Source organism: Psittacula echo (assembly GCF_963264785.1).
Source record: "Psittacula echo genome assembly, chromosome: 31".
Classification (NCBI taxonomy): Eukaryota; Metazoa; Chordata; class Aves; order Psittaciformes; family Psittacidae; genus Psittacula; species Psittacula echo.
In genome coordinates this window covers 145,497-411,297 of record NC_137766.1, presented here as the reverse complement: position 1 = coordinate 411,297, position 265,801 = coordinate 145,497, and the positions used below count along the sequence as shown (strand labels likewise).

The 265,801-nt window shown below is 60.2% G+C and overlaps 33 protein-coding genes across 69 annotated transcripts; 14 read left to right on the top strand and 19 right to left on the bottom strand.

Moving 5' to 3' along the window:
- Positions 1 to 30,509: 30,509 nt before the first annotated feature.
- ZBTB9 (zinc finger and BTB domain containing 9) lies at positions 30,510 to 33,054 on the top strand (the record flags this gene model as incomplete). Its single annotated transcript, XM_080636296.1, has 2 exons — positions 30,510 to 30,534; positions 31,343 to 33,054. 2 exons carry the CDS (start codon positions 30,510 to 30,512, stop codon positions 33,052 to 33,054), a joined length of 1,737 nt encoding a protein of 578 aa, XP_080492422.1.
- A 4,081-nt stretch (positions 33,055 to 37,135) lies between these two features.
- MDC1 (mediator of DNA damage checkpoint 1) lies at positions 37,136 to 43,437 on the bottom strand. Its single transcript, XM_080636286.1, has 11 exons — positions 43,431 to 43,437; positions 42,822 to 42,870; positions 40,936 to 42,735; positions 40,792 to 40,845; positions 40,458 to 40,576; positions 40,149 to 40,361; positions 39,943 to 40,020; positions 39,292 to 39,477; positions 38,605 to 38,730; positions 38,193 to 38,303; positions 37,136 to 37,373 (listed from the first exon to the last, which is right to left on the bottom strand). Exons 2-11 carry the CDS (start codon positions 42,865 to 42,867, stop codon positions 37,137 to 37,139), a joined length of 2,970 nt encoding a protein of 989 aa, XP_080492412.1. The 5' UTR covers positions 42,868 to 42,870; positions 43,431 to 43,437; the 3' UTR covers position 37,136.
- A 266-nt stretch (positions 43,438 to 43,703) lies between these two features.
- Positions 43,704 to 50,012, top strand: TUBB (tubulin beta class I). Its single transcript, XM_080636283.1, has 4 exons — positions 43,704 to 43,871; positions 46,757 to 46,865; positions 47,185 to 47,295; positions 47,835 to 50,012. Exons 1-4 carry the CDS (start codon positions 43,815 to 43,817, stop codon positions 48,890 to 48,892), a joined length of 1,335 nt encoding a protein of 444 aa, XP_080492409.1. The 5' UTR covers positions 43,704 to 43,814; the 3' UTR covers positions 48,893 to 50,012.
- A 104-nt stretch (positions 50,013 to 50,116) lies between these two features.
- Positions 50,117 to 56,250, bottom strand: FLOT1 (flotillin 1). 4 transcript variants are annotated; one of them, XM_080636338.1, is made up of 12 exons: positions 55,838 to 56,250; positions 54,533 to 54,608; positions 54,346 to 54,436; positions 53,854 to 53,997; positions 53,587 to 53,706; positions 53,007 to 53,102; positions 52,751 to 52,903; positions 52,365 to 52,546; positions 51,623 to 51,668; positions 51,374 to 51,511; positions 50,819 to 50,983; positions 50,117 to 50,727 (listed from the first exon to the last, which is right to left on the bottom strand). In XM_080636338.1, the coding sequence occupies exons 1-12, from the start codon at positions 55,977 to 55,979 to the stop codon at positions 50,695 to 50,697; spliced, it is 1,386 nt and encodes a 461-aa protein (XP_080492464.1). In that variant the 5' UTR covers positions 55,980 to 56,250; the 3' UTR covers positions 50,117 to 50,694. The 4 variants fall into 4 exon arrangements, with proteins under 4 accessions (XP_080492464.1, XP_080492462.1, XP_080492465.1 ...); XM_080636336.1 differs by having other exon boundaries at positions 50,117 to 50,983; XM_080636339.1 differs by lacking the exon at positions 50,819 to 50,983.
- Positions 56,251 to 56,377: 127 nt separating this feature from the next.
- On the bottom strand, positions 56,378 to 60,400 carry LOC308231179 (class I histocompatibility antigen, F10 alpha chain-like). The gene is made up of 8 exons (XM_080636335.1): positions 60,265 to 60,400; positions 59,523 to 59,786; positions 59,156 to 59,431; positions 58,202 to 58,477; positions 58,021 to 58,122; positions 57,887 to 57,919; positions 57,713 to 57,745; positions 56,378 to 57,552 (listed from the first exon to the last, which is right to left on the bottom strand). Exons 1-8 carry the CDS (start codon positions 60,323 to 60,325, stop codon positions 57,539 to 57,541), a joined length of 1,059 nt encoding a protein of 352 aa, XP_080492461.1. The 5' UTR covers positions 60,326 to 60,400; the 3' UTR covers positions 56,378 to 57,538.
- A 750-nt stretch (positions 60,401 to 61,150) lies between these two features.
- Positions 61,151 to 66,400, bottom strand: TAP1 (transporter 1, ATP binding cassette subfamily B member). Of its 9 annotated transcripts, XM_080636322.1 has the most exons (10): positions 66,324 to 66,400; positions 65,690 to 65,873; positions 65,019 to 65,234; positions 64,565 to 64,667; positions 64,145 to 64,481; positions 63,861 to 64,058; positions 63,236 to 63,631; positions 62,192 to 62,876; positions 61,976 to 62,112; positions 61,151 to 61,588 (listed from the first exon to the last, which is right to left on the bottom strand). In XM_080636322.1, exons 3-10 carry the CDS (start codon positions 65,113 to 65,115, stop codon positions 61,292 to 61,294), a joined length of 2,250 nt encoding a protein of 749 aa, XP_080492448.1. In that variant the 5' UTR covers positions 65,116 to 65,234; positions 65,690 to 65,873; positions 66,324 to 66,400; the 3' UTR covers positions 61,151 to 61,291. The 9 variants fall into 9 exon arrangements, with proteins under 9 accessions (XP_080492448.1, XP_080492449.1, XP_080492454.1 ...); XM_080636323.1 differs by lacking the exon at positions 65,690 to 65,873 and having other exon boundaries at positions 66,324 to 66,339; XM_080636328.1 differs by lacking the exons at positions 65,019 to 65,234; positions 65,690 to 65,873; positions 66,324 to 66,400 and having other exon boundaries at positions 62,192 to 62,351; positions 62,703 to 62,876; positions 63,236 to 63,418; positions 63,503 to 63,631; positions 64,565 to 64,898.
- On the top strand, positions 65,333 to 70,432 carry TAP2 (transporter 2, ATP binding cassette subfamily B member; the record flags this gene model as incomplete). Of its 3 annotated transcripts, none has more annotated exons than XM_080636331.1 (11): positions 65,333 to 65,381; positions 65,617 to 66,174; positions 66,257 to 66,365; positions 66,665 to 66,795; positions 66,872 to 67,077; positions 67,789 to 68,208; positions 68,714 to 68,902; positions 68,977 to 69,150; positions 69,569 to 69,728; positions 69,805 to 69,941; positions 70,025 to 70,432. In XM_080636331.1, the coding sequence occupies 10 exons, from the start codon at positions 65,691 to 65,693 to the stop codon at positions 70,175 to 70,177; spliced, it is 2,163 nt and encodes a 720-aa protein (XP_080492457.1). In that variant the 3' UTR covers positions 70,178 to 70,432. The 3 variants fall into 3 exon arrangements, with proteins under 3 accessions (XP_080492457.1, XP_080492456.1, XP_080492458.1); XM_080636330.1 differs by having other exon boundaries at positions 65,376 to 65,431; XM_080636332.1 differs by lacking the exon at positions 65,333 to 65,381 and having other exon boundaries at positions 65,691 to 66,174; positions 67,789 to 67,986; positions 68,080 to 68,208.
- A 472-nt stretch (positions 70,433 to 70,904) lies between these two features.
- On the bottom strand, positions 70,905 to 75,014 carry NELFE (negative elongation factor complex member E). The gene is made up of 11 exons (XM_080636366.1): positions 74,894 to 75,014; positions 73,762 to 74,131; positions 73,017 to 73,089; positions 72,576 to 72,721; positions 72,414 to 72,488; positions 72,289 to 72,323; positions 72,052 to 72,200; positions 71,820 to 71,964; positions 71,332 to 71,386; positions 71,134 to 71,236; positions 70,905 to 71,009 (listed from the first exon to the last, which is right to left on the bottom strand). Exons 2-11 carry the CDS (start codon positions 73,834 to 73,836, stop codon positions 70,927 to 70,929), a joined length of 939 nt encoding a protein of 312 aa, XP_080492492.1. The 5' UTR covers positions 73,837 to 74,131; positions 74,894 to 75,014; the 3' UTR covers positions 70,905 to 70,926.
- Positions 74,958 to 77,380, bottom strand: RPS5 (ribosomal protein S5). Its single transcript, XM_080636374.1, has 6 exons — positions 77,332 to 77,380; positions 76,398 to 76,503; positions 76,089 to 76,298; positions 75,816 to 75,944; positions 75,201 to 75,299; positions 74,958 to 75,092 (listed from the first exon to the last, which is right to left on the bottom strand). Exons 2-6 carry the CDS (start codon positions 76,500 to 76,502, stop codon positions 75,024 to 75,026), a joined length of 612 nt encoding a protein of 203 aa, XP_080492500.1. The 5' UTR covers position 76,503; positions 77,332 to 77,380; the 3' UTR covers positions 74,958 to 75,023.
- Positions 77,381 to 78,180: 800 nt separating this feature from the next.
- On the bottom strand, positions 78,181 to 80,040 carry LOC308231155 (class II histocompatibility antigen, M beta 1 chain; the record flags this gene model as incomplete). Its single annotated transcript, XM_080636294.1, has 3 exons — positions 79,577 to 80,040; positions 78,420 to 78,701; positions 78,181 to 78,332 (listed from the first exon to the last, which is right to left on the bottom strand). Exons 1-3 carry the CDS (start codon positions 80,007 to 80,009, stop codon positions 78,181 to 78,183), a joined length of 867 nt encoding a protein of 288 aa, XP_080492420.1. The 5' UTR covers positions 80,010 to 80,040.
- Positions 80,041 to 81,833: 1,793 nt separating this feature from the next.
- On the bottom strand, positions 81,834 to 84,653 carry LOC308231197 (class II histocompatibility antigen, M alpha chain). The gene is made up of 4 exons (XM_080636370.1): positions 84,270 to 84,653; positions 83,938 to 84,192; positions 82,743 to 83,024; positions 81,834 to 82,656 (listed from the first exon to the last, which is right to left on the bottom strand). Exons 1-4 carry the CDS (start codon positions 84,337 to 84,339, stop codon positions 82,523 to 82,525), a joined length of 741 nt encoding a protein of 246 aa, XP_080492496.1. The 5' UTR covers positions 84,340 to 84,653; the 3' UTR covers positions 81,834 to 82,522.
- A 2,128-nt stretch (positions 84,654 to 86,781) lies between these two features.
- On the top strand, positions 86,782 to 95,565 carry BRD2 (bromodomain containing 2). 4 transcript variants are annotated; one of them, XM_080636316.1, is made up of 12 exons: positions 86,782 to 87,619; positions 88,276 to 88,576; positions 89,484 to 89,621; positions 89,696 to 89,837; positions 89,915 to 90,123; positions 90,217 to 90,591; positions 90,694 to 90,822; positions 91,479 to 91,733; positions 91,863 to 92,005; positions 92,390 to 92,703; positions 93,430 to 93,552; positions 94,563 to 95,565. In XM_080636316.1, exons 1-12 carry the CDS (start codon positions 87,591 to 87,593, stop codon positions 94,691 to 94,693), a joined length of 2,289 nt encoding a protein of 762 aa, XP_080492442.1. In that variant the 5' UTR covers positions 86,782 to 87,590; the 3' UTR covers positions 94,694 to 95,565. The 4 variants fall into 4 exon arrangements, with proteins under 4 accessions (XP_080492442.1, XP_080492441.1, XP_080492443.1 ...); XM_080636315.1 differs by having other exon boundaries at positions 91,824 to 92,005; positions 94,563 to 95,561; XM_080636317.1 differs by lacking the exons at positions 86,782 to 87,619; positions 88,276 to 88,576 and adding an exon at positions 89,061 to 89,161 and having other exon boundaries at positions 91,824 to 92,005; positions 94,563 to 95,562.
- A 352-nt stretch (positions 95,566 to 95,917) lies between these two features.
- Positions 95,918 to 100,055, bottom strand: LOC308231187 (class II histocompatibility antigen, B-L beta chain-like). Of its 3 annotated transcripts, none has more exons than XM_080636349.1 (6): positions 99,521 to 100,055; positions 98,753 to 98,776; positions 98,507 to 98,629; positions 96,542 to 96,823; positions 96,230 to 96,448; positions 95,918 to 96,142 (listed from the first exon to the last, which is right to left on the bottom strand). In XM_080636349.1, the coding sequence occupies exons 1-5, from the start codon at positions 99,930 to 99,932 to the stop codon at positions 96,279 to 96,281; spliced, it is 1,011 nt and encodes a 336-aa protein (XP_080492475.1). In that variant the 5' UTR covers positions 99,933 to 100,055; the 3' UTR covers positions 95,918 to 96,142; positions 96,230 to 96,278. The 3 variants fall into 3 exon arrangements, with proteins under 3 accessions (XP_080492475.1, XP_080492473.1, XP_080492474.1); XM_080636348.1 differs by having other exon boundaries at positions 95,949 to 96,142; positions 96,230 to 96,253; positions 96,345 to 96,448; positions 98,507 to 98,776; positions 99,521 to 100,043; XM_080636347.1 differs by having other exon boundaries at positions 95,947 to 96,142; positions 98,507 to 98,776; positions 99,521 to 100,045.
- LOC308231195 (HLA class II histocompatibility antigen, DR alpha chain-like) lies at positions 99,952 to 102,530 on the top strand. The gene is made up of 4 exons (XM_080636368.1): positions 99,952 to 100,167; positions 100,544 to 100,801; positions 100,896 to 101,177; positions 101,771 to 102,530. The coding sequence occupies exons 1-4, from the start codon at positions 100,095 to 100,097 to the stop codon at positions 101,923 to 101,925; spliced, it is 768 nt and encodes a 255-aa protein (XP_080492494.1). The 5' UTR covers positions 99,952 to 100,094; the 3' UTR covers positions 101,926 to 102,530.
- Positions 102,531 to 103,903: 1,373 nt separating this feature from the next.
- On the bottom strand, positions 103,904 to 110,847 carry GTF2H4 (general transcription factor IIH subunit 4; the record flags this gene model as incomplete). Its single annotated transcript, XM_080636293.1, has 14 exons — positions 103,904 to 104,101; positions 104,257 to 104,335; positions 104,430 to 104,477; positions 104,613 to 104,743; positions 104,859 to 104,991; positions 105,185 to 105,268; positions 105,746 to 105,814; positions 105,895 to 106,003; positions 106,334 to 106,422; positions 106,542 to 106,638; positions 107,740 to 107,871; positions 109,293 to 109,397; positions 110,182 to 110,345; positions 110,815 to 110,847. The coding sequence occupies 14 exons, from the start codon at positions 110,845 to 110,847 to the stop codon at positions 103,929 to 103,931; spliced, it is 1,446 nt and encodes a 481-aa protein (XP_080492419.1). The 3' UTR covers positions 103,904 to 103,928.
- A 123-nt stretch (positions 110,848 to 110,970) lies between these two features.
- Positions 110,971 to 124,875, top strand: VARS2 (valyl-tRNA synthetase 2, mitochondrial; the record flags this gene model as incomplete). The annotated part of the gene is made up of 28 exons (XM_080636292.1): positions 110,971 to 111,186; positions 112,097 to 112,178; positions 112,260 to 112,360; positions 112,860 to 112,972; positions 113,069 to 113,135; positions 113,208 to 113,305; positions 113,396 to 113,477; positions 114,187 to 114,306; positions 114,386 to 114,497; positions 114,589 to 114,677; positions 114,889 to 114,979; positions 115,079 to 115,206; positions 115,660 to 115,763; positions 115,952 to 116,033; positions 116,123 to 116,199; positions 116,946 to 117,124; positions 117,934 to 118,004; positions 118,779 to 118,904; positions 119,742 to 119,846; positions 120,655 to 120,723; positions 120,808 to 120,886; positions 121,004 to 121,131; positions 121,328 to 121,480; positions 122,073 to 122,273; positions 122,832 to 122,943; positions 123,428 to 123,606; positions 123,719 to 123,829; positions 124,740 to 124,875. The coding sequence occupies 28 exons, from the start codon at positions 110,971 to 110,973 to the stop codon at positions 124,866 to 124,868; spliced, it is 3,204 nt and encodes a 1,067-aa protein (XP_080492418.1). The 3' UTR covers positions 124,869 to 124,875.
- Positions 124,876 to 151,216: 26,341 nt separating this feature from the next.
- Positions 151,217 to 170,390, top strand: DHX16 (DEAH-box helicase 16). Its single transcript, XM_080636309.1, is given in 21 exon segments — positions 151,217 to 151,438; positions 151,606 to 151,850; positions 152,017 to 152,164; positions 152,886 to 152,942; positions 153,018 to 153,272; positions 156,207 to 156,431; positions 157,792 to 157,980; positions 158,080 to 158,190; positions 159,019 to 159,042; positions 159,044 to 159,135; positions 160,020 to 160,230; positions 161,706 to 161,804; positions 161,886 to 162,038; positions 162,717 to 162,857; positions 164,113 to 164,275; positions 165,189 to 165,307; positions 165,400 to 165,467; positions 167,010 to 167,172; positions 168,809 to 168,970; positions 169,071 to 169,244; positions 170,240 to 170,390. Coding segments are annotated over 21 exon segments (3,135 nt in total). The 5' UTR covers positions 151,217 to 151,231; the 3' UTR covers positions 170,369 to 170,390.
- Positions 170,391 to 170,470: 80 nt separating this feature from the next.
- Positions 170,471 to 173,711, bottom strand: LOC308231190 (uncharacterized protein C6orf136 homolog). Of its 4 annotated transcripts, XM_080636359.1 has the most exons (6): positions 173,539 to 173,711; positions 172,423 to 172,695; positions 172,177 to 172,265; positions 171,871 to 172,071; positions 170,705 to 170,774; positions 170,471 to 170,633 (listed from the first exon to the last, which is right to left on the bottom strand). In XM_080636359.1, the coding sequence occupies exons 1-6, from the start codon at positions 173,680 to 173,682 to the stop codon at positions 170,490 to 170,492; spliced, it is 921 nt and encodes a 306-aa protein (XP_080492485.1). In that variant the 5' UTR covers positions 173,683 to 173,711; the 3' UTR covers positions 170,471 to 170,489. The 4 variants fall into 4 exon arrangements, with proteins under 4 accessions (XP_080492485.1, XP_080492483.1, XP_080492484.1 ...); XM_080636357.1 differs by lacking the exon at positions 173,539 to 173,711 and having other exon boundaries at positions 172,423 to 173,294; XM_080636358.1 differs by lacking the exon at positions 173,539 to 173,711 and having other exon boundaries at positions 172,177 to 172,244; positions 172,423 to 173,294.
- Positions 173,712 to 174,086: 375 nt separating this feature from the next.
- On the bottom strand, positions 174,087 to 179,567 carry ATAT1 (alpha tubulin acetyltransferase 1). Of its 4 annotated transcripts, XM_080636364.1 has the most exons (10): positions 178,956 to 179,274; positions 178,733 to 178,793; positions 177,688 to 177,779; positions 175,702 to 175,762; positions 175,489 to 175,602; positions 175,299 to 175,400; positions 175,118 to 175,163; positions 174,972 to 175,046; positions 174,718 to 174,868; positions 174,087 to 174,588 (listed from the first exon to the last, which is right to left on the bottom strand). In XM_080636364.1, the coding sequence occupies exons 1-10, from the start codon at positions 179,051 to 179,053 to the stop codon at positions 174,564 to 174,566; spliced, it is 825 nt and encodes a 274-aa protein (XP_080492490.1). In that variant the 5' UTR covers positions 179,054 to 179,274; the 3' UTR covers positions 174,087 to 174,563. The 4 variants fall into 4 exon arrangements, with proteins under 4 accessions (XP_080492490.1, XP_080492491.1, XP_080492488.1 ...); XM_080636365.1 differs by lacking the exon at positions 178,956 to 179,274 and adding an exon at positions 179,514 to 179,567 and having other exon boundaries at positions 174,087 to 174,868; XM_080636362.1 differs by having other exon boundaries at positions 174,087 to 174,868.
- On the bottom strand, positions 179,274 to 182,569 carry MRPS18B (mitochondrial ribosomal protein S18B; the record flags this gene model as incomplete). The annotated part of the gene is made up of 7 exons (XM_080636372.1): positions 179,274 to 179,637; positions 179,716 to 179,775; positions 180,968 to 181,034; positions 181,731 to 181,799; positions 181,902 to 181,999; positions 182,102 to 182,192; positions 182,489 to 182,569. 7 exons carry the CDS (start codon positions 182,567 to 182,569, stop codon positions 179,396 to 179,398), a joined length of 708 nt encoding a protein of 235 aa, XP_080492498.1. The 3' UTR covers positions 179,274 to 179,395.
- On the top strand, positions 179,314 to 197,544 carry PPP1R10 (protein phosphatase 1 regulatory subunit 10). 6 transcript variants are annotated; one of them, XR_013958623.1, is made up of 20 exons: positions 182,778 to 182,888; positions 183,291 to 183,909; positions 187,214 to 187,332; positions 187,415 to 187,501; positions 187,586 to 187,721; positions 188,242 to 188,293; positions 188,415 to 188,492; positions 188,590 to 188,760; positions 188,867 to 188,969; positions 189,707 to 189,816; positions 189,938 to 190,038; positions 190,141 to 190,288; positions 190,371 to 190,526; positions 190,605 to 190,851; positions 191,191 to 191,266; positions 191,353 to 191,544; positions 191,634 to 191,739; positions 194,110 to 194,205; positions 194,332 to 196,936; positions 197,061 to 197,544. XR_013958623.1 is itself a non-coding variant. In XM_080636314.1 (20 exons), the coding sequence occupies exons 3-20, from the start codon at positions 187,226 to 187,228 to the stop codon at positions 196,054 to 196,056; spliced, it is 2,538 nt and encodes an 845-aa protein (XP_080492440.1). In that variant the 5' UTR covers positions 182,778 to 182,888; positions 183,291 to 183,909; positions 187,214 to 187,225; the 3' UTR covers positions 196,057 to 197,544. The 6 variants fall into 6 exon arrangements, 5 of the variants coding, with proteins under 5 accessions (XP_080492437.1, XP_080492439.1, XP_080492440.1 ...); XM_080636314.1 differs by having other exon boundaries at positions 194,332 to 194,811; positions 195,965 to 197,544; XM_080636311.1 differs by lacking the exon at positions 182,778 to 182,888 and adding an exon at positions 179,314 to 179,449 and having other exon boundaries at positions 194,332 to 197,544.
- Positions 197,545 to 198,699: 1,155 nt separating this feature from the next.
- ABCF1 (ATP binding cassette subfamily F member 1) lies at positions 198,700 to 205,700 on the bottom strand. Its single transcript, XM_080636382.1, has 26 exons — positions 205,625 to 205,700; positions 204,738 to 204,784; positions 204,574 to 204,657; positions 204,328 to 204,457; positions 204,180 to 204,214; positions 203,932 to 204,048; positions 203,780 to 203,845; positions 203,629 to 203,694; positions 203,477 to 203,548; positions 203,297 to 203,380; positions 203,061 to 203,186; positions 202,460 to 202,560; positions 202,281 to 202,366; positions 201,256 to 201,395; positions 201,031 to 201,179; positions 200,869 to 200,952; positions 200,646 to 200,770; positions 200,460 to 200,572; positions 200,080 to 200,251; positions 199,898 to 199,972; positions 199,714 to 199,784; positions 199,587 to 199,619; positions 199,323 to 199,491; positions 199,126 to 199,190; positions 198,967 to 199,039; positions 198,700 to 198,872 (listed from the first exon to the last, which is right to left on the bottom strand). Exons 1-26 carry the CDS (start codon positions 205,689 to 205,691, stop codon positions 198,706 to 198,708), a joined length of 2,517 nt encoding a protein of 838 aa, XP_080492508.1. The 5' UTR covers positions 205,692 to 205,700; the 3' UTR covers positions 198,700 to 198,705.
- A 286-nt stretch (positions 205,701 to 205,986) lies between these two features.
- GNL1 (G protein nucleolar 1 (putative)) lies at positions 205,987 to 209,630 on the top strand (the record flags this gene model as incomplete). Its single annotated transcript, XM_080636334.1, has 12 exons — positions 205,987 to 206,062; positions 206,149 to 206,403; positions 206,532 to 206,713; positions 206,798 to 206,869; positions 206,976 to 207,168; positions 207,258 to 207,353; positions 207,511 to 207,714; positions 207,897 to 208,075; positions 208,162 to 208,309; positions 208,392 to 208,532; positions 208,673 to 209,013; positions 209,497 to 209,630. The coding sequence occupies 11 exons, from the start codon at positions 205,987 to 205,989 to the stop codon at positions 208,879 to 208,881; spliced, it is 1,755 nt and encodes a 584-aa protein (XP_080492460.1). The 3' UTR covers positions 208,882 to 209,013; positions 209,497 to 209,630.
- Positions 208,914 to 209,806, bottom strand: RPP21 (ribonuclease P subunit p21; the record flags this gene model as incomplete). 2 transcript variants are annotated; one of them, XM_080636376.1, is made up of 5 exons in its annotated part: positions 208,914 to 209,037; positions 209,130 to 209,231; positions 209,322 to 209,404; positions 209,495 to 209,586; positions 209,693 to 209,806. In XM_080636376.1, the coding sequence occupies 5 exons, from the start codon at positions 209,804 to 209,806 to the stop codon at positions 209,021 to 209,023; spliced, it is 408 nt and encodes a 135-aa protein (XP_080492502.1). In that variant the 3' UTR covers positions 208,914 to 209,020. The 2 variants fall into 2 exon arrangements, with proteins under 2 accessions (XP_080492502.1, XP_080492501.1); XM_080636375.1 differs by having other exon boundaries at positions 209,130 to 209,404.
- Positions 209,803 to 219,976, top strand: LOC308231182 (E3 ubiquitin-protein ligase TRIM39-like). Its single transcript, XM_080636341.1, has 7 exons — positions 209,803 to 209,932; positions 211,180 to 211,673; positions 214,005 to 214,100; positions 214,176 to 214,406; positions 215,369 to 215,600; positions 216,504 to 218,601; positions 219,822 to 219,976. Exons 2-6 carry the CDS (start codon positions 211,260 to 211,262, stop codon positions 217,049 to 217,051), a joined length of 1,521 nt encoding a protein of 506 aa, XP_080492467.1. The 5' UTR covers positions 209,803 to 209,932; positions 211,180 to 211,259; the 3' UTR covers positions 217,052 to 218,601; positions 219,822 to 219,976.
- A 16-nt stretch (positions 219,977 to 219,992) lies between these two features.
- PPP1R11 (protein phosphatase 1 regulatory inhibitor subunit 11) lies at positions 219,993 to 221,770 on the bottom strand. Its single transcript, XM_080636377.1, has 3 exons — positions 221,440 to 221,770; positions 220,615 to 220,723; positions 219,993 to 220,514 (listed from the first exon to the last, which is right to left on the bottom strand). The coding sequence occupies exons 1-3, from the start codon at positions 221,506 to 221,508 to the stop codon at positions 220,285 to 220,287; spliced, it is 408 nt and encodes a 135-aa protein (XP_080492503.1). The 5' UTR covers positions 221,509 to 221,770; the 3' UTR covers positions 219,993 to 220,284.
- A 186-nt stretch (positions 221,771 to 221,956) lies between these two features.
- POLR1H (RNA polymerase I subunit H) lies at positions 221,957 to 223,160 on the bottom strand. Its single transcript, XM_080636378.1, has 5 exons — positions 223,054 to 223,160; positions 222,804 to 222,935; positions 222,627 to 222,724; positions 222,400 to 222,509; positions 221,957 to 222,307 (listed from the first exon to the last, which is right to left on the bottom strand). The coding sequence occupies exons 2-5, from the start codon at positions 222,931 to 222,933 to the stop codon at positions 222,283 to 222,285; spliced, it is 363 nt and encodes a 120-aa protein (XP_080492504.1). The 5' UTR covers positions 222,934 to 222,935; positions 223,054 to 223,160; the 3' UTR covers positions 221,957 to 222,282.
- A 304-nt stretch (positions 223,161 to 223,464) lies between these two features.
- MGAT1 (alpha-1,3-mannosyl-glycoprotein 2-beta-N-acetylglucosaminyltransferase) lies at positions 223,465 to 227,921 on the top strand. 2 transcript variants are annotated; one of them, XM_080636345.1, is made up of 2 exons: positions 223,465 to 223,942; positions 225,768 to 227,921. In XM_080636345.1, exon 2 carries the CDS (start codon positions 225,797 to 225,799, stop codon positions 227,132 to 227,134), a length of 1,338 nt encoding a protein of 445 aa, XP_080492471.1. In that variant the 5' UTR covers positions 223,465 to 223,942; positions 225,768 to 225,796; the 3' UTR covers positions 227,135 to 227,921. The 2 variants fall into 2 exon arrangements, with proteins under 2 accessions (XP_080492471.1, XP_080492472.1); XM_080636346.1 differs by lacking the exon at positions 223,465 to 223,942 and adding an exon at positions 223,950 to 224,849.
- A 2,258-nt stretch (positions 227,922 to 230,179) lies between these two features.
- LOC308231200 (uncharacterized protein) lies at positions 230,180 to 231,820 on the top strand. Its single transcript, XM_080636373.1, has one exon. The coding sequence runs from the start codon at positions 230,447 to 230,449 to the stop codon at positions 231,062 to 231,064; it is 618 nt and encodes a 205-aa protein (XP_080492499.1). The 5' UTR covers positions 230,180 to 230,446; the 3' UTR covers positions 231,065 to 231,820.
- Positions 231,821 to 231,992: 172 nt separating this feature from the next.
- On the bottom strand, positions 231,993 to 234,472 carry LOC308231188 (E3 ubiquitin-protein ligase TRIM7-like; the record flags this gene model as incomplete). 6 transcript variants are annotated; one of them, XM_080636352.1, is made up of 8 exons in its annotated part: positions 231,993 to 232,237; positions 232,320 to 232,460; positions 232,542 to 232,660; positions 232,729 to 232,751; positions 232,845 to 233,057; positions 233,570 to 233,665; positions 233,856 to 234,043; positions 234,345 to 234,472. In XM_080636352.1, the coding sequence occupies 8 exons, from the start codon at positions 234,427 to 234,429 to the stop codon at positions 232,116 to 232,118; spliced, it is 987 nt and encodes a 328-aa protein (XP_080492478.1). In that variant the 3' UTR covers positions 231,993 to 232,115. The 6 variants fall into 6 exon arrangements, with proteins under 6 accessions (XP_080492478.1, XP_080492480.1, XP_080492476.1 ...); XM_080636354.1 differs by having other exon boundaries at positions 232,320 to 232,379; XM_080636350.1 differs by having other exon boundaries at positions 231,993 to 232,460.
- A 19-nt stretch (positions 234,473 to 234,491) lies between these two features.
- Positions 234,492 to 237,713, top strand: LOC308231194 (uncharacterized protein; the record flags this gene model as incomplete). The annotated part of the gene is made up of 4 exons (XM_080636367.1): positions 234,492 to 234,693; positions 235,326 to 235,421; positions 235,965 to 236,247; positions 237,407 to 237,713. 4 exons carry the CDS (start codon positions 234,492 to 234,494, stop codon positions 237,711 to 237,713), a joined length of 888 nt encoding a protein of 295 aa, XP_080492493.1.
- Positions 237,714 to 243,643: 5,930 nt separating this feature from the next.
- Positions 243,644 to 251,391, top strand: ZNF692 (zinc finger protein 692). The gene is made up of 11 exons (XM_080636291.1): positions 243,644 to 243,906; positions 243,987 to 244,018; positions 244,297 to 244,581; positions 244,752 to 244,938; positions 245,023 to 245,169; positions 245,417 to 245,545; positions 248,874 to 248,936; positions 249,063 to 249,141; positions 249,404 to 249,518; positions 249,633 to 249,732; positions 250,578 to 251,391. Exons 1-11 carry the CDS (start codon positions 243,719 to 243,721, stop codon positions 250,918 to 250,920), a joined length of 1,668 nt encoding a protein of 555 aa, XP_080492417.1. The 5' UTR covers positions 243,644 to 243,718; the 3' UTR covers positions 250,921 to 251,391.
- Positions 251,392 to 251,553: 162 nt separating this feature from the next.
- LOC308231181 (E3 ubiquitin-protein ligase TRIM7-like) lies at positions 251,554 to 257,316 on the bottom strand. Its single transcript, XM_080636340.1, has 7 exons — positions 256,755 to 257,316; positions 255,051 to 255,137; positions 254,741 to 254,968; positions 254,396 to 254,418; positions 253,992 to 254,107; positions 253,656 to 253,688; positions 251,554 to 252,943 (listed from the first exon to the last, which is right to left on the bottom strand). Exons 1-7 carry the CDS (start codon positions 257,265 to 257,267, stop codon positions 252,417 to 252,419), a joined length of 1,527 nt encoding a protein of 508 aa, XP_080492466.1. The 5' UTR covers positions 257,268 to 257,316; the 3' UTR covers positions 251,554 to 252,416.
- Between the last annotated feature and the right edge of the window lie 8,485 nt (positions 257,317 to 265,801).

Sequence of the window (265,801 nt, the reverse complement as noted above, 5' to 3'; positions counted from 1 at the left end):
AATGCGGATGGCACCGTTGCAAAGCTGACTTTCTGCAGAAGAGGCACAGCTCAAGTTTTTTGCCCTGGCTCTTCGGCTGTGGGAGCAGAGGCCAAACGTTCGTGCTCTACTCCCTGGGATGCTGGGCAGCCCAGCACGGGTGCCAAAGAGGTTCCATTGTAATGGACTTTGAGTTGGGAAATCGAGGAGCGACAGCAATGCGGATGGCACCGTTGCAAAGCTGACTTTCTGCAGAAGAGGCACAGCTCCAGTTTTTTGCCCTGGCTCTTCGGCTGTGGGAGCAGAGGCCAAACGTTCGTGCTCTACTCCCTGGGATGCTGGGCAGCCGAGCACGGGTGCCAAAGAGGTTCCATTGTAATGGACTTTGAGTTGGGAAATCGAGGAGCGACAGCAATGCGGATGGCACCGTTGCAAAGCTGACTTTCTGCAGAAGAGGCACAGCTCAAGTTTTTTGCCCTGGCTCTTCGGCTGTGGGAGCAGAGGCCAACCGTTCGTGCTCTACTCCCTGGCAGGCTGGGCAGCCGAGCACGGGTGCCAAAGAGGTTCCATTGTAATGGACTTTGAGTTGGGAAATCGAGGAGCGACAGCAATGCGGATGGCACCGTTGCAAAGCTGACTTTCTGCAGAAGAGGCACAGCTCAAGTTTTTTGCCCTGGCTCTTCGGCTGTGGGAGCAGAGGCCAACCGTTCGTGCTCTACTCCCTGGCATGCTGGGCAGCCGAGCACGGGTGCCAAAGAGGTTCCATTGTAATGGACTTTGAGTTGGGAAATGGAGGAGCGACAGCAATGCGGATGGCACCGTTGCAAAGCTGACTTTCTGCAGAAGAGGCACAGCTCAAGTTTTTTGCCCTGGCTCTTCGGCTGTGGGAGCAGAGGCCAACCGTTCGTGCTCTACTCCCTGGGATGCTGGGCAGCCGGGCACGGGTGCCAAAGAGGTTCCATTGTAATAGACTTTGAGTTGGGAAATGGATGAGCGACAGCAATGCGGATGGCACCGTTGCAAAGCTGACTTTCTGCAGAAGAGGCAGAGCTCAAGTTTTTTGCCCTGGCTCTTCGGCTGTGGGAGCAGAGGCCAACCGTTCGTGCTCTACTCCCTAGGATGCTGGGCAGCCCAGCACGGGTGCCAAAGAGGTTCCATTGTAATGGACTTTGATTTGGGAAATGGAGGAGCGACAGCAATGCGGATGGCACCGTTGCAAAGCTGACTTTCTGCAGAAGAGGCACAGCTCCAGTTTTTTGCCCTGGCTCTTGGCTGTGGGAGCAGAGGCCAACTGTTCGTGTTCTACTCCCTGGCATGCTGGGCAGCCGAGCATGGGTGCCAAAGAGGTTCCATTGTAATGGACTTTGAGTTGGGAAATGGAGGAGCGACAGCAATGCGGATGGCACTGTTGCAAAGCTGACTTTCTGCAGAAGAGGCACAGCTCAAGTTTTTTGCCCTGGCTCTTCGGCTGTGGGAGCAGAGGCCAACTGTTCGTGCTCTACTCCCTGGCATGCTGGGCAGCCGAGCACGGCTGCCAAAGAGGTTCCATTGGAATGGACTTTGAGTTGGGAAATCGAGGAGCGACAGCAATGCGGATGGCACCGTTGCAAAGCTGACTTTCTGCAGAAGAGGCACAGCTCAAGTTTTTTGCCCTGGCTCTTTGGCTGTGGGAGCAGAGGCCAAACGTTCGTGCTCTACTCCCTGGGATGCTGGGCAGCCGAGCACGGGTGCCAAAGAGGTTCCATTGTAATGGACTTTGATTTGGGAAATGGAGGAGCGACAGCAATGCGGATGGCACCGTTGCAAAGCTGACTTTCTGCAGAAGAGGCACAGCTCAAGTTTTTTGCCCTGGCTCTTCGGCTGTGGGAGCAGAGGCCAACCGTTCGTGCTCTACTCCCTGGGATGCTGGGCAGCCGAGCACGGGTGCCAAAGAGGTTCCATTGTAATGGACTTTGAGTTGGGAAATGGAGGAGCGACAGCAATGCGGATGGCACTGTTGCAAAGCTGACTTTCTGCAGAAGAGGCACAGCTCAAGTTTTTTGCCCTGGCTCTTCGGCTGTGGGAGCAGAGGCCAACCGTTCGTGCTCTACTCCCTGGGATGCTGGGCAGCCAAGCACGGGTGCCAAAGAGGTTCCATTGTAATGGACTTTGAGTTGGGAAATGGAGGAGCGACAGCAATGCGGATGGCACCGTTGCAAAGCTGACTTTCTGCAGAAGAGGCACAGCTCAAGTTTTTTGCCCTGGCTCTTCGGCTGTGGGAGCAGAGGCCAACCGTTCGTGCTCTACTCCCTGGGATGCTGGGCAGCCGAGCACGGGTGCCAAAGAGGTTCCATTGTAATGGACTTTGAGTTGGGAAATGGAGGAGCGACAGCAATGCGGATGGCACTGTTGCAAAGCTGACTTTCTGCAGAAGAGGCACAGCTCAAGTTTTTTGCCCTGGCTCTTCGGCTGTGGGAGCAGAGGCCAACCGTTCGTGCTCTACTCCCTGGCATGCTGGCCAGCCGGGCACGGGTGCCAAAGAGGTTCCATTGTAATGGACTTTGAGTTGGGAAATGGAGGAGCGACAGCAATGCGGATGGCACCGTTGCAAATCTGACTTTCTGCAGAAGAGGCACAGCTCAAGTTTTTTGCCCTGGCTCTTCGGCTGTGGGAGCAGAGGCCAACCGTTCGTGCTCTACTCCCTGGCATGCTGGGCAGCCGAGCACGGCTGCCAAAGAGGTTCCATTGTAATGGACTTTGAGTTGGGAAATGGAGGAGCGACAGCAATGCGGATGGCACCGTTGCAAAGCTGACTTTCTGCAGAAGAGGCAGAGCTCAAGTTTTTTGCCCTGGCTCTTTGGCTGTGGGAGCAGAGGCCAACCGTTCGTGCTCTACTCCCTGGGATGCTGGGCAGCCGAGCACGGGTGCCAAAGATGTTCCATTGTAATGGACTTTGAGTTGGGAAATGGAGGAGCGACAGCAATGCGGATGGCACCGTTGCAAAGCTGACTTTCTGCAGAAGAGGCACAGCTCAAGTTTTTTGCCCTGGCTCTTCGGCTGTGGGAGCAGAGGCCAACCGTTCGTGCTCTACTCCCTGGGATGCTGGCCAGCCGAGCACGGGTGCCAAAGAGGTTCCATTGGAATGGACTTTGAGTTGGGAAATCGAGGAGCGACAGCAATGCGGATGGCACCGTTGCAAAGCTGACTTTCTGCAGAAGAGGCACAGCTCAAGTTTTTTGCCCTGGCTCTTCGGCTGTGGGAGCAGAGGCCAACCGTTCGTGCTCTACTCCCTGGGATGCTGGGCAGCCGAGCACGAGTGCCAAAGAGGTTCCATTGGAATGGACTTTGAGTTGGGAAATGGAGGAGCGACAGCAATGCGGATGGCACCGTTGCAAAGCTGACTTTCTGCAGAAGAGGCACAGCTCAAGTTTTTTGCCCTGGCTCTTCGGCTGTGGGAGCAGAGGCCAACCGTTCGTGCTCTACTCCCTGGGATGCTGGGTAGCCCAGCACGGGTGCCAAAGAGGTTCCATTGTAATGGACTTTGAGTTGGGAAATGGAGGAGCGACAACAATGCGGATGGCACCGTTGCAAAGCTGACTTTCTGCAGAAGAGGCACAGCTCCAGTTTTTTGCCCTGGCTATTGGCTGTGGGAGCAGAGGCCAACCGTTCGTGCTCTACTCCCTGGGATGCTGGGCAGCAGAGCACGGCTGCCAAAGAGGTTCCATTGTAATGGACTTTGAGTTGGGAAATGGAGGAGCGACAGCAATGCGGATGGCACCGTTGCAAAGCTGACTTTCTGCAGAAGAGGCACAGCTCAAGTTTTTTGCCCTGGCTCTTTGGCTGTGGGAGCAGAGGCCAACCGTTCGTGCTCTACTCCCTGGCATGCTGGGCAGCCCAGCACGGGTGCCAAAGAGGTTCCATTGTAATGGACTTTGAGTTGGGAAATCGAGGAGCGACAGCAATGCGGATGGCACCGTTGCAAAGCTGACTTTCTGCAGAAGAGGCACAGCTCAAGTTTTTTGCCTTGGCTCTTCGGCTGTGGGAGCAGATGCCAGCTGTTCGTGCTCTACTCCCTGGCATGCTGGGCAGCCCAGCACGGGTGCCAAAGAGGTTCCATTTTAATGGACTTTGAGTTGGGAAATGGAGGAGTGACAGCAATGCGGATGGCACCGTTGCAAAGCTGACTTTCTGCAGAAGAGGCACAGCTCAAGTTTTTTGCCCTGGCTCTTCGGCTGTGGGAGCAGAGGCCGAATTTTCGTGCTCTACTCCCTGGGATGCTGGGCAGCCGAGCACGGCTGCAAAAGAGGTTCCATTGTAATGGACTTTGAGTTGGGAAATCGAGGAGCGACAGCAATGCGGATGGCACCGTTGCAAAGCTGACTTTCTGCAGAAGAGGCACAGCTCAAGTTTTTTGCCCTGGCTCTTTGGCTGTAGGAGCAGAGGCCGAATGTTCGTGCTCTACTCCCTGGGATGCTGGGCAGCCGAGCACGGGTGCCAAAGAGGTTCCATTGTAATGGACTTTGAGTTGGGAAATGGAGGAGCGACAGCAATGCGGATGGCACTGTTGCAAAGCTGACTTTCTGCAGAAGAGGCACAGCTCAAGTTTTTTGCCCTGGCTCTTCGGCTGTGGGAGCAGAGGCCAACCGTTCGTGCTCTACTCCCTGGCATGCTGGGCAGCCGAGCACGGGTGCCAAAGAGGTTCCATTGTAATGGACTTTGAGTTGGGAAATCGAGGAGCGACAGCCATGCGGATGGCACCGTTGCAAAGCTGACTTTCTGCAGAAGAGGCACAGCTCAAGTTTTTTGCCCTGGCTCTTCGGCTGTGGGAGCAGAGGCCAACCGTTCGTGCTCTACTCCCTGGGATGCTGGGCAGCCGAGCACGGGTGCCAAAGAGGTTCCATTGTAATGGACTTTGAGTTGGGAAATGGAGGAGCGACAGCAATGCGGATGGCACCGTTGCAAAGCTGACTTTCTGCAGAAGAGGCACAGCTCCAGTTTTTTGCCCTGGGTCTTGGCTGTGGGAGCAGAGGCCAACCGTTCGTGCTCTACTCCCTGGCATGCTGGCCAGCCGGGTACGGGTGCCAAAGAGGTTCCATTGTAATGGACTTTGAGTTGGGAAATGGAGGAGCGACAGCAATGCGGATGGCACTGTTGCAAAGCTGACTTTCTGCAGAAGAGGCACAGCTCAAGTTGTTTGCCCTGGCTCTTCGGCTGTGGGAGCAGAGGCCAACCGTTCGTGCTCTACTCCCTGGCATGCTGGGCAGCCGAGCACGGGTGCCAAAGAGGTTCCATTGTAATGGACTTTGAGTTGGGAAATGGAGGAGCGACAGCCATGCGGATGGCACCGTTGCAAAGCTGACTTTCTGCAGAAGAGGCACAGCTCAAGTTTTTTGCCCTGGCTCTTCGGCTGTGGGAGCAGAGGCCAACCGTTCGTGCTCTACTCCCTGGGATGCTGGGCAGCCCAGCACGGGTGCCAAAGAGGTTCCATTTTAATGGACTTTGAGTTGGGAAATGGAGGAGCGACAGCAATGCGGATGGCACCGTTGCAAAGCTGACTTTCTGCAGAAGAGGCACAGCTCAAGTTTTTTGCCCTGGCTCTTCGGCTGTGGGAGCAGAGGCCAACCGTTCGTGCTCTACTCCCTGGCATGCTGGGCAGCCCAGCACGGGTGCCAAAGAGGTTCCATTGTAATGGACTTTGAGTTGGGAAATGGAGGAGCGACAACAATGCGGATGGCACCGTTGCAAAGCTGACTTTCTGCAGAAGAGGCACAGCTCAAGTTTTTTGCCCCGGCTCTTGGATGTGGGAGCAGAGGCCAACCGTTCGTGCTCTACTCCCTGGCGTGCTGGGCAGCCGGGTACGGGTGCCAAAAAGGTTCCATTGTAATGGACTTTGATTTGGGAAATGGAGGAGCGACAGCAATGCGGATGGCACTGTTGCAAAGCTGACTTTCTGCAGAAGAGGCACAGCTCAAGTTTTTTGCCCTGGCTCTTCGGCTGTGGGAGCAGAGGCCAACCGTTCGTGCTCTACTCCCTGGGATGCTGGGCAGCCGAGCACGGGTGCCAAAGAGGTTCCATTGTAATGGACTTTGAGTTGGGAAATGGAGGAGCGACAGCAATGCGGATGGCACTGTTGCAAAGCTGACTTTCTGCAGAAGAGGCACAGCTCAAGTTTTTTGCCCTGGCTCTTCGGCTGTGGGAGCAGAGGCCAACCGTTCGTGCTCTACTCCCTGGGATGCTGGGCAGCCCAGCACGGCTGCCAAAGAGGTTCCATTGGAATGGACTTTGAGTTGGGAAATGGAGGAGCGACAGCAATGCGGATGGCACCGTTGCAAAGCTGACTTTCTGCAGAAGAGGCAGAGCTCAAGTTTTTTGCCCTGGCTCTTCGGCTGTGGGAGCAGAGGCCAACCGTTCGTGCTCTACTCCCTGGCATGCTGGGCAGCCGAGCACGGCTGCCAAAGAGGTTCCATTGTAATGGACTTTGAGTTGGGAAATAGAGGAGCGACAGCAATGCGGATGGCACCGTTGCAAAGCTGACTTTCTGCAGAAGAGGCACAGCTCAAGTTTTTTGCCCTGGCTCTTCGGCTGTGGGAGCAGAGGCCAACCGTTCGTGCTCTACTCCCTGGGATGCTGGGCAGCCGAGCACGGGTGCCAAAGAGGTTCCATTGTAATGGACTTTGAGTTGGGAAATAGAGGAGCGACAGCAATGCGGATGGCACCGTTGCAAAGCTGACTTTCTGCAGAAGAGGCACAGCTCAAGTTTTTTGCCCTGGCTCTTCGGCTGTGGGAGCAGAGGCCAACCGTTCATGCTCTACTCCCTGGCATGCTGGGCAGCCCAGCACGGGTGCCAAAGAGGTTCCATTGTAATGGACTTTGAGTTGGGAAATGGAGGAGCGACAGCAATGCAGATGGCACCGTTGCAAAGCTGACTTTCTGCAGAAGAGGCACAGCTCAAGTTTTTTGCCCTGGCTCTTCGGCTGTGGGAGCAGAGGCCAACCGTTCGTGCTCTACTCCCTGGGATGCTGGGCAGCCGAGCACGGCTGCCAAAGAGGTTCTATTGTAATGGACTTTGAGTTGGGAAATCGAGGAGCGACAGCAATGCGGATGGCACCGTTGCAAAGCTGACTTTCTGCAGAAGAGGCACAGCTCAAGTTTTTTGCCCTGGCTCTTCGGCTGTGGGAGCAGAGGCCAACCGTTCGTGCTCTACTCCCTGGCATGCTGGGCAGCCGGGAACGGGTGCCAAAGAGGTTCCATTGTAATGGACTTTGAGTTGGGAAATGGAGGAGCGACAGCAATGCGGATGGCACTGTTGCAAAGCTGACTTTCTGCAGAAGAGGCACAGCTCAAGTTTTTTGCCCTGGCTCTTCGGCTGTGGGAGCAGAGGCCAACCGTTCGTGCTCTACTCCCTGGGATGCTGGGCAGCCCAGCACGGGTGCCAAAGAGGTTCCATTGTAATGGACTTTGAGTTGGGAAATCGAGGAGCGACAGCAATGCGGATGGCACCGTTGCAAAGCTGACTTTCTGCAGAAGAGGCACAGCTCAAGTTTTTTGCCCTGGCTCTTCGGCTGTGGGAGCAGAGGCCAACCGTTCGTGCTCTACTCCCTGGCATGCTGGGCAGCCAAGCACGGCTGCCAAAGAGGTTCCATTGTAATGGACTTTGAGTTGGGAAATCGAGGAGCGACAGCAATGCGGATGGCACTGTTGCAAAGCTGACTTTCTGCAGAAGAGGCACAGCTCAAGTTTTTTGCCCTGGCTCTTCGGCTGTGGGAGCAGAGGCCAACCGTTCGTGCTCTACTCCCTGGGATGCTGGGCAGCCCAGCACGGCTGCCAAAGAGGTTCCATTGGAATGGACTTTGAGTTGGGAAATGGAGGAGCGACAGCAATGCGGATGGCACCGTTGCAAAGCTGACTTTCTGCAGAAGAGGCACAGCTCAAGTTTTTTGCCCTGGCTCTTCGGCTGTGGGAGCAGAGGCCAACCGTTCGTGCTCTACTGCCTGGGATGCTGGGCAGCCCAGCACGGGTGCCAAAGAGGTTCCATTGTAATGGACTTTGAGTTGGGAAATGGAGGAGCGACAACAATGCGGATGGCACCGTTGCAAAGCTGACTTTCTGCAGAAGAGGCACAGCTCCAGTTTTTTGCCCTGGCTCTTCGGCTGTGGGAGCAGAGGCCAACCGTTCGTGCTCTACTCCCTGGGATGCTGGGCAGCCGAGCACGGCTGCCAAAGAGGTTCCATTGCAATGGACTTTGAGTTGGGAAATGGAGGAGCGACAGCAATGCGGATGGCACTGTTGCAAAGCTGACTTTCTGCAGAAGAGGCACAGCTCAAGTTTTTTGCCCTGGCTCTTCGGCTGTGGGAGCAGAGGCCAACCGTTCGTGCTCTACTCCCTGGGATGCTGGGCAGCCGAGCACGGGTGCCAAAGAGGTTCCATTGTAATGGACTTTGAGTTGGGAAATAGAGGAGCGACAGCAATGCGGATGGCACCGTTGCAAAGCTGACTTTCTGCAGAAGAGGCACAGCTCAAGTTTTTTGCCCTGGCTCTTCGGCTGTGGGAGCAGAGGCCAACCGTTCGTGCTCTACTCCCTGGGATGCTGGGCAGCCGAGCACGGGTGCCAAAGAGGTTCCATTGTAATGGACTTTGAGTTGGGAAATGGAGGAGCGACAGCAATGCGGATGGCACCGTTGCAAAGCTGACTTTCTGCAGAAGAGGCACAGCTCAAGTTTTTTGCCCTGGCTCTTCGGCTGTGGGAGCAGAGGCCAACCGTTCATGCTCTACTCCCTGGCATGCTGGGCAGCCCAGCACGGGTGCCAAAGAGGTTCCATTTTAATGGACTTTGAGTTGGGAAATGGAGGAGCGACAGCAATGCAGATGGCACCGTTGCAAAGCTGACTTTCTGCAGAAGAGGCACAGCTCAAGTTTTTTGCCCTGGCTCTTTGGCTGTGGGAGCAGAGGCCAACCGTTCATGCTCTACTCCCTGGCATGCTGGGCAGCCCAGCACGGGTGCCAAAGAGGTTCCATTTTAATGGACTTTGAGTTGGGAAATGGAGGAGCGACAGCAATGCAGATGGCACCGTTGCAAAGCTGACTTTCTGCAGAAGAGGCACAGCTCCAGTTTTTTGCCCTGGCTCTTTGGCTGTGGGAGCAGAGGCCAAATGTTCGTGCTCTACTCCCTGGGATGCTGGGCAGCCGAGCACGGTTGCCAAAGAGGTTCCATTGGAATGGACTTTGAGTTGGGAAATGGAGGAGCGACAGCAATGCGGATGGCACCGTTGCAAAACTGACTTTCTGCAGAAGAGGCACAGCTCAAGTTTTTTGCCCTGGCTCTTCGGCTGTGGGAGCAGAGGCCAACCGTTCGTGCTCTACTCCCTGGGATGCTGGGCAGCCGAGCACGGGTGCCAAAGAGGTTCCATTGTAATGGACTTTGAGTTGGGAAATCGAGGAGCGACAGCAATGCGGATGGCACCGTTGCAAAGCTGACTTTCTGCAGAAGAGGCACAGCTCAAGTTTTTTGCCCTGGCTCTTCGGCTGTGGGAGCAGAGGCCAACCGTTCGTGCTCTACTCCCTGGCATGCTGGGCAGCCCAGCACGGGTGCCAAAGAGGTTCCATTGTAATGGACTTTGAGTTGGGAAATGGAGGAGCGACAACAATGCGGATGGCACCGTTGCAAAGCTGACTTTCTGCAGAAGAGGCACAGCTCCAGTTTTTTGCCCTGGCTCTTCGGCTGTGGGAGCAGAGGCCAACCGTTCGTGCTCTACTCCCTGGGATGCTGGGCAGCCGAGCACGGCTGCCAAAGAGGTTCCATTGCAATGGACTTTGAGTTGGGAAATGGAGGAGCGACAGCAATGCGGATGGCACTGTTGCAAAGCTGACTTTCTGCAGAAGAGGCACAGCTCAAGTTTTTTGCCCTGGCTCTTCGGCTGTGGGAGCAGAGGCCAACCGTTCGTGCTCTACTCCCTGGGATGCTGGGCAGCCGAGCACGGCTGCCAAAGAGGTTCCATTGTAATGGACTTTGAGTTGGGAAATAGAGGAGCGACAGCAATGCGGATGGCACCGTTGCAAAGCTGACTTTCTGCAGAAGAGGCACAGCTCAAGTTTTTTGCCCTGGCTCTTCGGCTGTGGGAGCAGAGGCCAACCGTTCGTGCTCTACTCCCTGGGATGCTGGGCAGCCGAGCACGGGTGCCAAAGAGGTTCCATTGTAATGGACTTTGAGTTGGGAAATGGAGGAGCGACAGCAATGCGGATGGCACCGTTGCAAAGCTGACTTTCTGCAGAAGAGGCACAGCTCAAGTTTTTTGCCCTGGCTCTTCGGCTGTGGGAGCAGAGGCCAACCGTTCATGCTCTACTCCCTGGCATGCTGGGCAGCCCAGCACGGGTGCCAAAGAGGTTCCATTTTAATGGACTTTGAGTTGGGAAATGGAGGAGCGACAGCAATGCAGATGGCACCGTTGCAAAGCTGACTTTCTGCAGAAGAGGCACAGCTCAAGTTTTTTGCCCTGGCTCTTTGGCTGTGGGAGCAGAGGCCAACCGTTCATGCTCTACTCCCTGGCATGCTGGGCAGCCCAGCACGGGTGCCAAAGAGGTTCCATTTTAATGGACTTTGAGTTGGGAAATGGAGGAGCGACAGCAATGCGGATGGCACCGTTGCAAAGCTGACTTTCTGCAGAAGAGGCACAGCTCCAGTTTTTTGCCCTGGCTCTTTGGCTGTGGGAGCAGAGGCCAAATGTTCGTGCTCTACTCCCTGGGATGCTGGGCAGCCGAGCACGGTTGCCAAAGAGGTTCCATTGGAATGGACTTTGAGTTGGGAAATGGAGGAGCGACAGCAATGCGGATGGCACCGTTGCAAAACTGACTTTCTGCAGAAGAGGCACAGCTCAAGTTTTTTGCCCTGGCTCTTCGGCTGTGGGAGCAGAGGCCAACCGTTCGTGCTCTACTCCCTGGGATGCTGGGCAGCCGAGCACGGGTGCCAAAGAGGTTCCATTGTAATGGACTTTGAGTTGGGAAATCGAGGAGCGACAGCAATGCGGATGGCACCGTTGCAAAGCTGACTTTCTGCAGAAGAGGCACAGCTCAAGTTTTTTGCCCTGGCTCTTCGGCTGTGGGAGCAGAGGCCAACCGTTCGTGCTCTACTCCCTGGCATGCTGGGCAGCCCAGCACGGGTGCCAAAGAGGTTCCATTGTAATGGACTTTGAGTTGGGAAATGGAGGAGCGACAGCAATGCGGATGGCACCGTTGCAAAGCTGACTTTCTGCAGAAGAGGCACAGCTCAAGTTTTTTGCCCTGGCTCTTCGGCTGTGGGAGCAGAGGCCAACCGTTCGTGCTCTACTCCCTGGGATGCTGGGCAGCCGAGCACGGGTGCCAAAGAGGTTCCATTGTAATGGACTTTGAGTTGGGAAATCGAGGAGCGACAGCAATGCGGATGGCACCGTTGCAAAGCTGACTTTCTGCAGAAGAGGCACAGCTCAAGTTTTTTGCCCTGGCTCTTCGGCTGTGGGAGCAGAGGCCAACCGTTCGTGCTCTACTCCCTGGCATGCTGGGCAGCCGGGTACGGGTGCCAAAGAGGTTCCATTGTTATGGACTTTGAGTTGGGAAATGGAGGAGCGACAGCAATGCGGATGGCACCGTTGCAAAGCTGACTTTCTGCAGAAGAGGCACAGCTCAAGTTTTTTGCCCTGGCTCTTCGGCTGTGGGAGCAGAGGCCAACCGTTCGTGCTCTACTCCCTGGGATGTTGGGCAGCCGAGCACGGGTGCCAAAGAGGTTCCATTGTAATGGACTTTGAGTTGGGAAATGGAGGAGCGACATCCATGCGGATGGCACCGTTGCAAAGCTGACTTTCTGCAGAAGAGGCACAGCTCAAGTTTTTTGCCCTGGCTCTTCGGCTGTGGGAGCAGAGGCCAACCGTTCGTGCTCTACTCCCTGGCATGCTGGGCAGCCGGGAACGGGTGCCAAAGAGGTTCCATTGTAATGGACTTTGAGTTGGGAAATGGAGGAGCGACAGCAATGCGGATGGCACTGTTGCAAAGCTGACTTTCTGCAGAAGAGGCACAGCTCAAGTTTTTTGCCCTGGCTCTTCGGCTGTGGGAGCAGAGGCCAACCGTTCGTGCTCTACTCCCTGGCATGCTGGGCAGCCGAGCACGGGTGCCAAAGAGGTTCCATTGTAATGGACTTTGAGTTGGGAAATCGAGGAGCGACAGCAATGCGGATGGCACCGTTGCAAAGCTGACTTTCTGCAGAAGAGGCACAGCTCAAGTTTTTTGCCCTGGCTCTTTGGCTGTGGGAGCAGAGGCCAACCGTTCGTGCTCTACTCCCTGGCATGCTGGGCAGCCCAGCACGGGTGCCAAAGAGGTTCCATTGTAATGGACTTTGAGTTGGGAAATCGAGGAGCGACAGCAATGCGGATGGCACCGTTGCAAAGCTGACTTTCTGCAGAAGAGGCAGAGCTCAAGTTTTTTGCCCTGGCTCTTCGGCTGTGGGAGCAGAGGCCAACCGTTCATGCTCTACTCCCTGGCATGCTGGGCAGCCGGGCACGGGTGCCAAAGAGGTTCCATTTTAATGGACTTTGAGTTGGGAAATGGAGGAGCGACAGCAATGCGGATGGCACCGTTGCAAAGCTGACTTTCTGCAGAAGAGGCACAGCTCAAGTTTTTTGCCCTGGCTCTTCGGCTGTGGGAGCAGAGGCCAAACGTTCGTGCTCTACTCCCTGGGATGCTGGGCAGCCGAGCACGGCTGCCAAAGAGGTTCCATTGTAATGGACTTTGAGTTGGGAAATCGAGGAGCGACAGCAATGCGGATGGCACCGTTGCAAAGCTGACTTTCTGCAGAAGAGGCACAGCTCAAGTTTTTTGCCCTGGCTCTTCGGCTGTGGGAGCAGAGGCCAACCGTTCGTGCTCTACTCCCTGGCATGCTGGGCAGCCGGGAACGGGTGCCAAAGAGGTTCCATTGTAATGGACTTTGAGTTGGGAAATGGAGGAGCGACAGGAATGCGGATGGCACTGTTGCAAAGCTGACTTTCTGCAGAAGAGGCACAGCTCAAGTTTTTTGCCCTGGCTCTTCGGCTGTGGGAGCAGAGGCCAACCGTTCGTGCTCTACTCCCTGGCATGCTGGGCAGCCGAGCACGGGTGCCAAAGAGGTTCCATTGTAATGGACTTTGAGTTGGGAAATCGAGGAGCGACAGCAATGCGGATGGCACCGTTGCAAAGCTGACTTTCTGCAGAAGAGGCACAGCTCAAGTTTTTTGCCCTGGCTCTTCGGCTGTGGGAGCAGAGGCCAACCGTTCGTGCTCTACTCCCTGGCATGCTGGGCAGCCGGGAACGGGTGCCAAAGAGGTTCCATTGTAATGGACTTTGAGTTGGGAAATGGAGGAGCGACAGCAATGCGGATGGCACTGTTGCAAAGCTGACTTTCTGCAGAAGAGGCACAGCTCAAGTTTTTTGCCCTGGCTCTTCGGCTGTGGGAGCAGAGGCCAACCGTTCGTGCTCTACTCCCTGGCATGCTGGGCAGCCGAGTACGGGTGCCAAAGAGGTTCCATTGTAATGGACTTTGAGTTGGGAAATCGAGGAGCGACAGCAATGCGGATGGCACCGTTGCAAAGCTGACTTTCTGCAGAAGAGGCACAGCTCAAGTTTTTTGCCCTGGCTCTTCGGCTGTGGGAGCAGAGGCCAACCGTTCGTGCTCTACTCCCTGGCATGCTGGGCAGCCGGGAACGGGTGCCAAAGAGGTTCCATTGTAATGGACTTTGAGTTGGGAAATGGAGGAGCGACAACAATGCGGATGGCACCGTTGCAAAGCTGACTTTCTGCAGAAGAGGCACAGCTCAAGTTTTTTGCCCTGGCTCTTGGCTGTGGGAGCAGAGGCCAACCGTTCGTGCTCTACTCCCTGGGATGCTGGGCAGCCGAGCACGGGTGCCAAAGAGGTTCCATTGTAATGGACTTTGAGTTGGGAAATGGAGGAGCGACAGCAATGCGGATGGCACTGTTGCAAAGCTGACTTTCTGCAGAAGAGGCACAGCTCAAGTTTTTTGCCCAGGCTCTTCGGCTGTGGGAGCAGAGGCCAACCGTTCGTGCTCTACTCCCTGGGATGCTGGGCAGCCCAGCACGGGTGCCAAAGAGGTTCCATTGTAATGGACTTTGAGTTGGGAAATGGAGGAGCGACAACAATGCGGATGGCACCGTTGCAAAGCTGACTTTCTGCAGAAGAGGCACAGCTCCAGTTTTTTGCCCTGGCTCTTGGCTGTGGGAGCAGAGGCCAACCGTTCGTGCTCTACTCCCTGGCATGCTGGGCAGCCGAGCACGGCTGCCAAAGAGGTTCCATTGTAATGGACTTTGAGTTGGGAAATGGAGGAGCGACAGCAATGCGGATGGCACTGTTGCAAAGCTGACTTTCTGCAGAAGAGGCACAGCTCAAGTTTTTTGCCCTGGCTCTTCGGCTGTGGGAGCAGAGGCCAACCGTTCGTGCTCTACTCCCTGGCATGCTGGGCAGCCGAGCACGGGTGCCAAAGAGGTTCCATTGTAATGGACTTTGAGTTGGGAAATCGAGGAGCGACAGCAATGCGGATGGCACCGTTGCAAAGCTGACTTTCTGCAGAAGAGGCACAGCTCAAGTTTTTTGCCCTGGCTCTTTGGCTGTGGGAGCAGAGGCCAACCGTTCGTGCTCTACTCCCTGGCATGCTGGGCAGCCCAGCACGGGTGCCAAAGAGGTTCCATTGTAATGGACTTTGAGTTGGGAAATCGAGGAGCGACAGCAATGCGGATGGCACCGTTGCAAAGCTGACTTTCTGCAGAAGAGGCAGAGCTCAAGTTTTTTGCCCTGGCTCTTCGGCTGTGGGAGCAGAGGCCAACCGTTCATGCTCTACTCCCTGGCATGCTGGGCAGCCGGGCACGGGTGCCAAAGAGGTTCCATTTTAATGGACTTTGAGTTGGGAAATGGAGGAGCGACAGCAATGCGGATGGCACCGTTGCAAAGCTGACTTTCTGCAGAAGAGGCACAGCTCAAGTTTTTTGCCCTGGCTCTTCGGCTGTGGGAGCAGAGGCCAAACATTCGTGCTCTACTCCCTGGGATGCTGGGCAGCCGAGCACGGCTGCCAAAGAGGTTCCATTGTAATGGACTTTGAGTTGGGAAATCGAGGAGCGACAGCAATGCGGATGGCACCGTTGCAAAGCTGACTTTCTGCAGAAGAGGCACAGCTCAAGTTTTTTGCCCTGGCTCTTCGGCTGTGGGAGCAGAGGCCAACCGTTCGTGCTCTACTCCCTGGCATGCTGGGCAGCCGGGAACGGGTGCCAAAGAGGTTCCATTGTAATGGACTTTGAGTTGGGAAATGGAGGAGCGACAGCAATGCGGATGGCACTGTTGCAAAGCTGACTTTCTGCAGAAGAGGCACAGCTCAAGTTTTTTGCCCTGGCTCTTCGGCTGTGGGAGCAGAGGCCAACCGTTCATGCTCTACTCCCTGGGATGCTGGGCAGCCGAGCACGGGTGCCAAAGAGGTTCCATTGTAATGGACTTTGAGTTGGGAAATGGAGGAGCGACAGCAATGCGGATGGCACCGTTGCAAAGCTGACTTTCTGCAGAAGAGGCACAGCTCCAGTTTTTTGCCCTGGGTCTTGGCTGTGGGAGCAGAGGCCAACCGTTCGTGCTCTACTCCCTGGCATGCTGGCCAGCCGGGTACGGGTGCCAAAGAGGTTCCATTGTAATGGACTTTGAGTTGGGAAATGGAGGAGCGACAGCAATGCGGATGGCACTGTTGCAAAGCTGACTTTCTGCAGAAGAGGCAAAGCTCAAGTTTTTTGCCCTGGCTCTTCGGCTGTGGGAGCAGAGGCCAACCGTTCGTGCTCTACTCCCTGGGATGCTGGGCAGCCGAGCACGGGTGCCAAAGAGGTTCCATTGGAATGGACTTTGAGTTGGGAAATGGAGGAGCGACAGCAATGCCGATGGCACCGTTGCAAAGCTGACTTTCTGCAGAAGAGGCACAGCTCAAGTTGTTTGCCCTGGCTCTTCGGCTGTGGGAGCAGAGGCCAACCGTTCGTGCTCTACTTCCTGGGATGCTGGGCAGCCGAGCACGGGTGCCAAAGAGGTTCCATTGTAATGGACTTTGAGTTGGGAAATGGAGGAGCGACAGCAATGCGGATGGCACCGTTGCAATGCTGACTTTCTGCAGAAGAGGCACAGCTCAAGTTTTTTGCCCTGGCTCTTTCTCTGTGGGAGCAGAGGCCAAACGTTCGTGCTCTACTCCCTGGGATGCTGGGCAGCCGAGCACGGGTGCCAAAGAGGTTCCATTGTAATGGACTTTGAGTTGGGAAATGGAGGAGCGACAGCAATGCGGATGGCACCGTTGCAAAGCTGACTTTCTGCAGAAGAGGCACAGCTCCAGTTTTTTGCCCTGGCTCTTCGGCTGTGGGAGCAGAGGCCAACCGTTCGTGCTCTACTCCCTGGCATGCTGGGCAGCCGAGCACGGGTGCCAAAGAGGTTCCATTGTTATGGACTTTGAGTTGGGAAATCGAGGAGCGACAGCAATGCGGATGGCACCGTTGCAAAGCTGACTTTCTGCAGAAGAGGCACAGCTCAAGTTTTTTGCCCTGGCTCTTCGGCTGTGGGAGCAGAGGCCAACCGTTCGTGCTCTACTCCCTGGGATGCTGGGCAGCCGGGAACGGGTGCCAAAGAGGTTCCATTGTAATGGACTTTGAGTTGGGAAATGGAGGAGCGACAGCAATGCGGATGGCACTGTTGCAAAGCTGACTTTCTGCAGAAGAGGCACAGCTCAAGTTTTTTGCCCTGGCTCTTTGGCTGTGGGAGCAGAGGCCAACCGTTCGTGCTCTACTCCCTGGCATGCTGGGCAGCCCAGCACGGGTGCCAAAGAGGTTCCATTGTAATGGACTTTGAGTTGGGAAATCGAGGAGCGACAGCAATGCGGATGGCACCGTTGCAAAGCTGACTTTCTGCAGAAGAGGCACAGCTCAAGTTTTTTGCCCTGGCTCTTCGGCTGTGGGAGCAGAGGCCAACCGTTCATGCTCTACTCCCTGGCATGCTGGGCAGCCCAGCACGGGTGCCAAAGAGGTTCCATTTTAATGGACTTTGAGTTGGGAAATGGAGGAGCGACAGCAATGCGGATGGCACTGTTGCAAAGCTGACTTTCTGCAGAAGAGGCACAGCTCAAGTTTTTTGCCCTGGCTCTTCGGCTGTGGGAGCAGAGGCCAACCGTTCGTGCTCTACTCCCTGGGATGCTGGGCAGCCGAGCACGGCTGCCAAAGAGGTTCCATTGTAATGGACTTTGAGTTGGGAAATCGAGGAGCGACAGCAATGCGGATGGCACCGTTGCAAAGCTGACTTTCTGCAGAAGAGGCACAGCTCAAGTTTTTTGCCCTGGCTCTTTCTCTGTGGGAGCAGAGGCCAACCGTTCGTGCTCTACTCCCTGGCATGCTGGGCAGCCGGGAACGGGTGCCAAAGAGGTTCCATTGTAATGGACTTTGAGTTGGGAAATGGAGGAGCGACAGCAATGCGGATGGCACTGTTGCAAAGCTGACTTTCTGCAGAAGAGGCACAGCTCAAGTTTTTTGCCCTGGCTCTTCGGCTGTGGGAGCAGAGGCCAACCGTTTGTGCTCTACTCCCTGGCATGCTGGGCAGCCGAGCACGGGTGCCAAAGAGGTTCCATTGTAATGGACTTTGAGTTGGGAAATCGAGGAGCGACAGCAATGCGGATGGCACCGTTGCAAAGCTGACTTTCTGCAGAAGAGGCACAGCTCAAGTTTTTTGCCCTGGCTCTTTCTCTGTGGGAGCAGAGGCCAAACGTTCGTGCTCTACTCCCTGGGATGCTGGGCAGCCGAGCACGGGTGCCAAAGAGGTTCCATTGTAATGGACTTTGAGTTGGGAAATGGAGGAGCGACAGCAATGCGGATGGCACCGTTGCAAAGCTGACTTTCTGCAGAAGAGGCACAGCTCAAGTTTTTTGCCCTGGCTCTTCGGCTGTGGGAGCAGAGGCCAACCGTTCGTGCTCTACTCCCTGGCATGCTGGGCAGCCGAGCACGGGTGCCAAAGAGGTTCCATTGTTATGGACTTTGAGTTGGGAAATCGAGGAGCGACAGCAATGCGGATGGCACCGTTGCAAAGCTGACTTTCTGCAGAAGAGGCACAGCTCAAGTTTTTTGCCCTGGCTCTTCGGCTGTGGGAGCAGAGGCCAACCGTTCGTGCTCTACTCCCTGGCATGCTGGGCAGCCGGGAACGGGTGCCAAAGAGGTTCCATTGTAATGGACTTTGAGTTGGGAAATGGAGGAGCGACAGCAATGCGGATGGCACTGTTGCAAAGCTGACTTTCTGCAGAAGAGGCACAGCTCAAGTTTTTTGCCCTGGCTCTTTGGCTGTGGGAGCAGAGGCCAACCGTTCGTGCTCTACTCCCTGGGATGCTGGGCAGCCGAGCACGGGTGCCAAAGAGGTTCCATTGTAATGGACTGAGTTGGGAAATCGAGGAGCGACAGCAATGCGGATGGCACCGTTGCAAAGCTGACTTTCTGCAGAAGAGGCACAGCTCAAGTTTTTTGCCCTGGCTCTTCGGCTGTGGGAGCAGAGGCCAACCGCTCGTGCTCTACTCCCTGGGATGCTGGGCAGCCGAGCACGGGTGCCAAAGAGGTTCCATTGGAATGGACTTTGAGTTGGGAAATGGAGGAGCGACAGCAATGCGGATGGCACCGTTGCAAAGCTGACTTTCTGCAGAAGAGGCACAGCTCAAGTTTTTTGCCCTGGCTCTTCGGCTGTGGGAGCAGAGGCCAAATGTTCGTGCTCTACTCCCTGGCATGCTGGGCAGCCGAGCACGGTTGCCAAAGAGGTTCCATTGGAATGGACTTTGAGTTGGGAAATCGAGGAGCGACAGCAATGCGGATGGCACCGTCGCAAAACTGACTTTCTGCAGAAGAGGCACAGCTCAAGTTTTTTGCCCTGGCTCTTCGGCTGTGGGAGCAGAGGCCAACCGTTCGTGCTCTACTCCCTGGCATGCTGGGCAGCCGAGCACGGGTGCCAAAGAGGTTCCATTGTAATGGACTTTGAGTTGGGAAATCGAGGAGCGACAGCAATGCGGATGGCACCGTTGCAAAGCTGACTTTCTGCAGAAGAGGCACAGCTCAAGTTTTTTGCCCTGGCTCTTCGGCTGTGGGAGCAGAGGCCAACCGTTCGTGCTCTACTCCCTGGCATGCTGGGCAGCCGAGTACGGGTGCCAAAGAGGTTCCATTGTTATGGACTTTGAGTTGGGAAATGGAGGAGCGACAGCAATGCGGATGGCACCGTTGCAAAGCTGACTTTCTGCAGAAGAGGCACAGCTCAAGTTTTTTGCCCTGGCTCTTCGGCTGTGGGAGCAGAGGCCAACCGTTCGTGCTCTACTCCCTGGGATGTTGGGCAGCCGAGCACGGGTGCCAAAGAGGTTCCATTGTAATGGACTTTGAGTTGGGAAATGGAGGAGCGACAGCCATGCGGATGGCACCGTTGCAAAGCTGACTTTCTGCAGAAGAGGCACAGCTCAAGTTTTTTGCCCTGGCTCTTCGGCTGTGGGAGCAGAGGCCAACCGTTCGTGCTCTACTCCCTGGGATGCTGGGCAGCCGGGAACGGGTGCCAAAGAGGTTCCATTGTAATGGACTTTGAGTTGGGAAATGGAGGAGCGACAGCAATGCGGATGGCACTGTTGCAAAGCTGACTTTCTGCAGAAGAGGCACAGCTCAAGTTTTTTGCCCTGGCTCTTCGGCTGTGGGAGCAGAGGCCAACCGTTCGTGCTCTACTCCCTGGCATGCTGGGCAGCCGAGTACGGGTGCCAAAGAGGTTCCATTGTAATGGACTTTGAGTTGGGAAATCGAGGAGCGACAGCAATGCGGATGGCACCGTTGCAAAGCTGACTTTCTGCAGAAGAGGCACAGCTCAAGTTTTTTGCCCTGGCTCTTCGGCTGTGGGAGCAGAGGCCAACCGTTCGTGCTCTACTCCCTGGCATGCTGGGCAGCCGAGCACGGGTGCCAAAGAGGTTCCATTGGAATGGACTTTGAGTTGGGAAATGGAGGAGCGACAGCAATGCGGATGGCACCGTTGCAAAGCTGACTTTCTGCAGAAGAGGCACAGCTCCAGTTTTTTGCCCTGGGTCTTGGCTGTGGGAGCAGAGGCCAACCGTTCGTGCTCTACTCCCTGGCATGCTGGCCAGCCGGGTATGGGTGCCAAAGAGGTTCCATTGTAATGGACTTTGAGTTGGGAAATGGAGGAGCGACAGCAATGCGGATGGCACTGTTGCAAAGCTGACTTTCTGCAGAAGAGGCAGAGCTCAAGTTTTTTGCCCTGGCTCTTCGGCTGTAGGAGCAGAGGCCAACCGTTCGTGCTCTACTCCCTGGGATGCTCGCCAGCCGAGCACGGGTGCCAAAGAGGTTCCATTGGAATGGACTTTGAGTTGGGAAATGGAGGAGCGACAGCAATGCCGATGGCACCGTTGCAAAGCTGACTTTCTGCAGAAGAGGCACAGCTCAAGTTTTTTGCCCTGGCTCTTCGGCTGTGGGAGCAGAGGCCAACCGTTCGTGCTCTACTCCCTGGGATGCTGGGCAGCCGAGCACGGGTGCCAAAGAGGTTCCATTGTAATGGACTTTGAGTTGGGAAATCGAGGAGCGACAGCAATGCGGATGGCACCGTTGCAAAGCTGACTTTCTGCAGAAGAGGCACAGCTCAAGTTTTTTGCCCTGGCTCTTTCTCTGTGGGAGCAGAGGCCAAACGTTCGTGCTCTACTCCCTGGGATGCTGGGCAGCCGAGCACGGGTGCCAAAGAGGTTCCATTGTAATGGACTTTGAGTTGGGAAATGGAGGAGCGACAGCAATGCGGATGGCACCGTTGCAAAGCTGACTTTCTGCAGAAGAGGCACAGCTCCAGTTTTTTGCCCTGGCTCTTTGGCTGTGGGAGCAGAGGCCAACCGTTCGTGCTCTACTCCCTGGCATGCTGGGCAGCCGAGCACGGGTGCCAAAGAGGTTCCATTGTTATGGACTTTGAGTTGGGAAATGGAGGAGCGACAGCAATGCGGATGGCACCGTTGCAAAGCTGACTTTCTGCAGAAGAGGCACAGCTCAAGTTTTTTGCCCTGGCTCTTCGGCTGTGGGAGCAGAGGCCAACCGTTCGTGCTCTACTCCCTGGGATGCTGGGCAGCCCAGCACGGGTGCCAAAGAGGTTCCATTGTAATGGACTTTGAGTTGGGAAATGGAGGAGCGACAGCAATGCGGATGGCACTGTTGCAAAGCTGACTTTCTGCAGAAGAGGCACAGCTCAAGTTTTTTGCCCTGGCTCTTCGGCTGTGGGAGCAGAGGCCAACCGTTCGTGCTCTACTCCCTGGGATGCTGGGCAGCCGAGCACGGGTGCCAAAGAGGTTCCATTGTAATGAACTGAGTTGGGAAATCGAGGAGCGACAGCAATGCGGATGGCACCGTTGCAAAGCTGACTTTCTGCAGAAGAGGCACAGCTCAAGTTTTTTGCCCTGGCTCTTTCTCTGTGGGAGCAGAGGCCAACCGTTCGTGCTCTACTCCCTGGGATGCTGGGCAGCCGAGCACGGGTGCCAAAGAGGTTCCATTGTAATGGACTTTGAGTTGGGAAATGGAGGAGCGACAGCAATGCGGATGGCACCGTTGCAAAACTGACTTTCTGCAGAAGAGGCACAGCTCAAGTTTTTTGCCCTGGCTCTTCGGCTGTGGGAGCAGAGGCCAACCGTTCGTGCTCTACTCCCTGGGATGCTGGGCAGCCGAGCACGGGTGCCAAAGAGGTTCCATTGTAATGGACTTTGAGTTGGGAAATGGAGGAGCGACAGCAATGCGGATGGCACCGTTGCAAAGCTGACTTTCTGCAGAAGAGGCACAGCTCAAGTTTTTTGCCCTGGCTCTTCGGCTGTGGGAGCAGAGGCCAACCGTTCGTGCTCTACTCCCTGGCATGCTGGGCAGCCCAGCACGGGTGCCAAAGAGGTTCCATTGTAATGGACTTTGAGTTGGGAAATGGAGGAGCGACAGCAATGCGGATGGCACCGTTGCAAAGCTGACTTTCTGCAGAAGAGGCACAGCTCAAGTTTTTTGCCCTGGCTCTTCGGCTGTGGGAGCAGAGGCCAACCGTTCGTGCTCTACTCCCTGGGATGCTGGGCAGCCCAGCACGGGTGCCAAAGAGGTTCCATTGTAATGGACTTTGAGTTGGGAAATCGAGGAGCGACAGCAATGCGGATGGCACCGTTGCAAAGCTGACTTTCTGCAGAAGAGGCACAGCTCAAGTTTTTTGCCCTGGCTCTTCGGCTGTGGGAGCAGAGGCCAACCGTTCGTGCTCTACTCCCTGGCATGCTGGGCAGCCGAGCACGGGTGCCAAAGAGGTTCCATTGGAATGGACTTTGAGTTGGGAAATGGAGGAGCGACAGCAATGCGGATGGCACCGTTGCAAAGCTGACTTTCTGCAGAAGAGGCACAGCTCCAGTTTTTTGCCCTGGCTCTTCGGCTGTGGGAGCAGAGGCCAACCGTTCGTGCTCTACTCCCTGGCATGCTGGGCAGCCGAGCACGGGTGCCAAAGAGGTTCCATTGTTATGGACTTTGAGTTGGGAAATCGAGGAGCGACAGCAATGCGGATGGCACCGTTGCAAAGCTGACTTTCTGCAGAAGAGGCACAGCTCAAGTTGTTTGCCCTGGCTCTTTCTCTGTGGGAGCAGAGGCCAACCGTTCGTGCTCTACTCCCTGGGATGCTGGGCAGCCGAGCACGGGTGCCAAAGAGGTTCCATTGTAATGGACTTTGAGTTGGGAAATCGAGGAGCGACAGCAATGCGGATGGCACCGTTGCAAAGCTGACTTTCTGCAGAAGAGGCACAGCTCAAGTTTTTTGCCCTGGCTCTTTCTCTGTGGGAGCAGAGGCCAAACGTTCGTGCTCTACTCCCTGGCATGCTGGGCAGCCGAGCACGGGTGCCAAAGAGGTTCCATTGTAATGGACTTTGAGTTGGGAAATGGAGGAGCGACAGCAATGCGGATGGCACCGTTGCAAAGCTGACTTTCTGCAGAAGAGGCACAGCTCCAGTTTTTTGCCCTGGCTCTTTGGCTGTGGGAGCAGAGGCCAACCGTTCGTGCTCTACTCCCTGGCATGCTGGGCAGCCGAGCACGGGTGCCAAAGAGGTTCCATTGTTATGGACTTTGAGTTGGGAAATCGAGGAGCGACAGCAATGCGGATGGCACCGTTGCAAAGCTGACTTTCTGCAGAAGAGGCACAGCTCAAGTTTTTTGCCCTGGCTCTTCGGCTGTGGGAGCAGAGGCCAACCGTTCGTGCTCTACTCCCTGGGATGCTGGGCAGCCCAGCACGGGTGCCAAAGAGGTTCCATTGTAATGGACTTTGAGTTGGGAAATGGAGGAGCGACAGCAATGCGGATGGCACTGTTGCAAAGCTGACTTTCTGCAGAAGAGGCACAGCTCAAGTTTTTTGCCCTGGCTCTTCGGCTGTGGGAGCAGAGGCCAACCGTTCGTGCTCTACTCCCTGGGATGCTGGGCAGCCGAGCACGGGTGCCAAAGAGGTTCCATTGTAATGAACTGAGTTGGGAAATCGAGGAGCGACAGCAATGCGGATGGCACCGTTGCAAAGCTGACTTTCTGCAGAAGAGGCACAGCTCAAGTTTTTTGCCCTGGCTCTTTCTCTGTGGGAGCAGAGGCCAACCGTTCGTGCTCTACTCCCTGGGATGCTGGGCAGCCGAGCACGGGTGCCAAAGAGGTTCCATTGGAATGGACTTTGAGTTGGGAAATGGAGGAGCGACAGCAATGCGGATGGCACCGTTGCAAAGCTGACTTTCTGCAGAAGAGGCACAGCTCAAGTTTTTTGCCCTGGCTCTTCGGCTGTGGGAGCAGAGGCCAAATGTTCGTGCTCTACTCCCTGGGATGCTGGGCAGCCCAGCACGGGTGCCAAAGAGGTTCCATTGGAATGGACTTTGAGTTGGGAAATGGAGGAGCGACAGCAATGCGGATGGCACCGTTGCAAAACTGACTTTCTGCAGAAGAGGCACAGCTCAAGTTTTTTGCCCTGGCTCTTCGGCTGTGGGAGCAGAGGCCAACCGTTCGTGCTCTACTCCCTGGGATGCTGGGCAGCCGAGCACGGGTGCCAAAGAGGTTCCATTGTAATGGACTTTGAGTTGGGAAATGGAGGAGCGACAGCAATGCGGATGGCACTGTTGCAAAGCTGACTTTCTGCAGAAGAGGCACAGCTCAAGTTTTTTGCCCTGGCTCTTCGGCTGTGGGAGCAGAGGCCAACCGTTCGTGCTCTACTCCCTGGCATGCTGGGCAGCCCAGCACGGGTGCCAAAGAGGTTCCATTGTAATGGACTTTGAGTTGGGAAATGGAGGAGCGACAGCAATGCGGATGGCACCGTTGCAAAGCTGACTTTCTGCAGAAGAGGCACAGCTCAAGTTTTTTGCCCTGGCTCTTCGGCTGTAGGAGCAGAGGCCAACCGTTCGTGCTCTACTCCCTGGGATGCTCGCCAGCCGAGCACGGGTGCCAAAGAGGTTCCATTGGAATGGACTTTGAGTTGGGAAATGGAGGAGCGACAGCAATGCCGATGGCACCGTTGCAAAGCTGACTTTCTGCAGAAGAGGCACAGCTCAAGTTTTTTGCCCTGGCTCTTCGGCTGTGGGAGCAGAGGCCAACCGTTCGTGCTCTACTCCCTGGGATGCTGGGCAGCCGAGCACGGGTGCCAAAGAGGTTCCATTGTAATGGACTTTGAGTTGGGAAATCGAGGAGCGACAGCAATGCGGATGGCACCGTTGCAAAGCTGACTTTCTGCAGAAGAGGCACAGCTCAAGTTTTTTGCCCTGGCTCTTTCTCTGTGGGAGCAGAGGCCAAACGTTCGTGCTCTACTCCCTGGGATGCTGGGCAGCCGAGCACGGGTGCCAAAGAGGTTCCATTGTAATGGACTTTGAGTTGGGAAATGGAGGAGCGACAGCAATGCGGATGGCACCGTTGCAAAGCTGACTTTCTGCAGAAGAGGCACAGCTCCAGTTTTTTGCCCTGGCTCTTTGGCTGTGGGAGCAGAGGCCAACCGTTCGTGCTCTACTCCCTGGCATGCTGGGCAGCCGAGCACGGGTGCCAAAGAGGTTCCATTGTTATGGACTTTGAGTTGGGAAATGGAGGAGCGACAGCAATGCGGATGGCACCGTTGCAAAGCTGACTTTCTGCAGAAGAGGCACAGCTCAAGTTTTTTGCCCTGGCTCTTCGGCTGTGGGAGCAGAGGCCAACCGTTCGTGCTCTACTCCCTGGGATGCTGGGCAGCCCAGCACGGGTGCCAAAGAGGTTCCATTGTAATGGACTTTGAGTTGGGAAATGGAGGAGCGACAGCAATGCGGATGGCACTGTTGCAAAGCTGACTTTCTGCAGAAGAGGCACAGCTCAAGTTTTTTGCCCTGGCTCTTCGGCTGTGGGAGCAGAGGCCAACCGTTCGTGCTCTACTCCCTGGGATGCTGGGCAGCCGAGCACGGGTGCCAAAGAGGTTCCATTGTAATGAACTGAGTTGGGAAATCGAGGAGCGACAGCAATGCGGATGGCACCGTTGCAAAGCTGACTTTCTGCAGAAGAGGCACAGCTCAAGTTTTTTGCCCTGGCTCTTTCTCTGTGGGAGCAGAGGCCAACCGTTCGTGCTCTACTCCCTGGGATGCTGGGCAGCCGAGCACGGGTGCCAAAGAGGTTCCATTGTAATGGACTTTGAGTTGGGAAATGGAGGAGCGACAGCAATGCGGATGGCACCGTTGCAAAGCTGACTTTCTGCAGAAGAGGCACAGCTCCAGTTTTTTGCCCTGGCTCTTCGGCTGTGGGAGCAGAGGCCAAATGTTCGTGCTCTACTCCCTGGCATGCTGGGCAGCCCAGCACGGGTGCCAAAGAGGTTCCATTGGAATGGACTTTGAGTTGGGAAATGGAGGAGCGACAGCAATGCGGATGGCACCGTTGCAAAACTGACTTTCTGCAGAAGAGGCACAGCTCAAGTTTTTTGCCCTGGCTCTTCGGCTGTGGGAGCAGAGGCCAACCGTTCGTGCTCTACTCCCTGGGATGCTGGGCAGCCGAGCACGGGTGCCAAAGAGGTTCCATTGTAATGGACTTTGAGTTGGGAAATGGAGGAGCGACAGCAATGCGGATGGCACCGTTGCAAAGCTGACTTTCTGCAGAAGAGGCACAGCTCAAGTTTTTTGCCCTGGCTCTTCGGCTGTGGGAGCAGAGGCCAACCGTTCGTGCTCTACTCCCTGGCATGCTGGGCAGCCCAGCACGGGTGCCAAAGAGGTTCCATTGTAATGGACTTTGAGTTGGGAAATGGAGGAGCGACAGCAATGCGGATGGCACCGTTGCAAAGCTGACTTTCTGCAGAAGAGGCACAGCTCAAGTTTTTTGCCCTGGCTCTTCGGCTGTGGGAGCAGAGGCCAACCGTTCGTGCTCTACTCCCTGGGATGCTGGGCAGCCCAGCACGGGTGCCAAAGAGGTTCCATTGTAATGGACTTTGAGTTGGGAAATCGAGGAGCGACAGCAATGCGGATGGCACCGTTGCAAAGCTGACTTTCTGCAGAAGAGGCACAGCTCAAGTTTTTTGCCCTGGCTCTTCGGCTGTGGGAGCAGAGGCCAACCGTTCGTGCTCTACTCCCTGGCATGCTGGGCAGCCGAGCACGGGTGCCAAAGAGGTTCCATTGGAATGGACTTTGAGTTGGGAAATGGAGGAGCGACAGCAATGCGGATGGCACCGTTGCAAAGCTGACTTTCTGCAGAAGAGGCACAGCTCCAGTTTTTTGCCCTGGCTCTTCGGCTGTGGGAGCAGAGGCCAACCGTTCGTGCTCTACTCCCTGGCATGCTGGGCAGCCGAGCACGGGTGCCAAAGAGGTTCCATTGTTATGGACTTTGAGTTGGGAAATCGAGGAGCGACAGCAATGCGGATGGCACCGTTGCAAAGCTGACTTTCTGCAGAAGAGGCACAGCTCAAGTTGTTTGCCCTGGCTCTTTCTCTGTGGGAGCAGAGGCCAACCGTTCGTGCTCTACTCCCTGGGATGCTGGGCAGCCGAGCACGGGTGCCAAAGAGGTTCCATTGTAATGGACTTTGAGTTGGGAAATCGAGGAGCGACAGCAATGCGGATGGCACCGTTGCAAAGCTGACTTTCTGCAGAAGAGGCACAGCTCAAGTTTTTTGCCCTGGCTCTTTCTCTGTGGGAGCAGAGGCCAAACGTTCGTGCTCTACTCCCTGGCATGCTGGGCAGCCGAGCACGGGTGCCAAAGAGGTTCCATTGTAATGGACTTTGAGTTGGGAAATGGAGGAGCGACAGCAATGCGGATGGCACCGTTGCAAAGCTGACTTTCTGCAGAAGAGGCACAGCTCCAGTTTTTTGCCCTGGCTCTTTGGCTGTGGGAGCAGAGGCCAACCGTTCGTGCTCTACTCCCTGGCATGCTGGGCAGCCGAGCACGGGTGCCAAAGAGGTTCCATTGTTATGGACTTTGAGTTGGGAAATCGAGGAGCGACAGCAATGCGGATGGCACCGTTGCAAAGCTGACTTTCTGCAGAAGAGGCACAGCTCAAGTTTTTTGCCCTGGCTCTTCGGCTGTGGGAGCAGAGGCCAACCGTTCGTGCTCTACTCCCTGGCATGCTGGGCAGCCGAGCACGGGTGCCAAAGAGGTTCCATTGTAATGGACTTTGAGTTGGGAAATCGAGGAGCGACAGCAATGCGGATGGCACCGTTGCAAAGCTGACTTTCTGCAGAAGAGGCACAGCTCAAGTTTTTTGCCCTGGCTCTTTGGCTGTGGGAGCAGAGGCCAACCGTTCGTGCTCTACTCCCTGGCATGCTGGGCAGCCGGGTACGGGTGCCTAAGAGGTTCCATTGTTATGGACTTTGAGTTGGGAAATGGAGGAGCGACAGCAATGCGGATGGCACCGTTGCAAAGCTGACTTTCTGCAGAAGAGGCACAGCTCCAGTTTTTTGCCCTGGCTCTTCGGCTGTGGGAGCAGAGGCCAACCATTCGTGCTCTACTCTCTCAGTTGCTGGACATCTGTGAGCGGGTGCCACAGAGGTTCCACTCTGTCGCTCCTCGATTTCCCAACTTAAGGTCCATGAGAGCTGAACATCTGTGGCACCCGCTTTTGGCTGTCCAGGAACCGATTGAGAAATGGGAATGAGTGTGGGGCACGGCAGTACCTGAAATCAGTGGGCACCTCTTAGACCCAGTGGGCACCCCCAAACCTAATGGGAACCCCTTAAACCCAATGGAGTCCCACAACATGAATGGGCACCCCTTAAACCCAATGGGCACCCCTTAAACCCAGTGGAGACCCCCAAACCCAAAGGAGACCCCCAACATCAATAGGTACCCCTTAAACCTAATGGGCACCCCTTAAACCCAGTGGAGGCCCCCAACATCAATGGGTACCCCTTAAACTTAATGGGCACCCCTTAAATCCAATGGGCACCCGTTAAACCGAGTGGAGCCCCTAAACCCAGTGGAGACCCCCAACATCAACGGGTACCCCTTAAACCCAATGGGCACCTCTTAAACCCAATGGGTACCTCCAAACCCAATGGGTAAGAAGCCTTAAGCCCATTGGAGACCCTCAACCCCAGTGGGATCCCCCAATGCCAATTGGGATCCTTCAAGACCCCTGTGACCACACCATCCCCCAGGACCCCCCCAACCCATTGGGGACATTGGGGACCCATTGAGGACCATTGAGGACCCATTGAGGACCATTGAGGACCCACTGGGGACCATGGAGGACCCATTGGGGACCATAGAGTGCCCATTCGGGACCCATCAGGGACCATTGGGGACACTGGGGACCCAGTGGGGACCACTGAGAACTCATTGGGGACCCATTAGGGACCATTGGGAACCATTGGGGACCATTAGGGACTCATTGGGGACCATTGAGGACCCACTGGGGACCCATTAGGGACCATTGGGGACCACTGGGTGGACATTGGGTACCCATTGGGGACCCATTAGAGACACACTGGGGACATTGGGGACTCATTGGGGACCATGATTGGGGTCACTTGGAGCAGGGGGTGACGGCAGGCGTGCTGCAGGGCCTGGGCCAGGCTGAAGCCGAAGTGACGTTCCTGCTGCCGGTCCTGCACCAGGAAGGGGCCAGGGGCCAGGATGCGGCCACTGATGGCACTCTGGGAACAACGGGGACAACGTGGTGGCACCACAGGGGCCTCCATGGACACCCGGTCCCCATTGTCCCCATTGAACGCAAGGATCCCATCCCATGGACCCAAGCTCTTCCAATTGTCCTCAATGGCCACCATGTCCCCAAGATCTCCACTTTGTACCCAAGGGCTACCATGTCCCCAAGGTCTTCCCATTGTCCCCAGTGGCCACCATGACCCCAAGCTCTTCCCTTTGTCCCCAGTGGCCACCATGACCCCAAGCTCTTCCCATTGTCCCCAGTGGCCACCACGTTCCCAAGCTCTTCAATTTGTCCCCAAGGGCCACCATGTCCCCAACCTCTTCCCATTGTCCCTAATGGCCACCATGACCCCAACCTCTTCCCTTTGTCCCCATTGGCCACCATGTCCCCAAGTGTCCCCTCACCCCCATAGGACCTTATGGAGCCACTCAGGGGTGACGATGGGGACACCGCGAGCCACCGCGCACAGGAACTTGAGGGTGCGCCGGATGCGGTCGGTCACCAGGTGGGTGCAATCGAACACTGAGGTGGCCACAGACCCCCCCAAGGAGCTCAGGGCCACCTCCATGGCCTCGGAGGCCACCAGCCCGGTGAAGAGAACCTGGGGACATGATAGGGATACAATGGGGACATGATGGGGATACAATGGGGACACAACGGGGACACAATGGGGACACACTGGGGACGCGATGAGGATACAATGGGGACATGATGGGGACACAACGGGGACACAATGGGGACACATTGGGGAAACGATGGGGACACACTGGGGACATGATGGGGATACAATGGGGACATGATGGGGACACACTGGGGACACGATGAGGATACAATGGGGACATGATGGGGACACAATGGGGACACATTGGGGAAACAATGGGGATACAATGGGGACACAATGGGGACACATTGGAGACATGATGGGGATACAATGGGGACACAATGGGGACAAGATGGGGACACAATGGGGATATGATGGGGACACAATGGGGACACAATGGGGATATGATGGGGACACAATGCGGATATGATGGGGACAAAATGGGGACACAATGGGGATATGATGGGGACATGATGGGGACACGATGGGGATATGATGGGGACACAATGGGGACACGAGGGGGACACAATGGGGATACGATGGGGACACAACAGGGACACGATGGGCTGGGGGGGTGAAGGTTAGGCTCCGGGTTGGGGTTAGACTCCGGGTTAGGGTTAAGGTTAGGGTTAAGGTTAGTTTTAGGACCAGGTTTAGATGCGTTTGGGCCAGGTTTGGGTTCGGGTTTGGGTCCTGGCAGCGCAACCGGTAGCGCTTTGTGGCCGCGGCTCCCCCTCTCCTGGCCGGACCGTACCAACCGCACTGGTTTGGAGGGGGGGGCGTGTGTGGGATGGGTTTTCCCGCCTCCGTCACCGCGGACGTATGGAGGGTGGGCGGAGCTTCGCCGGTGACGTCACCGCTCGGAGGCGCCCGGGGTGAGCGCCGGGCGGGAATGGGGCGAATCGGGGGGTTCGGGTTGGGGGTGAAGGGGGCTATGGGGGACCCCCATGGCTATAGGGACACATAAGGGGCTATAGGGGCCAATGTGGGGTAATAGGAGCTCCTCCGGGGCTATAGGGACCCCTCAAGGGGATATACGGACACCCCGGGGGCAATAGGGATCTAAAAGGGGCTATAGGAACTCATGTGGGGTGATAGGGACCCCCCCGGGGCTTTAAGGACTCCTCAAGGGGCTATAATGGCCCCCGGGGGCAATAGGGATCTTCAAGGGGCTATAGGTGCCAATGTGGGGTAATAGGAACCCCTCCGGGGCTATAGGAACCCCTCAAGGGGCTATAGGGGCACACTGTGGGCAACAGGGATCTAAATGGGGCTATAGGGACCCATGTGGGGTAATAGGGACCCACCCTGGGGCTATAGGGACCCCTCAAGGTGCTATTGGGACCCCTCAAGGTGCTATTGGGGACCCTCAAGGTCAATTGGAGACCCCTCAAGGTGCCATTGGAGACCCCTCAAGGTGCCATTGTGGTCCCTCAAGGTGCTATAGGGACCTATGTGGGGTAATAGGGACCCCCCTGGGTCTATAGGGACCCCTCAAGGTGCTATTGGTGACCCTCAAGGGGTAATAGGGACCCCCAGTGGGGCTATTGGGACCCCTCAAGGTGCTGTTGGCGACCCTCAAGGGGCAATTGGGACCCCACGGGGCTCAGCAGCCCCAGTAACCGGTGCTGGGCGCTGTGCCCCCCACCCCGCAGGGCCGTGCCGGATGGGGGGCCGGGTGCAGATCTCCTTCCCGCAGCACGCGGCCGCGCTGCTCGAGTCCCTCAACCTCCTGCGCCTGGAGGGCAAGTTCTGCGACGTCCACGTCCACGTCGGCGGCCGCGTCTTCCCGGCCCATAAGAGCGTCCTGGCCGCCGCTTCCCCTTTCTTCCATGACAAGCTCCTGCTGCAGGATGGGGCCCGGCTGCTCCTGCCCCCCGCCATCGACCCCGATGCCTTCGAGGGGCTCCTGCACCTCATCTACTCCGGGCGCTTGAGCTTGTTGCTGGAGGCGCTGCCCGGGCATCTCTTGGTGGCCAGTGGGCTGCAGATGTGGCACGTGGTGGATCAGTGCTCCGAGATCCTTCGGGAGATGGAGGGGGGACGGGGGTGCCGGTGGGTGGCAGCGGCGGCGTCCTCGTCGGCATCGAGCGGTCGTGGGGGTGAAGCTTCGGCTTCGTGCGGTACCCATGGTGGAGATGGGGCTTCGGCATCATCCTGGACCAGCCGTGGTGGAGATGGGGCTTCATGCATCACCCATGGTGGAGATGGGGCTTCATGCGTCAGCCATGGTGGAGATGGGGCTTCATGTGTTGTCCGTGGTAGAGATGGGGCTTCGGCATCCTCCTGGACCACTCATGGTGGAGATGGATCTTCTCGCATCACCCGTGATGGAGATGGGGCTTCATGCATCAGCCGTGGTGGAGATGGATCTTCATGCATCACCCATGGTGGAGATGGGGCTTCAGCGTCATCCTGGACCAGCCGTGGTGGTGATGGGGCTTCGTGCATCAGCCATGGTGGAGATGGATCTTCATGCGTCACTCATGGTGATGGGGCTTCAGGATCATCCTGGACCACCCGTGGTGGTGATGGGGCTTCAGGATCATCCTGGACCACCCGTGGTGGGGATGGATCTTCACGCATCACCCGTGGTGGAGACGGGTCCTTGTCCTCATCCTGGACCACCCGTGCTGGGGATGGGCCTCCATCCTCCCCATGGCCCAAGGAGGCGGGCGAGGAGGTCCTCAAGATCTGCGTGCAGGAGGAGGAGGAGGAGGAGGAGGAAGAAGAGGAGGATGAAGATGGCGCCCATCGCGCTGCTGATGCCCTCCAGATTGTGCTGGAGGAGGAGGAGGAGGAGGAGGATGGAGCACCCAGAGACACCCACGACCCCCCTGAGGTCTTCTACATCAAGCAAGAAGCGGGAGAAGCCGCCCCCACCACCACCGAGGGCATCGCGCCTGCATCCGCGCTGAGCTGCATCCTCCCGCCGGGCTCGGGTACCGCGGGCACCGCGCTGGTGAGCACCACGGGCTCCATCTTCAACCAAGCCTCGTGGAAGCCTGTGGACCTTCACGGCAACGAGATCCTGGGCCGGGCTCCGGCTCTGCACGCGCCGGTGAAGCTGGGAGCGGCTCCGGATGGGAAGCGCTTCGGATGCTTGTGCGGGAAGCGCTTTGCCGTCAAGCCCAAGCGGGACCGGCACATCATGCTCACCTTCAGCCTCAGGCCCTTCTCCTGCGGCGCCTGCCATAAGCGCTTCAAGCTCAAGCATCACTTGACGGAGCACATGAAGACCCACGATGGAGCCGGGCGGGCCTGCGAGCGCTGCGGGACCCGCTTCCGCCTGCGGAGCGGGCTCGATAAGCACCGGCCGCTGTGCCAGGGGCCGCGCTGGGCACCGGGGTGCTGGGCTTGCGAGTGAACGGGGACCGGATTTGGTCCCTTTAAGGCTCGGGTCTTCTCGCAAATCTCGGCTTCGCCATCGCCCAATCAGAGCGCAGCGCGGCCCGCGATAGCCAATAGGGGCGCACGGGGAAGGGGTAAGCGTCGCTGTGGCAACGGGAGCGGGCGCCCCGGGTCCTTGTGCCCGCCCGCTGCTGTCCCGTCGTGTCCCCCAAGTGCCACCCCAACAAGACACGGTGATGTCACCCCACGAGCTTTAATTGGGTTGAAACGGGGCGAAAAAGGGGCAAAGCTGTAAAAAGAAAGGAAATAAAAGAGTTTGGGCACCAGGATGGGGAGAACCAGGAAGTGACTGGGATAAACTGGGAGGAGGATGCCACCCGGGGTTCCACCAGTGCCTTACTGGTCCAAACTGGTGGGACCCCACTGGTAGGGCTAGGGGTGACTCACCGGGTCAGGGGGGGTCCCCGTTGTGCCCAAGGATGGTGGCACCCAGAGCCTGCAGCTGTGTCACCAGGGAGCCCAGCGCAGCTGAGGGGACATGGGGGGGGGGGGACATGAGGGGACATGGGGGGGGACATGGGGGGGGACACAGGAACATGGGATGGGACCTACCTCTGCTGGGGGGCGAGCCCATCCTGTCCTCATGGGGGGGGGCCTGGAGGTGACACAAGGGGTGACACAGGGACGGAACCCACCCCTGTCCCCAAGTGCCATCCCCCCCCCATCCCTTCCCATGTCCCCAAGCCCCTCTCACCTCATCCGGTGTCACCTCCTCCAAGGCCACCACTGGAGCCACCAGCCCTAGGGACACAAGGACAAGGTGATGCTGTCCCCAGCCCCATATCCCATACCCCATATCCTGTATCACATATCTCCATACCCCATATTCTATATCCCATACCCAATACCCCATATGCCATACCCCATATCCTATATCCCATATCCATACCCTGCAGCACCCGGAGCCTCTGTCCTGCCCGGCGCAGGCGGGTGCTGAGGGTGTCCATGGTCCTGGTGGCTGCTGCCACCGCGGCCTCGTGCGCTGCCACCACCCCGGCGAGCCTGGGGACACCACAGGGGACATGGTGGGACATTGGGATATGAGGGCATGGGATATGAGGGTATGGGATATGGGGATAATGGGATATGGGGACAGCGTCGCCCCAGTCCCTCCCAGTACCTGGCAGCCACCCGGGCCAGTTCCCCCAGTGCCTCCTCGGCCGCCTCTGCCCGTCCCCGCTGCTGGGTCACCTCCTGCGCCAGGCGCTGGGACAAAAGGCACCGTGTCCCCACATGTGTCCCTATATCCCATACCCCATATCCCATATCCCCATAGCCCATATCCCATACCCCATATCCCGTATCCCATATATCCCATACCCCATATCCCATACCGCATATCCCATACCCCATGTCCCATACCCCATATCCCATACCCCATATCCCATACCCCATATCCCATACCCCATATGCCATACCCCATATCCCATATTCGATACCCCATATCCCATACCCCATATCCCAATCCCATTCCCATATCCCAATGCCTTAACCTGGCTTTCCCGTCTCTGCTCCTCGGCTCTCTCCATCCTCTCCTTCAGGCTCAGCTCCAAGCGCGTCACCCTCCTGGTCCCCGCTGCCACCGCGGCCCCCAGGGTGCCCACCTAAGGGACCCCAGCACGCCCCCATGGGTCCTGAGCCCCCCATAGGGGACCCATGGCTCCGAGTGCACTCCAACCCTAGGGGACAGGGGTCCCCAGCACCCACCTGCGCGCTCAGCACCCGCTGCAGCTCCTCCTGCACCCGCAGCTGCACCAGGAGCCCGAACACCTTCTCCCTCCAGCACCCCAAGAGCAGGCGCAGCCTTGGGGGGGCCACGGCCACCGGCACCCCTGGGGGGGGCAGCTGGGGGGCACAGGGGGGCACCCTAAGGCACATCAAACCGCTCCCCACCATGGGCACCCAATGGCACCCAAACCCCCCCCAGCCATGGGTACCTTATGGCACCCAAACCCCCTCCCCATGGGCACCCTATGGCACCCAACCACCCCCCCATGGGGCACCCTATGGCACCCAAACCCCCCCATGTCCCCCCCAAGGTCCTACCTCTCGGCTCAGCTCCTTCTCCTGCAGGGCCAGGATGTGGCCCATGGCGCTGAGCCGGGCCTGGAGCAGGAACTGGGCCTGGCACTGGGGGGGGAGTGGGGACACCATTGGGACCCCTTTGGGTCATCATTGGGACCTCATTGGGACCCCATGGGGATACCATTGGATCATCATTGGGACCCCATTGGGACCCCGTTGGGACACAATTAGGATCCCATTGAGATCCCATTGGGACCCCATTGGGATAGGGAACCCCATGGGGCCTGTGCTCACCTCCAGGGGCTGCCCCCCAATAGGCTCCGCCCCCTGGTCTTGGCTCCGCCTCCTTTCGGCCTCAAGCTCCGCCCCCAATGCCTGGCTCCGTCTCCTTTCGGCCTCAAGCTCCACCCCCAATGCTTGGCTCCGCCCCCTTTCTGCCTCAAGCTCTGCTTCCAGGGCTTGGCTCCGCCTCCTTTCGGCCTCAAGCTCCGCCTCCAGGGTCCTGCCAAAGGGGAGCCAGTCCCTGGGGGTAACTGGGAGCAATTGGGGGGGGTAATTGTGAACACTGTGGGGGGGTAACTGGGAGCACTGAGGGTAACTGGGAGCACTGGGGGGGGTCCTTACCTGGTGCTGGTCCCGGGGGCTCGGAGCATGAAGTGTGATGGGGGGATGAGACCTGGGGGGGGGGGGTGGAAGGAACCATGTGATGGGGGGGGGGTTGTGGGGGACACCCACACTGGGGGGGGGGGGGGGGAAAGGGTCTCACCAGTCGCTGGTGGCTGCTCAGCCATTGGTGGCACCTAAATCCCAGTAAGAACCAGTAAGAGACCAAGTAACTCCCAGTAGCCCCCCAACTGATGCTCCCAGTACCTCCCATTACCCCCCACTGATGCTCCCATTACTCTCAGTACCTGCCATTCCCCCCCATTGATACTCCCATTACTCCCATTGCCTCCCATTACCCCCCATTGATGCTCTCATTACTCTCCATTGATGCTCCCATTACTCCCAGTATCCCCCATTGATGTTCCCATTACTCCCATTGCCTCCCAGTACCTCCCAGTAGCCACACCGTCGCGCGGTGCACGCCGGGAACGCTCCACCGCCTCTGCCCGCCGTCCCTCCCGCTCCGCCAATCAGCGTGCAGAGCCGAGCGCAGAGCCCGCCCCCCCAACCCCAGCGGCGGAAAACCGCCAGCCAATGAGAAGCTGAAGTGCGGAGGGCCCGCCTCCTCGCTGGCCAATGGGAAGCTGGGGGGGGAAACAGGGAGTGAATGGAGCCTTAAGGGGTAAATGGGGTCCTGAGCGGGCAAATCTGGGTCCTGAAAGGGTAAATCTGGGCTCCAAGGGGGGTAGATGGGGTCCTGAGGGGGCAAATCTAGGTCCTGAGGGGGCAAATCTAGGTCCTGGGGGGGTAAATCTGGGTCCTGAGGGGGTAAATGTGGGTCCTGAGGGGGTAAATCTGGGTCCTGAGGGGGTAAATTTGGGCTCCAAGGGGGGTAAATGGAGTCCTGAGGGGGCAAATCTGGGTCCTGAGGGGGCAAATCTGGGTCCTGGGAGGGTAAATGGGGTCCTGAGGGGGCAAATCTGGGTCCTGAGGGGGTAAATGGGGTCCTGAGAGGGTAAATCTGGGTCCTGAAGGAGGTAAATGGGGTCCTGAGGGGGTAAATCTGGGCTCCAAGGGGGGTAAATGGGGTCCTGAGGGGGTAAATCTGGGTCCTGAGGGGATAAATGGGGTCCTGAGAGGGTAAATCTGGGTCCTGAGGGGGTAAATGTGGGTCCTGAGAAGGTAAATGGGGTCCTGAGGGGGTAAATCTGGGTCCTGAAAGGGTAAATCTGGGCTCCAAGGAGGATAAATGGCCTTGCCCCGCCCATTTCCCCCCCACGGGGGTTGAATTGGTATCTCCCACCCCATAGAGGTGACACCCCCGTTTCCCCCCCCCAAAGGGGTTCCGTTGGCACCCTGACCCCCATTTCTCCCCCCCCCCAAATCAGACTCTTTTGGTTCTGCTCTTTATTGGGGGGGCCCCACCGGGCGCCGCCGGGTGCTGGGGGGACCCCGGTTGCGGGGTGGCGGGGGGGGCATTGGGGGGGTCTCGGTGGGGGGGGGCAGGAGGAAGGGCTGGAGCTGCAGGCGCTGCCGCAGGAGCCCCGTGAGCAGCAGCTCCGGGGAGGCCAGGGGCAGGCGGGAGCTCAGCGCCGGGGCCCAGCACCACGCATCCTCCGGGCAGGACACGACCACGCGCCGGGGCTGGGGGGGGAAATGGGGGTGAGTGTGGGGCACGGCAGCCCCTGATATCAGTGGGCACCCCTTAGACATAATGGGCACCCCCAAACCTAATGGGAACCCCTTAAACCCAATGGAGACCCACAACATCAATGGGCAGCCCTTAAACCCAATGGACACCCCTTAAACCCAGTGGAGACCCCCAAACCCAATGGAGACCGTCAAACCCAATGGAGAGCCCCAACATCAATTGGTACCCCTTAAACCTAATGGCACCCCCAAATCCAATGGGCACCCCTTATACCCGATGGGCCCCCCCAAATCCAATGGGCACCCCTTAAACCCAATGGGCACCTCCAAACCCAATGGAGACCCCCAACATCAATGGGCACCCCTTAAACCCAGTGGAGACCTCCAACATCAATGGACACCCCCAAACCCAATGGAGACCCCCATCATCCGTGGGTACCCCTTAAACCCAGTGGGCACCCATTAAACCCAATGGAGACCCCCAACATCAATGGGCACCCCTTAAACCCAATGGGCACCTCCAAACCCAATGGGTACCCCCAAACCCAATGGAGACCCCCAACATCAATGGGCACCCCTTAGACCCAATGGGTACCTCCAAGCCCAAGGGGCACCCCTTAAGCCCAATGGAGACCCCCAACCCCAGTGGGATCCCCCAATGCCAATGGGGATCCTCCAAGACCCCTGTGACCACCCCCCATCCCTCAGGACCCCCCCAACCCTCATAGGGACCTCCCAGATCCCCCCCAAAGGGCCCATTTCATCCCCTCATTGGTGGCTTTGGGGGCCCCTGCCCCATTGATGTCCCCTCACCCTATAGGTGCTGGGCATGGTGGGCAGGAAGGTGCCCCCGCTGCAGGTGATGATGTCCTTCATGTGCTCGGGCTCGGGGCGGACACTGGGGGTCACGTGGATCTCATAGCCCTGAGGGGATACAGAGGAGACAATAGGGACATTGGTGACACAACTTGGGGGACAAGGGCACTTGAGAGGGGGCCAGGACCCCTTTGGGACACCCTTGATGGGACCAAGTCAATGGGGCCCCATTGGGTGATGTCTTCAGCATTGAGTCCCCAATGGGGGCACTGGGGACCATTGGGGACCCATTAGGGACCATTGGGGACCCATCGGGGACCCATCAGGGACCATTAGGGACTCATTGGGGACCACTGAGAACCCACTCGGGACCCATCAGGGAACCATTGGGGACCATGATTGGGGTCACCTGGAGCAGGGGGTGACGGCGGGCGCGCTGCAGGGCCTGGGCCAGGCTGAAGCCGAAGTGACGTTCCTGCTGCCGGTCCTGCACCAGGAAGGGGCCAGGGGCCAGGATGCGGCCACTGATGGCACTCTGGGGACAACGGGGACAACGTGGTGGCACCACAGGGGCCCCCATGGACATCCGGTCCCCATCGTCCCCATTGAACGCAAGGATCCCATCCCATGGACCCAAGCTCTTACCATTGTCCCCAATGGCCACCACGTCCCCAAGGTCTCCCCTTTGTCCCCAAGGGCCACCATGTCCCCAGGCTCTTCCCATTGTCCCTAATGGCCACCATGACCCCAAGCTCTTCCCTTTGTCCCCATTGGCCACCATGACCCCAAGCTCTTCCCTTTGTCCCCAGTGGCCACCACGTTCCCAAGCTCTTCCCTTTGTCCCCAAGGGCCACCATGTCCCCAACCTCTTCCCATTGTCCCTAATGGCCACCATGACCCCAAGCTCTTCCCTTTGTCCCCAAGGGCCACCATGTCCCCAAGCTCTCCCCTTTGTCCCCAAGGGCCACCATGTCCTCAAGCTCTTCACATTGTCCCCAACGGCCACCATGTCCCCAACCTCTTCCCGTTGTCCCCAAGGGCCACCATGTCCCCAAGGCCCCCCATGTCCCCAAGTGTCCCCTCACCCCCATAGGACCTTATGGAGCCACTCAGGGGTGACGATGGGGACACCGCGAGCCACCGCGCACAGGAACTTGAGGGTGCGCCGGATGCGGTCGGTCACCAGGTGGGTGCAATCGAACACTGAGGTGGCCACAGACCCCCCCAAGGAGCTCAGGGCCACCTCCATGGCCTCGGAGGCCACCAGCCCGGTGAAGAGAACCTGGGGACACGATAGGGATACAATGGGGACATGATGGGGACACGATGGGGACACAACGGGGACACAATGGGGACACACTGGGGACGCGATGAGGATACAATGGGGACATGATGGGGACACAACAGGGACACAATGGGGACACATTGGGGAAATGATGGGGACACACTGGGGACATGATGGGGATACAATGGGGACATGATGGGGACACAATGGGGACACATTGGGGAAACAATGGGGACATGATGGGAATACAATGGGGACACAATGGGGACAAGATGGGGACACAATGGGGATATGATGGGGACACAATGGGGACACGATGGGGATATGATGGGGACACAATGGGGACACGAGGGGGACACACTGGGGACACGACAGGGACGTGATAGGGACACGATGGGGACACTGGGGATCCCCCTAAGGTCCTGATCCCCCCGCCCCCCCCCGTTCCCCATCCCATAATACCTTTGGGTGGGAGGAGCCAAGGCTGCGCCGGGGGCGGAGCTGCGGTGCCTCCACCTTGATGGGCTCCTCCTCCTTATCCTAGGGGGGTGGAGCCATTGCGTGAGGCCACGCCCCCAGCCTGCTCTCCACCAATCAGCAACGCCCGCACCCCACCTTAGCCCCGCCCACCACCCTTTAGGCCCCCACCCCTGTCAGGCCACACCCACCTGCGCTCTCCTCTGTGATTGGCCACTCCCTGCCCGCCGGGGGCGTGGCTTGGCCGGCGGGGGGCGTGGCTCCGCGAGGGGGCGCGCCAAGAGGCGGGGGCTGCGCCGCAGGGAGGCGGGGCCAAGGGGAGCCCCGCCCACCTCCTCCGAGGCCACGCCCCCTTTAGCTCCGCCCCTTCGGCTCCTGGCCAGGCGCTGGCTGCGCCGGGGCCCCTACGGGATTGGGGGGGGTCAGTGACATCACAATAAGGGGGTTGTGATGTCACAATGGGGAGGGGCGGAGCTTACGCCAAGCCCCTCCCCACTCACCTCTTCCTTTGGGGGGGCCTGGGGGGGGGCCTGGGGGGGCTCTTCCTCCTCTTCCTCCTCCTCTTGGGGGGGGCAGAAGAGCTGAGTGGGCTCCTCAGGGTCCCAACCTTGGGGTGAACCTGGGGACATTTGGGGGTGAACCAGGCTCATTGGGGGTACCCAAAGAGTGGGGGGGTGACACAGGTATGCAGGGGGACACTCAAATATGGGGGTCACATTGGAGAGCACCCAAGTATCTGGAGATGGGGACCCCCAGGAGACCATGGGGGACCCCCAAATGTGCAGAGGGACCCCTTAGAACATGGGGGTACCCCCACGGGTCCAGGGCACCCACCTTTGTCTGCGGGTGGCAGGAAGCTCTGGGTGGGCTCCAGGAAGAGGTCAACATCTGGATAGGGAAGAAGAGACCATGAGGGGGTTCCCAACATCTGGGGGGGACCCCATAAGAGGGGAGGCAGGGGAGTGGACCCCCCCTTACCGTCGCTGTCGCTCTCTGTCCCATCAGCACCACCGGTGGCACCCGAACACGAGTCCAGATGTTGGGATTTGGGGGTGGAAGCGTCCATCGGCACAGCTGGAACCGGCACCGGGGTCTTTCCATTGTGTTCTTGGGCCCCAACATCTGGATTCGGGGCCGCCATGGCTGGATATGGAGCAGACACGTGCAGATTGGGGGCCTTCACAACTGGATTTGGGGCCACCACATCTGGACTTGGGGCCCTCACACCTGGATTTGGGGTTGCCACACCTGGATTTGGGGTTGCCACACCTGGATCTGGAGCCTTCGCATCTCGACTTGGGGTCGTCACATCTGGATTTGGGGTCACCGCATCTGGATTTGGAGCCTTCGCATCTGGACTTGGGGTCGCCACATCTGGATTGGGGGCCCCCACATCTCGATTTGGGGCCTTCACATCTGGACTTGGGGCAACCACGTCTGGGCTTGCAGCCTCCACATCTGGAACTGGGCTGACATCGTCGCGGCTCAGGGTCCTCCCTATGTCACTCCCGGATTTTGGGGCCATTTTCCAGCTGTTTGGGGCCGTCTCGGCGTCGCTGCCCACAACATCTGGACGGGGGAAGGCCTGGAACCGGATTTGGCTCCGGAGGTGCCGAACATCTGGCGTTGGAGCCACCTCCCCTCCGTCGCTGTCACCGCTGGGGGGGGAAACAGCTGGATCGGGGGGCATGGTCCCAACATCTGGAATTGGGCTCTCCAGCACCACCATTGGCTGCTTCCAAGGGGGAAGAAAGCATTGAGTCAGGTCCTCGTCTTCCCCATCGGTGTCAGGGTCCCCCCCTTGGGGCTCCCCAACATCTGGCTTGGGCGTCTCCATCACCAAGACGTGCTCCTCGCAGCACAACATCTGGATTTGGGCACGGCCAACATCTGGGCTCCCCCCGTCCTCCTCCACATCTGTATCGCTGTCCACCCAAAGCCGCTGGAGCTCAGCTCCGGGCCTTTGCCCACGGGGGTGGGGGGTCTCCAGCCCCACATCTGGATGGCGGGGGAGGTCTCGAGGGGCTTTTGGCGGCCACACATCTGGATCGGAGGCGTCCCCCTCCACATCTGTATCGCTCCCACTAGCAGCGGCCCCACCGGGGGGCTTGGCCTTCACAGCTGGGTCTCTGGGGGCTGCGGTGGGCTCAACATCTGGACGGGCTCCCTCTTCCTCCTCCACATCTGTATCGCTGTCCAGCACCAGCACCTGGTGCCCAGTGCGGGGGCTGCCCGCAGCTGGGCTCTTGTGTGCCAGCTCCACATCTGTATCGCTGTCCTCGAGCGCCCCACGGCCATTGGGGGGGGCTGCAACATCTGGATGGGGCTCCTCGCCCTCCACATCTGTGTCGCTGTCCACCGCCAGCACCCGGCCTCCGTTCTGGGGCCCCTCAACATCTGGACTCAGGCCTTCCGCCGCCACAGCTGGCTCGCTGCTCACCGCCCCACGGGGGCTGAGGCGAAGCGGAGCCCCCCCATCTGCCCCACTCACCGCCAGATGTGGCACATCTGCACCCACATCCTTCTGGGGGCCCGGGGGGTGAACCAGCCCCCCTCGGGTCCCCACATCTGGATCCCGGGGGTGCCTTGCGGCGCCTCCAACATCTGGATCCAGGGCGCTTGGGGCTGCCTGGCGGCGCCTTTTGGGGCCTCCCACATCTGGATCCAGGCTGGGGGGGGGCACATCCAGCAGGTGCCTCCCCCCGGGGCTCCGGCAGCGCTTTAGGGTGCTCCAAACATCTGGGCGCACATCTGGCTCCTCCGCCGCTGGTCCCTGCCCTAGGGAGGCCTCAGCTACTGGGGGGGGGCCTTTAGGGCACCCCAATACTTGGTGAGGGGAGGATGGGGGGGGGGACAGGACCTACCGGTGCCCCCAACGGTGCTGAGGCTTTGGTGGTGCCTTCGGTGCATGGTCTGGGGGGGCAACAACAACTGCCCCATAGGAACAATTGCCCCCCTCCTCCAGTCACCCCCAAACCACCCCCCCCGTGGCTAAAGGGCCCCTCCAAATACCCCCTTGGTTTCTAAATGCCCCAGGAACCCCCAAATTACCCCAGAAAGGCCTCAACTGCCCCAAGGCCCCCCCTCCAACTGCCCCATAAGGCCCCAATCTGCCCCATATGATGCCCAACTGCCCCACAAGGCCCCCAACTGCCCCATATGACTTCAAACTGCCCCAAGGACCCCCCCAACTGCCCCATATGAACCCCAACTGCCCCAGGGGCGCCCCCAACTGCCCACAAGGTCCCAAACTGCCCCATATTAACCGAAACTGACACCCCCAACTGCCCTATATGACCCCCAACTGCCCCAAGGACCCCCCCAACTGCCTCAGGTACACCCAAACTGCCCCATATGACGCCAAACTGCCCCGTATGGCCCCCAACTGCCCCACTTGACTCCCAAGTGCCCCATAGACCCCCCCCAACCGCCCCGGCACCCCTCAACCCGCCTCAAGGGCCGCCATCGCTCACCCCTCCCGCGCCATCAGCGCCCAAGCCCCGCCTCCCTCTTCCCATTGGCCAGCCCCTCGTCGCGTCACCGCCCATCGGTCATCCCATTGGGTGCGGCGCACGTCCGTAAAGAGAGGCGGGGGGCGGTCCTCCGAGGGAAGGGGGCGGTGCTACGAGAGACCGTCCAATGGGAGCGCGGCGGGAGGGTGGTGCTGGCCAATGGGAGCGCGGGGCCGGGCGGCACCGCCTTGTCTATATGAGGCGCCGCGGGGCCGCGGGAGCCGCCATTGCTGCCGCCGCCGCTGCACTCAGCGCTCCGGTCTTAAAGGGGCAGCTGCACCGACAAGCTCCATCCACGACCGGGTGGGCCCCACCGCTCCGGCACCTTCACCGCGCACCGCCACCATGAGGGAGATCGTCCACATCCAAGCGGGACAATGCGGCAACCAGATCGGGGCCAAGGTGAAGGGCGGGCGGGCTGCGGCGGGACATAAGGGTGGGCCCCCCCCTTCATCCCTCCCACCGCGGCGCGGCCCCTTTAAGAGGCCCCTCCCCTCGCCCAGACAAAGGCGGACCCGAATCGGGGCGATTTTAGCCCAAAACGGCGCCTTTCCCGCGCGTTCAGGGGCCCGCGAAGGGGAAACGAGCGGCTCTGCCCCAAAAGCGAAGCGGTTCGGCCCCAAAATGGAGGTTTTTGGCCTCAAAACGTGCCTCCCCTGCCTTATCACGCGGCTCAAAATGGCGGTTTCCCGCCGCGCCTCAGGGGAGCGGCGCCCGAAAGCGGCTTTTAAGCCTCAAAAAAGCGCCGGTTTTGCCCCAAACCCCCTCGGTTTTACCCCAAAACCCCTGCTTTTTCTTCCCTAAAACCTCGTTTCAAGGTATTTTCCCCCAGAATGTCGGGTTTTGGCCCGATTCGCCAATTTTTCCGCCCTCGAAAGGGGCGTTAAAGCCCTGAAATGGCGGGATTTAGCCCCAAAATAGGAGTTTTCACACACGAACGGTGCTTTAAAATCCCAAATTGCGCTGGTTTTACCCCAAAATCCCATCAGTCCGCCCCTTTGCTTCGTTTCCACTCGCACAATTGAGTTTTTCACCTAAAAAAAGCCGGTTTCCACCTCTTCGAAAGGGATTTTGACCAAAATCAGGCTTTTTCTGTGGTAAAATGAGGGTTTACACCCCCAAAATGAAGCTTTTTGCCCCCAAAATCGGGGCGTGGCACCCACAGTGGCTTCGGCAACCAAAAAGGGGGTTTTCTACCCAAAAATAAATAGATTTAAGCTAAAATTGAAGCTTTGCATCCCCAAAACAGGGGCGTGCCGCCCCTCAAGGGGCTCTTTTGGCTCCAAAATGGGCTTTTTTCGCCCCAAAACCGCAATTCTTTTGTCTCAAAATGGAGATTTTCTTGATTAGCCTTAAAATAGGCGGTGGGAGGGTAAAAATAGAGGATTTTTTGCCCCTAAATCGAGGGGTTTGGCCTTAAAATTGAGGTTTTCAATGCCCCATAGAGGTTTTTCAACGACGGAGGAAGCTTTGTTCTTTATAAGGAGAAATTGAGCCCCAAAATGCGCATTTTTGCCCTCAAAAAGGAGATTTTCTCCCTGAAATAAAGCGGTTTTGCCCGGATTTACGGCTTATGGCCCCAAAATGGTTTTTTTTAGCGCTAAAAGAAGCTTTTTTGCCCCCAAAAGCACCAAAATGGAGGTTTTCCCCCACACAGGAAGAGCTTTGTTCTCTGAAACAGCATTTTCCAGTCCCCAAAAAGGGGTTTTTTTGCCCCAGAAGAGCCTTTTGAGAAGCAAAAAGGAACTTTTCAGCCCGAAAATGGGTTTATTTCAGTCCAAAAGGGTGGTTTTGCTGCTAAAAGAAGGGCGATCACACCCCAAAATGGAGGAATCCAGCCCCAAAATGGAGGGCTGCAGCTGAAGAATAGCATCTTTGTGCTCCTCAAAGGCAGCTTTTCTGCCCCAAATTCAGCCGTTTTCGGCCAAAATTAAGGCTTTTTTACGCCTAAACTTGTTTTTTAATGCAAAATGATGCATTGAGCCCCAAAAATGAGTGATTGGGCCCCAAAACAGGCTCTTTTCCACGTGGGAATGGTTTTATTGCTGCTTCACAATAGGGTTTTCCCCATTTAACGTGGTTTTTAGCCCGAAAACGGGGGTTTTTGGACTCAAAATCAACTTTTCCTTTCGAAAATGATGGGGTTTTGTCCTAAAATCAACGTTTTCAGCCCCAAAACAGCACCTTTGTGTCTCCAAACCAACTTTGCACCCCCCGCAATGGAGGTTTTTCATCCGCAGAACGCGATCTTTGTTCTTCAAAATGCCTCAAATGAGCTTTTTGGACCCCAAATTTCTACCCAGAAACGGGGTTTTCCACCTCCAAAAAGCCATTTTTAACCCTAAAATCAGTTTTCCACCCCAGAATTCCTATTTTTTCCAGTTTTCAGCTCGGAATGGAAACCTTTTTGTTCTCAAAACGCGTTTTATAGCCTTAAAACGCCACTTTTCCCCCTAAAATTAGTTATTTTTACTCCCCAAATGGATTTTTTTGCCCCATCACAACGATTTGAGTCACAAAATTCCCCTTTTCCACCCCAAAACAGCATTTTAAACCAAAAAGAGCCATTTTAACCTCACTCAACCCCAGTGAATGCACATTTTCAGTGTCCAAAATGATGCTTTTTAACCCAGATCGCCTTTTTTAACCCATTTCTTCACCGTCAGCCCCAAAATTGGGGGGTTTGGACCCATTTTCACCCTTAGGGTGTGGCTCTGCCCCCCCACCATGACCTTGATGGGGGGTTTGGGGTCCCCACTGCTTCCCAAGGGGCACATTTTGAGGCCAAACCCCATGATTTTGGCACTTTCCCTTTTAAAAGAGGGGTGGTTTTGGGGCAGAAAAGGGTAAATTTGGGGCAAAAAGCAGCTTTTTTGGAGGCGCCGCCATTCAAACCCTGCTTCCGGTTCCCGCCCGCCCGTTACTTTGGTCACGCCCCCCCGTGGCCACGGAGGCCACGCCCCCCCCCCAGGGCTCCACCCCCATTGGTCAGCCCCCTCATGGCCCTGCCCACACGGTCAAGCCACGCCCCCTTTCTACTCTCCCGCCCCTTGGGCTGGCTCCTCCAATCAGCTTCCAAAGCTCAACCCCTCCCAGCCAATGGGGCTTCTCCTCCCCTTTAAGCTCCACCCTCTTAAATCACAGCTCTCTTCATTCATCCCCAGCCCCTATGGGACCAAGGGGAGGGGTGGAACCTTCTTGGTTCCTCTCTTCTCATTGGAGGGAGAAGAAAAGGAGGTGGAACCTCATTGACACCCCTCTCCCCTTTCTTCCCGACCCCCAATTAGTTCTGGGAGGTGATCAGCGATGAACACGGCATCGACCCCACTGGCACCTACCATGGAGACAGCGACCTCCAGCTCGACCGCATCAGTGTCTACTACAATGAGGCCACCGGTAGGATGTCCCCATCACCACCACGTCCCCATCACCATGTCCTCACTGCCACCACGTCCACATCTCTACTGCGTCCCCATCACCAGCATGTCCCCATCACCATGTCGCCATCACCGTGTCCCTACCGTCATATCCCTATCACCACCATGTCCCCACCATCATATCCCCATCACCACCACGTTCCCGTTGCCACCACGTCCCCATCACTACCGTGTCCCCACCACCACATCCCCATCACCACCATGTCCCCACCATCATATCCCCATCACCACCATGTCCCCATCACCACCACACCTTGGTGACACGCTGCCGTCTCCAGGGGGGAAGTATGTGCCAAGGGCCATCTTGGTGGACCTGGAGCCTGGGACCATGGACTCGGTGCGCTCAGGACCCTTTGGGCAGATCTTTAGGCCGGACAACTTTGTTTTTGGTGAGTCCCCGTGTCCTCTGCAGTGCCTGTCTTGGCCATTGCCTTCATTGGGTGGCCCTTTGGTGGCCATCAGCATGGGGCTGGGTGGTGGGTCCCCACTGCAGTGGTTCCCCATTCGCACATCCCTCCTTAGTGCCTCTCAAGTGCTTGTCAAAATGGGGCAGGAGGTCCCTGTTGTCCCCTTCTTGGTGGCCATGCTGTCTCATGATGTCCCCCAGTTGGGTTTTGGGGTCCCCATAGGGGTTGTGGGGCCCCACATTAGGTTCTTGAGGCTTCTGTAGGACATGGGTGTCTTGCTCAGGGTGTCCATGGAGGTACCCACGGGTGGGTTGGGGCTCCCAAAGCTCTCCAATGGGCTTGGGGTCCCCAAGGAGGTTGATGGAGACCCACAAAGGATGGGATCGAGGTCTCTATGGGGGGGTCAAGGTTGACTTGAAGGCCCTCAGGAACGGGATGGGGGCTTCCAAGGTCCTCAAATGGGGCTGGGGGGTGTTGGGAGCAAGATGATGGTGACACCCCCCCACCATGTCCCCCCCCAGGCCAGAGCGGTGCCGGCAACAACTGGGCCAAAGGCCACTACACAGAAGGGGCCGAGCTGGTGGATTCGGTTCTGGATGTGGTGCGGAAGGAGGCGGAGAGCTGCGATTGCCTCCAAGGCTTCCAACTGACCCATTCCTTGGGGGGCGGCACCGGCTCCGGGATGGGCACCCTATTGATCTCCAAGATCCGAGAGGAATATCCCGACCGCATCATGAACACCTTCAGCGTGGTGCCGTCACCCAAGGTGTCGGACACGGTGGTAGAGCCCTACAACGCCACGTTGTCCGTGCATCAACTGGTGGAGAACACGGATGAGACCTATTGCATCGACAACGAAGCCCTCTACGACATCTGCTTCCGCACCCTCAAGCTGACCACCCCGACCTACGGGGACCTCAACCACCTCGTCTCGGCCACCATGAGCGGGGTCACCACTTGCTTACGCTTCCCCGGGCAACTCAACGCCGACCTTCGGAAGTTGGCCGTGAACATGGTCCCGTTCCCTCGGCTCCACTTCTTCATGCCGGGCTTCGCGCCATTGACATCCCGAGGGAGCCAACAGTACCGGGCCTTGACGGTACCGGAGCTCACCCAACAGGTCTTTGACGCCAAGAACATGATGGCCGCTTGCGACCCGCGCCACGGGCGCTACTTGACGGTGGCGGCCGTCTTCCGGGGCCGCATGTCCATGAAGGAGGTGGACGAGCAGATGTTGAACGTGCAGAACAAGAACAGCTCCTACTTCGTGGAATGGATCCCCAACAACGTGAAGACGGCCGTGTGCGACATCCCCCCCCGTGGCCTCAAGATGGCCGTCACCTTCATCGGCAACAGCACGGCCATCCAAGAGCTCTTCAAGAGGATCTCGGAGCAGTTCACGGCCATGTTCCGCCGCAAAGCCTTCCTCCATTGGTACACGGGCGAGGGCATGGACGAGATGGAGTTCACCGAGGCTGAGAGCAACATGAACGACCTGGTCTCCGAGTACCAACAGTACCAAGACGCCACCGCCGAGGAAGAGGAGGACTTCGGGGAAGAGGCCGAAGAAGAAGCTTGAGGGGTAGAGGTGGCTTGGCCATGAATGGAGAAACACACACACCCCCCCCCCCGCCCATGTCCTTGGAGAGCCTTCATCATCCTCGTCCTCCATCGGCGTCCTCAGAGACCCCCCCTGGCCTTGGTGTCATCCGTGTCCTCCCCCCTGCACTGCACTGGTGTCACCGGGGACCATTTGGCCTTTGTTGTTGTCCCCCCCTCATCCTGCTCCTTGGGATGGTCCTGGCCTTCATCATCCTCCTCCTCAGGGAGCTGGTGTCCTGCAGGTGAAAGCTCTTTGGCACTGGAGAGTCTTTGTTCTTCATCATGGTCAATGGAGAACCCTTGTTCATCATCGTGGCCAATGAAGAGCCCTCATCCTTCATTGTGGTCAGTGGAGAGCCCTTGTCCTTCATCATGGTCACCAAAGAGCCTTCATCATCGTCAATAAAGAGCCTTCATCATGGTCAATGAAGAGTCCTCGCCCATCGTCACGGTCAATGAAGAGCCCTTGTCCTTCATCATGTTCACCAAAGAGCCTTCATCATGGTCAATGAAGAGCCTTCATCGTAGTCAATGAAAAGTCCTTGTCCTCCATCATGGTCAATGAAGAGTCCTCGTCCAGCATCACAGTCAATGAAGAGCCCTTGTCCTTCATCATGGTCACCAGAGATACCCAGCTCTTCATCATGGTCACCAAAGAGCCTTCATCATCGTCAGAGAAGAGCCTTCATCATGGTCAATGGAAGAGCCCTTGCCCATCATGGTCAATGAAGAGCCTTCATCCTTCACCACAGTCAATGCAGAGCCCTCGTCCATCATCATCATCACCACCACCACCGAGTCCCAGCACCCTCATGGGCACTGAGGAGCCTCCACCACCACTGCTCCACGAGGCCTTCGTCCCCTTCATCCCCATCACCAGAGGCCACCACACTGGGGGGTGACACCACTAAATTATTACCACCCCCACCCCCCCAATGGGCTCTCCTATTCCCCCCCACCCCCCAATGTCCCCTCCCCTCATTTTGGGCCATTTTTCCCCTTTTGAACCTTTTTCCCCTCTTTTTTTTGTTGGGTTTTTTTTTTTCATATTGAAAAGCCGCCCCTGGGGCCAGGAATAAACCCGGGATGGAAAATTCCCCCCCTCCTTGTCCCATGTCTTTGGTCCCTTCCCTGCCCCCAGTATCCCTTTAGTAGGGTCCCCAAAGGCATCGGGAAGGAGCCAGGCCTGGGGTGGATGCAGCAGCTTTAATGAGGTGGGGACATGGGGACACATCTGCCCCCCCCCAACGCCAGCTTGGGTACACGCCAGGCCCTGGGGTGGTGGCACCATGGGGACATTGCTCTAGGGGTTGGTGGCACCATGGGGACGTGGGTTCTGGGGTGATGGCACCATAGGACATGGGTTCTAGGGGTGGTGGCACTTGGGTGATAGAGGCTCTGGGGTGGTGGCACCATGGGGACATGGGTTCTGGGGTGATGACACCATAGGACATGGGTTCTAGGGTGGTGGCACCATGGGCTTTGAACTGATGGAGCCATGGGCTCTGGGGTGGTGGCACTTGGATGAGAGAGGCTTTGGGTTGATGGGGAAATGGGTTTTGGGGTGGTGGCACTTGGGTGATGAGAGAGGCTTTGGGTTAGTGGCACCATGGGGACACCGGCTCTGGGGTGGTGGCACCATGGGGCCATGGGTTCCAGGGGTGGCAGCAGTTAAGTGAGAGAGGCTTTGGGGTGGTGGCCCCATGGGGACAAGGCTCTAAGCAGTTGGTGGCATTGAGCTCATTACCACCGCGTTGGTGCCCCTTTGGCATCCCCACCTCACCCCTGGCACTCGCTCTTCTTCTGGCTGCCCTGTGGGGGGGGACCAAAAGAACCCTGAGGAGGTGACACCAGGCCCAGGTGTTCCCTCATCCCCCCCCCCGCCATGTCCCCAAGGGCAGACCTGGGTGACGCTGACGCCAGTCAAGGCCTCGATGGCGCTGGGCAGGCGGGTGACAACGTCCAGGACCTCCCCCGGCAGCCGTGAGACCCCCACGGCCCCGGAGGCGCCGGCCACCAGCGTCACCCGGCGCGTCCCCAACAGTGGCTGCGCCACCGCCTCAGCTGCCTGCACCCAAAACAGGCCAAAATCAACCCAAAACCTGAGCTCAGCACCCAAAATACCCCCCAAATCGCCCCAAAAAGGGAGCACAGCACCCAAAATACCCCAAAAGTCGCCCCAAAATGGGAGCGTGGCACCCAAATACAGGCCCCCCCCCGTAGCCCCTGTGTTCCACAGCAGGGACCCTGCATCCATGGGAGGGACCCCAGCATCCTCCCTTGTACCAGATCCCCGTGGAATGACCCCAAAACCCCGCCAAGCGCCCCCTAAACCCCCCATTCCATAACAGGGACCCCACATCCATGGGGAGGACCCCAGAACACCCCATGGGGACCCCTGAAACCCCCCTTTGAGCCCCAAATCCCCCCATAGGGACCCCCTAAGCCAGCCCCATACCTGGGGCAGCCGCTGCAGCACCATCTCCACCACGGCCGCCTCCTGGTACTGCCCAAAGGCTTCAGCCTTGGCCGCTGCTTGCGCTGCTTCTGCCCTGGCCCGAGCGGCCACAGCGGCTGCTTTTGCCGCCCCTGTCACCTGCGAGGGACACCCGAGCCCCCCCCACACACATTGGGGTTGGGGGGCTCTGACCCACAGTTGGGGGGCAAAGCCCCATAAGTGGATGTGACACCCCTCCCCCTAACTCACCCTCATGGCCTCGGCCTCTGCCTCTGCCTGCAGGATCAGCTGGGACCTGGGGGGGGCGGAGCGTCAGCGGGGGGGGCGTGACTTAATGGGGAGGTGTCATAATGGGCGTGGTTTGTGAATGGGCGGGGCCTAAAGGGGTGTGGCCTCGTGCCTTAAAAGGGCCGCGGCTCCTTTTTAAGTGCAAGGCGGTGGTTGGACCCCCTTGGAGGGGGTGTGGCTTGGTGAAACTCTCTTAAAGGGGCAATGGCATCGAGTTACACAGTGGGTCCCAGCAATGAGGCTTGGGGGAATGGGATGGGGCTCTTTCTTAAAGGTGCAATGGCATCAAGTTAGTGGGTCCCACCAATGAGGGGGTTTGACTGGGTAAAGCTCTCTTAAAGGGGCAATAGTCTCAAGCAGTGGGTCCCACCAATAAGGCTTGGTGGAATGGGCCTGGGCTCTCTTAAATGGGCTCTGGCATCAAGTTAGACAGTGGGTCCCACCAGTGAGGCTTGGTGGAATAGGACTGGGCTTCTTAAAGGGGCAATGGCATTAAGTTAGGCAGTGGGTCCCACCAATGAGGGAGTGAGGCTTGGTAAATCTTTCTTAAATGGGCAATGGCATCAAGTTAGGCAGTGGGTTCCACCAATGAGGCTTGGTAGAATGGGACGGGCTCCTTCTTAAAGGGGCAATGGCTTGGGAGTTTGGGTTGGGGCTCTCCCTTAAAGGGGCCACGCTGCCCTTAAAGGGGCCATGCCCTCACCGCTGTGCCTCGGCCAGGCGCTCCAGCCGGTACCGCTCGGCCTCGGCCGGTTTGCGGACCGTGGCCTCCAGCTCCAGCTCCCGGCGGCCGATCTCATGCTCCTGCAGCTGCGCCCGCTGCGCCCGCTCCACCACCAGCACCTGCGCCCGCTGCTCCTCAATCTGCTGCTTCGTCCTCGCCACCTACACCCCCCCGAGGGACACTTGGTTGGGGGGCACCCCGATGTTAAGGAGAGAAGGCACCATTGGGGTGGTTTAGGGGGGACCATGATGCTTGGGGGGGACAAAGCATCCTGGGAGACGCAGATCTTGGATGGGGGGATGTAGGCATCTAAAGGATGGGGGTGTCCGGGGGGAGACACACACACGGAGGGCTATGGGGGGTACCTGCAGCTCATAGGCCAGGTCAGCCGTGGCCTTGCGAGCGCTGACGGCGGCGTCGCACTGAGCCTGCTGCAGCTCGAAGTCCCGCTGGGCACGAGCCATGGCCGCCTCGCTGAGCAGCTGCGCTGAGACCTGCTCCTGCCGGGCACGAGCCTCCTGTGGGGGACACCAAGGGGACGTCATGGGCATGGGGACATTGAGGGGGGTACACAGGGGTTGGGGGGGATGCCAAAGGGGTGGCATTAGGTGCAGGGCTCACGCGGATCCCGGCGTCCCTCTTGGCCTCGGCCTCGCCGACGCGGGCGTCGCGCTGCACTTGAGCCGTGCGGCCCTTGCCCAGGGAGTGCAGGTAGTCCTGGGGACAAGGGGACAAGGTCACCCCCCCCCATCCCACCAGCCATAGGGGACAGCGGGGATGGCCCTGGGCTTGTGTGGTGTCCCCATGGTCATTGTTCTCATCTATTGTCCCCATCCCCATATCCCCATCCCAGGGCCACTGTCCCCATCCCCATGTCCCCATCCCCATGTCCCCATCCCATGGCCATTGTCCCCATCTCATGGCCACTGTTGCCATCCCCATATCCCCATCCCATGGCCTCTGTTGCCATCCCCACATCCCCATCCCATGGCCGTTGTCCCCATCCGCATGTCCCTATCCCATGGCCACTGTTCCCATCCCCATATCCCCATCCTATGGCTGCTGTCCCCATCCCCATATCCCCATCCCATAGTGAGTATCCCCATCTCCAAATCCCCATCCGCATATCCCCATCCCCATATCCCCATCCGTTGGCCACTGTCCCCATCCCTGCCTGTCCCCCCTTGTCCCCCAGTGCCACCTGGTCATCGTGGATGTCCTTGAGAGTGTAGCTGACCACACTGATGCCCATATTGACCAGGTCAGATGAGGCCACGTTGAAAACCTGCTCCGAGAACTTCTGCCGGTCCTTATAGATCTCCTATGAAAGGGGCAGAGCTTAGGGTCAGGGAGGGCGGGGCTTCAAGGATGGGGAGCCAATTACAGCAAGGCTTCAGTGGTCAGGAGCCAATTGGAGCAGGGCTTCCATTGGGGCTTAGGGATAAAGGGGGCTGCATCCCCCCCTTACCTCCACTGTCATGTGCGCCATGATGGCGCGCTGGTGGCCCTCCAGGGTCTCCAGGGCGATCTGGGCGATCTCAGCCTCCGACTTGCCCAGGAACATCTGGCAAGCGGCTGCCAGCATCTCCTTGTTCTGCCCCTGGATCTTCACCTGCGACCAGCGGGACCCATTCAGCCTCGCACCCCCCCCTTTAACACCGATGGGACGCGGCCCCTTTAAGAAGCTGCTCCTCCATAGCAGGCCCTTATTTAAGAGCTTAAGATGGGGGGGGAACCACCATGGTGAGGACTAGGGGGTTGCGTTGCCCTTTTAAGACGGGGCTGCACCACCACAAGCCCCTTATGGGGGGGGGTCCACCAAGGCAGGACCCTTTTAAGGGGGATCTTAATGGAGGGGAGGAAGAGGAAGGGGAGAAGGAAGAGGGGGGTCCCCCCCCAAAGCAGCAATGGGTGGGTCCCACTGCAAAGGGGCTGTACCAAGTACATGGTGGGGGGGTACCTGCGCGATGCCGGTGACGGAGATGGGCACCCCATGGCGAGTGTAGACCTTCTCGCTGCGCACGTTGAGGGTCAGCGTGTTGAGGGAGATCCTAAGGGAGGGACAGGTCCACCCGCTGCTCCCAATTCCCTGTATCCATCCCTATGGATATATCCCACCACCACCACCCCCCCCGCACCTTCCTCACCTTTGGATCTGCTGCAGGCACGGCACCACCAGCACCCTCCCCCCGGCCACCATGACGGGGGGGCTGCGGCAGAAACCTACGGGGACGAACGCTGTCATGGACGGATCCAAGCGCCCAAGGAAGGGGGGGGGGGGGTGGGGATCGCGGCTCACCCGACACCACCATGGCCTCGTTGGGGCCACACGTGAAGAACATCGCGGCGGGGACCCGGCCTGAGGCGCGGTGATGGCCGCAGCCCCCCCCCGCCCCTTCACCTCCCCTCAGGCGCCGCTGGCATCCTCCCTATTCTACCCAGCAACCGCTGACGTCACGGGAGCATCGCCGCTCTGATTGGCTGCGCCGCAGAAAGGGCGGGAAGGAGGGAGGGGAAGGAGAAGAAGGAGGGTGGGCTCCGGCGCCATCTTGAGCCGGCGCCTCCGTGTTGGGGTGGTGGGGCTGAGGCTGCTGTGGGGCGGGGAAAGGGGCTGGGCCAGCGCTTGGGGCCTCCTCCGAGGTAGAACGGGCGGAGGGTCCGGGTTTGGAGGCGATGGGGTGGGTGGAAAGGGATGGGGGGGGTCCGTCATAGCGCTGTGGGGTCCCAATGTGGGGTCTCTTGTGAGGTGTTAATGGGGGTTTGGCGCCGTCAAAGAGCACATTGCTTACAGTTAACAGCGGGTTTAATTTATAACTCCATATTTTACCTTATAATCCCCCCCTTTGAGACCCGCAGGTTACACATAGACCCTCTGAGCGAGCAGCAGCTCTACCATCGCCTCAGGCTACAAACACAATCGTTACCACAAACAAATCCAGTTAACCACGGCTAATCCAGAGGTAATTCCCCAGGGATTTGATGCAAAGTCTGCTCTGTTGCTATATTTTGGCCTGTTTGTGGCTATTTTGCTGCTCTGATCTGGGGTTATAATGGCACAAACACTGATGGCAAGGTAAAGGCAAAAGGTCTGGCAATGATATGGAATCATGGAACGGTTTGGGGTGGAAAGGAGCAGTTCCAACCCCTCCACTGGAACAGCTTGCTCCAAGCCCCCCCCCCATCCCTTATCCAGGGCTGGGGTCATCCAAACCTTCTCCATTCAACCCATCCCAGTGTGCCAGCACCCTCAGAGTGAAGGAATTCCTTGTATCCAACCTAAATCTCCAGCTTAAACCCATTATTCCTTGTGCTATCCCTGCTGCAGGTCCCCCTCCACGTCCTTGGAGCCCCATTGGAGCTGCTCTGAGGTCTCCGATGTTCCCAGCCTGGCTCCTATGGGAGCTGCTCATCCTCATGGACTCCTCTGTGCTCCGACAGCTCCATGTCCTTACATTGAGGACACCAGGACTGCACCACTCCAATAGACCCATCGGTGAACAAGGTAGATTGCTTCTCACTGCCTGCCATTGGTTCTATGGTGGGGCCTCCATCACCTCCTCGTCTGGTGTCATTCCAAATGATGACTTCCAGCATCCCTGGATGACTGGGATTTCCCGTTGGAGCTCATTGTGTCATCACTACAACCCATTTACTCCATGTAGCATCAGTTGTATGGTGTGGAGAGCTCCCCTTTGACCATCCAGCCCAGCATGGGCAACCGGGGTACCCGGAGGAGCTGTGCTTCAGCACCAATCCCTTCTGAAGCAGGATGCTTCCAAGGGCATTGAAAGGATATTCCGGATTCCGGGATCTACTCCCACTGCAAGGAGCCTGGTGGGGGAGCAGGGGGGCAGTGTGAGGGGATATCTCCTCCATAGGTTGACACACACCCCCCCCCCCCGAGGGAAGGCAAAAGAAGAATGGGAATGATTAACAATTCCCATTCCATGCCTTCCATAGCCTAGAGGTGATGACCACACATTCCAGACCAGTTTAATGAGCAATAATAATCTATTGTATTACAAGTCATTACAAGCAGCTCAGCCCAGTCACCCCAGCCCCACGACAGCAAATACTGGCTGTCAATGAGATACACCACACTGATACTCCATGACCCAGCACAGCAACCACCAACGCTATAAGGAGTGCCTGTTAATGAGGACCAATGAGTGCTTATCACAACCAGGGGTCAGACACACTCTGCTCAGATCTGGTGTTATCTCAACCCTGAGTTGGGTGCCACAACGCTTAGGGAAGCGTGTAAACCCCATGGGTTGAGATAAGAGCAGTCCAGTAACTAAGGTAGAACACAAACCCACTACTGCTACCAGCTACAATCATAAGGATAAGGGACATAACAAGGGGAGAGAATACAACCACTCACCACCCGCCGACCGATACCCAACCCAACCCAAACATCTCTTCCAGGTGACTCCTGCCAGGTTCTGTCCTGAGCTTGATGTGCTGGGGTATGGAATACCCCTTTGGCTGCTTTGGGTTAGGGGTCCTGGCTCTGCTTCCTCCTGGCTTCCCAGGCCATTTTTATTTGGCAGAGCATGAGACTACAAGTCTTTGGTCAGGGTAAGCATTACTCAGCATTAAGTAATACTTGATGCTAAGTACTTAACAACTTAATTATACTTAACAACTAAAAACACGGTGTGTTATCAGCTTTGTTCTCAGCCTAAAGCCCAAACCCAGCACTGCACCAGCTACTAAGGAGGAGAAAAAGAACTGCTACAGGACAGACCTCAAGAGGTGGAGGTGGGTATCGCTACACCATGGAATTCAAGAGGCTGATCTGGTGTCACCATCCAGGACCTCCGTGCCTTTCTCCACGCTAAACACCTCCACTACCACCATCTGCCCCTCACACAAGACTTGCTCCAGCTCCATCTCATCTCTTTGTCTCCACAGCGTCGATGGGCCATGCCCTGGGATCCATATGGGCCATGGGAAGGATCACTGGGCTCCATCCAGCATGATGCAAATGCATTAGAAAGAGGGACCAGCATTTACTGTGCAGTAGAAGCTCAAGGTTCAATCCATGCTCGTTACCAGCGGTGCTTAATTAAGCAGGTATCAAGGAAAGGAGAGGGTCAGCAGCAAGAAGAAGCCTCCGGTTGCAGGAGCTCATCCAGCCTGTGCAGGAGTTAAGCAGGAATCCCTGCAGGGATGAGAGGAAGAGATGCATCATCCAGGGCTACATCCCTGTCCCCAGAGAGCCCATTGCTCTCAGGGGGGGTTTGCTGTCTTCCTGCAGCCTATGGAGGCTCCATGGAGGAGCTGGGGCCACCCCATCCATGCCCACTGGTCCCACCTCGTACCTGATGGTGAGCTGGCAGAACCCATGGCCATGCCTGCAAGAGAAAGAGGCGTGAGCAGCAAAGACACCTCCGGAGACACCTCCTTTTCCATATGTTCCTACTACGGGGGGGTGAGGCATTGGGAAACCAGAGACATGGGACCACCATGGTGCTGGATCCGCTGCCGGTGCTCACCTGGGGGCACGCTGTAGCCATCCTTCTTCTTCACTGCAGAGAGGAAGAGACATCAGCACCCACCATGGGGCTGCTCGGGGCTCCCCAAAGCAGCAACTCCTGCCCTGCCTTCCTCCCTGGACACGGGACCTTACCCAGTTTCTGCTTCCAGAAGAGCACTCCAGTGATGATGATGACAATGATGAGCACTACACCAGCCACCACCAGCAGTGTGCTGGCCAGCTCAGCCTGCGGCTCTGGAGGAAGAGCAGCAGGATGAGGAGGTGGAAGGGGGTAACCACCCCCACCATGTGCTCCACCAGCCCCAAGGCTCACCCAAAGCATAGAGGCCGGGTTGGAGGAGGCTGGCATGTTCCACCTGGCACCGGAACCTGTCCTTGTCGCGGGGGTTGACCTCGATGGAGGCCCACATGTAGTAGGTGCCATCGCTGTTGGGTGCGATGCTGCCCCATTGGGTGTCCTGGTCCCGCACCTCGCCGTCCTTCAGCCAGCTGAGCACGATGGGCCGCGGGTAGAAGCCGTGAGCGCGGCAGGTCAAGGTCAGGATCCCATCCTCCTCCTCCTTCCCTGACACTCGCACCATGGGGGGCACTGGTAATGGGATGGTGGGGAGGGATCAGACCACGCGCCCACAGTGTGCGCTCGCAACCGTATCCTGGGCTGCGTCAAAAGGAGCGTGACCAGCAGGTCCAAGGAGGTGATCTTGCCCCTCTGCTCTCGAGAGACCTCACTTGGAGTATTGTGTGCAGTTCTGGTGTCCTCAACATAAAAAGGACATGGAACTGTTGGAACAAGTCCAGAGGAGGGCACAAGGATGATCAGGGGAGTGGAGCACCTCCCGTATGAAGATAGGCTGAGAAAGTTGGGGCTGTTTAGCCTGGAGAAGAGAAGGCTGCGTGGAGACCTCATAGTATCTGAAGGGGGCTATAGGGATGCTGGGGATGGACTCTTCACTAGGGACTGTATTGATAGGACAAGGGGTAACGGGTTAAAACTTAAACAAGGGGAAGTTTAGATTGGATCTAAGGAAGAAATTCTTTACTGTGAGGGTGGTGAGGCACTGGAATGGGTTGCCCAGGAAGGTTGTGAATGCTCCATCCCTGGCGATGTCCAAGGCCAGGTTGGACAGAGCCTTGGGTGGCATGGTTTAGTGTGGGGTGTCCCTGCCCATGGCAGGGGGGTTGGAACTGGATGATCTTAGGGTCCTTTCCAACCCAAACTATTCTATGATTCTATGGCCTGGTCCCACTGGCCCCATCTCGCCCTCACCTCTCCTCTCCAGCTGGAGCTGCCCGTACTGCACGTAGTTCTTCAGCCAGTCCTTGCAGGTGTTCTCCACGTAGTTCTTCAATCTCTCAGCTACGATCCTATCATGTTCCCACTTCCTCTTTGTGACCTGTGCTGCCGCGTCCGCCGCAATGAACGTCATGGTGCCCATGTCGAAGGCGATGAAGTCCTTCCCGTCGTAGGCGTACTGACTGTACCCCGCGGTGCTCCCGTCGTCCAGGAGATCACAGCCGTACATGCACTGCAGTGTGTGAGTCCCTGCACCACCACCAGTGAGATGGGGCTGCCCCATGCAGCCCATCCCAGCCCCATGCAGCCCCATGAAGCGCCATCCCTGCCCCACACTCACCCCCGCTCTGGTTGTAGCGTTCTCGTGCTATGTCCAGGTTACTGTAGGCGATCTGCTGGTTGCTCCATGCAATCTGGGTCGTTGTATCCCAGTATTCCTGATCCACATTGGCCTCAATCCACTGTGTCTGGGGCTGGTATCGCTTGCTCTCGCTGTCATAGCGCACAAAGGGGATCCCATCCACATATCCCATCGCCTGGTAGCGGGGAACCCCCGGGCTGGGGTCTGACACGGCGACATGAAAGTACCGCAGGGAATGGAGCACTGTGGGGACACAGAGGTGTGGGTGGCTCGGGACACAGAGCGGGGTGACAGGGGGATGTGGCTGATGGGGGGGGGTCTGTGTTCTCATGGAAGGGGACCCCAGGGGGTCCCGGTGCCAGGGAAAGGGGGGGTCAAGGGCTGGGAGACTCGGGATTGATGGGAAGCGGGGACTGGGGGGGTCCTGGGTGCCATTAAAGCAGCCCCAGGGGAGGGCTCTGGGGGTCCTGGTGCCTGGAAAAGGGAATCCAAGGGGGTCCCAAGGAGTGTTCCGAGGGGTTCCTGGTGCGCGGGAAGTGGAATGTGGGCGAGGGAGGGTCTGAGGGGGCATCACAGTACCCAGAGAAGGGGAATAAAGGGCGTCCAAGGGGGTCCCAGTGCCCCAGGGGGTCAAGGCGGGTGTCCTGAGACATAGGGAATGGGGCCCCGGTGCCCAGGAAAGAGGTCCATGGGAGTCCCGGGTCCCTGTGCCCCTGCTCACCTCTCGCCGCCCCTCCGAGGCTGCACAGCAGCAGGAGCCCCACGGCAGAGCTTGGCCCCATCGCGCTGCTCCGCTGAACACTGACCCTGGATCTTCGCCACCAGCCCCATTTTCCTCCTCCGCTATTGGCTCTACGCGGCGCCACCCACCAATGAGAAACCCGGGCCGCTCCTGACGTCACCGGTTGCCGGGCAGATCCCACGTGTCGCGGTTGGGAAATCGAAAGCGAAACGATCTTTCCTGGAAAACCCCCTGATTCGCGGTTTGATCGCTCGGAGTTAAGACCTTTGGTAAGGACAAGGCATCGTTGTGACCTTGGAAACCCATCCAGCTCGGACGTGAGGCTCGATCCTGATGGATCTGGGGCTTCGTGCACAGGCAATGGGACACCAGTGCCCAGGAAAAGAGGTCCAGGGAGGTCCTGGTACTGAAAAAGAGGCTCCTGGGACACGGGAATGAGGCGAACTCTGCTAAACACTGATAACAGGAAAACGTTTATTTGTGTCCAAGAGGTGCAAGGAGTGGTTGCAATGCAGATACGTGTACATCTGACAGGGCAGGCTGCTGCTGGCACCCGAATGCCTCCGTGGTCACGGTCCCGCAGCAGGGACATGGTGCTGTCCCCAGCCCAGGCACCACGCACCTGGTACAGCTTCCATGGTCCCTACTCACAGCTCCTGGTGTCTCCATCCCTTAGCCCAGTGTCCCCACCATGGCTTGTGGTGGTCCCATCCCTTGGTGTCCCCATCCCATCCTCCAGTGTCCCCATCATAGCTTGTGGTGGTCCCATCCCTTGGTGTCCCCATCCCACCCCCAGTATCCCCATCATTGCTTGTGGTGGTCCCATCCCTTGGTGTCCCCATCCCTGCTCCTCATGTATCCGTCCATGTTCTGAGCATCCTCATCCCTATCCGCACTGTCCCCATCCCAGCTCCCAGTGTCCCTATCCCCTGGTGCCCCCATCCTGCCATTTGGTGTCCCCATCCCATCTCTCTGTGTCCCCCTCCATGTTCTCAGTGTCCCCATCTCATCTCTCTGTGTCCCCATCCATGTTCTCAGTGTCCCCATCCCAACTCTCTGTGTCCCCATCCATGTTCTCAGTGTCCCCATCCCATCTCCTCATGTCCCCATCCATGTTCTCAGTGTCCCCATTCCCTGGTGTCTCCCAGCAGCGGTTCTCGGGGCGCAGGAGCTCCATGGGGTTCCTCAGCTCCCGCAGGCGTCCCCCAGCCAGCACGGCCACTCGCTGCGCCTGCAGCGCCAGGGCCACCCGCCCTGTCACCAGCAGCACCGATCGCCCGGCCCTCAGCACCTCCTGCTCCACCTGCATGGGACATGGGACATGGTGGTGGTATGGAGATAGGGACGTGGGGATGTGGGGATATGGGATATGGGGATATGGGACATGGGGATATGGGATATGGGATGTGGGGACATGGCGATACTGGGACATGGGGATATGGGGACACTGAGAGTGAGGACTCAGTGGACAAGGAGACCAGGGAGTAAGGGGACATGGGGATGCATTGAAACCAAGGGGACATGGAAAGGCCCCAGGGGATGTGGGCACCAGGCACCAAGGGGACCCCAGGACCGGTGGCCATGGGAACCCATTCACCAGGGACCCCTGAGGACAATGGGAAGAGGACACAAAGGGGGCACAAAGGGGAAACAAAGGGGGCACAAAGGGGACACAGGTGTCACTTCCCACCTGAGTACTGGTCTTGGCATCCAGGGCGCTGGTGGGCTCATCGAGGACAAGGACACGGGGGTCCCTCACCAGGGCACGAGCGATGGCCACGGCCTGGCGCTGTCCCCCGGAGAGCTGCGTCCCCAGGTCACCCACCTCTGCAGGGAGGGAGATGGGGACATGGAGGGACATGGGGATGCTATGGGATATGGGGACATGGGGACACCCATGCTGTACCGGTGTCGTAGCCGTGGGGCAGGTGGCGGATGAAGAGGTCGGCACCGGCACGGTGAGCGGCGGCTGTCACCTGCGCCCGGCTCCGGCCACCAGCCCCATAGGAGATGTTGGCGTGGAGAGAGCGGGAGAAGAGCAGTGGCTCCTGGGGGACAACGGCAACCTGGGGACGTGGGGACATGGTGATGTGGGGATCTGGGACAAGGGGATGTGGGACATGGGACATGGGGATGGCAGGATCTGGGACATGGAGATGTGGGACATGGGGACATGGGGATGTGGGACATGGGACATGGGGGTATGGGACATGGAGCATGGGGATGTGGGACATGGGGATGGCCATGGGGATGTGGGACATGGGGCATGGGGATGTGGGACATGGGGCATTGGGATGTGGGACACGGTGCTTGTCTGGTGACATGGGGATGGCCATGGGGACCCATTGGTGATGGTTGGGGACCCAGGGGTGGCCATTGGGACCCATTGGTGATGGTTGGGGACCTGTTGCTGGCACCTGCCGGCGCAGATGGAGGTGCCGGTACGCGAGCAGCGGGTGCCCGTCCAGCAGCACCCTCCCACGGTGGGGCTGGTGCAAGCCCAGCACCAGGGACACCAGGGTGCTCTTCCCCGCGCCCGGGGCACCCACCACGGCCAGGACCTGCCCAGGGAGGAGCTCCAGAGATATGCCCTGTGGGACAGAGGTGACATCCTATGGCCCCAACCCCATGACGAGACCCATCCATGACCCCAACCAGGTCCCCATGGCCCCATCCATGTTCCCATCCATGTCCCCATGGCCCCATCCGTGTTCCCATCCATGACCCCATCTGTGTCCCCATCCATGTCCCCATCCATGTCCCCATGTTCCTATCCATGACCCCATCCGTGTCCCCATCCATGTCCCCATCCATGTCCCCATGTTCCTATCCATGACCCCATCCGTGTCCCCATCCATGACCCTATCCACACTCCCATCCATGTCCCCATGACCCCACCCATGTCTCCATGTCCCTATGTCCCCATGGCCCACCATATCCCTGTGCCCACCTTGAGGACAGGCTCTTGCTGCTCAGGGTAGGAGAACCAGACGTCTTCAAGCTTGAGGTGGCCCTGCACCTCAGGCTCCAGCGTCCCCTCTGGTATCCTCTGCTCCTCCTCATCCAGGAACTCAAAGATCTTCTCCGAGGAGCCCACGGCCTTGGTCATGCTGGGGTAGTAACGGAGCAGGACCTGGGGACACAGAGAGGGGACGCAATGGGACCGGCATGGGGACACAGCGGGATGGGGACACATTGGGGAGGACATTGGGGCCACCTCGATGGAGCTGGTGAACTGCATCTGGTACATGAGGAAGGTGACCAGGTCCCCGGTGCTGATGGTCCCTGCGGCCACCATCTGTCCCCCATAGTAGAGGAGCCCCAACTTCAAAGCCAGTGCCAAGAACTGAGGACATGGACGGGAGGTCATCCACTGCCAGGGGACACCAATGGGGTCCCCTTGTCCCCCTCCTGGCCACGGCCACCTCCAAAGGGACACTGAGCTCCCAGCCTTGCCCTGTACCACTACATCCATGTCACCCTCATGTCCCCAGCGCCCCTGCGCCATGTCCTGTATCCTGATGTCCCCACACCATCACGTCCCCATGTGTCGCCCCATATCCCCATGTCCGTACCCCACTGGTCCAGCCGGTGGCCGCATACGTGAGTGCCCCGGTAGCCTCCAGCCCATAGACCCGCTGCAGTTGCTGCTGGTACCTCTTGACCGCTCCGGCCTCGAAGGCGAAGCCACGGATGGTGTCCATGGCCTGGAAGGTCTCCATGGCCACCCTGGTGGCACCGGCCAGCGCCTCCTGCACCCGCTGGGACAGCCCCTGGGACAAGGAGCATGGGGAGGTGATGGGGGACATGGAGGTGACAGCACCCACGTGGAGGGCCCCATGTGCCCCCCAACAGGTACCTGCTGGACACTGCCCATAGCCCGGGCAAGCAACAGGAGCCCCGGCATGGCCAGAAGGGTGGTGGTGGCCAGTGCTGGGGCCACCCAGGCCATGGGCACCAGCAGCAGCATCGCCCGTGCCAGCTCCCACAGCAGCAGCAGCAGCGCATCGTCCACGGCCTCATGGGTGGCATCGACGTCCCCGGTCACCCGTGATGTCACCGCGCCGGTGCCCAGTGCCCGTAATGACAACAGGTCCCGGTGCAGGATGGCGGCAAAGACCCGGCCATGGAGGTGCCCAAAGACCCGGCTCAAGGTGCTCATGGAGGTGGCATCGCAGATGAACTCGGTGATGGCACTGGGGTGGCACCGGGGGGGCTCAGGTAGGGGTGTGTGTCCCCTGTCACCTCTTGTGAGCCCCCCATGATGTCACTGCCCTACCTGGTGAACCCCAGCAGCACCAGGCAGGTGATGGTCGCCGCTTCGTCCTCGCTGGCCACCCAGTCGGTGACGTGGCCGGTGAAGTAAGGGATGGTGACCTCAGCTGGGGGCATGGGGATGTGAGGTATGGGGAGATGGGGATATGGGACATGAGGGTCATGGTGATATGGGGATATGGGGATATGGAGATAGGGGGAGATGGGGATATGGGACATGAGGGTCATAGGGTTATATGGAGATGAGGAGATGAGGACGTTGGACATGAGGACATGGGGATGTGGGACATGAGGGTCATGGGGATATAGGGATATGGGGATACAGAGATATGGGGATATGGGACATGGGAATCCACCCCCTCACCCCCCATGGCTCCTGCCCTCCCCAATGGCTCCTACCCCCCACCATGGGTCCTGCCCCTCCTTCACTCCCCACATGCCTCCCGCCCTCCAAGTACCGAACACCGAGGCCACCATCAGCCCGGCCACGATCGTGCAGCGCCATTGCTCGGGACGGAACAGCGACAGGAAGCGGCGGGAGGGGTCTGGAGCCATCGGGGGTGCCCCGGGACCCCTCGGACCCTCCGGTCCCTCCAAGCATCGAAAGCGAAACCGAGCGAAGGCGGCTCTGATTGGTCAGGGAGGCCGCGTCATCAGTTGCTGGGCAGATGGAGCTGGAGCAGGATGGAGACGGGAGGTGCGGGGCCAAAAGGGGGCGGGGCTATCGGGGAGGAGGGAGGTGATTGGAGGAAAAAGGGAAGGGGGCGGGGCCTCGAAAGTGAAAGCAAACGGGACCGTACTGGGAGCGCTGGTGTGAACTGGTGAGTGCCCAAGGGTGCTGAGGCTGTACTGGGAGCACTGGTGTGGACTGGTGAGTGCCCCAGGGTGCCGGGGCTGTACTGAGAGCACTGGTGTGAACTGGTGAGTGCCCCAGGGTGCTGGGCAGGGTATTGGGGCTGTACTGGGAGCACTGGTGTGGACTGGTGAGTGCCCCAGGGTGCTGGGGCTGTACTGGGAGCACTGATCCTGACCGGTGATCACCCCATTTGTGCCCAGCAAGGTGCTAAGGCTCCAGACTGGGACTGGGGGAGCTGTACTGGGAGTGCGCTGGTCCATACTGGTCCCCCACCATGGCTCTGCCGCCCGCTCTGGCCACAGCCTCGTCGCTGCTGCTGCTGCTGGTCCTGGACATGGTGCTGGTGACCACAGTGGCCACGGTGGCCCCGGTGCTGCTGCCGTGGCCGCTGGTGGCCATGTGGCTGGAGGCCGGGCTGCGGATGCTGGTGCTGACGGCGGCCACGCGGTCCCTGTCCCTGCGGAGTCCCCGTGGTGCTGCCGTCACCATCAGCCTCACCCCAGCTGCCTTCAGCACCTTCCAGAGCCTCCTGGGGCCACCAGGCTCCGCGCTGCCCCTCTTGGCCATGGCCAACCCGTGGTGGCTGGTGGCAACCCACGGCGCGGCCGCGGTGGCTGCAGTGGCCTGGGACGTGTCGGTGCCAGGTGGTTCCGATGCAGCCCAGGGCACAGTGGCCATGTGGCAGCTCTTGGCTTTGGCACGGGCTGAGTGGCGCCTGTTTGGAGGTGCCTTTGTGGCCTTGGCATTGGCTGTGTTGGGTGAGTGATGGAGGAGCTGGGGTGGGCTTGGGGTGGGCTTGGGGATCGTCGTGGTGAGCGTCACCCACCCGTGGCCATGCAGGGGAGGTGGCTGGGCCCTACTGCACCGGGAAAGCTTTGGAGGCCATCAAGAGCGGGGATGGACTCACCGGCATCGCGCTCGGCATGGTGCTGGCTGCGGATCTGGGCAGGTTGGTGGGCACGTGTCCTTGTTGGCTGGCTGTTCATCCATCCATCAGCCATCCATCATTCATCATCCATCATCCGTCCATCACCCATCCATCAGTCATCATCCATCCATCCATCCATCACCCATGCATCCATCCATCATCCATCCATCATCTATCCATCTTCCATCCATCATCCATCCATCCATCCATCATTCATCATCCATCATCCATCCATCATCCAACCATCCATCCATCCATTCCCATGCTGATGGTACCCATGTGTCCATGATGCATCCATGTCATCTCCATGTCCACCCCAGCTCTTTCTTTGCCGGCTGCCGTGGTGGCCTCTTCCTCTTGGCCCAGGCCCGCCTCAAGCTCAGAACTTCCACCCAGCTCTTCTCCCGTCTGCTCCACCGGGATCTCACCTTCTTCCAGGAGAATCCAGCAGGTTTGTGGTATCCCCATCACCCCCCATCCACATCCCATCACCGGGACCCGCGGTCACCGTGTGCCCATCGCCACAGCTGAGCTCTGTGCCCAGTTGTCCACCGAGGTGCCGCTGCTGTGCAGGGCCCTGCCCAAGAGCTCCAACGTGGCCTTGAGGAGCCTGGGCATGGTCTTGGGCTTGGGGGGCTTCATGGTGGTGCTGTCACCTGAGCTGGCGCTGCTGGCGGCGCTGAAGGTCCCCCTCACCATCATCACCAGGAAGGTCTATGATGGGCGCTACCAGGTGTAGTGGGGACAGGATGGTGGGATGGGGATGGTGGGATGGGATGGGGACAGGATGGGTTGAGATGATTGAGGCCGGGAGCATGGGATGGTGGGGATGGGATGGAACAGTGGAGACAGGATGGGTACCAAAAGGATGGGATGATGGGGATGGGGTGGGACAGTGGAGACAGGATGGGTACCAAAAGGATGAGATGATAGGGATGGGGTTGGATGGTGGAGACAGGATGGGTACCAAAAGGATGGGATGATAGGGATGGGGTGGGACAGTGGAGACAGGATGGGTACCAAAAGGATGGGATGGTGGGGATGGGGTGGGACAGTGGAGACAGGATGGGTACCAAAAGGATGGGATGGTGGGGATGGGGTGGGACAGTGGAGACAGGATGGGTACCAAAAGGATGGGATGGTGGGGATGGGGTGGGACAGTGGAGACAGGATGGGTACCAAAAGGATGAGATGATAGGGATGGGGTTGGATGGTGGAGACAGGATGGGTACCAAAAGGATGGGATGGTGGGGATGGGGTGGGACAGTGGAGACAGGATGGGTACCAAAAGGATGGGATGGTGGGGATGGGGTGGGACAGTGGAGATAGGATAGGTACCAAAAGGATGGGATGGTGGGGATGGGGTTGGGTGGCACAAGGGGGATGGGGTGGTGGGGTGGGATGAGGGTGGGATAGGATGGGATGTGTGCGTCTCCATGGCCAGGCGCTGCAGCGCGCGGTGCTGGATGCCACGGCCACCACAGCCGGGGTGGTGCAGGACACGGTGGCTGCCATGGACACGGTCCGGGCCTGCGCTGGGGAGGAGGAGGAGGAGCAGCGGCACCGCAGGGCCGTAACCGAGCTACTGAGGCTGAAGCAGCGCCTGGGGCTGGAGAGGATGCTCTTCACTCTGCTGCAGCGGGTACGGGGGGGCCCATGTCCCCTGTCCCCGCCCCGGTATCCTACTCATCCCTGTCCCACTGATTCCAGTGTCCCGCTCATCCCGGCCCCGCAGGTGCTGCGCCTGGCGCTGCAGGTCCTGGTGCTGTTCCGAGGGTACCAGCTGCTCCGGGATGGTTCCAGCACTGCTGGGGATCTCAGCACCTTCCTGCTCTACCAGGCCAGGTTTGGGCACCATGTGGAGGTGAGGCCCTGGGACGTGGTATCCCCTCTCCTTGTCTACCCATCCCTTTCCTATGTCCATCTTCTCCATATCCACCCATCCCCTCTCCATATCCACCCATCCCTTTCCTATGTCCATCTTCTCCATATCCACCCATCGCTTTCCTATGTCCATCTTCTCCATATCCACCCATCCCTTTCCTATGTCCATCTTCTCCATGTCCACCCATCCCCTCTCCATATCCACCCATCCCTTTCCTATGTCCATCTTCTCCATGTCCACCCATCCCTTTTCTATGCACATCTTCTCCATGTCCACCCATCCCTTTCCTATGTCCATCTTCTCCATATCCACCCATCCCTTTCCTATGTCCATCTTCTCCATATCCACCCATCCCTTTCCTATGTCCATCTTCTCCATGTCCACCCATCCCCTCTCCATGTTCACCCATCCCTTTCCTATATCCATCTTCTCCATGTCCACCCATCCCCTCTCCCTATCCACCCATCTCTGGTGCCACCACCAGGCTCTGGTCTGCGGCCACGGTGACCTCCTGGGCGAAGCCGCTGCCAGCCGCCGCGTCTTGGCCAACATCAACCACATCCCCAGCGATGACCCCGGTGGCACCCGCTGCCCGGCCACCCTCCGGGGCCACGTCACCTTCCACCACGTCTCCTTCGCCTACCCCACGCGCCCCGAGCACCTCGTCCTGCAGGTACCTGTGGGGGGACCCCCTGGGCTCCTTGGGTGGACCATGGGTGACGCCAGCCCTGCTGTCACCCCACGTAGGACGTCACCTTCGAGCTGCACCCCGGCGAGATGACGGCGCTGGTGGGACCCAACGGCAGCGGGAAGAGCTCTTGCGCGGCGCTGCTGAAGAGGTTCTATGAGCCCCAGAGCGGGGAGGTGCTGCTGGATGGGGTCTCCTTAAGGGACTACGAGCACCAGTATCTGCAGCAGCAGGTGAGGGCAGGGGGAGCAGATCCTCCTGCAAGCCATGGTTGGGTTTAAGGTGGCTTCACCATGGGCAGATTCAACTTGGTGGCCATCTACGATGGTGGTGACCAGGGATGGCCATGGATGCGGACCACATCCTTGTCTCTGAATGGAGAGATGTGGGTTTGGTGGAGAAGGAATTGGCCGGATGGTCCCACTCCAAGTGTTGTGGTCAACCACAAACAGATGGGGAGGAATGGCTCCAACTGGAAAAAGGGAAGAGTTAGATGGATCCTGGGAAGAAGAGGGTGGTGGGACATTGGAATGGGTTGAATGGAGAAGGTTGGATGCTTTAAGGCCAGGTTGGATGGGGCTTGGAGCAACCTGCCCTAGGGGAAGGTATCCCTGCCTGCGGCAGCCCGGCATTCCATGGCTCCATTCCCAGGTGGTGCTGGTGGAGCAGGAGCCCATCCTCTTCTCCGGAACCATCCGAGACAACATTACCCTGGGGCTGGAGGGCGCTGAGGAGCACGAGGTGAAGGCGGCCGCCGCATTGGCCGGAGCCTGGAGCTTCATCATGGACCTGGAGCAGGGGCTGGACACTGGTGAGTGCTGATGGGAGATGATAGGACCCCAAATCACCCACATCCTGCTCACCCCCCCCGATTCTGTGCCCCATAGATGTGGGGGACAAAGGGGCGCAGCTCTCGGCGGGGCAGAGGCAGCGCGTGGCCATAGCCCGGGCTCTGCTGCGGCGACCGACCCTCCTCATCCTCGATGAGCCCACCAGCGCCCTGGAGGGCGGCAAGGAGCTGGAGGTGATGTGGGGCTGGATGGGGGGGGTGATGATGGGGGGGTTCCCAGCCCCATAGCAGGTGCTGAGGGTGCCACTGTCCCGCAGCCATGGCGCTGGCTGCAGCTGGGGATCACCAGGACACTGCTGCTCATCACCCACTGCCCGCGGCTCCTGGCCGGGGCCAACTGCACCGTGGGGCTGGGACCAACCCCTGGAGCAGTGAGGACACGGAGCCAGGTCCCCGCTATGGGACAGTGACAACGGGAGCATCCGGATGCCCCCAGCAATGGGGAGCAGGGATTTGCAATAAAGCCGGGTCTACCTGGGCCTGGTGATGTTCTCTGGGAGCATCCCAAAGAGCCGGGATACGGAGCAGGAGAAAGGGGGGATTGGAAGCAGAAGCTGGACATCGGGAACGTTCGACCGTGGCACAGGTTGGCCACGGAGCTGTGGATGCGGGAGGGGTCAAGGTGACATGGGATGAGAGGTGGTTTGGAGTAATTTGGAGGGCGGTTAGTATGGTTTTTGCTGTGGGTCAGTGTGGTTTTTGGCATGTTTTCATGGGGTTTGGGGTGGTTTAGGGGTATTTGAGTGTGGGTTTTGGTGGGTTTGGGCTGGTTTTGTGTGTTTCAGCATATTTTAGGTTATTTTAGTGTCCTTTGGGGTGTTTTCAAGGTGTTTCAGGGTGCTTTGGGGTATTTTAGGACTGGTTTTGGTGTGTTTTGTGCTAACACCCCCTAAAATGCCCCCAAATGGACTGGAATGGAGTGGAAGGGACTGGGTAGGCCACTGCAGATACTGGGAGGGAGTGGAATGACCCCCACTATGAGCCCTGTGATGCCAAATAACCCCCCCTATGGCCCATAGAGACCCCCTTGGACCCCCAATAACCCCATTTCTATATGGGTTACCCCCCCATTGATGCCACCCCCCCAAAAGGCTTAAGGGGATCCCCCCATGAGACTGGGACTCCCCAAAGAAGCACCATTGAAAAGGGGGGGTGTCATTTATTGCTCCCCAAATAGGTCTTCATTGTAGACAATCTGCGTGCGCTTGTCCCTGTGGGAGCCCTTTGCACTGTTCTTCACCGCTGTGGGGGGGTATGGACAAGAAATGGGGGTCAGGGGAAAACGGGGGACCCCACTGTCACCCCATAGGGGGGTTATGGGGTCCCTGTGACCCATAGGTCACCTCCAGCGCCCTCCAATACTCACCCAAGGACCCCCACAGTGACTTCCCAGTGGCGGCATCCAGCAGTGGCTGCTTCCGGGCGATGCTGACTTTGAGCTGCACATCCTGGACCACGGCCCCATTCAACTGGAGGGGGTAAGGGGGGGGGGTCAGCACCCCAAACCCCCCCCTACAGAGCCCCACGACACCCCCAGGGGCCCCAAATCCCCCCACAGACACACCTCGGCAATGGCCTGATCCGCTGACTCCATCTTCTCATAGGTGACAAAGGCACAGCTGGGGAGGGGGAGGGCGGGGTTACATCAGGACACGCCCCCTTTGACCACACTCATCCAATCAGCTCTGCCACTTAGCCCCTCCCACTCCCTTTAGCTCCACCCCTTAAAGGGAGACAACTCTTATAGCCAACAGGGTTGAAGCTTGGCCCCGCCCCATTCCTTTAGCCACACCCCTTAAAGGGAAACACCTCACTTATAGCCAATGGGGTTGAGGTTTGGCCCCGCCCCTTCCCCTTAGCCCCACCCCTTAAAGGAGACCACTCACTCATAGCTAATGGGGTTGAAGCTTGACCCCGTTGAAGGGAGCCAACTCAGTTATAGCCAACAGGGTTGAATCTTGGCCCCGCCCCTTTCCTTTAGCCCCGCCCCTTTTATCAATGGGACCCCCATGCCCATTCATCACAAACCACGCCCCCCCCGGCCCCGCCCACTTCCTGGGGGTGTCCATGGCCAGGTCGATGATGGCTCCGAAGGGGCCGAAGGCTCCGCGCAGCAGCTCCGGGCTCAGCTCCACCCCGTGCACGTACAAAGTGTTCCCCTTCCGGGGGGGCCGGCGCTCAGGGAACGAGTCCGACCCTGGAGGGGGGGGGGCAAAATGGGGTGAGGGACCCCCCAAAAACACCCCCCCTTTGGGACCCCATTTTGGCTTGTTCCCCCCCATACTTCGGAATGGTCCATCCCGATCCCGGCTCCGCTCCTCCGGCTCCGGGTCCTGTTCCCAATCCAGGCGCCGCTCCCCCCGCTCGGGGGGGTCCCCCCTTGAGCTCGAACCCCCCTCAGAGTCCCGCAGCCTCTCGCTGGCGCTCACAAAGCTGGGGGGGGGAGCCCCAATTAAATGGGGGGGTCCAAAATCAATGGGGGGGGGGGATGACCCCAACTTATTGGGGGGGCACCATTTACCTCTCATAGAGCGACTTCCTCTGCGGTCGACGCGACTGAAGGGGGAGGACATGGTGATGGGGGGGACCCCCAAGATATGGGGGACCCCCCCCCAGCACCCAAAGGAACCCCCCCACCCCAGGTACCTCTTGGGTGTCGTCATCAGCTGAGATGCTGCGTTGGAAAGGCTGGAAGGTCGGGATCGGGCCCTTCTCGGGGTCCTATGGGGTAGCCAAGAGCGGGTAATAGGGTCCCAATGGGGTTTGGGGGGGTCAAAGGGGGTTTTTTTTTGGGGGGGGGGGTCCCACCTTGAGTTTGCCCTCGAGGGTCCGGGACCGTTTGAACCCCGAGTTCTTGGTCTCGGCCTTGATGGCGCTGATGGCCCCCGACTTCACCAACAGCTTCGCCTGCTCCGTGGCCATGGCCGTGTCCAGGGGGGGCTGATCCGATAGGGCTATGGCGGGGGGGGGAACGGGACACAGACCCCTATGGGGACCCCCAAGTGTGGGGTACCCCAAACCCCCTCCCCCCCCACATTGAACCCCAAAATCCCCCTTGGGAGCTCCCAAAATCCACCCAGGGGCACCCATAGGGGCCCCCAAATAAACAGGTTTTGGGGGGGGTAAAGCAGCCCCTTTAGCTCCATCATGGCCCTTTAGTTCCCCATAGGACCCCAAAACCCCAAAATGCACTGAAATGAGCCCAAAAGACCGCAAATTTCCCCTCAAATAGGCTCCCCAACCCCTCACATCGCTTGATCCCCCCCTGCCCGCTGGGTCCAGCCGCATTCTGCTGCTTCTTCAGTGCCAACAGTGCCTTCTTCTGTGGGGGGGGGAAATGGGGGGGTCAGGGGCACCCCAGCACCCAGAGAGACCCCAGAGAGACCCCACAAACCTCATAGGGACCCCATAGAGACACATAGGGATGCTTAGAGACCCCCGAGAGACCTATAGGGATGCATAGAGACCCCCCAAACCCCATAGAGACCCCATACAGATCCCCCAAACCCCATAGAGTCCCCATAGAGACCCACAGGGATGCACAGAGACCCCCCAAACCCCATAGACTTCTCCAGTCCCCCCATAGCCCACCCAGCCCTCCATAGAGCCCCCATAACCCCTAATAAGACCCCACAGCCCCCCCCACAGACCCCCCCGTAACCCCTAATAAGACCCCATAGCCCCCCCATAACCCCTAATAAGACCCCACAGACCCCCCATAGACCCCCCCATAACCCCTAATAAGACCCCATAGCCCCCCCATAACCCCTAATAAGACCCCACAGACCCCCCATAACCCCTAATAAGACCCCATGGCCCCCCCCATAACCCCTAATAAGACCCCATAGCCCCCCCCATAACCCCTAATAAGACCCCATAGACCCCCCATAACCCCTAATAAGGCCCAAAGGCCCCCATAGACCCCCCATAACGCCTAATAAGACCCCATAGCCCCCCCATAGCCCTCCATAGACCCCCATAACCCCCCCCACACCTTCTTCCTCAGCTTCGCGAACCGCTTCTGCAGCGCCTCCTCCTCCTCCGTGAGCCCCGGGGGCAGCGCCAGCATCGCGGAGGGAACCGGGGGGTACCGGTAGGACCCGGGGGTACCGGTAGAACGGGGGGTACCGACAGGACCAGGCCGCAGCACGGATGGCGCCAGCGCCTTCCCACAGTACACCGCGCTACCTCCCTTTCATTTGCATAATCTACCCAGCGACGGCCGCCGATTGGTTGGGTGAGGAGCGGGCCGCACGCTGATTGGTGGAGAGAAAATGAAAGCGCGGGGACAGCTCCGGAGCTTCCGCCCGGTTGCCAGGACGCCTCGGGTACTTCCGGTCCGGCCTCCCGGTACTTCCGCCCGGCTGTGAGGGCAGGGAGAGAGTGGTTCCGGGGCATGGTGTGAGCGTGTGGGGCAGGTCGGTGCCACGAGGGCATAAAAGAACCCTTAAAACACCGCAAAACCACCCCAAAATATACAGAAATACCCCTAAAATACCACAAAACCAGAAAATAGCCCCAAAATATACTGAAATACCCTCAAAATACCACAAACCCCAGGAATACTCCCAAAATACCCCTAAAATACTACAAAACACACTGAAATATCGCTAAAATACCACAAACCCCGAGAATACCCCCAAAATACCCCAAAACCACCCCAAAATATACTGAAATACCCTTAAAATACCACAAACCCCGAGAATACCCCCAAAATACCCCAAAACCACCACAAAATACACTGGAATATCCCTAAAATACCACAAAACCTGAAAATACCCCCAAAAAACCACTGAAATACCCCTAAAATACTCCAAAACATACTAAGATACCCCAAAACCATCCCAAAACACACCCCAATACCCCTAAAATACCCCCCCAACCCCCCTAGCAGGGTGTTCAGGTGCTTTTCGGGGCCGTTTTGGGTCAAACTGGGCTGAGTCGTGCTATTTTGGGGGCAATTCAAGGTGGTTTTGGGCGATTCCATGGAATCCCAGCTTGGTTTAGGATGAAAAGGACCTTAAAGCTCCTCCAGCTCCATCCAATGCCACGGCGACCGCTCCCACTGGAGCATCCCAACCTTCCCCATTCAACCCATGCGAGCAGAGGGAGGAATCTGCCATTACCCCGTCTCCATCTCCCACTTTAAAGCCATTCCCTTTATCCCATCCCTTGGATCCAGGTTTTCCCTTCTCTTTTCCAAGGACACCCAAAGGCAGAAGCCATTTATTAGGAGGGAGGTGCCAACGGTGGCTCCTAACGGTTGGATTTGGCCACGCGCTCCAGCTCATCCTTCTTCTTGATGGCATAAGAGTTGGAAGAGCCCTGGAATGAGGAGTTCAAGGTTGGATACAGCGGGATCCATGTGTCCCCATTCCCAATGGGAATGGCACAAAGGTGATCCCTGCATCCCGTCCTCCTCCTCCTCCTCACCTTGGCTGCATTGATGAGCTCATCCGCCAAGCACTCCGCAATGGTCTTGATGTTGCGGAAAGCGGCTTCCCGGGCTCCGGTGCACAGGAGCCAAATGGCCTAAAGGAAAAGGTGGGAATTAGGGATGGAAAAGGGGATGTTGGGATGCGGGGGGGGGGGAGCCAAATGGCCTAAAGGAAAAGATGGGAATTAGGGATGGAAAACGGGATGCTGGGGGGCTGAGCCAAATGGCCTAAAGGAAAAGATGAGAATTAGGGATGAAAAAGGGGATGTTGGGATGCAGGGAGGTGGGGGAGCCAAATGGCCTAAAGGAAAAGGTGGGAATTACGGATGCAAAAGGGGATGTTGGGATGCAGGGGAGCCAAATGGCCTAAAGATGGGAATTAGGGATGGAAAAGGGGATGTTGGGATGCGGGGGGTGAGGGAACCAAATGGCCAGAAAGATGGGAATTAGGGATGGAAAAAGGGATGTTATGGGAGCCAAATGACCTAAAGATGGGAATTAGGGATGGAAAAGGGGATGTTGGGATGCGGGGGGTGAGGGAACCAAATGGCCAAAAAGATGGGAATTAGGGATGGAAAACGGGATACGGGGGGGGCAGCAATAGGAGGCACCTGATTGACACGACGAAGGGGGGACACATCCACGGCCTGGCGCCGCACAGTGCCGGCACGGCCGATCCGGGTCGAGTCTTCCCGAGGGCCGGAATTGATGATGGCGTTGACCAGGACCTGCAGAGGGTTCTGCAATGGGATAAAGAGGGGGATCAGCACAAGAAGGAATAGGGGATACAGGGAGAGGTAAGGAAAGGGGCCATTGGGTGCTCCCAAGGGCTAAACAGGTCGCCCAAAAGCCACTTGGGGTGCCCCATAGAGCCCTCTGCCCACCTCTCCGGTGAGCAGGTGGATGATCTCGAAGGCGTGCTTCACGATGCGCACAGTCATGAGCTTCTTCCCGTTATTCCGGCCGTGCATCATCATGGAATTGGTGAGCCTCTCCACAATGGGACACTGGGCTTTACGGAAGCGCTTGGCCGCGTAGCGCCCGGCGCTGTGGGGTAGGTACTTGGCATACTTCTCCTTGACAGCAATGTAATCCTATAGGGGAAAAAGGTGGGGGGATTGAATCCCAAAGGGATTGCCAGCATTGGGAATGCCACGGGAAGAGTTGTACACACACACCCCCCACCCAGGTACCTGCAAGGAGATGTCATTGATCTGGACATCATCCGTGCTCCACTTCCCAAAGAGTTTGATGTCCGGGGTCTCGGTCACGGCTGGAGCTGTTTCCCAATCGGACATGCTGGGAATATGCATGGAAAAGGGGAGGGGAGGTGAGGGGATGCAGCCCCAGATCCCAAAGTTAGGGGGGTCAGGAGCAAATCCCATCCATGAGGGAAAAGGAAGCGCCAATGAGGGGCACTGAGGTGCAATCCAATAGGATAGGGATAAGCCCCTCAATTCCCAGCTTACAGCCCCATAGACACCCCATAGCCCCCCCCCAGCCCCATGGACACCCCATAGCCCCTCCTCAGCCCTATAGACACCCCATAGCCCCTCCTCAGCCCCATGGACACCCCATAGCCCCCCCTCAGCCACCCCATAGCCCCTCCTCAGCCCCATGGACACCACATAACCCCCTCCTCAGGCCCACAGACACCCCATAGCCCCCCCACAAACACCTCATAGCGCCTCCTCAGCCCCACAGACACCCCACAGCCCCTCCTCAGCCGCATAGACACCCCATAGCCCCCCCTCAGCCCCACGGACACCCCATAGCCCCTCCTCAGCCCCATGGACACCCCATAGCCCCCTCCTCAGCCCCACAGACTCCCCATAGCCCCCCCACAGACACCCCATAGCGCCTCCTCAGCCCCACAGACACCCCACAGCCCCTCCTCAGCCCCATAGACACCCCATAGCCCCCCCTCAGCCCCACGGACACCCCATAGCCCCTCCTCAGCCCCACAGCCACCGCATAGCCCCCTCCTCAGCCCCACAGACTCCCCATAGCCCCTCCTCAGCCCCATAGAAGCCTCATTTCCTCTCCTCAGCCCCATAGCCACCCATTTCCCCTCCTCAGCCCCACAGACACCCCACAAAGCCCCATAGAAGCCCCATTCCCCCTCACATGGCGGCACCGGCGGCGGCTCGGGCCTACTGAAAGGCCCGAGACGGGGTTTCCCGGCCTCTTATCCAAGGGCTCACTTCCGGTCGCGCATGCGCAACACCCTAAGCGCGGCCCCGTCTCAGGGCTTTGAGCATGGGCAGAGGGAGGTGGTGAAGCCGCAGCCGCCATGTTTGTTTAGGGTAAGTGGCCAAATGGGGCCTGTGGGGCAGAGGAAGAGGCCATTGGGGGCTGAGGGGCACAAATGGGGGCACAAAGGGGGGACGGTGGCGTTCGGGGCGGGTGGGGAACGAGGGAGACCCCAAACCCTGCTCCGGAGCCTCTGCGGCCCATGATTGGCGAAGCCGCCCCGCGACCACCAATAAGATCTCGAGTCGCGGTTGACGTCAGCGGGTGCCAGGCAGATCGGTGGGAGGTGAGAAGTCAAACGGAGGCGTGGGGGGGGACCATGGGGGGACATAGGGGACCCCCCCCCGGCCATCCCATAGCGCAGAGCAGGGCCCGTGCCCCCCCTGCCCCACATCCCGGTGCCGACCCCCATTGTCACCACCACCACAAGGCCATGGAGCATCTTTATTGCCACCAGCACCGTGCCTGTGTGTCCCCCCCCGGGGGTGAATGGTACCGCCGGGAGGGGACCATCCGGATGTCACCATTGAGGGTTGGGGGGGGGGTGTCCTCAGATGCTGCCTGCAATGGGGACACACACACACATGGGGCGGCAGCAGAACGGGGGGGTCTATGGAGACATGGGGGGGGACGTGGCCTTACCTGTGGGGCGGGTGTCACCCTCGAGAGGGGTGTAACCTGCAATGGGGGTGAATGGGGGGGGGGGAGTGAGGAGGGTCCGTGTCACCCCCAAGGCACTATCCCTGTCCCCATGGTCTCACCCGGTGCCCGTGCCCGGTAGCAATGGAGCCCAATGGCAAAGACCCCGATCCCCAACACCATCACCACGGTGGACGCTACCACCTTCACCAGCAGCGCAGGGGACAACCCATGACCTGGAGATGGGGGGGGACACAACACCGTGAGCTGATGTCACCCCCCCCATTGGGGTGACAAGGAAAAGGGGGCCACCCCCTTCTCACCCCAATCCACCAAGAGGGGCTGGTCCAGGGTCTGGTGCTGCACAGAGCAGGTGAAGGTGTCCCCATGCGCCGGGGCCACCCTGAGGGTGAGCTGGGTTTGGTAGGTGAGGTCCCCATTGGGGACAACGGGGGGGGGTTCGTCACCGGGGGTCACGAGGTCCCCGTTGTGCAGCCAAAGGACGGTGATGTCCGGGGGGAAGAAGCCCCACACGTGGCACGTGAGGAGCACCGGGACCGAGGGGTCGTTGGAGGACGAGGAGGTGATGCGGACCTGGGGGGGGGCTGTGGGGAAGGGAGGACATTGACCAGCCCCATTGACTTGCCCCATTGACTGGCCTCATTGACCATCCTCACTGATCATCCCCATTGATCATCCCCATTGACCGGTCTCATTGACCATCCCCATTGACCATCCCCATTGATCATCCCCATTGACCGGCCCCATTGACCGTCCCCATTGACCGTCCCCATTGACCGTCCCCATTGACCATCCCCATTGACTATCCCCATTGACCATCCCCATTGATCATCCCCATTGACTATCCACATTGACTGGCCCCATTGACCATCCCCATTGACCGGCCCCATTGATCATCCCCATTGACTATCCACATTGACTATCCCCATTGACCATCCCCATTGATCATCCCCATTGACCATCCCCATTGACTGTACCCATTGACCATCCCCATTGACTGTACCCATTGACCATCCCCATTGACCGGCCCCATTGATCATCCCCATTGACTATCCACATTGACTGGCCCCATTGACCAGCCCCATTGACCATCCCCACTGACCATCCCCATTCAATGTCCCCATTGACCAGCGCCATTGACATCCCCACTGACCCTCCCCACTGACCCTCCCCATTGACCCTCCACATTGACCATCCCCACTGACCATTCCCATTCAATGTCCCCATTGACCAGCGCCACTGACATCCCCACTGACCCTCCCCACTGACCCTCCCCACTGACCCTCCCCACTGACCATCCCCACTGACCATTCCCATTGACCATCCCCACTGACCGTCCCCATTGACCATCCCTGTTGACCATCCCTGTTGACCACGCCCATTGACATCGCCATTGACATCCCCATTGACCATCCCCATTGACTGTCCCCATTGACCACCCCTGTCCCCCCACACCCACCGCTGCCCAGGCCGCTGATGCTGTGGGGCTGCAGGCGGGCACAGGCGTGCTCCCTCTGCTGCATCCTCTGTATCCAGGCCAGGTCCTGGCTCAGCGACTGGGCGACGACCTCAGCGATGCCTGCGAGCATCCCCACGGTGCAGGGCACGGTGTGGCCAGAGGCACCGGGATCAGAACACACCAGGGGGACCCCGTTGAAGCCCAGCGTGAAGCTGGGGACGGAGCCGTTGGGACCCAGAGTGCAGGAACCCCAGAGCTGCACCACGAAGGCGGCTGCGGAGGGGACACGGGGGCAGCTCCAGGGGGTGAGCTCTGCCTGCAGCTCCCCCACCTCCATGCGTGCATCCCAATGCACCTCCATCCATGCATCCCAATGCACCTCCCTGCATCCCAATGCACCTCCCTGCATCCCAATGCACCTCCATCCATTCATCCCAACGCGCCTCCCTGCATCCCAACGCACCTCCCTGCATCCCAATGCACCTCCCTGCATCCCAATGCACCTCCATCATCCCAATGCACCTCCATCCATGCATCCCAATGCACCTCCCTGCATCCCAATGCACCTCCCTGCATCCCAATGCACCTCCATCCATTCATCCCAACGCACCTCCCTGCATCCCAACGCACCTCCCTGCATCCCAACGCACCTCCCTGCATCCCAATGCACCTCCATCATCCCAATGCACCTCCATCATCCCAATGCACCTCCATCCATGCATCCCAATGCACCTCCCTGCATCCCAATGCACCTCCCTGCATCCCAATGCACCTCCATCATCCCAATGCACCTCCCTGCATCCCAATGCACCTCCATCATCCCAATGCACCTCCATCATCCCAATGCACCTCCATCCATGCATCCCAATGCACCTCCCTGCATCCCAATGCACCTCCATCCATGCATCCCAATGCACCTCCCTGCATCCCAATGCACCTCCATCCATGCATCCCAATGCACCTCCATCATCCCAATGCACCTCCCTGCATCCCAAGGCACCTCCATCCATGCATCCCAATGCACCTTCCTGCATCCCAATGCACCTCCATCCATGCATCCCAATGCACCTCCCTGCATCCCAATGCACCTCCATCCATGCATCCCAATGCACCTCCCTGCATCCCAAGGCACCTCCATCCATGCATCCCAATGCACCTTCCTGCATCCCAATGCACCTCCATCCATGCATCCCAATGCACCTCCCTGCATCCCAATGCACCTCCCTGCATCCCAATGCACCTCCCTGCATCCCAATGCACCTCCATGCATCCCAATGTACCTCCATCCATGCATCCCAATGCACCTCCCTGCATCCCAATGCACCTCCATGCATCCCAATGTACCTCCATCCATGCATCCCAATGCACCTCCCTGCATCCCCGTCCCTCCATCCATGCATCCCAATGCATCTCCATCCATCCCTATCCCTCCATCCATCCCCATTCCCATCTCCCCATCAATCCCAACCCCTCCAGCCCCCTGAAATCATCACTTGGGGACCCCCAGGGCTGAACCCCCCAACCCATCCCCGATGTCCCATAGGGCTGAGCCCCCCCAAACCATCCCCAACGTCCCATAGGGCCAAGCCCCCCAAAACCGCCTCCAATGTCCCATAGGGCCGAGCCCCCCCAAACCATCCACAACGTCCCATAGGGCCGAGCCCGCCCCAAACCTCCCCCAATGTCCCATAGGGCTGAGCCCCCCCAAACCATCCCGAACATCCCATAGGGCCGAGCCCCCCCCCACCATCCCCAATGTCCCATAGTCCTGACCCCCCTCGCCGATCACCCCCAAATCCTCCTCTTCCGGCCCCCACCTGCCCCCTGGCCCCCCAGCACGAGCCCCAGCACCAGCAGCAGCATCTCTGGGTCCTGCCGGGTGCCTTCAGCCCCCTCTCGGGCCCTGCCCCACATCCGTGGGTCACTGGGCAAGGGGAGTGACCCATCTTTGGAGCAGCCAATGAGCGCCCGCGTTGGATGCGCGTCATCAGTTGCCAGGGCAGAAGATGCTGGCGGCAGCCACGGTAGAGACATCGCGTTACGCGCGGTGTCCCCAGCACCGGGGGGGGGGCACCGGTCCTTTGGACCCTGCTTTGACCCCCCCCAAAGCCGGGGTCTCTACTGGGGGTGATGGAGATCGGGGGGACAAGGAGGAAGCGGGATGGGGATGGGGAATGGGGCCGGGATTGGGACTGGGACCAGGAGCAGGATCCGGACCAGGAGCAGATCCAGGACCAGAGACCAGATCCAGGTTGGGGACCAGGACCAGAACTAAGAGTAGGACAAGGGCTGGATCCAGAACTGGGACCAGGACACACATCAGAACCGGGACCAGGACCAAGAGCAGAACCAGGACCAGGGATCAGGACCAGAACTGGGACCAGGACCAGATCCAGGCTGGGGACCAGGACCAGGACCAGAACTGGGACCAGGACCCACATCAGAACCAGGACCAGGAGCAGAACCAGGACCAGGGATCAGGACAAGAATTGACACCAGGACCAGGACCAGAATTGGGACCAGGACCCACATCAGAACCAGGACCAAAAGCAGGACAAGGACAAGGCTGGAGACCAGGAGCAGGATAAGACCCATCAGACACCAATAGATGAACCTGGGCCACCCCTAAATGAGGTGGGTGCTGCGTCCCTGCACTCAGGACCTGCAGGGACACTGGGGGTGACTCTGTAGGGGTTGAACCCTTGTATCAGCCATTGGAGAAGCCACCACCATGGCCACAATGGGGAAACTGAAGCACGGTGCTGAGGAACCTCATCTTTGAGGGGGTGTATGTGTAGCTCAACCCTATATCAGCCATCGGAGAAGCCACCACCACAGCGGCTAACAGGGCCACAGACAAAAGGGGTTTAATGCTGAATGGAGACAACCGGAGCCACCACCACCGCCACCACTGAGGGTTGTGTCGATGGCACAAGGTGACACCCGTCACCCTCCCGTCCTGCTCCGCCATGCCACCACCATCATGGTAATGCCCATCAGAGCCAAGGCGATGCCCAAGGCCATGGCAGCGCCGCACAGCGCCGTCCACAACGTCGTGGTGTCCTCCGTGTCCTGCGCCACTACAACGGGGGACAACAACAATGGGATAGGAACAACCGAGCCTTGGTTGTCCCCACGGTCCCCCCATTGTTGTCACCGTGCTCACCCCAATAGGCCACCGTGGATCTGTTGAGGCCCTGGCTGGTGACAACGCAGCTGTAGGTGGCCCCGGTGCTGGGGGTCACCTGGAGGTAGGAGAAGCGGATGAAGGAGACGATGTCCGTCGCGGTGTAGTCGGTGTGGGTGACGCCGTGGGTGACGGGGACGTCGTCCACCCTCCAGGTGATGTCCACCGCGGGGGGGAAGATGTTCTCCACCAGGCACACCAAGGTGGTGGGCTTGCCCAAGGCCGGCGGTTGAGATGGGAAGAGTTTGGCCACCGGGATCCCTGGGGTGGGATGAGGGCAAAGGGGGACTTGGGTTGGGTGGGAGGTTTGGGGTCACCTCAAGGCAACCTCGTCCCACGTCTCCAAACCCTCCCTATGAAATGTCCCAAACTGGCCCTTTCACAGCCCAAAATCAGCCTCCAAAAGCAACAGGGACAAAATCAGTGTCCCCTCGACCATGGTCCCACAATGACCACCATGACCATGCCAACCACAATGACCACAGTGACCATGATGACCATGTAGAGCCACCATGACCACAGGAACCACCATGGCCATGATGAACACGTTGACCCACCATAACCACAATGACCATCATGACCATGATGACCGTGTTGACCCACCGTAACCACAATGACCATAGTGACCACCATGGCCATGATGACCACAGTGATCACTACAGTCACCACAACCATGCCAATCATGATGACCACCATGACCAGGATGATCACCATGACCATGATGACCACCATAACCACAATGACCACCTTGACCCACCATAACCACAATGACCATGGCCATGTCGACCACAGTGATCACAGTCACCATGACCATGCCGACCATGCTGACCACCGTGACCACAATGACCACCTTGACCCACCATAACCACAATGACCATGATGACCTATCATAACCATAACTACCATGATGATCACCATCAGCATGACCATGGTGACCACCTCACCACACCATCCCCACTGTGACCATGATGACGACGCCATCCCCACGCCAATTACCATGACCATGGTGCCCACCATGACCCCAATGACCACGATGACCTATCACAACCATAACGACCATGACGATCACCACGATCACGGTGCCCACCACGACCACAATAACCATGATGACCTATCACAACCATAACGACCACGATGATCACCACGACCACGCCAACCATGATGCCCCCCGTACCCCTGGCCTGAGCCAGTTGCCCGCTGGCGATGTTGGTGAGGATGAGGAGCAGATGCTGGCAGAAATCCGCATCCTTCAGGACCAGCTCCAGTGGCTCCAGCTCCGGTGGCTCCGGTGGCAGCTCCGGGACGCGCTGGATCCAGGACAAGCCCGAGAAGTTGAACCAGAAGAGCTGCTCCGTGCCCAGAGTCACCGCCAGACCCAGCAAGGGCTCATCCGGTTGGCAGAAGAGGACCTCGGACAGGACCTGGGGCTCTATAGGGAGAAGGGGACAGGGATGGGGACAAGGAGGGGACCCCCTTGCATTGATGTCCCCCCCCCCGATCTCTCACCATCGGTGCCCGCGGCCCCCAGGGCCACCCAGAGACACCCCGCGGCCACCAGCACGGCCTCAGCACCCATCGCTATGGGACCCCGCGGTGCTACCGGGTGCCGGCCTCTCCGCCAATAGGCGGCCGGCGCTGCGCTTGCGTCACTTGTCACTGGGGAGAAGAGCCCGCGGGGCCGCTCCGGTGCTGTGACAGCGCTGGGGACAGCGGGAACCCCGGACCCGCTCCCGGCTCATTAACAAGCGCTGTTAATTAGGGGGCACCCCTGCTCTATGACCCCACAGCCTCACACTGAGCGTTGATGCTGCGGGGGGTTATGGGGGGCAAAGCGCTCGCTGCAACGCCCCGCTGCATGCACTGCACCCCCTTAGCAGCACCCACTGCACCCCTGTAGCAGCGTGCACTGCATCCACTGCACCCCCGGGTAGCCCATAGCAACGTGAACTGCACCCCGTTATCGGCGTGCACTGCACCCTCATAGGAGCATCACTGCATCCTTTTGTACCCCAAAGCAGCATCACTGCATCCCCTTGTACCCCAAAGCAGCATCACTGCATCCCCTTGTACCCCATAGCAGCCTGCTCTGCACCCCTTTATCAGCGTGCACTGCACCCCCATAGCAGCACCACTGCACTCCCCGCACCTCTTTGCACCCCATAGCAGCACCACTGCATCCCCTGCACCTCCTTAAACCCCATAGCACCACCACTGCATCCCTTAGCACCCCTTCAGCAGCACTCACTGCACCCCTATAGTAGCGTGCGCTGCACCCACTGCATCCCCTTGTACCCCATAGCAACCTGCTCTGCACCCCTTTATCAGCATGCATTGCACCCCCATAGCAGCACCACTGCATCCCTTGGCACCCCTTAGCAGCACCCACTGCACCCCTATAGTACCGTGCACTGCACTCACTGCACCCCCATAGCAGCGTGCCCAGGAGCCGCACGCCCCGAGTGGCTGCAGGGCGCTGCTGCAACCCCCTTTCCCCCACTTTTAGGGGTGTTCCCATCATACCTGACCCCCCCCATACAAACCCCCACATGAGTGCCCCCCCTGCTTGGGACCCCCATGGGTGCCCCCCCCCGGGTACCACCGTTATCGCTGTCTGTGTGTGGGTGCCCCCCCAATCACCTCCCGCAGGGCCGGCGTTAGGACCCTGAGGAGCCGCGACGGCCCCCGTGGGGTGAATGGGGGGGGGAGGGGGGTGATGAATGGGGCCGTGGGAGCCGCGGGGGCGCCACGTGACGGCGGGGAGCCAATCAGGGCGCGGGTGACGTCGCGCGCGGCTCCCTTTTCTTGCCCCAGGATGGGGGGTTTTGGGGCTTTTGAAGCTGCTTTTTTTGCCCCAAAACGGGGTTTTTTGGGGTGGGGGGGGAAGAAGAGGGGCCGGGGGGGGCCGCGGCCCCATGAGGGGGACGGCTCAGGTGAGTGATGGGGGGTGTGTGTGGGAAAGACCTCGTTCTCCCCCCCCCTTCATTGGGGATTGGGGGGTACGGGGGGGGTGGTCCTGCCCCCTCGCGTCATCGCAGCGGGCCAATGGGCGGCGAGAGCGGCGGTGACGCGAGAGGCGGCGGTTTTGGGGCGAAAAGCGCCATGTTTGGGTGTTCGCGCGGGGGCGGCGGGCAGGGCCCCAAGTGCTGTGTCACGGCCGGGGGGGGGGGGGAGGGGGCAGGGACCCAGCCGTGTCCTGCGAGGCCGCGGAGGGAGACAAGGGGGGAAAAGCGGCTCTGCCCCATAGGGGGAAGGGGTTCGGGGCTGCCCCCGAGCCCCTGCGGGGGTCCCGGCGCCGCCGTGGGCCCCTCACGGTGGAGGCGGTGGAGGGGGGGAAGAGGAAGGAGCCGTCGGATCCGGCCTCACCCGCGGATGAGGCCCTTTCCCGGCGCTGGCGGCCGCAGCAGCGCCGTGTTCGTGGGGGTTGTCCCCTTGCTGAGGGGCATAACGGGGGCTCGGTGTTGCCTGCGCGGCCCTAGGGCCCGGTGGGCGCGGAGGGGAGCCCGGGGAACGTAGGGGGGGGGGGGAGAAGGCGAGAAGCGCGCGGGGCTGCAAGGGACCAGGCAAGAGGGGGTGAGGGCGGGTGTGGGGGTCCCCGCTGTGCCCGGGGGTGCCCGGGGCTTGCCCCGGAGCGCGGCGCTCATTGTCCGCCCGGTGCCGCCGCGGCCGCGCAAGATGGCGGCGGCGCTTCTTCCCCTCACACACAGACAACGGCCGCCAACGGCCGCTTCCGCCCGCCGGTCCCGCCCCTTCGTGACCCCTCGGCCAATCCCGTCGCGAGGGACGCGGGCGCTGGCCAATGAGCGGCGACACCGCCCGCTCCGCCGGGTGAGTGGCCGGGCGGAAGGGCGGGAGGGGCGGGGCGCGGCGGTGTTGACGGGCGTGCCGCTCGCCCAATCGCGGCGCGGCGCGGGGCGCGCCTCCGCCCAATGAGGCCGCGGCGGGGCGGGGAGGGGCGGGGGTGGTGATGTCAGCGGCGCCGCCGCCCAATGAGGGGCCGGCTCGTGTCTATATAAGGGCGGCCGGGGGCAGGCCGAGCGGCGCCATTTCGCTGGGACGGAGCAGGGAGCGGGTCGGGCCCGGTGCGCGCGGGGGGCGGCCCCAATCCGGATCCATCCTCCGCCGGGCGGCCCAGCCCCCGCCTCCGCCGCTCCCGGAGGGCTCCGCCGGACCCTCCCCGGCCTCCGTAGCGACCCCTGCCTGCGGCCAGCGGTGAGGGGCCCTCCCCTTCAACCCGCGCTCCCGCCCTCATCCCCCCCCTCCTCATCCGGGAGCCAAGATGGAGCCCGGCCGGTGACTCGCCCGGTACCATCCGCTGTCATCCGCCTCCGGGACCGCCGCCGCCGTCCTCATCCCCGCTCCCCGCGGGCGCTGCCGGCTCTTCGCGACGCGGCGAGGCCGATATTGACCGCATCGCGTCGGATTGGGGGCCCGCAGGGGGGCTCCGAAGAGGGGACCCCTCCCCACACACACACACACCCCGCTCCGCTTCCAGCCGTTCCCTCTCCGTGTCCCCGCCGCCATTTTCTCCGCGCCCGTTCATGTGAAGGCTGCTGGATGCTCCCGACCGGAGGAGCCGCCGCTGCCGCCGCTTGAGGCCCGTCGTGCCCCGGGGGGAGAGGGGAGAGGACGCCCGGCTCGTCCCCCCCCTCCCCTCCTCTCCCCGTTGGCCGGTGATGCGCTGACGGGGGCAGGCCCCCACCGGGCCGGTGCCGGTTGAAACCCCCCCCCGTTACTCCGGGCAAAGTGGGGGGGGCGTCGGAAGAGACGGCGGCGGCGGGAGGAGGAGAAGAAGGGCCTGGCCCGCGGGCCTCGCACGCAGCCGCCGGGATGCTGCAGAACGTGAACCCCCAGAGCAAGTAGGTACCGGTACCGGGGCTATGGGGGGGGAACGGGGTCGTTGTCACCCGGTGTTCCTGGGGGTGACGGGCACCCGTAGGCAGCGTTGTTGGTGCTGTGCCGTTGGTTTGAATGGGGTCGTGGGGATCTCGGTTTTTCCATGGATCTTGTGGTCCTCTCATCCCGCTTTTCCGTTGGGTTTTCACCCGTCAATCGGGAATGGGGCATGGATACAGATGTTGTGTGTTGTGACTTGTCCCTTCGGGGGTGGGTTTGGGGTCTTGGTGGTCACAACAGCACCGAACCCACGCCGTGAGTCGGCTTTCTTGGCGTTGTCACGATGGGTAAATCCCAATGGAAGCGGAAGAAGCGGTGACACCGGCACAACCGGGTGACACCGGCGCAAGTGGGTGTCAATGGCACAACCGGGTGACACCGGCACCGATGCCCTTTGTTTCTGAGGGTGAGGCTGGATCCGCACCGAGCCCATGGCTCCGGTTGCCTGTTCCTTAGGAAGTTGATCCCCAAATCCCACCCTGGGACCCGGATTCGCATCCGGAGCCGAGCCTGGTGCTGAGAACCCATTGACCCAACCTCCTGGTGATGGTTTTGGGGTGGTTTCTTCTCCTTTGGCCAAGCCGTTTGGTTTAACCCTGTCTCTGCTCCCCTTTCCCAGGCTTCTAGGGGAGGGCAACGCCGGGCTCATGGCTCTGGCTACGGAATCGACCCCCGGGAAGCGGATCCGCAAACCCTCCCTCCTCTACGAGGGCTTCGAGAGCCCCACCATGGCCTCGGTGCCGGCGCTGCCGTCCCCGCAGGTGAACCCACCTCCCCCCGAGGTTTCCAACCCCAAGAAGCCCGGTCGGGTCACCAACCAGCTCCAGTACCTGCACAAAGTGGTGATGAAAGCCCTCTGGAAGCACCAGTTTGCTTGGCCCTTTCGGCAACCGGTGGACGCCGTCAAGCTGGGGCTCCCGGTAACGCAGCCCGACGGATGGGGAGGGCGGGATGGCGTGCGGAAGCGTGTCCGGGCTCATGGAGCCGTGTGTGGATGGATGCGTGGCCCCATCGCCCCTCACGCGTGCAGGCAGGGGGTGTCAGGCACACGGTGATGCCGCTCGTGGCATCTCCTTTCCCTCTTGGCTCCCTTCATGTCCCCCCCAACCCTGAGAGTGCCACCGCCGGCGTTCCCAAACCGTTCCCAATGAGGTTTTGCCCTGTTTTCCAGGCGCCAAATCCCATCCCAACACCTCCCCTACCCCGCCATGGCCCCTTGTAGGCGTCGGGGCTGATCCTGGGGACGTCCTCCGAGCAGCTGCCGTGTCCCCTTTTATCCCGTTATCCCTCCTAAAAAGCATGGATGCAACCACGCAGCCGCTCTTAGAGGTAAATCCGGACGTTTCCCCCCCTTTTCCCACCCCATTCCCACCTAATCTCTTGTGCCCTGAATGCGTTTTGCAGATGCCCATCCATGAGTTTGTAGAAGACATCTTGTGACCCCAAAATTAAACGCCAGCCCCCCCGTGTCTCACCTGTGGCGCTCGAGGATTTAAAGCCCGGAGGTAATTTTTCCATGGAGGTTCTTTCTTTTTGCTCTTCCTTAGATTTTTTTCCCCTCCCCTTTTCCTTTCCCGGGATCAGCGAGCCCATCCGGACACCGGCCTCCATCCAGCTGTCCCCATAGCGTAGGTTTTCCGCCCCGGCAAAGGACACGTAGGGGGACGGTGGCACTCTCAGGGTAGGGAGCAAACCCCTGTTGCCCCCCCACCTTCACCCCTGCCTGCGTTTGGGTGCTGTGTGAGAGCTGGTGTGTGAGCTCAGCGCCGGGTGCCGGAGCTTCCGCCCCATCCGTAACCATCGGTGCCGCGTCCCTTTATCCCTTAGGATTACCACAAGATCATCAAGCAGCCCATGGACATGGGGACGATCAAGCGGCGCTTGGAGAACAACTACTACTGGGGGGCTGCCGAGTGCATGCAGGACTTCAACACCATGTTCACCAATTGCTACATCTACAACAAGGTGAGAACCACCCCATCGCCACCAGCATCGCCTCCCCGGCACAACCTAACGTCCCTTGGGGCTTCTCCTTCCAGCCCACGGATGACATCGTGTTGATGGCCCAGACCTTGGAGAAGATCTTCCTGCAGAAGGTGGCTCAGATGCCACCAGAAGAGCAGGAGATCGTGGTGCCGGTGGCCAGGAACAGCCATAAGAAGGGAGCGTCGCGGGCGGCAGGTACCGCTCACCGCGATGGCTGTTGTGGTAGGAGCTGGTTTAGGGGGTTCCTAACAGCGTTCCTCACCCTATTACAGCCCTCCTAGCGGGCCTCACCGCCGCTCAGCAAGTCCCTGCTGTCTCCTCCGTGTCCCACGCCGCCGTCTACACCCCGAGCCCCGAAATCCCAACCACCATCGTCAACATTCCCCATCCGTCGGTGATCACCGCTCCGCTCCTCAAATCCCTGCACTCGGCCGCTCCGCCTGTCCTGGCTGCGCCAGCACCCACCCAACCCGTGGCGAAGGTAGGAGCCGGCACCCTGGGGGTGCCCCCCTGGTGGGTCCTGCAAGGGGGGGTTGTTCCCCAGCCTTATTTTGGGGTGTTTTTGGGGGGGCAGAAGAAGGGCGTGAAGCGGAAAGCGGACACCACCACCCCCACCACCACCGCCATCATCGCCACCAGCGGCGGCGAATCCTCGCCTTCGGCCACGCTGTTGGAAAGCAAAGCAGCCAAAATCCCGGCCCGGCGGGAGAGCGGCCGCCCCATCAAACCCCCCCGGAAGGATTTACCGGATTCCCAACAGCACCAGACTTCCAAAAAGGGGAAATTATCGGAGCAGCTCAAATATTGCAACGGGATCCTCAAGGAGCTGCTCTCCAAGAAGCACGCGGCCTACGCTTGGCCCTTCTACAAACCCGTTGATGCCTCAGCTTTGGGGCTGCATGATTACCACGAGATCATCAAGCACCCCATGGACCTCAGCACCATTAAGGTGTGGGGCTGGGGGGAAAGGCAGGGGTAGGGTTTTGGGGTGGTTTTGAGGAGTTTTGGGGGAGGTTTAAGGTTTTTCTCACTGACAGTTTTCCTCTCATAGCGGAAAATGGAGAACAGGGATTACCACGACGCGCAGGAGTTCGCTGCTGACGTCCGGTTGATGTTCTCCAACTGTTACAAGTACAACCCACCCGACCACGACGTGGTGGCCATGGCACGGAAGCTGCAGGTGAGCTGGGGTCGGGTGTTTGAGTGCCCTGGTCCCATTGTCCAGTCTGGTTCCAGTGTCCTGGTCCTATCTTCAGGGATAAGACACCAGTGTCCTGATCTCCCACTCTGGTCCCTGTGGACAAGACACCAGTGCCCAGTTTCATTCCCAGTCTCCTGGTGTCTTGTGCTCTTATTTTAGCATCTGGTCCTGATGTCTTTATCCCAATGTCCAGTCCCATCCCTGTTGTTGTGATATCTTATTCCTGAGGATAGAGCAAGAGCATGATACTTGAGTCTTGATGTCCAGATATCCTGTCCCCAGTGATAAGACCCTATCTTGGTGTCTGGTCTGACCCTGGTGTCTGGTGTTCTTGTTCTAGTGTCCTGTCCTGATGTCTTTGTCCCAATGTCCAGTCACATCCCTGTTGTTCCCATGTCTCATCCCTAAGGATAGATCAAGACACTGATGTTTGGGTCCTGGTGTCCTGTCCCAAGCAGTAAAACCTTATCTTGGTGTCCTGTGTGATCCTGGTGTCTTCCTGGTCCTATTTCCAGGGATATGACACAATCTTGGTGCCCTTGAGTGTCCCCTTGGTTCCTTGTGGTGTCCCCGTTTCCCTTTGGTGTCCCGATGCCCACCCCGGCCCCACTGACCCCCATCCCTGCCTCCCCCAGGACGTATTTGAGTTCAGCTATGCCAAGATGCCAGACGAGCCGCAGGCCGCCAGCCCACCCTCGGTGTCGGCGCCGCTTCCCGGTGCCCTTTCCAAATCCACCTCGGAAGAATCCTCCAGCGACGAGGACGACGACGAAGACGACGACGAGGACGACGAAGACGACGAAAGCAGCAGCGAGAGCTCCTCGGAGAGCGAGGAAAGCTCCGACTCGGAGGAGGAACGGGCCAACCGCTTGGCTGAGCTGCAGGAGCAGGTGAGGAACCGGAGCCAGTGCTGGTGCCGGAGCCGTACCGGAGCCGGTGCCCACCTCACCCCCCCCTCCCCGTGTCCATCCCCCCTGCAGTTACGTGCCGTCCACGAGCAGTTGGCTGCCCTCTCGCAGGGCCCCGTCTCCAAACCCAAAAGGAAGAGGGAGAAGAAGAAGAAGAAGAAAACAGAGAAACACAAAAAAGGGGGAGACGAGGAAGCGCGGCTGCGGCAGGCGCAGCTCCGCAGGGCCCGGAGAGCCGCCGGCAGCGGCACCCGGTGAGGACGTGGAGGGGAAATGGGGAGGTTTGGGGGGAAATTGGGGTTTTTGAGGTAGGAAAAATGAGATTTGGGGGCTTATTTTGGAACTTTTGGGGGGTGTTTTGAAAAATTTGGACTTGCTGAATTGGCTCGGGGGAAAATTGGGGTATTTTAGAGGGAGAACATGTTTTTCGGGCGGGAAAATTGGTGATTTTGGGGCAAATTTGGGGTTTTGTGTGATACTGAAGGGGTTTCAGGCATGAAAATTTGGGTGGATTTGGGGTGAATTTGTGGTTTATGTGCAACCGAGTGGGGCTTTGTAGAAATGGGTTTGGTTCTGGTGGGAAAGCCCTCGTTTTTAGGGAGGAAAAGTGGGTTTCAAGCAGCGGTTTCTCCCATCAGGAACTCAAAGAAGGCGGCGAAAGCGGCGCTGCCGCCGCCGCCATCAGCGCTCTACGACTCGGAGGAGGAGGAGGAGAGCAAACCCATGACGTACGATGAGAAGCGCCAGCTCAGCCTGGACATCAACAAGCTGCCCGGGGAGAAGCTGGGCCGTGTGGTGCACATCATCCAATCCCGGGAGCCCTCGCTCCGGGATTCCAACCCGGAGGAGATAGAGATCGACTTCGAGACCCTCAAGCCCTCGACGCTGCGGGAGCTGGAGCGCTACGTCCTGTCCTGCCTGCGGAAGAAGCCACGCAAGCCCTACAGCGAAAGTGAGACACGGCCCCACGGCAGCCTTGGGTTGACCATTGGGTTGAGGGTGTTGGGTTGGTTGGGTGTAGGCCATTGGGCCGTTGGGTTGAGGGGCTGGGTGTTGGGTTGGTTGGGTGCAGGCTGTTGGGTTGAGGGGTTGGGTGTAGGATTGGTTGGGTGTGGGCTGTTGGATTTAGGGGTTGGGTTGGTTGGTGTAGGCCGTTGGGTTGAGGGATTGGGTGTTGGCTTGGTCTGGTTTAGGATATTGGGCTGTTGGGTTGAGGGGCTGGGTGTTGGATTGGTTGGGTGTAGGCTGTTGTGTTGAGGGGTTGGGTGTTGGGTTGGTTGGGTGTAGGCCATTGGGCTGTTGGGTTGAGGGGCTGGGTGTTGGCTGAGTGCAGGCCATTGGGTTGTTGGTTTGAGGAGTTGCCTGTTGGTTGGGTGTAGGCCATTGGTTGTTTCTTGGGGGGCTGGTTGAGTTGGGGGGTTTCCATTGGGTGGTTGATGGTTGGATTGGTTTCTTGGCCATTGGTTGATTGCTGGTCATTGAGGGGTTGGGTATTTTGGGGTGGTTGGGGGCTGGTTGAAGGTTGGTCATTGGTTGAGCGGCGGGGTTGGCTGTTTGGGGTGGGAGGTATGGTGTTGGTTGACCATTGGGTGCTCAGTTTTTGGGGCTGTGCTGGATTTTGGGGTGGTTTGGGGCTATTTTGGGGTTCCTTTTGAACACCCCGTGTCCCCCTCCCCAGCCTTGAAGAAGCCGGTGGGGAAGACGAAAGAGGAGCTGGCACTGGAGAAGAAGCGGGAGCTGGAGAAGCGGCTGCAGGACGTCAGTGGGCAGCTCAACTCGGCCAAGAAACCCCCCAAGAAGGGTGAGCGCCTGTCGCGATAGGTCACGGGCGGGTTATCCCAGCTTGTCGTGATAGTGCAGCGCGGGTTATTGCCCACTAAGGGTATTTATTGGGGTCTATTGCGAGTTTAGCACAGTTTATCGAGGTTATCGTGACAGTTCGGCACGACGGGCGATAGGGAATGACCACGGTAGTGTATGGGGGCTTATATGGGTTTATTGTGACGGTTTATTGCTGTTTAGTGGGAGCTATCGTGACAGTTGATCAGGGACTATCACTACCATTTACTGGGGTTTATCACAGCTTATCAAGGACTGTCGTGACAGTTTATCGCGATAGTCTCCGAACAACTATCATAGTGGTATTGGGGTTTATCACAGCTTATCAAGGACTATCGTGCCAGTTTATCACGATAGTTGATTGGAGACTATAGCAATGGTTTTATTGGCGTTCACTGCAGTTTATCGGGGACAAGATTACCACTCAGTGGGGACTATGACAAGAGCTTATTGGGGACTATCGTGATAGTTTGTCACGATTGGGGACTATCGTGACAGTTTATCAAAGTTTATTGTGATTGGAAACTACTACAAGAGCTTAGTGGGGTTTATTGGGGACTATCATAATTTATCACAGTTTATGGTGATTGGTGACTATTGCAAGAGTTTATTGGGGACTATCGTGACAGTTTATCACAGTTTATCGCAATTGGGGACTATCACAAGAGTTTAGTGGGGACTATCGTGACAGTTTATCGAAGTTTATCACGATTGGAGATAGTCACAGGAGTTTATTGGGGTTTATTGTAGATTATGGGGGACTATCGCAACAGTTTATCGTGATTGTGGACTATCGGAAGAGTTTATTGGGGTTTAGTGTAGATTATCGAGGACTATCGTGATAGCTTATCGCGACTGGGGACTATCGCGACAGTTTATGGCCGTTTACCAGGGTTTTTGAAGGCTTTCTAGGCTTCTATCGTGCCATATCGCGACAGAGCCCTCACCCCCCTGTTTCCCCCCCCCCCATAGCCAGCGACAAGGCCGAGTCCGCCCAGCACGTGGCCGTGTCCCGCCTGAGCGCCTCCAGCTCCAGCTCGGACTCGAGCAGCTCCTCCTCCTCCTCTTCCTCCTCCGACACCAGCGACTCCGACTCGGGGTGACGCCGATGATGACGCCATCGATGACGTCAGCGGGAGACAACCCCACCCTTCCCCCCTCCCTTCCTTTTCTCCTCCCCCTCCCCCCCCACCTCCTCCCCCTTTCCCGCCCCCCCCAGCGATGGGATTGGACAGAAATGGATCTGTGGGACCGGGCTGAGCCCCTCCCCCCCCCCCAAACAGCCCCTCCCCCACCCACAAGGAGGCGGGGTTAAGGGGGAGCCCCTCCCCCACACGCATGGACTTAAGGGGGGGGGAGGTGGTGTTGGGGGGGGGAGGGGCATGATGGGGTGGCCCCTCCCCCACCCCACTCCCCACAGATTTTATTGTGGTTTTTTTTTTTCTTCAGTTTGGTTTTTCTTTGGATTTTATTTTTTTCCATGAATTTCGGGGTTTTTTTGGGGGGGGGAAGGGCGGGGGGAGGGGAATTGGGGGCGTTTTTAAGAAGAAAAAAAAAGTGCGAAAATCCAAAAAAATTCAAAAATCTTTTTAAAAACGGGAAGGGAAAAAAAAAAAAAAATCCCAACATTTTCCACCCCTCCCCCCCCCCCCCCCCCCCCAGCGCTGGGGTTTTGGGGTGTTGGGGGTTTTTTTTTTTTTGGTTTCTTTTTTTTGGGTTAATTTATTTGCCCCCCTCCCCCCCCTCCCCCATGTCCCGGGTGGGGGAGGGGTGGGTGCTGTTTCTTTGGGTTTTTTTTAAATTTTGTGTATAATTTTCTATTTTTTTTTTTTCTTGGGGGGGGGGAATTTGTTTGATTTTGAGGTTTCTTGGTTTTTTTTTTCCCCGTGCCCCTCCCCCACCCTCCTCTCTTTCTCTCGCCCCTCCCCCAACAACCCCCTCCCCTCCCTCCCCCCCCCCCCCCCACGCCTGTTTGGAACCTTCGGATTCTTTCACGTGTAAATAAAGAAAATATTATTGGAGCCCCTCCCCCACCCGTGGGAACTTCCCCCTCCCCCCATGGGACCCCCATGCCCCACCCCCCATTTCTTCCTTACCCCCTTCCCCCCCCACCATGGGACCCACATTTCCTTCCCCCCCACCCATGGGATTTCCGCACCCCCCCATAGAGCCCCCTCTCCCCACCTTTTGGGGGGCCCCCAAAGTGGGGCTGGGGGGTGGGGTAGATTCTATGGGGCTGGGAGGGGAGGAATTCTGCCCCATAGCAGGGTTTTCCTGCCCCATAGAGCTCCACTCATGCTCCATCCCTGTGGCGATGCCACTGCCCCACACCCTCTGTCATCCCCCCTGCCCCACAGCCCCCCCAACTACGGCGGCTGGAGCAGCGTGGGCTGTTTTATTAGAGCTGAAGCTGCCGTGGGTCACAGTTGTGGGGCTGGGGAGGGAAACATGGGGATGTTGGGGACACTGGGGGTCGCCGTGGGGTAACACTTGGGGGGCAGAGGCTGCTTGGTGGCGTGTGCTGTGGGGCAGGAGGATGCTCAGGAGCTGGCCTGTGGGGAGAGAAAAGGGGGGATGAGTGTGGGGCTGGGGTGACCCCAATGTTGGGGGGGGACCACACACACACACATAGACATTACCTGCATCGGGGGGAAGTAAGTGCCCTGCAACACAGAAATGGGGTCAGTGTCACACGAGGGCACCCCAAAGCACCCCCAAACCTGGAGAACCCACATAAAGGCGCCCCCCATTCACCTTCTTGCGCATGTAGAAGATGAGCCCCACCACCATGAAGATGAGCCCCAACACGAAGCCCCCGATCCCCGTCAGCAGCTTGCCGTTGGTGCCGTCCGTCAGCTCTGAAGAACCAAAATTGGGGGGGGTAGGGGGTCAAGTTTGGGGTTCCCCCCACCTCATTTTAGGGGTATCGGATGGGTTCGTGGTGGCCGTACCCCAATGGACGATGGTGGGCTTCTGGAGGCTGACGTGTTCCACCTGGCAGGCGTAGGTGTCACCGCGCTGCGGGGTGGTTTCCAGCATCACCAGCACTTGGTAGGTCCAGTCGCCGTTCTGGATGACGTCGGTGGACACCACGTGCTCCACCTCCTCGTGCCCGTTCTTGAACCACCGGACCTCGATGGGCGCCGGGTAGAAGTCGCTCACGGCGCACGCCAAGCGGTTGATCTGCGGCGCCGAGCTCGACTGCACCGGGAAGATCTCGACCGTCGGAGGCTCTGCGGGGGAGAGCGCCGCAGTCACCCGATGCGGTGGGCAACCCACTGGTGGGCAACCCAATGTTGTACAACCCAATGCGTTGGGCAACCCAAGGGAGGGCAACCCAATGTTGTACAACCCAATGTGTTGGGCAACCCAATGGAGGGCAACCCAATGTTGTACAACCCAATGTGTTGGGCAACCCAATGGTGGACACCCCAATGCGTTGGGCAACCCAATGGAGGGCAACCCAATGTTGTACAACCCAATGCGTTGGGCAACCCAATGGAGGGCAACCCAATGCGTTGGGCAACCCAATGGTGGACAACCCAATGCGTTGGGCAACCCAATGTTGTACAACCCAATGTGTTGGGCAACCCAAGGGAGGGCAACCCAATGCGTTGGGCAACCCAATGGTGGACAACCCAATGCGTTGGGCAACCCAATGGTGGACAACCCAATGCGTTGGGCAACCCAATGGAGGGCAACCCAATGGTGGGCAACCCAATGCATTGGGCAACCCAATGGTGGACAACCCAATGCATTGGGCAACCCAATGGGGGGCAACCCAATGTTGTACAACCCAATGCATTGGGCAACCCAATGGTGGACAACCCAATGCATTGGGCAACCCAATGGAGGGCAACCCAATGTTGTACAACCCAATGCATTGGGCAACCCAATGGTGGGCAACCCAACGCGTTGGGCAACCCAATGTTGGACAACCCAATGCGTTGGGCAACCCAATGGAGGGCAACCCAATGGTGGGCAACCCAATGGTGGACAACCCAATGCATTGGGCAACCCAATGGAGGGCAACCCATCGCGTTGGGCAACCCAATGTTGTACAACCCAATGTGTTGGGCAACCCAAGGGAGGGCAACCCAATGCGTTGGGCAACCCAATGGTGGACAACTCAATGCGTTGGGCAACCCAATGGAGGGCAACCCAATGTTGTACAACCCAATGTGTTGGGCAACCCAAGGGAGGGCAACCCAATGCATTGGGCAACCCAATGGAGGGCAACCCAACGGTGGGCAACCCAATGCATTGGGCAACCCAATGGTGGACAACCCAATGCATTGGGCAACCCAATGTTGTTCAGCCCAATGCGTTCATCAGCCCAACACTGGGCAACCCAATGTGTTGGCCAACCCCACACTGGGCCATCCCAATGTTGTACAGCCCAATGCATTTGGCAACCCAATGGTGGGCAACCCAATGGTGGATAACCCAATGTGTTCATCAACCCAACACTGGACAACCCAGCGTGTTGGCCAATCCAATGCTGGGCAACCCAATGTTGTACAACCCAATGCTTTCATCAGCCCAACACCGGGCAACCCAATGTTGTATAACCCAATGCATTCATCAACCCCATGGTGGTCAACCCAATGTTGGTACAGACCAATGTGTTCATCAGCCCAACGCTGGGCAACCCAACGTGTTGGCCAATCCAACGCTGGGCAACCAAATAATGGGCAACCCAATGTGTTCATCAACTTGACAGGGGGCAACCCAATGTTGTACAAAGGCAGCAAAGCCACCAACCACCACCATGATCACAACCAACCATCACCATGGTCACCACCAACCACCACCGTGGTCACCGCCAACCACAGCCATGGGCACACCACAGCCCCAGCAGTGCAAGCGGTTGGTTTGGGCCTGTTCCTCAGGGCAATGTTCCGCCATGGACTCACCTTTCCGATCTACGGTGAAAGGGGTAAACACCCCATAGTTGTGCCGGCAGACTGTGTCCACCTCAGCCCTTTTCTGCTCCAAAAGTTCCTCATTGTTGTTGAAGTGCTTGGCTTGGAACTCGCCTATGGGGTTATCACCCACAAAGTGCCCCACGTCGCTGTCAAAGTGCACGTACTGCTCCCGGTTGTAGATCCACCTCACCAGAAGCCGGACGCGCTCGGTGCCATTGAGGAAGTGACACTCACCCTTAAACGCCTCCTGGAAAATCCCTGTTGGTGCCGGGTGGTTGCTCAGGGGGAGCTGTTTCCCCCCTCGCCACATCCTGGGGGGCCACAGGAGGGGCCAGGAGAAGGGGGGAACGCGGAGACAGAGCCCCCAGAGACCCAACAAAGACCCCCCCAAAGACCCCCCCAAACCCTAAAGCCCAACAAAGACCCTGAAAATGCAACAAAGACCCAACAAAGACCCCCCCAAACACCCCCAAAACCCAACAAAGACCCAATAAAGACCCCACCAAACCCCAAAGTACCAACAAACACCCCCCAAACCACAAAGACCCAACAAAGACCCCCCCAAACCCTAAAGCCCGACAAAGACCCAACAAAGACCCTGCAAATGCAGCAAATACCCAAGACCCCCAAAACCCAACAAAGACCCCCCCAAACACCCCCAAAACCCAACAAAGACCCCCCCAAACACCCCCAAAACCCAACAAAGACCCCCACCAAACCTCAAAGACCCAAAAAAGACCCCTCCAAACCCCGAAGTACCAAAAAGACCCAACAAAGACCCCCAAAACCCAACAAAGACCCCCCCAAACACCCCCAAAACCCAACAAAAACCCAACAAAGACCCCCCCAAACACCCCCAAAACCCAACAAAGACCCAACAAAGACCCCCAACACCCAACAAAGACCCCCCCAAACACCCCCAAAACCCAACAAAGACCCCCCGAAACCCCAAGGACACCCCAAAGACCCCGATGCCCCCCAGCGCCATGGCTCCGCGCTCACTCGACAGCTCCTCGCCGTGGGCCGGGGGGGCTCCCAGTGCCACCAGCGCCACCAGCACGGTCCCAGCAGCTCCCAGCGCACCCCTAGTCCCCATCGCGCACGCAGCGGACTCCCCCTTCCCAGCAACGCGATCGCACGGACTGGGGTCCCCGTGCCGGGACTGGGAGCCCCAGGAGCAACCAATAAGCATCGAGGCTGGGGCAGCATCACCCGTTGCTGGGTAGAACAGGAGCGGACGGGGCTCCCGTCCACACTTGGTCCCCGTTGAAGCCGTCGCCCCCCGGCTGCCGCCATCACCCCCACGGCCACCATTGGGGCTCCCCGGTACCGGTGCCCCCAAAGCGCTGTCACGGACCCCAAAACCCCCCCTCCGTGGGGTGCTGGGGGGGTCAGGTCGGGGTTTGGACCCCATTGTGCTGCCCGTCGGGCTGTCTGCTCCATAGGGAACCCCGCGCCGCTGCTCTGCCTGGAGACAGCTGAGTCATCAGCGGGGAGGCTTCTGATTGGTCCAGGGGCTGAAAGGGAAGCTCTGGCATCCCCGCATCGCCCCTTCGAGCAGCAGGAGACGGGAGCGATGGCCGGAGGGTTGGGAATCGCTGCCCTGCTCCTGCTCCCTTTGGCTCTATGGGGCGCGACGGCAGTGAAAGGTGGGTGGAAGGTGGTGGGATACAGGGAGGCGGCCGATTCTGTGGGTCTGGGAGGGCCACGCTGCCCCATAGCGCGTGTGGGGGCGCGGAGCCCATCATTGAGCCTTAGGGGAGGAGGAAGAGGAAGGGGGTGGCTTGGAGCTGCTCCTTGAGGTGCTCCTTGGGGACGCTCCTTGGGGATGCTCCTTGGGGATGCTCCTTGGGGATGCTCCTTGGGGATGCTCCTTGGGGATGCTCCTTGAGGATGCTCCTTGGGGATGCTCCTTGAGGACGCTCCTTGGGGATGCTCCTTGGGGATGCTCCTTGAGGATGCTCCTTGGGGATGCTCCTTCAGGATGCTCCTTCAGGATGCTCCATGCCCCGTTCCTATTCGCAGTGGGGAACACGATCACGCAGTCCGAGTTCTACCAGCGGGACGAGAGCAAGGAGCAGCAGGACAGCGAGTTCATGTTCGACTTCGACGGGGATGAGATCTTCCACGTGGACCACGAAGACAAGGAGACCGTGTGGCGCCTGGAGGAGTTCGGGAAGTTCGCCAGCTTCAAGGCCCAGGGAGCTCTGCAGAACATGGCCATCGGGAAGCAGAACCTGGAGATCTCCATCAGCAACACCAACAAGTCCCAGGCGACCATCGGTAAGAGCCATTCCCCCCCCCACCTTCATCCCTCTGTGCTTTGGGTACTGCAACGGAGTGACCTCCATCCTTACCGCCCCATTGCCCCCCCCAGTGCCGCCGGAGGTGTTGGTGTTCCCCAAGCACCGCGTGGAGCTGGAGGAGCCCAACCTGCTGGTGTGCGTCGTGGACAGGATGTGGCCGCCGGTGCTGTCGGTGTCGTGGGTGCGGAACGGGCAGCCCCTGAGCGAAGGCATCTACGAGAGCGTGTTCTACCCGCGGGAGGACAACACCTACAGGCTCTTCTCCTACCTGACCTTCGTGCCCCAGCGCGGGGACCTCTACGGGTGCCGCGTGCGGCACGAGGGGCTCCCCGGCGGGCTCCAGAAGGAGTGGGGTGAGGACGGGGAGGGAGGAAGAGGAGGGTGGGAAGGGGAAGAGGAAAGGGGATGAGGGAGGTTGGATGGCGGGGGGTGAGGAAGAGGAGGATGGGATGGGGATGAGGAAGAGGAGGGCGAAGAAGAAGGAGGTGGGATGGGGATGAGGAAGAGGAGGATGGGATGGGGATGAGGAAGAGGAAGGTGAGGAAGAGGAAGGGGGATAGGGAGGAGGAAGAGGAAGGGGGGATAGGGAGGTGAGAAAGAGGAAGACGAGGAAGAGGAAGATGGGATAGGGATAAGGAAGGGGAAGGTGGGATGGAGAGGAGGAAGAGGAAGGTAAAGAAGAAGGTGGGATTGGGATGACGAAGAGGAAGACGAGGAAGAGGAAGGTGGGATAGGGATGAAGAAGAGGAAGGTTGGATAGGAAGGTGAGGAAGGTGAAGGAGAAGAAGGAGGGATGGGGGTGAGGAAGGTTGGATGGGGGGGTGAGGAAGAGGAGGGTGGGATGGGGATGAGGAAGAGGAAGGGGAAGAAGAGGAAGTGGGACGAGGACGAGGGCGGTTGGATGGGGGGGGTCCTCACCTCTCTTCTCCCCCCCCCCCCTTTGCAGAACCCAAAGTGCCCCCCGCTGCCTCTGAGACCACCCAGACCCTGGTGTGCGCCCTGGGCTTGGCCGTGGGCATCGTGGGCATCGTGGTGGGCACCATCCTCATCATCAAGGCCATGAAGATGAACAGCGCCCACAACCACAGGGGGGTCTTGTGAAGCCTCAGCACCCCAAACCCGGCCCCTCCACACCCCTTTCCCTTTGCAGACCCCCAAGTGGAGGCGAGGGGTGCCCTGCCCCACAGCTCCCCATGGTGCCCACTGCCCTTCACCCTCCTCCTCTTTGCTCCTCTCCTGCGCCGCTTGGTAACTGCAATAAAGTGGGTTGGGGTTGATCCCACCACGAGGCCACTCTCGGGGTTGATCTCTGGGGCAGGGACCTACCCCCAGCTCCTGGGTGAAGCTCGGGGGCTCCTGGGTTCTCCACCAGCTTCTTCTTCTCTAAGGAACCCCACGAAGGGATGGATGCTCCCTCCCTTCAAGGCCACGTTGGAGCAACCTGGTCCAGTGGCAGGGGTTGGAGCTGGAGGAGCTTTAAGGTCCCTTCACCCCAAACCCATTGCGGGCTTCGGCGTCCCGCGGTCGGGCTTTAGGACCCAGCGGCGCTGGGCGAAGGCGGAGCGAGGCGGGGTCGGACCTGATTGAAGCCCGCGGCACCACCCGAGGCTGGGGCGTGCAGGGAAGGTCGGACCTGATTGAGACCCTCGCGTTGATTCGACCGCGTCCGGTCCCGCCATATATAAGGCGGGAGGCGGTGGCACCGCCGGTAGTTGTTGTGGTGCTGCTCTTGTTGCTGTTCTGTTGTGTTGAAGGTGGCAGTGCCCCTTGTAATTGATTTAGTGTAATTAACTCGCTGTGATTATTAAGCCCCCCCTTGCCCTAGTAAATGCGTTTGGGAATTGCCCCTTTTCCATCAAACGTGCTGCAAAGCCCTGCTTTCCACCCCGAAACACCCGTTATTTCTTTCTCCAACCCAAAGTGCTGCCTGCAAAGGGGCTGGGGATGCTTTGTGTGCACCCATGGGTCAAGCCCCTTCGGGACGGGTTTCGACTCCAGCCATCCCAATGGGAGCGTCACTGGGAAGCTGCTCTTTGCCTTCTAGAATACTCCTGGGTGTCCTTAGGAAAGGGGAAATGGGTGTGAATGGTGCATAGGGGGTTTCCAGGAGCTTCCTCCCTCCCCCATGGACGCCGTGTCACTGGTTGCCGGGCAGAAAGTGGTGATGAGACCTGGGGAGAAGGACTTGGGGTGTCCGGTGAGGAGAAGCTCAATGTGGCAGGGGTTGGAGCTGGAGAAGGTTTAATTCCCTTCACCCCAAACCCATTGCGGGCTTCGGCGTCCCGCGGTCGGGCTTTAGGACCCAGCGGCGCTGGGCGAAGGCGGAGCGAGGCGGGGTCGGACCTGATTGAAGCCCGCGGCACCACCCGGGGCTGGGGCGTGCAGGGAAGGTCGGACCTGATTGAGACCCTCGCGTTGATTCGACCGCGTCCGGTCCCGCGCTATATAAGGCGGGAGGCGGGAGCAGCGGTGTCAGTAGAGGTGCTGGTGCCGGCGGTGGCTCTGGAGGTCTCGATGCACGGCAGGTAGCTCAGCCCCTTCTACTCATTAAACCCCCCTTGTCCTAGTGAATGCGTTTGGGAATAACCCCTTTTCCCTCAAACCCCTGCTTTCCAACCCAAAAAACACCCGTTCTTTCTTTCTTCAACCCAAAGTGCTGCCTGCAGACAGGGCTATAGACACAGAAGGCGGGAGGCAGCGGCAAAACCCAGCCCTGGCGTCGTTTTGCCCCTTAAAAGCGTGGTTTTGATCAAATCCTTGGATTTATCCTCTTCAAAACTAAGTCACCCCCTCAGAAATCCACCTTTCCCCAACTCTGCCCGTTACAAACTCGTTTTCCTCCCCCCAAAACCCCTATTTCCATCATAACCCTCTCTTTATTCCCACCCAAACCTCCACTTTCAGCTAAACCCAGATTTATTCTCAAAACTTCCTTTTTCCTCCTCAAAATGTCGGGTTTATTATTAAAAAAACCCTCACAAAACCACCGTTTTCATCAACAAAAAAAGTACTTTTCCCCATAAAACGCCATTTTCCTCTCGGGGGGGGGGGGGGTGTGACTCCATCCTTGGGGGAACCCCAAGGGCCCTTTGTGGGGGGCCCCATTACGAGCTGTGCTTCTGCCTCTTCCAGAAGCGCTTGACATCGGGGTGCCCGCCGGGGGTCACCACCATGAGCCGGCGGACCGGGTGCTCGAACACCAGCACCCCCAGCGCCCGCGCGTGGTCCCGCAGCACCTCGAAGTCCACCTGCGACAGGAACTGGTTGTACAGCACCCCTGGATGGAGCAAAAGGGAAACGGGGGGGGGGTGGTGTCAGCATCACCCCCATCGCCCCGTAGGATGTCACCTTCCAATGGGGGCTTAAAGAGGGGGGGGGGTGTCACCAACCCTTAGGGACATTGGGTTGGGGGGGACAATGGGGGTGCCTCACCCTCGGAGAAGCGCAGCCGGTCCCGCTCCAGCTCCCACAGGCGGATCTGGTCAGTGATGGTGGGGGGCAGCACTGGGGTCTGGTGTGTGATGGGGGGGGGAAACAGCAGCGTGGATACAGGGACCCCCCGCTCTATGGATAACACCCCCCCCCCCCAAGGACCAGGCACCCACCTGCTTGGCCATGACGGGGTGCGCTCGGGTACGCAGGAAGTGGATGATCTGGGGGGGGGGGGGGGAGAGGTTAATGGGGGCACCCCAATACCCTCATTCCCCCCCCTAGGGCACCCCAATAGACCCCCCCGGTCACCCCCTGAACCACCACTTCCTTTACATGTGCCCCTGCCTCCCCCATACCTGGTCAGCAGTGATGCCATTGGCGATGGCAGCCTGGACACTGTCCCTGGTCACTTGGGCCACCACCAGGTTGGGGAAGCGATAGAGGAGCTCCGAGAAGAGGGCGATGAGGGCGACCTGGAGCTCTGAGTCTAGAGGGGGGGGATATGGGGGTCAGGATGCAGGGATGGGGCACAACGGGATACAGGGGCCCCATGGTGTAAGCCCCCCCCCCCCCCCCCCCAAAGCCTTGTGGATAGGTCCCACCGGTGTAGGCATAGATGCGGTAGTTGGTCTCCACCAGGATGAAACCACGAGCGCCGGGCTCCGGGGGGGTCCCCGACGGCCCCGAGGCCAAGGCGATGGCCAAGCGCGTGGGGTAGAAGCGGCGGGACTTGCGCTGGGGGGGGGGCAATGAGGGGGGGACACAAAGGGGGCAGAACAAGAAGGGGGTGGCATTAAGGATAGGGCAATCGCTGGCCCCTGAAGGGGGGGCCTGGAACGTTTTGTGCCCTTCTGTGTGTAGCCGCCTCGGGTCACCCCATGGCACCCATTGTCACCCCCGCGTCACCCCATGTCCCCCCCCATGGTACCTTCCTCTGGAAGACAAGGCCGAACTCCCTGAGGTGCTGCAGGAAGCTGAGCAGGGACTCGCTCATGCCCTCCACAGAGTAATCCTGCACAGGCACCCCAGTTACACCAGTACCCCCCAGTTACACCAGTATCCCCCCCACAGTTACCCCCAGTTACACCAGTACACCCCCCAGTTACCCCCCCAGTTACACCAGTACCCCCCCAGTTACACCAGTATCCCCCCCCCAGTTACCCCCCCAGTTACACCAGTACCCCCCCCCAAGTCACCCTCCCCCTTTACCCCCCCACATCCAGCCAGGCAGGTGTCCCCACAACACCCTATGGGAATGGGGAGGTCACCCCAGTATCTATGGGGATGGGGGGGGTCACCTCAGTATCTATGGGGATGAGGGGGTCTCCTCAATATCTATGGGAATGGGGGGGTCACCCCAGTATCTATGGGGATGAGGGGGTCTCCTCAATATCTATGGGAATGGGGGGGTCACCCCAGTATCTATGGGGATGTGGGGGTCACCCCAGTATCTATGGGGATGGGGGGGGTCACCCCAAGATCCCCTCACCTTGCCCAGGGTGGAGAAGCTGAGCTGGAAGAGGAAGGAGAGGATCTCCACCAGGTCCATGCCCCGCGCCTGGATGGAACTGGGATCAATGGGAGCACTGGGAAAGGGGGGGGGGGCACCCCCTTTATGTGGCGGGGGCCTCATCTCACCTCGGCCCCCCGCAGGTACTGCAGGATGAAGTACCAGAGCTGGGCTGGGGTATCCAGCAGCAGGAACTGGAACCCGGCCGACGTGATGCAGGGAGCATCCCCCCCATCGCTATGGGGGGACCCCAACATCAGTGCACCCCAAAACACCTTCAGGACCCCCCCCAAAACTGCTTTAGAACTCCCCCCAGAACCCCTTTAGAACCCCCCCCAACCCCTTTAGAACCCCCCCCAACCCCTTTAGAACTCCCCCCAGAACCCCTTTAGGACCCCCCCAAAAACCCTTTTAGGACCCCCCCGAAAACCCTTTTAGGACCCCCCCAAAACCCCTTTAGGACCCCACCAACCCCTTTAGAACCCCCCCCCGAAAACCCTTTTAGGACCCCCCCGAAAACCCTTTTAGGACCCCCCCCAAAACCCCTTTAGAACCCCCCCCTTTCACCTCTTCATGAGCCCGGCCTGAATCAGGAGCTGGGCCAGATCCTGGCTCACAGCAGCACTGGGGGACCCCACCATGAAGTGCAGGATCACCTGAAAGAGGGGGGGTCCGGAAGGGTCCTGAGGGGGTTCAGGACCTCGGGGACACCCCCAAAGTATGGGGGGGGGGGTGTAATGGATATTGATGGATACGGCCCCCCCCCCTCGCTGACCTCCCATCGCTCCTCCGCGTACCGGTCCAGGGCCGGCACATCCCGCGCGTGCCGGTCCGGCCCCAGCTGGCTCGTGTCATCCGACCAGGCCTTGCCCCTGCACCCCCCCATTGTAACGCAGAGCCCCCACGCTGTACCCCATTGCACCCCCATTTACACCCATTATACCCCATTGCACCCACATTTACACCCCCCATTATACACCCCCATTATACCCCATTGCACCCCCATTTACACCCCCATTATACCCCATTGCACCCCCATTTACACCCCCATTATACCCCATTGCACCCCCATTTACACCCCCCATTATACCCCATTGCACCCCCATTTACACCCCCCATTATACTCCATTGCACCCCCATTTACACCCCCATTATACCCCATTGCACCCCCATTTACACCCCCATTATGCCCCATTGCACCCACATTTACACCCCCATTATACCCCATTACACCCCCATTTACACCCATTATACCCCATTACACCCGCATTTACACCCATTATACCCCATTGCACATTTACACCCCCCATTATACCCCATTGCACCCACATTTACACCCCCATTATACACCCCCATTATACCCCATTACACCCACATTTACACCCATTATACCCCATTGCACCCACATTTACACCCCCATTATACCCCATTACACCCCCATTTACACCCATTATACCCCATTGCACTCACATTTACACCCCCCATTATACAGCCCCATTATACCCCATTACACCCGCATTTACACCCATTATACCCTATTGCACCCATATTACATTCCCCATTACACCCCCATTTACAACCCATTACACCGTTTACACCCCATTACACCCCATTTATACCCCATTACACCCCCATTATACACCCCATTACACCCCCCATTTATACCCCAGTCCACCCCCATTACACCCCCCATTATACCCCCTAGCCCTCACCCCAACTTACCCCCCATTACTTCCCTCTGCCCCCCATTACCCCCGTGACCCCCATTATTACCCATTCCCCCCCATAGCCCCCACTACACCCATGTGCTCTCATTACCCCCCCATAACTCCATCACCCCCATTCCCCCCATTCCCCCCATTGCCCCCATTCCCCCCATTGCCCCCATTACCTCTATTACCCCATTACCCCCATTGCCCCATTACCCCCATTGCCCCATTACCCCCATTACCCCCATTGCCCCCATAACTCACCCCCCCAGCAGGGCCAGGCGCAGGTTGTGCCTGAAGCTGGGGTGCAGCCCCACTCCCGGCAGCCCCCCCGGCAGCGTGTGGGGGTGCCAAAGCCGCAGCCCCAGCAGCACCTCCCGGCTCTGCGCCTGCTCCCTATGCATTGGGGGGGGGGGAGGCCTTAGGGACCCCCCCCCCCCGGGACCCCCAAACACCCCCCTACCCCCTATGGGGGGGATGGATCATCCCCAAACCTCCCCCCCTTTCAACTTGGGGTGTAATGGGGGGCAGAGGGGGGTAATGGGGGGGTAACTTGGGGTGATGGGGTAATGAGGGGCAGAGAGGGTAATGGGGGGGTAACAGGGTGACTGGGGGCCATGGGGTCACAGGGGGGTAATGGGGGCATAAAGGGGGTAAACTGGGGTGTAATAGGAGGGACCCCCTCAACCCCAATACCCCCCATACCCCCCTATGGACCCCCCCAGCACCCAAGGGACGCCCTCAACCCCAATACCCCCCATAGCCCCCTATGGACTCCCCCAGCACACAAGGGACGCCCTCAACCCCAATACCCCGCATAGCACCCTATGGACCCCCCCAGCACCCAAGGGACGCCTTCAACCCTAATACCCCCCTATGGACCCCCCCAGCACCCAAGGGACCCCCTCAACCCTAATACCCCCCTATAGACCCCCCCAGCACCCAAGGGATGCCCTCAACCCCAATACCCCCCTATGGACCCCCCCAGCACCCAAGGGACCCCCTCAACCCCAATACCCCCCTATGGACCCCCCCAGCACCCAAGGGACCCCCTCAACCCCAATACCCCCCTATGGACCCCCCCAGCACCCAAGGGATGCCTTCAACCCCAATACCCCCCTATGGACCCCCCAGCACCCAAGGGATGCCCTCAACCCCAATACCCCCCTATGGACCCCCCCAGCACCCAAGGGACGCCCTCAACCCCAATACCCCCCTAATACCCCCCTATGGACCCCCCCAGCACCCAAGGGACGCCCTCAACCCCAATACCCCCCATAGCCCCCTATGGACCCCCCCAGCACCCAAGGGACGCCTTCAACCCTAATACCCCCCTATGGACCCCCCCAGCACCCAAGGGACCCCCTCAACCCTAATACCCCCCTATAGACCCCCCCAGCACCCAAGGGATGCCCTCAACCCCAATACCCCCCTATGGACCCCCCCAGCACCCAAGGGACCCCCTCAACCCTAATACCCCCCTATGGACCCCCCCAGCACCCAAGGGACCCCCTCAACCCCAATACCCCCCTATGGACCCCCCCAGCACCCAAGGGACCCCCTCAACCCCAATACCCCCCTATGGACCCCCCCAGCACCCAAGGGATGCCTTCAACCCCAATACCCCCCTATGGACCCCCCAGCACCCAAGGGATGCCCTCAACCCCAATACCCCCCTATGGACCCCCCCAGCACCCAAGGGACGCCCTCAACCCCAATACCCCCCTAATACCCCCCTATGGACCCCCCCAGCACCCAAGGGACGCCCTCAACCCCAATACCCCCCATAGCCCCCTATGGACCCCCCCAGCACCCACTTGCTGTGCTCCTTCTTGACCCACAGCCCCACGGCCGCCTGCGGCAGCGGCTGCTCCAGGAACAGCATCCGCAGTATCCCAGTCTGAGCCAGCGCCGGCAGCTCCCTGGATAGGGGGGTATGGGGGGGGGATCAGGGACCCATAATGGGTATTGGGGTACCCATGGGTGATATTGGGGTGCCCTGGGACCCATAACAGGTATTGGGGTACCCATGGGTGAAATTGGGGTGCCCTGGGGGGGATATTGGGGTGAAAGGGGGGAGTCAGGGACCCATAACGGGTATTGGGGTTCCCATGGGTGATATTTGGGTGCCCTGGGGGGCTATTGGGGTGCATGGGCGGGGTCAGGGACCCATAAAGGGTATTAGGGTGCCCATGGGTGATATTGGGGTGCAGGGGGGGTATTGGGGTGCAAGTGGGGATCAGGGACCCGTAAGGGTTATTGGGGTGCCTATGGGTGATATTGGGGTGCCCTGGGACCCATAATGGGTATTGGGGTGCCCATGGGTGATATTGGGGTGCAGGGGGGGTATTGGGGTGCAAGGGGGGATCAGGGACCCGTAAGGGTTATTGGGGTGCCTATGGGTGATATTGGGGTGCCCTGGGACCCATAAAGGGTATTGGGGTGCCCATGGGTGATATTGGGGTGCAGGGGGGGTATTGGGGTGCAAGGGGGATCAGGGACCCGTAAGGGTTATTGGGGTGCCTATGGGTGATATTGGGGTGCCCTGGGACCCATAAAGGGTATTGGGGTGCCCATGGGTGATATTGGGGTGCAGGGGGGGTATTGGGGTGCAAGGGGGATCAGGGACCCGTAAGGGTTATTGGGGTGCCTATGGGTGATATTGGGGTGCCCCGGGGGGGGTATTGGGGTGCACGGGGGGGTCACCGGAACACGGCCAGGCAGGTGGCGGGGTGCCCATAGAGCCGGTCCAGGACGGGGGGGCTCAGGCCCCGCAGGAACTCGTGCAGGTTCTTGCACTGGAGCTGCCCCCGTTGCAGCCGGGGGGGGGGGGCCGCGGCCTCCATCGCCCCCCCCCGGTCAATCAGCTCCTGTCAGCGGCAGCAGAGCGAGAGCGGGGTGAGGCCGTGACACCCCCCCCATTGCCCCCATCTCTGCCCCCCAAGTCCCCCCCATCGCTGCCCCCCAAGTCCCCCCCATTGCCCCCATCTCTACCCCCCAAGTCCCCCCCATTGCCCCCATCTCTGCCCCCCAAGTCCCCCCCATTGCCCCCATCTCTGCCCCCCAAGTCCCCCCCATCGCTGCCCCCCAAGTCCCCCCCATTGCCCCCATCTCTACCCCCCAAGTCCCCCCCATTGCCCCCATCTCTACCCCCCAAGTCCCCCCCATTGCCCCCATCTCTGCCCCCCAAGTCCCCCCCATTGCCCCCATCTCTGCCCCCCAAGTCCCCCCCATCGCTGCCCCCCAAGTCCCCCCCATTGCCCCCATCTCTGCCCCCAAGTCCCCCCCATCGCCCCCATCTCTGCCCCCCAACTCCCCCCATCCTCACCGCTCTCCCACCACCACCGAGGCCACGCCTCCTTTTCCCGCCATGCGGCGCGCCGCCGGCCACGCCCCCTCCGTTGCAAGCGCGGGCAGCGCGTGTGTCACGTGAGCGGGGGGAGGGGGTTGTTCCGCGTCCCCCGCCGGGTCCTAGCGCCCTCCCGCTCTCCCGCCATGGCGACCCCGGCGCTGTCCCGCGGCCTGGCCGCTGCCCCCCGCGCTCTGCGGGCGGCCCTGGGGCGCCGGGCCCGGTGCTGCGGGGTCCCCCCCGGGGCCGCGGGACCCCCCCGGGGCTCCCCCGAGCGGAGCCGGCTCCGAGACCGCGAGCACAAGGAGAGGCGGCAGCGGGAGAGGAGGCAGAGAGCGGCCGCGGGGGGAGCCGGGGGGCAGGTACGGGGCTGGGGGACACGGGAAGCATTGGGGTGAGCTGGGGGGGGGGCACTGGGGTGTGTGGTTTGGATTGGTTTGTACTGGTTTTAATGGGGATGTATTGGTCTATATTGGTTTGTATTGGTCTATACTGGTTTGTATTGGTCTATACGGGTTATACTGTTGTGATTCTGTAGGGGTCTGTACTGGTTTTTACTGGTCTATAGTGGTTATACTGCTGTACTGGTAATGCTGTACTGGTTTGTACTGGTTTATACTGGTTTCCATGGGGGTATATTGATGTATACTGGTTTGCAGTAGTTTATACTGATTATAGTATTGTAGTTCTATAGGGGTTTGTACTGGTTTTTACTGGTTTCTACGGGTACATAGTGGTTATGCTATTGTAGTGGTTATACTATAGTGGTTTGTACTGGTTTATACTGGTTTCGATGGGTTTATATTGGTCTATACTGGTTTGCAGTGCTTTATACTGCTTATAGTATTGTAGTTCTATAGCGGTTTGTACTGGTTTTTACTGGTTTCTATGGGTACATAGTGGTTGTACTATTGTACTGTTAATACTATCGTGGTTTGCACTGGTTTATACTGGTTTCTATGGGTCTATATTGATCTATACTGGTTTGCAGTGGTCTATACTGATCGTTGTATTGTAGCTCTGTAGTGGTTTGTACTGGTTTTCTATAGTGGTTTGTAGTGGTTTGTAGTGGTTTTTATGGGTACATAGTAGTTATACTGTTGTACCGGTAATACTATAGTGGTTTGCACTGGTTTATACTGGTTTTAATGGGGCTATATTGGTCTATAATGGTTTGTATTGGTTTATACTGATCATGCTGTTGCACTGGTAATACCATAGGGGTTTATACTGGTTTCTATGGGTCTATACTGGTTTATACTGGTCTGGCAGGTGCCGACAGCCCCCCCCAAAGGCTGGACCCCCAAAAGCATCGTGGAGTACGAGCACCCCCTGGAAGCCGATGGCAAGAAGGGTACGGAGGGGGCAGCATGGGGGGGCTATGGGTGATGGGGGTGCTGCGGCACTGCCCCCTGGTGACACCTTTGGGGTACAGCCACGGGGGTGCCGCTGCCCCCCTCTTACAGCCCCCACTACGTGGAGGCCGCCTGGTACAGCTGGTGGGAGCAGCAGGGCTTCTTCACCCCCCCGGCCACGGTGAGTGGGGCAGAGGCACCCCGGGGGGGGGGGGGAGTAAATGCAACCCTATGGGGATTTAATGCATTCCTGTACTGAGCTGTGCCCGGCCTCAGCCCATTCCTGTACTGAGCTGTGCCCGGTCTCAGCCCATTCCTGCACTGAGCTGTGCCCGGTCTCAGCCCATTCCTGAACTTAGCTGTGCCCGGCCTCAGCCCATTCCTGAACTTAGCTGTGCCCGGCCTCAGCCCATTCCTGAACTCAGCTGTGCCCGGTCTCAGCCCATTCCTGAACTCAGCTGTGCCCGGCCTCAGCCCATTCCTGCACTGAGCTGTGCCCGGTCTCAGCCCATTCCTGTGCCCGGTCTCAGCCCATTCCTGCACTGAGCTGTGCCTGGTCTCAGCCCATTCCTGTGCCCAGCCTCAGCCCATTCCTGAACTGAGCTGTGCCCGGTCTCAGCCCATTCCTGTACTGAGCTGTGCCCGGTCTCACCCCATGTTCTTCCCCCCCCCCCCAATAGACGCCAGCGGGGGGCCGTGTCCTGAGCCTGGTGCTGCCCCCCCCCAACGTCACCGGGTCCCTGCACCTCGGCCATGCGCTGACGGTGGCTCTGCAGGACGCCCTTGTGCGCTGGTCAGTGGGGATGGGAGCCTGGGGGGTGCCCATAAGGGGTGTGTTGGGGCAAGGGGGGCCTGGGGGCACCCATGGGTGCTGGCGGTGCTGTTTCAGGCGGAGGATGCAGGGCTGGACCGTGCTCTGGGTGCCAGGTACTGACCATGCTGGCATTGCCACCCAGGTGAGACCCCCCCCACCCCATTGTCCCCAGTGTCCCAAACAGCCTCCCCATTGTCCCCAATGGTGTCCCCAGGCAGTGGTGGAGCGCTGGTTGTGGCAGCACCGGCGCTTACGGCGCCAGGATTTGACCCGTTCCCAGTTTCTGGAAGAGGTTTGGGCCTGGAAACAACGGTGAGGGGGACAATGGGGACATGGGGGGGGGGTGACAATGGGGTGTATGAGGTGACATTGTCCTGTCCCCCCCCATCCTGCTTGGTCCAGGCATGGGGATGAGATCCTACAGCAGCTTCGGGCGCTGGGGGCATCGCTGGACTGGAGCCGCTGCGCTTTCACCATGGACCCGGTACGTTGGGAACCCCCATTGTGTCCCCAGTGCATCCCCGTAGTGTCCCCAATGTGTCCCCATAGTGTCCCCAATGCATGCCCATCATGTCCCTGTTGTGTCCCCAATGCATCCCCAATGTATCCCCATTGTGTCCCCAATGTGTTCTCAGTATGTCCCCATTGTGTCCCCAATGTGTCCTCATCATGTCCCCAATGTGTCCCCAATGCATCCTCATCATGTCCCCGTTGTGTCCCCTTAGTGTCCCCAATGCATCCCCTTAGTGTCCCCAATGTGTCCCCATCATGTCCCCAATGCATCCCCATCGTGTCCCCGTTGTGTCCCCTTAGTGTCCCCAATGCGTCCCCTTAGTGTCCCCAATGCATCCCCTTAGTGTCCCCAATGTGTCCCCATCATGTCCCCAATGCATCCCCATCGTGTCCCCGTTGTGTCCCCAATGCATCCCCATCGTGTCCCCGTTGTGTCCCCAATGCATCCCCATCATGTCCCCGTTGTGTCCCTAGTGTGTCCCCATTGTGTCCCCTATGCGTCCCCATCGTGTCCCTGTTGTGTCCCCAATGCATCCCAATCATGTCCCCAATGCATCCCCATCGTGTCCCCAGTGCATCCCCATCGTGTCCCCAGTGCATCCCCATCGTGTCCCCAATGCATCCCCGTCGTGTCCCCAATGCATCCCCATCGTGTCCCCAATGTGTCCCCATCCCCACAGGCCTTCTCACAGGCAGTGACCGAAGCCTTCGTGCGTCTGCATGAGGCCGGGTTGATCCATCGCGACCAGCGCCTCATCACTTGGTCCTGTGCCCTGCGCTCCGCGCTGGCCGATGTGGAGGCAAGTGCGGCCCCAAAGCACCCCCAAAGCCTCCTCGGGGGGGTCCCCATGATGTCCCAGCCCCCCCATCTCCCTGCAGGTGGAGCCCCGCTCCCTGACGGGCCCCACCGCGCTCCGTGTCCCCGGCTGCCCCCATCCCATCACCTTCGGCCTCCTCATCACCTTCGCTTACCCCGTGGAGGGGGGGGACGGTGAGTGACCCCCCCCCGTGCCCCCTTCACCCGTGGGCTGCCCCGTCATGCTCTGACACGTGTGTGCATCCCATGTCCTTGGCGCGTTCAGGCCTGGAGCTACCGGTGGCCACGACGCGCCCGGAGACGATGCTGGGGGACGTGGCCGTGGCCGTGCACCCCCAGGACCCGCGGTACACGGTGAGGGGCGGGGCTTGGGGAAGGGGGGGCGTGGCTTCAGCGGCACGGGCCTCGCAGCCATTGGCTGTTGAGCTGCTTTGGCGCCTTCCGTCTTAGGAATGGACGCGTCCATATAAGGGGAAGTAGGCGGGGCTTGCGGAGAAGTGGGGGCCCGATGCTCTTAAAGGGACAGTGCGCGGCGGGCACGCCGTGATTCCGCCCGTTTCCCCAGCACCTCCACGGCCGCCGGGTCCGGCACCCGTTCACGGGGCGGCTCCTGCCCATCGTCACCGACCCGTCCGTGGAGCCCACCCGAGGCACCGGTACTGGGACCAGTATGGGGCTAGGACTGGGATCCGGGCTGGGAGGGGGGGGGTCTCAATGGTCTCAGGGCTGTCAATGGGGTGTCCCCCCCCCAACAGGCGCAGTGAAGGTGACCCCGGCGCACAGTCCCCGGGACCTGGTGCTGGCCCGGGCCCAGGGGCTGCCCCTGCTCTCTGTCATCGGGGACGATGGCACCATGTGCCCCCCGGGCGGGGGGTGGCTCCAGGTACTGCTCGTCCCCCTGTGTGTCCCTATGTCCATGCCCCTGTCCCCATGTGTGTCCCTATGTCCATGCCCGTGTCCCCATGTGTGTCCCTATGTCCATCCCCCTGTCCCCATGTGTGTCCCTATGTCCATCCCCATGTGTGTCCCTATCTCCATCCCCATGTCCCCATGTGTGTCCCTATGTCCATCCCCATGTGTCCCTATCTCCATCCCCATGTGTGTCCCTATCTCCATCCCCATGTGTGTCCCTATCTCCATCCCCATGTGTGTCCCTATCTCCATCCCCATGTGTGTCCCTTTGTCCATCCCCTGTCCCCATGTGTGTCCCTATCTCCATACCCCGTCCCCATGTCTGTCCCTATGTCCTTCCCCATGTCCCCATGTCTGTCCCTATGTCCATCCCCATGTCTGTCCCTGTGTCCATCCCCATGTGTGTCCCCATGTCTGTCCCCAGGGCGTCCATCGCTTCGAGGCACGGGACAAGGTTGTGGCCGCCCTGGCCGAGCTGGGGCTGCACCGTGGTACCCAGGACCATGCCATGACCCTGCCTATGTGCAGGTACCTCCATCCCCATCCACACCCCACCCCATCCGCACCCCATCCGCACCCCATCCGCACCCCATCCGCACCCCATCCCCACCCCATCCCCATCCCATCCCCACCCCATCCCAGCCCCATTCCATCCCCATCCCTGTCCCCCTCTGTGGCCACAGGACCTCCCTGAGGTGACCCTGGTGTCCCCGCAGCCGCTCTGGGGACGTCGTTGAGTACCTGCTGAAGAGCCAATGGTTCCTGCGGTGCCAGGAGATGGCAGCGCGCGCCCGGGAGGTGACAGGGACATGGGGATATGGGGACATGGGGGGGATACCCCGAAACCCTGCCTGCATGACCCCCCTCTGCTCATCCCCCTTCCCCAGGCGGTGACATCCGGACAGCTCCAACTCATTCCCAAATTCCATGAGAAGAACTGGAAAACCTGGATGGATAATGTGGGGTAAGGAAAAGCATCCCCATACCCTATATCCCATATCCCATACTTCATATCCCTCTACCCCATATCTGCATACCCCCTACTCCATATCCCTATACCCCATATCCCCATACCCCATACCCTCATATCCCCATACCCCATAACTTCATATTTCTATACCCCATACCCCCATACCCCATACCCCCATACCCCATACCCCCATACCCCATACCCCCATACCCCATACCCCCATATCCCATACCCCCATATTGCATATCTGATACCCCATACACCCCATACCCCCTATACCCCATACCCCCCATACCCCCCATACCCCCCATACCCCCCATACCCCCCATACCCCCCATACCCCCCATACCCCCCATACCCCCCATACCCCCCATACCCCCCATACCTCCCATACCCCCCATACCCCATACTCCCCATACCCCCCATACCCCCCATACCCCCCATACCCCCCATACCCCATATACCCCATACCCCATATACCCCATACCCCATACCCCATACCCCCCATACCCCCCATACCCCCCATACCCCCCATACCCCCCATACCCCCCATACCCCATATACCCCATACTCCCCATACCCCCCATACCCCATACTCCCCATACCCCCCATACCCCCCATACCCCATACCCCCCATACCCCCTATACCCCATACCCCCTATACTCCATATACCCCCTACCCCATACCCCCATACCCCCCATTACCCCCATGTCCATGGGGCCCCCTCTGCCCCCCCCAGGGACTGGTGCCTCTCCCGGCAGCTCTGGTGGGGTCACCGCGTCCCGGCCTTCCGAGTGCAGGGGCCCCCCCCGGCGCCCCCTGGTGGCCTCTGGGTCGTTGCACGCAGCGAGGCCCAAGCCCGAGCGGCCGCTGCCCGGCTCCTGCGCTGCCCCCCCGAGGGGCTGCACCTGCAGCAAGGTCAGAGCGCCCCGAAACCCCCCTTTGTCACCCCAACATTGGACCCCGAAACACCCCTTTTTAACCCAAAATTGGACCCCAAAACCCCCCTTTTTAACCCCAAAATTGGACCCCGAAACCCCCCTTTTTAACCCAAAATTGGACCCCGAAACACCCCTTTGTCACCCCAACATTGGACCACGAAACCCCCCTTTTTAACCCAAAATTGGACCCCGAAACACCCCTTTGTCACCCCAAAATTGGACCCCAAAACCCCCCTTTTTAACCCAAAATTGGACCCCGAAACACCCCTTTGTCACCCCAAAATTGGACCCCAAAACCCCCCTTTTTAACCCAAAATTGGACCCCGAAACCCCCCTTTTTAACCCAAAATTGGACCCAGAAACACCCCTTTGTCACCCCAAAATTGGACCCTGAAACTCCCCTTTTTAACCCAAAATTGGACCCCAAAACCCCCCTTTTTAACCCAAAATTGGACCCAGAAACACCCCTTTGTCACCCCAAAATTGGACCCTGAAACTCCCCTTTTTAACCCAAAATTGGACCCCAAAACCCCCCTTTGTCACCCCAAAATTGGACCCCGAAACCCCCCTTTTTAACCCAAAATTGGACCCCGAAACCCCCCTTTTTAACGCAAAACTGGACCCCGAAACCCCCCTTTGTCACCCCAAAATTGGACCCTGAAACCCCCCTTTGTCACCCCAAAATTGGACCCTGAAACCCCCCTTTGTCACCCCAAAATTGGACCCCAAAACCCTCCTTTTTACCCCAACCCCCTCCCTTCTGACGCCTTTTGGGGTCCCCCCCAGACCCCGATGTCCTGGACACGTGGTTCTCCTCCGCGCTCTTCCCCTTTGCTGCACTGGGCTGGCCCCAAGAGGTGAATGGGGGGGGCACAAAGGGGATGCAAAGGGGGGCACGAAGGGGACACAAAGGGGGCAAAAAGGGGACACAAAGGGGGGCACGAAGGGAGCAAAAAGGGGGCACAAAGGGGATGCAAAGGGGGTCACAAAGGGGACGCAAAGGGGGTCACAAAGGCGGGCACAAAGGGGATACAAAGGAGGGCACAAAGGGGACACAAAGGGGACACAAAGGGGGCACGAAGGGGACACAAAGGGGGGCACAAAGGGGATACAAAGGGGGACACAAAGGGGGCACGAAGGGGACACAAAGGGGATACAAAGGGGGACGCAAAGGGGGCACAAAGAGGGGCACGAGGGGGACATAAAGGGGGCACAAAGAGGGGCACGAGGGGGACGCAAAGGGGGCACAAAGAGGGGCACGAGGGGGACGCAAAGGGGGCACAAAGAGGGGCACGAGGGGGACATAAAGGGGGCACAAAGAGGGGCACGAGGGGGACGCAAAGGGGGCACAAAGAGGGGCACGAGGGGGACATAAAGGGGGCACAAAGGGGCACGAGGGGGACATAAAGGGGGCACAAAGAGGGGCACGAGGGGGACATAAAGGGGGCACAAAGAGGGGCACGAGGGGGACACAAAGGGGGCACAAAGAGGGGCACGAGGGGGACACAAAGGGGGCACAAAGAGGGGCACGAGGGGGACACAAAGGGGGCACAAAGAGGGGCACGAGGGGGACACAAAGGGGGACACAAAGGGGTCACAAAGGGACCCACGGGACCCTCCTGTGCCCCCAGACCCCCGACCTGCAGCGCTTCTACCCCACGGCCGTGCTGGAGACCGGCAGCGACCTCCTCTTCTTCTGGGTGGCCCGGATGGCCATGCTGGGCCTGCAGCTCACCGGGCGCCTGCCCTTCTCCCAGGTACCACCCCATAGACCCCAGTGTCCCCCCATGTGTCCCCATAGACCCCAGTGTCCCCCCTATGTGTCCCCATAGTCCCCAATGTCCCCCCCATATGTCCCTATGGACCCCAATGTGTGTCCCTATGGACCCCAATGTGTGTCCCTATGGACCACAATGTCCCCCTGTGTGTCCCTATGGACCCCAATGTGTGTCCCTATAGACCCCAATGTCCCCCCTGTGTGTCCCCATAGACCCCAATGTCCCCCCCATGTGTCCCTATGGACCCCAATGAATGCCCCTATGGACCACAATGTCCCCCCCATGGACCCCTATGTGTCCCTATGGACCCCAATGTCCCCTCCATGTGTCCCTATGGACCCCAATGTGTGTCCCTATAGACCCCAATGTCCCCCCGTGTGTCCCTGTAGACCCCAATGTCCCCCCTGTGTGTCCCCATGGACCCCAATGTCTCCCCTGTGTGCCCCCATAGACCCCAGTGTCCCCCCGTGTGTCCCCATAGACCCCAATGTCCCCTCTGGGTGCCCCATAGACCCCAATGTCCCCCCTGTGTATCCCTATGGACCCCTATATCCCCCCTGTGTATCCCTATGGACTCCAATGTCCCCCTGTGTGTCCCTATGGACCCCTATGTCCCCCCTGTGTGTCCCTATGGACCCCTATGTCCCCCTTTTGTGTCCCTATGGACCCCTATGTCCCCCTTTTGTGTCCCTATGGACCCCAGTGCCCCTTCAGCCCCTGCCCATGGGGTTCCCATCCCCATCCGGGGATGTTCCCAAGTGTCTCCTATTCCTGCTCTTTGGAATGGCTCCCCTGTCCCTGTGTCCCCCCCCCCAGGTCCTGCTGCACTCGCTGGTGCGTGATTCCTACGGGCGCAAGATGAGCAAATCCCTTGGGAACGTCATCGACCCCCGGGATGTCATCGCTGGCGCCTCGCTGCAGGTACGGGACCCTATAGGAACACATGGGAGCCCCTATAGGAACACATGGGAGCCCCTATAGGAACACATGGGAGCCCCTATAATAACACATGGGAGCTCCTATAGGAACACATGGGAGCCCCTATAGGAACACATGGGAGCCCCTATAGGAACACACGGGAGCCCCTATAGGAACACACGGGAGCCCCTATAGGAACACACGGGAGCCCCCATAGGAACACACGGGAGCCCCCATAGGAACACACGGGAGCCCCCATAGGAACACACGGGAGCCCCTATAGTAACACACGGGAGCCCCTATAATAACACACGGGAGCCCCCATAGGAACACACGGGAGCCCCTATAGGAACACATGGGAGCCCCTATAGGAACACATGGGAGCCCCTATAGTAACACATGGGAACCCCTATAGTAACACATGGGAGCCCCTATAGTAACACATGGGAGCCCCTATAATAACACACGGGAGCCCCCATAGGAACACATGGGAGCCCCTATAGGAACACATGGGAGCCCCTATAATAACACATGGGAGCCCCTATAGGAACACACGGGAGCCCCTATAGGAACACACGGGAGCCCCTATAATAACACATGGGAGCCCCTATAATAACACATGGGAGCCCCTATAATAACACATGGGAGCCCCTATAATAACACATGGGAGACCCTATAATGAAACACTTCTATGTATGTATGTGAGATACATATAAAATCCTACAATAGCAAATAGGATTATCGGGGCTTCTGTTTCCTGTAGGGTCTCCCAATGGGGTTGGTGTTCACTGCAGGGTCTCTCCTATTGCAGGACCTGCAGCAGAGGCTCCACACCAAGATCCTGGACCCCCACGAGCTCCGAGTGGCCACAGAGGGCCAGGTGGGCCCTTCCCTGCCCCATAGCACCCCCTTTACCCCCCCATATCCCCTCCTTTTCCTGACCCCCCCCCCTTATCCATTGCAGCGGCTCCAGTTCCCCCAGGGCATCCCCGAGTGCGGCGCCGATGCCCTGCGCATGTTCCTGTGCTCCCACAACGTGCACGGTGAGAGCCGGCGGGGGGGCACTAGGACCCTGCGTGTGCCCCCGCTCCCCATTGAGTGTCCCCCATCCCTGGTCTCCATTGAGCATCCCCATTCCTCCCCCCCCCCGCACCCCATAGGGGACAGCATCCGGGTGGCCGTGGGGACAGCCCTGACCCACAGGCGCTTCTGCAACAAGGTCTGGCACGGGGTCAGGTTCGTGCTGCAGGCGCTGGGGCCCCACTGCGCCCCACAGCGCCCCGAGGAGGTACCGGTGGGGTTCTGGGGGGGTTAAATAGGGCTTTGTGGGTGGAAGAGGGGGTTGGGGGGGTAAAGGGGGGGTTTGGGGGGGTTTAAAAGGAGGGGTTTGGGGATAAAAGGGGGGGTTTTGGAGGTGCAAGGGGAGCGGCATCCGAAGCATCACCCTTTGCCTCCCCTTCCTCATCCCTGTGCCCTCGCCCCAGTGCTGCCCCCGTGTGGCCATGGGGCGCTGGGTGCTGGGGCGGCTGCTGCAGGCGGTGGGAGCCTGTGCCCGGCACATGGAGGCGCTGGAGCCGCACGGAGCCCTCGGCGCTGTCCAGCACTTCTGGACACGGAGCTTCTGCGACGTCTTCCTGGTGCGTTGATGGGTCCTGAACCTGCCATTGATGGCGTTGAACCCATTGATGGGTCCTGAACCTGCCATTGAGGGCGTTGAACCCATTGATGGGTCCTGAACCTGCCATTGAGGGCGTTGAACCCATTGATGGGTCCTGAACCTGCCATTGAGGGCGTTGAACCCATTGATGGGTCCTGAACCTGCCATTGAGGGCGTTGAACCCATTGATGGGTCCTGAACCTGCCATTGAGGGCGTTGAACCCATTGATGGGTCCTGAACCTGCCATTGAGGGCGTTGAGCCCATTGATGGGTCCTGAACCTGCCATTGAGGGCGTTGAACCCATTGATGGGTCCTGAACCTGCCATTGAGGGCGTTGAACCCATTGATGGGTCCTGAACCTGCCATTGATGGCGTTGAACCCATTGATGGGTCCATCCTGCCCCTGCCATTGAGGGCATTGAATCCATTGATGGGTCCTGAACCTGCCATTTATGGCGTTGAACCCATTGATGGCATTGAACCTACTGATAGCATTGAACCCATTGATGGGTCCATCCTACTCCTTCCATTGATAGCATTGAATCCATTGATGCCTCCTTCTCCCCATAGGAGGCTGCCAAGGGGCTGCTGCAGGACCCGGTGACGGCCCCGGACACGCGCCAGACCCTGCTCTGCTGCGTGGATGTGGGGCTGCGGCTCCTGGCCCCCTTCGCCCCCTTCCTGAGCGAGGAGCTGTGGCAGCGGCTACCCCGCGCCCCCCCAGTGCCCCCCAGCATCACCCTCGCGCCCTTCCCCGATGCCTCCAGCCTGGTGAGTGCCATTGAGACCCCTGTTGAGACCCCATTGATGTCTCATGAACACCCTATAGACACCCCATTGATGCCCCATTGACGTCTCATTGATGCCCCATTGACGTCTCATTGATGCCCCATTGACATCTCATTAACGACCTATAGACACCCCATTGACCTCATTGATGTCTCATTAATGCTCTATAGACACCCCATTGACACCTCAATAACTCCCCATTGATGCCCCATTGACACCCCTTTGACATCTCTGTACCTCCCCATTGATGCCCCACTGACATCTCATTGACACCCCAATAACTCCCCATTGATGCCCTATTGACATCCCATTGACACCCCATTGGCGTCTCATTAACACCCCACTGACATCCCATGAACACCTCATTGACAGCCCATTGACACCTCAATAATGTCCCATTGATGCCCTGATGACATCCCATTGATGCCCCATTGACGTCTGATTGACACCCCATTAAACCCCCCATTGACGACCCCCGTTAACACCCTATTGACATCCCATTAACGCCCCCATTGACCCCATTGTCTGTCCCCCCCCCAGGCACACTGGCACTGCCCCACTGTGGAGCAGGAGGTGGGGGCCATGCTGGAGGTGGTGCGGGCGCTGCGGGCGCTGCGGGACACCTTCCGCCTGGGCCCAGCCCGGCCCCCCGGTGAGTACTGGCAGTCCCAGCATGCCCTGGGGCTGCCAATATGGCTGACAGCCCTACAAGACTACAAGTCCCAGCATGCCTTTGGGTAGCCAAGATGGCTGACAGTCATATGGGACTACATGTCCCAGCATGCCCTGGGGCAGCCAATATGGCTGAAACCTCTACAGGACTACAAGTCCCAGCATGCCTTTGGGTAGCCGAGATGGCTTATACCCTTTAAGGGGTCGGAAACTACAACTCCCAGTATGCTCTGGGGCATCAAACATGGCTGACAGCTTGATGGGACTACATGTCCCAGCATGCACTTGGCTGCCCCCATGCCCTAAGATGGCAGCCCCCACTGGAGGCCACCACAGCCCAGCAATCCCAGCATGCTCCGGGGCGTGTGGAGGCGGCCATGTTTCCACCCCCCACGCCCCCACTGGAGGCAGCCATGTTGGGTGGGCCGCGGGGCAGCGCCGCTATCCCAGCATCCTTTGCGCAGTGGCGGTGCAGTGCCCGGCGGAGGCACGCGATTGGCTGGAGCCGCTGGGCCCCACCCTCCGGAGGCTGGCGCAGGCGGGGCCGCTGAAGCTCCTCCCCCTGGGGGCGGAGCCAGAGCCGGGCCCGGGCTGGGTGAAGGCGCCCGCGGGCCCCAGCACCCACGTGTTCCTCTGCCTGCAGGTGAGTGCACCCCGGGGCATTGTGGGATACTGGGGGTCCTGAGGGGGCGTCCCAGGGCATTGTGGGACGCTGGAGGACCTGGGGACCCCCCCCACCACCCCCCTTTCTCCAGGGCCTGGTGGAGCCGGCGGCCGCCCGGGCCCAGCTCCGCAGCCGCAGCCTCGGCCTCCAGCGGCGCCTCCAGAGGCTGGGGGGGGCCCCGGAGCCCAGCGCCCAGCACCAGGTACGGCCCCATGGAACCCCATTGACCCCCATGGAACCCCATTGACCCCCATTGACCCCCATGGAACCCCATTGACCCCCATGGAACCCCATTGACCCCCATTGACCCCCATGGAACCCCATTGACCCCCATGGAACCCCATTAATCCCCATTGAACACCATTGAACCCCATTGACCCCCGTGGAACCCCATTGACCCCCATGGAACCCCATTGACCTCCATGGAACCCCATTGACCCCCATTGAACACCATTGAACCCCATTGACCCCCGTGGAACCCCATTGACCCCATTGACCCCCGTGGAACCCCATTGACCCCCATGGAACCCCATTGACCTCCATGGAACCCCATTGACCCCCATTGAACACCATTGGCCCCCATGGAACCCCATTGACCCCCATTGCACCCCCATTGTATCCCATTGATCTCCATTGTACTCTATTGACCCCCCTCGTATCCCATTTACCCCCATTGACCCCCACTGTACCCCCATTGAACCCCATTGACCCCCATTCTACCCTATTGAACCCTGTTGTATCCCATTGACCCCCACTGTGCCCCCATTGTACCCCATTGACCCCTATTGACTTCATTGTGCTCTATAGACCCCCATTGTACACCACTGCACCCCACTGCACCCCCATTCTACCCCATTGACTCCATTGCACCCCACTGCCCTCCATTGTACCCCCATTACCCCCCACTGTACCCCCACTACCCCCCATTGCATCCCATCACATCCAATTGTATCCCCATTGCCCCCCAGTTGTACCCCCAATGCACCCCATTGCCCCCCAGAACCCTGCAGGGCCCGGAGGGCTCCTTAACCTCATTAACCTCATTAACACGGGGGGGGGTGTGTGTGTGCTCATTAACGCTGCCATCATTAACGTGGCCCCCCCCATCCCAGGTCGCCATCCTCCGCTCCGAGCTCGCCCGCCTGCAGCAAGCACTGGAGGCCCTGGAGCCCATGGACCCCCCCTCGGACCCCCCCTTGGACCCCCCCTCGGACCCCCCCTCACACCCCAAGACCCAATAAACCCCCCCCTTTCAGCGCTCTTTGGCCTCATTCTTCCCCCCCCCCCGGGACCCATCACGAGTGTCCCAGGCTCAGCCCACACCAATGTGGGGCGGGGGGGGGGGGGGCCAGGCTCCTCCTCCATCCCCCCCCCCCCCATTCCCATTCCATTGGGATCCAGGAGCTGCCGCTGCCGTGTGGGGACATCGGGGCCAGCGACGCCTGCTCCTGCCTCAGGTATTGGAACCCCCCCCTCCCTGGTCCCTATTTGGGCTCCCCCATTCCCCCCCCCTCCGTGTCCCCCTCTGTCCCCCCCCATGTCCTTGGTGTCACTCCCAGTGATGTCCCTGTCCCCTTTGGTTCCCCACCACCACCACCAGGTCATGGCCGAGGGGTGCCCCGATGCTGCCCCCCGTTGTCGCCTCCCCACAGAGGTGATGGCCACCCCCATGGATGTCCCCATTGTCACCGTCACCCCCTGGACCAGTGGCATCACCATCACGGTCACCGCGGCGCCGCCGGATGAGGATGATGGGGACAATGGGGATGTGATGGTCCCAAAGGACATTGGGGACAATGGGGATGTGGTGGTTCCAAAGTGCATTGGGGACAATGGGGACGTGATGGTCCCACAGGACATTGGGGACAATGGGGACGTGATGGCCCCAAAGGACATTGGGGACAATGGGGACGTTGGGGACGTTGGGGATGTGGTGGTTCCAAAGGGCATTGGGGACAATGGGGACGTTGGGGATGTTGGGGATGTGGTGGTTCCAAAGGGCATTGGGGACAATGGGGACGTTGGGGACGTTGGGGATGTGGTGGTTCTAAAGGGCATTGGGGACAATGGGGACGCTGGGGACAATGGGGACATGATGGTCCCAAAGGACACTGGGGACAATGGGGATGTTGGGGACACTGGGGACAATGGGGCTGTGGTGGCCCCAAAGGCCACTGGGGACAATGGGGATGTGGTGGCCCCAAAGGCCACTGGGGACAATGGGGACATGATGGTCCCACAGGACATTGGGGACAATGGGGATGTGGTGACCCCAAAGGCCATTGGGGACAAGGGGGAAGTGGTGGTCCCAAAGGACACTGGGGACAAGGGGGACATTGGGGGCAATGGGGACATGGTGACCCCAAAGGACATTGAGGACAATGGGGACATTGGGGACGTGGTGACCCCAAAGGCAATTGGGGACATTGGGGACGTGGTGACCCCGAAGGCCATTGGGGACAGTGGGGCTGTGGTGACCCCAAAGGCCATTGGGGACAGTGGGGCTGTGGTGACCTCAAAGGCCATTGGGGACAGTGGGGACGTGGTGACCCCAAAGGCCATTGGGGACAGTGGGGACGTGGTGACCCCAAAGGCCATTGGGGACAATGGGGATGTGGTGGCCCCGAAGGCCACTGGGGACAGTGGGGCTGTGGTGACCCCAAAGGCCATTGGGGACAATGGGGATGGGGTGACCCCAAAGGCCATTGGGGACAGTGGGGATGGGGTGACCCCAAAGGCCATTGGGGACAGTGGGGACGTGGTGACCTCAAAGGCCATTGGGGACAGTGGGAATGTGGTGACCCCAAAGGCCATTGGGGACAATGGGGCTGTGGTGACCCCAAAGGCCATTGGGGACAGTGGGAATGTGGTGACCCCAAAGGCCATTGGGGACAATGGGGATGGGGTGACCCCAAAGGCCATTGGGGACAGTGGGGATGGGGTGACCCCAAAGGCCATTGGGGACAGTGGGGACGTGGTGACCCCAAAGGCCACTGGGGACAGTGGGGCTGTGGTGACCCCAAAGGCCATTGGGGACAATGGGGATGGGGTGACCCCAAAGGCCATTGGGGACAGTGGGAATGTGGTGACCCCAAAGGCCATTGGGGACAGTGGGAATGTGGTGGCCCCAAAGGCCATTGGGGACAATGGGGCTGTGGTGACCCCAAAGGCCATTGGGGACAATGGGGACAGTGAAGATGTGATGGCCACAAAGGCCATTGGGGACAATGGGGACATGGTGACCTCAAAGGACAATGGGGACATTGGGGACAATGGGGCTGTGGTGGCCCCAAAGGACATTGGGGACAATGGGGCTGTGGTGGCCCCGAAGGCCATTGGGGACAGGGATGCTCCGGACACTGTGGACGGGGCCATTGGGGACCTCCCAGCAGTGGGGGGCGTTGGGGATGTCCCTGCCTGTGGGGCTGGTGATGACGTCGGCGATGACGTCAGCGATGACATCACAGGCTGGAGGGGCACCCTTGGGGGCACGTGCGTGGCGGGCGGCATCACCATCACGGTGGTGGCCCCCCCCCCGGAGGACCAGGTCGATCCCGACGATGACGTCATCGCCGATGATGTCATCGGGGGTGACGTCACGGCTGAGGGTGATGTCACTGCCCCTGAGGAGCCCCTCGTGGGCGGCATCATCGCCCAGAGTGACGTCACTTCCTGCCTTCCTGGGGGTGACCTCACGGGTGACGTCGTCGGTGGGGACGTCGCCGGTCACAACAGGGAGGAGCTCGCCTTTGGTGACGTCACGCACAGGGGTGACGTCACTGGTGACGTCATCGCCGCAGACGACCCTACCGCCCTCTCCAGGGATACCAGCGCTGATGATGTCATCGCTGACGTCACTGCAGAGGAGGACATGGCGGGTTTTGTGCCTAGGGACGCCCCTGCTGATGGCGTCATCGCCGCTGATGACGTCATCGCCACTGATGATGTCACTTCCTCCTTGCCAGGAGATGGTGACCTCACTGGTGACATTATCTGCGCCAATGAGCGCGCTCCGTCTGCTTGGGATGACATCACTGATGATGTCATGCCTGAGGATGACGTCACTTCCCCCGTGGCCAGCGGCAGTGCTGGTCATGACGTCACTCCTGAGGGTGACGTCACAGGTGACGTCACCCGGGGCACCAACCCAGGTGACAGCGCCGGGGGCGACGTCAGCCCCGAGGATGACGTCACCGGTGACGTCACGGGCGACACCAGACCGGGGGACCCCATCCCCAAAGAGTCCGCCTGCCGGGACGATGACGTCACCGATGACATCACCTCCGAGGCCCCCAGAGTCGACGCCCCAGGTAAAGGGGGGGGAAGGGGGCGGGGCTAAGGGGAGGGGGCGTGGTCTGGCGCTGACCGCGCCCCCTCCCGTATCCCCCCCCAGGCCCCCCCCAGGCGCAGACGCCCTCCCCCGGCTGCCCCCTCGTGTTCTTGGCCCTCGTCTGCCTCCTCCTGGCCCTGCTGCTGCTCGCAGGGGTCTTTGCGGTGCGGGGGGGGCCCCACTTATGGGGGGGGGGTCCCTAAATCCTGGGGGGGGGGGGGGTCCCATTCATAACCCCCAATGGGTCCCCATCAACTTGGGGTCGGGGGGGGGGGTCCCCAATGGATCCCCAACCTTTGTGTTCCCAATGGGAGGCCCGGGGAGGGGCTGTTCCATTGTGCCCCCAGCCCGGGGGGGGGGTGTCCCCCCCCAACTCTTCCATTGCCCCCCCCCCCCGCAGGCCGCGCATTACGTCCGGGTCTTCCTCATCAGCTCCGCGCCCGTCGGCGAATCCTTCCCATGAGCAGGACGAAAAGGGGGGGGGGTTGTGTGTGTCGTGTCTCCCCCCCCCCGCAACAATAAATCACACACACCCCCACACCCGTGTCCCACTTGGTAGCGCCCGCGGCGAGCCCGGGCTTGCCCCAGCGCTGGGGCCGGACAATGGCGCCATTGTCCGCGGGGGGGCGCCGCTGGGAGCGGCCCACAATGAGGGTGCGGGGGGGGGACGGGACACGACGGGGCCATTGGGGCCAATGGGGGGGGGGGGCATTGGGGACCATTGTCCCCGGGTCCCCTCCCAGGGGCTGGCCCTGGCCCTATAAAGAGGGGACGAGGCCATGGGGGGTGTCCGGCAGAGGCATGGGGGTGACGAGGACGCTCGTGGTGGCCATGGGGACGCTGCTGCTGATGGGGGGTGAGGGGACAGGGGGGTACGGGGGGGACATGGGGGACATGGGGATAATGGGGGCGAAGGGATGCGGGGGGACATTGGGGACATGGGATACAGGGATGGGGATGGGACATGGGGGTTGTGAAGGGATGGAGGGGACAGAATGGGACCCAAAGGGACTCAAGGGGACCCAAAAGGGATCCAATGGGACCTGAAGGGGACTCAAAGGGATGCAATGGGGTTCAAGGAGACCCAAAGGGGACCAAATGGGACCCAAAGGGACTCAATGGGACCCAATGGGACTCAAGGGGACCAAATGGGACCCAAAGGGACTCAATGGGACCCAAACGGGATCCAATGGGACCTGAAGGGGACTCAAAGGGACGCAATGGGGTTCAAGGAGACCCAAAGGGGACCAAATGGGACCCAAAGGGACTCAATGGGACCCAATGGGACTCAAGGGGACCAAATGGGACCCAAAGGGACTCAATGGGACCCAAACGGGATCCAATGGGACCTGAAGGGGACTCAAAGGGACGCAATGGGGTTCAAGGAGACCCAAAGGGGACCAAATGGGACCCAAAGGGACTCAATGGGACCCAATGGGACTCAAGGGGACCAAATGGGACCCAAAGGGACTCAATGGGACCCAAACGGGATCCAATGGGACCTGAAGGGGACTCAAAGGGACGCAATGGGGTTCAAGGAGACCCAAAGGGGACCAAATGGGACCCAAAGGGACTCAATGGGACCCAAGGGGACTCAAGGGGATCCAAACGGACCCAATGGGACCCAAAGGGGATCCAATGGGACCTGAAGGGGACTCAAAGGGACGCAATGGGATTCAAGGAGATCCCAAAGGGGACCAAATGGGACCCAAAGGGACTCAATGGGACCCAAGGGGACTCAAGGGGATCCAAACGGACCCAATGGGACCCAAAGGGGATCCAATGGGACCTGAAGGGGACTCAAAGGGACGCAATGGGATTCAAGGAGATCCCAAAGGGGACCAAATGGGACCCAAAGGAACTCAAGGGGATCCAAATGGACCCAATGGGACCCGAAGGGACTCAATGGGACCCAAAGAGGACCCCAAGGGACCCAAATGGGATCCAAAGGGACCCAATGGGACTCAAGGGGACCCAATGGGACCCGAAGCGGTCTCACAGGGACCGCTCCCCCCCCCCCGCAGGCCCCGCGTTACCGGTCCCTGCCCCGCCCCATCCCTGGGGCCAGGCCCTGGCCTCGCTGCTGCGGCTCCTGAACCTGCTCCCGGGCGCCCCCTTGGGGACAGCGGCGGCAACAGCGCCCGGCACCGGCTCCGCGGGACCCCCCCGGCAAGGGCTGCGGGCACCGGGGACGTGGATACAGGGACAAGGGACAGGGATACAGGGACAAGGGGAACGGATGCAGGGACAAGGGACAGGGATACAGGGACAACGGGAATGGATACAGGGACAAGGAGAACGGATGCAGGGAGCAGGGACAGGGATACAGGGAGCAGGGGAACGGATGCAGGAACCAGGGCCAGGGATACAGGGACAACGGGAATGGATACAGGGACAAGGGACAGGGATACAGGGACAAGGGACATGGATACAGGGAGCAGGGGAACAGATGCAGGGACAAGGGGAACGGATGCAGGGACAAGGGACAGGGATACAGGGACAACGGGAATGGATACAGGGACAAGGAGAACGGATGCAGGGAGCAGGGACAGGGATACAGGGAGCAGGGGAACGGATGCAGGAACCAGGGCCAGGGATACAGGGACAACGGGAATGGATACAGGGACAAGGGACAGGGATACAGGGACAAGGGACATGGATACAGGGAGCAGGGGAACGGATGCAGGGACCAGGGGCAGGGATACAGGGACAAGGAGAATGGATGCAGGGACAAGGGGAATGGATGCAGGGACCAGGGGCAGGGATACAGGGAGCAGGGACAGGGACACAGGGACAAAGGACATGGATACAGGGACCAGGGGCATGGACACAGGGACAAGCGGAACAGATGCAGGGACAAGGAACACGGACACAGGGACAAGGGGAACGTCCCCAAGGAGCAGGGCCACGGACACAGGGACAAGGGGAATGGATGCAGGTACCAGGGCCATGGACATGGGGACAAGCGGAACCAGCCCAAGCACCAGGAACGCGGCTCCGGGCACTGGGACCACATCGGCAGGGACAAGGGACACGGATTCAAGCACAAGGGCCATGGACACCGGGACAAAGGGAACGTCCCCAAGGGCCATTCCGAGGTCCCCAGGCCCGGGGGGGGCCGCGGAGCTCGAGCGAGAGCAGGAATCTGAGCGGGATCAGGGCGATGCCACCGGAGCCTGGGGACACCGGGAGCCAGGACAGGTCCAGGGACACTGAGGACAGCGGGAGCCGAGGTACCGGGATGTGGGGTATGGGATATGGGATATGGGGTATGGGATATGGGATATGGGATATGGGGTATGGGGTATGGGGTATGGGGTATGGGATATGGGATATGGGATATGGGGTATGGGGTATGGGGTATGGGGTATGGGGTATGGGGTATGGGATATGGGATATGGGGTATGGGATATGGGGTATGGGATATGGGATATGGGGTATGGGGTATGGGATATGGGGTATGGGATATGGGGTATGGGGTATGGGGTATGGGATATGGGGTATGGGGTATGGGATATGGGGTATGGGATATGGGGTATGGGGTATGGGATATGGGGTATGGGGTATGGGGTATGGGGTATGGGATATGGGGTATGGGGTATGGGGTATGGGATATGGGGTATGGGATATGGGATGTGGGATGTGGGGTATGGGATATGGGGTATGGGGTATGGGATATGGGGTATGGGGAATGGGGTATGGGATATGGGGTATGGGGTATGGGATATGGGGTATGGGATATGGGATATGGGGTATGGGGAATGGGATATGGGGTATGGGATATGGGGTATGGGGTATGGGATATGGGGTATGGAATATGGGGTATGGGATATGGGATATGGGGTATGGGATATGGGGTATGGGATATGGGGTATGGGGAATGGGGTATGGGATATGGGGTATGGGATATGGGGTATGGGGTATGGGATATGGGGTATGGGGAATGGGGATATGGGATATAAGGTATGGGGAATGGGATATGGGGTATGGGATATGGGGTATGGGGTATGGGATATGGGGTATGGGGAATGGGGATATGGGATATAAGGTATGGGGAATGGGCTATGGGCTATGGGGTATGGGATATGGGGTATGGGATATGGGGTATGGGGTATGGGATATGGGGTATGGGATATGGGGTATGGGATATGGGCTATGGGCTATGGGGATATGGGGAATGGGATATGGGGTATGGTATTGGATATGGGATGTGGGATATGAAATGTGGGGGACATGGGGGCACAACCCCAGTGTCCAACTTCGTCCCTCGCTGTGTCCCTTCAGGTTGGGGACACTCGGAGGAGCTGCAGGAGGTGGCGTAGAGCTGTCCCCCTGTGCCCCTATTGATCCTGTGTCCCCATGTCCCCATGTCCCCATCCCATCTCCCCATTAAAGACGGAAGCAGCATCACCCCCATCCTTACCCCTGGCACGGAGACATCCGAGAGACCAAGAGTGGGGTTTGAGGAGCCTTTAATGGGGGGCATCCATGGGGTCAATGGGGCTGCCCCGGCTCAGGAGCTGCCCCTTGGGCCCCCCCCATGGCCCGGGGCTGCCCTGTCCCTGCCCCCGTCCCCCCCCCACTCGGGAAGGGGGGGCCACGGCGCCACCGGGACCAGGGGCACGGGGGGCTCGGGGGCATCGGGCCGGGGGGGGCCCTGAGGCCTGGGGGGGGGCCCGGCCTCGTGCGGCTGCAGCTGGGGGGGCGCTGGAGGGCAGCGTTCGGCCATGCTGGGGGGGCAGAGAGAGGTTATGGGGATCCCCCCCCCATTGAGACCAGTTATGGGGATCCCCCCCCCATTGAGACCAGTTATGGGGATCCCCCCCCCCATTGAGCCCAGTTATGGGGATCCCCTCCCCATTGAGACCAGTTATGGGGATCCCCCCCCCCATTGAGCCCAGTTATGGGGATCCCCCCCCCCTTGAGACCAGTTATGGGGATCCCCCCCCATTGAGACCAGTTATGGGGATCCCCCCCCCCATTGAGCCCAGTTATGGGGATCCCCTCCCCATTGAGACCAGTTATGGGGATCCCCCCCCCATTGAGACCAGTTATGGGGATCCCCCCCCCCATTGAGCCCAGTTATGGGGATCCCCTCCCCATTGAGACCAGTTATGGGGATCCCCCCCCCCCTTGAGACCAGTTATGGGGATCCCCCCCCCCCTTGAGACCAGTTATGGGGATCCCACCCCCCATTGATGCCAGTTATGGGGATCCCTCCCCATTAACCCCCAGTATAAAGAGCCACCCCCCCTTTGACCTCAGTTATGGGGATCCCCCCCCCATTGAGACCAGTTATGGGGATCCCCCCCCCCATTGAGCCCAGTTATGGGGATCCCCCCCCCCATTGAGCCCAGTTATGGGGATCCCCTCCCCATTGAGCCCAGTTATGGGGATCCCCCCCCCATTGAGACCAGTTATGGGGATCCCCTCCCCATTGAGCCCAGTTATGGGGATCCCCCCCCCATTGAGCGCAGTTATAGGGATCCCCCCCATTGAGCCCAGTTATGGGGATCCCCCCCCATTGACCCCCAGTGTAAAGAGCCACCCCCCCCATTGAGCCCAGTTATGGGGATCCCCCCCCATTGACCCCAGTTATGGGGATCCCCCCCATTGATCTCAGTTATGGGGATCCCCCCCCATTGACGCCAGTTACGGGGATCCCCCCCCCCATTGAGCCCAGTTATGGGGATCCCCCCCCCCATTGACCCAGTTACGGGGATCCCCCCCCATTGACCCCCAGTATAAAGAGCCACCCCCCCATTGACCCCAGTTATGGGGGTCCGGGACCCATCCTTTCCCCCCCCATCCCGCAGGGCTCCCCCCCCCCGGTACCTGGTGTCTATGGCAGCAGCTCCGAAGCAGCACCGGGAACACCGGGATCAATGGGAGCGCCGGGATCAGTGGGATCAATGGGATCAATGGGATCAGTGGGATCAATGGGATCAGTGGGAGCAGTGGGAGCAATGGGATCAATGGGAGCAATGGGAGCAATGGGATCAATGGGAGCAATGGGAGCTCTTATGGGCACGGGCAGGGCTGGAACCGGCCGGGCTGGAAGGTCGGGGTGGGACGTGGCAGCAGCTGCCCGTGAGTCAGAGCCCCTCCCGGCACCGCCCGGCCCTAGAGATAGAGCTGCCCCATAGAGCTGCCCCATAGAGCTGCCCCATAGAGCTGCCCCATAGACCTAACCCCTATTAACCTGTCCCCTATATAGAGCTGACCCTATAGACTTGCCCCCTATAGACCTGCCCCTAGAGAGCCAGCCCTTATAAACCTGCCCCTACAGACCTGCCGCTGTAGACTCCTCTATAGACATGAGCCTATAGAAACTGCTCCTATAGACCTGACCCTATAAAACCTGCCCCTATAGACCTAATCCTTATAGACCTGACCCCTATATAGTCCTGCCCCTATAGACCTGACCCTATAAAACCTGCCCCTATAGACCTAATCCTTATAAACCTGACCCCTATATAGACCTGTCCCTATAGACCTAACCCTTATAAACCTGACTCCTATATAGACCTGTCCCTATAGACCTAACCCTTATAAACCTGACCCCTATATAGACCTGTCCCTATAGACCTAACCCTTATAAACCTGACCCCTATATAGACCTGCCCCTATAGACCTAACCCTTATAAACCTGACTCCTATATAGACCTGTCCCTATAGACCTAACCCTTATAAACCTGACTCCTATATAGACCTGTCCCTATAGACCTAACCCTTATAAACCTGACCCCTATATAGACCTGTCCCTATAGACCTAACCCTTATAAACCTGACCCCTATATAGACCTGTCCCTATAGACCTAACCCTTATAAACCTGACTCCTATATAGACATGCCCCTATAGACCCCCCCTATAGACCTGCGCCTATAGAAACCGGGTGTGCTTTGTGTTGGGGACACGGGGGGGGTTCGGTGTTGGTGGCGCCTGGATCCCTCCGCCGCCGATCCCAAGGACCCAACAGCCCCCAAAGGGGACCTGGGCTCCGCTTTAAGCCCAGGAGGAGGTCAGGTTCCGGGGCCGGCTGTGGGGCAGGTTGTGGGTGAGGTTATGGGGCGCGCTATGGGCCAAGGTGTGGGTCAGGCTGTGGGGCGCGGGCAGGGGCACGTTGGGGAGCGGGGGGGGCCCCAGCAGGTCCCGCAGCTCCGGTTCCAGCTCCTCCCCAGCCCGTTCCGGGGGCCCCGTGGGGCCGGGGCCCGGAGCCGGGGCCGCGGTGGGGGGGGGCCGCGTGTTGGGGGCGCTCACGGGCACCGGAGCCGTGGACGGGAGCGGGACCGTGGCGGGCACCGGGAGGCTGCGGGCGGCGCCTGCGGACACCAGGGGGCGCTGGTGGGGAGCGCGGCTCCCCATTGCGATGGGGACCCGCATCCTCCCCATAGCCCCATGGCCCCCATGGCCCCCATAGCCCCCATAGCCCCCATAGCCACATAGCCTCCCATAGCCCCCCATGGCCCCCATAGCCCTCATAGCCACATAGCCTCCCATAACCACTCATAGCCCCCTATAGCCCCCATAACCCTCCATAGCCCCATAAACTCCCATAGCCCCCCATAGCCCCCATAGCCCCATAGCCCCCATAGCCTCCCATAGCCCCCATAACCTCCCATAGCCCCCCATAGCCCCCCATAGCCCCCATAGCCCCATAACCCCCATAGCCCCCCATAACCCTCATAGCCCCATAGCTCCCCATAGCCCCATAACCCTCCATAGCCCCCATAGCCCCATAACCCCCCATAGCCCCATAGCCCCCCATAGCCCCATAACCCCCCATAGCCCACATAGCCCCATAACCTCCCATAGCCCCCATAACCCCCATAGCCCACATAGCCACATAGCAGCCCGTAGCCCCCATAACCCCCTATAGCCACATAACCCCCCATAGCTCCATAGTCCCCCATAGCCCCATAGCCCCTATAGCCCCATAACCCCATAGGCCCATAGCCCCCCATATCCTCCCATAACCCCATAGCCCCATAGCTCCACCCCCGGGAAGGAGCCACGTGTTGGGCACCGACCGAGCAGGGCGAGCAGGAGCCCGAGGGTCCGGAGGGCACCCATGGGTGCTGCTTGTGGGGCCGGGAGCACCGGGAGCGCCGGGAGCGCCGGTTTTATGGGCTGGGATCCTCCCACCACTGATTCCAACCCAACCCAAGGCTGTGGCCACCTACGGAGGGTGGGGAACCGGGACGGGCACTGATGGTATGGGGCCAGACTGGTCCTAATGGGGTCAGAGTGGTCCTAATGGGGTCAGACTGGTCCTAATGGGGCCAGACTGGTCCTAATGGGGCCAGACTGGTCCTAATGGGGTCAGAGTGGTCCTAATGGGGTCAGACTGGTCCTAATGGGGTCAGAGTGGTCCTAATGGGGTCAGAGTGGTCCTAATGGGGCCAGACTGGTCCTAATGAGGTCAGAGTGGTCCTAATGGGGTCAGACTGGTCCTAATGGGGTCAGAGTGGTCCTAATGGGGCCAGACTGGTCCTAATGGGGTCAGAGTGGTCCTAATGGGGTCAGAGTGGTCCTAATGGGGCCAGACTGGTCCTAATGGGGTCAGAGTGGGCCTAATGGGGTCAGAGGGGGCCTAATGGGGCCAGACTGGTCCTAATGGGGTCAGACTGGTCCTAATGGGGTCAGAGTGGGCCTAATGGGGTCAGACTGGTCCTAATGGGGTCAGACTGGTCCTAATGGGGTCAGAGTGGTCCTAATGGGGCCAGACTGGTCCTAATGGGGTCAGAGTGGTCCTAATGGGGTCAGAGTGGGCCTAATGGGGTCAGAGTGGGCCTAATGGGGTCAGAGGGGGCCTAATGGGGCCAGACTGGTCCTAATGGGGTCAGACTGGTCCTAATGGGGCCAGACTGGTCCTAATGGGGTCAGACTGGTCCTAATGGGGTCAGAGTGGTCCTAATGGGGTCAGAGTGGTCCTAATGGGGCCAGACTGGTCCTAATGGGGTCAGAGTGGGCCTAATGGGGTCAGAGGGGGCCTAATGGGGCCAGACTGGTCCTAATGGGGTCAGAGTGGTCCTAATGGGGCCAGACTGGTCCTAATGGGGTCAGAGTGGTCCTAATGGGGCCAGACTGGTCCTAATGGGGCCAGACTGGTCCTAATGAGGTCAGAGTGGTCCTAATGGGGCCAGACTGGTCCTAATGGGGTCAGAGTGGTCCCCAAGTGCCACCCTTCCCATGGGTGCCCTTGGCTCATCTCCCATGTCTCCACTGTCCCCATCCCATCCCTGATGTTCCCATCCCCATCCCATGGGTGTCCCCTGTCCCCATTGTCCCCATTCCCATCCCTCTGGGTGTCCCCATCCCACATCATTCCTAATGTTCCCCATCCCATCCCATGGATGTCCCATTCTCCATGTCCCATTGTCCCCATTCCTGATGTTCCCATCCCCATCCCAAGGATATCCCATGTCCCCACTGTCCCCATTCCCATCCCATTCCTGATGTTCCCATCCCCATCCCATGGATATCCCATTGTCCCCATTGTCCCCATTCCCATCCTTCTGGGTGTCCCCATCCAATCCCATCCCTGATGTTCCCATCCCCATCCCATGTCCCCATTGTCCCCATTCCCATCTCTGGGTGTCCCCATCCCACCTCATTCCCGATGTCCCCATCCCCATCCCATGGATATCCCATTGTCCCCATTGTCCCCATTCCCATCCTTCTGGGTGTCCCCATCCCATCCCATTCCTGATGTTCCCAACCCCATCCCATGGATATCCCATTGTCCCCATTGTCCCCATTCCCATCCTTCTGGGTGTCCCCATCCAATCCCATCCCTGATGTTCCCATCCCCATCCCATGTCCCCATTGTCCCCATTCCCATCTCTGGGTGTCCCCATCCCACCTCATTCCCGATGTCCCCATCCCCATCCCATGGATCTCCCATTGTCCATCCCCATTGTCCCCATTCCCACCCACGGGCGCATCCCGGCCCCACCGCTCCATCCGGTTGGTGCCCGCTGCGGGGCAGGGACGAGCCGGGTGCTGCCAGGAACGCGTTTATTGGGATCCATCCCAAGGGATGCGGGCTCCGCCTCCCCCCCCCCCCCCCCTACGCGGCGCAATCCCCGCAGCCCGATCCCGGCCCGGATCCCGCCCTGGCACCGCCAGCGGATCCCGACGGATGCTCCCTGCGGATGGGGATGTGGCCCCCGATGCGGGCGGGATCGCGCAGCCCCGGGATGAACGGGATCCCGGGATTCTTGTACCCGGGCCGGAGGCTGCCCCCATAGGAGCTCGGTCTGGATCCTCCCCCATAGGAGCCCGATCCGGATCCCCCCCCATAGGAACCCGATCCGGATTCACCCCCATAGGAGCCCGATCCGGATCCACCCCCATAAGAGCCCAATCCGGATCCACCCCCATAGGAGCCCGATCCCGATCCCCCCCCATAGGAGCTCGGTCCGGATCCACCCCCATAGGAGCCAGATCCCGATCCCCCCCCATAGGAGCTCGGTTCGGATCCACCCCCATAGGAGCCAGATCCCGATCCCCCCCCATAGGAACTCGGTCCGGATCCACCCCCATAGGAACTCGGTCCGGATCCACCCCCATAGGAGCCCGATCCGGATCCTCCCCCATAGGAACTCGGTCCCAATCCACCCCCATAGGAGCTCGGTCCCGATCCACCCCCATAGGAACTCGGTCCGGATCCACCCCCATAGGAACTCGGTCCCGATCCACCCCCATAGGAGCTCGGTCCCGATCCACCCCCATAGGAGCTCGGTCCGGATCCACCCCCATAGGAGCTAGGTCCGGATCCACCCCCATAGGAGCTCGGTCCCGATCCACCCCCATAGGAGCTAGGTCCGGATCCACCCCCATAGGAACCCGATCCGGATCCACCCCCATAGGAGCTTGGTCCGGATCCTCCCCCATAGGAGCCGGATCCATCCCCATAGGATATTGAATCACTCCCATAGGAGCCGGAGTCACTTCCATAGGAGCCGGAGTCGCTCCCATAGGAGCCTGATCCACCCCCATGGGATCCCGATGGGCCCCCATAGGAGCTTGATCCAGTCCCATGGGATCCCGATCCCAATGAGCCCCCATAGGATCCTGGTCTGCCGGAGGAGCCTGATCCAGCCCCTTGGGATCCTGATCCGCTCCCATAGGAGCTGGATCCACCCCCTTGGTATGAGCCCCCATAGGATCCTGAATCATCCCCATAGGACTCCGGGAGCCCATAGGATCCTGAGCTGTCCCCATAGGAGCTTGATTCCCCCCCATAGGAGCCGGATCCGCTCCCATAGGATCCCGATCCGCTGCTTCCTTGGGATCCGGGTCTGCCTGAGCCTGAACTGGATCCTCCCTGTGATCCCCCATAGGATCCCGATCCTCCTCCATAGGATCCCGATCCGCTGCTTCCTTGGGATCCAGGTCTCCCTGATCCCGATCCACCCCCATAGGATCCCGATCCACCCCCATAGGATCCCGATCCTCCTCCATAGGATCCCGATCCACTGCCTCCTTGGGATCCGGGTCTGCCTGATCCAGATCCAATCCCTCCCTGGGATCCAGGTCTTCCCGATCCGGATCCACTGCCCCCATGGGATCCAGGTCTGCCTGATCCAGATCCGCTTCCCCCCTGGGATCCAGGTCTTCCCGATCCGGACCCACTGCCCCCATGAGATCCAGGTCTTCCCGATCCAGATCCGCTTCCCCCCTGGGATCCAGGTCTTCCCGATCCGGACCCACTGCCCCCATGAGATCCAGGTCTTCCCGATCCAGATCCGCTTCCCCCCTGGGATCCAGGTCTTCCCGATCCGGACCCACTGCCCCCATGAGATCCAGGTCTTCCCGATCCAGATCCGCTTCCCCCCTGGGATCCAGGTCTTCCCGATCCGGACCCACTTCCATAGGATCCCCCACTGGATCCCCCATAGGAGCCGGGTCTCCCTGATCCCGATCCACTCCCAGAAGACCCAAGTCCATAGGATCCCGGTCTGCTCCCGTGGGATCCTGGCTTGTTCCCGTAGGATCCTGAAGAGCTTCCGCCTCCTTGGGATACACCGGATCCGCCTCCATAGGATCCTGAATCACCTCCATAGGATCCCGAATTGCCCCCATAGGATCCTCCCAGCTGGGGGCTGAGGAATCCCATGGGATCCTTGCAGGGATCCACCCCGGCCATCAGCGGCTCCAGGCGGGATCCGGATTCGCAGCGGGCGGAGGCGCCTGGGACAAGGCGGAGCCTCAGCCCCAGCCCATCCCGGCCTTTCCCGGTCCCCATCCCCCTCCATCCCAGTCCATCCCATTTCCCCCAGTCCATCCCATTCTATCCCACTCTATCCCATTCCACCTCAATCTATCCCAGTTTCCATCCCAGTCCCCATCCCATTCTACCCCACTCTATCCCAGTCCATCCCAGTCTATCCCACTCTATCCCAATCCCCATCCCATTCCCCCCCAGTCCATCCCATCCCAGTCCTCATCCCCACTCCATCCCATTCTATCCCAATCCATCCCATTCCCTCCCATCCCATCCCTCTCTATCCCATCCCTCCCATCCCATCCCTCTCTATCCCATCCCATTCCCCCCATCCCATCCCTTTCTATCCCATCCCTCTCTATCCCATCCCTCTCTATCCCATCCCATTACCCCCATCCCATCCCTCTCTATCCCATCCCTCTCTATCCCATCCCATTCCCTCCATCCCATCCCTCTCTATCCCATCCCATTCCCCCCATCCCATCCCTCTCTATCCCATCCCTCCCATCCCATCCCTCTCTATCCCATCCCATTCCCTCCATCCCATCCCTCTCTATCCCATCCCATTCCCCCCATCCCATCCCTCTCTATCCCATCCCTCCCATCCCATCCCTCTCTATCCCATCCCATTCCCCCCATCCCATCCCTCTCTATCCCATCCCTCCCATCCCATCCCTCTCTATCCCATCCCATTCCCCCCATCCCATCCCTCTCTATCCCATCCCTCCCATCCCATCCCAGTCTCTCCCATCCCCTCCCCGCTCACCCTCCGGGCCGAGGCAGAGCAGGAGGACGCCGAGCGCCGGCAGCAGCAGCCGGGGCCGGGCCATGGCCGGAACCATCGGAGCCAGCGGGGACGGCGCCGGGACCCCGGGAGCGGCCTTAAATGGGGCCGGGCCGGGGCAGGGCCCCGGGGAGGGGCTGGGGCCGGGCCCCACCCGCGGCCAAGCTCTGAGTCACGGCGGGGAGCGGCCGCAATGGGGACCTATGGGGGTCACTATGGGGGTCACTATGGGGGTCACTATGGAGGCACTATGGGGTTCCTATAGGGGTCACTATGGGGGTCACTATGGGGGTCACTATGGGGGTCACTATGGGGTTCCTATAGGGGTCACTATGGGGGTCACTATGGGGTTCCTATAGGGGTCACTATGGGGGTCACTATGGGGGCACTATGAGGGTCACTATGGAGGCACTATGGGGTTCCTATAGGGGTCACTATGGGGGTCACTATGGGGTTCCTATAGGGGTCACTATGGGGGTCACTATGGGGGCACTATGAGGGTCACTATAGGGGTCCCTATGGGGTTCCTATAGGGGTCACTATGGGGGTCACTATGGGGTTCCTATAGGGGTCACTATGGGGGTCACTATGGGGGTCACTATGGGGTTCCTATAGGGGTCACTATAGGGGCACTATGGGGTTCCTATAGGGGTCACTATGGGGGCACTATGGGGGTCACTATGGGGGTCACTATGGGGGTCACTATGGGGGCACTATGAGGGTCACTATGGAGGCACTATGGAGTTCCTATAGGGGTCACTATGGGGGTCACTATAGGGGTCCCTATGGGGTCACTATGGAGTTCCTATAGGGGTCACTATGGGGGTCACTATAGGGTCAGTATAGGGGTCGCTATGGGGCCACTATGGGGGCCACTGTGGGGTTCCCATAGAGGTCCCTATTGGGGCACTATGGGGGTCACTATATGGTCAGTATAGGGGTCACTATGTGGATCACTATAGGGATCACTATAAGGGTTCCTATAGGGGTCCCTATGGGGGCACTATGGGGGTCACTATGGGGGTCACACTATGGGGGTCACTATGGGGGTCACTCTAGGGTCAGTATAAGGGTCACTATGAGGTCACTATAGGGGTCACTATGGAGGTCACCATGGGGGTCACTATGGGGTTCCTATAGGGGTCCCTATTGGGGCACTATGGGGGTCACTATCGGGGTCACTATGGGGTTCCTATAGGGGTCCCTATCGGGTCACTATGGGGGTCACTATTGGCGTCACTATGGGGTTCCTATAGGGGTTCCTATTGAAGTCACTATGGGAGTCCCTATGGGGGTCACTATGGAGGGTCCCTATGGGGTTCCCTATGTAGGTCGCTATGGAGGGTCCCTATGGGGGTCCCTATGTAGGTGCCCATTGGGGTCCCTATAGGGTTCCCTATGTAGGTCCCTATGGAGGTCCCTATGTAGGTCCCTATGGAGGGTCCCTATGGGGTTCCCTATGTAGGTTCCTATGGAGGGTCCCTATGGGGTTCCCTGTGTAGGTCCCTATGGGGTCCCTACGGGGTTCCCTGTGTAGGTCCCTATGGGGTCCCTATGGGGTTCCCTATGTAGGTCCCTATGGAGGGTCCCTATGGGGTCCCTACGGGGTTCCCTGTGTAGGTCCCTATGGGGTCCCTATGGGGTTCCCTATGTAGGTCCCTATGGAGGGTCCCTATGGGGTTCCCTATGTAGGTCCCTATGGGGTCCCTATGTAGGTCCCTATGGAGGGTCCCTGTGGGGTTCCCTATGTAGCTCCCTATGGGGTCCCTATGGGGTTCCCTATGTAGGTCCCTATGGGGTCCCTATGGGGTTCCCTATGTAGCTCCCTATGGGGTCCCTATGGGGTCCCTATGTAGGTCCCTATTGGGGTCCCTATGGGGTTCCCTGTGTAGGTCCCTATGGGGTTCCCTATGTAGCTCCCTATTGGGGTCCCTATGGGGTTCCCTATGTAGCTCCCTATGGGGTCCCTATGGGGTTCCCTATGTAGCTCCCTATTGGGGTCCCTATGGGGTTCCCTATGTAGCTCCCTATTGGGGTCCCTATGGGGTTCCCTATGTAGCTCCCTATTGGGGTCCCTATGGGGTTCCCTATGTAGCTCCCTATTGGGGTCCCTATGGGGTTCCCTATGTAGGTCCCTATGGGGTCCCTATGGGGTTCCCTATGTAGCTCCCTATTGGGGTCCCTATGGGTTCCCTATGTAGGTCCCTATTGGGGTCCCTATGGGGTTCCCTATGTAGGTCCCTATGGAGGGTCCCTATGGGGTTCCCTATGTAGGTCCCTATGGAGGGTCCCTATGGGGTTCCCTATGTAGGTCCCTATGGAGGGTCCCTATGGGGTTCCCTATGTAGGTCCCTATGGAGGGTCCCTATGGGGTTCCCTATGGAGGGTCCCTATGGGGTTCCCTATGTAGGTCCCTATGGAGGGTCCCTATGGGGTTCCCTATGTAGCTCCCTATGGAGGGTCCCTATGGGGTTCCCTATGTAGCTCCCTATGGAGGGTCCCTATGGGGTTCCCTATGTAGCTCCCTATGGAGGGTCCCTATGGGGTTCCCTATGTAGCTCCCTATGGAGGGTCCCTATGGGGTTCCCTATGTAGGTCCCTATGGAGGGTCCCTATGGGGTTCCCTATGTAGGTCCCTATGGGTGCGGATCGGGGTCAGGGCGGCACCGGGACTCGGGCGGGGTGGGTGCGCCCGGACGCGGGTCCCCTTGGCAAGGTCACAAAGGTCAGGGCGGGGTCACAAAGGTCAGGGTGGGGCCCCCCCCTCCCCACCCCCCACCGGAAGGCACCGATTAGGGGTGGGCGGGGCCTAAGTGAGCTCGGACCCAGCCCTGACCCCGGGGGGGGGGGCATGGAATGGGGGGATCCAAATGGATTTAAGGGGTCCCAAGGAGCTGGGATGGGGGGGGATGATGGGGATTGGGGGGTGCAGGGGGTTCTGGGGGGGATCCAGATGGATTGAAGGGGTCCCTTTAATGGGGGGATACTGGGAATAGGGGAGATTCCAAGGACAGGGATTGACTGGGGCCGGGGGGGGATCCGGCTGGATCTAAGGGGTCCCAAGGAGCAGAGATCTGGGTGGGATGATGGGGATTGGTCCCTAACAGGAAGAATCCATGGAGATGATGTTGGGGGGGGGGGGGATCAACGGGGACCCCCAAACCGAGGCGATGGGATGCGGTGGATCCCTGGGATCGGGGGGGGGGGGGAACCCGACGTCACCGCGCGGTGTCGCTGCACCCGCGACCCTACAATAACACCCCATGGGCCTCGCCCCGCCCCTTCCCAAACAAGCCCCGCCCCCCGCATAGGCCCCGCCCCCCTCCCTCCTTTACACCCACCCCCCCCTCCTTCCCCACACAAAGACCCCCCCCCCCACCCCCTCCCCCTGCACCGGGGGGGGGGGTCCCGGGGCTCCTCTTTGCGCCCCCCCTCCTTAGCTTGGGTCCCTCCATTAGAACAAAGCCGGGGGGGGGGGGAACTCGGCCCGGGTTCCTGCGAGTCATCGCGCCCCTCCCCCACCTCCCCACCCCTCCCCCCCCCGCGGGAAAAGCCGCTTTTCATTCCCCCCCCCCTCCTCCTTCCCTCCCTCTCCCCCCCCCCCCCCCCCCCCCCCCCGCATCCGCTTGGTCCGGCCCGGCCGCCGGGTCCCGCTCCGCTCCCGGGGTGAGTACACGGGGACCCCCCGGACCCTCCCATTGCGCTCCGATGGGGGGGGGGAGGAAGGGAAGGGACGGGATTCCCCCCCCCCCCCCCCAAGCTCCGTTCGCATCCGCCCTTCCGCGACAAAGGCAGCGCCAATGGGGCCCCCCCCCCGGGCTTGCGCGGGTCCGAGGGGGGGGCCGGAAGATGGAGACACCCCATAGAGAGAACGGGCACAGGGGGGGCATGGAGCCCCCAGAGCAGGGACCCCCCCATGGCAGGGACCCCCCCCCATAGCAGAGACCTCACCCCATAGCAGGGACCTCCCTATGGCAGGGAGCCCACCCCATAGCACGAACCCCACCCCATGGCATGGAGTCCACCCCATAGCATGAAACCCCCATAAGCAGAGACCCCATCGCATAGCATGGACCCCCCCCCGTAGCGTGGAGTCCACCCCATAGCATGGACCTCCTTATACCATGGACCCCACCATAGCATGGACCTCCCTATGGCACGGAGCCCACCCCATAGCATGGATCCCATCCCATAGCGTGGACCCAATCTCATAGCATGGACCCCCCCATTGAATGGAGTCCACCCCATATCAGGGACCCCACCCCATAGCATGGACCTCCTTATAGCAGGAACACCCCCATAGCATGGACCCCATCCCATAGCGTGGACCCCATCCTATAGCGTGGACCCCATCCCATAGCATGGACCCCTCCATAGCATGGACCCCTCCATAGCATGGACCCCATCCCATAGCGTGGACCCCATCCCATAGCGTGGACCCCATCCCATAGCATGGACCCCCCCATAGCATGGAGCCCACCCCATAGCGTGGACCCCATCCCATAGTGTGGACCCCATCCCATAGCATGGACTTCCTTATAGCAGGGACCCCATCCCATAATGTGGACCCCATCCCATAGCATGGACCCCCCCATAGCATGGAGCCCACCCCATAGCGTGGACCCCATCCCATAGCGTGGACCCAATCTCATAGCATGGACCCCACCCCATAGCATGGAGCCCCCATAGCATGGACCCTTCCATAGCGTGAACCCCACCCCATAGCATGGACCCCCCTGAAAGTTTGGGGGTCCCCCCTTTATCCTGAGACCCCCCCCAATCTCCTGGGCCCCCCCTAAATCCTGGCACCCAATCCCGAGTGTCCCCCCCTTAGGATGCCACCACTGGGAGCTGTGATGGGGGGACAAGGCCCGTCCCGGTGTCGCCAGGTGTCCCCTCCTCATCCCATCAGCATCACCCCCCCTTCCATGGTGGCCCGAGTGGCTCTGGTCCCCATCCCCGCTCCATCATCCCCATCCTTGTTCCTCCATGATCCTCATCCTTGGGCCCTCATTCCCATCCTTGGTTCCTCCATCATCCCCATCCTTGCTTCCTCTTCATCCCCATCCTTGCTTCCTCCATCATCCCCATCCTTGGTTCCTCCTCATCCCCATCCTTGGTTCCTCTTCATCCCCATCCTTGTTCCTCCTCATCCCCATCCTTGGTTCCTCCTCATCCCCATCCTTGGTTCCTCTTCATCCCCATCCTTGTTCCTCCATCATCCCCATCCTTGTTCCTCTATCATCCCCATCCTTGGTTCCTCCATCATCCCCATCCTTGGTTCCTCTTCATCCCCATCCTTGGTTCCTCCATCGTCCCCATCCTTGTTTCCTCCATCATCCCCATCCTTGTTCCTCCATCATCCCCATCCTTGTTCCTCCATCATCCCCATCCTTGGGCCCTCAATCCCATCCTTGGTTCCTCCATCATCCCCATCCTTGTTTCCTCCATCATCCCCATCCTTGGTTCCTCTTCATCCCCATCCTTGGTTCCTCTTCATCCCCATCCTTGTTCCTCCATCATCCCCATCCCAACCCATCACCTCCCTGTTCCAGCTCCATCATCCCCACCCCTCCACCCCTCCATCCCGGATCCATGTCCCATCCCCATCCCCATCCCGGATCCATGTCCCTGCCCCATCCCCATCCCTCCCTGTCCCCGCAGGCCATGGCGGTGCCGGGCTGGAAGCTGCAGCTCCTGGAGCGGCGGCGGCGGGAGGAGGAGGCCTCCCTGCGGCGGGAGCGGGAGCAGCGGGACCGGGCTGCGCAGCTTCCCCTTTGGAAACGGGAGCTGCTGGAGCGGCGCCGCGCTAAGGCCGGCGGCAGCCCCGGGGCATCCGGTAACACCGGGGCCGGGCCGGTCCCCGCCGCGCCGGGGCTGAGCCGCAGCGCGGAGGCGCTGGAGAGCGGCGGGGACCCGGAGCCCCCGCGCGGCCGCGTCCGGCGCCTCCGCTCCCGCTTCGCCCCTGCCCGGTCCCTGAGCCCCGAGCGGGAGCGGGACCGGGGGGACACGGAGCGGGCAGAGGGGTGCGAGGGGCCCCGTGGGGCAGCCGAGGGGCAGGGGGTGCCTGGGGATGCTCAGGGAGCAGCGGGGGTGCAGGGCGCCATTGAGGGCTGCAGGACCACGAAGGGCCGGGGGGGGGCCACCAGCCCGGGGCCAGCGGAGGGCAAGGGGGGGGCTGAGAGCCATAGGGCAGGCAAGGGCCATGGGGGGGGCCTGGGCGATGGGGGGGGGGCAGGCAAGGAGCTGGAGGAGGAGAAGAGGGGCACGGGCAAGGGGAGCATGGAGGGGTGTAGGGAGGGGAAGGGGAAGGGGGGGGGCGTCGGTGTGGGGGCAACCAAAGAGCTGGTGGCACCAAGGGACCCGGTGGCACCAAAAGACCTGGTTACCACTAAAGACATGGGGACACCAAAGGACCCGGTGACACCGAAGGTGCTGGTGACACCAAAAGACCCGGTGGCACCCAAAGACCCGGTGACACCCAAGGTGCTGGTGACACCAAAGGACCTGGTGGCACCAAAAGACTTGGTTACCACTAAAGACATGGTGCCACCCAAAGACATGGTGCCACCCAAGGCGCTGGTGACACCAAAGGACCCGGTGACACCAAGGGACCTGGTGCCACCCAAGGTGCTGGTGCCACCCAAAGACCTGGTGCCACCCAAGGTGCTGGTGCCACCAAAGGACCCGGTGCCACCAAAGGACCTGGTTACCACTAAAGACCTGGTGCCACCAAAGGACCCGGTGCCACCAAAGGACCTGGTTACCACTAAAGACCTGGTGCCACCAAAGGACCCGGTGCCACCAAAGGACCTGGTTACCACTAAAGACCCGGTGCCACCAAAGGACCCGGTGCCACCCAAGGCCCTGGTTCCACCCAAAGCCCCGGTGCCACCCAAGGGCCCCACCACGTGCTCGGTGCTGCCGCCGTCACCCCCGGCTGCGGCTGGGGAGGAGCCGGGCGCCGCCATGCGCGGGGGCCCCCGCCATGGCCCCCCCCCCCCGGCCCACCCGGCCCTGGAGCGCCGCAGCGGCAACACCATCACCGTGCGCCCCCGCCGCGGGGCCACCGGCACCGGGCCACCGGAGCCGGCCCCCCCCGGCCCGGCACCGGCACCGGAGCCGCTGCCCCCCCCCAAGAAGCGCTACCCGACGGCAGAGGAGATCCAGGTCATCGGCGGGTACCTGGCGCTGCCGCGCTCCTGCCTGGCCAAGAGCCACCCCCACCGCAAGAAGGTAGGAGCCCCCCCCAGCCCCATGGCCCCTTGGTGGCCCCATCCGTGCCCCCTTTGTGGCCCCATGGCCGCCCCATGGCTCCTGGTGAGGTCCCTCCAGCCCCTCAGTGTCACCTCTGCCCTGGCGCCATCCTTGTCCCCTCCTGGACCTTCCTGTCCCCATCCCTGGTCCACAGCTGCATGTCCCCATCCCCATGTCCCCATCTCCATGTCCCTGTCCCCATCCCCATGTCCCCATCCCCATGTCCCTGTTCCCATTCCCATATCCCCATCCCCATCCCCATGTCCCCGTCCCCATCCCCATATCCCCATCCCCATCCCCATGTCCCCATCCCCATGTCCCCGTCCCCATCCCCATGTCCCCATCCCCATATCCCCATCCCCATCCCCATGTCCCCAACCCCATCCCCATGTCCCTGTCCCCATCCCCATCTCCCCATCCCCATGTCCCTGTCCCCATCCCCATCTCCCCATCCCCATGTCCCCATCCCCATCCCCATGTCCCCATCCCTGCCCCTTCCCGGGGTCCCCAACCCTTGTTCCTGCCCCCCAACACCCCCAGCCCCACTTCCTGCCCCACTTCCTGCCCCCCCCCCAGCAGCACCCCAAAAACAGGAACTGGGGGGGGGGGGGGATGGGCAGGAAGTGGCTCTATGGGGGAGGGGCAGCCCCTCCCCTGCCCCCCCCCGGTCACATGACCTCCCCCCTTCATTAAGAGCCTCCCATTAATGATGCTTAAGCGCAGAGGGGATTAATCACCATGGGAACGGCTGGGGGGGCCCGGGGCCAGGCTGTCCCTATGGTGTCCCTATGATGTCCTCATGGTGTCCCTATGGTGTCCTCATGGTGTCCTTATGGTGTCCCTATGGTGTCCCTATGATGTCCTCATGGTGTCCTCATGGTGTCCCTATGGTGTCCTCATGGTGTCCCTATGGTGTCCCTATGGTGTCCCTATGGTGTCCTCATGGTGTCCTCATGGTGTCCCTATGGTGTCCTCATGGTGTCCCTATGGTGTCCTTATGGAGTCCCTGTGGTGTCCCTATGGCGTCCTTATGGTGTCCCTGTGGTGTCCCTATGGTGTCCTTATGGTGTCTCTATGGTGTCCTCATGGTGTCCTCATGGTGTCCCTATGGTGTCCTCATGGTGTCCCTATGGTGTCCCTATGGTGTCCTTATGGTGTCCTTATGGTGTCCCTATGGTGTCCTTATGGTGTCCCTGTGGTGTCCCTATGGTGTCCTTATGGTGTCCCTGTGGTGTCCCTATGGTGTCCTTACGATGTCCTTATGATGTCCATATGGTGTCCCTATGATGCCCCTCATTATCCCCCCATTGTCCCCCCATTCCCCCCATTCCCCCATTGCCCCCATTCCCCCATTGCCCCCATGCCCCCCATTGCCCCCATTCCCCCATTGCCCCCATTGCCCTCATTACCCCATTCCCCCCATTCCCCCATGCCCCCCATTGCCCCCCATTCCCCCCATTCCCCCATTGCCCCCATTCCCCCATTGCCCCCATTGACCCCATTCCCCCATTGCCCCACATTGCCCCCATTCCCCCATTGCCCCCATTGCCCCATTGCCCCATTGCCCCATTGCCCCCATTGCCCCATTACCCCGTTCCCCCCTTGCCGCAGCTGAAGATCTGGTTCAGCGAGCGGGACCTGGAGCGCACCTTCTCTTACCCGTCGGAGGGGGCGCTGCTGGCGGCCTGGGGCCCCCCCGAGGAGCCCCCGGCCCCCCCCGGGCCTGCCCCCGACGAGGAAGAGGAGGAGGAGGAGCCCCCCCATGTGCGGGGGGGGCCGGGGGGGCTGCGGGCACGAGCCCTGCTCGTGGGTGAGACATGGGGGGGACAATGGGGGGCAATGGGGGTCTATGGCCATGGGGGTGTAATGGAGGGGGTAATGGGGGGTTAAAGGGGGTAATGGGGGTCCTGGGGGGGGGGAATGGAGAGGCTCATGGGGCGCAATGGGGGGGTAATGGGGGTTAAAGGGGGTAATGGGGGTCTATGGCCATGGGGGGGTAATGGGGGGGTAATGGGTGTCTATGGCCATGGGGGGGGTAATGGGGGGGTAATGGGGGTCTATGGCCATGGGGGGGGTCATGGGGGGGTAATGGGGGGTCTATGGCCATGGGGGGTAATGGGGGGGTAATGGGGGTCTATGGCTATGGGGGGTGTCATGGGGGGGAATGGAGGGGCTTATGGGGGGCAATGGAGGGGTAATGGGGGGTTAAAGGGGGTAATGGGGTTCTATGGCCACGGGGGGGGTGCTGGGGGTCCCATCCCCGTGTCCTCCCCCCCAGATGAATCCTGCCGCCGGTAACCCCAGCCTCTGCCCCACGGCTCCGGGGGGGGGTGACGATGGAGCCACCTTGGGACCCCCCCTCCATTACCACCACCACGGACCTGTGGGACCTCCCTGCGGGGCAGGACCCCCATGGACCCCCATAGACCCGGGGGGAGGGGGGCACAAGGACCTCATGGGGGGGGTCCAAGCTCTCATTTTGTAGCTTTTATAGCGGGGGGGGGGGGCAATTATTCTTAATGCGTGTTTTTTAGCTTAATTACGGTCTTTTCTAAGCTTTGTCAGTATTGGGCCAACTGGAGCTGCCCCAGTTTGATACCGGGGGGGGGGGGGGGGGAACCATGGCAACGTGATGGGGGACACACACAAAGGCCTGCTCCCGTTGCTATGGCAACGGAGCCTGCGGCTTGCTCCGGTTGCCGTGGCAACGAAGCCTTTGTCTCCCTGTTCTTACCCCGCGGTGCTGTACGCGGCAATAAACGCTCAACCGTGGCTCTTGTGACACCTGGGACGGGGTTGGGGGCGGGGGGGGGGGAAACGGACAGCAGCGGGACCCCAACTACCCCCGTGGGGCGGGGAGGGGGTAATAAAGCGGCGCCTGTTGTTTGCGCGGCGCTGCTGTGCGCGGTATTACGGTAGGGCGGGCGGCGCGCATGCGCGGAGCGCGCTGATTGGCTGCTTCCGCCCTGAGGGGGGAGAGCGGAAGCGGGGCCGGCAGCGATGGCGGATGCGGCCTTGGAGCGCTGGGTGTCCGGGGAGCTGCAGGAGCTGCTGGGGCTCAGCGGCCGCCACGTCCCCGCCTTCCTGGTGGCGCTGGCGCGGAGGAGCCGCAGCGCGGAGGAGCTGCTGGAGCGGCTGCGGGACACGGAGGCGCTGCGAGTGGAGGAGCCGCGGGTGCAGGCCTTCGCGCGGGAGCTGTGGGGGAAGGTAGGCGGGGCCGAGGGGAAAGGGGCGGAGCTTCTGGGCTCGGGCGCCGGGGGTGGGCGGAGCATGCGGGGTGGTGGTGGGGAGCGCGGCTTGCAAGCCATTTAAGGCGATCGTGGGCGGGGCCAGAGGCGGAGGGGGGCGTGTCCTGAGCCTGGCCACGCCCCCAGGTGCCCCGGGAGGCGCGGCCGGAGCCCCCGGGCCGCGCGGCCGAGCGGGCGGCGCTGGAGCTGCAGCGCCGCAGCCAAGGCTACCGATTGGTGGAGAGCGACGACGAAGGGGCGGGGCCTGCGCCTGGCCACGCCCCTTCCCATGGCTCCGCCCCCAGCGCTTCCCGCCACCACCGCCACCACCTCCGGCGGCGACGCTCCGAGTCCCCCGAGGCCTCCAGCCCCTCGCCATCGCCCCCCACACCGTGAGTACCCCGGGATTTGGGGGTCCCCCCACCCCAGTATCCAAGCTCTCCCTATGGAGCGTTAGGATCCCTTTGGACGCGGATCATCCCTTGGGATCTGGGGGGTTCCCGTCTTGAGGATCGCATCCAACCCCTGTCGGACACCCACCCCCCCCCCCCCCCAAAGGGCTCCGGACCCCGCCGAGGAGCCGGAAGCGGAATGGGAAGCGTCGGAGCGGGAACGGCTCCGGGATCTGGAGGAACGCGACGCCTTCGCCGAGCGCCTGCGGCGCCGGGATCGCTCCCGCACCGTCGTCACCCGCCCTGACGCCAAGGTGAGGGGCACGGCTGGGAATGGGGTGGGGGGGGTGGGGGGGGGGTGTGTCCGTGGCCTGGGTTCCTCGGTGGGGTCCGATAGGAACTGATGTCTCCGGATGGGATGAGGAGGTCCCTGCCACTTGGAATCCCTGGACAGCATTTGGGATTCCTGGATGGAATTGGCTGGGAGTGGGGGGTGCTTTGGGATCTCCTCCCTTATTCCCCCCCATTTCTCCCCCTTATTCCTCCTCTTCCCTCCCTTCTTCCTTTCCTTTTTCCCCCCTTATTCCTCCCTTTTCCCCCCTTTATTCTCCCCATTTTCACCCTTATTCCTCCCTTATTGCTCTCTTCCCCCCCTTTCCCCCCCTTATTCCCCCCATTTCCCCCCCCTTATTCCCCCCGTTTCCCCCCTTATTCCCCCCATTTCCCCCCCTTATTTCCCCCATTTCCCCCGTTATTCCCCCCTTTCCCCCCCTTATTCCCATTTCCCCTCTTATTCCCCCCTTATTCCCCCCATTTCCCCCCTTATTCCCCCCCCTTATTCCTTCCCTTTCCGCCTCCTCATTCTTCCTATTTCCCCCCTTTATTCCTCCTTTTCCCCTCCCTTATTCTTCCCTTTTCCCTTCCTTATTCTTCTCTCTTACCTCCCTTCTTCCTTCCCATTTCCCCCCTTATCCCCCCATTTCCCCCCCTTATCCCCCCCATTCCCCCCCTTCTTCCTCTCCTTTCCCCCCTCAGGCCTACGAAGAAGCCCAGAAGCGCCTCAAAGTAGCCGAAGAGGATCAGAAAACGCTGGTGAGCCCCGTTTTGCTTGACCAGCCCCGCTGCATCCCGCTGCATCCCGCTGCATCCCGCTCGGTGCCGCCGCAGGTGCCGGAGCTACGGAAGCGCTCCCGCCGGGAATACCTGGCCAAGCGGGAGCGGGACAAGCTGGAGGAGCTGGAGGCGGAGATTGCGGACGAGGAGGAGCTCTTCGGGGAGGAGGCGCTCTCGGGCCCGGAGCGGCGCCGCCTCCGCTACAAGCGCCGCCTGCGGGACCTGGCCCGCGAGTACAAGCAGGCGGGGGAACGGGAGCGCCTCGAGAAGAGCCGCCGCTACCGGATCCCCGAGGAGCGGCGCGGAAAGGTCCGGGCCCGGGGCTGCCCGGGGCTCCAAACCCTGCCCGGCTCCCGCTGGGATCCCCCCCATCACCTCCCATCGCTTCCCATCAGTTCCCATCGCTTCCCGCTGCTCCAAACCCTGCCCGGGTCCTGCTGGGATCCCCCCCATCGCTTCCCATCAGTTCCCATCAGTTCCCATCGCTTCCCATCACTTCCCATCAGTTCCCATCGCTTCCCGCTGCTCCAAACCCTGCCCGGGTCCTGCTGGGATCCCCCCCATCGCTTCCCATCAGTTCCCATCGCTTCCCATCACTTCCCATCAGTTCCCATCGCTTCCCGCTGCTCCAAACCCTGCCCGGGTCCTGCTGGGATCCCCCCCATCGCTTCCCATCAGTTCCCATCAGTTCCCATCGCTTCCCATCACTTCCCATCAGTTCCCATCGCTTCCCGCTGCTCCAAACCCTGCCCGGGTCCTGCTGGGATCCCCCCCATCGCTTCCCATCAGTTCCCGTCAGTTCCCATCGCTTCCCATCACTTCCCATCACTTCCCGGTGCTCCAAACCCTTCCCATGTCCCGCTGGGATCCCCCCCATTGCTTCCCATCACTTCCCATCACTTCCTGGTGCTCCAAACCCTTCCCATGTCCCGCTGGGATCCCCCCCATCGCTTCCCATCGCTTCCCATCACTTCCCATCACTTCCCGGTGCTCCAAACCCTTCCCATGTCCCGCTGGGATCCCCCCATCCCTTCCTATCCCTTCCCATCCCTTCCCACCACAAACACTTCTGTTTCTCCTGGATCCTTCCTATGGCCTTCAAGGCTCTCTCAAGCAGCCCAAATCCCTCCTGTTGCCCTTCAGGATCCCTCCCAGCGCTTCCAAGTATCCCAGATCCTTCCTCCCTTGCTCTAGGATCCTCCCCATCAGACTTGAGACCCCCTCCAGCCCCCAAATCCATTCATTATCCCCCCCATCACCCTTGGGACCCCCTCCAGCCCCCAAATCCATTCATTAGCCCCCTCCAGTCCATTCATTATCACCCCCAACCCCATCCCTTACCCCCCAACCCCATCCCTTACCCCCCCAAATCCATTCTTTACCCCCCCAAATCCATCCCTTACCCCCCCAAATCCATTCTTTACCCCCCAAATCCATCCATTACCCCCCCAACCCCATCCCTTACCCCCCAACCCCATCCCTTACCCCCCCAAATCCATTCTTTACCCCCCAAATCCATCCATTACCCCCCAAATCCATTCTTTACCCCCCAACCCCATCCCTTACCCCCCCAACCCCATCCCTTACCCCCCCAAATCCATTCTTTACCCCCCCAAATCCATCCCTTACCCCCCAAATCCATTTTTTACCCCCCAACCCCATCCCTTACCCCCCTAAACCCATCCCTTACCCCCCAAATCCATTCTTTACCCCCCAACCCCATCCCTTACCCCCCCAACCCCATCCCTTACCCCCCCAAATCCATTCTTTACCCCCCCAAATCCATTCTTTACCCCCCCAAATCCATCCATTACCCCCCCAAATCCATTCTTTACCCCCCCAAACCCATCCCTTACCCCCCAAATCCATCCCTTACCCCCCCAACCCCATCCCTTACCCCCCCAAATCCATTCTTTACCCCCCCAAATCCATTCTTTACCCCCCCAAATCCATCCATTACCCCCCAAATCCATCCCTTACCCCCCAACCCCATCCATTACCCCCCAAATCCATTCTTTACCCCCCCAAATCCATCCCTTACCCCCCAAATCCATCCCTTACCCCCCCAACCCCATCCCTTACCCCCCCAAATCCATTCTTTACCCCCCCAAATCCATTCTTTACCCCCCCAAATCCATTCTTTACCCCCCCAACCCCATCCCTTACCCCCCAACCCCATCCCTTACCCCCCAACCCCATCCCTTACCCCCCCAACCCCATCCCTTACCCCCCCAAATCCATTCTTTACCCCCCCAAATCCATTCTTTACCCCCCCAAATCCATTCTTTACCCCCCCAAATCCATCCATTACCCCCCAAATCCATCCCTTACCCCCCAACCCCATCCATTACCCCCCAAATCCATTCTTTACCCCCCCAAATCCATTCTTTAACCCCCCCAAATCCATCCCTTACCCCCCAAATCCATCCCTTACCCCCCCAACCCCATCCCTTACCCCCCCCAAATCCATTCTTTACGCCCCAAATCCATTCCTTTACCCCCCCAAATCCATTCTTTACCCCCCCAAATCCATCCATTACCCCTCAAATCCATCCCTTACCCCCCAACCCCATCCATTACCCCCCAAATCCCATTCTTTACCCCCCCAAATCCATTCTTTACCCCCCCAAATCCATCCCTTACCCCCCCAAACCATCCCTTACCCCCCCAACCCCATCCATTACCCCCCAAATCCATTCTTTACCCCCCCAACCCCATCCCTTACCCCCCAACCCCATCCATTACCCCCCAAATCCATTCTTTACCCCCCCAAATCCATTCTTTACCCCCCCAAATCCATCCCTTACCCCCCAAATCCATCCCTTACCCCCCCAACCCCATCCCTTACCCCCCCAAATCCATTCTTTACGCCCCAAATCCATTCTTTACCCCCCCAAATCCCATTCTTTACCCCCCCAAATCCATCCATTACCCCTCAAATCCATCCCTTACCCCCCAACCCCATCCATTACCCCCCAAATCCATTCTTTACCCCCCCAAATCCATTCTTTACCCCCCCAAATCCATTCTTTACCCCCCCAAATCCATCCCTTACCCCCCAACCCCATCCATTACCCCCCAAATCCATTCTTTACCCCCCGAAATCCATTCTTTACCCCCCCAAACCCATCCTTTACCCCCCAACCCCATCCTTTACCCCCCAACCCCATCCCTTCGCCCCCCCCATCACTCACCGGCCCCTTTCCCCCCTTTCCCCCTTCCTTTCCCCGTGCCCGGCCGCAGGTCCTGGAGCCGGAGGAGGCGGAGGCCGGGCCCGAGGACCCCGCGGCGCCCCGGGACGAGCAGCGGCGCTGGGAGGAGGAGCGCCTGGAAGCGGCCGCGCTGCGCTTCGGGGCCCGCGACGCCGCCCGCCGCCGGCCGCAGCCCCACTACGAGGTGCTGCTGGAGGAGGAGCACATGGTCCAGTTCGTGAGCGCCGCCCAGCTGCAGGGCTGCGAACTGCAGGAGGTGCCCGCGGGCCGGGGAAACGGGGCGGGGGGGGGGGAAGGGATGGGTTTGGGGGGGTAAAGAATGGATTTGGGGGGTAAAGAATGGATTTGGGGGGGTAAAGGATGGGTTTGGGGGGGTAAAGGATGGTTTGGGGGGGTAAGGGATGGATTTGGGGGGGTAAAGAATGGATTTGGGGGTAAAGAATGGATTTGGGGGGGTAAAGGATGGGTTTGGGGGGGGTAAGGGATGGGTTTGGGGGGGTAAGGGATGGATTTGGGGGGTAAAGAATGGATTTGGGGGGGTAAAGGATGTGTTTGGGGGGGGTAAAGGATGGGTTTGGGGGGGTAAGGGATGGGTTTGGGGGGTAAAGAATGGACTTGGGGGGTAAAGGATGGATTTAGGGGTGTAAAGAATGGCTTTTGGGGGGTAAGGGATGGATTTAGGGGCGTAAAGAATGGCTTTTGGGGGGTAAGGGATGGATTTGGGGGGGTAAAGAATGGCTTTTGGGGGGTAAAGATTTGGGGGGGTAAGGGATGGATTTGGGGGGGTAAGGGATGGGGTTGGGGGGGAAGGGATGGATTTGGGGGGGAAGGGATGGATTTGGGGGGGTAAGGGATGGATTTGGGGGGGTAAGGGATGGGTTTGGGGGGGAAGGGATGGATTTGGGGGGGTAAGGGATGGATTTGGGGGGTAAGGGATGGATTTGGGGGGGTAAGGGATGGATTTGGGGGGGTAAGGGATGGGGTTGGGGGGAAGGGATGGATTTGGGGGGGTAAGGGATGGATTTGGGGGGGTAAGGGATGGGTTTGGGGGGGAAGGGATGGGTTTGGGGGGGTAAGGGATGGGTTTGGGGGGTAAGGGATGGATTTGGGGGGGAAGGGATGGGTTTGGGGGGGTAAGGGATGGGTTTGGGGGGTAAGGGATGGATTTGGGGGGGAAGGGATGGATTTGGGGGGGTAAGGGATGGGTTTGGGGGGGAAGGGATGGGTTTGGGGGGGTAAGGGATGGGGTTGGGGGGTAAGGGATGGATTTGGGGGTAAGAGATGGATTTAGGGGGGGTAAAGAATGGATTTGGGGGGTAAAGAATGGGGTTGGGGGGGTAAGGGATGGGTTTGGGGGGTAAGGGATGGATTTGGGGGGTAAGGGGTGGGTTTGGGGGGTAAGGGATGGGTTTGGGGGGTAAGGGATGGATTTGGGGGGTAAGGGGTGGGTTTGGGGGGTAAGGGATGGGTTTGGGGGGTAAGGGATGGATTTGGGGGGTAAGGGGTGGGTTTGGGGGGGTAACGAATGACTCCAGGGAGCTAAAGGGTGCCCGAGGGTGATGTGGGCCATGGGGATGCCGTGGGCGCCCCAAGGCGACGCTGGGTGCCGTGGGCAGGAGGCCGGCGCGGGCGCGTGCGAGGCGGAGCGGCGGCGGCAGTCGGTGCAGGAGCAGCGCCGCAGCCTGCCCATCTTCCCGTACCGCGCCGAGCTGGTGGCCGCCATCGCCCAGCACCAGGTCCTGGTCATCGAGGGCGAGACGGGCTCCGGGAAGACCACGCAGATCCCGCAGTACCTGCACGAGGAGGTTGGGGGGCGATGGGGGGGGGCAATGGGGAGGGGAAGGTTTGGGGTCCGCCCCCCCCCTGTTTTGACTGTGGGGAACCCCCCCCCCAATGTTGGCCAGGGTTACACGCGGCAGGGGTTGAAGATCGGCATCACGCAGCCGCGGCGAGTGGCTGCCATGAGCGTGGCGGCGCGGGTGGCCGTGGAGATGGGCACCAAGCTGGGCAATGAGGTGAGAGGGGTGCGGGGTGCGGGGTATGGGATGTGGGATGTGGGGTATGGGATGTGGGGTATGGGATGTGGGATATGGGATGTGGGATATGGGGTGTGGGGTATGGGGTATGGGGTATGGGGTATGAGATGCAGGATATAGGATGTGGATTATGGGGTATGGGATATGGGATGCAGGATATGCGGTATGGGATGTGGGATATGGGGTATGGGATGTGGGATATGGGGTATGGGATATGGGATATGGGGTATGGGGTATGGGGTATGGGATGCAGGATATAGGATGTGGATTATGGGGTATGGGATATGGGATGCAGGATATGCGGTATGGGATGTGGGATATGGGATATGGGATGTGGGGTGTGCGATATGGGATATGGGAATGGGGTGTGGGATATGGGGTATGGGATATGGGATATGGGGTGTGGGATGTGGGATATGGGATGTGGGGTGTGCGATATGGGATATGGGAATGGGGTGTGGGATATGGGGTATGGGATATGGGATATGGGGTGTGGGATGTAGGATATGGGATATGGGATGTGGGATGTGGGATATGGGATATGGGAATGGGGTGTGGGATATGGGGTGTGGGATATGGGGTATGGGCTATGGGATATGGGATATGGGGTATGGGATGTGGGATGTTGGATATGGGATATGGGGTATGGGATGTGGGATATGGGATATAGGATGCAGGATATGGGATATGGGATGTTGGATATGGGATATGGGATATAGGATGCAGGATATGGGATATGGGGTATGGGATGCAGGACATGGGATGTGGGCCATGGGGATGTGGCTTCATCTGCGGGTCCTGCCCCAGGTCGGGTACAGCATCCGCTTCGAGGGACTGCACGTCGGAGCGCACCGTGCTCAAGTACATGACGGACGGGATGCTCCTGCGGGAATTCCTCACCGAGCCCGACCTCGCCTCCTACAGGTGCCCATGGGGACACCGGGGGGGACCCTGGGGACACTGGGGGGGGGGTTCCCAGTGCTCTGCTTGGGCTGACTCGTATGGGTTTGGTGGCACCGTCGCCGTCCCCATGGCCTCATGTGTGTCCCATGCCTGTCCCCATGCCCCTCTGCTTGGCCCCATGTCCTTATGTGTGCCCTGCCTGACCCCATGCATGTTCTCACGTCCTCATGTGTGTCCCCTGCCTGTTCCCTGCCTGTCCCCACATCTTCATGTGTGTCCCCTGCCTGTCCCCATGTCCTCGTGCTTGTCCCCTTCCTGTCCCCTGCCTGTCCCCATGTCCTCATGCCTGTCCCCTGCCTGTCCCTACATCCTCATGCATGTCCCCCACCTGTCCCTATGTCCTTATGTGTGTCCTACACTTGTCCCCATGTCCTCATGTGTGTGCGCTGCCTGTCCCCACATCCTCATGTGTGTCCCTATGTCCTCATGTGTGTCCCCTGCCTGTCCCCACGTCCTCATGCGTGTGCCATGCATGTCCCCATGTCCTTATGTGTGTCCCCTGCATGTCCCCGCCTGTCCCCATGTCCTTATGTGTGTCCCCTGCATGTCCCCTGCCTGTCCCCTGCCTGTCCCGATGTCCTCGTGCATGTCCCCTGCCTGTCCCCCTGTCCTCATGTGTGTCCCCTGCCTGTCCCCTGCCTGTCCCTACATCCTCATGTGTGTCCCCTGCCTGTCCCCATGTCCTTATGTGTGTCCCCTGCCTGTCCCTACATCCTCATGTGTGTCCCCTGCCTGTCCCCATGTCCTTATGTGTGTCCCCTGCCTGTCCCCATGTCCTTATGTGTGTCCCCTGCATGTCCTCATGCCTGTCCCCTGCCCGTGCCCTGCCTGCCCCCGTCCGGCAGCGTGCTGATGGTGGACGAGGCGCACGAGCGCACGCTGCACACGGACGTGCTCTTCGGGCTGCTCAAGGACATCGCGCGCTTCCGGCCCCAGCTCAAGGTGCTGGTGGCCTCGGCCACGCTGGACACGCGCCGCTTCGCCGCCTTCTTCGACGACGCGCCCGTGTTCCGCATCCCCGGGCGCCGCTTCCCCGTCGACATCTACTACACCAAGGTGGGAGAGGGGGTGTGGGGTAACGGGGATGGGATGGGATATGGGATAATGGATATGGATGTGGGATATGGGGTATGGGGTATGGGATGTGGGATATGGGATGTGCAATATGGATATGGGGTGTGGGATATGGGGTATGGGATGTGGGATACGGGGTATGGGGTATGGGATATGGGATATGGATATAGGATGTGCATATGGGATATGGGATAGGGATATGGGACGTGGGATATGGATACGGGATATGGGATGTGGAACATGGGGTATGGGATGTGGATATGGGATATGGGATGTGGGATATGGGGTGTGGGATATGGATATGGGATGTGGGATGTAGATGTGGGATATGGGATGTGGGATATGGGATGTGGATATGGGATGTGGGATGTGGGATATGGGATGTGGGATGTGGGATATGGGGTGTGGGATATGGATATGGGATGTGGGATGTAGATGTGGGATATGGGATGTGGGATATGGGATGTGGATATGGGATGTGGGATGTTGATGTGGGATGTGGGGTATGGGATGTGGAATGTGGATATGGCAGGTGGGATATGGGATGGGGGATATGGATTTGGCGTATGGGATGTGGGATGTGGATATGGGGTGTGGGACATGGGATGTGGGATGTGGGCTATGGGGTGTGGGATATGGGGTATGGTATATGGAATATGGGGTATGGGATATGGATATGGGATGTGCATATGGGATATGGGATAGGGATATGGGATGTGGAACATGGGATATGGGATGTGGATATGGGATGTGGGATATAGATATGGGGTATGGGATGTGGGATGTGGATATGGGATGTGGGGTATGGATATGGGATATGGGGTATGGATATGGGATAGGGATATGAGATGTGGAACATGGGATATGGGATGTGGATATGGGGTATATGGTATGGGATATGGGATGTGGATATGGGATATGGGATGTGGATATGGGATATGGGGTATGGGATGATATGGGGTATGGGATATGGGGTATGGGGTATTGGGGTATGGGATATGGGATATGGGGTATGGGGTATGGGATATTGGGTATGGGGTATGGGATATGGGATATGGGTTATGGGGTATGGGGTATGGGGTATGGGATATGGGGTATGGGATATGGGGTATGGATATGGGGTATGGGGTATGGGGATATGGATGGTATGGGAGTATGGGATGATGGGGTATGGGGAATGGGATATGGATATGGGTATGGGGTATGGGGTTCGATGGTTAATGGGGTATGGGATATGGGGTATGGGGTATGGGATATGGGGTATGGGGTATGGGATATGGGATATGGGGTATGGGGTATGGGATATGGGGTATGGGATATGGGATATGGGGTATGGATGGTTATGGGATGGGTATGGGGTATGGGATATGGGATATGGGATATGGGTCTGTCGTTGCACCGGACGCACAGGCCGCACGGGCCGCTGACGCCGCCGTCTCCCCACGGCCCCTTGGCAGGCGCCCGAGGCCGATTACCTGGAGGCGTGCGTGGTGTCGGTGCTGCAGATCCACGTCACCCAGCCCCCCGGCGACATCCTCGTCTTCCTCACCGGCCAGGTGCGGGCCCCAATCCCTATGGACGCGTCCCCCCCACCCCGTTGCATCCCGATGGATGCTCCATGTCCGCTGTGCCCGCAGGAGGAGATCGAGGCGTGCGTGGAGCTGCTGCAGGAGCGGTGCCGGCGCCTGGGCTCGCGCCTGCCCGAGCTGCTGGTGCTGCCCATCTACGCCAACCTGCCCTCGGACATGCAGGCCCGCATCTTCCAGCCCACCCCGCCCGGCGCACGCAAGGTGCCGGCCCTTTAAGAGAGGGGAGGGGCCAAGGGCAGGAGCCAATGGGGAGAGGGCGGGGGTAAAGGGGAGGGGCTTAATGGGTGGGGGTAAAGGGGAGGGGCTTAATGGGTGGGAGTAAAGGGGAGGGGCTTAATGGGGTAAAGGGGAGGGGCTTAATGGGGTGGGATAAAGGGGAGGGGCTCAATGGGGTTAAAGGGGGAGGGGCTTAATGGGGTGGGGTAAAGGGGAGGGGCTTAATGGGATGGGGTAAAGGGGAGGGCCTTAATGGGGTAAAGGGGAGGGGCTTAATGGGGTGGGGTAAAGGGGAGGGGCTCAATGGGGTTAAAGGGGAGGGGCTTAATGGGGTAAAGGGGAGGGGCTTAATGGGGTGGGGGTAAAGAGGAGGGCCTTAATGGGGTAAAGGGGAGGGGCTTAATGGGGGCAAAGGGGAGGAGCTTAATGGGATGGGGTTAAAGGGGAGGGGCTTAATGGGGGTAAAGTTGAGGGGCTTAATGGGTGGGGTAAAGGGGAGGGGCTTAATGAGGTGTGGCTAAAGGGGAGGGGCTTAATGGAGTGGCGTTAAAGGGGGTGGAGTCTAAGGGGAGGGATTAATGGGGGTCTAAGGGAGCAGAGCTTAATGGGGTGCGGGCCAAGGGGGAGGAGCCTCCATGTCCCATTCCCCCCTCCCCTCCGTAGGTGGTGGTGGCCACCAACATCGCGGAGACGTCGGTGACCATCGACGGCATCGTCTACGTCCTGGACCCCGGCTTCTGCAAGCAGAAGAGCTACAGCGCCCGCACCGGCATGGAGTCCCTCGTGGTGACCCCCTGCTCCCGGGTGCGTGGGGCCCTGTCACCCCCATCACCTCCCCATCACCCCTTGTGTCACCCCCATCACCTCCCCATCACCCCTTGTGTCACCCCCATCACCTCCCCATCACCCCTTGTGTCACCCCCATCACCTCCCCATCACCCCTTTGTGACACCCCCATCACCTCCCCATCACCCCTTGTGTCACCCCCATCACCTCCCCATCACCCCTTGTGTCACCCCCATCACCTCCCCATCACCCCTTGTCCCCACGTCCCCACATCCCCATGTCCCTGTGTTCCCATGTCACTGCATCTCCATGTGCCTGTGTCCCTATGTCCCATGTCCCTGGGTCTTCTGGTCCCCATGTCCCTACATCCCCGTATCCCTGTATCCTCATGTCACTGAGTCTCCATGTTCGTAGGTCCCCATGTCCCTGTGTCCCCATGTCCCTATGTCTCTGTGTCCGTCCATCCCTTATCCCCACCATCCCTTATCCCCTCCATCCCTTATCCCCCCCATCCCTTCTCCCCCCATCCCTTCTCCCCTCCATCCCTTACCCCCCCATCCCTTCTCCACACCTTCCTTTACCCCCCTCCATCCCTTCTCCCCTCCATCCCTTCTCCCCTCCATCCCTTCTCCCCTCCATCCCTTCTCCCCTCCATCCCTTACCCCCTCCATCCCTTCTCCCCTCCATCCCTTCTCCCCTCCATCCCTTACCCCCTCCATCCCTTATCCCCTCCATCCCTTACCCCCTCCATCCCTTCTCCCCTCCATCCCTTCTCCCCTCCATCCCTTCTCCCCTCCATCCCTTCTCCCCTCCATCCCTTACCCCCCCCATCCCTTCTCCCCTCCATCCCTTCTCCCCTCCATCCCTTCTCCCCTCCATCCCTTACCCCCCCCATCCCTTCTCCCCTCCATCCCTTCTCCCCTCCATCCCTTCTCCCCTCCATCCCTTCTCCCCTCCATCCCTTACACCCCCATCCCTTCTCCCCTCCATCCCTTCTCCCCTCCATCCCTTCTCCCCTCCATCCCTTCTCCCCTCCATCCCTTACCCCCTCCATCCCTTCTCCCCTCCATCCCTTCTCCCCTCCATCCCTTACCCCCCCCATCCCTTCTCCCCCCCATCCCTTCTCCCCTCCATCCCTTCTCCCCTCCATCCCTTCTCCCCTCCATCCCTTACCCCCCCCATCCCTTCTCCCCCCATCCCTGGGGTACCTCCCTGTCCCCCCATCCCCATCCCCTTTGGGGTACCCCCTTTGTGACGCCGCTGCCCCCCCCAGGCCTCAGCCAACCAGCGCGCGGGCCGGGCCGGGCGCGTGGCTCCGGGCAAGTGCTTCCGGCTCTACACGGCCTGGGCCTTCCAGCACGAGCTCGAGGAGACGCCGGTGCCCGAGATCCAGCGCGCGGACCTGGGCTCCCTCGTCCTGCTCCTCAAGAGCCTCGGTGGGGGCCTGGGGGGGGGGCCCTATGGGGGGTCCCTATGGGGCATCCTAAGGGGGGTTCTATGGGGCGTACTATGGGGGTCTCTATGGGGCGTACTATGGGGGTCTCTATGGGGCGTACTATGGGGGTCCCTATGGGGGTCTCTATGGGGCGTACTATGGGGGTCTCTATGGGGCGTACTATGGGGGTCCCTATGGGGGTCTCTATGGGGCGTACTATGGGGGTCTCTATGGGAGGTCCTATAGGGGTCCCTATGGGGGTCTCTATGCGGCGTACTATGGGGGTCTCTATGGGAGGTCCTATAGGGGTCCCTATGGGGGTCTCTATGGGGCGTACTATGGGGGTCTCTATGGGCGGTCCTATAGGGGTCCCTATGGGGGTCTCTATGGGGCGTACTATGGGGGTCTCTATGGGGGGTCCTATAGGGGTCCCTATGGGGGTCTCTATGGGCGGTCCTATGGGGGTCGCTATGGGGGTCTCTATGGGCGGTCCTATGGGGTCGCTATGGGGGTCTCTATGGGCGGTCCTATGGGGGTCGCTATGGGGCATCCTAAGGGGGGTTCTGTGGGGCGTACTATGGGGGTCTCTATGGGGATCCCTATGGGGGTCTTGTGGGGGGTCCTATGGGGAGTCCTATGGGGGTCCCTATGGGGAATCCTAATGAGGGGTCCTATAGGGGTCCCTGTGGGGGGTCCTAAGGGGTGTCCTATGGGGTGTACTATCGGGGTCCCTATGGAGCATCCTATGGGGGTCCCTACGGGGGGTCCTAAGGGGAGTCCTAAGGGGGGATCCTATGGGGGGTCCTATGGGGCATCCTATGGGGGTCCCTATGGGGGGTCCTTATGGGGGGGTCCCTATGGGGCATCCTATGGGGGTCTCTATGGGGGTCCCTTGGTGACGCCCCCTCCCGCAGGCATCAATGACCTCATCCACTTTGACTTCCTGGACCCGCCGCCCCACGAGACGCTGGTGCTGGCGCTGGAGCAGCTCTATGCCCTGGGCGCCCTCAACCACATGGGCGAGCTCACCACGGTACTGGGAGCACTGGGGGGGGTCACTGGTGGGTACTGGGAGCACTGGGGGCGGTCACTGGAGCTTACTGGTGGCCCCTGGGCTGTCCCCAGCTGGGCCGGCGCATGGCGGAGCTGCCGGTGGAGCCCATGCTGGCCAAGATGATCCTGGCCTCTGAGCAGTGAGTACCCCATGGGTGTCCTATGGGTGCCCCCAGTGTGCCCCTTGGGTGTCCTATGGGTGCCCCCAGTGTGCCCCTTGGGTGTCCTATGGGTGCCCCCAGTGTGTCCCTTGGGTGTCCTATGGGTGCCCCCACTGTGTCCCTTGGGTGTCCTATGGGTGCCCCCAGTGTGCCCCTTGGGTGTCCTATGGGTGCCCCCAGTGTGTCCCTTGGGTGTCCTATGGGTGCCCCCAGTGTGCCCCTTGGGTGTCCTATGGGTGCCCCCAGTGTGTCCCTTGGGTGTCCTATGGGTGCCCCCAGTGTGCGCCTTGGGTGTCCTATGGGTGCCCCCAGTGTGCACCTTGGATGTCCTATGGGTGCCCCCATCGTGTCCCTTGGGTGTCCTATGGGTGCCCCCATTGTGTCCCCATGGTTCCCTATGGATCCCCCCCCATGGTTCCCTATGGATCCCCTCCATGGTTCCCTATGGATCCCCCATGGTTCCCTATAGATCCCCCGCCATGGTTCCCCATGGCTCCCCCATGGCTCCCTATGGCTCCCCCATGGCTCCCTATGGATCCCCCATGGTTCCCCATGGACCCCCCCATGGTTCCCTATGGCTCCCCCATGGCTCCCTATGGATCCCCCATGGTTCCCCATGGACCCCCCCATGGTTCCCTATGGCTCCCCCATGGCTCCCTATGGCTCCCCCATGGCTCCCTATGGTTTCCCCCCATGGTTCCCTATGGCTCCCCCATGGCTCCCTATGGCTCCCCCATGGCTCCCTATGGTTTCCCCCCATGGCTCCCTATGGCTCCCCCATGGTTCCCTATGGCTCCCCCATGGCTCCCCATGGCTCCCCCATGGTTCCCTATGGCTCCCCCATGGCTCCCCATGGCTCCCCCATGGTTCCCTATGGCTCCCCCATGGCTCCCCATGGCTCCCCCATGGTTCCCTATGGCTCCCCCATGGCTCCCCATGGACCCCCCCATGGTTCCCTCTGGACACCCCCCCATGGTTCCCTATGGCTCCCCCATGGCTCCCCCATGGCTCCCCATGGCTCCCTATGGCTCCCCCATGGTTCCCTATGGCTCCCCTATGGCTCCCCCATGGCTCTCCCATGGCTCCCCCATGGCTCCCCCATGGTTCCCTATGGCTCCCCCGTGGCTCTCCATGGCTCCCCCATGGCTCCCTATGGACACCCCCCCATGGTTCCCTATGGACACCCCCCCATGGCTCCCCATGGCTCCCCCATGGTTCCCTATGGCTCCCCCATGGCTCCCCATGGACCCCCCCATGGTTCCCTCTGGACACCCCCCCATGGTTCCCTATGGATCCCCCCGTGGCTCCCCATGGATCCCCCATGGCTCCCTATGGCTCCCCCATGGTTCCCTATGGCTCCCCCATGGCTCCCCCATGGCTCCCCCATGGTTCCCTATGGCTCCCCCATGGCTCCCCATGGCTCCCCCATGGCTCCCTATGGACACCCCCCCATGGTTCCCTATGGACACCCCCCCATGGCTCCCCATGGCTCCCCCATGGCTCCCTATGGGTGCCCCGCAGGTACGGCTGCACGGAGGAGGTGCTGACGGTGGCCGCCATGCTCTCGGTCAACAACGCCGTGTTCTACCGGCCCAAGGACAAGGTCCTGCACGCGGACAGCGCCCGCCGCGGCTTCCACCTGCCCGGAGGGGACCACCTCGTCCTGCTCAACGTCTACAACCAGGCAGGGAGCCGGCTGCGAGCGGCAGGGCGGAGGGGATGGACGGGTGTGGGGTATGGGAGGGAGGGGATGGATGGGGTGGGTGGGATATATGGGATATGGGGTATGGGATGTGGGATGTATGGGATACGGGATGTAGGATATATGGGATATGGGATATATGGGATATGGGGTATGGGATGTGGGATGTATGGGATACGGGATGTAGGATATATGGGATATGGGATATATGGGATATGGGGTATGGGATGTGGGATGTATGGGGTATGGGATATAGGGTATGGGATGTGGGATATGGGAGATGGGATGTGGGGTATATGGGGTATGGAATGTGGGATATATGGGATATGGGGTATGGGATGTGGGATACATGGGATATGGGGTGTGGGATGTAGGATATATGGGATATGGGATGTGGGATATAGGAGGTGTGGGATATATGGGATATGGGATATGGGGTATGGGATGTGGGATATATGGAATGTGGGATATATGGGATATGGGGTATGGGATATAGGATATGAGGTATGGGTTGTGGGGTATGGGATATAGGAGGTGGGATGTGGTGTATGGGATATGAGATGTATGGGAGATGGGATATGGGGTATGGGATGTGAGATATGGGAGATGGGATGTGGAATATATGGGAGATGGGGTATGGGACATGGGGTATGGGGACAGCACATGCTGGGGCTTCCATGTGCTTGGTGGCAACCACCTTGTACTGCTCGATGTCTACAAGCAGGCAGGGATATGGGATACGAGCTGTATGGGATGTGGGATGTGGGATACATGGGATGTGGGATACAGTGGACCAGGCAGGGGGAATATGGGGGGTACAGCCTGGCCTGACTGTGTCCCTCCTTGTCCCCCTTATCCCCATTGTCCCCCTTGTCCCTCCTTATCCCCCTTGTCCCCATTGTCCTCATTGTCCCACCTTATCCCCCTTGTCCCCCTTATCCCCATTGTCCCCCTTGTCCCACCTTATCCCCATTGTCCCCCTTTCCCCCTTGTCCACATTGTCCCCCCTTATCCCCATTGTCCCCCATTGTCCTCCTTTCCCCCTTGTCCACATTGTCCCCCCTTATCCCCATTGTCCCCCATTGTCCCCCTTTCCCCCTTGTCCCCATTGTCCCCCCTTATCCCCCTTGTCCCCCTTGTCCCCCCTTATCCCCATTGTCCCCCATTGTCCCCCTTTCCCCCTTGTCCCCCTTGTCCTTCCTTATCCCCCTTGTCCTCCCTTGTCCCCATTGTCCCCCTTGTCCCCATTGTCCACCTTTCCCCCTTGTCCCCCTTGTCCTTCCTTATCCCCCTTGTCCTCCCGTGTCCCCACTGTCCCCCTTGTCCCCATTGTCCCCCTTTCCCCCTTGTCCCCATTGTCCCCCTTTCCCCCTTGGCCCCATTGTCCCCCTTTCCCCCTTGTCCCCCTTGTCCTTCCTTATCCCCCTTGTCCCCCTTGTCCCTCCTTATCCCCCTTGTCCCCATTGTCCCCCTTTCCCCCTTGTCCCCATTGTCCACCTTTCCCCCTTGTCCCCCTTGTCCCTCCTTATCCCCCTTGTCCCCCCTCGTTCCTCTTGTCCCCATTGTCTCCCACTGTCCCTCCTTGTCCCCCCTGTCCCCCCGTGCCCTCCATGGGCAGTGGGTGGCGAGCGGGCACTCCCTGCAGTGGTGCTACGAGCACTTCGTGCAGGCGCGCTCCCTGCGCCGGGCCCGGGACGTGCGGGACCAGCTCGAGGGCCTCATGGAGCGCGTGGAGATCACCCCGGCCTCCTGCGGCCCCGACTACGGCCCCGTCCGCAAGGTCCCGCCTTCCCCCCGCCCTCCAGCCCCATTGGAACCCCCCCTCTTTGTGTGCGTGTGTCCATCCCCATCACTGACCCCGTTGTTCCCCCCTGCTCCAGGCCATCACGGCCGGGTTCTTCTACCACACGGCGCGGCTGACGCGGGGCGGGTACCGCACGGTGAAGCACCAGCACGCGGTGTTCATCCACCCCAACAGCGCCCTCTTCGAGGAGCAGCCCCGCTGGGTGCTCTACCACGAGCTCGTCTGCACCACCAAGGAGTTCATGCGGCAGGTGGGGCACGGGGACACTGGGATGGGGACAGCACCATGGGCACGGGGACACTGGGATGGGGACAGCGCCATGGGCACGGGGACACTGGGATGGGGACAGCACCATGGGCACGGGGACACTGGGATGGGGACAGCACCATGGGCACGGGGACACTGGGATGGGGACAGCGCCATGGGCATGGGGACAGCATCATGGGGATGGGGACGCTGGGATGGGGACAGCACCATGGGCATGGGGACAGTGGGATGGGGACAGCATCATGGGGATGGGGACAGTGGGATGGGGACAGCATCATGGGGATGGGGACAGCATCATGGGGATGGGGACACTGGGATGGGGACAGCACCATGGGCATGGGGACAGCATCATGGGGATGGGGACGCTGGGATGGGGACAGCACCATGGGCATGGGGACAGTGGGATGGGGACAGCATCATGGGGATGGGGACAGTGGGATGGGGACAGCATCATGGGCATGGGGACAGTGGGGTGGGGACAGCATCATGGGGATGGGGATACTGGGATGGGGACAGCATCATGGGCATGGGGACACTGGGATGGGGACAGCGCCATGGGGATGGGGATACTGGGATGGGGACAGCATCATGGGCATGGGGACAGTGGGGTGGGGACAGCATCATGGGCATGGGGACAGTGGGATGGGGACAGCACCATGGGCATGGGGACAGGGACAGCACCGTGGGGACACTGCTGGGGCCATGGGGACACTGGGACAGCGACACCACCATGGCCATGGGCACGTCCCCCCCCCGGCTCCCGGGGGTTGGGACATGGCTATGAGGGGACGTGGCCACCACTGTCCCCAGCGGGAAGGGGGCAGAAGGGGACCCCAAAGGATGTCACCGTGATGGGACGGGACAAGGAGCCTCCATGGGCTCCGAGAGCAACGGGAGCAGCCCCCCTCCACGTCCCCATGGGCTGAGGGCGCTGTGAGAGCCCCCGCGTGCCCCCACGATGTCCCCGTTGTCCCCAAGGTGATCGAGATCGACAGCGCGTGGCTGCTGGAGGTGGCCCCCCATTACTACCAGGCCAAGGAGCTGGAGGACGGCAGCGCCCGCAAGATGCCCAAGAAGGTCGGGAAGAGCCGGGAGGAGCTGGGCTGAGCCCATTGGGGACCATGGAAGTGGGGGGGGGGGGGCCCAATAGAGACCCATGGGGCACGGCTCCGTCCATGGTGTTTATTCTGTACATTAAGTTAAGGGGACAATGGGGGGGGGGGGGTGTTCAGGGGTCCCCCGGGGTGGCCGAGGGCTTCATGGCGAGGTGCAGGGGGGGCCCCGTCGGCGTCACCGGCGCCGAGAGCGCGGCCACGGCGGCGGCCACCAGCAGCTTCTTGTCCTGGGCCAGCGGCGTCGGGGCGGGCATCAGCTGCGGGGACAGAGTCAGGGACAATGGGGACGTAGGGGGGGGGAAGGAGGGGGGCACGGACCCGGTCCTACCTTGTCCACGCGGTGGCAGCGGATGAGCCCCTGCGAGTTGAGGAAGAAGGTGGAGAAGGCGTCGTAGGACCTGGGGGGGGATGGAGGCAGGGGGACATTGGGGATGTGGGGCTGGAATGAGCCCTGATCCCCGGGGTAAGAGGGCTATGGGGCTGGCATCCCACCCTATGGAAGGACAGGGACACAGGGTTACGGTGACAAAGGGGAGTCGGGGTGATGGGGACAGAGGGGACCCAACCTCTTGTGCCATGGGGAGAGAAGGGACAGGGGGTGATGGAGGGGTGGCAGATGGTAACGGGATGGCCAAGGGGTGATGGGGGTGGCAGGGGGATGGCTGGGTGTCAGTGGGTGTCAATGGGTATCAATGGGTGTCAGGGGATGTAATGGGTGTCAATGGGTACCAATGTGTATCAGGGGGTGTAATGGGTAGCAATGGGTGTCAGTGGGTATCAATGGGTGCAATGTCCATCACTGACCACAGGAGGGCGGCCTTGTCATGCCAATAGGTGCAGCACACACAGGTGCAGGGATGACACAGGTGTCAATGGGTACCAGTGGGTGTTAATGGGGGTCAATGGGTGTCAATGGGTATCAATGGGTGTCAGGGGGTGTAATGGGTACCAATGGGTGTCAATGGGTATCAATATCATCAGTGGGTGTCAGGGGGGTGTAATGGGTACCAATGGGTACCAACGGGTGTCAATGGGTATCAGTGGGTGTCAGGGGGTGTAATGGGTACCAGTGGGTGTCAATGGGTATCACGGGGTGTCAGTGGGTACCAATGGGTGTCAATGGGTACCGATGGGTACCGATGGGTGTCAGTGGGTACTAGTGGGAGTCAATGGGTGTCAATGGGTATCAGGGGGTGTCAGTGGGTACCAATGGGTGTCAATGGGTATGAGGGGGTGTCAGTGGGTACCAATGGGTGTCAATGGGTATCAATGGGTGTCAATGGGTATCAATGGGTGTCAATTGGTATTAATGGGTGTCAGGGGGTGTCAATGGGTATCAATGGGTATCAGGGGGTGTCAGGGGATGTAATGGGTACCAATGGGTGTCAATGGGTATCAATGTGTATCAGGGGGTGTCAGTGGGTACCAATGAGTACCAATGGGTGTCAATGGGTACCATGGTAAGTGTCAATGGGTGCAATGCCCGTCACTGACCGCAGGAGGGCGGCCTTGTCCCGCCGGTAGAAGCGCAGCACGCAGAGGTGCAGCGGCAGCCCCGTGAGGCGCCAGCGGGCCCGGATGCTCCAGTCCTCGGGGTGCCGGGTGAGCGCCAGCACCTCCAGCCTCAGGCTGGCGAAGTAGCCCCAGGCCAGCGCCCGGCACAGCGCCACGGCCACCTGGTACATGGGCCGGCCCCTGCAGGGGTATGGGGGGGGGGGGGACACGACACACGGGGGTCACACAGTGTCCCCATGGGGGGACACCCGCCCCATTGGGTGCTATGGGGCGGGGGGCACTCACCGCGTGTGCAGGTGCAGGAGGTGGTTGATGAACTCCACGTCGTGGGAGTAGAGGCCGTAGTCGGGGATCTTGAGGAAGAAATTGGGGAGCTGGGGAGGGGGGAAAGGGGGGGTCAGGGGTGGGGGGAAGGAGAACCCCCCCCCCCCCCCATAGGGCAGGGACCCCGTGAGGGGTGCGTGGGGCTCAGAGCAATGGGGATGAGTGGAGGTGGTTGTGACCCCCCCCATTGCCCCCCATCGCCATCACCTCGTGCTGCAGCTTCTGGTGCATGACGGCCAAGTGCTCCTCCATAGACGGGGGCTGGCGGTGGGGGGGAGCGGGCCCGGCGGGGCCCAGCAGCGGCAGGGCCGGGCCCCGCAGCAGCAGGAGGAGGACGGCGGCGCCGGGCCCGTCCCGCACCGCGATGTCGTCCTCCCGCCGCCCGTCCACCGTGGTGAAGGCGCCGCCGAGCCCCTCCGGCGGCGACAGCGACAGCGGCGGCGGCAGGGCCGGGACGCGGCCACCGGGGGGCGCCAGGTCCTGCGGGGGCCGCACGGGGGTGGAGGCGGCGCACGCCGGGGAGACGTAGCCACGCCCACCGGATGCAAATACCGACGCTGCCATTTGCGTAGCCACGCCCCCCCGCTCATTTGCATAGCCGCGCCTCCGACCGGCTGAACCGATTCGTGTTGCACGGGTCATTTGCATAACCACGCCTCCCAACGGTAGAACCTGCTCCCATTGACACATTGGCTGGGTTGCATAGCCATGCCTCCAAACTGCAGGACCCACCCCTATAGATACAGCTCATTTGCATAGCCACGCCTCCAAACTGCAGGACCCACCCCAATACAGCTCATTTGCATAGCCTCGCCTCCAAACAGCTGGAACCATTCCTATTGGTACAGCTCATTTGCATAGCCATGCCTCTATGCAGTAGACTCCATCCGTATACATACAGTTCATTTGCATAGCCACGCCTCCAAACAGCAGGACCCATTCCTATTGGTACAGCTCATTTGCATAGCCACACCTCCAACCTACAGGGCCCCTCCCTATAGATGCAGCTCATTTGCATAGCCGTGCCTCCATGAAGTAGACCCCATCCCTATACACACAGCCCATTTGCATAGCCACACCTCCAAACAGCAGGACCCATTCCTATTGGTACAGCTCATTTGCATAGCCATGCCTCCATGCAGTAGACGCCATCCCTATAGATACATCTCATTTGCATAGCCCCGCCTCCACGCAGGAGAACCCATTCCTATTGGCACAGCTCATTTGTGTAGCCACACCCCGCCCGGCCCTCATTTGCATAGCCCCTCCCAGCCCCGCCGCACTGCTTAGCATGGCCCCGCCCGCTCTCCCCGCGGCCCTCACCTGCGGGCGCGCTCGGTACCGGCGGCGCGGGGGCAGCGGCGCATGCGCGGGGCGCTCAGGCGGGGGCCAGGCCCGGAGCGGGGCCGCGGGGCGGAGCCGAGCGGCGGCGGCAGCGGCGGCTGCGGCCCGGCCCTGCCGGTACATGGCGGAGCCCCCCCCTGCGCCTCCGGCCGGCGCTCGCACTGCGCATGAGCGGCGCGACGCGGGCTCCGCCCACAGCGCGCAGGCGCGGGAGGAGGACGGAGGGGGGCGCGCGTGCGCGCAGGGACGGAGAGCGCCGGGGAAGGTGACCGGGAGGGAGCGCTCTGCGCATGCGCGTCCTCGACGCGCGCCGGCCGCTTTCCCGCCGTCGCTGCCCATTCATTCCCCTCAGGGGGCGGAGCCAGCGCCCCGCCCGGCCAATAGGAACGGGGCTCTCCCGCGAGGGGGGCGTGGCTGAACGGAGAGGCGCGCCGGGGCCCAGCGAGGCCACGCCCCCGCGATGACGTCACCGCCAGCCACAACACGAGACCCAAAGCTTCAATTCACCGTTTTTATTGAAACGTAACCAAAATGGGGCGGGGGGAGGGGCTGTGGGACCCACGGCGGGTGTGGGGCAGGGACAGGCACCCATAGGGCAGGACCGGGTCCCCATTGGACCTATGGGGTGAGGACGGGCACCCATGGGGGCTTACATGGGGCAGAAACCCGCACCCCCCCGTGGCAGTGGGGCAGGGCCAGGCACCCGTGGTGGCTGCGGGGCACGAATTGGGACCCCCCCAGTGGGGCTGTGGGGCTGGGACGGGCACTTGCAGGGGCTGTGGCGTGGGGACAGGCACCTATGGGGCAGAACCAGGCACCCCCGGGGGCCTATGGGGCAGGACAAAGACACCGTAGGGCAGGGACAGGGCCCCCACTGGAGCCGCGGGGGAAGAAACGGGCACCCATAGGGGCTATGGGGCACCCCACATCCCCCAGCAGACACGAGCCCCCCCCAGGGCCCTGCCGTGGGGGGGGGGGGGGGGGTGTGGGAGCTGCCGTGGGGCTCAGCGGCCGACGCGCCCGAGCGAGCTGCAGGGGAAGGGGATGGGGGGGAAGGTGGGGTAGAAAAGAGCGCAAAAGAGAGAGGAAAAGGGGGTGAAAATTGAGGCAAAACCCCGCCAAGTTGGGAAAAAGGCGCGCGGAGCCGGAGGGACCCACCTGGAGCGGCGGGGGGGGGGCACGGGGTCCGTGCCCCCCTCCAGGTCCCGGCGGAGCAGGAAGGGCCGGAGGCTGCCGCGCACCGGGGACCCCCCCGCGCGGGCCGGGCTGAGGTTGAAGGGCCACGGAGGCTCCGCCTCCTCCCGCAGGACTGGATGGGATTGGTTGAGGGGAGGGGAGGGGGGGCAGGAAGCTCCGCCCCCCCCTCCGTGCCTCAGTTTCCCCCTTCCCCTCCGGCCCCATTGATCACTTACAGTCACGCTCCGATAGGGAATAGGGCTTGATCTGCTCCTCGGGGCGCTTGGGGGGCGGGCGGCGGGGGGGGGGGGCTGTTGGGAGCGGGGTTAGAGTGGGGGCAGTGACCCCCAATGGCCCCCTATGGCCCCCCCCCATCACTCACCGGGGCGGTTGGAGAAGAAGCCTTCGAAGATGACGAAGTTGTTCACCTGTAACAAGGGAGATGGGGGGGTTCGGGGAGGTTCTGCCCCCGCCATGGGGTAATTATGGGGGTGATTGAGCCCCCCACTGCGTTTCTATGGGGCACCCCATAGGACCTTGGTGTTGCGCCCTATATCCCTCACCTGGGGGATGGCATCCTCCAGCCCATAGTGCTTGTGCAGGAAGGCCAGGAGCTTCCCCGAGGGTCTGTCCACAGCCAAGCGCCAGGGCTCTACCCGCTCGCTCTATGGGGCGGTGAAGGCATTAAGGGGGGGTTCCCCAATGGATTGGGGGGGGGGGTACCCCTCTGTTGTGCCCCCCCCCCCCCGGTACCTGCAGCATGTGATGGAAGAGCTCCCGGCCGTAGCCATGGCGCTGCAGGGATTCATGGACGTAGAAATCCAGCACACACAGGGGCTCCGCTTCGATGTGGGCACCGGAGCGGTCCTGGGGGGGGCGCAAAGAGGGGGGGCCCCCAATGGTTGCTAAGGGGGGGTATGGGGTGCTGGCCCAACCCCCCCCCCCGAGTGACCCCCAAGCACTCACCAGCAGGAAGAGCTTCTTGTAGCCAACCTTGAGGAAGCCGATGACAGCACCCTTGGGGGCCCTGGGGGGCAATGGGGGGTTATGGGGGGGGGTCTATGGGGGTGTCAATGGGGGGGGCTATGGGAGGCTATGGTGGTTCTATAGTGGATTATGAGGGTGTCTATGGGGTGTCAATGGGGGTTATGGGGGGGTTTATGGGGGGGGTCTATAGGGGGTTATGGTGATTCTATAGTGGATTATGGGGGTGTCTATGGGGGCTATGGGGGGCATCAATGAGGGGTTATGAGGATGTCAATGGGGGTCATCAATGGGGGCTATGGGGGTGTCAATGGGGGGTTATGGGGGTCTATGGGGGTTATGGGGGGTCTATAGTGGATTATGGGAGACGTCAATGGGGGGTTATGGGGAGCATGAATGGGGGTCATCAATGGTTATGGGGGTGTCAATGTGGATTATGGGGGGGGTCAATGGGGGCTATGGGGGGTGTCAATGGGGGTTATGGGGGGTGGCAATGGGGGCTATGGGGGGTGGCAATGGGGGCTATGGGGGGTGGCAATGGGGGCTATGGGGGGTGTCAATGGGGGTTATGGGGGTGGCAATGGCGGTTATGGGGGGTGTCAATGGGGGTTATGGGGGGTGTCAATGGGGGTTATGGGGGGTGTCAATGGGGGCTATGGGGGGTGTCAATGGGGGCTATGGGGGTGTCAATGGGGGTTATGGGGGGTGTCAATGGGGGTTACTGGGGGTGTCAATGGGGGTTATGGGGGTGTCAATGGGGGTTATGGGGGGTGTCAATGGGGGTTATGGGGGTGTCAATGGGGGCTATGGGGGGTGTCAATGGCAGTTATGGGGGGTGGCAATGGGGGCTATGGGGGGTGTCAATGGGGGCTATGGGGGTGTCAATGGGGGTTATGGGGGTGTCAATGGGGGTTACGGGGGGTGTCAATGGGGGTTACGGGGGGTGTCAATGGGGGCTATGGGGGGTGTCAATGGGGGTTATGGGGGATGTCAATGGGGGTTATGGGGGGTGTCAATGGGGGCTATGGGGGGTGTCAATGGGGGCTATGGGGGGTGTCAATGGGGGTTATAGGGGGTGTCAATGGGGGTTATGGGGGGTGTCAATGGGGGTTATGGGGGTGTCAATGGGGGCTATGGGGGGTGTCAATGGGGGTTATGGGGGGTGTCAACGGGGGCTATGGGGGGTGTCAATGGGGGTTATGGGGGGTGTCAATGGGGGCTATGGGGGGTGTCAATGGGGGCTATGGGGGATGTCAATGGGGGTTATGGGGGTGTCAATGGGGGCTATGGGGGGTGTCAATGGGGGCTATGGGGGGTGTCAATGAGGGCTATGGGGGTGTCAATGGGGGCTATGGGGGTGTCAATGGGGGTTATGGGGGGTGTCAATGGGGGCTATGGGGGGTGTCAATGGGGGTTATGGGGGGGTGTCAATGGGGGCTATGGGGGTGCCAATGGGGGTTATGGGGGATGTCAATGGGGGCTATGGGGGGTGTCAATGGGGGCTATGGGGGGTGTCAATGGGGGCTATGGGGGTGTCAATGGGGGCTATGGGGGTGCCAATGGGGGTTATGGGGGATGTCAATGGGGGCTATGGGGGGTGTCAATGGGGGCTATGGGGGGTGTCAATGGGGGTTATGGGGGTGTCAATGGGGGCTATGGGGGGTGTCAATGGGGGCTATGGGGGGTGTCAATGAGGGCTATGGGGGTGTCAATGGGGGCTATGGGGGTGTCAATGGGGGTTATGGGGGGTGTCAATGGGGGCTATGGGGGGTGTCAATGGGGGTTATGGGGGGTGTCAATGGGGGCTATGGGGGTGCCAATGGGGGTTATGGGGGGTGCCAATGGGGGCTATGGGGGATGTCAATGGGGGCTATGGGGGGTGTCAATGGGGGCTATGGGGGTGCCAATGGGGGCTATGGGGGGTGTCAATGGGGGCTATGGGGGTGTCAATTGGGGGCAGAGGCTCACCCCCGGCCCTCGGTGTCCCGCAGGATGTACAGCACGTGCCGGTTGGTCTCCATGCGGCTGGCGCTGGTGACGGGGGACGGGAGGCCCTGGGCCTGGGGGGGCAGAGCTGTTACCCCCCATCACCCCCCCACTGTCCCCCATCACCCCCCCACTGACCCCCATTGCTCTCTATAACCCCCCCATTGCCCCCCATCACCTCCTGTTGTCCCCCATCAACCCCCAATTGATCCCTATTGCCTTCCATCGCCTCCCCATAGCCCCCATCACCTCTCATCACCCCCCCATTGTCCCCTATAGCCCCCCATCACCCCCCCATTGTCCCCTATAGCCCCCCATCACCCCCCCATTGTCCCCTATAGCCCCCCATCACCCTCCCATTGTCTCCTATAGCCCCCCATCACCCCCCCATTGTCTCCTATAGCCCCCCATCACCCCCCCATTGTCCCCTATAGGCCCCCATCACCCCCCCATTGTCCCCTATAGCCCCTCATCACCTCCCCATTGTCTCCTATAGCCCCCCATCACCCCCCCATTGTCTCCTATAGCCCCCCATCACCCCCCCATTGTCTCCTATAGCCCCCCATCACCCCCCCATTGTCCCCTATAGGCCCCCATCACCCCCCCATTGTCCCCTATAGCCCCTCATCACCTCCCCATTGTCTCCTATAGCCCCCCATCACCCCCCCATTGTCCCCTATAGCCCCCCATCACCCCCCCATTGTCCCCTATAGCCCCCCATCACCCCCCCATTGTCCCCTATAGGCCCCCATCACCCCCCCATTGTCCCCTATAGCCCCCCATCACCCCCCCATTGTCTCCTATAGCCCCCCATCACCCCCCCATTGTCTCCTATAGCCCCCCATCACCCCTCCATTGTCTCCTATAGCCCCCCATCAGTCTCTTATTGTCCCCCATTCACTTCCCATTGCCTCATTGCTGCCCATCACCCCCCTATTGCCCCCTATAGGCCCCCATCACCCCCTTATTGTTCTCCTATCACCTCCCATTGTCCCCCATAGCCCCCCGTTGTCCCCCATCGCCCCACCTTGGCCGAGGCCTTGCCCAGCTCATCAATGACCGTCCTCAGCTGCTGCTCCAGGTCCCCTCTGCTCCATGGGGGGACACCGGGGGAGGGGGGGGGGCACGGTCACCCCGAGCCCCTCTCATCAGCCCCCCATCACCTCCTCACCACAGGTCCGCCGCTATCCCAGCATGCCCCGCGCTGCCCCCTTGTATCCCAGCATGCCCGCGGCCCGCGGTGCCGTTACCGATGGGCGGGCCCGCGCCGCCCCGCGGGCCGCAGGTGCTGGTCCACCACGCAGAACCGGTCACCCAGCACCGGGGCGAGGTCGAACGGGAACTCCATGGCCGCCGCCGCCGCTCGCCGGGCCCGGGCCGGGCCTCGCCGCCGCCTCCTTCACCCGCCGGGCCCGGCCCGGCCCCGCCACAGCAACCGCCAAGCCCAACTGCTGCAAGCCACGCCCCCCTAGCAACCGCGCAGCCAATCGCTGCCTCCGCTTTGCCCTCCCCTAGCAACAGGCCCCACCCTCCCGCTCCGCAGCAAAGCATGACGGGATATATCCCCCTTCCACACACACACGCGGGCCGCCATTTTGTGGCGCCGGCCGCCATTTTGTCCGCGCCGTGCCTCAGTTTCCCCGAGGGGAAGAAGACGACGCCGGGACATGGCGGGGGGGTAAAACCGCTTTTATTGCCCCTCGGCCGGGGCCGCGGGGGTGCCCGGGGCCGCTCCTTCCTTCAGGTACTCCCGGTACATGCGGCGGACGCGAGCGACGGCGGCGGGGGGGGGCGGCTGCCATTCGTACCAGGGGTACCAGGGCCGGGCAGGGGACAGGCCGGGCGCCGGGGGGGTCCTGCCCACGGCCGGGTGCCGGGTGGAGAAGTCCCCTCGGGGTGTGGGCACGAAGGGCACCTGCAGCCAGAGCAGGCCTGCAATGGGGTGAGGGGCTGGGGGCACCCATGGGTGCTGAGCACCCCCCCCCCCCAGCACCCATCCTTGGGGCTCACCGTGGTCCTGGGCCTGCGCGATGGCCTTGGAGAGGAGCTTGTGCTGCTTCATGCAGACCCCTGCGGCGGGGAGGAGAGACGGGCACCGCCATGGCACCCATGGGTGATGCTATGGCACCCATGGGGTCGCTGTAGCGCCTATGGGTGCCACTATAGTGTCTATGGGTGTTATTATAGCGCCTATAGGTGTTACTATAGCTATAGCATCTATGGGTGCCAATGTAGCACCCATGGGGGTCACTATGGCACCTATGGGGGTCACTATAGCACCTATGGGTGTTACTATAACTATAGCACCTATGGGTGCCACTATAGTGCTTATAGCTGTTACTATAGCGCCTATAGGTGTTATTATAGCTATAGCACATATGGGTGCCAATGTAGCACCTATGGGGATCAATATGGCACCCATGGGGGTCACTATAGCGCCTATGGGTGCCACTATAGTGCCTATGGGTGTTACTATAGCTATAGCACCTATGGGTGCCACTATGGCACCTATGGGGGTCACTATGGCACCCATGGGGGTCACTATAGTGCCTATGGGTGTTACTATAGAGCCTATAGGTGTTACTATAGCTATAGCAGCTATGGGTGCCAATGTAGCACCCATGGGTGACGCTATAGCACCCATGGGGGTCACTATAGCGCCTATGGGTGCCACTATAGCACCTATGGGGATCAATACGGCACCCATGGGTGCTACTATAGTGCCTATGGGTGCTACTATAGTGCCTATGGGGGTCACTATAGTGCCTATGGGTGCCACTATAGCGCCTATGGGTGTTACTGTAGTGCCTATGGGTGTTACTATAGCACCTATGGGGGTCACTACAACACCTATGGGTGTTGCTATAGCGCCCAAAGGTGCCTCTATAACATATACAGGTGTCACTATAGCACCCATGAGTGCCATTATAGCACCTACGGGTGTCACTATAGCACCAATGAGTGTCACTATAGCACCTATGGGGGTCACTATAGGACCCATGGGTGTTGCTATAGCACCTATGGATGTTGTTATAGCGCCTAAGAGTCCCACTATAATACATATATGTGTCATCATAGCACCCATGGGTGTCACTATAACACATAGATACCTGTCTAGTACCTATGGGTGCCACTATAGCATCAATTAGTGTCACTATAGCACCTATGGGTGTCTATATAGCATCAATGGGTGTCACTATAGCACCTATGGGTGTCACTAACACATGTAAGCATCATGATAGCACCCATGGGTGCCCCCTACCTGTGCGTGTGGGGTGGAAGACGATGCCTGAGTGCGGGCAGATGAACTGGTCCAGGAGCTTCACGTTCTGTGGGGAGGGAGAGGAGGAAAAGGGGAGGAAAAGGGGAGGAAAAGCGGAGGAAAAGGGGGAAAAGGGAAGGAAAAGGGGGAAAAGGGGGAAAAGGGAAAGGAAAGGTGGAAAAGGGGAGGAAAAGTGGAGGAAAAGGGGGAAAAGGGAAGGAAAAGAGGGAAAAGGGGAGGAAAAGGGGAGGAAAAGGGGAGGAAAAGGGGAGGAAAAGGGGAGGAAAAGGGGAGGAAAAGGGGGAAAAGGGGAGGAAAAGGGGGAAAAGGGGAGGAAAAGGGGGAAAAGGGGAGGAAAAGGGGAGGAAAAGGGGAGGAAAAGGAGAGGAAAAGGAGAGGAAAAGGGGGAAAAGGGAAAGGAAAGGTGGAAAAGGGGAGGAAAAGAGGAAAAGGGGGAAAAGGGAAGGAAAAGGTGGAAAAGGGGAGGAAAAGGGGAGGAAAAGGGGAGGAAAAGGGGAGGAAAAGGGGAGGAAAAGGTGGAAAAGGGGGAAAAGGGAAGGAAAAGGGGAGGAAAAGGAGGAAAAGGGGGGGAAAAGGGAAGGAAAAGGGAAGGAAAAGGGGAGGAAAAGGGGAGGAAAAGGGAAGGAAAAGGGGAGGAAAAGGAGGAAAAGGGGGGGAAAAGGGAAGGAAAAGGGGAGGAAAAGGGGAGGAAAAGGGAAGGAAAAGGGAAGGAAAAGGGGAGGAAAAGGACCCCCCCCCTTACCCGATAATCCACATGGAGGTTGCGGTCCCGGCAGATGGGGCAGGGGTTCCCCACCGGCTTCCCCTTGCGCTGCAGAGGGGGGGGGTATGGTCAGAGGGGACCCCCCTGCCCCACATGTCCCCCCCTGCCCCACATCACCCCCCTGCCCCATATCCCCCCCCTTTCCCTCACCAGACAGGCCTTGCGGGTGCGCTGGGGGGGGATGGCTCCTTTGTGGTTGCGGCGATAGCCAAACCAGACGGGTCGGTCGCCATAGGTGGTGCGGTACTCTGCGGGGGGGGGGGGAGGGATGGTTTTAGGGGGTTTTGGGGTGGTTTTGGGGTGGTTTTAGGGGGTTTTGGGGGGTGTTTGGGGATGCCCCCCCCCGTTACCTTCGCTCTCCAGGTACTCCCAGGGCCGCTCCTCGTAGGGGCTCGGGGGGGGTTTCTCTGCTTCCTGGGTGCTGCAGAGGCGGGGGGTGTCCTGCGGGGGGGGTGTGTGTGACGTCACGGCGGTGACGTCACGGCGGTGACGTCACGGCCCGATGGCTCCTCCCGCCCCCGTGATCTGACGGGAGCCGCTCTGACGTCACACCGCCAGGAAAGGCGAGGCCGGCGCTAGCGGTGACGTTCCCCGTGACGTCACATCCCCGCTCCCGTGACCTGCCCGCCCGCACGTGGCACGCTACCGTGGCCCGCCCCGCTCCGTTCCGTTCCGATCGCTGCCCGGTTCCTCCCCCCCCCCATTCCCTCCCTTTCCCTCCTCGCTCCCCGCCTCACCCGAGCCCACAGCGGCCGCCCCAATGCCCGCAGGCCGGCGCCGGCCGCCCGCAGCAGCGCCGTCCCCCTGGGCAGCGCCATCTTGCCGCCCATTCACCGCTAGGCCCGGCCTACCCCGGGTGGGGCAAGGGCGGGGCGCCGCCATCTTGTCGTACGGCTCCACCCCCCCCGCGTGAGCGCTCCGCGCATGCGCGGTGCCCGCCGCTTGAATTAAAACTGCGCCACACGGTTGGGGTGGGGGCTGGCAGGACGCACTAGCGCGCGGCCACCGCGCATGCGCAGCCCGGCGGGGTGGGCAGCGCGGAGGCTCCGGCGCAGGCGCGGCAGCGCGTGGTGGGCGTGTCCCGCTATAAAAGCCGCCGCCCGCGTTGCTCGCCGCCATTCTGAGGGCTGGGTGGAGGTAAGTAGAGACTTGCGGCAGGCGGGGGGCCCCTAAGGGGTGGGCGCTGTGGGTTGGCGGGGACCTTTTGTATCGCCATTGCCCCTTCGCATTGAGAACATGGCTGTTCCCCCCACTTTCCCCATGCCCCGCCGCGGGGGGGGCAGCCGGGGGCGCCCTCAGCTTCCCTCAGCGCTGAGGTAAATCCAACCCCCCCCCCCTTCAAAGGGCGATTTTCTTCGGCTTTTTTAATCCTTCCCCCCCCCCTTAAAGCTTTAACCGGGGATAACGAGTGCTAATCATTTCGTGTCTTTTCTTCTTTGCTTCTAATTTTTTTCCATTATTTTTTTATTTATTGTGCCCCCCCACCCACCCACCCCCTTTTCTCCTGTTGTTTTTTTGTTTCTCCTTTCCCCGCTCCAGGTTCGGTTGCTCTGGAGAGACGCCGGCGCCTTTACCACGAGAAAACAAAACAAAACAAACACAAAACAAACAAAAAAAGCGAACAAACAAAAACAAAATATATAAATCTCTAAAATACAACAACAACAACAACAACAAAAAAAAAACCAACAAAAAAAGGGGAGGAAAAAGCTCGCTTCCCCTTTCCCTTTCCCCCTTCCCAACTTCCCGCCCGGTGCCGTGGAAGAGCCGCCATCGCAGCCTCCGTCCTTTGGACCGCCCTTGGGAAGCCGTTGCAAACCTGAAGGAAACTGCCACTTAAAAACATACCTCCCCTCTTCTTTCCCCCCTTTCCCATTCCAAAAAGCCTAAAGGGAAAGAGCCAAAACTCCCTGATTTTTCCTATTTTTTCGCAAGCTTTTTGATCCTGCTCCTTTTTGCCACCATTTAACGCGACAAAAACCACCCTCGTAGGGAAAAAAACCCCCCCCCCAAACCCCCCTCGTTCAGCTGCAGCCCCAAAGCTGCCTTTTTTCCAAGCCATGACCCAGCCCCAAGCTGCTCTTTTTTGGCTCTGAGCACCCCACCAATGCCTAAATCCAAACCTTGAAGCGCTGTCGGCGAGCAAAATAATTGGATAGTAAGTGTTGAATTTCCAACCAGCTCAACCCCCTCCCTTGCAAATAGACCCCCAAAACCCCCCCAAACCACCCCAAAAAGAGCATAAAGAACGGGAGGATAGTGTTGGAGGACGCTTGGCCAAAGAGGTTCAACCGATGCGGGCTTACCGGGTCCCTTGAATCGACCCCAAACCCCCCCCCCCCCCAAATTGCTCCGAATGCCCCCCAAAAAGGGGTTTCTTTATGGGGCTCGAGCAATCTGTACATAAAGATTGCCGGGGGGGGGGGTGGGGGTGGGGGGGGAGCGGTGATGCTCAAAAATTGATTTATTTTCTTATTTCTTTGTGTTTTTTAGGTGCCATTTTAGGATTGGTTTTGCGCAGAGAGAAAGGGGAGAGCGCGCGGTGCGGGGCGGGGGGGGGGTTGGAAATGGTTAAAACGTGGTTAAATGGTGCCGGGGGGGGAGGGTGCGATGTAGCAATAAAGCTCAGGCAGGTGTAGCCGGACCCAAAATCCTGCTTTTTTCAAGCAAAAAAGAACGAGGTTGCTTAAAAAACACCCTTAAATCCAACCCCCCCCCCTTCCATAAAGGCAGCGCCGGGTGAGGGCTAAGATGGCGCGGCTGCTGCCCGCTCTTTGTCTTTGCCTTTAACTCCTTTGCTCCTTTCCCCCCCCCCCCCTTTATTGATTCATTTCATAGCGATTTATTCCATTACAGGTCCGGGGGGGGGGGCTCTGAACCCCCATTTAACGCCAGTCTTTTTTGAGGGGGGGGGGAACCCCAATCTCTAATGAATACGGCGGGTGCTATGGTTGACTTGGCGGCGGCGGTGTGGGCAATGGGGGGGGGGTCGGGCTATTGCTGTTAATGTGTGTTTCCCCCCCCCCCATCCCCCCCCTTTTCCCCAAAGCCCCCCCATTTTGGTTGCTTTTGGGTCCTAAGATGGCGCCGGGGCCTTGCCGCTGGCCCTGGCTGATGCAACCACCCAAACCACTCCCACCGCGCCGCCGGCCAGGGCCCCCCCAGACCTTCACCCCCCCCTTCCTTATTCTTCCTTTTCCCTTCATTCCCCCCCCTTTTCCTTTCATTTATCCCAATCCCAGTCCCTTAAATCCTGCTTTAACACCCCCCCCCCAGCTTTCATCCGCAGGACTCTGGTGCCGCACACAGTAGGACCTTGTGGGCGCTGCTTCTCTTGGAGGTTGTGCCAAACCCCCCCCCCCCCCTTTTTCTCCTTCAAAAAAGCAGGATTTGCCATTGATTTCTTGATAATCCCCCTTTTCCTGTTGGTTCCGAGGCCTCCCCATGGGATTTGGGGGGGCATTTGGGGCGTTTGGGGTCGTTCTCTCTGTGTGTGTTGCTTGGAAGGTGGGGGGGAAACAGCGTTGGCGAGCAACTGATAACCTTGCCTTTATCGTGACAGGGAAATGCTATCACTGGGCTTGACCCCCCCCAAAAAAGAGCCCTTTTTGGGGGGGCGCACCCCAAAACTCCTCACTTTTAGCCCGTTTCCCATGACCTTGCCCCCTTGGCAGCGTGGAGGTGCTGCGGGCTTTAGGAACAGCCAAAAGGCAGGGGAAGAGCAGCACCAAGCGGGTAAGCAACCAAAATCCCTCTTTTTGGTCCCGATTCCATTTCACCGGCTTCATCTTTGAATCCAGGCTTTAATTGGGAATAAGCCCCCCCCGCCCCCCCAAATCGCTCCTTTTGGGCCCTATTGCGGTGCATGCGGCTGCTGCGCTGGCTCCGGAGCTGGGTTCAGCCCTCCCCTCCCTGCCCCAACCAACCACGCACCCGAATCTGAAGCTTTTTGGTTAAAACCAGAGAAAATTCCCTTCAAATTTGACATTTTGAGTCACAAAATGCAACGTTTTGGGGCAGTTTCCCCCCAAATTGAGCCCGGGGGTACAGCCCTTTCATACCCAATGTGCTCTCCAGTGATAGCATTACCCTTTGGGGGGGGGGCACAGCTGGCTGCCCCCCCCCCCCCACTCATGCACAACCTCCCCCTTCTGAGAAATGGGGGTTTTGCCCCCCAAACCCTTGGTGATGGCAATGGGGGGGGGGGATGTTGCTGATAAGAGCTGGACCAGGCCGTGGTGCCCCCCCCCCCTCCACTTTGGGGGTGGGATTTGCCCTCCCACCCCTCCGGGGGGGGGTGATTTACCCCCCTTGGGGGGGGCTCAGTGTGTGTTGGCGTCCTTTTCACCCCATGCTGGGGGCTGTGGGGTCGGTGTTTGCTGCTGTGTGACCCCCCCAAAGCCTTAAGGGGTCAGCACAAAGCCGTGGCTGGGCCCCCCCTTGTCCTTTGGGACCTCCCATGTCCTATGTGTGTGTCCCCCCCTCCCCACCATGGTTTGGCTCCTTTCATGGGGAGGTCAAAGGTTACGAAGGCCTTTGGTGCTTCAAGCAGCCTTTGGGGTTAATGAATTGCCCCCAATTAAAAGTGATGGGGGGGTAGGGGGGGGTATTTTGGGGGGGTTCGTGCTCCATTTAACCTGCTCTTGTGTCTTTTCAGAGGCTCAGCCTGTACCTGGCTCAGCAGCCCCCAAAATACCCCCCCAAAGAGGGGGGCTCTGCTGCTGTATCCTTTCACCAGCCCGGGCTAAGGAAGCCCCAGCTCCTTCCTTAAGGATTAAATGGGGCTCCACGTGTGCCCCCCCCCCCCAATCCAGGCCAGCTCCACCTCTGCCCTCATTAACTAAGCCAGGCTTAATGAATCCAGAGCAGCTTCTCATTAAGCAGCTGCTTGATGTCAATGGGATGACTCCATCCCGACGCCCCCCCCAAACCCCATGGCTGGGTCATTACCAGGGTGTGGGGGGGGTGCTAATTAGTGCCTTGGTCATTAATAGGTGGAGGAGTCAGTCATTAGAGGCCTGAGTCATGAAGGAGGTGATGGTGGTGATGCAATGGGGGGGGACGACGACACCCCCAAGTCTTGCGCCGGCGCCGCTGCCTCCCCCCGTTGCGTCCGTGGCCTTGTGTTGTCCCCCCTCATTAAGCACCGACCGTTAATGACCCCTGATTAAACCTGGGGGTGCTGCCCCCCCCCCCCCCCCATAACGAGCTTGGTGGGGGTGTCCATCCCCTGGTACTGACCTGATGCCATCCTTTAGGGTGGCAATGCTGTAAATGGGGGCCGCTGTCGTCTCCATGGGGGATGACCCCCCACTGCTTATGGCAGCCCCGTTTTGGGGCTCATTCCCCCTTCTTTGGTGTTATCCCAGTGTTGGAAGTGGGGGGGATGGATAGGGGTTAACGGGGGGGTCGGGTCACTGCTGTCTTAACCCACCCTCTCCTCTTGTTCCCCCCCTCTCCAGGGCTCTCCTGCCATGGGCTCGGGCCCCATCGACCCCAAGGAGCTCCTCAAGGGCTTGGATTGCTTCCTGGGCCGCGATGGCGAGGTCAAGAGCATGGAGGGCATCACCAAGATCTTCAAGTGAGTTCCCCCCCCCCCCATGTCCGTGACCCCCCCCGTGTCACTGTCACTGGTGTGGGGCTGACCCCTCTTTGCTCCCCAGCCTGATGAAGGACTCGCAGAAGCTGGTGAGCCGCTGCATCTACCTGAACATCCTGCTGCAGACCCGCGCCCAGGACATCCTGGCCAAGTAAGAGCAATGGGAGTGCATCCGAGGGCTCAGGACAGCCCTTTCCTGCCTGGATCCTGAAGGATTTTCCCCCTTTTCCCGCAGGTTCATCCGCATTGGGGGGTACAAGCTGCTCAATACCTGGCTCACCAGCTCCAAAGCCTCCAACAACGTCCCCTTCCTGCAGCAGATCCTGCTCACCCTGCAGCACCTGCCTCTCACTGTGGACCACCTCAAACAGGTCAGGGGGCTCTTGGGTCCCTTTGGGTGCCTTTTGGGTCCCTTTGGGTGCCTTTTGGGTCCCTTTGGGTGCCTTTTGGATCCCTTTGGGTACCTTCTGGGTCCCTTTGGGTGCCTTTTGGGTCCCTTTGGGTGCCTTTTGGATCCCTTTGGGTGCCTTTTGGATCCCTTTGGGTGCCTTTTGGATCCCTTTTTGGGTGCCTTTTGGATCCCTTTTTGGGCCCCCTTTGGGTGCCCTTTGGGTCCCTTTGGGTGCCCTTTGGGTCCCTTTGCGTGCCCTTTGGTGCCTTCTGGATCCCTTTTGGTGGGTGCCTTTGGGCGCCTTTCGGATCCCTTTGAGCGCCTTTCGGATCCCTTTGGGCGCCTTTCGGATCCCTTTGGGCGCCTTTTTACCACCCCAGCGTGGCTTTATGATCCCTGGGTGCCTTTTGGGTCCCTTCGAATCCCTTTTGGTGCCTTTTGGGGTCCTTTTGAGTCCCTTTGGCCCCAGCTCTCTCGCTCACCCCCATCTCCGCTTGCAGAACAACACAGCCAAGCTGGTGAAGCAGCTCAGCAAGTCAAGCGATGATGAAGGTGAGCACCCCCTTCAACCCCCATTTACCCCCCTTCAACCCCCATTTACCCCCCTTCAACCCCCATTTACCCCCTTCCACCCCCGTTTACCCCCCTTTAACCCCCTCACCTATCCCCACAGAGCTGCGCCGCCTCGCCTCCATCCTGGTCAGTGACTGGATGGGTGTCATCCGGTCCCAGAGCAGCACCCAGCCTAGTGGTAAGCCCCCCCCAGCACCCCCTTCCCTTCCCTACCCCCCCCCCCCCCCCCCATTCCAAATCCTCCATCTCACCCTTTCCCATTGGATTTACTCCAGAACGGGATAAAAAGAAGCGGAAAGAGGAAAGCAAAAGCAAAACCCCTGCCCAGGAGAAGCCCCAAGAGGCCAAAGCGGAGGCGAAAAGCGAGGAGATGCCGGAGAAGAAGCGGGAGAAACCCAAATCCCTGCGGACCACAGCGCCCAGCCACGCCAAGTTCCGCTCCACTGGTAATTCCCATGGGAATTGCGGCCTCTTGGGGGGGTTTGAAGGGGAATTTGGGGGGTTGTGCCCCCCTTTGTGACATCCCCACTGACGCTGATCCCATCCCCACAGGCCTGGAGATGGAGACGCCTTCGTTAGTGCCCTTGAAGAAGATGAACTCTGCTGCCAGCACTGATAAATACAACCTGAAGCCAATGCCCATCAAGAGGCAAAAGTGAGTGTGGGGGGGGGGCTTTGGGGTGGCTTTTGGGAGGCCACGTGGTGGGGTTTGGGTGCTCAGGGCTGGTTTTAGGGTGCTCAGAGCTGGTTTAGGATGCTCAGGGCTGATTTCGGGGTGCTCAGGGCTGATTTCGGGGTGCTCAGGGCTGGTTTTGGGTGCTCGGAGCTAGTTTTAGAGTGCTCGGAGCTGGTTTCAGGGTGCCCAGGACTGGTTTCAGGGTGCCCAGGGCCGGTTTAGGGTGCTCAGGACTGGTTTCAGGGTGCTCAGAGCTGGCTTAGGGTGCCCAGGGCCGGTTTAGGGTGCTCAGGACTGGTTTCAGGGTGCTCAGAGCTGGCTTAGGGTGCTCAGGGCTGGTTTTAGGGTGCTCAGGGCTGATTTCGGGGTGCTCAGGGCTGGATTTTGGGTGCTCAGGGCTGATTTTGGGTGCTCAGGGCTGATTTTGGGTGCTCAGGGCTGATTTTGGGTGCTCAGGGCTGATTTTGGGTGCTCAGAGCTAGTTTTAGGGTGCTCGGAGCTGGTTTTAGGGTGCCCAGGACTGGTTTTAGGGTGCCCAGGGCCGGTTTAGGGTGCTCAGGGCCGGTTTAGGGTGCTCAGGGCTGGTTTTAGGGTGCTCAGGGCTGGTTTTAGGGTGCTCAGGGCTGGTTTCAGGGTGCTCAGGGCTGGATTTAGGATGCCCATGGCTGCCTTTGGGGTCCGTGCCCTGCCCTCACCCCTTCCCTGCTCCCCTCCAGCCTCTCCTCGACCTCCGGTGACGCTCCTCCTGCAGAGAAGAAGTACAAGCCCCTGAACACGGCCCCCAACGCCACCAAGGAGATCAAAGTCAAGATCATCCCCCCCCAGCGTGAGTGTGGGCGACCCCCAGCTCCCCTGGGTGCTGGGTGGGGGCCACCCATGGGTGCTGGGTGCGAGGGGGGGGGGACACACCAGCTTTGGGGTGACACCGCCTTCCCTTGTCCCCACAGCCATGGAGGGCCTGGGCTTCCTTGACGCCCTCAACTCCGCTCCCATCCCCGGCATCAAGATCAAGAAGAAGAAGAAGGTTTTGTCCCCCACCGCCGCCAAGGTGAGGGGGAGATTCCCTGGATAACGGGAGGCTTTTCCTGGGATAACTGGGGTTTTTCTTGGGATATCGGGGCCTTTTCCTTATCCTGCTCTTTCCCCACAGCCCAGCCCCTTCGAGGGGAAGGCGGCTCCTGAAGCCACCTCCACCAAACCCTCATCCCCGGAGCCCACCATGGCCTCGGAGCCCATGGACACGGATCGCCCTGGAACGCCGGTCCCGGCTGTGGAAGTGCCGGAGCCGATGGAGACCGGTGAGTGGGGATGATGGAGCGGGAAAACCATGGGATGAGGGGGGTGAAGAGGGTGCTGAGCCCTTCCTGGTTCCCCCCGCAGGCTCCTCAGAGGCGAGTGGTGATTCCAAAAGCATGGAAAACCCTCTGGAAAGCGGGCAGCTCACCAAGAAGGGCCGCAAGAAGAAGACGGTGAGCTGGCCGGAGGAAGGCAAACTCCGGGAATACTTCTACTTCGAGCTGGATGAGACGGAGCGAGGTGGGTCCTGGCCCTTCCCTGTGCATGCGGGGCTATCCCCAGCCTGTTCCCAAGGTGACGTTCCCATTCCCGGGATAGTGAACGTGAACAAGATCAAGGACTTTGGCGAAGCGGCCAAGCGGGAGATGCTGAAGGACCGGCAGGCCTTTGAGACGGCGCGGCGCCTGAGCCACGATGCCATGGAGGAGAAGGTGCCCTGGATGTATCCCAAGCTCCTGGAGCTCCCGGCTCCCCTCGTGGTGCCGGGCAGCGGGAGCCGGGAGCGCTTCACCCAGGCCGAGAGGGAGAAGGGGATCCTGCAGGAGCTCTTCCTGTCCAAGGAGAGGTGAGTGGATCCCGTGGGTCAGGGATCCGGGTCTCATTCCCAACGCCGGGGGGGTTGTTCTTCCCCAGTGTGGAGATGAGGTGGGTGATGGAGCTGGGATCCCTTAGGATCAAGCCGCAGCCTCTGGATCCCCTCGGCAGCGTTGGGATTGGGCACACGGAGGCATCTCCCTGCTCTGCTGCACGGGGCTCAGATCCTGGTGGATCCAGAGCTGGGTGGCCCTGGGATCCCTGCGGATCCAAAGCCTTTGGGATTTGAGGCTTTAGGGTTGGGGGGAGGCCGTTGGGTGTCCTGCTCCCAGCGGATCCCAATGATCCCCCAACCCCTTTTCCTCCCCAGCGTTCCCGACAGCCCCCACGAGCCCGATCCCGAATCCTACGAGCCGCTTCCTCCCAAGCTGATCCCTTTGGATGAGGTAAGCCCAGCTCCAACCAAACCCCAGCCTCCCCTCCACCCCCGCCCCTATTCCCACCATTCCCACCTCTCCTTCCCCCTCCCCAGGACTGCTCCAGCGAGGAAGGGCCTTATCCCGATGGATTGGACCCGGGAGCAGCCTCCCCGTCTCCGGAGGCCGGCGCCAAGCTCCCGCCCGTCCTGGCCAACCTGATGGGAAGCGTCGGAGCCGGGAAGAGCCCTCAGGGCCCGGCCCCAGGCGCAGGCATCAACATGCAGGAGATCCTGAGCTCCATCATGGTATCCGCACCCCATTCCATAGGGATCCAGGGATGCGGGACATGGGGGAACCCCGCATTGAGCCTCTCTCCGTGTGTGTTTGTCCCCAGGGGGGTCCCAGCACCCACAAGGCCGAGGAGCTGCTCAAGCAACCGGATTACTCGGACAAGATCAAGCATCTCCTGGGAAACCTGCAGGCGCCGGGGCCTGGCGGAGGTGAGCGGGAACGTTGGGAACATCGGGAATGCTTGGGGGGGGGTGAGGGAGATGGTGGACGTGATGGGGACAGTGCCCCGGCATGGCCATTGGGATGCCTTTGGGATGGGGACACAAGGGGATGTGTTGGGAACACTGACACCTTTGGCAGCGTGGACATTGGGATGCCTTTGGGATGGGGACACAATGGGGATGTGTTGGGAATACTGACACCTATGGCAGAGTGGACATTGGGATGCCTTTGGGATGGGGACACAATGGGGACACTGGTCCCTGTCGCAGCAGGGATACAGGGATGCTTTTGGCTTAGGGACACAATGGGGATGTGTTGGGAATGCTGACACCTTTGGCAGCGTGGACATTGGGATGCCTTTGGGATTGGGACACAATGGGGACACTGGTCCCTGTCGCAGCAGGGATACAGGGATGCTTTTGGCTTAGGGACACAATGGGGATGTGTTGGGAATGCTGACACCTTTGGCAGCGTGGACATTGGGATGCCTTTGGGATGGGGACACAATGGGGACACTGGTCCCTGTCGCAGCAGGGATACAGGGATGCTTTTGGCTTAGGGACACAATGGGGATGTGTTGGGAATGCTGACACCTTTGGCAGCGTGGACATTGGGATGCCTTTGGGATTGGGACACAATGGGGATGTGTTGGGAATGCTGACACCTATGGCAGGGTGGACATTGGGATGCCTTTGGGATGGGGACACAATGGGGATGTGTTGGGAATGCTGACACCTATGGCAGGGTGGACATTGGGATGCCTTTGGGATGGGGACACAGTGGGGATGTGTTGGGAATGCTGACACCTATGGCAGGGTGGACATTGGGATGCCTTTGGGATGGGGACACAATGGGGATGTGTTGGGAATGCTGACACCTATGGCAGTGTGGACATTGGGATGCCTTTGGGATGGGGACACAATGGGGATGTGTTGGGAACACTAACACCTATGGCAGGGTGGACTTTGGGATGCCTTTGGGATGGGGACACAATGGGGATGTGTTGGGAACACTGACACCTATGGCAGGGTGGACTTTGGGATGCCTTTGGGATGGGGACACAATGGGGATGTGTTGGGAACACTGACACCTATGGCAGCGTGGACATTGGGATGCCTTTGGGATGGGGACACAATGGGGACACTGGTCCCTGTCCTAGCAGGGATACAGGGATGCTTTTGGCTTAGGGACACAATGGGGATGTGTTGGGAATGCTGACACCTATGGCAGTGTGGACATTGGGATGCCTTTGGGATGGGGACACAATGGGGATGTGTTGGGAACACTGACACCTATGGCAGGGTGGACATTGGGATGCCTTTGGGATGGGGACACAATGGGGATGTGTTGGGAACACTGACATCTATGGCAGCGTGGACATTGGGATGCCTTTGGGATGGGGACACAATGGGGATGTGTTGGGAACACTGACACCTATGGCAGGGTGGACATTGGGATGCCTTTGGGATGGGGACACAATGGGGATGTGTTGGGAACACTGACACCTATGGCAGGGTGGACATTGGGATGCCTTTGGGATGGGGACACAATGGGGACACTGGTCCCTGTCCTAGCAGGGATACAGGGATGCTTTTGGCTTAGGGACACAATGGGGATGTGTTGGGAATGCTGACACCTTTGGCAGCGTGGACATTGGGATGCCTTTGGCTTAGGGACACAATGGGGATGTGTTGGGAATGCTGACACCTATGGCAGCGTGGACATTGGGATGCCTTTGGGATGGGGACACAATGGGGACACTGGTCCCTGTCCTAGCAGGGATACAGGGATGCTTTTGGCTTAGGGACACAATGGGGATGTGTTGGGAACACTGACACCTTTGGCAGCGTGGACATTGGGATGCCTTTGGGATTGGGACACAATGGGGATGTGTTGGGAATGCTGACACCTTTGGCAGCGTGGACATTGGGATGCCTTTGGCTTAGGGACACAATGGGGATGTGTTGGGAACACTGACACCTATGGCAGGGTGGACATTGGGATGCCTTTGGCTTAGGGACACAATGGGAATGTGTTGGGAATGCTGACACCTATGGCAGCGTGGACATTGGGATGCCTTTGGGATGGGGACACAATGGGGACCCTGTGTCCTATTCCAGGAGGGATATGGGAATGCCTTTGCCTTAGGGCCATGATGGGGACGCTGGATGCTGCTGTGCACCCCATACCCTTTCGGGTGACAATGCAGGGGGGATCCCTATTTAATACATGGAGATGGGGGGGGGGGAGGCACCACCTTTATCCCCAACTTATGGGGGGGCCCCTTAAGGCCCATTGAGTTGGTTTGGGGTCCCCCACTCCTAACACCCCCCTTTCCTTTCTCTCCCCCCCTCCAGTGCCCCACGGTTTGCTGGGCCCCGGCCCCATGGCCAATGGCTTCCCACCCGGCCCCAAGGCCATGCAGCACTTCCCCCCGGGGGGGCCCATGCCTGGTAAGTGCCCCCATAGGGAACAATGGGGGGGGGGGGGGATGGACGATCCCATAACACATTTGGGGGGGGGGGCACCCCATAAACCCCCCCCTCCCTCACCCTCCTCTCTCCTCTCTCTCCCTGCAGGACCCCACGGCGGCGGCGGCGGCGGGGGGGGGGGCCCGGGGCTGCCCCCAGGCCCTGGCGGGGGGGGGATGCCCGGGGGTGGCCCCCGGTTGCTGGGGCCGCCCCCTCCCCCCCCCCCTCCTCAACGCGGCGGCGACTTCTGGGACCCCCCCGAAGCGGGGGGAGGGGGGGGAGGGGCGCTGCGAGGCGGGGGAGGGGGCCCCCACGGCGGTGGGGGGGGAGGGGCGGGGGGCATGCGCGGGGGGGGGGGAGGGGGCCCCTTCCACCGCCCCCGTGGGCGCAGCGGGGCCGAGCCCCCCCCGCCCCCCCCGTACCGGTGCCGAGGAGGAGGGGGGGGGGGAGGGGGGGGCCGCAACGGGGGCCCCCCCCCGAGTGGGGGCGCAAGGGGGGGCCCCCCCGGCGAGCACGGCAGAGCCCACCCCGGAGAGCACCCCCGCGGCCACGCCGGAGGTAAATGCGGGGGGGGGGGGCGGGGGGGGGGCTTGGTTATGGGGGGGGCCCGGCCCCGGCCCTGGCTGGGAGGGGCCTGTGGGTGCCCCCTCCCCCCCCGCCCCCCCCGCCCCCCCCGTTCCTGCCCCGGTGGCGGGGGGGGGAGCCCCCCCCTCCCCATCACCCCCTCGAGCCCCCCGGGCCGTGGGGCAGGGGCCCCGATTGGCGCCGGCCCCCAATGGGGCTCTAGGGCAGGGAGAGGGGGGGGGCAGAAAGAGAGGGGAGACCCCCCCCCCCCCAAAGTCTCTGCCCCATAGCGCCGCAGGGCATGCTGGGAGTTAAACCTGGCTGTAAGAGGGGCAGGATCTATGGGGCTGCCCCATAGCGGTGCACAGGGACCAGCACAGCGCCATTGGCAGTCTATGGGGCAGAGAGAGGGGTGCTTTGGGGCTCAGCGTGTGCCCCGCAGTGGGTCAGCCCCATTGGGCTTTCAGCACCGTCAGGCTATAGGGCAGGGATTAAGGGTACTGTGGGGCCTACAGCCACCCCATAGGGGAGGCGCAGCAGGTCCAGCAGCAGGTTATAGGGCAGGGATCAGGGCGCTGTGGGGCTCACATCCGCCCCATAGAGAACACGGCACCACCAGGCTGTAGGGCAGGGATCAGGGCTTTGTGGGGCTCATATCTACCCCATAGAGAACGCGGCACCACCAGGCTATAGGGCAGAGATCAGGGCGCTGTGGGGCTCACATCTGCCCCATAGAGAACACAGCACCACCACGCTATAGGGCCCCTTGGGGGGCTCTACAGCTACCCCATAGCGGGCGCAGCTCCAGCATTGGGCTATAGGGCCGGGATAGGAGCACTACAGTGCTCCCAGCCACCCCCAGCACCAACCTATAGGGCAGAGACAAGAGCCCTATGGTGCTCCCAACCACCCCATAGCGCGTCAGCCCCATATGGGCCACCGCAGCTCCCCTCCCCCTCTATGGGGCTCCCAGCCACCCCATAGAGGCCTCAGCATCACCATTCCATAGGGCGCCGATCTGTATCTATAGGCCCGCGCCCCCACCGCCTTCCCCCATTGCTGCCCCACACCCCTGTACCCCCCACCCCACCTTTTCCAGCGCCGCCGTGGGGCCGGGGCCGCTGTGGGGCCGGTGCCTGATGCCCCCCCCCCGTGCCCCCCTTCTTGTCTCACGCAGCCCGGTCCAGCCGCGCCGTCTGCCGCCACTTCCTGCTCAAGGGCAGCTGCAGGTACGAGAACAAGTGTGCCTTCTACCACCCCGCCCCATAGCGCCCCATAGCGCCCTATAGCGCCCCATAGCCCCCCCAGGGCCCTTCCTCCTCCTCCTCCTTGCGCCGCAGCCACCACGTTTATGGCTTCTATGAGGCCTCTTGTGATGCCCCCCCCCCCCCCCCCCATCCCCTCCAAGGGGTAATGAGCACCTATGGGGTAGGCACGGCCTCCGAGGGGGGGGAAAGGGGGAGCTATGGGTGTTAATGGCCGCTTATGGGGTGTTGGTGCCCGTCTGTGGGGCTGGGTGACCCCCTTAGGGTGTTAATACCCACTTATGGGGTGTTAGTGCCCGTCTGTGGGGCTGGGTGACCCCCTTGGGGTGTTAATACCCACTTATGGGGTGTTAGTGCCCGTCTGTGGGGCTGGGTGACCCCCTTGGGGTGTTAATACCCACTTATGGGGTGTTAGTGCCCGTCTGTGGGGCTGGGTGACCCCCTTGGGGTGTTAATACCCACTTATGGGGTGTTAGTGCCCGTCTGTGGGGCTGGGTGACCCCCTTGGGGTGTTAATACGCCACTAAGGGGTGTTAATACCCACCTATGGGGTGTTAATACTTATGGGGCAGAGTTCCCCCCCCCCCCCCGGGTGTAAATACCCGCTTAGGGGGCAGAAAGAACCCTCCTCCGAGTGGAAATGGGCACCTATGGGGTGTAAGCACCCAGCTATGGGGCGGAAATGCCCTTGTCATGGTCTCTATCCCCCCTTCAAGGGGTGTAAATACTCGCCTGTGGGGCAGAGGGACCCCCCTTCAGGGTGTAAATACCCTTCTATGGGGTGTTCAAACCCACTTAGGGGGCAGAAATACCCATTTTGGGTTGTAAATACCCACCTATGGGGCAGAACTATCCACTTATAGGGGGAAAACACCCCTCCCAGGGTCTAAACACCCACTTATGAGGCAGAACTATCCACTTATAGGGGGAAAACACCCCTCCCCAGGGTCTAAGCCCCCACTTATGGGGCAGAACTATCCACTTATGGGGGAAAACACCCCTCCCCAGGGTCTAAACACCCACTTGTGGGGCAGAACTATCCACTTATGGGGGGAAAACACCCCTCCCCAGGGTCTAAACCCCCACTTATGGGGCAGAGATCCCCACCTCTGAGGCTTAAACACCCACTTATGGGGCACGGATTTTAACGCCCCCCCCCCCCCCAGGGGTGCAAGCACCCACTCGTGGCGTGTCAACACCAACTTAGGGGGCACAACCCCCCACTTATGGGGCACATCTACCCGCAGTGGGGGGGTGTAAATCCTTCCCTACAGGGGGGCTGGCCCCCCCCCACATTTACACCCCCTTTCTGTGGGTCTCCCTACCCCCATACACTAAATCCCCCCCCCCCATGGTGTAAATACCCCATGGAGGGGGGGTGGGGCACAACGACCCCCCCCTCCCCCCCCCCCCCACTTTGTGCCGCCACCGACTGGGGGAGGGGCTGCGCCGCTGGTGGGGGAGGGGTGAAGGAGGTGGGGGAGGGGCTGCGCCGGAAGCTGTTTTCTGTGAAAACATTGGGTGGGGGAGGGGCGGCGCGGGGCCCCTCCCCCCTTTTGTATATTTTGTACATGAAGAATAAAACCGATGGTGGAAAAAGGGGCGGGGCCGCGCGCCTGGTCACGGGGGCACGTGGGGGGCACGGGGGGGGCACTTGGGGGGCACAGTGGAGCCTATCAAGGGATCACAATGGGGCCACTTGGGGGGCACAATGGGCCCTATATTAAGGGGACACATTCGGGGCACTTGGGGGGCACAGTGGAGCCTATTGAGGGATCACAATGGGGCTACTTGGGGGGCACATTTGGGGCACTTTGGGGGGCACAGTGGAGCCTATCAAGGGGTTACAATGGGGCTACTTGGGGGGCACAATGGACCCTATATTAAGGAGACACAATAGGGACACTTGGGGGGCACAGTGGAGCCTATCAAGGGATCACAATGGGGCCACTTGGGGGGCACAATGGGCCCTATATTAAGGGGACACATTCGGGGCACTTGGGGGGCACAGTGGAGCCTATCGAGGGGTCACAATGGGGCTACTTGGGGGGCACATTTGGGGCACTTTGGGGGGCACAGTGGAGCCTATCAAGGGGTTACAATGGGGCTACTTGGGGGGCACAATGGACCCTATATTAAGGAGACACAATAGGGACACTTGGGGGGCACAGTGGAGCCTATCAAGGGGTTACAATAGGGCCACTTTGGGGGGCACAATGGGCCCTATATTAAAGGGACACATTTGGGGCACTTGGGGGGCACAGTGCAGCCTATCAAGGGGTTACAATAGGGCCACTTGGGGGGCACAATGGGCCCTATATTAAGGGGGCACATTCGGGGCACAGTGGAGCCTATTGAGGGATCACAATAGGGCCACTTGGGGGGCACAATGGGGACACTCAGAGGTCACTTGGGGGGCACAATGGCCCCTATGAAGGGAGCACAATAGGGCCACTTAGGGGGCACAACGGAGCCATTGCGGGGTCACTGACCCCATTGCTTCACTCTGGAGCCTACTGACGCCCCCCGCAATCACTGCGCAGCCACTTTGCCCCACATCTCTTTATTCCGGGGGTGGGGGGGGTGGGGGGGGGGCAGCGTTACCCCTGCCCCACATCCCCCCCCTCCCCCCCCCCATTCCAGCCCCACATCCTCACTCCCGGGGCCGGTGGATCATGACCTCTCCCAGCGCCTCCAGCACCTCCCGTTTGTAGTCCTCGAAGTCGCCATCGATCTGGCTGAGGCCCTGCTCCTCCACCACCCACAGCTGGCAGCTCGTCTCCGTGATCAGCCGCGCGTCGTGGCTCACCACGATGACGGCTACGGGGTGACGTCACGGGGGGGGGGGTCGCGATGACGTCATGGGGTGGCAATGACGTCATTTCCCCCCCCCCCCCCGTTTCCCCCATCGCACCTCCTTTGTACTCATTGATGGCATCGGCCAACGCATCAATGGACTCGATGTCCAGGTTGTTGGTGGGTTCGTCCTGCCGTGGGGGGAAAAGGGGCGGGGCCTCAGCGCTTGGCCACGCCCCCCCTTCCCCATGGCTCCGCCCCCTTTTCCCGCGCTCACCAGGATGAGGACGTCCGGCTCGCGGCACGCCAGCTCCGCGAACACCACGCGCGCCTTCTGCCCGCCTGCCGCGAGGGGGGCGGGGCTTTAGCCGCTCGGCTCCCATTGGCTCAGCCTCCCCTTCGCCCACCGCCTATTGGCTCCCGCGCCCTAGGAAGCCACACCTCCTTTCCCACCCTCCCATTGACGCCCCGCACCGGACAGCTTGGCGATCTGCAGCGTGTGTGCGTGGCCCTCCAGCCCGAAGCGCCCCAAGCACTTGCGGGCGTCCTGGTGCGGGAGGTTGAAGCCGCGCTGCAGGTACTCGGCCGCCGTCTCCTCCAGCCGCAGCTGCTCGGCCGCTTGCTGGTTGAAGAACCCCACTTTCTGCGGCCAGGAGGCGGGCACACCGTCAGGACACGCCCCCAAGCCGCGTCAGCCAATCCCTGCGCAGGCCACGCCTCCCCACCCCCAGCACTCACAAGTCGGTGGTTCCTCCGCATCTGCCCCCGTGTCTGCAGGACAATACCATTGTTATAATGGGGGGGACACCCTCCCAAACCCTTCCTTATGGGGGTGCCCCCATCACTTTAAGGGGGGGGTCCGTACCGGGGTGAGCTGCCCGGTCAGCAGCTGCAGCAGCGTGCTCTTCCCCACGCCATTGGGCCCCACGATGCAAACTGGGGGGGGGGGGGAGGAATATATAGAGAAAAAGGTGGGGGGGGGGGTCCGGATGAGCTGGGTTCTTGCAGGGCCCCCTTTGTTGTCCTGGAGTGTTTATGTAGGGGCTCACCCCGCGAGTCCATGTCAATGCCGAAGTCCAGGTTGCGGAACAGCAGCTCCTGCCCCTCGTAGCCAAAGTCAACGCCTGGAGATGGGGGGGAGACGAGGGGATGGGGTCCTGACCCCCCCCAAAGACCCCATAACCCCGCTCCCTTTGCGCCCCCCCCCCCCCCCCCCCCCGAGTGCTGGTACCGTGGAGGCCGAGGATGGGGGGGCTCAGGGGGGGTGGGTTGGGGAAGGTGAAGCGCACGGTGTATTCCCGGGGCCTCTTGAGCAGCTCCGGGGCTTCGGCCGCTTCCTCGTCCGCCGTCCGGCGCCGGCACTTCTGCTGCTTCCGCGTCAGGGCCTCCTTGGTCTGCTTCTCCTAAGGAGGAACCCGGGGAGAGGGGGGGATGGATCCCATTGGGAATCCATGGATCCATCAGCAAATCCCTTCTCAGGATCCCTCTCCACGTAGGAACGGGGCCCCCTGGTCCCCCCTCGTCGCCTGCTTCGAGCAAGCCCCGCGGCAGCGGGCTCAGGGAGCGCATCCCGAAGGGACGGGATCCCAGCGGGAGCTGCCCCTCACTCACCGCCTGCTTGGTGGACTTGCCCCCGGCTTTGAGGTCCCGCAGCTTCTTCTCCTGCTTCTCGAACTGCTTGAGCAGCTCCTTCTGCTTCTGCTGGTACATCTTCTTGAAGGTCACTGCGGGGGGGGGTTACAAGGGTAATTACCCCCCTTTAATTGCCCCAATGCCCCCCCCCCCCCCCCAACGCACTGTAGTTGCCCCGGTAGTAGAAGAGGCGCTGGGCATCGAGGTGGATGATGTCGGTGCAGACGTCGTCGAGGAAGCCCTGGTCGTGGGACACCACCAGCAGCGTCTTCTTCCAGGTCTGCAGGTAACTGGGACGAAGAGGGGGACACACACACAGACACAGAGGGGGGGATGCTGTGGGCACCCCCTCATTGCGCGTGCCCCCTTTTTGCCCCTCCGTTCTCACTTATTGAGCCAGATGACAGCGTTGAGGTCCAGGTGGTTGGTGGGCTCATCGAGCATCAGCAGCGTCGGCTCCATGAACAAAGCCCTAAGGGGACACCACCGCCATCGATGGGGTTCATGTGTGTGGCCCCCCGCGTCCCCAGTGTCCCCTCCCGTCACTCACCGGGCCAGGGACACCCTCATCCGCCACCCCCCGGAGAACTTCCTGGTGGCTCTGTTCTGCATCTCGGGGTTGAAGCCCAGCCCGGCCAGGATGCGCCGAGCCTTGGCCTCGGCGGCGGCCGCACCGATGGCCCTCAGCTCCTCGTACACCTGCATCGGGGTCAGCATCAATGGGGCAAGGGGGGGGTCCCCAGCGTGGTCCCCAAAGCGGGGGGGTCCCCGGTACCTTCTCCAGGCGCTCGGCGGCCGCGTCCTCGCCGCGCTCCAGCAGCGCCTGCAGCCGCTTCTCCTCGTCCAGCAGCCGGAGCCGTTTGGTGTCGGCCCTGAGCACCGCCTGCACCGCCGGGGTCTCGTCGGCCACCACCTCTGCGGGCAGCAAGGGGCGATTGGGGGGTTTGGGGGGGTTTAGGGGTGGTTGGGGGCTGTTTTGGGGGTGTTTTGGGAGGTGTTTTGGGTGAGTTTGGGGTGGTTTGGGGGTGTTTTAGGGGTGCATTTGGGGTGTTTTAGAGGGTGTTCTAGGGTGGTTTCCGGGTGTTTTGGAGGTCCTGTTGGGGTGTTTTAAGAGGTGTTTTGGGTGGTTTGGGGGTGTTTATGGGGTGTTTTGGGGGTGCATTAGGGGTGTTTTACAGTGTGTTCTGGGGGTGCATTTGGGGTGTTTTAGAGCGCGTTCTGGGGTGGTTTCGGGGTGTTTTGGAGGTTCTTTTGGGGTGTTTTTGGGGGTGCTTTGGGGTGGTTTTGGGGTGCATTAGGGGTGTTTTGGGGGGTGTTCTGGGGAGGTTTGGGGGGTGTTTTGGGAGGTGTTTGGGGTTGTTTTGGGGGGGCTTTGGGGGTGTTTTGGGGTGGTTTAGGGGTGGTTTTGGGGGTGTTTTGGGGCTCTTTTGGGGGTGTTTTGGGAAGTGTTTGGGGTTGTTTTAGGGGGTGTTCTGGGGTGGTTTCAGGGTATTTTGGAGGTTCTGTTGGGGTGGTTTTGGGGCTGGTTTTGGGGCCTTTTTGGGGGTGTTTTGGGAGGTGTTTGGGGTTGTTTTGGGCTTAGTTTTGGGGGGGGTTGGGGGTGCTTTAGGGGGTGTTTTAGAGATTCTTTTGGGGTGCTTTGGGGCTGTTTTGGGGGTGGTTTTAGGGTGGTTTTGGGGTGTTCTAGGGGGTGTTTTGGGATTGTTTTCCGAGTGTTTTAGGGTGGTTTTCCAGGTGTTTTTTGGGGTGCTTTAGGGGTGTTTTGGGGGTGCCCAGGGAAGCAGGGACCCCCGGACCCACCTTGCTCGCAGAGCAGCACGTCGATGTTGGGGGGGATGCTCAGCGCCCGGTTCGCGATGTGCTTCAGCAGCGTCGTCTTCCCTTTGCTGGCGGCAAAGCAGGGCTTCGAGGCTGCTCTCGACCCCCATAACACCGCCTCCCCCCCCCTTAAAGCGCACCCAAAGGTGGGGGGCACCCACCCGTTGGGTCCCACGAGGCCGTAGCGGCGCCCGGCCACGATGTAGAGGTCGGCGTTGACGTAAAGCTCCTTGCCATGGGCCGAGATGCTGAACTTCTCCAGCTGGGATAGGGAGGGATGGACGGGGGGGGGGATATCAGACCTCTGACCCCCCCCAGCCCAGCACCCCCCTTTCCCAGTGCAATGGTATGGCCCAAATGCTTCTTTTCCCCGGCAGAAAACAAGATTCCAGGCCCCCCACCCCTTCCCCAGTGCAATGGGATGGTCCAGACACTCTTTTCCCTATATATTTGTGTCATCCAACTTCATCTTCCCACTGTATCAACCCCGACCCCCCCCTTTTCCCCCTATATAATGGTTTCACCCGGTTCCCCCCATTCCCAATGCCACATCCCGGGCCCCCCCTTCCCCACGTCAATAGCCCCTTCCACCCCCCCCCATTTCCCATGGCAATGGCGCAGCCCGCCCTGAGACGGACGCTACCACTTCTTCAGCACGGGGGGGGGGAGAAACGACACACGGGACGCACCACCTCATGGAAGGGGGTGGCCGGCACCACCTGAGCGGCTTTTGGGGTGATTCAGGGCGGTTTTGGGGCCCACCTTGATGTCGGAGGCGTTCTCCAGCATGGCCTGGCGTGAGGAGAGCTCGGCTTGGGACACGGAGAAGTCCTCCTCGCCCGCGGCTGCCGCTGCCTTGATGGTGGCGACCTGGCGCTCGTACTCCATCTTTTGGGGGGGGGGGGGGGGAAATTGGAAAGGGGGCGTGGCCAACGTTAAGCCACGCCCCCTCCCCATGTAGCCACGCCCCTTTGGCACCCAGGCCCCGCCCCCTTTACCTGCTTCTTCATCTTCTTCTTCTCCTTCTTGCTAACGCGGGCGTCGGGCTCGGCCTTCCTCCCCTCCTCCTCCTCCTCCTCGGGCTGCAGCAGGGGACACCCCCCGCCCCCAGCCCCACATCAGCCCCACAGCATCCAGGGGCGCTCCCCCCCCTCTTCCCCTCGTCCCAAAGCACTCACGGGTTCATTGCCCTTGCGGGGCTCTCCGGCTTCATCTTCCTCATCCTCATCCCGCAGGGCTGGGACCTTGTTCTGAGGGGGGGGGACAGGACACAATGTAAAGGGGATGTGGCCCCTTATCTCCCCGCCAGAAGAGGGACCCCCCCCCTCACCTTCCTGCCTTTGGGCCTCGACTCCTCATCGGAGCCTTCGGCCTCATCCTCACTGGGGGCTTTTCCCTGCAGGGATAACAGGGGTTGAGAGGCCAAAGTGTGGGGACCCCCCCCCCCCAATGGGGTGCCCCCTCCCCACCGCGTCCTTCACCTGCCGCTTGCTCTTGGTCTTCTCATTCTTCCGGCTCTTCCTCTTCTTCTCCCCTTCCTCTTCCTCCTGCCGGAGGCACCGGAAGTGGGAATCAGGGATACGCAGGACCCAGGCTTTGGGGAGCCCCAGGGGCAGCCCCGTTCCCCCCCAACCTTGTGGCTTTTGCCCTTGCCAGGCCGTGGCGCCGCCTCCTCCTTCCTCTTCTCCTCCTCCTCCTCCTCTTCCTCCTCGCTCTGCTCTTGATTCAGCGCCGCAAAGACGTTGCCGCCCTGGGGGGGGGGGTGATGGGATCCCAAAGCGTTTCCTTCCCCTTCCCAACATTCCAAAGGCTCCCAATTTCTCCCCCTCTCCCATCAACCTTCAGCGCCTTGCCCTCATTGTCCCACTTCCATGCGCTCACCTTCCTCCTCCTCCCCCCTTTCCTGGGCGCCGGAGCTGTCGGAGGGAGACGAAGGGGATGGAATCAACGAGGGATCACGGAGCTCCCGGCCCAGCGCTTCCCAATGGGATGTCCCTGGGAACGGGGCTGCCCCAGAGCCGGGCCTCACCTTCCTCCTCCTCCTCGCTGTCAGCAGCCGCCAGCTCCTGCAGGCGCCGGCTCAGCTCCAACTCCTCGGGCTCCGGCTCCGCTCCCGGCCGGCGCCGCTCTTTCCTCCGCTCCTTTTTCCTCCGGGAAGCCTGGGATAAGGGCGGGGGGGACGGGGACCAACCCCTCATTAACCCCCCTTTAATTACCCCCATCCCCACCCCGTTCATTAGGGCTCAGTCACCGCCACCCCTTGGCATTATAGAACCTGTTGGGACGGTGCCTCCTTGTCCGGGGCCGGGGGGGGCTCAGTGGGTGCCGCTTTCTCCTCCTCCACCAGCTCCTCGAAGAACTGGGGGGGCAAAGGGAAGGGTTGGGGGGGGCCGGTGCAGGGGGCAGAGGGGATGGAGCGGGGGGGGGTCCGGTGCTCACCGACTTCTTGCCGCGCCGGTCCTTCCTGCCCTTCTTCACCGGCTGGTCTGGGGGGGGAAAGGGAAGGGGAAGGGAAGGGGAAGGGGAAGGAGAATAGAAGAGAAGGAGAAGGGAGAAGAAGGAGAAAGAAAGAGAAGGAAAAGGGAAGAGAAGGAGAAGGGAAGAGAAGGTGAAGGGAGGAGAAGGGAAAGGGAAGAGAAGGCGAACGGAACAGAAAGGGAAGTAAAAGGGGAAGGGAATGGGAAGAGAAGGGGAAGAGAAGAGGAAGAGAAGAGAAGGGGAAGGGAAAGCAAAGGGAAAGGGAAGGGAAAGGAAAAGGAAGAGAAGGAAAAGGGAAATGGAAGTAAAAGGGGAAGGAAATGGGAAGGGAAAGGAAAGAGAAAGGGAAGAGAAGGGAAAAGAAAGGGGAAGGGAAGGGGAAGCAAAAGGCAAGAAAAAGGGAAAGAAAAGGGAAGGAAAAGGGAAGGGAAAGAAGAGCGAAGAGAAGGGGAAGGAAAAGGGGAACAAAAAAGGAAGGAAAGGACAAAGAGGGGCTCAGGCACCCAGAGCCACCCCTAGGGCTGCCCCCCATGGGCTACAGCTCCCAGGGGACCCGAGTGTCCCCTTCCCACCATCCCAACAGCGCAGCCGGGACCCCCTAAGGGCTTGATTCCCCCCTTCCAAGCATTAAATCCCCCCCAAGGGGTTAATCCCATATTCCAAGTGGGAATTACCCCCATTCCAAACGGATATCCCCCCTCAAAGGGTTAATCCCACCCCCCCCAAGGCCTCAACTCCCCCTCCGGCCCCCCCCCAGACCCGCCCCTCCCGCAGCTCCACGGGGTCCCTGTGCCCTCCCCTCCGGTCCCGGTCCCGGTCCCGGTCCCGGTCCCGGTCCCGGCCCTCACCCGGGCCCTCGCCGTCCCCTCGCCATTCCTCCTGCTTGGCCGCCGCCGGCCGCGCTCCCTTCGGCATGGCCGGGCGCCGCGCACTGCGCCTGCGCGGCCACAGACACTCCGCCTAGAGCGCCGCCGCGCCGGCCCCGGATGGAGCCGCTTCCGATTGGCTCGCTGGACGCAAAGTCCCGCCCACTAACCTCGTTATTCTGTATCTGATTGGTTCGCCGCGCTAACTCGTCCTCCCATTGGCTCCCCCTTCCCCACCGGGCCTCAGTGGTGGTGGACATCTCCTCCCATTGGCTGTCACCGTTTCGCTTCTCTCCGCTGTGATTGGCTGAAGCAGGCCCCGCCCCTTTACGTCACGTCCCATCATGCCCCGCAAGCGGCCGTTCAGCGCCAAGAGGAAGAAGCAGCAGCTCCGCGACCGGCGGGAACGGAGGCGGGGCGGTGAGCGGGGCCCGGGGGGGAGAACGGGGCCTGGGGCGGGGATGAGCGGGGCCGGGCCTGCCCTGACCGCGGTTCTCTGTGCCCAGATACCCCCGCCCTACCGGGCTCGGGCCCGGGCAGCCGCAGCGGGAGCCGGGAGCGCGGTAACGATGCGGCCGCTGCTGAAGCGGGGGATCCGGTTCCCCCTCCCCGCCGCCATGACCCCGGCCGGTTCCGGCTGCAGCTGGGGGGGCCGCGGGCCGAGGCCTTGGCGCGGCGCCGGCGGCGGGCGCAGGAGGAGGTGCTGGAGCTGCTGCCCGAGAGCGCCCTGGAGCTGGACCCTGACGCTATCTACGGGCCCGGTGAGGGGCTCTGGGCCCGAGAGAGGGTGGGCGAGGAGGGTGGGGGTGTTTAGGGGCGAGGAGAAGCGGCCTGGGGGGGGGAGAAAACACCCGGAGGAGCCGGTGGGACCCAGGTTTCCCGGTGCCAGGCCTGGATTTCCCCCGGCGGCCGCCCTGGAGCTTCGCCATGAGCCCCGAGGAGCTGCGGGCACGGGAGGAAGCGGCTTTCGGGGCCTTCCTGAGGGCCCTGCAGGAGAACCAGAGCGAGGAGGGGGGCCCCGAGGGTGAAGAGGATGGAGGGGACGTGGCCCCCTTTGAGCACAACCTGGAGGTGAGCGGGGCACCCATGGGTGCTGGGGGGGGGGGCACAGAGGGGGTGTTAAGGGCGATGGCGTCACCGTGTTTCCCTCTTCAGACATGGCGGCAGCTGTGGCGGGTGCTGGAGATGTCCGACGTCATCCTGCTCATCACTGACGCCCGGCACCCGGTGAGTACGGGGGGGCCCCCCACGTGTGGGATGGGGGCACCCCTATATGCAGGCCGCAGTTCAGTACCGCTGCGTTCCCCCCCCCCCCAACCCCTCCCCGTGGCAGGCCCTGAACGTGCCCCCCGCGCTGGCCACCCACGTCACCCGGGAGCTGGGCAAGGGGCTCATCCTCATCCTCAACAAAGTGGACCTCACGTCCCCCGCCGTGGCCACCGCCTGGAGCCACCTCCTGCGCCGCCGCTTCCCCACCGCCCGCGTCGTCCCCTTCACCTCCGCCCCCCGACGGGGCCCCGCGCCCGGTAGGGACCCAGTGCTTGCTTGGGTGGGGGGTGACAGGGGCTGGCCCAGGGTGTCCTCACACCCCCTTGTCTGCCTTCACCCCCTAAAGGGCTGCAGCGGAGGCAGAGGAGGGGAGGAGGCTGGAGCCGGGCTGTGGGACCCCGGCAGCTGCTGGAGGCCTGTGAGAGCATCGTGGGGGGAGAAGGTGAGCGGGCCACCCATGGGTGCAGCCAGCAAGGGGTGCGTGCACCTGGGCCCCCATTTGGTGTTGGGGAAGGGGTTCCTTGTGTCCTACGGGTGCTGATCGGGGTTTTGCTATGTCCCCCTCGGGTGTCTCTCCAATGCCCCCCATTGCTTTGCAGTGGACCTGAGTAGCTGGCGAGCGCGGCTGGACCGGGCGGAAGCGGCGGCAGCACGAGGGGAAGAGGAGGAGGAGGAAGAGCAGCAGGGAGAGGTGGGAGATGGCGGGGAGGAAGAGGAGGAGGACGGCGACGAGGACGGAGCCATGGTGGCCCCTCGGCAGTGGGAGCGCTACCGCCATGGCGTCCTCACCCTGGGCTGTGTCGGTGAGGGGCGGGGCTTAATGGAGATGGGCCAATGGGAGGGTGGTGTTCAGCCAGGGGGCGGGGCCTCATGCGGAGGGGGCGTGGCTTCCTTCAGCATGCTCGCAACGGGTGCCGCCTGCTGCAGGGGGGTTGATGGCAGTGAATGGGCTGGGGGCACTAATCCTGATCCCCGCTCCCTGCAGGGCTGCCCAACGCAGGGAAGTCGTCGGTGCTGAACGCCCTGGTGGGCCGCAGCGCCGTCAGCGTCTCCCGGGCGCCCGGGCGCACCCGCTACTTCCAGACCCATTTCCTCACCCCCCGCGTCCGCCTCTGCGACTGCCCCGGCCTCGTCTTCCCCTCCCGGGCCCCCCCGGCTCTGCAGGTGGGTCCCAGCCCCATTCCCCACCCCTCACACTCGATTCCCCCGCCACCACCACCAAGTTAAGCCGTTGGTGTGTTGCCCCCAAGGTGCTGGCTGGTGTCTACCCCATCTCCCAGCTGCAGGAGCCCTACTCGGCTGTGGGGTACTTGGCCTCTCGCCTCCCACTGCCACCTCTCCTCCAGTTGCGGCCCCCTAGTTCTGCAGGAGGCTGGACAGCCTGGGACATCTGTGAAGGTCGGTGATTTTGGGGGAGAATGAAGTAAAAACCAGGCTTATTTCTTGTTATTAACGAGTGTTTTTTGTGGTCCTCTCTCAGCATGGGCAGAGAAACGAGGTTATAAGACAGCAAAAGCAGCTCGGAACGACGTGTACCGGGCAGCCAACAGCATCCTAAGGCTGGCGGCCGAGGGGCGACTCCGGCTCTGCCTGCGACCCCCTGGCTACGCTGCCCAGAAGGGTGAGTGTCCCCCAAAACCCACGTGGCTGCTTCTGGGGTTGGGGGGGGGGGGGATCTCAGCCAATGAGGGGCCTGGAATCAGGTTTTGGGGGGTGTTTTGTGGCTGCGGGGCCCAATCACGGTCTTTGTGTCCCCCCCAGACGTGTGGGAGCAGCACCCCGAGACGGCGGCGCTGGCGGCACTGCAGGAGCGGGGGGACCCGGGGGTCCAGGGCTCGGCCCCCCCTGAGGAGGGCTCAAGCTCGGAGGAGGAGTGTGACAGTGAGGAGGGGGCGGAGCCTGGGGAGGCCACGCCTCCCGCCAGCACCGCGGCCAATCCCTTTGCTCTGCTGGGAGAGGATGAGTGTTAGCCCCGCCCCGTGCTGTGATGCTGATACCATATGTGGAATAAAGGGAGGTTTATTTCTGCAACTGGTGTTTCCTGATTGGTCACTGGGGGAGGCAGGGACCAATCCGTGCTCCCGGCGCCGCGCTGTTGCCAGGTAGGGTTTACTCTTGGGGGCCTCCTGGGATGTGACAGCAGCTGTTAGCCCCTCCCACACCTTCCCTTATATGGGTTTAACCCCGCCCCTCACCCGTGCCTCCACCCCTCACGGACCTGGGGGCGTGGCCTGCTCCAGGGGGCGGGGCTCCGCGCAGAGGTAGCGCCGGTGGCGGCCGCAGCTCCGGCACCGTAGCACGGTGCGGGGCTGCCCGCGGCCTGCGGGATGGATCCGGAGAGGGAAGGTGGGGGGGGTCCAGGTCCCCCCATTCCCATCCACGTCCCCCCCCCCCCGGCCCCCGGACCCACCTCGCAGGCGCAGGCAGCCCCCAGCGCCGGGCAGCAGCAGGGAGCAGCAGCGGCGGCACACGGCGCGCTTCACCGAGGGGGCCCTGCGGGGTGGTGGTGATGTGGGGCTCAGGGTCCCTGCTATGGGTCCCCTGCACCCCCCGCCAAACCCCAACCCCTGTCCCGTTCCTCACAGGCGCAGGACGAGGCGGCGAGCGGTCCCCCGCTGGATGCTGCAGTAGAAGCGGGCGAGCGCAGGGCTGTGCGGGAACACCCAGTGCGCGGCCTGGGGGGGGGAAACAGGGCTACGGCCCCCTGTGCTGCTGCCCCATAGGGACCCCTCTTGTGCCCCATAGAGCACCCCATAGGGCCCCTCTCGGCGCCATTCCCACCTGGAACAGGAAGCTGAGCCGCTGCAGCACCTCGCGGTCCTTCACCGCCGCCGCCATCGCGCTCCCCCATTGGCTTCGCCCCCCCTTGGTGGGGGGGGGGACGGCGCTTCCCATTGGCTGGCTTCGAGAAGGGGGCGGGACTTCCACGCCCCGCTCTGCTGAGGGAGGGAGGGGCGTCGCTTCCGGCGCTGGGAGAAATCGTCACTTCCGGCGCTGGGCCTGGCGTGGCGGGGAGCGGCGGTGAGTGGGGGCTGGGGGGGGCCGGGACCCGGTGTCGGGACCCCTATAGGGAACCCCTATAAGGACCTGCTATAGGAGTCCTCTATAGCGACCCCGCCACAGGGACCTTGCTATAGGTACCTGCTATAAGGACCCCAATAGGGACCTGCTATAGGAGCCCCCTATAGCGACCCCGTCATAGGGACCTTGCTATAGGTACCTGCTATAAGGACCCCAATAGGGACCTGCTATAGGAGCCCCCTATAGCGACCCCGTCATAGGGACCTTGCTATAGGTACCTGCTATAAGGACCCCAATAGGGACCTGCTATAGGAGCCCCCTATGGCGACCCCGCCATAGGGACCTTGCTATAAGTACCTGCTATAAGGACCCCAATAGGGACCTGCTATAGGAGCCCCCTATAGCGACCCCGTCATAGGGACCTTGCTATAGGTACCTGCTATAAGGACCCCAATAGGGACCTGCTATAGGAGCCCGCTATAGCGACCCCGTCATAGGGACCTTGCTATAGGTACCTGCTATAAGGACCCCAATAGGGACCTGCTATAGGAGCCCCCTATAGCGAGCTCTCGATAGGGACCTTACTATAGGCACCTGCTGCGAGGACCCCCTTTAGGGACCCCAGAACAGCTTCTCCCTGTGGGGTGCCCCCTCTGAGGACTCCTTTCTTATAGGGACTCCCCTATAGGAACCCAGATATGGTCTTTCCCTAAAGAGGATTCACTTTAGGGCTCCTTGTCTATAGGGACACCCCCATAGCAACCCATCCCTATAGGTATCTCTTAGACAGCGTTTTCCTATGAGAGCTCCCTATAGAAACCCCCATAAGGGATGGGGGGAGTCTCTTATAGGGCCCTTCCCTATAGCGACCTCCTCTATAGGGCCACCCCCATAGTGACCCATCCCTATAGGTATCTCTTAGTGTTTTCCTATGAGAACTGCCTATAAGAACCCCTATAAGGGATGGAGGGAGTCTCTTATAGGGCCCTTCCCTATAGCGACCTCCTCTATAGGGCCACCCCCATAGTGACCCATCCCTATAGGTACCTCTTAGCATTTTCCTATGAGAGCTCCCTATAGAAACCCCCATAAGGGACGGGCGGAATCCCTTATAGGGCCCTTCCCTACAGCGACCTCCTCTATAGGACCACCCTAGGGACCCCCTACAGAGGCTCCCCTATGTGCTCCCCATCCCTTCCCGCCCCCACGTGCCCCCTTTAACCGAATCCCCCCTTTTTTCCCCCCAGGAAGCCGCCATGAAGACGCCGTCCCCTCCTTGCCCAAACTGACCCCTGTTCCTCTCTTGCCTTGACCGCCTTTCCCCGCCATGTCCTCCTGCGACCCCCTGGACACGCTCCGCGTGGAAGCCAGCTGCTCCGTGTGCCTCGAGTACCTGCGCGACCCCGTCCTCCTCGAGTGCGGCCACAACTTCTGCCGCGCCTGCATCGAGCGCTGGTGGGCAGAGCGGGCGCGCGACTTCCCCTGCCCCGTCTGCCGCAAGACCTCCCGGCGCCGCGCGCTCCGCCCCAACCGCCAGCTCGGCAACCTGGTGGAGGCGGCCCGCCAGCTCCGCGCCGCCAAGCGCAAGGCGCCCCACGCCTCCCGCTGCCAGACCCACGGCCAGGCCCTGGCGCGCTTCTGCCGCGACGACCAAGCCCCCGTCTGCCTCCTCTGCCAGATCTCCCACGCGCACCGGGCCCACGTCCTCGTGCCCCTCGAGGCGGCCGCCACGGAGTACAAGGTGATGAGGGACGGGGGGGGGTTCCAGCCCCAGATTGCCTCCCTGAGGCTGTTTATGGAGGGGTTTTGGGTTCCACTTTATCCCAATCCCTGTTTCCAACCCCAAATTCCCTCCCTGAGGCTGTTTATGGAGGGGTTTTGGGTTCCACTTTATCCCAATCCCTGTTTCCAACCCCAAATTCCCTCCCTGAGGCTGTTTATGGAGGGGTTTTGGGTTCCACTTTATCCCAATCCCTGTTTCCAGCCCTAAATTCCCTCCCTGAGGCTGTTTATGGAGGGGTTTCGAGTTCTACTTTATCCCAATCTCTGTTTTCAGCCCGAAATTCCCTCCCTGAGGCTGTTTATGGAGGGGTTTCAAGTTCTACTTTATCCCAATCTCTGTTTCCAGCCCTAAATTCCCTCCCTGAGGCTGTTTACGGAGGGGTTTCGAGTTCTACTTTATCCCAATCTCTGTTTTCAGCCCGAAATTCCCTCCCTGAGGCTGTTTATGGAGGGGTTTCAAGTTCTACTTTATCCCAATCTCTGTTTCCAGCCCTAAATTCCCTCCCTGAGGCTGTTTATGGAGGGGTTTTGGGTTCCACTTTATCCCAATCCCTGTTTCCAACCCCAAATTCCCTCCCTGAGGCTGTTTATGGAGGGGTTTTGGGTTCCACTTTATCCCAATCCCTGTTTCCAGCCCTAAATTCCCTCCCTGAGGCTGTTTATGGAGGGGTTTCGAGTTCTACTTTATCCCAATCTCTGTTTTCAGCCCGAAATTCCCTCCCTGAGGCTGTTTATGGAGGGGTTTCAAGTTCTACTTTATCCCAATCTCTGTTTCCAGCCCTAAATTCCCTCCCTGAGGCTGTTTATGGAGGGGTTTCAAGTTCTACTTTATCCCAATCCCTGTTTTCAGCCCTAAATTCCCTCCCTGAGGCTGTTTATGGAGGGGTTTCGAGTTCTACTTTATCCCAATCCCTGTTTCCAGCCCCAAATTCCCTCCCTGAGGCTGTTTATGGAGGGGTTTCAAGTTCTACTTTATCCCAATCTCTGTTTCCAGCCCTAAATTCCCTCCCTGAGGCTGTTTATGGAGGGGTTTCAAGTTCTACTTTATCCCAATCTCTGTTTTCAGCCCGAAATTCCCTCCCTGAGGCTGTTTATGGAGGAGTTTCGAGTTCTACTTTATCCCAATCCCTGTTTCCAGCCCCAAATTCCCTCCCTGAGGCTGTTTATGGAGGGGTTTTGGGTTCCACTTTATCCCAATCCCTGTTTCCAGCCCTAAATTCCCTCCCTGAGGCTGTTTATGGAGGGGTTTTGGGTTCCACTTTATCCCAATCTCTGTTTCCGGCCCCAAATTCCCTCCCTGCGGCTGTTTCTGGAGGGGTTTTGGGATCCACTTTATCCCAATCCCTGTTTCCAGCCCCAAATTCCCTTCCTGTGGCTGTTTCTGGAAGGGGTTTGGGTTTCACTTTATCCCAATTCCAGTTTCCAGCCCCAAATTCCCTCCCTGAGGCTGTTTCTGGAGGGGTTTTGGGTTCCACTTTATCCCAATCCCTGTTTCCAGCCCCAGATTCCCTCCCTGAGGCTGTTTCTGGAAGGTGTTTGGGTTCCACTTTATCCCAATCCCAATTTCCAGCCCCAAATTCCCTCCCTGAGGCTGTTTCTGGAAGGTGTTTGGGTTCCACTTTATCCCAATCCCTGTTTCCAGCCCCAAATTCCCTTCCTGTGGCTGTTTCTGGAAGGGGTTTGGGTTTCACTTTATCCCAATTCCAGTTTCCAGCCCCAAATTCCCTCCCTGAGGCTGTTTCTGGAGGGGTTTTGGGTTCCACTTTATCCCAATCCCTGTTTCCAGCCCCGAATTCTCTCCCTCAGGCTGTTTCTGGAAGGGATTTGGGTTCCACTTTATCCCAATCCCAATTTCCAGCCCCAAATTCCCTCCCTGAGGCTGTTTCTGGAAGGGTTTCGAGTTCCACTTTATCCCAATCCCTGTTTCCAGCCCCAAATTCCCTCCCTGAGGCTGTTTCTGAAGGGGTTTTGGGTTCCACTTTATCCCAATCCCTGTTTCCAGCCCCAAATTCCCACCCTGAGGCTGTTTCTGGAGCAGTTTTGGGATGCTGCTCATGCCCGTTTCATTCTCCAGCCCCTCCTGATGGCATTGAGCCCCGAATCCCCTTCCTGGAGGAGATTTGGGACCCGGCTGCCTCCTGATTCCATTGTCCCAGTAGAGAAGGGCTTCAGGGATGGAGAAAGGCCCCAGAAACAGAGCAGGGACTTGAGCACAAGGGAAGGATACAGGGATGGAGAAGGGCTTCGGAGCAGAAGGATCCCACCCTATCCCACCTCTCTCCCTGGGCAGGAGAAGCTGCGGCGCTGCCTGGAGCCGCTGGAGCAGAGGCTGGAAGCGCTGAGCGGCTGCCGCGCGCGCGAGGAGCAGAAGCCGGCCGAGCTGAAGGTGGGTGCCTGCCGGTGTCGGGACCCCCTCGGGAACCGGCTCCCGCTGCTCCCGGTGCTGATCCCGTTATCCCAGAGGCTGGTGTCCGGGCGGCGGGACCGCATCGCGCAGGAGTTCGAGGAGCTGCGGGCGCTGCTGGCGCAGGAGGAGCGGCTGCTCCTGCGGCGCCTGGAGGATGAGGAGCGGGAGATCCTGGAGCGGCTCCAGGCCAACCTGGAGCGCCTGGAAGAGCAGCGCCGCGGCCTCGCCGCCCTCGTATCCCAGCTCCAGGAGAAATGCCTGCAGCCGGGAGCCGAGATGCTCCGGGTGAGCAGGGAATGGGGATGGATTGGGGTGAGGGATGGGGTCGGCGCTGGAATGGGTTGGGGATCCCTGTGGATGGGATTGGGATTGGGGGGGGACTCACTAAAAGGGGTAGGATTGATTGTGGGGATGGGATTCCTAGGGATGGGATTGGGTTTGGGGACGGGAGCCTGGCGGATGGGGTTAGTTTTGGGGATGGGATCACCCATGGGGGGAGGGTTGAGTTTGGGAATGGGATTCCTAAGGATAGGATCAGGTTTGGGGATGGGATCACCCCAAGGGGGGTAGGGTTGAGTTTGGGAATGGGATTCCTAAGGATAGGATCAGGTTTGGGGATGGGATCACCCCAAGGGGGTAGGGTTGATTTTGGGAATGGGATTCCTAAGGATGGGATCACCCATGGGGGTAGGGTTGAGTTTGAGAATGGGATTCCTAAGGATGGGATCAGGTTTGGGGATGGGATCACCCCAAGGGGGGTAGGGTTGATTTTGGGAATGGGATTCCTAAGGATAGGATCAGGTTTGGGGATGGGATCACCCCAAGGGGGGTAGGGTTGAGTTTGGGAATGGGATTCCTAAGGATGGGATCAGGTTTGGGGATGGGATCACCCCAAGGGGGGTGGGGTTGAGTTTGGGAATGGGATTCCTAAGGATGGGATCAGGTTTGGGGATGGGATCACCCCAAGGGGGGTGGGATTGATTGCTGGGGACAGGAGAGTCTCCAGGGATGGGATTTGGTGTAGGGATGGATTGGGTTTAGGGACAGGATCCCAGGGGATGGGCTTGGGTTTGATGACAGGGTTGGGAGCGCTGGGGAGGGAATTGGCATTGGGGATGGGAATGGGCAGCAGGAATGGGGTCAGCATCAGGACTGGCATCATGGCCAGGGATAGGATTCCTAGAGCATGGATGTGGTGGGATCTATCCCACATAACCCTCCTTTTCCCCCCTCTTTTTTCTGTTTAGGACATCAAGGACACTCTGGCGAGGTACGAACGATGCAGGCCTCCGCTTTGGGGCAGAAAAGCGGGGTTTTGGGGTGTTTTGGGCAGCCGGCGCCTCCCACCTCCCCCCAGGTGCGAGGCAGCGGCGGCTCCCGTGGACGATCCCGTTTCCATTCCCATCGAGCTGGAGAAGAACTTTGGCAGCTTCCCACGGCAGTACTTCACCCTGCGCAAGCTCACGCGGCACCTCCTCGGTGAGGCCCCCACCATCCCTGCCTCCATCCCTCCCTCCATCCATCCATCCATCATCCCTCCCTCCATCCATCCATCCATCATCCCTCCCTCCATCCATCCATCCCTCCCTCCATCCATCCATCCCTCCCTCCATCCATCCATCCCTCCCTCCATCCATCCATCCATCATCCCTCCCTCCCTCCATCCCTCTCTCCATCCATCATCCATCCATCATCCGTCCCTCCCTCCCTCCCTCCCTCCATCCCTCCATCCCTCCCTCCATCCCTCCATCCATCATCCATCCATCATCCGTCCGTCCCTCCCTCCCTCCATCCCTCCCTCCATCCATCATCCATCCATCCCTCCCTCCCTCCCTCCATCCATCCCTCCCTCCCTCCATCCATCCATCCATCCATCCATCCATCCCTCCCTCCCTCCATCCCTCCCTCCCTCCCTCCCTCCATCCATCCATCCATCCCTCCCTCCATCCATCCCTCCCTCCATCCATCCATCCCTCTCTCCATCCATCATCCATCCATCCCTCCCTCCCTCCATCCATCCATCCATCCCTCCCTCCATCCATCCATCCATCCCTCCCTCCCTCCCTCCCTCCATCCCTCCCTCCCTCCATCCATCCATCCATCCCTCCCTCCCTCCCTCCATCCCTCCCTCCATCCCTCCCTCCATCCATCCCTCCATCCATCCCTCCATCCCTCCATCCATCATCCATCCATCATCCATCCATCATCCGTCCCTCCCTCCCTCCCTCCATCCCTCCCTCCATCCATCATCCATCCCTCCATCCATCATCCATCCATCATCCGTCCCTCCCTCCATCCCTCCCTCCATCCCTCCCTCCCATCCATCCCTGATCCCCCTTTATCCTCATCCCTCCCCTCCTCAACCCGCCCTTCGCCACGCAGGGGAGGTGACGCTGGATCCCGACACGGCTCATCCCAACCTGGTGTTATCCGAGGACCGGAAAAGCGTCCGCTTTGTGGAAGTGGGCCCGCGGGACGTGCCCGATTCCCCGCGGCGCTTCACCATCTATCCCTGCGTGCTGGCGGCGCAGGGCTTCACCTCCGGCAGGCACTACTGGGAAGTGGAAGTCGGGGATAAAACCCATTGGGCTTTGGGAGTGTGCAAGGACTCGGTGAGCAGGAAAGGGGAATTGACCCCTTTGCCGGAGGCGGGATACTGGCGCGTCCGGCTTTGGAATGGGGACAAGTACGCGGCCACCACCACCCCCTTCACGCCGCTGACGGTGCGGGTGAAGCCGAAACGCGTTGGGGTCTTCCTGGACTACGAGGCTGGGAAAGTGGCCTTCTACAACGTGACCGATCGCTCGCACATCTACACCTTCACGGCCACCTTCACCGAGAAGGTCTGGCCCCTCTTCTATCCCGGCATCCGCGCCGGCAGGAAGAACGCGGCTCCGCTCGTCATCCGCTCGCCCACGGACTGGGAATGACGGGGACAGCGCTGCCCGGGCAGCTCCGGGGTGGTGAGGAGCTTCCGCTGCGATTCGGCTCTCCAAGGTCTGGCACAACCGGGATCTGCGGCGCTCTGAGGGCTGGTGCTGCTGGGATGCAGTGGTCCAGCACTAGTGGCATCTGGCACCACCGGGATCTGGTGATCCATCAGGACTGGCGTTTGGCTCTGGCATCTGGCACCACCGGGATCTGGTGATCCATCAGGACTGGCGTTTGGCTCTGGCATCTGGCACCACCGGGATCTGGTGATCCATCAGGACTGGCGTTTGGCTCTGGCATCTGGCACCACCGGGATCTGGTGATCCATCAGGACTGGCGTTTGGCTCTGGCATCTGGCACCACCGGGATCTGGTGATCCATCAGGACTGGCGTTTGGCTGTGGCATCTGGCACCACCGGGATCTGGTGATCCATCAAGACTGGCATTTGGCTCTGGCATCTGGCACCACTGGGATCTGGTGATCCATCAGGACTGGTGTTTGGCTCTGGCATCTGGCACCACCGGGATCTGGTGATCCATCAGGACTGGCGTTTGGCTCTGTGACATCTGGCACCACTGGGATCTGGTGATCCATCAGGACTGGCGTTTGGCTCTGGCATCTGGCACCACCGGGATCTGGTGATCCATCAGGACTGGCGTTTGGCTCTGTGACATCTGGCACCACTGGGATCTGGTGATCCATCAGGACTGGCGTTTGGCTCTGGCATCTGGCACCACCGGGATCTGGTGATCCATCAGGACTGGCGTTTGGCTCTGTGACATCTGGCACCACCGGGATCTGGTGATCCATCAGGACTGGCGTTTAGCTCTGTGACATCTGGCACCACCGGGAAGCACTGATCCAGCACCACCGGCATTTGGCTCTTCAAGGTCTGGGATGCAGCGATCCCTCCTGCTGGGATTTGGCTCTATCCCACCCGCACCAGCCTGGATTCGGCTGGGGCAGCCCCCGGCGGCCTGTGGCGGCAGGGGGGAGGCAGGCGTGTGGCAGAGCTGCGTCCCTACATCCTCCCATCTCCATCCACGTCCCTTGCGTCTCCCCCTCTCCATCCGTACCCTTCTGTCTGCCCACATCACCCCCGGCCTCTCCTCCACCTCCATCCCTCTGTGTCCGTGTCCATGTCCCACCTCCATCCCCGCCTTCCCTCGTCCCTCCCACCTCCATCCCCGCCCCGTCCCTCCCTCCCCGCTCACACCTCCCCTCTCCCGCACACGCCTCCATGGCCCCCTCGGTGCCGCCGCCGGAGCGGGGCCCGCTGGCACGGCTGGCCCGGGACACGCTGTGCCCGGCCTGCGGGCAGCCGCTGCGGGACCCGGTGCTGCTGCCCTGCAACCACAGCTGCTGCCGCCGCTGCCTCCGCCCGGCCGGGGCCTCGGCTCCCCCCGCTGCCGTCAGCTGCCCCCGGTGTCACCGCGCCGCTGCCCCGCACCGGCTCCGCACCGCCGTGGCCTTGGCCGTGGAGACCCGCATCGCCCAGCGCCTGGCCCGGGGCACCCCCGCCGCCCCCCGGCGCCCGCAGCGCCGCAGGTGAGGGACCGGGACTCAGTGCCCGGGGGGGAATTGGGGGCTGTGGGGAAAGTGGGGGACCCATGGGTTAAGGGGGAGCTGGAAGTGACTTTGGGGGAGCCATGGGTTAAGGGGGGGCTGGAAGTGACTTTGGGGGACCCATGGGTTAAGGGGGGGCTGGAAGTGACTTTGGGGGACCCATGGGTTAAGGGGGGGCTGGAAGTGACTTTGGGGGACCCATGGGTTAAGGGGGAGCTGGAAGTGACTTTGGGGGACCCATGGGTTAAGGGGGGGCTTGGGGGGCTGGAAGTGGGGGGGTATGGGGGTGCCTGGAGGGAATGGGGGGACTTAAGGGGACGCAGGTACCCAGGCAGTGACTGGGGGGTGAAGGGGAATTGGGGGACCCTAATGTCTAAGTGGGTGCTGGGGGGGGGGGGAATGTGGGTGTGCTGTGGGTGACATTGGGGTGCAAGGGGGGGATGTGGGTGACATTGGGGTGCGGGGGGGATGTGGGTGACATTGGGGTGCAGGGGGGATGTGGATGTGCTGTGGGTGACATTGGGGTGCAAGGGGGGGATGTGGGTGACATTGGGGTGTGGGGGGGATGTGGGTGACATTGGGGTGCAGAGGGGATGTGGATGTGCTGTGGGTGACATTGGGGTGCAGGGAGGATGTGGGTGACATTGGGGTGCATGGGGGGATATGGATGCGCTGTGGGTGACATTGGGGTGCAAGGGGGGATATGGATGCGCTGTGGGTGACATTGGGGTGCAAGGGGGATGTGGATGTGCTGTGGGTGACATTGGGGTGCAGGGAGGATGTGGGTGACATTGGGGTGCATGGGGGGATATGGATGCGCTGTGGGTGACATTGGGGTGCAAGGGGGGATATGGATGCGCTGTGGGTGACATTGGGGTGCAAGGGGGGATATGGATGCGCTGTGGGTGACATTGGGGTGCAGGGAGGATGTGGGTGACGCTGGGGTGCAGGGGGGGGCCATGACCCCGTGCCCCGTCCCTCACGTGCGGTGCCGCGGGCGGGGGACGCTCCGGCTGCGGGAGCCCCGTGCCAGGCCCAGCCGGTCGGGTGACATTGCTGGGGGGTGACATCGCTTGTTTTGGTGGCTCCTGCTCCCTCCCATGGGGACACTCCCGTGTCCGGTGGCACCCCAAAGGTGCCCTCCCCCCCCCCCCGCTTTATCCCTGTCATTAACCCCCCCCCCCATTCCCTTCTCCCCACAGCCTGGGGGCCCAGCTCCGAGCCGACGCCGCCCCCCCTGGCCCCCCACCCCCTAAGGAGCCACCTGAGGGTGGGGGGACCCCCCCAAGACGTGTCCCCCCCCCATTGACACCCCAATAAACACCGTGCCCCCCCCCCCTCACCGAGCGCCACAGCAGCCATCACAGCGGTGCCACCTTTAATGCCCACAGGGGCCATGTTGGGGGGGGAGCACCCCAAAACGCCCCCCCCCCCAAACAGTGGGGTGCATGTGGGGGGTGGCAGTGTTGACTGGGGGGGGGCTCAGGCAGTGATGGGGGGGTTCAGGCAATGGTGGTTTGGGGAGGGGGGGGCTCAGGCATTGATTAGGGGGGGTCAGGCATTGATTTTGGGGGGGTCAACCCCTGATGTGATGCTGGGGGGGGGGGTCCAGTCCAGTATTTGATATGGGGGGGGGGTTATCCAGGAGCCTCCATAGGGGACTCCTCAGTGCTCCATAGGGGTCGGGGGCCCCGGGGGCTGCGCTTGGGGCCCCCCCGTGTCCGCCCTGCGCTGCCTCTGCCGCCGTTTGTGTCCCCTGATGCAGTGGAGGTGGCCACAACCATCGTGCCCCCCCCTGGCCGCCCCCCCCGCTGCTTCCTCCTCCTCTTCCTCCTCCTCCTCGCTCTCGGTCGAGCTCTCCCCAAACGCTCGCGGCTTCTCATAGATGCAGCAGCCTGAGGTGCAATGGGGGGGGGGGGGGTACACACAAAAAGGGGGTGTCAGGGGGGGGTCCCCCACAGTGTCCAGGGTCGGGGGGGGGGGGTCCCCACTCACACTTGGAGGAGCGGCGGCCCAGGTGCTCGTTGTCCACGGTGTCACTGGACCACTCGACCTTCTTGTCCGGCTTCCGCTTGCGCAGCTTCAGGGTCAGGCTGCGGTTCTCCTGCGGGGGGGGGGGGGGGACGACACATGGGGGTCACTGTCACCCCCCATGCTCTGTACCCCCCCTCCGTTATAGCGCATTTATGGCTCCTTGGGGGTATTTAGACCCCTTTTTCCCAGCTATTTACCCCCCCATAGGATCTATACCCCCCCCATGGGTATTTATATCCCTCCCCCCCCCATGGTATTTATACACCCCCGGAGCTTATAGCCCTTTCCATATACTTACAGCCCCCCCCCCCCATCCATATGCTCCTGGTGTGTATAGATAAGCACATAGACACTATCTACAGCCCCCCCCCCCAATCTATACTGCTCCAGGGACATATAGATACAGGCACGTATTATCTATAGCTCCTCCCCTGGGTATCTACACCCCCTCTTCACTATATATACATCCCCCTCTTATCTATAGCCCCCCCGGGAATCTGACACCCCCCTTCACTATCTATATGTCCCCCTTTAGGTCTATACCCCCCCCCCGGGTACCTATAGCCTGTTCTGGGTATCTAAACCCCCCCCCCCACACTATCTAAACGTTCCCTTCTATATTGGCAGGTATAGACACGGCCCCCCTCCAATTACAGCCCCCCTTCAGTACCTATACGCCCACACCTATACACCCCCTTAGTATCTATACCCCCCCCACCGGTATACCTATAGCCCCCCTTCAGTATCTATAGGCCTTTCCCGGTACCGACAGCCCCCGGCGCTCACCGGCTCCGCGGCACCGGTCTCGGTGACGGTGGCGGTGCCGCAGCTGCCGGTGTCCGCCGCCTCCGCCATGGTCCTGGGTTGGTGTTAACGGCCCGGGGAGGGGGGGGGGTCCCGGCCGCCACCGAGGCCCCCGAACGGGCGCGGAGCACCGGGAAAGGCCGGGCCGGACCGCTCTCGCCGCCGCCCCGGTGCAGCGCCCACCGACACCCCCACTTCCGGCTGGTTGGTCGGGAACTTCCGGTGGGTCCCACGTGTAATGCGGTCCCCCGCGACGGGCTCACTTCCGCCGTACGACGGTGGCGCAGCGCGCATGCGCAGTGCGGTCCGGCCCCCCCCCCCCCCATAAGAGGATGGGGCAAATAGGAGCGGCTTAAGGAGGGTAGTTAGAGACTGAGGGGGTAAATTAGGAGCTGGGGGGCAAATAGGAGCAGTTTGTGGGGGTAGAGAGAGGCTAAGGGGGCAAATACAGGCAGCTTAAAGGGGGAAATAGAGCACAAGAGAGCAATTTAGGGGCTGGGGGGCAAGTAGGGGCAGTTTGTGGGGGTAGATAGAGGCTAAGGGGGCAATTGAGGTGCTACGGGGTGCAGATGGAGGCTGAGGGGGCAATTCGGGGGGGTAGAGAAGGCCTAAGGGGGCAATTCAGGGCGTTGGGGGGGCAAATAGGGGCTGGGGGAGGCAAGTAAGTGGTGAGGGAAGAGTTGGGGGGGGTCAGGGAGGGTAAACAGGGGCCGGGGGGGCAGTTTTAAGTGAGACACCCCCTGAATGAACACCCTGGAGGGGTTTATTGACCACATGGGAGAAGGCACAAACACCCCCGGGGGGGGGGGGGGCAGGAACACCCCATCAGGAATCCTCCTTCTCCTGGAACCTGTGGGGAGAAGAAGGGGCGGTTATGGGGGGGGGTCAGAGAGGGGAAAAGAGGGGGCTCCATATGGAAGACAAGGGGGGGGGGTCCCTCACCTGCAATGGGGGCACGTATAGAACACGGTCTGGCCCTCATCGGCCGAGCGCATCTGCCGGGTGCGGTAGGACATCCCCTCGTGCCCGCAGCGGGGGCAGCGCCGCTCAACCTGCGGGGGACCCCCCCCCAGGACATGGGGTTATTACCCCCCCCCCCAATGGGGGCGCTATAGACAGCGGGGGTCCCTCCCAATGGGGTGTTCCCCCCCCCACCAATAGCCACTGACCAGGGGTCCCTGGAAGTGGGGAGCAGGATCCTGCCCCCTCCCCGCCGGCTCCAACCGGTTGAACTCGATGGTGCTGCGGATCGTTTTCCCCTCAAAGTCTATGGGGCAAAGGAGACGGGGGGGGTCACGTCCCGGTGTGTGTGCCCCCCCCCCTTCCCTCATCGTGTCCCCACTGACCGGCGGTGTCGAGGGCGAAGCTGCAGCGGGGGCAGCGGACGCTGCTCTGGGGGCCCGGCCGGGGCAGGACGGAGCCGCACTCGGGGCAGAAATCCAGGCAGGATTGGAAGCAGGAAGAGGGGAGCTCCATGGCTGGGAATGCGGGAGAGGAAAAGGGGGGGTCAGTATCACGCAGCACCCCCTTATTGCCCGGTGCCCCCCCATTGCCCCCTTCACCCCCCCATAGCCCCCCAGAGCAGACAAGTCGAACCCCTCCACGGCGCCCAGACAGTCCCGAACGCGCGCCCCTCCGGCCCCGCCCCCTTCCGACGTCACTTCCTCCTCGCAGCGCGCGTCTTGACTGACGCGGAAAGCTGGGGGGCGTGTTCAACCGACGAAGGGGCGTGGCCTGACGCCCGCTCCGCCAATCGGAGCGCGGCTTAGCCCCCGCGGCGGGCGTGGCCTGCCATAAAAGGGCCCGACGCGGGGGGCGTGGTCTCGCCGTTGCCATGGCGTCGCTTCCGCTGCGGCGGGCCGGAAGTGGCGGGTGCTGCCGGGAGGTGCCGCTGGTACCGGGTTGGGGGGGGGGGCCCCATGAGGCGCCATTGGGGCCTATGGGGCTGGGAGGGCCTCGGTGTCCCCTATGGGGCGGCGGGAGGGGCTTGGGGGGGGGTCCCTGTGCCCTATAGGGGTTGGGGCGGTGATTCCCTGTCCCTATAGGGCTCCCCTATGGGGCAAGGAGGAGGCTCTCTCCCCTTTCCCTACAGGAATTCCTCTTCCTGCGGGATTCGGGGCAGGAGCATCCATGAGGAGGCTCTTTGGGGGGGGGATTTGTGCTCATTAAAGGGGGAATTGGGGCATTTTAACCATTTCCTCTCCATTGAAGAGCTCATTGGAGACCCCCCCCCCCGTCAAGGACCATGGCTGGGGGTTGGAGGATGCTGAGCCCGGAGGCAGCGGCCGGACAGACGGACACAGCCCCCGCCATGGCCTGACCGAACCCCCCCCCCCCCCCGCCCCGCACCGTGTGGAAGCTCCGGCGGGAGGGAAGCAGCGACTTGAGCCCCCCATTCCCAAGGGATTCTCAGGTGGCTCTGGAAAAGGAGGGGGAGGGGGGAACCCCAGCGACCCCCCTCCCCCTGGAGCGACGGCACAAGCAGGTAACCCCCGGCGGGAAGGAGGGAGATGCTTTTCCCGGCGAATTCCCATTGGAAAAGGCTTAAAATCCCCCCCGGAAAAGGGGGGAAACGTGGATTTGTGGGAAGATTGAAGCGCGGGGGTGATGCTCGGCGGCAAATCCCATGGGAAAAGCGCTTCCTTTGGCCCGGGGGGAGGGTTTGTTCCCGTTGAGCGCCGTGGTTGATTTTGGCGTCGCCAAAATGAGGCCAAAAAGGTGGGAAAAGGGGAAAAATCAAAGGGGGGGGGGTGTGTGTGTCCCAAAAACTCGGTTCCTTGGTCCTTTATGGGTGGGTTTGGGGATGCTGAGGCCGGAGCCGCTTCCCCCAGGGTGCAAAAAGAGCCTGGATTAGTTAAAAAGGGGATTTAAGGAGTAATTTAAAGGGGATGGAATGAAACCGGGGGGGGTTACCCCGCATCTGCTGGTTTGGGGTCTCTGGGGGCTGCCGTGATGAGGAAAAGGAGCCGAACCCCCCCCAAATCCTTGAGGAATGCCTGGATCTGGGGGGGGTTTCACCTTGAAGCATCAAAGAAGGTGGAAAACGCCAGCCCCAGCCTGGATTCGGGGGGGGGAGTTTGGGGGTGCTGAAAGGGTTCAATGGGATCAGAGCTGGGAGGCCCGGAGCGAAGCCGAGGGCTGGGGAAATCCCAGCTGTGCTTACTCAGCGCCTGGCTGCCTGCTCCGGCCTCGGCACCCGGGCACGGTGCGGCTCCGTCTGCCTTTGGGGCCAAAACCCCCCTGTTTTGGGCCAAACCCCCCTTGTTTTGGGGCCAAAACCCCCTTGTTTGGGGTCAAAACCGCCTCCTTTTTGAGCCAAGCCAGCCCCATTCCGAGGCAGAACCCCTCATTCTGAGCCAAGCCACCGGCTGCCCCCAGCCTTTCGGCCCCAGGTATGGCTTAACCCAGCGCCTCCCCCCCGCGGAGCACTCATTGAGGAGCTCAAACCCCCCTAAATTCCCCTTTTCCCACCTTTTTTCCCTTCTTTTCCTTCTCTCCAGCTGCTTTTCCGGGCTGCCGTGGCTCTTTTGGGGCCGGGAAGGGGGATCTGAACCGGTCGCTTTCCGCGTTACCGCCGCTTTCCCCTTTTCCCCTTCCCTTCCTGTTGCCTTTGGCCTCACCCCCCCCTTTTACCACTCCAAACTCTTGATTTTCCCTCTTTTCCCCCCTTTTTTCCATTTCAATCCCCCTTTTCCGGGTGTTTTCTTTCCTTTTAATTCCCCTTTTCCGCCCGCCAACGTGGCCGGCGGCGCCGTTAACCCTTGAGCTGCTCCCCCTGCGCTTCGCCAATCGCTGCCTTCCCCTCTCTTTATTCTCCCTGGTGCTTCTATTCCCCTTTTCCTTATGGTTTTCCTTCTTTTTCCCCTTAAACCCCCCTTTCCCTCCCACTTCCTGCCCTCGCTGACATCTTCCCGTTGCCGGTAGGAGTCAAACGGGGCTTGGGGGGAGCAAAAACTCGCTGAAAACAGAGGATTTTAGCACTCAAATTGAAGTTTTCCTTCTATTTCTCAAGCGGAAACTCCCCCCCCCCCCCCCGGACCCTTACCGGTGCCAAATCCTCCCTGGAACCGACCTTGGGGTTAATGTTTAACGGGAATGGACTCTGCCCCCCGCTCCCCGCGCGGAGGTTTGGGGTTTAGGGTTCCTCATTTGCCGTTTCCCCCCCCTTTATCCCACTTTTCGGTGCCACGTTTCTGGTGGGAGGCTCCATGGCCGCGTTGTTTCACTTCCTCTCCCGACGCGGAGGGGGCTGTGCCTGTTTGGAGGGGCGAAAGGAGGCCCCCGAACCCTCTCTCTTGGTGCGGTCCCAGGTCCATGGCATGGGAGTGAGCGCTGAAGGATGCTGAAGAAGAGCAGCTTGGTGCTGTGGGGGGCGGCGCTCTTCATTGCCTGGAACGGCCTCCTCCTCCTCTTCCTCTGGAGCCGCCCGGCCTCGCCTCCCGACGGCGACCTCCTCACGGCCCAAGTGATCCGCTTGGCCCAGGACGCCGAAGCCGAGCTGGAGCGGCAGAAGCAGCTCCTGCACCAGATCCACCGCTACAGCGGGCTCTGGAGCCGGCGGCACCACCGCGGCACCCCCAAACCGCCCCCTCCGCCGCCACCTCCACCGCCGTCCCCGGACCCACCGCGCGCCACCGAGCCTGGCAGCACCGTGCTGCCCGTGCTGGTGCTGGCCTGCGACCGCAGCACCGTGCGCCGCTGCCTCGATAAGCTCCTGCGGTACCGGCCCTCGGCGCAGCAATTCCCCGTCATCGTGAGCCAGGACTGCGGCCACGCCGAGACCGCCCGGGTCATCGCTTCCTATGGGGATGCCGTGGCTCATATCCGGCAGCCGGACCTCAGCGACATCCCGGTGCCAGCGGAGCATAGGAAATTCCAAGGATACTACAAAATCGCCCGGCATTACCGCTGGGCTTTGGGGCAGGTTTTCCGCACGTTCCGGTACCGCGCTGCCATCGTGGTGGAGGATGACTTGGAAGTTGCTCCCGATTTCTTTGAGTATTTCCAAGCGGCATTCCCGCTGCTCCTGGCCGACCGCAGCCTCTGGTGCGTGTCCGCTTGGAACGACAACGGGAAGGAGCAAATGGTGGATGTGGCGCAGGCTGAGCTGCTTTACAGGACTGATTTCTTTCCTGGCCTTGGGTGGTTGCTTTTAGCCGAGCTTTGGGATGAACTCGAACCCAAATGGCCGCGAGCTTTCTGGGACGATTGGATGCGGCAGCCGGAGCAGCGCCGGGATCGCTCCTGCGTCCGGCCCGAGGTGTCCCGTACGATGACGTTCGGCCGCAAAGGCGTCAGCCACGGGCAGTTCTTCGACCAGTATTTAAAATTCATCAAACTCAATGACCGTTTCGTGCCTTTTACCCAACTGGATCTTTCTTACCTCAAAAAGGACGAGTACGAACGTTCCTTCCTCCCTAAGGTTTACTCCGCTCCGGAGGTGAGGGTGGAAGAGCTCCAGGGGAACCGGCGCCGGGAGCTGGGCACTGTCCGCCTCCAATACAGCGGCCGTGACTCCTTCAAGGCCTTCGCCAAAGCTTTGGGGCTGATGGACGACCTCAAGTCCGGCGTCCCCCGCGCCGGCTACCGCGGCATCGTCAGCTTCGTCTATAGGGGACGGCGCGTTTACCTGGCGCCCCCCTCGGACTGGACGGGATACGATCCCAGCTGGAGTTAGCGGGAATTGCGCTGCTCGGTGTGGTTTTGTTCCAGGGGGGTTGGGATTTCCCCCCATTTCCCATTGTTTTGGGGGGGTTTTGCGGTGCGGATTTAGAGGGGAGGAGTCGGGACAGGATTTGGGGCGAGTGGAGGAATGATTTTGCAGAATAAACGGCAAAAAACCCCTAAACCTCCCCCCAAAAGTCAGTTTCTTTTGCTGGTGCTTTCATCAGCACCACTCGGGTCCTCTGTTGCGCTTACAGGGCTTTGTTCATATATTCAGCTTTATGCTCTTGGTGCTACAGACCATAAACTGACCTGCGTGGGTCTACACAGATCTATAGGGGGGGTGTCTGTGGAGATCTATGGGAGTCTGGGCAAACTGGTGACACTGGGAAGGATTTATGCTACCCTCCGGCAGGATTCGGGTTAAATGTGGGTGGTTTTAGGGATATTTTGGAAGCGGTTTCCTCCCCACCTCCCCTGCTGGTGCTGAATAGAGCCTGTTTTCACTTAAAAGGGGGACAAAGTGGGATTTTGAGGTATTATCAGCACTTTCCCCTTGATGCAGCAGCATGGGACCCCTCTGACATTAACCAGTCCCTCCCCAGTGCAGGGGTTTCTGCTCCAGATAGGTACTATTTTGAGGTGGAAAATCCCCATTTTCCAGAGCTGCTTCTTCAGGGACAATGCTCAAAATGGGACAAGCTTCCCAAAAACCCTGCCCGGTCCGCACTGGGACTGTATTTTGGGGCAAAATACACCCAAATTGGAGTCTTCAGCGTATAAAAGTGTTTTTCTGAATACCCGCCCATTATTAACCCGCGAAGTTGGCGCGGGGTTGGGGGTGGTGGGGGTGGGTGTGCGCAGTCCTCACTCAGGTCCGCCCCACGAGGCAGGCTGTCGGGAGGGGGCTGCGCGGGGAGGAGCAGCCAATGGGAAGCCGCGGTGGCAGGGCAAGGAGCCAATCAGAGAGTGCCGAGGCTTACGGCGGCGGGGTTCTAGGGCTGGCGGGAGCGGTGAGGGCGGGATGGAGCAGGCGAGGCAGGAGGCTGGGGTTAAGAAAGTGTACCGAAAACGCTCCTTCTCCAGCCCCAAAATGCATCTGCTTCCCTCCTGAGGTCTGTTGTTGTGGGAAAGGGTCCGTCACTCATGGAGAAAACACCTTAAGCTGTTCCCTGAGGCCTCTTTTCGCAGGGTGGTGCAAGGTTTATCTGCCATCCCAAAGGGCTTTGGGGTTTGTGGATGGGGCTGCTGTGGAGGCTCTGCTAGAGGAACGGGGGCTGTGTGCCCTCCATGATCAACGATCTGCCATACAAACTGCTGGCGTGAGTCTGGTGAGATGTCTTCACTTGAAAATAAGCTCATTCCCCTCCTGCCTAGCAGTGGAGAGTCAGCTCTGGGCCTGCTGAGCTACATAGAAAGCCGATTTTTTTGTTGTTTAAGCTTTATATTTTTGCATGGACTTTCAAACTAGATTATCATAAAGCTTTTCAGGTGAAAAGTGGATGGAACAGAGTGTTGGAAGCTTGTTCGTTGCAGCAGGACACTGCGAAAGAGGCGTTTTGATTTTTCCTCGATGTCACGTAAGTGTTGCCAAACCTTGTGCCATAACCAGCTCTTGTCTTTTGAGGACAATATCACCTATGACCTACTTTACCGAGTGGAGAAACAACTAATTACACACCGAGCTGGGCTATAATTTGGGTTTAGTGGTGATCTGTGGGTTTGTCAGGGGCCTTGTTTAAAATTAGGGCCCTGGAGATGAAAGCAGCCATCCTCCCTGCTGCTTTTCCTGGTGGTTTCTCTTCTTCCTTAGGCTGATGTTACAAGTCTCTGAGGACAGGGAGGCAAATGCTGCAGCAAAGACGGAGCGATTTGGGCTGTAGGAGGCGGAGGCCTGCCTGGTCCTGCCTGCGCTGCCTGATAACAGTGCTTTATTATGTGGTTTAACCATAGGAACGACTTCCTGTTGTGTCAAGATGCTGGGTTGTTTGTTTATTTCCCTTTCGATGCATTTCTAGGTGGCGAAATAGCGGATGAAATCCCGCCCATGGCCTCTCTCCCTGCTCACATCCTGGCAGCGATTGCAAAACCACTGGGAGGCCCCAGCGTGAATGCTCCCTGGAGGCACAAGAAGTGGTTTTATCCCCTAAATTCTCTCCAAATCCTAAGCAGAAACTTCTCTGCTGGCAAACCCTTCCTACAAGGCGTCAACCAGCAGCAGCAAAGCCATTTTAATTCCTCAAATTGAGCTCTTTTAACTCTTTTAGGGGAGGTTCCCCCCAGTTTTCTGGGCCATGCTCTCACTGATAAACCCCCCTTAACAGGCATAGACTCGCCCCTATGTAAAGGGGTGGGGAGAGCGGATCGGAAAGATCCATTCTGATTGGTTGATACATGCCAGCCAATAAGAAGCCTCAGTGCGTCCGACGGCCAATAGGAGGCGGCATTCGTGATCCCACTCCCTCTATTCACACCCATGCGGGGCTCTACGGAGTGTGGTGGAGCAAAGCGCGATGCAACGGGACAGGACGAGCCAGGAGAAATCAGAACAAAGTAAATCCGAAGTTTAATTTCCAGTAGCAGCTCTCGGGCAACAAAAAAACCTGAAACCGTTTATTCAAAAGTGTGGGTTTTTTTTGTCTGTGATGTATCTGCAATAATGGGATTTTAATTAGCAGAACAGAGCATTTCAAGATGAATTAATCCTTAGGTGTTTTAGGCCGTTTCCAAGGAGGATCTTAACCTGCAAGAGGTTTCAGCTCTGCAAGAGACAGCAGCTGGCGAAACCAAGGCTGTGCTAAATACGAATATTTTTCCAGAAATTGACAGTTTTTGCTGTTTGGTTTTATTTTATTTTATTTTATTTGTATCTGTACACATAAACATCGAAGCAAAACACTGCTCGTACCCTGTTGAACTTTTATCTTTTGCTTATAAACAGATTTTAGAGCTGCAGAACCTTGGTGCCAGCGCTCGTTGCGCCTGCTTAGCTTTCTGGGGTTATTTTTAGCATTTTTGGCGGCTTTTTTTGACATGGTTTCTCTAGGGTTTGGCCGAGGGAACACAAAGAACACCGGGGGGGGGCGGTGAGTGAACCCAGCTCGGGGGGGCAGGTCTTTTTGAGGGGAAAAGCCTCATTTTGAAGCCGGAGGAAGGTGGGGGGGGTGCAGAGGCGCGCGGAGGTTGATTCGTTTGCGTCCGGCTCAGGGCTATATAAGGGGCCACCGAGCGGCGCTGTTTCGCAGTCGGGGAGCGGCGGCCGGGCGAGCAGGAGCAGCGCGGAGCGGAGCGGGAGCAGCGGCGCCTCGAAGCCGGCGGCCCGGCCATGCCACGGAGGAAAGTCACGTCGCGGGCATCCACCCCGAGCGTGCCGCTGTCGCTGCCGCCGAAGCGCGGGCGGCTGTCGCTGTCGGATCTCATTGTCCGCGCCGTCTGTTTGTCGCCGGGCCGTCGAGGTAGTTCGCTAGCTGTCATTAAGAAGGCGCTTGCGGCCGAGGGCTACGACGTGCGACGGAATAGCGGTCGCCTGAAGGCGGCGCTCAACTCTTTGGTCAACAAGGGGCTCCTGGAGCGGGTGACAGGCAGCGGCGCCGCTGGTTCGTTCCGCATCAGCCCTATAGGTAAGCAGCAGCTCGAGACAAACACGCGGCGCGGGAGGGCGGCCGGTGGAGCGCGGCGACGGCGGCGGTCCAGGAAGACGAAGAGGCGCGGGCGCGCTGTTAAAGCCACCGCTCAGCGGCTGAAGAAGCCGTCTAGACCGCGGGGAAGGGCGAAGGCGGTGCCCGCAGCAGAGAACAGAGCAGAGGACGCGGCCGAGGGAGCGGAGGAGGCGGCGGCGGCGGCGGCGGCCGGGGGCGTGGAGGTAGCCGAGGCTACGATGCAGGGAGCGGCCGGGGGTCCGGAGGCTGCGGGTGACTTGTTAGTACGATGCATGAAGCAATAAATGTTGAACCCAAAGGCTCTTTTAAGAGCCACCTCGGGGTTCAGCGGAGGAGCTGGTCACCGGTGCCCCCTAAGAGAACGCCGCCGTGGGCCGGGCACGGCGCCAGTGAAAGGGCTGCGCCGGAGGGAAGCTGCTGCCTCGTGTCATTAGAAGAGCTGCACCGAGGCACTGGCAGAACGAGGCGGTGTTGAAGGGCGCACCGAGGGAAGGGTGGGCTGCCCCGGTGCTGACTGCTGCCCCGCACCGCTAAAAGAGCTGCACCGAGGGACAGGCGGGGCGCAGCAGGGGTTGTGCACCGAGGGGTGGGTGATGAAGGTGATCGCCGCCCCTTGTCGCTAAAAGAGCTGCACCGAGGGACAGGCGGGGCGGCGGTGGAAGGGCTGCGGCAGGGGTGGCTGCTGCCCCGCACCGCTAAAAGGGCTGCACCGAGGGGCAGGCGAGGTGGAAAGGCGCGCAGGGGGAAGGGTGGGCTGCCCCGGGGGCGACTGTTCCGCACCGCTAAAGGAGCTGCCCCGAGCGACGGGTGAGGAGCCGCAGGGGGTCTGCACCGAGGGGATGAGTGATGAGGGGTGATCGCCGCCCCTGCCCCTAAAAGAGCTGCACCGAGGGACGGGCGGCCGCTGCCATCGCTCCGGCCGCTGCGCGACAGGAGACTGCGCGGGGCCGCTCCGCAGCTGAGCAGCGGCAGCTGGACCCGGGACGGACCTTCCCAGCGGTGGAGGCGGGAGCGGTTCCCAATCAGGTCCGCCAAACGCGGCGGGGGTGTGCGTCCGTCCCCCCCCCCCCCCCCCCCGCGCCCGGTGGCGCAGTTTTCAACCAGGTCCGCATCTGGCCTCCCAGGGAGAGGGACCAGCGTTCCGGTGCCCTTCCCTCGGCCGCGGCGGCCGCCCCAGCTTCAATGCGCGCCTTCGACTTTACACCACGCACGCTGGTATCGGTCGTTTTATTGCTGTCGTGGCGAGCGGCGGCTTTGCAGCGCCGCAAACCCGGGCTCCAGGCAAAGCGGTGGGGCAGCCGCATCTTCCAGCTGCTGCTGCACGACCTGAGCAGCTCAGGTATAAAGCCGCTGGGGCTCCCCTCCCGCTTCCTGCTCCTCTTCATCCCACCGCACGCTCTTTCTGTCCGCTAAGAGCTGCGGGAGAGGAGCCCAGCTGGGTTCCGCAGTTGCTTTTGCTGCAGGGAAAGCCGGGTGGGTCAGTGGGAGCGTGAGGCCGTTGTAGGGGCAGGAAGAAAGGGACGTAAAGGGTCACTTCACCCTTTTTCTCTCTGCTTGGGAAGTTCCCAGGTCCTGGCTTTGGTTCGGGCCTCCCCGTGTCTGGAAGAAGGCAGGCAGGTGGGGAGGTGAGCGTGGGCCTGGGCCTGCTGCTGCCTCCCCTTAAGCTACCTCGTTTTCCTCCTGAAATGCCAAAATAGCTCAGAATTTCTCCCCCAATATCTCTAAATTACCCCCAAAGAACTGAATTCTCCCCCCAAATACCTCTGAGCTCCTTCAGGGCCTCCTGGAGGGCATCCCGCTGGTGCCGGCAGGAGCTCAGGCTCTTCTCCAGCTCAGCGGGGAGCCCAGATGGGAGCTGAAGGAGCTTCATTTCGCTCCAGCTGGGAAGAGGCACGATGGAGCTGGATGTTCAACAGGGTCACAAGGGCGTGGGGAAGGTGCCACGTACCTGCTTAGGATGCTCCCGATATCCTAAAAGGGAGACAAAAGGGCATTGAGGACCCCCCCCTCCGTACACCCCAGCCACTGCTTTGGGGGGTGCTTTTGGCTCGCTCAGGGCCTTACCTGGGGCAGGCGCTTGGCCTCCAGCTGCCCGATGAGCCCATGGAGGCGCGCGATGCCCTCAGCCACCCGCGAAGACTTCTCCTCCTGAGCAGCTTCGAAGGCGGCGTCGAGCTCCGCCAGCCGGGCCAGTGCCGCGCGCTCCTTCTCCGCCAGCAGCCGCCGCAGCCGCTTGAACTCGGCCCCGATGCGGCCCCGCTCGGCCTCGCTCCTCGCCTCCGAGCGGGGACACCAAAATCCCCCTTTGAACACACCCCCACCCCCCCCCCCAGGACCTGAATTTGTCCCTTTCAAGCTAAAGGATAACGTGCTCTGGCTGGGGCTGGGACAGGGATGTGGTTGAGTAATAACCAGGGGGTAAATAACCATTGAATCCAATGCTTTTCCTTCTCTTTTTCCCTTCGCTGCTGCCACTTCCAGTCCAAAACCAACCTGGGAAGTCTGGAAGTCTAAAACCCCTCGGAAGTGGGGGGGGGGGGGGGTTAATCCCACTTTAATGAACGTCCCTTTAGGACTTGATCTGTCCCCATGAAAATGAAGCGATTTAAAGCAGCTGCGCATGGAGGCAGCGCTCACCAAACCTGCCCAGATCCGTGCCAACGGCTCCAACCGGATCCGGGCCTTTCCAAGGCGCTGGGAAGCAGCACGGAGACGATCCCACGTGTTTCGGGGAGGGGGAACCTACCCAAGGACCCATTTGGCTGCTGGATCAAGGAGGGGCCCCTCACCAGGTAATCTGTGCGCTGCTTCTCTTCACTCATTCTCCAGTCCAGAAACTCGGCTAACACCTTCCTTAGAGCTCGCAGGTGAGCCTGGAGCCTCTCCTGGATGCACCCCCCCCCCAATAAAACCATAACGTGAAGCTCGTTTGTATAACCCTGCCTTTAAATCCTAAATTACACGGGGGAAGAAAGCAAATACCCCCAAAAAGCCACCTCCTGAAAGCGGGAATCCACTCACTTCAAGCTTCTCCCATAAGGAGCCTGATGGGTACCATAGCGAGGATGATCTCACCTCATAGACCTCAATGGGTCTCCCCAAAAGCCCCGTGGCTGCAGCAAGCGGCTGCTCATCCATCGCTGCTTGGTCCTGAGCGGGGTTTTGCCTCTTCAGCAGCAGGAGGTGACTGAGGCGGCTTCCTTCGGGCTGGATGTTGGTTGTTGGTCCTCGAACCGCCCCTGGGGTGTTCCCATGCTCGGCTCCTGGGTGGGAAGAGGCAAATTCCCTCACCCACGGCTGGCTTTAAACGCGTTTTATCCCCTCCAGCTCATCCCATTTCCGCGCTTTGCCGCCTCATCCTGCACCCATAGGATCATAGAGCTGCTTGCGTTGGAAGGGGCCTTAAAGCTCCTCCAGCTCCAAACCCTGCCATGGGGACACCTTGGCTTGCTCCAAGCCCCTGTGCCCAACCTGGCCTTGAACACTGCCAGGGATGGGGCAGCCACAGCTTCTCTGGGCTGAATTCTAACCTGAATTCCCCCTGTTTCAGTTTAATCTCATCACCCCTTGTCCATCCTTGGCTCGGTTCTGTCTCGCACAAGCGGCTGCAGCCGGATTTGGGGGTAGAAATGAATTCAATAATGCACATTTTTGCCGCTGCTGGGGTTTTGTTCCCTTCCTTTCATCGCTGGCGAAGGGAATGGCCCTGAAATGGGGCCCAAAAGGCGCAATCAGAGGGGGCAGCAGGCGCCCGAACGTCTGCAGGCAGCAGATTGGGGATCTCCTCCCTCCCCGGCTGATAAAAGCAGAGCTGGGACCGAGCGGAGCCGGTGCCAAAGAGAGGGGAAACCCCAAGAAGAGGGAGAATTCCAAGTGGGAAAGCAGCCGGAGGAGCATCAAAGCAACACGAAAGGTTCGAATGGGGCAGTTCCCAGCACTGCCGCTTCGTTTTGGGGTGGGAAAGGGGATTTTGAACACTCTCCCATCCCATCCGCGAGGGCAGGAAGTGGGTTTATCCTTGCTTTGCCCTCAGGACCTTTGCTTTGGATTTGAAGGTGTTTTCCAGCGGGTGGTTGTGGTTTTTCTCTCCTTCCTGTCTACCCATAACCAACCAAATGGGGAAATTCGCGTGCGAAGCAGCAAATCTCCTGCTTTTATCTTCATTGGAAGGTGTTTTCCCACCATTTCCCCACTGCTGCTCATCCCCCCCGGCTGCTTTTCCTAGGGAAAACACATGGAAAAGGAGGAACCGGTTTCGCTTGGAGCGCTGCAGGGTTTATTCAACCACCTGGGGGCTCCATTACTCTTCACGGCCCTCGACACCAGCCCTTATCTCCCTTGTGCACATTGATAACCCACCAGGGAATTAATGGATTTAATCCGGCTCCGGCTCTTCCCAAAGCTCCTTTGCAGCCAGGGGGTAAAACCGGACGCTTTCCTGCAAGCATTTGGGTTAAATGCAGTGTTTGAAGCCATCTCCGGGCACAAAAAGCCTGAGCTGGGCCCGTCGTCAGGACCGTAACCGAGTTCTGCTCTCTCTTGGAGGGGAGGACGTGGAGGGAGCGATGTCGTTCCTCCTCAAGCCACGGCCACGCGCGTGGGATCTCGCCCTGGACTATCACACAGCAAAGCAGTTTGAAGGTAACGGAAGGGGATGGAGAGGAGAAAAGTCCCAATTCCTGATGGTTTATGGGTCGCATCAGGCAGCATCTCCATTGGAGGGTCTTCAGCTTCACCTTCTACCTGCTCCATCCCCAACCCCATCTCTTGGTGTCCCCACCTCCAACATGACCTAAAGATCCTCCATCCCCAACCCCATCTCTTGGTGTCCCCACCTCCAACATGACCTAAAGATCCTCCATCCCCAACCCCATCTCTTGGTGTCCCCACGTCCAACCCGACCTAAAGATCCTCCATCCCCAACCCCATCTCTTGGTGTCCCCACCTCCAACCTGGCCTAAAGATCCTCCATCCCCAACCCCATCTCTTGGTGTCCCCACCTCCAACCTGGCCTAAAGATCCTCCATCCCCAACCCCATCTCTTGGTGTCTCCACCTCCAACCTGGCCTAAAGATCCTCCATCCCCAACCCCATCTCTTCACTTTCCCACCTTTCTCCATCCGCACAGAAACCATGGAAGGGGAGTTCTGGGGTGTTTCTGATTCCTCCCCTTTTGCTCCCCAGTGGACGTGACCCTGGACCCGGCCACCGCGGGCCCTGAAGTGATCCTGTCCGAGGACCTCAAGGCAGCCTCCTGGGGTAGACCTGGCCTCCTCCGGCCGGACGCTCCGGTCCGCTTCGACACCGACCCCTGCCTGCTGGGCAAGGAGGGCTTCACCTCCGGGCGCCACTACTGGGAGCTGGAGGCCACGGGGCGGTTCTGGGCCGTGGGGGTGGCCCTGGAGTCGGTGCAGAGGAAGGGCCGGGTCCTCTTCAAGCCCAGCGCCCAGATCTGGGGCCTGCAGAGGTACGATGAGCTCTGCGTGGCCCTCACGGCCCCGTCCAACACCTCCGTCCCGCTGGGCAATGGGGGCATCGGGGTCTACCTGCACTATGAGGGGGGAGAAGTCTCCTTCTACGCCGTGGGCAGCCGCCAGCGCATCTTCACCTTCCCCGTGGGCTCCTTCGGTGGGGAGAGGGTGTTCCCCTACTTCTGCGTGCTCCTCTCCACCATCAGGCTCTCTACCAAGGGGTCACTCGCTGCTGGGGTTGGTTCGTGATGGTCGGGAACGCTCCTCGATGCTCCTCAGCTCTTCTATTGCAGCTCTTGGAGTCGTTTCCATTGCAGCTCATGGTCCTACCTCCATGGAATGCATTCCGGGTTATATACAGCAGGGTTACATCAGGGGGTTTTGGGTGCAGCTCATCCCCTCTGACAGCCACCACCATTAAATCCATCCCAAGCTCCTTTACGGAACTTCCCCAAGCTTCTTTTGAGCTGAAAACTTGGGGTTTCCACCCAAATTCAGCCCCTCAAAGGCTTCTTTTCCTGCCCCCCCAATTAAACCCCCCCAATTCCTGCAGCTTTGAGCTCATACCTTGGTTAAAGCGGGTTTTGTCAGCGCAGGATGTGCTTCTGCCTTTTGCTGCTCCCCACTCTGAGGCTGCCTCGTGTGTGATGGGTTATAAACGCGCTCACAACAGAATAAATACGTTTTGTTTTCGCTATAAGAGGGAGGAATTGTCCTCATTTCAGCCCAAACACCCCCCTGGGCTGCCCCAGATGGGATTACAAAGGCAAAATGGGGCAAAACGAGCCCAAATTTGGTGCCCAAACGTGTGTAATTGAAATCAGAGCGGTCTGGGCCGGTCTCTACACTACAAGAAGGAAGGGAAAGGCAATGGAGTCATTCCCATTATCCATCCAAATGCAAAGGGATGGGAATTTCGGGGAGAAGATGCCCCATTGGCAATGGGACCCCGATGTAATGGGAAGAGGCAGGTTTGGATAGAACTAGTATTTATTAGACCAAGTAGCTCCCATGTAGGGCTGTGGGGAAGAGAAACACAGATATTGGGAACACAGCTGGAAAACCAGGAAGCAAATGGGAGGAACCTGCCCATGGTGGCAGCTGGGCTCAGGTTTTGGGGCGAAAACACCCTGAATGGGGTCAATCTTGTTCTAGGAAGCACAGCGTCGCCATGCGGGAGGCCACGGCGATGGGTGATGGCGCTGGGGCTCATGGAAGCGGATCTGGAGGGATCAGCCCCGTTCCCACATTCCAGCGCTGTGGATTTGCCAGGAAGGGGCCCCAGGGATTTCAACCAGAGGAGAACTCCCAAGGCAAACCAGGACACGACCGAGCGCCGGGCAATTCCCAGAGCACATCTCGGGGGCTCCTTGGTCAAGCCGGGATCTTCTCCCATGCAATTCCCTTTCGCTGCTCCACGGCGGGAGCGAAAGCAGCGGAGCAGCTGCAGGTTTTCAGGTGAGATTCCAGCCTTCGGGATCGCTGCGGCTCCCAGCCTGGGGGTGGCTGCACACGGAGTACTTCATCAGGGAGCACCAGTCGCTGCTGATCCCGTCTCCGTTGACAAAGGCGCATTGTCCCCCACCGCGCACTTGGAACCTGCCCCACGGAGCAGAGGGAGAGCTCAATGGGTTGCATGTATAAATATCTATAGATAATTATATATGTTTTATAGATGCACGTGTAAAATATGTATATATGATAAATACAATATATAATTATGTATATAAATATATATAGATATCTATAAATATGTATATTTATATACATATAACCCTACCCCTACCTCTCTATATAAACCCTATATATAATATATATCATATATTAAATACATATAATATATACATATTTATATATGTATCTAAATAAATTCCCCTATAAATATGTATATTTATATACATATAACCCTACCCCTATATAAAAACCCTATATATAATATATATCATATATTAAATATATATAATATATACATATTTATATATACAATATATACACGTTTTTATAGATATGCTTATATTATATTATACTATATTGTATTATAAGTATCTAAGATATACTATATATTTACAGAATTATTATAATTATATATTAAACTTAGAATAATACATTATATATACTATAATATATTATATATTATGTATTATGTATTATATATTAATTATATCTTATATATTATATATTACATGTTATATGTTATACGTTATGCTACGCATTATATATAATGTATTATATGTTTATATGCATGTTATATGTTATATATTATATATTATTTATTATATATTATATGTTATATTGTTATATGTGTTGATTATATGTTATATATTCTATGTTTATATGTATGTTATATGTATTATATACATATTATATATTATATATTATATAATATATATATTTTATATATATACATGTTATATGTATGTTATATATATTATATATTATATACATTATATATTATACATTTTACATTATATATTATATATTATACGTTATATATTATATATATACACACACATATATATATGTGTGTGTGTCTTCTTGCATCCCACCCCTGCCCCACCGCAGCCCCTGGCCTCCAGCAGGAGACAGGACATACGAGTTGTTGAAGAGGGACCCATTGACCCACGTCCACGGCGCGGATCCCTCCCTGCGGAGCCCGATCCAGTAGTGCAGGGAGCCCCCGTAGCGCAAGAGGAAACGCTGGAGGGGTTAAAGCCCAGCGTCAGGCTCTGCCTCCCAAACGTGCTTCCCAACAGCTCCCGATCCACAGGGATTCCCCCTTTACCAGCTCCTCCCACGTGTCGATGGCGGCCAAATGGGCTCCGAGGGACCGGCAGAAGCTCTCGCTGCTGTTCCACTCCGCTTCGTCCTCCACGAAGTAAAAGCACCTCTGCCCGTATCCGATCCCGTTTCCCAGGCAGCTGGAACGGTTGGGAGCGGGGCAGGCGGGGCAGGAGGGGAACTTCTTCACTGGGAATGAGCGGGAGAGGCGGCCGTGAGCGCTGCCCGCGGGAGGAGGCGGTGGCGATGGATTCCTCCCTCCTCATCCTCCGCCACTCACCCGCCAGCGCGATGATGGCCAGAAGCAGCCCGGCCACGACCACAGTGACCCCAATGGGAACCTTCTTGTCCTTGATGCACTTGAGGCTGAAACCTGGGGATAAAACACATGGAAAAGGCACCCAGAGCTCCCCAGGGGTGCCTCAACCCCTAAATCCAGCCACAAAGTATTTGGGGGGGGCGGTCAGGATCAGGTCAGGATCCTCTCATCCAAGGACCTCAGTGCATCCCCTCCCTCCGTAAGCAATGGGCTCCATCCCTGCAAACAGCCTTGCCCTTGCTCCCATCCTCCTTCCCAGCTCTCCGAGCTGCTCCCATCGCATTAAGCCCACCCACAAGCCCCAAACCACTGTCCCCAGTACAAGACCGGTGCTTACTGGTCCCCTCCCCTGCTCTCTGCATCACTGGGGCAGCCGAGTCCTCGCCTGTGGAAGTGAAGAGTCACTGATTGTGGAGATATTCAGGAGGAAATCCATGACTTTGGGTACCTTAATCCCAGGGGAAAGCAGCATTTCCCTTTCATCTGGTTGATGGCAGGAAGCGAAGCACCAGTCCCGCCTTCAGGAACCCAGAACTGGTCCGGTTTCCCTGCTTTCTGCTGCTTGGTTGCATTGGCTCCATTGCTGCTCAGCCCCATCCCCACCCCAGCACCCCCAAAGAGCCACATCCAAAGCACATCCCCGTGTCCCATCACATCCCGGCAGCCTGTGGGAAAGGGGATGGCGCTTGGGTACCTGCATCACGGCCGGGTCCTGCCATCCCTGTTGCCATGGAAGCGCATCCCACCCTTGGGGATGCTCCCGTGGTCCCTATGAGGCTCCCGATCCCCCCCAAACCCTCAGCGCTGCTCTTCCCTCTAAGCTCCGTTCTCTCCTCTTCCCGTGTCCATGGAATTCCTGCCGCTCGGAAGCTCCCACGCCACATTTTTCCCCACAAAAGCAGGCTGTTCTCCCAAATTCCACAGGGCTCTGACCTTTCCCGAAGGGAAATTCCAAGGCCCAGGCCAAGAATGAGCTGGGGCCGAGAAGCCGCCGGCATCGGGGCAATTCCCGACGTGGGGAATGGCTGGAGCAGCCCCCGGGGCAAGGGCTCGGGGCTCCCCATGGACCTTTGGGCTTGCACCAGTTTGCCCATCGTTATCCCGTGGACACCTCATGCATTAACAATATTGTATTGATAATGGTGCATTGATAAGGGTGTACTGATAAGGGTGTATTGATAATGGTGTATTGATAATGGTGTATTGATAACGGTGTATTGATAATGGTGTACTGATAAGGGTGTATTGATAATGGTGTATTGATAATGGTGTATTGATAACGGTGTATTGATAATGGTGTACTGATAAGGGTGTACTGATAAGGGTGTATTGATAATGGTGTATTGATAATGGTGTATTGATAATGGTGTATTGATAACGGTGCATTGATAATGGCGCATTGATAATGGTGTATTGATAATGGTGTATTGATAACGGTGTATTGATAATGGTGTACTGATAAGGGTGTATTGATAATGGTGCATTGATATTGGTGCACTAATAATGGTTTATTGATAATGGTGTACTGATAATGGTGTATTGATAATGGTGCATTGATATTGGTGCACTAATAATGGTTTATTGATAATGGTGTACTGATAAGGGTGTATTGATAATGGTGTACTGATAAGGGTGTATTGATAATGGTGCACTGATAATGGTGTATTGATAATGGTGTATTGATAACGGTGCATTGATAATGGCGCATTGATATTGGTGCACTAATAATGGTTTATTGATAATGGTGTACTGATAAGGGTGTATTGATAATGGTGCATTGATAATGGTGTATTGATAATGGTGCATTGATAATGGTGCACTAATAATGGTTTATTGATAATGGTGTATTGATAATGGTGCATTGATAATGGTGCACTAATAATGGTTTATTGATAATGGTGTACTGATAAGGGTGTATTGATAATGGTGCACTAATAATGGTTTATTGATAATGGTGTATTGATAACAGTGCATTGATAATGGTGCACTAATAATGGTTTATTGATAATGGTGTACTGATAAGGGTGTATTGATAATGGTGTATTGATAATGGTGCACTGATAATGGTGTATTGATAATGGTGTATTGATAATGGTGTACTGATAATGGTGTATTGATAATGGTGTATTGATAACAGTGCATTGATAATGGTGCACTAATAATGGTGTCTTGACAATTGTGCATTGATAATTGTACACTAATAATGGTGTATTGATAAGGGTGTACTGATAACGGTGCACAAGTAATACAGTATTGATAACGGTGTATTAATCCTGATTAATGGTGTTGCATTAACAAAACTCAGTGGATGATGCAGTATAAAGGCTGTATTAATAATGATATATTGACAATGCTGTATTGATACTACTATGTTAATAATGGTGTATTGATAATGCAATAATAATGTATTGATGATGCTGCATTAATAATGCTCTATTAATGATGCTGTATTGATGCTGCTGCATTGATGCTGCTGCATTGATGCTGCTGCATTGATGATGCAGCACTGATGTTGCATTGATGCTGCTGCATTGCCAACAGCCTCAACACGGCACTAAAGGCTTTAGCTTTAACCACAATAACAGTTATTACCATTTATTATGATTATCGTTATTTATCATTATCATTATTGCTGTTATTTATTCGCCAGGTCGGGGCCGCCTGAAGGGCAGCGCTGTGGGGCTCTGGGTACCCGCGGCTCTGCCTTCCCCAAGCCAAGCCCCAACCAGGACCCGAACCCGGGCCTCAGCGGTCTCGAAACACCCCTAAAATGTCCCAAAAAGGGGATATTTCACCCCAAAACCGGGCCCAGAGATGGGCCGCGGCCCGACCCCACCGCGCATGCGCCGGGGAAGGAGGCGGTGCCTCCGCCATCTTGTCCCGGTACCTGAGCAGCGTGAGCGATGGGGGGGGGGGGTGTCGTTGGCTCTTAAAGGGGGCACGGCCCCGAGGTGGGGCCACCGCGGGGTGCGATGGAGCGCGGCCCCGCGGAGGAGGTTGGGCGGCGGCGGGCACGGCTGCGGCGGGGCCTGGGGAGCGGGACGGGGCCTCGGCCCCGCGTTCCCTTCCCTTCCCGGCCGGCGCCGTTGTCCCCGCTACGGTGGCCGCTTTAAGGCCCGGCGGCGGGAACGGGACCGCGGGAGGGGGGAGGCGGTGTCCGTGTGGGGCTGGGGGGGGCCCGCGGGGTGAAATGGCGGGAAGGAGGGAGGCGGGGCTAAGGGGAGGGAGGCGGGGCCAAGGGGTGTGGGCGGGGCTAAGAGTGCCCGGGGGCGTTGTCGTGGGGGGTCCTTTCCCATGTCCCCGCATGACCCCCCCAGACCCTCCCCATGGAGCCAGGCTGCCTCGGTATCCCGCTGTCCTCTCCCTGTATCCCCCATCCATCCATCCATCCATCCATCCCTCTGCATCCCCCCATGGAGCTGTCCCATCCCTGTATCCCTCTATCCCATCCCCATATCCCACTGCCCATCCATCCCCCTGCATCCCTCCATGGAGCTGTCCCATTCCTGTATCCCTCTATCCCATCCCCGTATCCCCCTGACCATCCCCATATCCCACTGCCCATCCATCCCCCTGTATCCCTCCATGGAGCTGTCCCATCCCTGTATCCCTCTATCCAATCCCCATATCCCCCTGACCATCCCCATATCCCACTGCCCATCCATCCCCCTGTATCACTCCATGGAGCTGTCCCATCCCTGTATCCCTCTATCCCATCCCCATATCCCACTGCCCATCCATCCCCCTGTATCCCTCCATGGAGCTGTCCCATCCCTGTATCCCTCTATCCCATCCCAATATCCCCCTATCCCATCCCTATATCCCACTGCCCATCCATCCCCCTGTATCCCTCCATGGAGCTGTCCCATCCCTGTAACCCTCTATCCCATCTCCATATCCCCCTGACCATCCCCATATCCCACTGCCCATCCATCCCCCTGTATCACTCCATGGAGCTGTCCCATCCCTGTAACCCTCTATCCCATCCCCATATCCCCCTGACCATCCCCATATCCCACTGCCCATCCATCCCCCTGTATCACTCCATGGAGCTGTCCCATCCCTGTAACCCTCTATCCCATCCCCATATCCCCCTGACCATCCCCATATCCCACTGCCCATCCATCCCCCTGTATCACTCCATGGAGCTGTCCCATCCCTGTAACCCTCTATCCCATCCCAATATCCCCCTGACCATCCCCATATCCCACTGCCCATCCATCCCCCTGTATCACTCCATGGAGCTGTCCCAAACCCTGTATCCCCCTATCCCATCCCTATATCCCACTGCCCATCCATCCCCCTGCATCCCCCCATGGAGCTGTCCCATCCCCGTACCCGCTGACCCCGGTGTCCCGCAGCCGCTCCCGATGGATCCGGGCCGTCCTGCCCGGCAGCGCGCTCCCGACTGCATCCGCCGCCAGAAGCGCCGGGAGCTGGATGCGCGGCGCAGCAAGTGCCGGATCCGCATCGGGGGGCACCTGGAGCGCTGGTGCCGCCTCAAGGAGCAGCTCGGCTTCGCCCTCCATTCCCAGCTCGCCCAGTTCCTCCTCGACAGGTCCGTGCTGGGCGCCGCCATCCCTCGGGATGGGCAACGGGAAGCTTCGACCCCGCTCATTCCCTCTTTTCCCACCACAGGTACAGCTCCCACGGCTGCCTCTGGAGCCCGGGTAGGTGCCTCCCCCCCTCAACCCCCCATTAACTGGGGTCCAGAATTGCTTTATGGTGGCGGGAGAAGGCTCCCGTCGCATTGAGGTGCTGGCTTTGGCCGTGGTGGCCTTCTTGGCATTCCCAGCTCTGGTTTTGAGGGAACTCTTTGCGGATTTGGGTATTCCAGAGGGTGAAAACCTCAGACCCTGCAGGAAAAGGCAGAGGCGACCCCCATGGTTCCCCGTGATGGAGAACCTGGGGCTGCTCCTCACCCATCCCTTGTTGTGGTGCCCCGCAGGCGAGCCGGGGCCCGGGCTCCTCCACGCCGAAGCTCTGCAGCGCCTCGTGGTGCTGTCCCATGGCCACGGCCAGGAGTGCGGCTTCGTCCCCGACGTGAAGCCACCGGCGCCGGGCACCGCGGCCCCGCTGGTGTGGGAGTGCGTGGCCGGGCACAGCTTCTCCTGGGGGGTCCCTGGACCCGGACCCGAGGGGAACGGGGGGCCTGGAGCAGAGGGGGAAGCTCCAGCGCCCGGCCCGGAGCAGGGGGAAGAGCCGGGAGCTGCTGCTGGCGATGGCGGCGGAGGTGAGCGCCGCGTCCCCTTGGCCACCCTCATTGGCGGCTCTTGGAGCCCTCTCCCGTCCCGTCGAGCATCTTCCCATTGGGATCAGGGGTGGCTCAAGGCCCACGGCAAAGCAGGGGGAAAGTCTGCTTTTGGGTGTCCGTGTTCCCTGTGGTTTTCCCCTCTTGAGAAGAGGTTGAGCTTCTCAAACTCAAGGTTGGGTCCTTTCCAACACCTCCAGCTTCCCACCCCTGCTGCCAGATCCATTGCCCATCCTCTGCCTCTCCCAGCATCCCAGCTTCACTTGGCTGCTCCTGTCATCTCCTTGCAGCTCCCCAAGTGCCAGCAGAGACAGGGACCACGGGGAAGGAGGACGGGAGGTGAGCGGTGGCACACGGGAATCTTCGCCCAGGGAAGAAGCTTGGACCCCTCTATCCCATTCCTTGCTCCTTGTGTGCCTGCAGTGCACTCATCCCGGAGGAGAAGGTGGAGCAGGGGCCTGAGTCCCAGGACGAAGAGGAGGAGGAGGAGGAGGAGGACTTCACCGAGGACGAGGACCTGACCTACACCGATGACCTGCGTGATGAGAACTACCACCCGTCCCTGGACAGGTGAGGAGCCCTTGGAGCGGCTGGGAAGGAGCCTGAGGATTGGGATCATCCCAGGTTCCAGCCCTGCACCTCTGCCACCCTCCTGCTGCCCTTGCAGGCAGGAGGAGATGGGAGCAAGGTCCTTATGGCACTCAAATGAGGGCACCTCCTCACTGTGTCTGGTGTGAGGGTTTTTGCCACAGCCGGCCACATCCGTATCCCACCACATCCAACCGTGTTTCCTATCCCAATCCTCCCTTCTCCCCAGTGAGTCGGAGCCGCAGCGACGACCAAGGCAGAGCAGAGCCCCCAAGAACCCCATCAAGGAGGAGCAGCCCCCAGACGAGCTGAGCCTGAGCAGCTCCAGCCCATCCGAGGAGAAGAGTGGACGAGCGAGGTGGGTCCCGGCGCCGGGTTCAGGTGGGGATGCTGGGGATGGGCATTGGGTGCTTGTCTTGGGGTACCCAGCTCGTTGTGGCCATTGAATGAGTGTTTGGGGGGTGCTGGTGGTGCTTCCCATGCCAAGGAGCCAGGTAGGAACCATCCAACCCGGCGCTATTGGAGGTTCAAACTGGGAGACCTCGTGTGCCAGGGTGGTTTAATCCTGGTCCTTGTGATGCTGCCATCACAGAGCAGAGCTTGTTGGGTGCTGGGGCTTGCCAAGCAACTGCATTATGAGGGGTTGAATGAGCCTTCGTCTCATCCACTGTGTCTTGTGGAGCTGCTCCTGGGTGGTTGGAGATGTGCTGCTGGGGCAGGGGTGCTCCTGGAGGGGTACAAAGACCCCTTAAAACACCACCATGAAGCTTCTGAGCTGCCTGGAGGTCGTAGCAACAAAAACACCCATCATCCGTCCATCCATCATCCATCCATCCATCCATCCATCCATCATCCATCCATCATCCATCCATCCATCCATCCATCCATCCATCATCCATCCATCATCCATCCATCCATCCATCCATCCATCCATCATCCATCCATCATCCATCCATCCATCCATCATCCATCATCCATCCATCCATCCATCCATCCATCCATCCATCATCCATCCATCATCCATCCATCATCCATCCATCCATCATCCATCCATCCATCATCCATCCATCATCCATCCATCATCCATCATCCATCCATCCATCATCCATCCATCCATCCATCCATCATCCATCTATCCATCCATCCATCCATCCATCATCCATCATCCATCCATCCATCCATCCATCCATCATCCATCCATCATCCATCCATCATCCATCCATCATCCATCATCCATCCATCCATCCATCCATCCATCCATCATCCATCCATCATCCATCCATCATCCATCCATCATCCATCATCCATCCATCCATCCATCATCCATCCATCATCCATCCATCATCCATCCATCATCCATCATCCATCCATCCATCCATCATCCATCCATCATCCATCCATCCATCCATCCATCCATCATCCATCTATCCATCCATCCATCCATCCATCATCCATCCATCATCCATCCATCATCCATCCATCATCCATCATCCATCCATCCATCCATCATCCATCCATCATCCATCCATCCATCCATCCATCCATCATCCATCCATCCATCCATCCATCCATCATCCATCCATCATCCATCCATCATCCATCATCCATCCATCCATCCATCATCCATCCATCCATCCATCCATCGATCCATCATCCATCCATCATCCATCCATCCATCATCCATCCATCCATCCATCATCCATCCATCGATCCATCATCCATCCATCATCCATCCATCATCCATCCATCCATCATCCATCCATCCATCCATCCATCCATCATCCATCCATCCATCATCCATCCATCCATCCATCATCCATCCATCCATCCATCCATCCATCATCCATCCATCCATCCATCCATCCATCATCCATCCATCCATCATCCATCTATCCATCCATCCATCCATCATCCATCCATCCATCCATCCATCATCCATCCATCCATCCATCCATCCATCATCCATCATCCATCCATCATCCATCCATCATCCATCCATCATCCATCCATCCATCCATCCATCCATCCATCCATCCATCATCCATCCATCCATCCATCCATCCATCCATCCATCCATCCATCATCCATCCATCATCCATCCATCATCCATCCATCCATCATCCATCCATCCATCCATCCATCATCCATCCATCCATCCATCCATCCATCCATCATCCATCCATCCATCATCCATCCATCCATCCATCCATCCATCATCCATCCATCCATCCATCCATCCATCATCCATCATCCATCCATCCATCCATCCATCCATCATCCATCCATCATCCATCCATCCATCCATCCATCCATCCATCCATCCATCCATCATCCATCCATCCATCCATCCATCCATCGATCCATCATCCATCCATCCATCATCCATCCATCCATCATCCATCCATCCATCATCCATCCATCCATCCATCCATCCATCCATCCATCCATCCATGCATCCCACCCCTCCTCACCTGGAGAAGCACAGACACTGCTCTCACTCGTGGATATGGGGCGGACGTGAGGTTGCCTAAGGAACAGTGATCTCCATCTGCAGCCTCTGCTCAGCACCGCTCTTTGCACTGAGGGTTGGGTTTGATCCTGCCTTCCCAGCCTCGATATTCCCAGCTCTGTCCTGAGCTCATCCCGCTATTGCTGGCTCTTCACAAGGGTCTTAAGGAGAGGTTGGTCTCCATGCTGAAGCCAGAGGCTGGCCCATGTGGGGCTGGCACAGAAGGAGCTGGCTCCTTCCTGCATCTTGTAACAACAAGGAGGGGGTTGAACTCCCCTTTTCCACTGGAATGAGCACGTTCACCTCATCCTGCTCCATGTATCCCATGGGAGACGGGACCAGCAGGCCCAGACGTAAGTACCGGCTGCTCCACGCGGGAGCCTTTTCCCTCGGACACGGGGTTCCCACTTCGTTGTGGTGCTCAGCACCCTTCCTGCCTCCTTCCAGCTCTGGAAGCGCCTCCTGCTTGTTGGAAGAGTGAAGATCCAGGCCCAGCAATGGAAAACGCGATGGTAAAGCTGGATTTGCTTTTCTCCTCCCCTTGCCCATCGCTGCGCTGCGGGACACCAACTCCCGCATTCTTCCACCTAAGCTTTAGGCTGGATTTGGTTACAGGGATGCTGTTTCCCAGCCTTTGGGTCATTTCCCCCCCTTTTCCTTGTCGCAGGACCTGGAAGAAGGGAGCTGAAACGCCCTCTCCTGAGCCCTTGGCACGTTCATCCCAAAGGTAACCCCATCCTGAGCTAAAAGCGTGTCGGAAGAGGTGGTGGACGGAGATGCCCAGCCCCGTGCTGAGGCTGTGCTGTCCACTGCAATCTCTTTGTTCTCCTCCCCATCAAAGCAGTCCTGGTTTTAACAGCCTTTTCCTTCATTCCAGGACGGGAGCCCCGAATTCCCTGTGGATAAATCATAGCTCCGATGAGGCTGGTGTGGGGTTGACACCAACCTCAGCGTCCTGGGACGTGCCCAGACCCATGTGAAAGCCTTATAATGAGCAATAAAGAGCATACTCCCATTCCTAACGCCTCAAAGGAGCATTTGTCAGCGCCGCTTCCCGCCGGGATGGGGGGGGAAACCCCCAGGATGGAGGAAACAGCAGGGAAAGGGTGCCCAGGGGCCGGTTTCAGTCCTGGGGGGGGACAAGAGCCTCACTCAAGCCCCTTCTCTCCCATTGCAGCTGCAAGAGGCGAGCGCGGGCGAGCGACGAGGACGTGGCGCAGATCAGCCCCAAGAGGATCCGGTGCGTGGGGGCCGGGGGGGCTCCATCCCCTGCCCTGTGCTGGAACCCAGGCTCCGGGGTGGGGAGGACCTCGGGGGGGACCGGAGCATCCTCCCTGACGCTGCTTTCCTGCCCTGTATCCCATAGGAAGGCCGCCAAGCACGAGATCCTCCTGTGCGACTTCGAGGGCTGTGGCAAGATCTTCTCCAACCGCCAGTACCTGAACGTGAGGCCTGGGGCAGCCCCCGAGCATCCCCCCCGGCCCCAGCATCCTGGGATGCGCTGGGGACCCACACGGGGCAGGGTTTGCCTTGTCCGAGGTGCTTCGGGTCGGACCGGGGCAGCCTGGGTTGCCCGTGGAGCCCTAGGACTTTGGTGGCCCCATGCGTGCAGCTTCAGTCCCAGCTCAGGCGTGAGGGGGTGAAAGCCTTTGGGCTCCCTCCAAGCGCATCCTCCCATCGCCGACCTCTCTTCTCTCCGCACACCAGCACCACAAGAAGTACCAGCACGTCCACCAGAAAACCTTCACGTGCTCGGAGCCGAGCTGTGGCAAATCCTTCAACTTCAAGAAGCACCTCAAGGAGCACGAGAAGCTGCACAGCGGTGAGTGGGGCACATTCCCCCCTGCCACGGGGCTATAGCTGCCCTCCTAAAGCACATCCCAACACATCCCGAGCCTGGATCCGCTCCTGATCCCGTGTTTCCTCTGCCCCCCAGACAAGAGGGATTACATCTGCGAGTTCTGTGCCCGCTCCTTCCGCACCAGCAGCAACCTGATCATCCACAGGCGCATCCACACAGGGGAGAAGCCTCTGCAGTGAGTACCGGTCCCACCTGTGCCGCGAGCACAGGCCCTGGTGCTTTCTCCTTTTCGGCCCTAATTCATCAGGTTTTCACCCCAAATGGAGTTTCTTGGCTCCGTGGGCGCCAGGTCCTCAGGGCTGGCTCTTCGATACTGCTTTGCCTCAAGGTTGCTGCGCCGTGGGGCTGGCTGAGCTCTGAGCAGCAGCGTCAGGGTGGGCTCGGTTTGCGGGAGCTGAGTGAGATGGGATTTAGGGAGGGCAATAAACTGGGATCTAAGGAGAGCACTAAGATGGGATCTAAGGAGAGCAATAAGCAGGGATTTAGTGAGAGCAGTAAGCTGGGATCTAAGGAGAGCAGTAAGATGGGATCTAAGGAGAGCAATGAGATGGGATTTAAGGAGAGCAATAAGATAGGATTTAAGGAGAGCAATAAGATGGGTCCTAAAGGAGAGCAGTAAGCAGGGATTTAAGGAGAGCACTAAGATGGGATCTAAGGAGAGCAATAAGCAGGGACCTAAGGAGAGCAGTAAGATGGGTCCTAAAGGAGAGCAGTAAGCCGGGATGTAAGGAGAGCAATAAGATGGGTCCTAAAGGAGAGCAATAAGATGGGTCCTAAAGGAGAGCAGTAAGCTGGGACCTAAGCAGAGCAGGAAGCAGGGATGTAAGCAGAGCAAGGAGCCGGGTCTAACAGGAGCACTGCACCGCCTCGCCTGGAGGCTGAAGCCACCCGTGCTGCGCCGCGGTGCCTTTGCTAAGCCCCCCCTTGCAATCCCAGCGCCGAGCTGAGGTGGGCCTGGGTCCCCCCCTCGTGCTCAGCACCCTGTGAGCCCCATTCCTGCCTCTCTGCCCCCCCCGCGAGGTGCGAGGTGTGCGGCTTCACGTGCCGCCAGAAGGCCTCCCTCAACTGGCACATGAAGAAGCACGGGGCCGCCGCCGGGTACCAGTTCTCCTGCGAGCTCTGCGGCAAGAGGTTCGAGAAGAGGGACAACGTCGCGGCCCACAAGAGCAAGAGCCACCCCCCCGGTGAGCGCCCAGCACCGCCGGCCCCAGCACCCACGGAGGGGCCGGCTGCTGGGGCCACACTGGGGAGCGGTGGGGACCGGGAGCTGAGCCCGCTGCCTGTTGCTGAGCATCGGGAAGGGATCGGGATCCAGGATGCGGGAGCAGAGCGAGGCCAGGGGATGGAGGGTGCTGGCTCATAGGACTCCTCCTCCTCGGGCTGAGACCGGAGGATGGGAGGGGATGGATGAGGGTGATGCTGGACCCCGCAGCGGTGCCAAGAGTACAAGGAGTGGGGAAGGAGCGGCGCTTCCCAGCTTCTCTGCCAAACCCTGAATCCCTCCCATCGGGATCCTCAATAAAGACTCGGTCTGTGTCCAAGGGGGTTTCCGCACTTGCAGAGGCCATCTCAGCGCTGAGTTGCTACGGAAAAGAGGGGGAAAAGGGAGATTTTCCCTGGTTTTGGCTGGGTCAACACCGAATCCTGAGGTTTTTCCATGTTCAGCACAATAAACTGATGAGTGAGGTGGAGGGGACTGAGGCTGTGTCAGTTTGGGCCTTGGACACGGGTGTTACTGATGTGGTGATGGGTCCCTGTATCCTATGACCACCATTTACCTCTTCCTAAGCATTCCAGGGATGCTCTGTGATACCCATCGGGGGGGCACCCCCATTTCAACCCTCCCCAGAGCCCCCCAAAGAGCTGACAGGGACAAGGAGAGGAGGTGTCCCCAAGCCCCATTCACCTCTATGAGGGTGGCTGAGGACCCGAGAGCAGCTTTTCCTGCTGCGGGCAGCCCAGGAAAGAGGAGTTTGGGGAATTCCAGGGATTTTGGTGTTAGTTTTTGCACAGCAACTTTTATTTCCCCACTAAACAGTGACAGGGCAGAGACAAGAAAGCATCGTGGAGCACACGAGGGTGGGCCGGGGGGGTATAAGCACGAGATCACATTGAAAACAAGCTTCCCCCCTCCTTCCCAACGGATACAGGCCGGATTCCATCAGGCTCTACCCCCAAAGCAACCCTAAAGCGCTGCTTCGGTGCACGTCCCTACAGCTACACCCCAAAACTCATCCCATCTCCCTCCATTCCCAACCCTCCGGATGCTCAGTGCTACTGGGGGAAGCCGTGAGGAAAGGGATGAGGTTTTGCTCTCTTGGTGCTACCAACAGCAAGGCGATGAACTCAGCCCTTTCCCAAGGGGAAAGGGAAGCAAGGATGAGGTGAAAGGGAAGCTAAAAGGTGACCTGCAGAGCAAAACTGCATCAAGAGCCAGGGCTGGGAATGGTACCTCTGCTCCTCACGCTGGTTTTCCAGCCTTGCGGAGCTTCCTGGGGCGCACAAAAGCTTTGGAACAATGCGGGATGTGAGCAACCCCAATGGGAGCTTTCGTCCCTGGTTACATCCCTGTTCCCATGGGGCAGCCAACTCGAAACAGAACAGCAACCGAAACACATGGGGTTACTTCTGCAACGGGAATAACCCCACCAAGAGGCTGTTTGAGCCATCACCCTCCACGGTTGACGCCCCAGAGGAAGGCTTTTGGTGTGAACAAGAGACCCCAAACTGGAAAGCAACAAGGAAACAGCAGAACGAGGGACAACGAGGAGGTCGGGGGGCCTCTGCCTGAAGCAGGGTGGGAAAAGGGACAGGATCCTACTTGCAGGTCACCTTGGGAGGGCTAAAGAAACTGGAGGCTCAATTGCAGAGGGAGAGGGAGGAGCCCACATAGAAGAGCCAGAAGAAGGGGAAGATCTTCTCGGTGAACGCAGCGGTGAAGGTGAAGATCGGAGCCATGTTGTCGGCGTTGTAGAACGCCACCCACCCCCCTTCATAGTCCAGGTAGACCCCGATCTTCCTGGGCCTCTCACACAGGGACAGGGGCGTCTCCGGGGAGGTGAAAGCCTGGTACTGATCCCAGTTCTTCCCTTTCCAGTTCAATCCCACCGCCCAGATCCCCTCCTCGGGAGCAAAGTCGATCTTCTCCTTCCTGCGGACGGACTCGCGCGCTGCCCCCAGCACCCAGCTCTCCCCATCTCCCACCTCCACCTCCCAGTAGTGCCTCCCAGCCACGAACCCCTCCGCTGCCAGCACGCAGAAGGAGTAATCGAATCTCTTGGGATTGGCCGGCAGCTCCTGGGGCGCGCTGCGGAGCCGCACGCTCCTCTTGTCCTCTGACAGCACCAGGTAGGGGTTGGCTGTGTCTGGGTCCAGCGAGAGGTCACCTGGCAAGAGGGAAACAGGGATGTGAGCACCTGCGAGCCGAGGATCTCACTCTCCGAAGGGATTCATTGTCTCTGCCCCACACGAGGGGGTCCCCTCCAACTCTGAGCACTGCAAGGACCAAGGATCAGGCTCCGCTTCCTAACGCAAGCAGAGGAACAGGCAGATCCCCGCTGGAAACGCTCCAGGCCGCCCCATCCCAGGCACCTCCTCACTCTGGAACAGAGATTTCTGGGATGAAATAGCAGTTTATAGGATCGTGGAATGGTTTGGCTTGGAAGGAACCTTAAAGCTCATCCAGTTCCAACCCCTGCCACAGGCAGCGACACCTCCCCCTAACCCAAGCTGCTCCAAATCCCAGGTTTCTTCAGTCGCTTCCAAGCGCTGGAATGAGCAAACATCCTCGTGTTTAAGGGCTGGTTTTGTGCTCAGGGCATGCTCAGGAACTGGCTGTGAGAGGGCAGCACCAGAGGCTGCTGAGAGCTGGCTCCATCCTGCACCCACCATGGTTGCAAAGTGCATCCCGGAGCGGATCCAACAGCCAGGAGCAGGGACAAGGTCTCCTGCCGAGTCCTCTGAACCCCACAAGCCTCTCCTAGCACTGGGATCATTCCCCCTCTTCCCTTGGCAGCCCCAGCACTGCTTTTCCTCCTCTCCTGCCTGGAGAAGCCCAACCTGCTGCATTCAGGACAAGGAGGAAGGCGATGCGCTCACCTGTGTCATTCTCCAGCTCGAACCTGAGGTTCTCTGAGGGGAAGAGAAGAAAGAAGTTCAGATGCTTCTCAGCACTCACACCACCTCGATCCCTGCTGCATGGCAAGCCACCAACCCCCACCGCTTGGGAATGGCAGGGCACGGATACCTCCGGAATCCAAGGAATTCAAGGGCAACCTGCTGCTGCTCTTACTCTTCACGAGCAGCTGCTCCAATGGAGCTGTCCCAACAAGGGAGAAGCAAGAGCACAACTCAGGGCCGCGTTTGAAGCTGAACTCAGCACCGGGTTGCCACGGGAAGCACCAGCTTTGGAAGGGAACCTGTCCCAGGGCTCACCCTTGAACTCCAGCAAGACCTCCTTCAGCACCGCACTCTTCTGGGAGAAGCTCTTGAGTTTCTTCTCCAGCTCGGTGAAGCCAGCCTCGGGCTTGCAGAACATCCAACTCTCAAAGCTGGGGGCGAGCAAGCAGCGTTACGTTCCCAAGGGGGAATAACGGAACCCCCCAAGCTACAGGCAGGGAAGCAAGGGAAGGTTTGGGGATGGATTAGTGTCCTCCTGGCCCCACAGCTCAGAATGGGACCTGTCTGAGGGGTTCTGGCCCTCACCAACCACGTTACTCTGTGGTTTCCCTCTGGGAGATGCTCAACCCCTGCCACAAGCCTGGGTTTGGGGTTGGTGTGGGTGAGAACCACGGTGGGGGGGGGAGCTGGAACCATCAGCGTGAGCGCCAGCTTCTCACCTGCTTCCAGATGGGGCAACGACCTGGAAAGAGAGGAAAACCACTGAGCTCAAACCTTTGCTCCAGCTCAAAGCCTCCCCCAAACCAGCCCCACGACTGCTGTGCTGCAGGATCAGCTCCCAGCCCATTCCCAAAGCACGGGCCCATGGAAGTGGCAGAACCAGTGCATAATCAGGGGCTTTTCCCCCTTTTCCAGGCTGGACGGGAAAACCAACGTGGTTTTGAAAGGAAAACACGACTGCCCCAAGCTGCAACCCCCCCGAGGACACAGGGCTCACAGCAATAACACCGACACCACGTACAGGGGTCAGCATCCCCATCCCACAGCCATCCCATGGATCTCACCTGCCCGGGCTGCTTGCCGGGGCTGCTCTCTCCTCCCTGCTCAGCCAGCAGCTTGTCGAGCTGGGCGATCTCCTCGGAGAGCCGGGACACGCTCTCATCCCTCCTCTTGAGGATGTCTTTGTCCAGCTCTTCCAGGCGGGATAACAGGAGCTGCTCCTTCTCCTCCAGGAAGCCCCGGAGCTCTTTGCACTCGGCCACAATCTTCTGCCTCTCCACTTCGGTTTGCTTCTGCAAGACCCCAAGGGGGAGCCCAAGTGAGACGGACACCCCATGGCCGGGCAGGGGGTCAGGGACCCCCCTGGGTACTCACCAGCAAGTCCTCGCTCTGTCTCTCCCTCTCAGCTTTGGCTTCTTCACGCCCTTTCCTCAGGGAGCTCAAGTGCTCCTGGGGCACCTCCTGGAAGGACAAAGAGAATCCTCCTACCTGGGATCAGGGATACAGAGGGATGGGGAGGGATGGGATGGGGGGGGGGTCCCTCCGGTGCTGCTGCTGCTGCTGAAACGGGGTAAATCCCATCAAACCTGAGGGGGTTTTGACGTGGAGACCACCACGAACGCCAAGAGAGGCGAGGCGAACGCTGCGCCTGCCCTGTCAGCCTCAAGCCTTAGTTTGGGGCAAGCCAAAACCTGCCCCCAAACCAGCCTGAGAACAGACCCAAGGGAAGGAAGGAAGGCAAAAGGCCAGGTCAGAGCCAGATTTTAGCTCTCTGCACGCACAAACCCCACAGGAAAAGCCCTTTCTGCCCCTTGGGATTGCCTTTTGGGATGAGCCTTCACATCCCAGCCCCCCCGGACTGCCTGAAGCCCACTGAGATGGGGGGGTTTGGCTGCCTCCAGGCTCACTGCTGGCAACTGCCCTTGTTTGAAAGCCTTTGGCCTCCAAGGCAGCCAGGGAGGTGCTTAGCAACGCTCCACAGAAAGCAGCAGGGCTCTGGGCAGCAACCAACGGCTCATCTGGTGCAAATACAACGCGGAGCTGCAGAGATTCTACCGTCTGTAACCAGCGCTTGGTGCCATGGGAGAGATAAAGCAACGATGGGAGACGCGGGCGCTGCAAACAGCTCCCGAAGAGGCAAAAGGAGAGGTTAAAACCGCATAAAAGCAGATTGAGGAGGGGGAAACAGCAGCAAAAGAGCAGCTTTCGACAGCCTAAAGGTGCTGAATGAGTCCCAGTCCCCCATTTACTCAGGAATGAAGGGGCTGTGCTTGAAGCTCACGCACTCCCTGCCCCTGATGCACTGGGATGGCTCCGGCTGTGCTGGTGCCACCTCCTCCTCCATCCGCTGCTGCGCACTGCACAGCCCGGCCGGCATCTTGGCTCCCGCCTTCGTTAGCCTCTTCATTACTGATTAATGACTCTTTCCAAAGGGGAACCCCCCCCCCCCCCACACACACACATCGCCCCGGGGGGGGTCTCCCCTGCGCCCTATGGAGGTTCCGCTTGGTTGAATGGCTCCGGATTCACTCTGCGTCACACGGCTCAACCGCCCCGTGTTGGGCTACTCGGGGGGGGTCCTGCTCCACTTTAAGCCCTTATTACGCCCCCCCTCACCCCCAGGAGCCAGGCTCCATGTCCATTCCAGAGCACTCCTGCAGCTTGCTTGGACAGGGGGCCCCCATTCTGCCCCCCACCCCCCCTGTACCCTCCCTGCATCCCAGGTACATCCGAACGGACACGGGGAACGCATCGAGACGATCCCTACTGCAGTTTATGCCCTGGGGGATAAGCAGGGTCACCTCTGTTAAGGACAGGGAGCCCTGTTGCACCCAAGGGCATTGCACTCCATGGGGGGGGGGGGGCTTCCTTGGTGCACTCCCATCCCGTGGGGTGTCGTTATTGCACCCCACATTTGCGATGTGGGGGGGGGGGTTATCCCTGGGATTCCTCCTTATACTTATCCCTTATGCATCCCCCATTGAGCAGGGGCCATCCCGCATGGCAGAAGGGCTGCCCAGTGCATGCCAACAGCCCGGAGCGGGGGGAGGCTCTCAGTCCTCTCCGCCCCACACTGACCTCCGGGGCATGGGCCGCCTCCTCGGCGGGCAGCACGGTGTGGGTCCGGTGCTCGCGGGACAGGTGGCAGACAACGCAGACGGCGCGGCGGTCCTGCACGCAGTACAGCCGCAGCGGCTCCCCGTGGCGGGGGCAGCGCGGCGGGCCCGGCGGGCCGGGCGGAGCGGCGGCGGGCAGCGGCGGCGAGGGCGCCGGAGGCCCCGGCGGCGGCTCGGCGGGGCTGGGCGGCAAGCCGAGCTGGCGGACGATGTGGACGATGTTGCCGAGAGAGCGGTTGGGGCGGAAGAGCCGCTGCGGCACCGGCTCCCGGCACTGCGGGCAGCAGAGCCGCCGCGCGGAGTCCTCCCAGCACTGGGTCACGCAGGCGCGGCAGAAGTTGTGCCCGCACTCGGCCACCAGCACCGGGTCGTTGAAGTACTCCAGGCACACCGGGCACGTCAGCTCGTCCTGCAGGCTCCGGGCCGCGCTGCACGGAGCGGGGGGAACGCTGGGGGGTGCGGGCGGCGCCTCCATCCCGGCTCCGGGCGGCTCCGATCCGCTCCGCTCCGCACCGCAGGCCCGACTGAGGCCGCGGGAGAGGAGACGCGCCTGCGCGGGGCGAGGGGGGCGTGGCCGCGCCTGCGCGGGGCGAGGCGGGGACAGGGGGGAGGCTGCGTCTGTCCAGGAGGGGGCGCACTGCGCATGCTTGGGGGGGCGCATGGCGCAGCCATGGTGTTGTCATGGAAACAGGCATGGGCTCCATCATGGAGTGGTTTGGGTTGGAAAGGACTTAAGGCTCATCCAGTTCCAACCCCTGCCGTGGGCAAGGACACCACACACTCCAAGCCCTGTCCAACCTGGCCTTGAACAGGTTCAACTCCATTCAACCCACGCCAGCGACCGCCCTCACGGTAAAGAACTTGCTTATCTCCAGCCTGAACTTCCCTGCTCCAGTTCCATCACCCCTTGTCCTATCCCAGCTGCAGGTCCCTCTGCACACCCTTGTAGCCCTTCTGAAGCTGCCCTGAGGTCCCCAAGCAGCTTCTCTCTTCCAGCCCCAATGTTCTCAGCCGGGCTGCACACAGGAGCTGCTCGGCCTCCTCTGGCCTTGCTCCATGCCCTGATGCTGAGGGCACCATTGCCGCGCGTGGGGCCTCGCCAGGGCACACGAGCACAACTCCAAAATGGCGGACGCCGTGCCCGCTTCCAAAATGGCGGCCCCGCCCTCAGGCAAGGGGGCGGACAAGATGGCTGCGGCCCCCCCCTCCGCCTTGCTGCCTGCAGGGCCTTGCTCAAGATGGCCGCCGGGAGTGAAGCCCTGGCGTCCATCTTGGGTGAGGGCAGGCAGGCGGCGTTGCCACGGAGACGGGTCCTGCCGAGGGGCAAAAACCCCCCTGAAGCGCTGCGGCCATGGTGGGACGGGGCCACTTGGGAGGCCCCTGTGAGCCCCGAACCCCCTCCGGGGGCCGTTAAACACACCTCGGACGTGCTCCGTGCTGACATCCCCGACATCTGTTGGCAGAAAACCCTCCTTTTACCCCCAAACCCAGCCCCTTTTCCCGCGGGGAACAGCCGCTGCCATGGGAGGAGCGGTCCACCCGTGTTAAAGCATCCCCCAGGACGCTCACCCAGCTCCAGCGTGAGCCCCAAAGCGGGGCACCACGCTCCTCTGCAGCCCTCCCTAAGGATAACATCCCCATCCGCACCGAGGGGGCACAAGCCCCAAAACCACCGCGGTTTAGCCCGTTTTCAGGCGAAACTCCCCCTTTTCCAGGTCTTTAACAAGCATTTTCCGCTTTACAAGGCGCAGGGCTCCGTTTCCGCCCACAGACACCGCCGCTGTTGCCACCAGAGGGCCCTGGCCCCGGTGCCGAGCTCCTTCTCCCTCTCTCCTGCCTTTTCCCCCCTCTAATTCCTTGCTTCCTTCCTTTCCCCCCCTCCCCATCTTTTTAACTCTCGTTGCTCGGACCTAGCGGCGGGACCGCGCCGCATCCCTGTGGTCCTCGCATCCCCCCACAAACACTGTTTTGGGGAGAAAACCGGGGGTTTTGGGGGGTTAAAAGGGAGGGGGGCATCTATGGGCTTTGCCGACAGCACCTCCCGAGCCGGAGAGCGCAGGTAACGGCGTGATTGGGGCTTCGGGTGCCAAAAGAGAGCGGGAAACGGCTCCGTTTCCATCACATCCCATTGCTTTCCCCTCCGTCCTTCCCTTCCTCTCGCCTCCCATCCCCTCCGCGGCGCCAGGAGGCTTAAACTCGGTGCCTGGATGTGGAGAATCAACCCCCAAACCCCCCCAAACCCCATCCGTCCTTCCCCTCTCCCTTGGTTCAAACGGGTGCGTTCCATTCGGGATGGGCTTTGGGAAGCCGGGAGCGGAGGTGCTGCGAGGATGGGTGCTACCGATAACCGGCTCTCTTTATGCTGTCAGCAGCATGGCAGTAAGTGAGGTGCTGCTGGGGCTTCCCCATCAAGAGCAGGAATAGAGCAAAACCTGCCGGAGGGATCGCCTTGGAATCACCCTTTTATTCCTGGTGCCAGCACATCTCAGGCCGGGCTCTGCGGGAAGGATCCATCCCGTGGGATCACGGCTCACGGGGGTGATCTCTTTCCTTCCGCAGCCATGGAGCCGTACGTGCTGCTGGACCCGCGACAGAGAGCGCTCTATCGCGACGTGATGCAGGAGAGCTACGACACGCTGATGGCGCTGGGTGAGGAGCATCCCTCCTCCTGCGGGGGGGGGTTTGGGAGGGAGGGAGGGAGGGAGGGATGGATGGATGGATGGATGATGGATGGATGGATGATGGATGGATGGATGGATGGATGATGGATGGATGGATGGATGATGGATGGATGGATGGATGGATGATGGATGGATGATGGATGGATGGATGATGGATGGATGGATGATGGATGGATGGATGATGGATGATGGATGGATGGATGGATGGATGGATGATGGATGGATGGATGGATGGATGGATGATGGATGGATGGATGGATGATGGATGGATGATGGATGATGGATGGATGATGGATGGATGATGGATGGATGATGGATGGATGGATGATGGATGGATGGATGGATGGATGATGGATGGATGGATGGATGATGGATGGCTGATGGATGGATGGATGGATGGATGAATGGATGCATGGATGGATGGATGGATGATGGATGGATGGATGATGGATGGCTGATGGATGGATGGATGGATGGATGATGGATGGATGGATGGATGGATGATGGATGGATGGATGGCTGATGGATGGCTGATGGATGGATGGATGGATAGATGATGGATGGATGGATGGATGGATGAATGGATGCATGGATGGATGGATGGATGATGGATGGATGCATGGATGGATGATGGATGGCTGATGGATGGATGGATGGATAGATGATGGATGGATGGATGGATGGATGATGGATGGCTGATGGATGGATGGATGGATAGATGATGGATGGATGGATGGATGGATGATGGATGGATGATGGATGATGGATGGATGATGGATGATGGATGGATGATGGATGGATGGCTGATGGATGGATGGATGGATGGCTGATGGATGGATGGATGGATGGATGCATGGATAGATGGATGCATGCATGGATGCATGGATGCATGCATGGATGCACGCATGGATGGATGGATGGATGGATGCATGGATCATCATCCCGGCATCAGGCGGATGGGTCTCTCCTGCCCCATGCTGCCCATTCCCTCTTCTCTTTCCCAGAATTCCCTTTCTCCAAGCCGGATCTGCTGCCCCGCCTGGACCACGGGGGTGAACCGAGAGCCCTGGATCTCCACGTGCCCAGGGACACCCCAGCTGCAGGTGAGCCTCCGGTCATGCCTTGACCCCAGCGGGCGCTCACGTGGAAGCGTCCCCTTTTCCTACCCCCTTCCCATCACCCCAAGCCCTCAGGCGATGGCTCCCGCCTGCGTTGTCCCCCTCTGTGCCCCACAGAGGACGGAGCAGGAGCGGAGCAGGAGCCCCGTCAAGCCGAGGAAGAGCCCAAAGAGGTGAAACCCAAGGAGCATCCCCCGAGCCCCACTGAGAGCGGTGGCAGGGGGGGCCCGGGGGACTCGACCCCCCAGGCCAGCACCACGTGCGGGGAGTGCGGGAAGAGCTTCAGCCACAAATCAGCCCTGGCGAAGCACCAGAAGATCCACAGCGGCGACCGCCCGCACGCCTGCCCCGACTGCGGCAAGGGCTTCATCCAGCGCTCGGACCTCACCATCCACCAGCGCGTGCACACGGGCGAGCGCCCCTACGCCTGCGCCCACTGCGGGCGCCGCTTCAGCGTCAGCTCCTCCCTGCTCAGCCACCAGCGCACCCACGCTCCCGGCGGCCTCAAGCCCAACCGGTGCCCGCAGTGCGGCCGCGGCTTCGCCGACCCCGGCGCCCTCGACCGGCACCGGAAGAGCCACTTGGGCGGGAAGCCCTTTGAGTGCGGGCAGTGCGGGAAAGCCTTCGCCTGGAGCTCGCACCTCGAGCGGCACCGGCGCATCCACACCGGCGAGAAGCCCTTCCAGTGCGGGCAGTGCGGGCGAGCCTTCGCCTGGAGCTCGCACCTCGACCGCCACATGCGCACCCACGCCGCTGCCCCCGATGAGGACGACGAGGAGGAGGAGGGCGAGGAAGCAGCGGCAGAGCCCCCGCCGCCCCCATTGAAGTGCGCTGATTGCGGCAAGCGCCTCAACCACCAGACAGCCCCGCAGCGCTTCAAGCACAAGGGCACGCAGACGCTGCCCAGCAGCAGCCCCCCGCGGCCCCATTGCTGCGAGCAGTGCGGCAAATGCTTCTCGCAGGGCTCCAACCTCCTCAAGCACCGGCGCGTCCATAGCGGCGAGAGGCCGTACCCGTGCCCGGTTTGCAAGCGCTGCTTCCGCTGGCGCTCAGCCCTGGCCAAGCACGAGCGCACGCACGGCCAGCAGCCAGGCAAAGCCACCGAGGGCGCCGGCACCAAACCGTACCCGTGCGGGGCGTGCGGGAAGCGCTTCGGCTGGGTCTCGCACTTGGAGCGCCACCGCCGCGTCCACACCGGGGAGAAGCCGTTCCGCTGCGGCGAGTGCGGCCGGGCCTTCGCCGTCAGCTCGCACTTGGAGCGGCACCGGCGCGTGCACACGGGCGAGCGGCCCTACCGCTGCGGCGACTGCGGCAAGAGCTTCGCCGTCAGCTCCACCTTGCTGGCGCACCGGCGCACGCACGGCGCCCAGCCCGGCCGGCCCCACGCCTGCCCCGAGTGCGGCAAAGGCTTCGGCACCGTGCCCGGCCTCGAGCGGCACCGGCGGCTGCACCGCGGCGAGAAGCCCTATCAGTGCGGCGTGTGCGGCAAGGGCTTCGCCTGGAGCTCGCACTACGACCGGCACCGCCTCAGCCACACCGGGGAGAAGCCGTTCTCCTGCGCCCACTGCGGGAAGTGCTTCGGGCGCAGCTCCCACCGCAACCGGCACCAGCGAGCCCACGCGGAGCGCGGCAAAGCCTTCGGGCTCGGCGCAGCGCTGCCGGCCCAGCGGCACCGGCACAGCCCCGTGTCCCTGCTGTCAGCGGCGTGGTGGGGAGGGGAAAGGCAAGGGGGGACCCCGACCCCTCCGGAGCTTTGGGCCGAGGAGCCCAGCGCCGCGGTCCAGCAGCACCCGGAGCCTTCCTCCTCCTCCTCCTCCTCGTCCCCCCGGGGGTGGGCAGCGTGGAGAGGTGGTGAGGGGGCCACCAGGCAAAGTGATGCCTCTGCCCCCCAGGAGAATTGGGCTTCCCTGCCTGCCCCCCCCAGCTCCTGAGATGGGGCCACGGGGGTGCTCAGAGCCTTTGGGGATGCCCCGCGGCCGCGGTGGGGAGGGGGCATGGGGTGAAGCGATCAGCAGAGGGGCTTTGGGGGCAGACCAGGAGAGGAGGGACGGGATTTGGGGAGGGCTGGGGGGTAATTGAGGGTGATGGGGAGACCGCGTCTCCCTGTAACCGTCCTCATCCTCGGTGCTTGGGAGGGGGAACATCACCCTTCCGCTGGTGGCTTTCGGGGCCGGACGGCTCAGACAAGGGCCACAGGGACCTGCGGCTGTCACCAGCTCTGCTGTTCCCTCCCTGCGACCCCCTGGACGCCGTTTGGGATGCATGGAGCTGGGAACGCGGAGCGCTGGGATCCCTCGGCTCGGGATAGCGGGTAATAAAGTAGAAGGTAGCTCAGCCAAAACCCCCTTCACCCGTCTCAGCGTGGTTGTCTTGGGAGAGGGGGAGGATGCTCGCGGGGTTTCCCACCAGGAAAAGCGACGGAGACTGGGATTGGGGCACAAGAACAGACACAGGCAGCTCCCGGTTTATTCCTCACCCCGCGCCAGCGCTTGCAGCATCGGGTCCTCTCCATGGGTGCAACACATCCCCTTCTCCCTCCTGCTGGCAGCGAGGAACCGGCACAAACGCCACCGTATTTCGGCACAAGAACCAGCCACGGGTTCCCCCCATCCCTTTCTGGAGCCTCCTTCTCCCCGGTGAGGTCCATTGGGACGCAGCCGCCGTCCCCCCATCAGGATCAACCCCTCCCCGATGCCTCACAGCCCCCGTCACCCCCCCGGTGTCACCCTCCAGCCCCTTTGCTTTGCCCCCCAAGGCTGCGTTTTCCCTCGGGATCGGCATCCATCGGGTCCGCGTCCTTCAGGGCTCCCCACGGCCGCATCCTCCCTCGGCATCCCGCGCCTTCTCCCCCTGCATCCGCGTCCTGCCGAGGGGGCACGGCGCCTTGGGGCGGTGGCTGCGGCGGTGCTTGCTGAGGTGCGAGCTCTGGCTGAAGCCCTCCCCGCACTCGGGGCACTCGTAGGGCTTCTCGCCGGTGTGGACGCGCCGGTGCCGCTCCAGGTGGGAAGCCCAAGCGAAGCCCTTCCCGCACTCGCCGCACGTGAAGCTCTTGCGCGCCGCGTGGCCCCGCTGGTGCGCCAGGAACGGGGGGGCCTCCCCGAAGCGCTTCCCGCAGTGCCCGCACTTGTAGGGCCGGTCGGGGGAGTGCGTCTTGCGGTGCTGCAGGAGATGGGCTTTCTGGGCAAAGCGCTCCCCGCAGCTGCCGCACGGGAAGGGCCGCTCGCCGGTGTGCACGCGCCGGTGCCGCGCCAGGTGCGATGCCCACACGAAGCCCTTCCCGCAGTCGGCGCAGCGATGCGACTGCTCCCGCCGGTGGCACCGCTGGTGCCGCGCCAGCGCCGGGCCGGCCCGGAACAGCTTCCCGCAGTCCCCGCAGCGCAGCGCTTTCTTCCCCAGGTGGCTGCGGTGGTGCCGCGCCAGGTCCGAGCTCTGGCAGAAGGCTTTGCCGCACGCCGGGCAGCGATGGGGCCGCTCGCCCGTGTGGCTGCGGCGGTGCTTGGCGAGGTGCGAGCCCTGGCTGAAGGCTTCCCCGCACTCGGCGCAGCGGAACGGCTTCTCCCCGGTGTGCACGCGCCGGTGCCGGGCGAGGTGGGAGGCCCAGACGAAGCCCTTCCCGCAGTCGCCGCACTTATGGGGCTTGGCGGCGGCGTGGCCCCGGCTGTGCGCCGCCAGCTCGGCCGCGCCGGCGAAGCGCTTCCCGCACTCGCCGCACTTGTGGGGCCGGTCGCTGGCGTGCGTGCGGCGGTGCTGCAGGAGGTGCGAGCTCTGGCTGTAGGTCTCGCCGCACTCGGGGCAGCCGAAGGGGCGCTCGCCCGTGTGCACCCGCCGGTGCCGCTCCAAGTGCGAGGCCCACGGGAAGCTCTTGCCGCAATCAGCGCAGCCGAATGGGCGCTCCCGCGCCGGGGCTGCCCCGCGGAGGGATTTGGCACGGGAAGCTCCGGGGGTCCTGGCGGCACCGGGAGGCTCCGCTTTGTCCGGGCGCTTCGCTTTGCGCCGGTTGGAGCCGGGGCTTGGCTCGCTGTCGGGGCTTGGGTCCGGCTCCCCACGGCTCCCCGCTCCTGGTCCTTCCTCCGCTGCTTTCCCACTCACCAGCCCCTGTGCTGCTGGGAAATGGGAAAAGGAGGAGGGCAGAGCACGGTCTCAATCAGAGCCGGAGGCGGCATTGAAATCAGTGGAGGAGGAACAGGATTCCGCCTCACTTGGTCCCCCAGGGCCTGGTTTGGACCGGGGGGGGCACAGCGATGCTGAGCGCATCCCGTTGCCCATATTCCCAATGAAGCAGAAATGCAGGGAGATCAATGGCATTTTCCTTTAAATTCAGGACAGGGTTTGGAGATATCTCCCTGGAAACCTGCCTGGATTCATCTTCCCTCACTTGTGAGCCCTTTGCTTCCTCGCCAGAAACAGGGAAAAGAAGGGAAAAGGGGGGATGCTGAGGAAGGGAAGGGGATGCTTGTGTTTGCTCACCGAGGGACATCAGCGTCTCGTAGCTCTCATGCAGTACATCCCGGTACAGCGCCTTCTGCCGCGGGTTCAGCAGCACCCACGGCTCCATGGTGGGCACCAGGAGGGTTTCTCCGTCCGTTCCTCACTCAGGGATCCCCAAAACCCCCTGCGGGCAAGCGAAACCCCTTGAAACGAAGGAGGTTCCCCTCCTCTTGCCTGGCTCTGGACGCTTTCCATGGGGTCCCATGAGACATGTTGGGGCCTGCTCCCTTCATCCAGCAGCAGCCTGGGGCCAGGAGGGTCCCTATTTCCCCAGCAGACCCCATCCCCATCTCTGCCTTTCTCCCTCTGCATCCCAGCTCACCGGGGATCACCCTCCCTTTTGGGGGGGGGGGGGGGGCACCGGTGCCCCATTCCTGCGGAGCCCCGGCCACGTCCTCCTTATCCCCCGTCCTCTCCCTTATCCCTTCCTCCCGCTGGGAACCCCCCGCAGGCTCCCACGAGGGGCAGAGCTCTCCCATGGGCGGGCTCCCCTCCGCGTTACCTGCAATCCCGGCGCCGCACTCGCCGTCTGCGGCCCGGCGCTGCTTCCGCAGGGAGCCGCGATCCTCCCCGCTCCGCGGCCCAGAGGAGATGGGGATGCGCGGAGCCGCCCGCTGAGCACCCCGAGGCTCTCCCCGCCTCCCGACACAATGGAAGCGCCGCCGGGCATGGATTTGCTCCGGAAGCCCAAGCCGGTATCCGGCAGAGAGGAGACGCTCCTG

Bases quoted from the DNA above. Each gene is read 5' to 3' on its own strand.
- MDC1 (XM_080636286.1), bottom strand. From the start codon at position 42,867: ATGCACCGAAGGCACCACCAAAGCCTCAGCACCGTTGGGGGCACCG. The intron at 42,736-42,821 runs GTAGGTCCTGTC...AGGCCTCCCTAG, and splicing joins CAGCACCGTTGGGGGCACCG to GGCAGGGACCAGCGGCGGAG. The intron at 40,362-40,457 runs GTGAGTGGGGAG...CCAATCCCGTAG, and splicing joins AGGCCCCCCCAAAGGAAGAG to GGGCCCCGGCGCAGCCAGCG.
- TUBB (XM_080636283.1), top strand. From the start codon at position 43,815: ATGAGGGAGATCGTCCACATCCAAGCGGGACAATGCGGCAACCAGATC. The intron at 43,872-46,756 runs GTGAAGGGCGGG...ACCCCCAATTAG, and splicing joins GCAACCAGATCGGGGCCAAG to TTCTGGGAGGTGATCAGCGA. The intron at 47,296-47,834 runs GTGAGTCCCCGT...GTCCCCCCCCAG, and splicing joins GCCGGACAACTTTGTTTTTG to GCCAGAGCGGTGCCGGCAAC.
- FLOT1 (XM_080636336.1), bottom strand. From the start codon at position 55,979: ATGCTGGAAGTCATCATTTGGAATGACACCAGACGAGGAGGTGATGGA. The intron at 51,512-51,622 runs GTGAGTTAGGGG...TGTCCCTCGCAG, and splicing joins CAGAGGCCGAGGCCATGAGG to GTGACAGGGGCGGCAAAAGC. The intron at 50,984-51,373 runs GTATGGGGCTGG...TTTTGGGTGCAG, and splicing joins TGCTGCAGCGGCTGCCCCAG to GCAGCTGAGGCGGTGGCGCA.
- LOC308231179 (XM_080636335.1), bottom strand. From the start codon at position 60,325: ATGGGGCCAAGCTCTGCCGTGGGGCTCCTGCTGCTGTGCAGCCTCGGA. The intron at 59,432-59,522 runs GTGAGTGTGGGG...GTGGTGGTGCAG, and splicing joins ACGCTACAACCAGAGCGGGG to GGACTCACACACTGCAGTGC. The intron at 57,746-57,886 runs GTGAGCACCGGC...TTTCTCTTGCAG, and splicing joins TGGCTACAGCGTGCCCCCAG to GCATGGCCATGGGTTCTGCC.
- TAP1 (XM_080636321.1), bottom strand. From the start codon at position 64,827: ATGTCCAACGTCCTCATCTCCTCATCTCCATATAACCCTATGACCCTC. The intron at 63,632-63,860 runs GTACGGACATGG...CCATGTCCTCAG, and splicing joins CCACCGGCTGGACCAGTGGG to TTCTTGGCACTGGCTTTGAA. The intron at 62,113-62,191 runs GTACAGCATGGG...CCCTCCCTGCAG, and splicing joins GCCCCACGGCTACGACACCG to AGGTGGGTGACCTGGGGACG.
- NELFE (XM_080636366.1), bottom strand. From the start codon at position 73,836: ATGCTGGCGCTGCCCCCGGGGCTCACGGAGGAGGAGGAGGCGCTGCAG. The intron at 72,489-72,575 runs GTGGGACCCCCC...GCTACCCCATAG, and splicing joins CCCTCGAGGGCAAACTCAAG to GACCCCGAGAAGGGCCCGAT. The intron at 71,010-71,133 runs GTGAGTATTGGA...ACCCCCCCACAG, and splicing joins GTCACTGTGGGGGTCCTTGG to CGGTGAAGAACAGTGCAAAG.
- RPS5 (XM_080636374.1), bottom strand. From the start codon at position 76,502: ATGTCCGATTGGGAAACAGCTCCAGCCGTGACCGAGACCCCGGACATC. The intron at 75,300-75,815 runs GTGCCTCCTATT...CTTTTCCTTTAG, and splicing joins CCCTTCGTCGTGTCAATCAG to GCCATTTGGCTCCTGTGCAC. The intron at 75,093-75,200 runs GTGAGGAGGAGG...TCCTCATTCCAG, and splicing joins AGCTCATCAATGCAGCCAAG to GGCTCTTCCAACTCTTATGC.
- LOC308231197 (XM_080636370.1), bottom strand. From the start codon at position 84,339: ATGGGTGCTGAGGCCGTGCTGGTGGCCGCGGGGTGTCTCTGGGTGGCC. The intron at 84,193-84,269 runs GTGAGAGATCGG...TTCTCCCTATAG, and splicing joins GGGGGCCGCGGGCACCGATG to AGCCCCAGGTCCTGTCCGAG. The intron at 83,025-83,937 runs GTACGGGGGGCA...ATCCCACCCCAG, and splicing joins GCAACTGGCTCAGGCCAGGG to GGATCCCGGTGGCCAAACTC.
- BRD2 (XM_080636315.1), top strand. From the start codon at position 87,591: ATGCTGCAGAACGTGAACCCCCAGAGCAA. The intron at 89,622-89,695 runs GTGAGAACCACC...TTCTCCTTCCAG, and splicing joins ATTGCTACATCTACAACAAG to CCCACGGATGACATCGTGTT. The intron at 93,553-94,562 runs GTGAGCGCCTGT...CCCCCCCCATAG, and splicing joins CAAGAAACCCCCCAAGAAGG to CCAGCGACAAGGCCGAGTCC.
- LOC308231187 (XM_080636347.1), bottom strand. From the start codon at position 99,932: ATGGGGTCCAAACCCCGACCTGACCCCCCCAGCACCCCACGGAGGGGG. The intron at 96,824-98,506 runs GTGAGTCCATGG...TCTCCCCCGCAG, and splicing joins TTTCACCGTAGATCGGAAAG to AGCCTCCGACGGTCGAGATC. The intron at 96,449-96,541 runs GTACGGCCACCA...TTGGTTCTTCAG, and splicing joins GCCCACCATCGTCCATTGGG to AGCTGACGGACGGCACCAAC.
- LOC308231195 (XM_080636368.1), top strand. From the start codon at position 100,095: ATGGCCGGAGGGTTGGGAATCGCTGCCCTGCTCCTGCTCCCTTTGGCT. The intron at 100,168-100,543 runs GTGGGTGGAAGG...TCCTATTCGCAG, and splicing joins GGGCGCGACGGCAGTGAAAG to TGGGGAACACGATCACGCAG. The intron at 101,178-101,770 runs GTGAGGACGGGG...CCCCCTTTGCAG, and splicing joins CGGGCTCCAGAAGGAGTGGG to AACCCAAAGTGCCCCCCGCT.
- LOC308231190 (XM_080636357.1), bottom strand. From the start codon at position 172,905: ATGTGTCAATGGGAGCAGGTTCTACCGTTGGGAGGCGTGGTTATGCAA. The intron at 172,072-172,176 runs GTGAGTGCCCCC...ATACCCCTGCAG, and splicing joins CTCCTGCACCTGCACACGCG to GGGCCGGCCCATGTACCAGG. The intron at 170,775-171,870 runs GTCAGTGACGGG...ATCCCCCCCCAG, and splicing joins GACAAGGCCGCCCTCCTGCG to GTCCTACGACGCCTTCTCCA.
- ATAT1 (XM_080636362.1), bottom strand. From the start codon at position 179,053: ATGGAGTTCCCGTTCGACCTCGCCCCGGTGCTGGGTGACCGGTTCTGC. The intron at 175,164-175,298 runs GTGAGGGATATA...CCCTTGTTACAG, and splicing joins TGGAGGATGCCATCCCCCAG to GTGAACAACTTCGTCATCTT. The intron at 175,047-175,117 runs GTGAGTGATGGG...CGCTCCCAACAG, and splicing joins CTTCTTCTCCAACCGCCCCG to CCCCCCCCCCCCGCCGCCCG.
- PPP1R10 (XM_080636311.1), top strand. From the start codon at position 187,226: ATGGGCTCGGGCCCCATCGACCCCAAGGAGCTCCTCAAGGGCTTGGAT. The intron at 190,289-190,370 runs GTGAGTGGGGAT...TTCCCCCCGCAG, and splicing joins GCCGGAGCCGATGGAGACCG to GCTCCTCAGAGGCGAGTGGT. The intron at 194,206-194,331 runs GTAAGTGCCCCC...CTCTCCCTGCAG, and splicing joins CCCGGGGGGGCCCATGCCTG to GACCCCACGGCGGCGGCGGC.
- ABCF1 (XM_080636382.1), bottom strand. From the start codon at position 205,691: ATGCCGAAGGGAGCGCGGCCGGCGGCGGCCAAGCAGGAGGAATGGCGA. The intron at 204,658-204,737 runs GTGAGCACCGGA...TTGCCCCCCCAG, and splicing joins ACCGGCGCGGCAAGAAGTCG to TTCTTCGAGGAGCTGGTGGA. The intron at 203,549-203,628 runs GTGAGGGGGGGG...CCCCCCCCTCAG, and splicing joins CGAGGCCCAAAGGCAGGAAG to AACAAGGTCCCAGCCCTGCG.
- LOC308231182 (XM_080636341.1), top strand. From the start codon at position 211,260: ATGTCCTCCTGCGACCCCCTGGACACGCTCCGCGTGGAAGCCAGCTGC. The intron at 211,674-214,004 runs GTGATGAGGGAC...CTCCCTGGGCAG, and splicing joins CGGCCGCCACGGAGTACAAG to GAGAAGCTGCGGCGCTGCCT. The intron at 215,601-216,503 runs GTGAGGCCCCCA...TTCGCCACGCAG, and splicing joins GCTCACGCGGCACCTCCTCG to GGGAGGTGACGCTGGATCCC.
- PPP1R11 (XM_080636377.1), bottom strand. From the start codon at position 221,508: ATGGCGGAGGCGGCGGACACCGGCAGCTGCGGCACCGCCACCGTCACC. The intron at 220,724-221,439 runs GTGAGCGCCGGG...CCCCCCCCGCAG, and splicing joins AGACCGGTGCCGCGGAGCCG to GAGAACCGCAGCCTGACCCT. The intron at 220,515-220,614 runs GTGAGTGGGGAC...ATTGCACCTCAG, and splicing joins GGGCCGCCGCTCCTCCAAGT to GCTGCTGCATCTATGAGAAG.
- POLR1H (XM_080636378.1), bottom strand. From the start codon at position 222,933: ATGGAGCTCCCCTCTTCCTGCTTCCAATCCTGCCTGGATTTCTGCCCC. The intron at 222,725-222,803 runs GTCAGTGGGGAC...TTTGCCCCATAG, and splicing joins CTTCGCCCTCGACACCGCCG to ACTTTGAGGGGAAAACGATC. The intron at 222,510-222,626 runs GTCAGTGGCTAT...GGTCCCCCGCAG, and splicing joins CCCACTTCCAGGGACCCCTG to GTTGAGCGGCGCTGCCCCCG.
- MGAT1 (XM_080636345.1), top strand. From the start codon at position 225,797: ATGCTGAAGAAGAGCAGCTTGGTGCTGTGGGGGGCGGCGCTCTTCATT.
- LOC308231200 (XM_080636373.1), top strand. From the start codon at position 230,447: ATGCCACGGAGGAAAGTCACGTCGCGGGCATCCACCCCGAGCGTGCCG.
- ZNF692 (XM_080636291.1), top strand. From the start codon at position 243,719: ATGGATCCGGGCCGTCCTGCCCGGCAGCGCGCTCCCGACTGCATCCGC. The intron at 249,142-249,403 runs GTGAGGCCTGGG...TCCGCACACCAG, and splicing joins CCAACCGCCAGTACCTGAAC to CACCACAAGAAGTACCAGCA. The intron at 249,519-249,632 runs GTGAGTGGGGCA...TCTGCCCCCCAG, and splicing joins GCACGAGAAGCTGCACAGCG to ACAAGAGGGATTACATCTGC.
- LOC308231181 (XM_080636340.1), bottom strand. From the start codon at position 257,267: ATGGAGGCGCCGCCCGCACCCCCCAGCGTTCCCCCCGCTCCGTGCAGC. The intron at 254,969-255,050 runs GTGAGTACCCAG...GGGGTCTTGCAG, and splicing joins GACAGAGCGAGGACTTGCTG to AAGCAAACCGAAGTGGAGAG. The intron at 254,108-254,395 runs GTGAGAAGCTGG...GCTCGCCCCCAG, and splicing joins GTTGCCCCATCTGGAAGCAG to CTTTGAGAGTTGGATGTTCT.